General features: G+C 40.7%; 9 protein-coding genes and 3 long non-coding RNA genes across 29 annotated transcripts; 6 read left to right on the top strand and 6 right to left on the bottom strand.

Annotated features, from left to right (window-relative positions):
* Positions 1–13,633: 13,633 nt before the first annotated feature.
* On the bottom strand, positions 13,634–18,181 carry LOC117449825 (uncharacterized). Of its 2 annotated transcripts, none has more exons than XR_011643549.1 (3): positions 18,075–18,181; positions 16,959–17,160; positions 13,634–16,227 (listed from the first exon to the last, which is right to left on the bottom strand). It is a non-coding gene; the product is annotated as an uncharacterized lncRNA (long non-coding RNA). The 2 variants fall into 2 exon arrangements; XR_004552509.2 differs by lacking the exon at positions 18,075–18,181 and adding an exon at positions 17,428–17,589.
* Positions 18,182–19,602: 1,421 nt separating this feature from the next.
* LOC139434119 (uncharacterized) lies at positions 19,603–21,170 on the bottom strand. Its single transcript, XR_011643548.1, has 3 exons — positions 20,943–21,170; positions 20,631–20,674; positions 19,603–19,835 (listed from the first exon to the last, which is right to left on the bottom strand). It is a non-coding gene; the product is annotated as an uncharacterized lncRNA (long non-coding RNA).
* A 1,340-nt stretch (positions 21,171–22,510) lies between these two features.
* cdk11b (cyclin dependent kinase 11B) lies at positions 22,511–49,590 on the top strand. Of its 5 annotated transcripts, none has more exons than XM_034087109.1 (21): positions 22,511–22,581; positions 23,438–23,568; positions 26,537–26,676; positions 26,787–26,914; positions 27,007–27,151; positions 27,792–27,872; positions 28,321–28,457; positions 29,505–29,630; positions 29,732–29,872; positions 30,322–30,444; positions 30,526–30,600; positions 31,553–31,770; positions 31,885–31,975; positions 32,065–32,186; positions 32,276–32,381; positions 32,457–32,578; positions 33,574–33,681; positions 40,598–40,714; positions 41,678–41,826; positions 48,349–48,538; positions 48,992–49,590. In XM_034087109.1, the coding sequence occupies exons 2-21, from the start codon at positions 23,458–23,460 to the stop codon at positions 49,082–49,084; spliced, it is 2,523 nt and encodes an 840-aa protein (XP_033943000.1). In that variant the 5' UTR covers positions 22,511–22,581; positions 23,438–23,457; the 3' UTR covers positions 49,085–49,590. The 5 variants fall into 5 exon arrangements, with proteins under 5 accessions (XP_033943000.1, XP_033942998.1, XP_033943002.1 ...); XM_034087107.1 differs by having other exon boundaries at positions 28,282–28,457; XM_034087111.1 differs by lacking the exon at positions 27,792–27,872.
* Positions 49,591–51,138: 1,548 nt separating this feature from the next.
* Positions 51,139–61,676, bottom strand: mmp23ba (matrix metallopeptidase 23ba). The gene is made up of 8 exons (XM_034086194.2): positions 61,303–61,676; positions 55,263–55,399; positions 54,434–54,573; positions 53,802–53,969; positions 53,549–53,713; positions 52,549–52,659; positions 51,520–51,646; positions 51,139–51,442 (listed from the first exon to the last, which is right to left on the bottom strand). The coding sequence occupies exons 1-8, from the start codon at positions 61,426–61,428 to the stop codon at positions 51,268–51,270; spliced, it is 1,149 nt and encodes a 382-aa protein (XP_033942085.1). The 5' UTR covers positions 61,429–61,676; the 3' UTR covers positions 51,139–51,267.
* Positions 61,677–62,782: 1,106 nt separating this feature from the next.
* Positions 62,783–67,960, top strand: ubiad1 (UbiA prenyltransferase domain containing 1). Its single transcript, XM_034088183.1, has 3 exons — positions 62,783–62,976; positions 65,072–65,674; positions 67,048–67,960. The coding sequence occupies exons 2-3, from the start codon at positions 65,116–65,118 to the stop codon at positions 67,533–67,535; spliced, it is 1,047 nt and encodes a 348-aa protein (XP_033944074.1). The 5' UTR covers positions 62,783–62,976; positions 65,072–65,115; the 3' UTR covers positions 67,536–67,960.
* A 1,606-nt stretch (positions 67,961–69,566) lies between these two features.
* mib2 (MIB E3 ubiquitin protein ligase 2) lies at positions 69,567–114,638 on the top strand. Of its 5 annotated transcripts, none has more exons than XM_034086356.2 (19): positions 69,567–69,728; positions 82,804–83,196; positions 83,921–84,092; positions 90,455–90,561; positions 91,726–91,920; positions 92,644–92,786; positions 93,167–93,274; positions 93,393–93,497; positions 94,504–94,666; positions 95,219–95,352; positions 96,202–96,350; positions 96,831–96,987; positions 97,496–97,650; positions 106,063–106,189; positions 106,783–107,043; positions 110,066–110,244; positions 110,451–110,644; positions 111,178–111,243; positions 112,063–114,638. In XM_034086356.2, the coding sequence occupies exons 2-19, from the start codon at positions 82,974–82,976 to the stop codon at positions 112,323–112,325; spliced, it is 2,901 nt and encodes a 966-aa protein (XP_033942247.1). In that variant the 5' UTR covers positions 69,567–69,728; positions 82,804–82,973; the 3' UTR covers positions 112,326–114,638. The 5 variants fall into 5 exon arrangements, with proteins under 5 accessions (XP_033942247.1, XP_033942245.1, XP_033942244.1 ...); XM_034086354.2 differs by lacking the exon at positions 69,567–69,728 and adding an exon at positions 78,403–78,521 and having other exon boundaries at positions 112,084–114,638; XM_034086353.1 differs by lacking the exon at positions 69,567–69,728 and adding an exon at positions 78,403–78,521.
* Positions 114,639–123,650: 9,012 nt separating this feature from the next.
* ttll10 (tubulin tyrosine ligase-like family, member 10) lies at positions 123,651–160,140 on the top strand. 5 transcript variants are annotated; one of them, XM_034086184.2, is made up of 12 exons: positions 150,998–151,265; positions 152,471–152,841; positions 153,015–153,162; positions 153,344–153,462; positions 154,231–154,351; positions 155,059–155,144; positions 156,767–156,953; positions 157,109–157,280; positions 157,877–158,017; positions 158,839–158,955; positions 159,038–159,131; positions 159,312–160,140. In XM_034086184.2, exons 2-12 carry the CDS (start codon positions 152,493–152,495, stop codon positions 159,845–159,847), a joined length of 2,070 nt encoding a protein of 689 aa, XP_033942075.1. In that variant the 5' UTR covers positions 150,998–151,265; positions 152,471–152,492; the 3' UTR covers positions 159,848–160,140. The 5 variants fall into 5 exon arrangements, with proteins under 5 accessions (XP_033942076.1, XP_033942075.1, XP_033942074.1 ...); XM_034086183.2 differs by having other exon boundaries at positions 153,009–153,162; XM_034086185.2 differs by lacking the exons at positions 150,998–151,265; positions 152,471–152,841 and adding an exon at positions 123,651–123,768 and having other exon boundaries at positions 153,009–153,162.
* Positions 160,141–160,528: 388 nt separating this feature from the next.
* On the top strand, positions 160,529–198,639 carry LOC117449782 (probable pleckstrin homology domain-containing family N member 1). The gene is made up of 11 exons (XM_034087661.2): positions 160,529–160,896; positions 163,158–163,293; positions 189,574–189,720; positions 190,001–190,087; positions 191,199–191,286; positions 191,369–191,505; positions 191,607–191,753; positions 196,562–196,648; positions 196,862–196,937; positions 197,048–197,124; positions 198,196–198,639. The coding sequence occupies exons 1-11, from the start codon at positions 160,802–160,804 to the stop codon at positions 198,319–198,321; spliced, it is 1,203 nt and encodes a 400-aa protein (XP_033943552.1). The 5' UTR covers positions 160,529–160,801; the 3' UTR covers positions 198,322–198,639.
* On the bottom strand, positions 167,729–172,024 carry LOC117449783 (uncharacterized). The gene is made up of 5 exons (XM_034087662.2): positions 171,610–172,024; positions 169,527–170,333; positions 169,058–169,213; positions 168,866–168,958; positions 167,729–168,603 (listed from the first exon to the last, which is right to left on the bottom strand). Exons 2-5 carry the CDS (start codon positions 169,698–169,700, stop codon positions 168,424–168,426), a joined length of 603 nt encoding a protein of 200 aa, XP_033943553.1. The 5' UTR covers positions 169,701–170,333; positions 171,610–172,024; the 3' UTR covers positions 167,729–168,423.
* On the top strand, positions 172,201–177,994 carry LOC117449784 (uncharacterized). Its single transcript, XR_004552501.2, has 4 exons — positions 172,201–174,339; positions 174,944–175,068; positions 175,169–175,302; positions 177,558–177,994. It is a non-coding gene; the product is annotated as an uncharacterized lncRNA (long non-coding RNA).
* Positions 198,640–198,723: 84 nt separating the features above from the next.
* On the bottom strand, positions 198,724–229,228 carry arhgef19 (Rho guanine nucleotide exchange factor (GEF) 19). Of its 4 annotated transcripts, none has more exons than XM_034087655.2 (16): positions 228,836–229,228; positions 213,730–214,435; positions 207,413–207,904; positions 205,927–206,053; positions 205,755–205,837; positions 204,748–205,004; positions 204,506–204,666; positions 204,269–204,421; positions 203,865–203,994; positions 203,657–203,731; positions 203,467–203,556; positions 203,211–203,374; positions 202,406–202,564; positions 202,238–202,317; positions 201,549–201,653; positions 198,724–201,463 (listed from the first exon to the last, which is right to left on the bottom strand). In XM_034087655.2, the coding sequence occupies exons 2-16, from the start codon at positions 214,412–214,414 to the stop codon at positions 201,309–201,311; spliced, it is 2,916 nt and encodes a 971-aa protein (XP_033943546.1). In that variant the 5' UTR covers positions 214,415–214,435; positions 228,836–229,228; the 3' UTR covers positions 198,724–201,308. The 4 variants fall into 4 exon arrangements, with proteins under 4 accessions (XP_033943546.1, XP_033943548.1, XP_033943547.1 ...); XM_034087657.2 differs by lacking the exon at positions 228,836–229,228 and adding an exon at positions 228,328–228,375; XM_034087656.2 differs by lacking the exon at positions 228,836–229,228 and adding an exon at positions 221,345–221,370.
* LOC117449781 (anoctamin-7-like) lies at positions 229,001–255,435 on the bottom strand. Of its 2 annotated transcripts, XM_034087660.1 has the most exons (25): positions 255,346–255,435; positions 255,083–255,219; positions 254,519–254,639; positions 254,235–254,422; positions 254,025–254,132; positions 252,765–252,901; positions 252,625–252,682; positions 252,431–252,541; positions 252,180–252,345; positions 251,181–251,271; positions 249,123–249,219; positions 248,896–249,039; positions 248,623–248,760; positions 247,227–247,325; positions 246,621–246,723; positions 244,971–245,082; positions 244,817–244,871; positions 244,313–244,410; positions 240,695–240,831; positions 239,794–239,999; positions 239,566–239,702; positions 238,964–239,054; positions 236,281–236,464; positions 231,455–233,516; positions 229,001–229,084 (listed from the first exon to the last, which is right to left on the bottom strand). In XM_034087660.1, exons 2-24 carry the CDS (start codon positions 255,194–255,196, stop codon positions 233,485–233,487), a joined length of 2,727 nt encoding a protein of 908 aa, XP_033943551.1. In that variant the 5' UTR covers positions 255,197–255,219; positions 255,346–255,435; the 3' UTR covers positions 229,001–229,084; positions 231,455–233,484. The 2 variants fall into 2 exon arrangements, with proteins under 2 accessions (XP_033943551.1, XP_071059932.1); XM_071203831.1 differs by lacking the exon at positions 252,431–252,541.
* Between the last annotated feature and the right edge of the window lie 4,613 nt (positions 255,436–260,048).

The raw sequence follows: 260,048 nt of genomic DNA, 5'->3' as shown, positions 1-260,048 counted from the left end.
GAATTTAACAGAGGGGCTCGCAGAACGCAGCAGCCGTTGTATGCGAGGAGTATGGAGACTCAGACCTGTGTCACGCACACTGGCGCCTCAGTGGGATTTGGCGTTGGTGTTACGCGCACTAAAGCAAAGCCCCATTTGAACCTGATCAGGTTCCCCTTAAACTGTGTTCAGCCAAAGTAGTACTACTTTTGGCTCTATCAGAGAAAAGGGTGATTGATTTGTCTGCTCTCTCTGTGGCTCCGTCAGGTCTCCGGATCCAAGGAGATGGCAGTTCAGCTGTTTTACGCCCTAACCCGGCTTCATGCCTAAGGTCATCACAACTCTTTTAGGTCAAGAGTGATCACCCTGGCTGGCTTATTCCCCCCTCCTTACAGGTCGGAGGAAGAAGCCACGTCTCATCTCCTCTGTCCGGTGCGCGAGTTGTCTTGCTATGTGGCGCGCACGGAGGCCCGGCGCCGTTCTCAGCGCCTGTTTGTGCACTATAGAGAGCGCTCGATCGGGCAACCTCTGTCTGCACAACGGCTGTCACACTGGCTGTGTGAGGCTGTGTCGCAGGCATATGGCATCTTGGTCTTCCCCCTGTTCATGTATTCATTTTAATTTGAGGGATGTCTCCCTTTCCTCTCTGACACACCCTGTACTGGGTGTCCTGTCGGAGTGAGTGACGTCAGGGAGCCAGCTGTGCGCCTCTCTCCTGCCTCTCGGCACGCGGAGAGCGGCCCTTTTTCCCTCTTATAGAAGGGATGTTCCTTTTTCCTCTGACACACTTTGTACGGAGTGCCTGGTCAGAGTGAGTGACGTCAGGGATCCAGCTGTGCGCTCTCCTACCTGTCTGACACGCAGAGAGCTGCTGTTCCCCCTCTATGATCGCTGGACAAGGTGGGACCTTCGTCTCTACTTTCTCACAGTGGCCGGTATGTATTGTTCCCAGCCTTCACCCCGTCGGGAAGATAGGCATGTTTTGCTATGTTCCAGGGACGGTGATGCACCATTACGCATGGCACAACAGGCAGGGGGTGTTATTGAGCAGGTGTGTCTGTGCTTCTAGTGCCGGGCGGACCCAGTGGGGCGCAGACTACATCATGCCCCTAACCCAATAGCGATAGCCTTAGAGGGCGAAGCCATATACGAAATACAACTGAGGTTACCTACTGTAACCCAGCTTCTCTGAGTAAATGGCGCAGCCCTCTAAGCGCTGGGCCCCACTGGCTCTACGAATAGCTGAAGAAAAGTTATATTGTATGGGAGCAGATTGCCGGGCCCCCTTCCTATTTATACCGGAAGGAGGCCCCGAGGGTGGGGCCCACCTAGCGGGTGGGCGTGGACTACAAGTGTTTCAGTGCTGCGCGGGGGCGCAGAGGGATAACCCAATAGCGATAGCCTTAGAGGGCTGCGCCATTTACTCATAGAAGCTGGGGTTACAGTAGGTAACCTCAGTTTTCCCTCCTTCAGCTGTGTTTTCTTACAGCTTCCTTTATTTAGTTGTACCACTTTTAAAGTGAGGCTTTGTTTAGTTCTTATTTAGTGTGAGTGTTATTTCTTTGTATGTACAGAGACTCATTTTTAAGAGTCCTCCTTTTGTTAGGTTATTTGTTCAATCTGTGCCCTTTTGGCCCTTTTGTTTGTTTCAGGCTGCCTGCCTGCCATTTTGTTTACCGCTGCTATTATAAATAAATCACTTATAATTATACCAATACCACAAAGGTCGTGTTGTTTCCCTTTTGTACCCCTAGCCAAGAGGGAACGTAACACGTGGGGGATCGTCCGTAACAGCGTTAAAAAACCTTTCTTCAGGAGACTGATATTGTTGGACAGAGTATTTTAAGAGGATGGTAGACTGCACAATGACACACTCTGTCACTCTTGTTGGCCTATTGATGATGCTGCTGTCTTTTAATATATGATTATTTCTCAGCTGCTAGTTCGTACCTCACAGATTCTTCAGTCTCATCAGCCTCATCCTTCCATCAGTCCCCTGCAGTCAACGCATCAGCCTCCAGCACACTTCCAGTGTCTGACTCCAATGATATTGTCCTGATGCTGTAAGGGTGATGCCCCGTGATCACACAGTGCCAAGGACCTCATATTATGTCTGTCATTAATGTTACATCACCCATTATGCGATATGATATCCGAAAACTATTTAAAAAATAATAATAATACTTTATTCCGAGTGTTCTTGCTTTTCTCTTTGGAAGTCATCACATAATGGCATTGTAATACACAGTTCGGCTGCATTAAATATTACACATCTGCTGTAGTTCTTTATTTATAGAGCCCTGCTGAGAAGACTTCTGGACAAACAGGAGAACTGCCGCCAAAACTGAATATGTGAAGTGAATCATAAATATATCAACAATTAAACAACACCTTGCATTTCTTTTCACAAAATACGTCTCCTTGCAGTATCAACACTAATTCGGCTGTCTTTTATATTTGATCCAATTGGTAGATAGGTTACATTTACACCATAACGGTGCACAACTGATAGAAAAGGACTGATTTTCTTTGAATATAAGAATGTAAATACTGAGTTGAGCGAATAGTCAGGGGATTTGGGTGATGGGAGACACATCTATGGAATCACAATTTCAATAGCTTACCATTAAATTACGGATATGCCTTTCTGTCTGTGATGTTTTACAAATCAGGTATTAATGTGTAGAAGTAAAGCATGAGAAATAGTATAGCAATATCCTGTAAAATTATGTAAAAACATGAATAAAACTACACATCTTCAGATGTTATACATACATAAATGTCCTAATACAAAGTTATTATTAGTATGCTGTGTGTACCTTGTGTGCACCGCCTAGTGGTTAAAGCACGTTATTGAATTATTTTTGTTGAATAATGTTATTTTTGTTGAATAATGTTATTTGATGAAAAAAATAATAAGAGTACATACTTTCATAGGGGGAAAGTAGAAGGTCTGTGATAGAAATATAGAATATAAAAAATCAAGAAGATACTGTAAGTGATCTCTACAATAAAACAGTTTAGTGCACGATGTACAAAGATATTAATAGGAGGATGTGCAAAACAGACAAACTAATTAACCTCTATTTAAACATTAAATAATACTTTAGGTTAAGGTCTTCTTTCAAATAAGAAAAAAGCTTTGGGGGTATCTATCTACAGATAAATATTAAGCCTGAGAAAGTACTTAACGTCTAATGTATTGCTTTCCTGCAATGTTAACTATGTTGAAGCACTTATTTTAACTGATATTATACACATTAATTATACTCTTATGTATGTAGATAGTATACGAAATGTGCAGAATTTGACAGTTTAATGGTGGAGGTACACACATATTGATAGATGTCTTGTAATTAACTATTAGTAGAGAATAACGAGTAATTAATATACTTTATAGAGATCTGTAGATAAATGTTTAGTCTTCTCAAGCACCAACTATCAAATATCTCGCCTGATTGTTGGCACTTGACAATCACCTTTCCCTGAATTTTACTCAGGTGTAACTAAAGTCTGCTTTAAAGGTTGTTTATATTTCACATCATTAATCAGAATCTGCAGAGTTACTAAAGTAAATGTAGTGGAGTAAAAATACCAGGTTAACCTCTGAATTGTAGTGGAGTAGAATATATATTAATGCTGCCCATTATGGATACAAGCAATTTTCACCCATGTAGTAATTACATGTTTTAAATGTGTACACACCAATGTGTTTCCTATCGCCTACTGTCAACTTCTAATTTTTGGAAAAACGTCTTTTAAAACTACAATTCCCAGTAGAGACGTGCCATAGAGAACATGTTGCGAAACCCAATAGCCAGCATGTGTAGTTCTCGGGGGGCGTTCGAGTCCAGTTTTGAATAGTCTGCCGTGGTTTCGTTCTATTTCAAAGAGCTTGACGCTCGGCGTAACCTTGGCGCACTGCCACTCCAACATCCAATCACAGAGCTTGAAGATTAATCACGGGGTTTGTCAACGGGACTGTAGTTGCAAACGATAGCTGGGGATTATGGGTAGTGCAGTGTCTTCGGCCATCCTAAACAGAATTTTTTTTTCGGATATCATATCGCATTAACAACAGCACATCTGGCGTCACAGAGATCTTCTGTTACTGTCCTTTCTTCTTAGAGGAAGTACAGAAACACGCAGTGGCGACTGGTCATTAGGGGCACAGCCCCACCTAGTGTCAGCAGAAAGTATTACAAATAATGATTACAAAAAAATAAATAAAAAATATATTAAATATAATTTAAGATCATGTTTAATCATCTGATTCGTCTGTACATTGCTGTTTTAGTCTGTGTTCTTCTAATTAGTGTCTACAGTGTGTGCCTATTTAGCTGTTTGAGCCATGTGGGACAAAACCCGATCCTGTTATTTTCTGCCTCGCTCATGAGAGTAACAGCTGGCAAAATTACAGCCTCGCCTACTGATTTCAAATGTGTGCTCTAAAATGATATTTATAAATGACTATTATCATTATTATAAGCAAGACAATAAATAGCAAAGATATGTATAAAATAAACGTATTTAAGATACGTTCATAACAAACGTAACGTGGGAGAAAATATGTTTCAAGAAGATATGTAGAAAATAAACCTATTTGAGATACGTTCATAACGAACGTAAGGTGGGACAAAACCCGATCCTGCCCCTCCCTCTCCCTGTTTAAGTCAATGGTGACTGTAAAAACTACACTGCACATGCTCAGAGTATTGTCCTATTGAGGCCCATTCCCAAACCGCCCCCTACACCCTACCCCTACACCCTACCCCTCCGTTTGCGCGTTCACGCGGAGGGTCCGCCATATTGAGGGCTGTTCCAAACCAACGACTGTGGAGCGGTGTGGAGGGGGAGTGGGCTATCAAGCCCTCAAACAGCGAGTCTGCAGCGGTGCTGACTTCATACCGGTCTCTACCTGACCGGAGTCACGCTGTGTGTGTCCGTCAGGAAACAAGCTGTTAAAAAGTAGTTCCAGCAAACATCCACTGATAAACTACGTTGTTAACAACCTCATGATAACCTCATATATTTTTAACTTAGGATCAAACCTGTGTTTAGTCTAGAAACAGGTAAACATGTGCATTTTATTATATAGTTGTGTATATTTACAGACCGTTGCAAAAACTAAGAAGCTTATAAACATCAGGTTTAAAACTAAAAGAGCTTTGAAACACAATGAAAGATGTTTGGAGTTTTATTTGAGTTATTCATTTAAACTTTTTTTCTAAGAGATGCTGATTTGAAACCGTTGTTACATACAGTTACGGCATATCCTGTTTGTGCCGGAGAGAGGGGAGGCCGTCCCAAAGCTTGCTGCTGTATTTACTCCCTCCATCTGACAGGAGGGAGACTCATTGAGCTGCGAGTGTGGCTCCAGACGAAGTTCACTCCATCACGGAGGGGTAGGGTCGAGGGAGTGGTTTGGGATTGGGCCTTAATGTGTGTGGCAAAAAAATAATGACCAGAGGGGCATAGAGCTGCCATCCCCACCATACGTCATCTCACATAATTCAGAGCTGATTGGCTGTAAGTACGTGTGCCGCGAAAAGTGTGGTGTGTGAAGAGGAGACGAGAGAGCTCAGTGAGGCGTCCTAAAACCCGGAAGTAAACTGCGCATGGCTTCCCTCGACCTAAAAGCAATGAGATTTCTCCATAGGATTTTAGAAAATAGCTCAAAATAAGATCTGTGGGAAACAAACCTGTTAGATAAATGCACGTTTTGTTCAGCCGGTTAATATCCACATGTCTACCCTACTTTTATAATTTTCGAATCATAAATCTATTGATTAGATTAGATTTATGATAGACTTTTGAAACTACAAGAAGATAAGGAGGATTTTTACAAAAAAGTAATAGAGATTTTTGTCCAGAGGGATAGGCAAATGGACTTCATCTTAATGTCAAGGTAAGACTGCAATTTTATTGAAAATGGGATCTCACTAAGAGAGAACAATTCAATATTTAAATGATAAAATTACATGTTTTGGGTATCCTTCTGTTGAACTGTCTGTTTAAAATTAATTGAAGCATCAGACAAAAAAAGCTTTTGAAAATAATATTTTATTTTGATTTTGGTCAAAATATAATATTTGTAAACCTGAAGAGTCAGGTGCCTCACCAGCCATGAACCTCACTGCAGAAGCTTATATTTAGACGTCTGAGTTTTTTGTGCCCCACCACTTTTGTACATATAGAAACGCCACTGGAAACACGTAACTGGATTTGTTTTAATGTTTGAGGTGCAATAAACGACAGAGTAGCTTTTTGGCATGTTAAAACTATTATTTTCTGCCTCGCTCATGAGAGTAACAGCTGGCAAAATTACAGCCTCGCCTACTGATTTCAAATGTGTGCTCTAAAATGATATTTATAAATGACTATTATCATTATTATAAGCAAGACAATAAATAGCAAAGATATGTATAAAATAAACGTATTTAAGATACGTTCATAACAAACGTAACGTGGGAGAAAATATGTTTCAAGAAGATATGTAGAAAATAAACGTATTTGAGATACGTTCATAACGAACGTAAGGTGGGACAAAACCCGATCCTGCCCCTCCCTCTCCCTGTTTAAGTCAATGGTGACTGTAAAAACTACACTGCACATGCTCAGAGTATTGTCCTATTGAGGCCCATTCCCAAACCGCCCCCTACACCCTACCCCTACACCCTACCCCTCCGTTTGCGCGTTCACGCGGAGGGTCCGCCATATTGAGGGCTGTTCCAAACCAACGACTGTGGAGCGGTGTGGAGGGGGAGTGGGCTATCAAGCCCTCAAACAGCGAGTCTGCAGCGATGCTGACTTGAGACCGGTCTCTACCTGACCGGAGTCACGCTGTGTGTGTCCGTCAGGAAACAAGCTGTTAAAAAGTAGTTCCAGCAAACATCCACTGATAAACTACGTTGTTAACAACCTCATGATGACCTCATATATTTTTAACTTAGGATCAAACCTGTGTTTAGTCTAGAAACAGGTAAACATGTGCATTTTATTATATAGTTGTGTATATTTACAGACCGTTGCAAAAACTAAGAAGCTTATAAACATCAGGTTTAAAACTAAAAGAGCTTTGAAACACAATGAAAGATGTTTGGAGTTTTATTTGAGTTATTCATTTAAACTTTTTTTCTAAGAGATGCTGATTTGAAACCGTTGTTACATACAGTTACGGCATTTCCTGTTTCTGCCGGAGAGAGGGGAGGCCGTCCCAAAGCTTGCTGCTGTATTTACTCCCTCCATCTGACAGGAGGGAGACTCATTGAGCTGCGAGTGTGGCTCCAGACGAAGTTCACTCCATCACGGAGGGGTAGGGTCGAGGGAGTGGTTTGGGATTGGGCCTTAATGTGTGTGGCAAAAAAATAATGACCAGAGGGGCATAGAGCTGCCATCCCCACCATACGTCATCTCACATAATTCAGAGCTGATTGGCTGTAAGTATGTGTGCCGCGAAAAGTGTGGTGTGTGAAGAGGAGACGAGAGAGCTCAGTGAGGCGTCCTAAAACCCGGAAGTAAACTGCGCATGGCTTCCCTCGACCTAAAAGCAATGAGATTTCTCCATAGGATTTTAGAAAATAGCTCAAAATAAGATCTGTGGGAAACAAACCTGTTAGATAAATGCACGTTTTGTTCAGCCGGTTAATATCCACATGTCTACCCTACTTTTATAATTTTCGAATCATAAATCTATTGATTAGATTAGATTTATGATAGACTTTTGAAACTACAAGAAGATAAGGAGGATTTTTACAAAAAAGTAATAGAGATTTTTGTCCAGAGGGATAGGCAAATGGACTTCATCTTAATGTCAAGGTAAGACTGCAATTTTATTGAAAATGGGATCTCACTAAGAGAGAACAATTCAATATTTAAATGATAAAATTACATGTTTTGGGTATCCTTCTGTTGAACTGTCTGTTTAAAATTAATTGAAGCATCAGACAAAAAAAGCTTTTGAAAATAATATTTTATTTTGATTTTGGTCAAAATATAATATTTGTAAACCTGAAGAGTCAGGTGCCTCACCAGCCATGAACCTCACTGCAGAAGCTTATATTTAGACGTCTGAGTTTTTTGTGCCCCACCACTTTTGTACATATAGAAACGCCACTGGAAACACGTAACTGGATTTGTTTTAATGTTTGAGGTGCAATAAACGACAGAGTAGCTTTTTGGCATGTTAAAACTATTATTTTCTGCCTCGCTCATGAGAGTAACAGCTGGCAAAATTACAGCCTCGCCTACTGATTTCAAATGTGTGCTCTAAAATGATATTTATAAATGACTATTATCATTATTATAAGCAAGACAATAAATAGCAAAGATATGTATAAAATAAACGTATTTAAGATACGTTCATAACAAACGTAACGTGGGAGAAAATATGTTTCAAGAAGATATGTAGAAAATAAACGTATTTGAGATACGTTCATAACGAACGTAAGGTGGGACAAAACCCGATCCTGCCCCTCCCTCTCCCTGTTTAAGTCAATGGTGACTGTAAAAACTACACTGCACATGCTCAGAGTATTGTCCTATTGAGGCCCATTCCCAAACCGCCCCCTACACCCTACCCCTACACCCTACCCCTCCGTTTGCGCGTTCACGCGGAGGGTCCGCCATATTGAGGGCTGTTCCAAACCAACGACTGTGGAGCGGTGTGGAGGGGGAGTGGGCTATCAAGCCCTCAAACAGCGAGTCTGCAGCGATGCTGACTTGAGACCGGTCTCTACCTGACCGGAGTCACGCTGTGTGTGTCCGTCAGGAAACAAGCTGTTAAAAAGTAGTTCCAGCAAACATCCACTGATAAACTACGTTGTTAACAACCTCATGATGACCTCATATATTTTTAACTTAGGATCAAACCTGTGTTTAGTCTAGAAACAGGTAAACATGTGCATTTTATTATATAGTTGTGTATATTTACAGACCGTTGCAAAAACTAAGAAGCTTATAAACATCAGGTTTAAAACTAAAAGAGCTTTGAAACACAATGAAAGATGTTTGGAGTTTTATTTGAGTTATTCATTTAAACTTTTTTTCTAAGAGATGCTGATTTGAAACCGTTGTTACATACAGTTACGGCATATCCTGTTTGTGCCGGAGAGAGGGGAGGCCGTCCCAAAGCTTGCTGCTGTGTTTACTCCCTCCATCTGACAGGAGGGAGACTCATTGAGCTGCGAGTGTGGCTCCAGACGAAGTTCACTCCATCACGGAGGGGTAGGGTCGAGGGAGTGGTTTGGGATTGGGCCTTAATGTGTGTGGCAAAAAAATAATGACCAGAGGGGCATAGAGCTGCCATCCCCACCATACGTCATCTCACATAATTCAGAGCTGATTGGCTGTAAGTATGTGTGCCGCGAAAAGTGTGGTGTGTGAAGAGGAGACGAGAGAGCTCAGTGAGGCGTCCTAAAACCCGGAAGTAAACTGCGCATGGCTTCCCTCGACCTAAAAGCAATGAGATTTCTCCATAGGATTTTAGAAAATAGCTCAAAATAAGATCTGTGGGAAACAAACCTGTTAGATAAATGCACGTTTTGTTCAGCCGGTTAATATCCACATGTCTACCCTACTTTTATAATTTTCGAATCATAAATCTATTGATTAGATTAGATTTATGATAGACTTTTGAAACTACAAGAAGATAAGGAGGATTTTTACAAAAAAGTAATAGAGATTTTTGTCCAGAGGGATAGGCAAATGGACTTCATCTTAATGTCAAGGTAAGACTGCAATTTTATTGAAAATGGGATCTCACTAAGAGAGAACAATTCAATATTTAAATGATAAAATTACATGTTTTGGGTATCCTTCTGTTGAACTGTCTGTTTAAAATTAATTGAAGCATCAGACAAAAAAAGCTTTTGAAAATAATATTTTATTTTGATTTTGGTCAAAATATAATATTTGTAAACCTGAAGAGTCAGGTGCCTCACCAGCCATGAACCTCACTGCAGAAGCTTATATTTAGACGTCTGAGTTTTTTGTGCCCCACCACTTTTGTACATATAGAAACGCCACTGGAAACACGTAACTGGATTTGTTTTAATGTTTGAGGTGCAATAAACGACAGAGTAGCTTTTTGGCATGTTAAAACTATTATTTTCTGCCTCGCTCATGAGAGTAACAGCTGGCAAAATTACAGCCTCGCCTACTGATTTCAAATGTGTGCTCTAAAATGATATTTATAAATTATCATTATTATAAGCAAGACAATAAATAGCAAAGATATGTATAAAATAAACGTATTTAAGATACGTTCATAACAAACGTAACGTGGGAGAAAATATGTTTCAAGAAGATATGTAAAAAATAAACGTATTTGAGATACGTTCATAACAAACGTAAGGTGGGAGAAAATACGTTTCTTGCTAAACGTAATTGAGAATGCAGTTTAGTTCTGTGGGAACCTAATTTTTAGGAGACAGGGTTGGCTGTGCAGTGATCATCAGATCAAGGGGTGAAACCCGCCGCTGCTGCGTCTGTAAAGCCGTTGTGTCCTTGGGCAAGACACTTCACCTGAACTTGCTCCTGTGGGTATTGTCCACAGTACATGACCATTGCATGTATGATATGTGTAATGTGTATTTGTGAAGCGCTTTGAGCATCTGGAAAAGCGCTATAATAAATGTAAGGAATTATTATTAACTGAATAGCCCTGTCTTTAAGTATAATACAATGTAAAGTCCTTTTCCTGCATCATTTTAAGGCTTCAAAACAGGCATTTTTACTGGATGTGTTTGGAGAAATGACACAATCAGTGGCCCAGAATTGTACTTTATAAATTCTGAATCTTGTGGTGCTTGAAGAAATACACACTGGTTAAGCCGGCCAGGTTATATATGCCTTTTTTGGAGCCCTTTTTTGCAATATTTATTAAAATGTCACTAGTTATTTAAACAAACCATCAATATTTTTTATTAACTTCAACCAAAGTCAATTTAAATAGCGGGGAAAAATGGGTTAACTGCCATGCATGTGGTGTTTGATATAGTTTACGTTCAATTTCAACCATTTTAGACAGAAAAACGTATATTCACTAAACCTTTTTTAATGAGTTACTATAATTTAGAAAGGTTTTTGTGAGAAATCATTTCAAAAGTAAACTTATTTTTCATTTTATATTTAAATTTGAAATATTTGCACACAACATTATTAATGTATACATTTGTATCAATTTAAAAAAAATTATGAATCCATTTATTTTATTGTTTCATTTCATTTCAAACCTTTATTTATACAGATAAAATCCCATTGAGATCATTGATCTCTTTTCCAAGGGAGACCTGCTCAAGTAGTTCCACATGAAACATAAAAACATAAATAGAACAACAAAAGGACATCATACAGCATCATTTACAAAATTATCCACATAAACAGGTACCAATAGCTTCCAATTAGCATCCAACCGAGCTTTAAAAACATTTAGTGGCACCAGATTGTTCAGTTTCCATTTAATTTGCAGACTATTCCAAGACAGAGGAGCTGCGCATCTAAAAGCTGTCTTCCCTAAGACAGTCCTAGCAGTTGGCACATTTAATAAAACCACAGCATTCGATCTCAGGCAGTAGCCACTTACAATTTTCCGAGAGATCAGGGAGCAGATATAAGATGGAAGTTTCCCTAACATGGCTTTGTATATAAAAATGTACCAGTGACTGAGCCTCCGTGCAGTTAGTGAAAGCAAACCAGCCCTTGCATACAGGGTACAGTGATGGGTTAATGCTTTACAGTTTGTCACAAATCTCAGTGCACTGTGATACGCAGCATCTAACTTGACCAGGCAATGGGCAGGTGCATTCATATAGACCAGATCCCCATAGTCCAGCACAGGTCAAAGGTCACAGAGCCTTTTCCTGGCCTCAAGCGAGAAACAGGACTTGTTCCTGTAGAAGAAACCTAGCCTAACCCTCAGTTTTTTTAGCAGGTTATTGACATGCAGTTTAAAAGAGAGACAATCATCAAGCCAGATACCAAGGTATTTGTAACAGGCAACAACTTCAAGTTTTGTTCCTTGCGTAGTTACAATATCTAAAACAGGCTCTGGTGTCTTTTTTGCTTTTGAAAAGAGCATTAACTTGGTTTTATCCACATTTAAAAGAAGCTTTAATTCAGAGAGCTGAGTCTGAATAGTGTTAAAAACAGCCTGTAATTTAACAACAGCCTCCTTAATGGTGGGACCTGCACAATACATTACAGTATCATCCGCATACAAATGTAAAGTAGCTTCATCCACATTATCACCTACGCTGTTAATATATATGGAGAATAAAAGTGGTCCTAAAACAGAACCCTGTGGTACACCATTAGAAATGTTTAACCACTCAGAAGACAGTCCATCAAAATGAACACATTGGGACCTTTCAGAGAGGTAGTTCACAAACCACCCACTGCAAGGCTGGATATGCCAATACTGAGTAGCCTCTGCTTTAAGATGTGATGATCAACGGTGTCAAACGCTTTGGAAAGGTCAATAAACAGAGCTGCACAACTCTGCTTATTATCTAAAATACTAGTAATGTCATTTACCACTTTCATTGTGGCAGTGATGGTGCTGTGTTTCTTTCTGAATCCTGACTGATGTTTAGACAGGATGTCATTTGTACATAAAAACACCTTTACCTGTTCACTCACTAGGCGTTCAAGAACCTTAGCCAGAACTGACAATTTAGAGATTGGCCTATAGTTATTTAAAATAGTTGCCTCCCCTCTTTTCAGTAAAGGCAAGACATAAGCAGACTTCCATACTTTTGGAATTGTATTTGTGCTGAGGGAGAGGTTAAAAAGAGAAGTAAGAGGTGGAGCAATAAAATCTGCAGCTATCTTTAAAAAGAAAGGTTATAAGTTGTCCGGGCCAGCCGGTTTCCTAGGATCTAGCTTAGATAAGGCTTCATGAACAACATTGACAGTAAAAGGAGTAAAACTGAAAGGGTTTTCCAGACCACATTGTTCAGAGTCACAGACTGTGGTGTTCACAGAAGCAGAGTTAGTGACAGAATCAAATAGAGAACCACAGGACACAAAATGCTCATTAAAGCAATTTAGCATAGTGGCCCTGTCCGATATAGAGCCAGATGCTGTGGTAAGGCACGGAGGAAGCTCATTACGGATCTCACCGGTTGATATCGATGTTATTGCTTTCCAAAATTTCCTAGGATTATTTAGGTTTTCTGTGGTAACTGACAAATAGTACTTCGACTTTGCACTTTTGACATTTGAAGTGAAGCTATTCCTTAGCTGCCTAAAACGCAGCCACTCTATCTCTGAGCCTGATTTCCTAGCCTTTGCCCAGGCCTTGTTTCTCTCATGAAGGAGACTGGACAGCTCAGCAGAAAACCAAGGATTGTCTCGTCCCTTTACTCTAAATGTACGCAGGGGTGCATGTCTATCAATGATCTCCATAAAACCAAGATAAAAATAAGAACATGTGGTTTCCACATCAGCACACAGATCGATTTTACCCCAATCAAAATCAAACAGATCATGCACAAAACCCTGCTCCACAAAATGTGTTATGTCTCTCTAAATTGTATTTCCTTGAGGCTGGGGAAGATATCATGTAGTTCAACATGCAAATGTTCTAAGGCAAGTAAGTATAAGTATAACATGGAAAAGGAAATAAAATAGGTTTCATAGGAGGATACGGATTTATTTTCTCTCACCTTGTAATTACACAATCAAACCCTCATCAAACTTAGCAGAAGTGGCTTGATTTTGTTCTCAGCAGGGGACAGAGGATTTCTCAAAAATACACAGTAAAAGTACTTCAATGTATTGTTAGTAGTAGGCTAACTAATACAAAGTCAAACAGTATCAATTTCATTAAGAACTAATGGTACAATTATATTTTTATCATTCATCAAAGATAACAGAAAAACATACACGGATTGTTACATACAAATGTAATGTAGCAGTTTGTTATAATCTTCTTCTAAACAATTCATTTGTATCAACTTTTGTTTGTTTGTGGCACACATAACAAGCAGAGGCATTTTTATGTTAGGAAATTATCATGAACCTCCTGAATTTCATTAGAAAAATTGAATAACATCATGGAAAATATGCTGTACTGTGCTATTCACTAACATTTCCTGCCAATGCTCATACGAAAGTCCAACTCTTTTATAGTTCAATACAAAACAGCTCTAAATCCTTTATGATTTTGTGACTGTTAATTTCCTTTTAAAATAGAATTATTCTATTTCCAAGAAGAAGACAGTTTTATATTTGTGGTCGAGTTAGTAGGTTGTTTTATCAGCACTAAAAACATAATTAAAAAAATGTTGATCATGTAAACATACATAACCTTCCATAATCAATAAAGTTCTATCTTATCTTATAACAACATCATACAAATATTCTAAACTCGTCGGTGGTTTGTGTATAATAATGAAAACTTTACTAATTGAACAACAGCGTGCCTTTTATTCTATTTATTGGACTTTGTACATTGACTGACTGGTAAGACATAAATGTTGTTTTATTGCTACTGGAATTATATTTGCTTCCCCTCTTTATCAAATTGTGTTCTCAGATAAGAGAGGCTTTTTAAACAAGTTGTTAGCATGATTTGGAACAGATATCGTTGAGGTTATTTGATAAAAATAGAAATTACTTATTGACATCTGATAATGCATGTCAGCTTTTCATGTGCCACATTGTCTTATTAATATTTGTGGTGCTTTAACGTATACATGGCCAGCCTATCGCACTTTAAGGATCTCAAAAAAACGATATAGGTCACAAATCTTAACAGCCTGCTGACCTGTAAAGGTGTCATAGACATTCACTTGATGTATGTCTTCTTTTTCACTTGTAAAGCAAGTTCACCGTTTTTCAAGTATGTTCGGACACAATAGTCAGGGGCGCATACATACACTCACTGTATTTAATCCTCCTTCCCATACTAATCTTATACAATTCCTTCCTAAGGCTCTTTGAACGTGACTCAAAGTATTTGTGCTTGAGTGTTACTATTTGGGGATTTTAGCCTTTTTTACTATTTACATCCACAAAAACGTATAACACTCTACAGGAAATCCAAAACCCCAAAAAGCATATAGGGCCTCGTTTTAAATTTAAAAGTGAAACGTTTTGAACGCATATTTTAATATCGGTCTAGACTCTTGTCTAAATACTCTATGGACATGTACATTAAAGATTATTAACCCAGCTTTACTGCTCCAATGGTGCTGTGGAAATGATCTCAGAAGGTCAATAGTCTATTACAGTGAACATTTTAGGCAATTATTATATGTTCTTTGTAACATGTTTTATGAAGACCCTGGTGTAGGCCACCAGCAAAACATATTCTTAAACTTGACTTGAAATTGAAACCTCCAGTTTAGGTTTCAAGTAGGCACAGACACCTGCTCTGAACATGTAGTCCCACATGTTCACAGTGACAGAATACATATCCTCATGGCTAAATCATGTGCAAAGACATGCACATTCTGTTCAATTAGGTGGTATTTATTTGGAAATCCAGAAGTTAGTTTGCATTTGAGAGCAAATCCATTAAAAAAAATGTCCAATCAAGTTTAGTTATTTTTTGTTGAAACGATATTATTTATAAAGCTCCACATTTTATCTAAATAAAGTCTGAGATTTAGTCGTTGTTTCACCTGCATTGGTTATAGCTGCTCAATTAAACTACACAGTTCTTAAAAAACGTATCATCACCTGTGCAGAAGATTACCTTTTTCCTGAAAATAATTTAAAGACACTGGGAGTTCAATACCACAGATGTCTTGTCTTTTGGCCGGATCATTAGACCATTCTAGAAACTGGTAACCAAAATGAATTTTAGATTTGGAAAAGGAAAGGAGTGGCTTGGAAATCCTCAGAACTGTAAGGACTTTTAATGCTAAACCAGCAACAACGATTAGCAATTACCATGAAGCAGTTATCCCTCAACAAAACTAAAATAATGTTGAAACTAGTGTCCTAAAGCCAAAAACATCAGCATAAAACAAGTCAGGGTTAACATGATGCAAGTGAAGTGATGAAAAAGCAACAAAAAGACTTCTGCTCTGATGGCTTACATAAACCTTTGGGACTTTTATTCAAAACACTTTTTTAAAATGTTGTAGTTTATCCAAAATCATAATGATCCACCATCAGCACCTATGGACGTAGTATCCCGTTACGTATCCTATAATGTAGATGGACACCAATGCAGCCAAAGCTCCGGCCGTCTTCACTGCTACTCCAGAGCTGCCGTTACACAGACTGCTGTAGATCCTGTGAAAGTAAAAGAGAGGGAGGCAGAGTCAGGGTTAACAGCATTTAGTCGAATGTTGTGACCGTTGTGACTCATTACCTGTTTTTCAACACATTGTCACTTCATTTTGACTATATGGTTTTAGAAAACCTATTACTAAATATTTCAATTTGTGTCAAGTTAAAATGTCCCTTAAGTAATTAAGGGTTTTCCCTTTGATGTAGTGCAATATATAAGTTGTTAAGCTTCTATACTACGTCCGTAATATAGTGACATCACTATGTAACATGTCACTTCTATTGGCTAGCGCCCCAACACATTGTACTTGAAAGGCTAAAGGCGGGACATCTCTAAGCGTTTGGCCAATCACAACAAAGCCGGCCAGCTAATCAATCAGAGCAGACTGGGCTCTGGTTTCAGCAGTGGGTGAAAAGAGGTGCAGCAGCACAGGTAGTTTGAGAAAAATAAAGAGCTTTTTCAACATTAAAGCATGAAAACATGTCACAAAAGAGGCTCAATTCTCAAAACCAATATGAACATGAAGATAAGTATGATAGGGCCCCTTTAATGGTTAACTTTGTATTTTGTGACATGAAATACAACCGCATAAAGATCCTTCCATTCATGTCCCAGTATATGCTTTTGTCTCATTAACATCTATACTTTTAAACTAGTTTTTGTTTTCTTGTGGCAGCAGAAAATCCTCAGCAATATGACAATTTAATATTTTACATTGTTGCCTGTGTCTCACCTCTGTGAAGTAGTCTGTGGTGATGCCTCTACGTTCATGTTGAGGTTGTCCTCGTTCCAGCGGTCATACTGCACGCTGCCCGCGCTGGTAGTGTTAGGGTCCATGAGGGAATAGCTTCTTCCTCTCCTCAGAGGTTTCTCTACCTGCTGACTAGAGTCACTGATAGACCAGATATAAGGATCCCTCAGAGTCGCTGCTTAGCCTGGACACACACAATGTCTATTAAGTATTAAATGTTAGGTTGAACATGGAATTATTGTGTAGTAATGATTAGCCTACATCAAAAGTAACTTACTTCAGGCAATTTATCAAATAAAAGCTTTAAGAACCTGCATGCATAATGCACTTTAAATTAAGTCTAAACATATTTTACAAAATTTAAAATTAGTTTAGGTGTCATTGAGAATTTTCATTGGCACTTTTGACAGCGTCAAACCACCATGCATCTGATATAATGCGTTTACATTACCAGGATTTGCGAACCGAGTTGTGCCGAATCTCTCTAAATTATAACTGAATCTCTGAAACTAAATTTTCTTTCCTGTGTCCCTGTTTGTTCTTTTAGATATCTGCTTTATTTTCACAATTACACGTTCGCTTTCTGCTGTATCAGAAGTCACGTCAAGTTACAGCTGATGAAATCGCAGCATTACACGGTTTGCCACTTCACAATAAAAGCATTTAAATAACAAATAACGATGTACCTTTATTTTGAAGAATTGACGGGAATGTTTTTATCACCAATTTAGCGGAGCTGTTTTTAGCGTCAATAGAAAACTGCGTACTTTAAACCAGTAGAAAGATTAAGCAGCAGTACTAATGTCGGACTTTTCTTTTGAAACTGTGTTTTTTACAGTGTTTTAGATCTGATAATTTAACCAATAGTCACAGCCGTTCTGTGGAACCATGGACCCCTTCAAAACCGGGTAGCCCTGTTTTAAAAGAAATGCGAGCTGCGTGCTGGCACATATGGAAAAACTCCACATGTCAGTCAACTATTTCGAGAGTTTAATCAACTCTGGAGCTTAATCTGATGACATGACTGAAGTAATCAGAGTCAAAAGCAGTGATTTAATTTGATTTGATCATTGTCACCCTCATCAGAATAGTGCTCACCTGTATGGGTCTGAAACACTTTACAATCTGCCAACAAAGATCAGCTGCGCACGTTTAAAGACTGAGAGAGCCCTGCCTCCTGCTTGTTGTGAGACCTTGGTCATAGTTCATGTGTCGACCTATGGTGTCGAGTCGACTGAGGTCAGCCTGTCATAAGTCCATTGTGCTCCAGCTTTTCATATATGACTCTTGGTGATAAGGGGCACTTTAAGCTTGTAGTCTCTGGTTTCGTCACATCTTGTGCACTGCAGATAGTGGACTGCAATGCACAATTATTGGGGGGGGGGATTGTCCAACCGGCACACTTCGGTACCGGTCCACCGGGAAAACTCCCGGTATTCCCAATGGCCAGTCCGCCCCTGAATGCAGCGTCCCAACAATTCTCTTGTTTATTACCTAGTAATCAGGTGTTGGCTTACTGACCTTAACACATCAGATGAGGCACATATTAAACAGGGGAACAGCCAGATGACTTGTTTTATTTTTGTATGATAACAACAATAGTATTTGCATATTGGAATAACTTTGTTTTGGTCTGCTTGTCTTTATAACTCATGAGACAACCATTACTTGTATTAACATCAGCAACTTTTGGTAGATAAAAATTGATCAATGGTGTTGAGGACTGATTTTGTTGTGTTGGTATGACGTCATAGTCTCAATTGTATGGTTTTACCTATAGTTTCAAGATGATCTGAGTCCTATTTAAGATGTTGGCAGAGTTCATAGCTTCTAACTGCCTATACAAACGCCAATCATGCTTGCTCCAGCATAGCTCCAAGCTAAATGGACCTAGAGCCCAATAATGTTACCAGCCACGCCTGTTAACGGCAGCTTCCTCTTACTGATCTGTTGCACTTGCGGCTGCTATGATAACAAATTAAGAGACATATACAATCATTTGTAACCTAAAGGCACCTTAACAGATGTTGTACACACCAGGCTTACCTTTAAAAGGACAATCCTAGTTGAAGTATACAAGTAATGACGACTATTTATATTTTTAAATGCAGATTAAACATTTATTGCAGAATTCAAACCGGTAACACTACGTTTTATAATTAGTTTGGTTTCTCAGATATATTGATGAGTAAAAGCATAATGTAGCCAGATAAAAAGAGCTTGAACAGCTCAGTGACCGTGTTGAAGGAGAGGGAGAGAGAGTGGCATGCCTACCAATTCTCCCTTGACTGGTGAACTGAAGAGCTGGTATAAAATCCTGTGATTTAATCCACAAACTGAAATTGTAATCCAAAACTAGTTGGTAGTGGGATTCATAGACTTCTCTTTATCTCCTGAATGTGTGTGCATTGCAGACACTTTTGTGTGTGTGCCGATAGCGCTTTATAAGCCCTTTTCTTTTCCAAAGATATTTACTAAACCTCACAGAAAAAACTTCCCAAACTGTCATTTCCCAGTACTCTTCATTCAGTATACACATAATCACCCTTAAACATCATTATAATCCTATAATCAATGTCTCAAATCAAAAGAGTTATCCTTTATCTTTTATTATGTTGGTTTCTAATACAAACATTATCACATTTATTAATTATTACATGCATGTAATCCATTTATACTCAATTTGTTTCTGTGCTTTTTTGGCATTATGCTCTGATGTTTGCATAATAGGCACAGAGAAAATCTAAACTCCATTCACCGAACTTGAAACCATTGAAGTATCCTATGACGAAGGCCGACACCAGTGCAACCAAAGCTCCTGCCACCACTGCTACTTCAGAGCTGCTGTTACACCTTTTTCTGTGGACCATGTGAATGGAACAGAGGGAGAGGCAGAGTCAGGGAAAACAGCATTTAGTCATCTGTTTACTGATAACATATTATGACCTGGTTTCATCACATTGTCAGATTTAGAATTTAAATATTTACACAAAGGCTATTGGAGCTATTCATTGTTGTGTATTATATAATAGTTAAAGGGACACTATTATGCACATTTTCAGGATCATATTTGTATTAAGTGCCTCTACTGTGACATCTACTGTGCTTTAATGTTCAAAAAGGTCTTTATTTTTCTCATGCTGCCTGTGCTGCAGCACCTCTCTTCACCCTCTGTCTGAAACCAGAGCCCAATCTGCTCTGATTGGTTAGATGGCTGGCTGGGGGGGGGGGGACACACAGGGATTTTACCCTTTACCATAAGCCTAAAGGAAACCTCCCAAAAGCATAAAAGTGGCCATTTAAACTTTTTTTTCAATGCAGTTTTCTATGGACTTGTTTCGGCATCATTATTTAGTGTGTTCATTTGTGAAAATTAGAGTAGTATTTATATACATGGTAACACACAGGGTCAGCAAAGAGGTAAAAGCCAAAAAACACTGAGAAATGTTTGTTTGATTTGTTTGTTTTTGGCATAGCCACTATTATCTAAACCAGGGGTGGGAATCTTTTTCCTCTCAAGGGCCATTTCAATTTTTACAATATCCTCAGAGGGCCGTACAAGTTATTGACCTCTGCTTAAAAAAAACTAAAATCACAGCCCATTCATTTCATTCTGTGCAAAGAAAAAGCAACCTCTTAATCCAGATATCTCACCGTGACTCGCGTATGCATGCACGTGCAGGGTGTGGCGTGCTCCCCTGGGAAGATTTTTTTTAAATGTTGAAGTTAAAAGCATCAATCTGGTGCACTTTGAGAGCAACATTAGGAGATCTATGGACACATCTCTCAACACCCAAACACAACTGTAAGCAGATTTTCTTTTAATTTATGGATATTTGACAAATCACTCCCCTTTCAAACTGTATTCTTCTTTATTAATAACTGTCATATAGTATTTTATACCTGTTTACTTTATTCTCTTATTTTTTTTATAACTATAATGATCATATAAAGATGTGTCTTTACCTCACTGGTTGTAGAAAAATCTTCTTATATTCGTTAGCATAGCTAGCTAACCAGATGCTAATGATAACAACACAGTTATTGACTGTCTGATCAGTATGACAGATGAGCAGATCGCCACTGGGCTTTCAGCTAAAGACACAGACACGCAGAAACTGCGGCATGTGTATGGACTTATCGGTACTGCAATTTCTGAAGTGCTGGAGTGGCGTTCTGGTGCTCTCCGTCAGAACTGCACCCCTGTCAGTCGAGACATATCCCACGTGATGACACGTTAGGCTCGTGTTGTGTTCAAGGACCCTGACCTTGGCCAGGAAAAACAGGCACTCGCTTGTTTAATTTGTTTGCGGTCTAGATTTCTTTCATTTTTTTTATTTTTTGCGTGTGTTTATAAATGACATCGAGGGCCGTACCAAATTGTCTCGCGGGCCGTATACGGCCCGGAGGCCGGAGGTTCCCCACCCCTGATCTAAACAATGTAACTGGTGTCAGAGGCTAATGTTATAATTTATGACATTTTGTGAATTCAATCACATCAAACTTATACATCAGATTTAATTTATGTCCCAGGATATGGTTTTATCTCGTCAGCATCTTCCAACAGAAAATTCTTAGCAATATGCCAACTTTGTCTTTGTGTGTTTTGGTCTCACCTCTGCACAGTAGACTGTGATGCCGCTACACTCATGTTGTCCTTGTCCCAGCTTCCCACACTGTAATTGTTGGAGTCCACGTTTGAGGTGTTTTCCTGAGTGATGCCAGGGGTTACTGATCACGATATACTGCATCTCTTGATTTGCTTGCAGTACACGGCTCAGCCTGGACACATAAGCTGTTTTTCAAGCATACTATTTGTTTTTCCATGATACAAAATATGACATTAGCACAATGAACAAATGCAATTTGGTTATTGGTTGGTTTACTTTGGCAGTTATGATAGTCAGTGTTCAGCATGTATTTCTTGTCAGTTGCTGTTAAGGGCATGAGGTGGGAGAAGTACTCAGATAAAGTATCAAAGTGTAGGAATACTCTGTTACAAGTGAAAGTCCTACTATCAAAATGTCAAAATTACAAAAGTATTGGCATTAAATATACGTAAAGTATCAAAAGTACTCATTATGCAAATTGGCTCAAAATTGTACTTAAGTACAGTACTTGAGTAAATGTACTTAGTTACCACTGATTAAGTGTCACAACAGAAGCCATTGACTCCATAATGTGCTGATGTGATACAAAATACATAATGCTGCCATTTGCGAAATTCAGAAAGGAGAACAATTCTGGGTTTTGAGAAAGCAATGTTTTTGTATTACTTCAAAATGTTTTAATTAGTAAAAAGGCAAGGGTTACAATCTTTCCTTGAACAATTTGAGTCTTCAAAGGACCTTTGGAGGCCTTCTCTGTGCCTTTGATCTTACACAGTCTATGAGACTGACGTTGAAATACATAATGTAAAAGTAACTTTTCCTTACAAGCACCGAGAAGCTTGATGCTGTATTTTTCTTGTATGGTTTTATTATATAATATTATCATGTTGTATTATATCAGAGGGAAGTCATTGTTTCACATCGGACGTTTTAGAGACGTTACTTAGCGTTGAGACTTCCGGTGTGCCATAATAATACCGCTGCGCGTATTTCAGGTTTGTTTAACCATTTCAACTGCTCGCTGGTTCATTTCATTATTTTCTGTACTCAGGCCTTTAACTTCACAAACCAATACAGCCAGTTATGCCCCAATTTAGAGCTTAACCAGCTGTACTAACTATCCCGTTGAAATCACCTTGTTAGCTTCAGAAGTTGTTTAGCAACTGTCGACCATGCTAGTGTTAGCTAGCTAGAGTTAGCTAATGTGTTAGCACCCGCCGCTGGACTCACAACATTCACAGTCAGAAGTAATACACTCGTCTATCATTTTCGCCTTATACACATACTGGTTTATGTATTACAAAACCCTAACTATGTTGGCAGGCTAACTAAGTCTACTCGCAACGTCAATTGGCCTGTTAATGTTAGCTAGCTACATGCTGTTGTGATGTACCGTGTAGTTAGCGTGAGTTGAACAACACAGATAATAGGACACTCAGTGACAGATAAGCAACATACATAAATTATTCGTATGCGATTATATAATGTTTGCTAACATGACTACATCTGCTGTGTTTGGTATGTTGTACGTTTATTTCGGTGGGGGCAGCATTGGGAATAGCACCGCACGGGTATAATCATTACAGTACCTTTACGTTTTTATACGTCTCAATTTAGGAAATAACTTCCGATTTACAACAAGACCTCATAATCTCAAATATTGAATGTTAATTCAACATTTTTCACATATTTAACAAGAAAGTAAAATGTTAAAGCATATTCCAACTAATAGATAATGGATCTGATATAAAAATATTGGATTATTTTATGCTTTATAGGCCTAACTCTTCATATTCAAAGAAGGCTGAAGTGATATCTCATGTGTCCTTGTTTGTGTGTGATGTGGAGCAGGCGGTGGAGAGTGGACGCTGATGGGGGACGAAAAGGAGACCTGGAAAGTTAAAACTCTTGACGAAATCCTACAAGAAAAAAAACGCAGAAGAGAATTAGAAGAGAAAACGGATCCCAAGCACCAGAAAAATGTAAAGTACCTTAAAGCTTATATTTGACCAACACTGCCCCTTACACGTTGATACAGTATTAAACAAATTGTAACTCCAAGCCATTTTTCCCTTTCTGCCTTTTATTTGCTGTAGAAGTTATACATTAAAATGGTAAGTTTAATAATCAATAAAATATATGGAAAATCGTATTGAATAAATCAAAGCTTCAAAACATTGTCTTATCATTATAATATCTATGACTTTTTGCTTTTATAGAAGACTTTAACCCTCTGGAGTCTAAGGGTATTTTCTCGAATTTTTGATGTTTTCTTAAATCCCCTTTTAAATGTATTTCTTCTAACATGGCACCCCATGTGTTAAATATCAAAATGTTCAAGACAATCTCTGGTATTGCTATATATGCAAATTACTCACCTTAGAGCACTGTTTGATGAGATGAGTAGCTCAAAAGCTTAAAATGTTACATCCGATTTTCGGAAAATCTTCAAAACTCTTGTGAAAACACAAATTTACTCATGTGATCGAAATGTTTTGGTGTTTTAGATTTGGTTACCAAAGTCTTAGGATCACAAAAGCAGTGAAATATTTGAATTACACTATATATAAATGTGTAATTCATGTCTAAAATGAAAAAAATTTAATTCGAATTTTGAGTAAAACAAGTGTTTATCACTCTACTTTCACCACAGCAGGGACTGAGATACATTAGGACTGAATAATGACTTCATATTACATACCAAGGTTCATGTGATGTGTAAAAATACAAATTGAGCATTCAACCTTTTTTTTTCAACCAACAATTTATTATAAATATGTTTTTTTCAACCAACTATTTATATAAATATAAGAAACTGGAAAATCTCACTATTTACAATATTGAACATCAGAACTTTCAACCAACTATTCATTATAAATGTCAAGACAGTGTCAATGTCTTTGTCTGTCTTCCAAGACAGTGGGTCTGGCTGCTGTGTAGGTGGGGGTGATGGTGCATGGGCTGCTGTGTAGGTGGGGTGTACAAGTGCTATACGAGACCTCCACCTCGTTGCTGGCTGGGTTGAAGGTGATGGCTGTGGTGGAGCCTTTGTGCTGAGGTGTATCTTGACCTGGTGGCAGCCGCAGATGGAGATGGAGGCAGCTGTAGTGATGCTGGTCCTTGGTGGTGATGGCTCTAGTGAAGGCCCTTGAGCCACAGTAGATCTTCACCTGGGGGCCGGCACAGATGGATGTTGTGGCTGCTGGATAAACGCTGCCTGTGGGCCACTAGGCCCAGACAGCTGTGAAACATCTCTGTAAAACAAATAAAAATGTAGGACAATAATTACAACTAATTTCATTGAAATAAAGTTCAAGTAAAATGTTGCTCAAGCACAAATAACAATGCACACATAAAAAGAAAGTTTGGGAGGTTGGAAAAGGAGTCTCTCTCGATCTCACACACACACACACACACACACACACACACACACACACACACACACACACACACACACACACACACACACACACACACACACACACACACACACACACACACACACACACACACACACACACACACACACACACACAGGTATTTCCAGTTACTTTACATTCAGTATAAAATCACAGATACACATATAGGCTACATCTGATTACAAAGTCTCATCTGTACAGAACAGTATGATAAAATAATCGATGACAAAAACATGTCACTGTAAATGTCTCCGTTGTGGGACGAATAAATGATTAATTTAATCAACACATGTAATCTCACTTTTACACACCAACATAACGTTAACACAGAGTAAACGTTTGCTAATGGAGTCTATTTTGTCCCAAGAAAAAGTTCATGACTATCGATAACAAATATATATCAATAAACCTATTGTTCATTTTCGCGGTATTCCCCACACATTGCCAGTACACTTACTGTAATATTTACACTTACCCATGTCCAAATGGATCCTTGTTGTTGTCTTTGTGTTTTTCTTCTTCAGAAGAGTCGAAGACTTCAGGTTCTGAACATCTGAGGCTCTATCTTCAGTGCTGCTAGCGAAAAAAATCTCGAGTGAAGTCGGCAACTTTTTTTAGCCATTTTCTCTGTCTCTCTCTCTCTCTCTCCACACTGACGTAAACTGATGGGAGACACGTGGTTTATGTTTTTTTTACTTGGTGGGTAGGTCCTTAGTGATTTCTCGATGTCCATTGGTCATTTCAGACCATGATGTCTGCCGGCTGAGATTTCCTTGACGGACACACGAATCCACCAATCCCACACAGTGTAAAGTCAAGCTGCTTTGAGCGGCCATATTGGCTGATGTGCCCTGGTTACAGTCTCACAGGAGATACTGCTGGAAAGCTACCCTTCCAGCGATTCCGCGGATATCTGAATCATGTTTCTACTCCTTATATTCGAAAATATATGATTAATTACGTAAAATTATGTGCACTTGGACGCGCCGGCGCGTCCACCGACTCCAGAGGGTTAATGCCACATTCTCTAAATGCTGTTTTAATACTTACAGTAAGTAACAGTTCTGTTGGGAACAATACATATATTTTATGTAATTATTTACTTTTTGAAAACATTAAATAGTGTTAGCTAAATTCCAAATGTGCTCTAACCACAATTTTGGAAAATTCATCTTTTCGATTACCACCATAATCAAACGGCATGTTATCTTTCAAAGTTTCATTGCAATAAATTGAGTCAAAGTTTACAAAACTTCTGAGCCCGCAGTCGTTCAAATGAAGGTGCATACAAGTGTTTGTCATAAACATCCCTTATTTTTGTCTTTCAATAGGCGAGTGTATGTCTTGTGTATTTACGTCCATTTGCTGGGAATCAATGGTTAAAGGCTGAATCCCAATATTTCGCTTCCAACAACATTTCCTGAAAACATGTACACACAGAAGGCAGCACACAACAAACTATAATCCTTAAACATAGTCATAGGTGAATTAGGGTTCAGACTGTTTATACCTCTCTTATTGTCTTGCACAGTCCTCTCAGGGCCTTGTTCCACAGTCGGATGATCGGGAGACCAAACGAGATACCCCGGAGGAAGGAGAACTACGGGATCAAAAGATGGAAATAACAATTCGTAATTCCCCGTACACACGGGAGGACTCAACAGAAGACAGGTACATAAACCGTAGTACACAAATATGTGTATTTTCACAGGGGAAGTAGTATGCTTGCAATAGTTCAAATTCAAATCATGTGTGACATGTCTTTCTTTATATCTATGCAGGGCCGAAGAAGATGACTCATTAGCAATCAAGCCACCACAGCAAATAGCAAGAAAAGACAAGTCTCACCACAGAAAAGAGGAAAAGAGAAAAGAGAAAAGACGTCACCGCAGTCACTCTGCCGAAGGAGGTACGAGCGTCGTGAACACCTGAATCCAACATGTTTGGAGCTATTTTTGAAGTAAGGATCTCCTCAAAACTATGTTTCTTTGACTTGTACAGCAGGGAAACATGTTCGACCCAAAGAGAAAGAAAAAGAGCGAGAAAGCGACCGCAGGAACCGTCAGTGGGAAGAAGACAAAGCCCGGAGAGACTGGGAGAGGCAGAAACGAAGGGAGCAGGCCAGAGCTCACTCACGCAGAGAGAGGTGAGCATCTCAACTGGAAACCACATATTAGATTAGCTCGGATTCATTCAGGCACAGAAGTATTTGTCCTTTTAGAATTTCACTTGAGTTGAGTTAGGATTCATGTTTTTGAACGTAAGAATTAAACTTGCCAGGATGTTAAAACAATTGAGCTACATGAGAACTTTCTATTTATCTGCTACTGTCTTTCAATTGTATAGCTGCTGTACTGTGGATTTACATGTACCCTATGTGACGTACTGGTCATAGTTTATTTGAAAGTTTCTCACTCAAGTCCAGGTGGCTAAATTGCAGGTATATTTATATTAAAAATATATACATATTCTACGTAAATAATGCAGATTGAAATGGACTCCCAACAATTGTCCAATATTAATGATGAGTATAGCACTGAATGTACCCGAGAGACAAACTTTAAAGAGTTCAGTTTGTGTGCATTTGGGGTGCACATGGTACTTTATAGCAGGCCCCCAGTTGGAGAAACAAACAGGAGAACCAGCACAGAAGTATGCAATGTAGTACTGTGGACTTGGGCGGTCAGCAAAATGTTTTAGGAGCTAAAAAAGTCCCTCCTAAAAGAATCAATATCTGTTTAATCGTTGGCTATATTTAGATTTTGTTTTCCCTCTTTACTTTGCAGTCAGACAGCCGTTTCCAACGAGGAACTGAAGCCGTTATCTAATCTCTCTTTAATACCATCAGACTCCATTGACAAAAAACGGTAATTAAACATTTCAAAGCGTGGTTTTTGCTGCTGCCTGAATAATTATGTCTGTTTTTGTAATTGTGCTAAAGAATTCAAACAAAATACACAAATAAACAAACGTACAGATTGTTCCATGTTCTGAGCTCTGTTTCAAAGAGAGCTGCATAACAGCTTCAGTACCTAGTCAGAAAGGTCTGTCTCACTGCAAGGTGACGTGGCAAAATAAAGTGTATTTATAGCGTATTTAAAAACTGATGTTGAATTTGTTAGGTTGGCCTTTTTTAGGTGGCTGAAAAGCATTTGGCTGCTGCCCTGCCCTCAGCAGCACATGGCTTGACTTCATGTCTGTTTCTCCAAACTGCCATCTAGTGTATACATACACAAACAAACATTGACAAGATTGGGCTTTTGGTTGTCTGAACAGACCCCGATTGGATTCTCCTGGGTTTTTTTTGGACCACAGGGACCGGCTGGAACAGCAGGAGCGCCAGCGTGAGCGAGACAGGAAGCTGCGCGAACTGCAGAAAGAGCAGCGGGAGCTGAAAGAGCGGGAGAGGAGGGCGGAGGAGCGGCGCAAAGAGCGAGGGGGGCGGCGAGAAGGTCGGTGAATGGGTAGAGGTGTGGGATATTTGTGTGTGTGTATTGGGACAGGTTCAATTACAACCCTAACCATTAAAAGCATGCATTGCATGCTCAGAAACACATACGCTAACTGTTTAACTGTGAAATGTCAAAAGACAGAAACTGAGAGAATGATGGTGTAATGCTAAGGGATGGAGATTATGAGAGATGGAGTTGGTGGCTAAGGACAAGCATGATTGAGACATCATTCAAAATGACTTAGGAACTGACCTAGGCTGAAATCATAAAGAACAGGGTTCTTACGGTTATTAAAAACCTGGAAAAGTCATGGAAATTCAAAATGCTAATTCCAGGCCCTGGAAAAGTTATGGAAAACAATATTTTTCCCAAAGTTTTGGAAAAGTCATGGAAATTTAACTAAAGTTGCATCAAATATAATTTATATTTTATCTAATCGTCGAAATAGTAATACTATAATGATAATAAATACTGTATCGTATGAAACATAAAATGGCATTTAACTGTCGAGGTATTTTGCTGGTGAGAGATTTTAGTTGCTTTAGCGTGTAGAAGCGAGTAAGCCTATTATTTTATTTGTTTTAGATAGGCACAACATGCATATGCAGACCTTATTGCAGACCTTATTTTCCTGTTTCATGTTAAAATAAACCATTTTCAGTGGTACCGCTGAGAAAGAGTAATTGTTTTGGTCATGGAAAATTCGGTAAAGGTCATGGAAAAGTCATTGAAAATCATTGGTGAAAATGTGTATGAACCCTGAAAGAAATATGATTGAGTAGGGGAATTCAGGATAAATAATCGTGTCTTACGTAATGGAGAAAATCAAAATGGAGAGCATCAAGATCAGAAAGGAGAGCCTGAGACCCCCCTAGTACCTGAGAGCGTCCGATGCTCCACTAATTAGATTACTGCTGGGATGAAAGAGAAGTGCGCTACACGGACACACAGAAGGTGAAAACACCTGATAAGAAATGTGTATTTTTCCTATTACTCTGTGAACTATGATGCAGGACTCATTGAAAAATGAATCTACCCTATCCGCAGTGCCGCCCGCCCATAGGCTGCTACCTGAAGATTATGATGACAAGTCAAAACAAAGTCACCGCAGCCGAAGTCCCCCCCGCGTTCCCCGGGACAGATCAGATCTCAGCGAACCCAGGAAGAGTGGAAGTAAGTAGATAAAGTCACAATTTCTATATAACAAGAAACAATTCAAAAATCCCTTATATGCTTCTATGATATTCTAAACTGTATCATGTACAATGACTCAGTTTCCCCGACATCATCATCGTCGTCGTCTCATACGCCTGCAGCCTCTAAGGAGGAGAAGCCGGAGGGTAAAGATCCGCTGGCAGACCTCCAGGACATCAGCGGCAGCGAGAGGAAGACCAGCTCAGGAGAGTCCTCCATGGGTAAAGGACTAGTTCACCTACACTTAAAACAAAGCACACATGTATATTTGACTGCAAAATACTTTATCCTTTCCAATCACTCTTTCTAACTTTTTGGATTGGACATTTTGAATGGAAACTGGATTATTCCTCATTTATGTCAGTCATTAATTATAACACAAATAATACACTATTTATATTGCACCTTGGCAAGTGCTTTCGCACAAAAACAAATGCCATTTTACATCACATTCTACGTTAGAACGAATAAAGGATTTCTGATTTAATACACACATCAAATAAAAACATTCTAAATCACAGGCTTAAACAAACAAAAAGTCATAAAACATAAATAAAATCAAATTAAAACATTTCTAAAAACACATAGCTTTGAACTTAACAAGAAGGGGATGTTAAATAGCTTTAAAATATATCAAAAAAACTGTTCTCGTATCATTCACCTTCTCCAGCATCAGGATCAGGCTCTGACGAAGAGGACGGCAATGACGAAGACGGGTCCAGCAGCCAGAGTGAGGGCGAAGAAGAGGAAGGAGAGTCTATTTCAGGCTCAGGAAGGTCTGAGCACAGCGCAGGTAAAACCGCTGTTCCACTGCTCTGGTTAAAAGCCTGTTACGGAGAAACACAGCTTTCACTGTTCCCTTCCTCCCTTTCAGAGGACGTGAGTGAGGACGAGCAGTCAGGGCAGGAATTTGAAGATGAGAGGGAAAATGGGAATCACGTACCTGCAGGTATGTGATATCTGGGAATATAAAGATGTATTTCTTTCTTATGATTCAAATGTCCTGCATCTAGATCGAATCGTTATTATTTAAGTAGGGCTGTCAGTCGATTAAAATAGTTAATCGCAAATTAATCGCACATTTTTTATCTGTTCTAAATGTACCTTAGAGGGATATTTTTCAAGTTTTTAATACAACATATGAGTGGACAAATATGCTTTATGCAAATATTTGTTTATCATTTGATCAATGACAAATATTCTCATGAATATTAAACACAACAACCTCTGAACATCACAAACATTTGCCTCAATTCAAGTGTTTGTGTGCGAAAAGCCGCTCCTGTCAAAGCATGAGACAGAAATTCCCACAGTGGGTCAAAATAATGCACTGTGACTCTGAGGTAACTGTCATTACTGAGTGAAGTCCAATAGTCTTCGGTGAGCGCAACTGTGGAAGTCTTTCTTAAATCCTCCTCTACTTTCGCTTTTTGGACTTCATACAAGTTGTGTATTTTCGACACAGTGGTGGCTCTGGAAGGCAATTCATAAGTGCAGTCGTTGGATGCGACCATAATTATATCACGCAGCCCCTCGTCCTCCACAATGTGAATTGGCCTGCAAGCTGTAGCTTTAGCGATCTTTGTTGAAAGTTTGCTGCTCGTAGACGTGTCCAGGCGTCTCCCCCGCACACTTTCAAGTGTGGTCTGCTGCAAGCGGGCGGCAGGAGCAGTGTGCTTGGATTAGATGGTATTTTAAACTCGATGCGCTCTGAAACTACGGGGCGACCGAGGACAAAAAATGCACATGCGTTAAAATAATTAGTGGCGTTAATTTTTTTTTGCGTTATTAACGCGTTAACTTGACAGCCCTATATTTAAGATAAGCGCAAATAAAAAACATTTCAACGATTAGTCTGACAAGTGTTTTAAACTTAACTGACTTTCCTCTCCGCCTCACAGTGACCGAGTCCCGCTTCGATCACGACTCTGAGGAGAGCGGTGAGGACATGGAGGAAGACGAAGACGGGGAGGACACGGCAGGAGAGGGCGACCCCACACCTCAGTCTCAAACTCATTCTCGCTCCCCCACCCCCGAAGAGAACTACATCCCAGACTCGCCCCCGATTTCACCTGTGGAGCTGAAGAAGGAGCTGCCCAAATATCTGCCTGCTTTACAGGTCGGCAACAACATAATGCAAATGTTATTCTGGCCAAAATGTGTTGATGTTGGCATGTAATGCGATCTAGCAGTATGTCGAGGTCTTCAATCAGAGTTTGTTGATTTTTGTCAGGGTTGTCGCAGTGTTGAGGAATTCCAGTGCTTGAACCGAATAGAAGAGGGAACCTACGGCGTGGTGTACCGAGCCAAGGACAAAAAGACCGGTATGAACGTGAACACTTAGGTCCAAATACTGTTGGTGTTCTCGTTGTGTTTATGGTTAAAAATAACGTGTACTGCCTCGTGTTGGCAGATGAAATCGTGGCCCTGAAAAGGCTGAAGATGGAGAAGGAGAAGGAGGGCTTCCCCATAACCTCTTTGAGAGAAATCAATACAATCCTGAAAGCTCAGCACCCAAACATCGTCACAGTGAGGGTGAGAGATATTAAATCTTAGTTAACACTTTTATTGTGTGTCCTTAAGTGTTCAACTAACTCTAAACTTTGCTTTCCCTCCTATATTAGGAAATAGTTGTTGGAAGTAATATGGACAAGATCTACATCGTGATGAACTACGTAGAACATGACCTGAAGAGTCTGATGGAAACCATGAAGCAGCCCTTCCTGCCAGGTACAATGAGACGCCGCTACACACTTGAACTAGAATGGGATAAAAACGAGTTTCAACACAACGTTTCTCTCTCAGGTGAAGTGAAGACTCTGATGATCCAGCTGCTGCGAGGTGTCCGACATCTCCACGACAACTGGATCCTCCATCGCGATCTGAAGACGTCCAATCTGCTGCTGAGCCACAAGGGGATCCTCAAGGTAGGACCGGACTGTGGCCCCATGAACAGAAGCTAGGTAGTACTTTCCTTGGAAACAGCTGCTCTCGCTGGATCCTTTATGGCAGCTCAGAGAGTCAGTCATTTCATCTATAAAACTGTCTTTTAACAGAATAGTTTATTTTTTTCCATTTCACTTCAACATTAGTGGTTTTTAATAATAATAATACATTTTATTTAGTTTTACAGACTAATTGGTCTCTTAGATATTATCTTATGCCCACAGTATCAAGCTTTTTATAGGAAGTTCAATATGTAAGTGGCTCTTGCAGTTATTGACTGGCTTTCTGGGAAATGTAGCATTATTATTAATTAAAGTAGAATAGGCAAACTGAGAGGTTTGTTGGTTTGGATTAATGTCCAACAGCAAGGACTGTTGATTGATGTTGGTTATTTTAACATCACATACCCTAGCCACCAGGATAAGGCCACTGTGTATACAGTTGTCACATGTCTTAATAACATTTGAGATTAGCAATATAGCAGATAGTAATGAAAATGCATGTTTTTTTATTTCCTTTTTTTGATCAAGCTGTCCTGTGAAAGGTTGAGGCAAAAGGGGCGTTTATTTTAGGAGATCTTTGTGTGAAAGTTGTGTAAATAGACAAGCATTGAAACCATAGGAACTCTGCAGAAGTTCACAGGTTAAGTTACCTGGGAAAAAAGCTTATCCATAAATAAATATGGTATATTTTGATAGAGTAAATAAACTTGTGAAAGGAGTACTTTAATCCATCATTTGATGTGCAACTCTTTCCAGAGCGGGAGCACACTTGCACAAACACATGCTGACTATAAGTCAATCTGAGCATGAATGTTTGGCATGTTTTAAATAAACGACATTTGTAAGTTATGTATGCAAGCTCACAAGAAAATGTGAATCACTGCATCTTGTTGTACCAGAGTATACCTATGAGACATCAGAGGGCCGTGAAATTGAAAACGTTTTTAATGTTGGGCATCTGACCTGTCATATAGATTGGCGACTTTGGTTTGGCCCGGGAGTACGGCTCCCCCTTGAAGCCCTACACCCCCGTAGTGGTGACCCTGTGGTACCGATCACCGGAGCTGCTGCTCGGAGCCAAGGTGAGAATTCAACTGTACTGCATCCACATTTCATAAGAAATACCGTTGCAATACTTTTCATATATGTGGTCACACCATCGTGATTGATTGTGGTTTGCCCAGTGATATATTTCCAAGAGAAGAAACGTTTATGAGATCCAAATACCACTGAAACACCATTTGTGTTTTACAGCATCTGATTTACACCAGGGGTTCCCAACCCCGGGCCGCGGACCGGTACTGGGCTGCGGAGGTGTTACTGCCGGGCCGCAAAATAGCTGTGTCTTTATTGTAATATTTGCAGAATTATAAATATATAAAAATATTTTATCATGTTTTTTAATTTTCTCACATACCAGTCATATTATTTCATCCAGTAGCCTAGTTAAACTTTCACCAGAAAACAGTTGAAAATGGCTTTTATGATGTTCCGAGGGATTCGGCGGCTCAGCCTGGTCTCAGCCTCTCGTGCGCACGAGAAAGTTACCGGTGCACCAAGCAGGAAGAGGAGCGCACAGGAGACAACCGTTTGATTGCAGACTGTTATGTTTATGTGGGGAAATGGCAGTGCATACATTATTTGAGATATATTTCAAACTCGGACTTCATTTTAAGGACATAATAATAATAATAACTGTATTTGTATAGCACCTTTCATACAGGGGATTGCAGTTCAAAGTGCTTTACATCAGTAAGAAATAAGACATACAATCAGTGTAAAACAAGCAGCAAGAGCAAAGCATAAAGTGGGATAAAATAATTAAAATAAAAACATGGGGAATAAAACAGAGAAATAGTGCAATGTCAGTAAAATGCTTTGGTAAAGAGCTGCCTCTTAAAAATGTCTAACAGATTGGCTTCCCTAATATTGTTGGGTCACGTGTTCCACAGTTTTGGGGCGTAGTTTACAAAGGCTGCATCACCGATATTCTTATGACTCTTTCTGGTGACCTCTAATAGACCTGCATCTGATGATCGCAGTGTTCTGGCGGGTGTGTAGTTTATTAGAGAGTCAGCAATGTAGCTGGGTCCTTGTCCATTTAGAGCTTTGTATGTGAGGAGAAGCACCTTAAAATCAATTCTAAAAGTTACAGGAAGCCAGTGTAGAGTAGCTAAGACAGGACTAATGTGTTCCCTCCTTTTGGTATTCGTCAGTAGTCGAGCTGCAGAGTTTTGAATGAGCTGGAGTCTTCCAATAGCTTTCTTTGGGAGACCAGTGAATAGTGCATTGCAGTAGTCTGGTCGGCTAGATATAAAAGCATGAATTAGCTTCTCTGCATCATTTTGATTTATGAATGGTCTTACCTTCGCTATGTTTCTGAGATGAAAGAAAGCTATTTTGGTCACTTTGTTTAAATGGGCGTTGAAGTTCAAATCTGAGTCCATGATGACACAGAGACTTGTCACCTCCGGTTTAATCCAAGCGGTTAAACTTCCTAGATTATTTGTTAGCATCTCTCTTTTTGAATTGGGGCCAACAAGTAGGACTTCAGTTTTGTCCTCATTCAATTTAAGAAAATTATCGTTCATCCATTTGTTTATTGCTGTCAGGCAGTTGGTAATGGAGTTTATGGTTGTCACATCATTTGGTTCAGCCGATATGTACAATTGTGTATCATCCGCATAGCTGTGGAAATCTATACCATACTCTCTGATGATGTCGCCGAGCGGTAACATATAAAGAGAAAAGAGTAATGGACCTAAACCGCTCCCTTGTGTAACCCCGTAGCGGCTTTCATGTTTCTCTGATGTATGGCCTCCTTGACTAATATAGAACATCCTTCCTCTGATATATGTTTTGATCCAGTTCAACACGCAACCAGAGAAACCAATAAGCTTTTCAAGTCGATTTATTAGGATGTTGTGATCAATAGTATCAAAAGCTGCACTGAGATCTAATAGGATAAGGATGGAGATTTTATTTGCATCAGAGTTGAGTCTGAGGTCACTAATTACCAGTTTCCGTACTGTGGTATCTTCTGAAACCTGACTGAAATACTTCTAAGATGTTGTTTTCTTTAAGATAGGAATTTATTTGGACTGAGACAATTCTTTCCAATATTTTACTGATAAATGGTAGATTTGATATTGGTCTGTGGTTTGCTACTGTGTGGTTATCCAATTTAGGTTTCTTTAATAGAGGCTTTACAACAGCTGTTTTAAAGGCATCAGGGAAGACGCCAGTTTTAAGGGATGTGTTTATAATGTCCAGGACTGGACTGGAGATGCTATCAAACACTCGCTTAAAGAATGTTGTGGGGATAGGATCAATGTCTGAGGTTGTGGAGTTTGCTTCTGAGACAGTTTTACACAGTTCGCAGTGCGATGCATGTAAAGTTACTCATGGTTACATTACATACCCTACTGAGATCGGTTTAATCTCCACCTCCACTAGTATTGATACTAGCTCTGATTGAAGTTATTTTGTTCTCAAAAAACAGAGCAAATTCCTCACATTTAGCTGTTGTGGAGTGTGGGGGGGCGGAGACAGTGTTTAGCAGCTGATCGATAGTGGAGAAAAGGACTCTGGAATTTCCGGTATTTTCTGTGATAATATTGGAAAAATAATCTTTCCTTGCTCGTCGGATGGTTCTGTTATATGCAGTTAAAGCATCTTTGTAGATATCACAGCAGATAGTAGTTTTAGTTTTCCTCCATTTTCTCTCTGCTGCACGACATTTCCTTTTTTCTTCCTTGACACCATTATAGTTCAACCAGGGGAAGGCTTTGCTTGTCGATGTCTTTAGTTTTTAGTGGGGCAACAGAATTTAATACAGATGATAGTGCATCATTGAGATGTTCTACCATTTCATTTAGAGAGCTGTCATGACTGTGTGGTTCATATAGTCTGATAAGATCGATGAACTTTGATTCAGCTTTGTCGTTAAGGAGCCTTTTTTTAACTGACTTCTTTTTTTTGTTTTAGTAAGGGTTATTTCAGAATCAAAGAATATACAATGATGGTCAGAGAGAGGTAGCTCAGTTATTGAGATATTATTGATGTTTAGCCCAGTTGTTATCACTAAGTCTAATGTATTACCATGTCGGTGAGTTGCATTTATTATATGCTGTGTTAGATCAAAGCTATCTAGTAGATTTGCAAGCTCTATAGCTTTGGAGTCCGCTTTTTTAGTTATATGAATATTCAGGTCTCCGTTTAGGATCACCTTATCGTAACTGGTAACACATAGTGAGATCAATTCAGAGAACTCTTGTATAAATAATGGTGAGTGTCTAGGTGGACGGTATATTGTGACAATTATGGTTGATTCAGTTTTTAGTTCAATGGCTAGATATTTCATCGACATGAACTCACCTAGTTTTCTTATTCTGAACAAAAATGTTGAGGAAAATATGGCTGCAACCCCTCCTCCTCTTTGGTTCTTTCTGGGCAGTTGATAAAAGCTATAGTTTGGTGGACAGGTCTCTATCATTATTGATGTAGCTGTGTCGTTATCAATCAATCAATCAATCAATCAATCAATCAATCAATGTTTATATATATAGCCCAATATCACAAATGTTACATTTGTCTCAGTGGTCTTCACAGTGTGTACAGAATATCAGTATGACAATACGACACCCTCTGTCCTTAGACCCTCACATCGTACAAGGAAAAACTTCCAGAGAAAACCCAGTTTAAAGGGAAAAATGGGAGAAACCTCAGGGAGAGCAACAGAGGAGGGATCCCTCTCCCAGGATGGACAGATGTGCAATAGATGCCGTGTGTAAATTGAAAAGATAATACATTTGCAACATAGGTAGTCCAAATGTTTGGAAATGCATGTGTGTATAATAGGAAGATGAATCCACGAGGATATCCATCCAGGACCGATGATCCAGGACCACAGCCACGACTCGCGATCCAGGGCTCGCGATCCAGGACACAGGACCGCAGGATCATCCATGACTCCGGATCCCAGCGTATATAGACACCAAAAAGAAAGAAATGTGGGGAAGCTGGGTTAATCGGAACATGAGAGTACACAGGTATAGACAGAGAGAAGGAAGAAGTAAGATGTCCCCCGACAAACTAAGCCTATATCAGCAAAACTAGGGGCTGAATCTAATCAGCCCTAACTATAAGCTTTATCAAAAAGGAAGGTCTTAAGCGCACTCTTAAAAACGGATAGGGTGTCTGCCGCCCGAACACAAACTGGAAGCTGATTCCACAAATGTGGAGCTTGATAAGAACAGGCTCTGGCTCCCATTGTACTTTTAGAGATTCTAGGAACAACCAACAACCCTGCATTCTTGGAACGCAATGCCCTAGTAGGACAGTAGGGTATAATGAGTTCTTTAAGGTAAGATGGCACCTGCCCATTAAGGGCTTTGTATTAAGCCATGTCTCCACTAAGCAAATGCAATCGAAGTTATTTTCTTTAATCAGATCATTAGGACATTTAGGAGGGCTTATTTTATTTGTTGGACTTCTATGTCATGAGAGGAGATCTGCTTTGGCTGGACTTTGATAACTTTGAGGTTAACGGCACGTGCGGGCCTATTAGCTGGTGCATAGTTTTTACCATGCCATTGACTGGTTAAGATTACTGGTATGTTGGAGATGGCATGGCATCTGTACTATCGTTGTTTTTCTTCGGGCAGTGAGTCCACTGAGATTGCACTGAGTTCAAGATGTTGTTTCGTGGAAGTCAGTGGGTTGCTTGTGTCCATGCAAGAGGTTGTGTCATTCGATTTAGATGGAGCCGAGATTGGGGCTTGATTCTGTCCACGTAAGGAGGTCAAGAGCACGTGACTGATGTTTGCTGTTAGTAGTCGAGAACCTCTATAATTTGGGTGAAGTCCATCAGATGCTAAGCGGTCCCCACAATTCCAGAAAATATTGAAATTCTCAATGAATCTCAGTTTGTGTGAGTGACAGATAGATGCCAGCCAGGTGTTGAAAGACAGGAGTTGACTGAATGCCTCTTTTCCTCTACGATGGCAAGCAATTGGTCCACTGATGGATACATCCTGATGTTCGGTTAGTGTATTCAGTAGCTTGATGAAATGTTTCAGTGCCAGTTTTTTTGTGCAGGATATCAAACGATCCAGTGTGGATGACGATCTTGGTGTGGTTTGGTTTATCTTTGAGGATTTCTGGTATCACTGATGACAGGTCCTCGACAGATGTGTTGCTCAGACAGATATTATCTGCTTTTGCAAGTTTCACATGCTTTGTCATGGCATCTCCAATCAAGATAATATCCGTCTGTGGTATTGTCCTTGCATTCCCCACGTCACTTTTTAGGCCGCCTCCTCTTTTATCAGTGTTGTTTGGGTTAGCAGTTAGCCTTGAGCCCTCAGTGCTGGTAGCTCTGTCTGCAATGTCCCGGGTAGCCTCTGAGCTAACGCTTGCAACGTTAGCTTCTCTACGTGTTAATAAGCTATGACTAGCTGGAGAGGTCCGGGTGGGTTTTGGGGTGAAATGGACCTCTCCCTGGCGTAGTTGAGCAGGCCGTGTCGGTGTTGATGCGCCGTCCTGGCGCATCGGGGGTACGGGCCCTTCATGCTCAGTGTCAATACTCCGGTGTCTTTTTGCCTTGAGTGTTCCAAGTGACTCAAAGCTGTTTCTGAGCACGAGAGGAATGCTGGAAGAGTATCTGTTTTGCTTACTCAGCCTATTCTCCTGGACCTTAATCCACGGTTCAGTGCGCTGCCACTTCTTCGGTTTAGCACCGAGAGCAGGCCACGGCTCAGGTGGAGATAGAGGCTTATCGGTAATGGTGCTGTTTACCACAGCTGCCTCGAGTATTGTGTCCAGAAATGTCTCATCCTCACGGATCTGGTACAGATTAGTAACCTGAATTTCTAACTCCATGATTTTCTCTTTGAAGTTGAGACGACTACAGTCCGGAGATACTGTGTATGTCGTCATCTTGCGCTGTCTCTGGATAGATAATATGACACTGCAGTCCGTAGTAGCACAAAGCTAGCAGCTAGCAAACCTTTGACCGTCGGCCGGGGGTGTAGAGCTATTTGTTTAAGCACCAGATTGGCAGAACAGGAGAGTCTGTGAACCAGTCTGCCTTGATCTATGAATTCATGTCCGGGACTCTCACGGTATCTGCTGCCCGCAGCTGTTTTATTGAAGGAAAACCTCCTTCCCTTCATGAAATGGCTGCAGCATCAGGAGGCAGCGGGGCGTGTACTACGCCTCTGAGAAGTGCAGCACCAGCGCGTAAAGAGCTGTGCCTTTTTACACACTGCCTTCGCTGTGTTTACTTTTATTAGAACAGCTAAAGAGTGACTGCAGGCTGCTATGTGTTAAACACACACACACACACACACACACACACACACACCGAACTGCCCGATTATTCCCCCTATTACTCGTTTTATGAAGGAGATGCCCGGTCACCAAGGCGCATGATGTGTGTGTGCTCTGCTCAGCTCTGTGTGTGTGGCGACCGGGCATCTTCTTCATAATGCGCCTTCTCCTCGTTTTCCCACTGGATTATCCGTAAATCATACAAACAAAACCAAAACGTTGATTTATCTGTTTTCCCGTTTGGTTTAAAAACTGAATAACGTCATTATTTTTGTTTTCCGTTTTTCCAAAAACCTACACCGGTTCTTTTTTTTTTATAAAACATTGTTTAATATGTTTTGGATGCATATTGTTCTAGTATTTGTTCAGGCTCTCTCTCCCTCTGTTGCTACCTGCCGGTGAGTAAATATTAAAATCAGTTAAAATTGACAACCGGTCCGCCATTTTTTTTTAATGTATCTGCCGGTCCTTGGCACAATAAAGGTTGGGAACCCCTGATTTACACCACCAGACGCTCGAGGTCCAGCAGTCCGTCAGAGCACATCCACTCTCACACACGCACGCATGTACACGCACGAGACACGACTCTGACGCAGCAGCCGGCCAGGCAGACTGTCTACTTTGTATTTCTGCGGTCTACCACTGTGTTTGTTCTTCTCTCCACAGGAGTACTCCACAGCTGTGGACATGTGGTCAGTGGGCTGCATATTTGGGGAGCTGCTCACCCAGAAACCTCTTTTCCCTGGAAAATCTGAAATCGACCAAATTAATAAGATATTTAAGGTAAAAATGCCCTCATTTGCCCTCATAAAATGAAATAAATCCTCACACTGAAGGGTAAAGCCCTTCTGTTTAAAGACTGTAAATCTTTTGAGCGTGTCGCCTGTCAGAGTGTGGAGTTCTGCTGTGCGCCACAGGGTGGAGCTGTTGACGGACATTAAAACAAGCTTGAATTTATGAAACTGGAAAAGGTCACCATAGAGGGTTTTTTCATAATACAGGAAAGGTAGTGAAACCAAACCATGCTGTGAGGATGTCTGCTGCTTTTTCAATGTTGCTGCTACTCGTATATTGTTAAATGTCCCCTCTGTGGGAAAATTAAGGTATTCTGACTCTGACTGTTTGTGCTATTCATCCCTGCAATATTAATAACTAGTTCTCTGACCTAATAGAGCAGAATATGACCCTGTCTGTTTTATAAGACCTGTTTTCCTTGAAGAAACAACATCGCTAATTACCCATAAAAACAATCTACCTGCTTGCAAAAGGAAAAGTTTTATGGGAAGCTGGAACAGCAGGAGGTCTGGTGTGTGAATCAGCAGTAACACACTGCTCTTAAAGTAAAAAAAGGCTGATAGGTGAAAGCAAAAACGGGAAAACAGAAGTGAACCTCAACTTCAAACCATAGTGAATCAGGTAGAAGCTACAAAAGTGCAGGCAGCTGAACACAGCTTTCTCTACAGTCTGCAGCACATACACACAGAGTTTAGGGGAGGAGACGGTCCCTGCTTATGGTCTGCTTAAAGCATGACAGCCTTTTGGGCTGATGTCATTGAGGCCTCCCAAGTCATCCTACACTCTTTACCAGTTATGAATTAAAGCATTGAAATTCACTTAGGAATGGTTTATTGGCACGCGCCTGCGGTTGATGAATTCCTTTGCCAAAAATGGGAATATCTCATATCCATCTCTCCTCGCGCTAACATCATGCTGTCTGCTGACTGTGTGTTGTCTGTCTGTCTGCAGGATCTGGGGTCACCCAGCGAGAAGATCTGGCCCGGCTACAACGAGCTGCCCGCTGTGAAGAAAATGACTTTCACAGAGTATCCCTACAACAACCTGCGGAAGCGCTTTGGAGCGCTGCTCTCCGATCAAGGCTTTGACCTCATGAACAAGTAGGATTCCACACAAGACACAACATTGCTCCTCACACACGCCGCACTGCATCTTAAAGGGGCCCAATTCTGTTCTTTTGGGTTTCCCTTTCCTGTATTGTGTTGTATAGGTTTTTGTGCATGTAAATGGTCTGCAAAGGTTAGAATCCCAAGACTCCGGTGCTAGTGCCCAAGGGCATCACGGCAGGGCCCAGGAGGTGAACTGGGACCTCTCCAAGTGCCAGTCCACTCTCCATATTTAGGTCTGTGCGGGGACTTGAACCGGCTCACAGTCCAAGCCCCTACTGACTGAGCCACTGCCGGAATAACATCACTATGTAACACTCAGGCTTCTATTGGATATATCTCCAACACATTGCATGTGACGAAGGAGGAGGACATCTCTAAGCAGTTGACCAGTCACAACAGAGCCGGCCAGCTAACCAATCAGAGCAGACTGAGCTCTGGTTTCAGACAGAGGGTGAAAAGAGGTGCTGCAGTATGAGAGAAATAAAGACCTTTTTGAAAATTCAAGCATGTAAACATGTCACAGTAGATGCACAAAATACAAATATGAAGCTTTTTGAAATGAGCATAATAGGGCCCCTTTAACTAAAAGAAAAATCTTTGTTTCTCCAAAAATACAGTCTGTCTGGAGGAGGGGTTCCAACTGATCTCGTTGCATGCTCATGTGACCAGTGTTTGGCAAGTTACTTCCAAAATGTAATATATTACATATTACTTATTACTCTCTTTTGAAAGTAATAAGTTACATTACAAAATTACTGTCTCTGAAATGTAATGAGTTACACTACTTTAGTTACTTTTCTAGTTACTTTCACCAAAATAACCGCAAAAGAATGGCTAGGTATTTTAAATGCTAAAATGTAGTTTAGTGCAGCTCATTATATATCCAGTGAAGGGCAATGTGGTATAGCATAACAACTGTGTAGGCCCTTAAGGCTACTAACAACTTGTATTACACGGCTTAGTTGAATACTCGATTCTGATTGTAAATTCTTAACATGTGACACGTTGTTAATAGAGTAGTACAGACCACTGTCAAGGACTATAATGAAGGTTGCTAAGGAGGATCAAGAAAGAGAAAGGAAAAGAGGTTAAAAGACGGAGCGCTGGACGTCAGATAAATCACCAGAAGAAGACAGACAGGAAGTAAACAATAACAGGACACGGAATGGGCTCTGTAGTGTGTTTAGCATATGGCCGTGTGCAGGCCCGGTTCCAGAACAAAATGACTCAGGGTGAATCTGAGATTACAGGGGGCGCAGCAGTAGTAGGTTTACATGAGCAATAGTGGCCGGCAACAGCAATGAGAAATAGCATTGATGGTCCCCAATGAACAGATTATGACATCTGTTATGTTTTGAAACCAAGCAAGTGAGAACATTTCAAGTGAGTTAAAAGTGCAATCCTGAAATATCTCATATAGTCCAAAGTGGACTGTGGCAAAGAAAAGCACGAAAGCTTCAAAGCTGTACTGATAAAACAAATGAGAACATATTGTAAATCAAGGCAAATATTATTTGAACCAGCTCATGGTTTGAAATGGCAAACATTGAAAAGCAAAAGTATTATTAAAACCATGTAGCCTACTAAACATCACTTTGGTCCCATCATACTCTGGGAAGAGAATATTTACTGTGCTTGAAAACTGGTATCACATCATCATGTGAGGTTGACTTTGTGACCTGGAGATCATTTCAGCTGCAACATCAGCTCGTTGATCAGCTTGGGATATGAGATCTTTTTGTAGCCATTCGTGGTGAAGGCATCTGTGCTATTGTATGCATTATTTTTGACCCAACATTTCTACAGGCATGGCCCTATTTTCACATATTCTAGCCCTTGTCTATTTGTATACCACGAGCTGCAAAATGACCGCCTAACCCCACTGTACAGGCGGGTACTTGTTTAGATATACCTGGGCAGGCTCTGTGTTGCCGTGGTATCCTGGCTGGCACCTGCGGGCCGCAGAGGGGCGGCGTAGTTTCGGGCAACGAAGAGTGCTGCTCCGGGGTTGAGGGCGGCGAGTCAGGCGGGAGTAAGCTAGTGTCCACAGCGGAGGGTAACGTGATGTCCCCATCTGACCTGTTGCTACGGTCTGCAGTAGACGCAGTGTTGCTGGCGTTTAGTGATGGTTGCTTTAACCATTTTCGTATAAACGATTATTCACAGATGTGTGTCACTGCTGTGGAAGCACTTTGGAAATGATGCAGGCGCAGCGGAGCAGGTCACGCGCACCTGACACAATTTGTTGTTAGTATTTTTCGCTCCGTTCTCTTTTTTGAATAGAGGGTGCATGACATTCAACTGCCCGAAGATCCCGGCGCGAAGTCTGAAGAGTAAACACCAGGTTTACTAATCTACCCGCACAATTTGTCTGGTGTCGGAATGTCTCGCTATGTTAGTACATTGTTAAAAAACAAAACACCATTTAATTTCGGGTTAAAATGTGTTGTCACTGCGTTACTGAGCATTGTAACGGGTAATATATTACCCACATTTCATTAGTAATGCGTTACATTACTTTGTTACAGCAAAAAGTAATATATTACTGTAACTCCGTTACTTTTGTAACGCGTTACACCCAACACTGCATGTGACTGAGAAACTGTATGGATACTGGGTTTGTGACATACTTAACTTAAAGGTAGGGTAGGTAAGTTTGAGGAACCGGCTCGAGATACACTTTTTGTTATATTCCATGGAATGCTCTTAACATCCCGATAGCAATGAATATCTGAAGTGCTTTGACAACAAATCCATAAAAAAAAGTCATCTGTGGAAGCCGTAGTACTGTAAAAAGCACGACCAATCATTTTAGCCGGCCCGGCTAAAGTAACTGGATGGCCTACCTGCCTGTCAGCCTTCCATCTGTGCACAAACTTATCTCGTGCCCTCATTGGTCATGTGCGCGTTCATGTGTGTTGGAGGAGGGGCTCTGTAAGGAAGTGGCAGATTTCTTCCGGCTGTGTATTTTCAAATTCTAGCGCACTCGAGCTTGTTTCTCCAAAATTACCTACCCCACCTTTAAGAAAGTATATGTTAGAATAACCCAGTGCCAAGTCGATCATTCGCATCATGGGTAAAGAAGGAACTACATAAAATAAAGGGTATCAATTTAAGAACTTGATTGTTATTGTTATCACTTTAACAATATTTTACAACAATATCTAGACTTAGCTCTTGACACAGACACGACGGATAACAAATTATACACAGTGCAGGAAGAGGCATTAAACCCATTGCGCTTTTTTATATACCTAAAAAATATGCAAAATGCTACAAACACAAGAATAGTATCCAAAATAACATGAACTGATACTGATGGAAAATTAATAGTTCAACATATAATTATACTTATTACATGGCTTAGTTGAATACTCGATTCTGATTGGTCAATTCAGAACACATGACACGTTGTTAATCCAGAACAGACAGACCGCTGTCAAGCACTTATTGACCGTTGTTAAAGGAAGGCTCCAGTCATTAGATAATTAATCAAGACTTCAGTATTTAGTGAAACATTATGTTTAAACCATACCCTGAAGAAATCAGCGATATTCCCCGGTAAATAATGATGTTCTAGCTCTTTTTTTATCAAAACCTGTATATTCCGTCAGGCAGCTGCCATTTTGGCCATTTTCAGTTGTCACATGATCCGAAAAACTAGGTCGTGACGTCATCTATGCGTTCACTTTGTAAACACACGACGAAAACACTGCATCCCCATTAAGTAATGGTTGATTAATAAATCCCATTTTATGTTTCATCGTACTCTCAGAGTAGTCGTCCGGAAACTTGAAATGTTCGCTGCATACATGCGCCTGTGGATCTTTCGGTTAGGGCCGAGCACATTTCGCTAGCCACTGCCTCCGAACGTACTTCCTACGCTTACCCGTTGGCAATAGATGGAACCGAGCATTCCGTGGATTGTTCCTATCCGAATTGTGGCAATGTTTCGCAATACAACGAGGCATATTTCTATAGAATTGAGAGAGTAACTAGAGTAAACAACATGAACAAAGCACATCCGTCAATTTGTCCTCGACACCAAACGCATAGTTCACGTCACTTCGGGTAAAATAAGTCATATGACTCGTCAAAATGGTGCCGCCCACAGGGTTGATGTTATTTCGGTAATTAATCAGTTTAAAATCACTGATAACGTCATCGGATAAAAATAAAAAAAAACACTGGCAGAGACTGGTCTGTTTTATCGGATGATAATTATTTAAAAATGCGTGTCATGAGCATTCCCTCCCTTTAAGGACGCTCACATCTGCACAAACAAGTCCGTTCGATTTAACTGTATACAGTTTGGCCGAAAAGCAAACTGCATGCAGTTTGCTTTTCTAACTGACAAGACAAGAGCGACAAGAAAACAGCGGAGAAGTAACGGGCAGAAACCATCCTTGTTACGCAGCGGTCCAGACATAGACATCAAACGGTGACACATATTCAGTTGCCAGTTACTTTGGCATTAGGGCAGGGATATCTAGATACTTTCCAAGGTTTGACATAATGAATTGTGCTACTTTTAAAAGCAAGCAACGATGTTTTCAAATCTGTAATCAAAAAGCTCCTCAAAAACGCTATCGAAGCAGTTCCTGCCGTTGCTACGTTAGTTCAAACGGTAACAACGGACTATTTTTGTCTGTCTATGTCATGGCCATTTCTACTGATCATAATTCCATTGTTGAAGTCTACTAGAATAGATTTATATTGTGCAATGTTCCAAACTCACATTGGTTTCTCATACAGCATCTCTGTATAGTATGTGTATTCACTCTCTGTCCTAAACGGCTTGTTGGAGCTCCTGCCCCCCCTCCCTGTGAGCCCACTCTGTTCTGATGAGTCTACCACCGTTGCTGCGTGGGGTCTGCGAGACATCGCGAATGGACGCGGGAAGGGGGGGTGCTGAGGGGGCTGCAGCACCCCCCCCATCTGCGAGGCTCCACTAGTACCCACCACGCATCCCCAAACGCGGCGCACCTACAGTGTAAGCGCACCACAGTCTTGTTAGTCAACATACATTTTCAAGTTGCAAGAAGAGAGTTTGTTTTCAGTAATATCTGTTATTTCCATTCATTATTAACACAGACAAATGTCAACAACTACAATTTTCAAACCCTAGTATCAGTTACAATTAGTCCTCCAGAGGAAATTGCCTTACTTGGATGAACCCATTGCTATCCATCAAATCCTGGGTCTCTCCACCTTTTTTTCTTCGAGTGCATTTCTGGCAAGCTGAATTAAAACATGACAACGGTAGCAGACTAGTAATTCATCACCGTGCCTCAGCAGCAGGCCCGTTCCACACACAAGCCACTGTGAAGGTCCACCACTGCTGGAAAATGTTTTATAAAACACACAGACGACTGGGTTCATAAGTCTTTCTCGCACATTCCAAAGATCAGCATTGTTTAGCAGCTGTCTTCCGAGCTCCTCACCCACCCACAGAGCCCCCTGCCTGCACCTGTAAATGAAAAGCATACCGCTCGGTTACCTCGCAGCTGCAGAGGATGGCAGCAGCGTGTCCACTGTGGAGCCAGCGTGGTTCAGTGGAAGTCTGGCACCCGTCCAACGCAGCTGAAAGCTTCCAGCTGTTGGACTCACAAGGCGTTTACCCAGAGACAGACCTCAGGAGGTCAACACGTAGAGGAGTGCGGTTTGAAAGCTTCACACAGAGCGCCGCAGGATCAGTTTAGAGGAATATTTTTGCAGGTAGACATCGCAGAGCTGTTCGGAATATCACACCCCACTGTGTAGGGAAGTTTTTGAGGAATGGGGCCTTAAGTAACCTGAAGAAGGGCCTCAACATGCACATGATTTGCTGAATCTAGCTTGACTTCAAATAAAAAGTTAGTTAGATAGAAGTCCAGAATACTGCTGGTTCATATCCCAGTTAAAACCGGTTTGAACGGCTCTTAAAACCAGCAGGGCTCTTTGGTTCTGAGTGTGCGGAGGATGAGTACATTCACAGGTGCAGGAAGAGCACACATTCTTTGAGTTCCTAAACAATAACAAGTGCTGGATCATCCCTTTTCAATGCTAGTATTTGCCATCATGTGTCGGAAAGCTGAGAATTTGGTATACACATTTTTTTTTACATTGAAGATTTCAATCAGACTGAATTAGAAAGCTAATTATTACGATTAAACAGCTCCTCATCATTCTGTGGTGATCCTGTCATATCCGGTTAAGACTACATGCACCATTTTCGCTGGCTCCTCGTGACAGGTCTGCAGCTCATGAAGGGATTCTCTGTTTAGATTAAGTCAATCAAGCTGATTAGTAAAGGGAACATTTTCCTCGTTTGTGTTTATGGCTAATATAGTCGTTACAATTAATCAGTTCCTCAGTGCATGCTAAATTGAACTCAAAATCTGAGTTCTCCAGCAGTGCCTACACGTACCTGCGTCTGATCTTTTGACACAAACTAGCTTCCTGCTTAACAGTGCGTCATTCTTAACTTAAAGTGCATTAGCATCTAAATATGAATTCTTCGTCTGTTTCCAGATTCCTCACCTACTGCCCCAGTAAGAGGATTTTATCGGACGAGGGGCTCAAGCACGAGTACCTCCGAGAGACGCCGCTGCCCATCGACCCGTCCATGTTCCCCACCTGGCCCGCCAAGAGCGAGCAGCAGAGGGTGAAGAGAGGCACCAGCCCTCGCCCACCCGAGGGAGGCCTGGGCTACAGTCACCTGGTAAGGACATTAAGGCTCCACTTTCTCCATTACACACAGCTACCAGTCTTTCCGTACGCTGTCTGTGTTAAATAGATTACAGGCTTCTGCTTTGTGTCCGCGTATTTCCTCCTCATGTTTTCCATGATGAGCTACCGTTGGGGCCCTAATTTTTTCAGCAGTGGTCCTACCCACCCAGAAGCTAAAGGCTTATACTTTCAAGGACAGTTACAGGAGATATTTTCATTCACATTTTAAGGCATGTTTAGGCCAGCTTTTTTCTTTTCAAAAGTGGAAAAGCTTGTATTAAAACTCCACTGAAACACCGAAAAGGAATATTTCAATTAATAAAATACAATCAAAATGTATCATAAGAATCATTCAGGTTGAGGTTATAATATAAAATATAGAGGAAATGATATCAGAAGAGTGATACAACTTGATTAACCAGGAGCAATATTTGTTTCTCTGCAGGGTGACGATGACCTCAAAGACACAGGCTTCCATCTGACGACCAGCAACCAGGGGGTGTCTGCAGTCGGTCCTGGATTCAGCCTCAAATTCTGAGCCCAGAAACAGCTGGACACCTGGCTGTCTGACAGAGCGAGAGCAAAGAAAGTTCTGTGAATTGTTTCTTTTGGAATTGGAAAGTGTCGCTGGTTTACAGCTGTGAACCAGAGCGAAATCTGACCGGTTACAACTGTTACCAGATAGTCAGGACTGTCTCACAGCAAGACTGGTGGCTCAAACATGTTGAATCTCCAGAAATTTCCCAGGAAACTTTTTTGGCTTCTATGTTTTTTACAAACCATTTCACCATTTTAAACGTGGTAATTTTAGCTCTTAACAGGAGACACAACCATTCACCTTTTAGAAGTTGAGCTCTCATGTTTTTTTTTATTTTCTTTTTTATACTTCATGAGAGGACCAGCTTTTCTAAATGGTTGGTATTTCCTGGCTGCCTGAGCTCCTGTATAACGATGCTTTCATCCAGCGTTATGTTAGAAATGTACTGTCAATGTCACTCCATGACGGGGGCGATGTTATTGCTCAAAATAAAGTTTGAAACTTTGTTTTGTCTGACGCTCTCCATATATTTATATACCCTGTCCAAGCTATCCAAACAGAACCGCACGCTTCCAAAACAGAAAAAAAAAGGAAGGGAAGTCGAGCCTACAAAAAAAAAATCCATACTTGAACCCAACTCAGTAGTCGCTGTCCAACAGTGATGTCATTCTTTGCACTGCACACTTTGTCTCAGTACTTTGTTCTTTCAGGGGAAAGAGACCCAGACTTCACTCTGCCTGTTTGAATGTTGAATTGCTCTGCGACTTCAGAATTAAACCAATAAATTCTTTGATTTTGAGTCGAAGGAAAATAAACCGTACATTACAGTCCGCTCGCTGCTTTCGCAGAAAAACAAACCCATTGTCTTAGGATGTATAGAGCCAGCTCTAAATGTTCATTAATCAGTTTTATCTATCCCCTTCTGCAGATTATTACACCTGATGTGTTGAATAATCTTGGAAGGAGAGCTGCTAGTGGAATCGACTGCTCTGGATCTCTGGAGGCAGACTGCTGGCTTCACTGTGAGGCTAGTAAAGTAAGCTAGACGTCTGAGGCGTTCCATATGTGGTTTAAGGCCCAAATGGTTCCAAAAGCTGTAGACAACACTGCTTATTCTGGCTGAAGAAGTGTAGTTTGGTCAGTGCATACATTATTCATAAGGCAAGGGCTTCTGTAACTTTCTTTAAGCTCCTTAACAGAAACAGACCTGTTTTGTTTTTTTTTGCAACATTTTCTCTGGGACCATTTAGCTAAAGATTGTGTGTTCACTGTATTTTAGAATATTCTCATATAGTGGTTCAGAAATTGATAGTTTTTGACTAGATGCTCGAAGAAGAGGGTTTCATGTTTTGCTCTACTACAACATAAAATGTCAGTAATATTCTACATGTATGTGTCTTATAATTGGCGGGACTATTTAACGTCATCACGCCAAACGAGTCACTTTTAGCTCAGCGGTTGTGACGCCCTGCGACTGATTTAGTGCGTTTATAGCCTAAAGATAGATTTAACTTCTGGTGATTGCATTGACCATCACAAAGTGGTGTTGATATGTGGAGATTATCCTGCTGAAAAATATCCCATTGCTTATTGTCAAGGTACCCATTTGCAAATCTGGGTCGATTTACAAAAAAATGTTATCAATGCACCACTCTATATATTCTCAAACTCGGTTTATATCTTTTGAACTTAGCTACAGTAAAATCTAATTAGTTCCCGTTTTGCTTGGTCACTCCAAGAACCCCTGGTTGGCCTTGGACCATAACTGCCTTAAGCTGCATTCAAATGTTACGAAACAAAACGTCTCTGCGCTGAATTTGCCGTTGTGTTTCAATAGCCTCGGCAAATTGTTGCCTTTCATTGCGCTCGAAATACAATTTATTTAAACTTTGACCTCATTTACTGCTGACCTTTCGTTGTGAAACCAATCAGATGTTTTTACCCGCAAGGCTCTGCGCTCATGTGAATGCAGTTTTGGAAGCAAGAGCTTTGAAGAAAGCAAATCAGAACTTCTGTCATGAGCAACTTTTGTCAGGTGGTGTTTACGAAATAACTACTTGTCACAGAACATTTATTCTTTTCACAAAACCAGTTCACACATTGACAATAAACAGTTGTATTTGAAAGATACAGAAGAAATATGTGCCCAAGTGAGTGAAGTCTCCTTGTGTGCGCGGAGGCCTTTAGAAGCGCACACGCACTCTCCACGAGTAGTTTGTGAGAACTTTGTCCTTTTTTTTCACAACGCAGGTGTACGTGCCTTCGTTGATGGCGTTGGCCACTATCGTGATGTGGTCGTCTTTCAAGGAAATGTAGTTTGGGTGAGATAACTCCAGCAGCTCCCCGTCCTTGTACCAGCTGAAACGGGAGAAAGGTGTTAGATGGTGCTCATTCTTTTATATTATATGTCAGGTGGACAGAAAACAAATACTCACTACACTTTTCCTTTCTTCGATGCTATTTTCTTCCCACAACGAAAAGTGAGTTTCTTGCCCTCGACCACCAGCTTGTGTTTGGTCCTCGGTGCCGCCGGGGTAGGAGCCACAGTGGGGAAAGGAAATTCTGAACAGAGAAACACGTAAGCCGATGCTTCAAAAAAAGACACACAAACATCAGTCTTGATGATCTTAAAATGATCCTGACCAATCATCTTGAGAGTAATCAAAAAAGGATTATCCTGCACCTCTGTGTACTCCGTCGTCTGGAGATGTGACAACTTTCCCTCACTGAAACTCGGTCCAAAAATGTGATACAAACGTGATCACGTGGAACACTATGCTTTTCACAATGCCTTACCTGCGGTCGTCTTATCAATATACTCTCTCCCATCTGGTTTCTTACAAACACAACACAAAGTCAGCTTTAAAAACATTTTGTGTTAATGCCACAAAAATCCAAATTGACCGTGTGTGTCTCTAACCCTCAAGCCACAGTCTGAAATTCCAGTGGTTTGGAGTCACTCAGGAATTTTCCACAGCCGTACAACGTCTCCCAATCAACAACGAGAAACAGATTACTGTGAGCCAGGAATCGTATCCTCTTGCCTCTCCCCGCACTGTCCCTTGTTGCTGACAAAAATCTCCAAAAAGCCACAACAATCCATTGGCCGGGATTGTTTTAAAGGAGCCATTTCCTGTTGTGCAACTTGAGGCCTGTGCAACCCACAATACATATATTCTAGTTTATGCTGTCAGACAGTTGATGGGTTATCAATATTGGCAGCAATTAAAATGTACTTGCTCTAAAACCCAAATGTTCTCCCTGGAGATGATGATGTACTCCAGGATTTAACAGAATCTCCTCCAAGAGCAAGTGTAATAATCTCCTTTCAATTCAACCCCCACCGCTGCTCTGCATGGCTAAACCTGTTGGACCCCGTTGCTCCATTGGCCAACGCTTCACAGCAGCTCGTTGAGCTGCTCAATTGAGGGAAAACTCTCTGTTGGACTGCTGCTGTCTCTTACCGTAACAGAAATCACAGCTGGAGGGGCAGTGCTTCTGCATCAGCCTGCGCTTACTGTCGCAATAGCCTTTCCGAGCCCAGGCAGGACAGATAAATAACCGGTCCAAACATCCTGGAAGAGAGGGGGGGGTAGGATGATCAGACAAGTCAGCAAGTCTCTAATCTACTTTTTGTTCCAATGAAAATTACTCACTATAATGACTCGAGTACTTTTATACAACATTCATTAATGCCAATTCAGTGTCAGTCGTCAGAAGCAAACACTGTGGTCTAAATTCTGGTTGATTGTGGCCAAAAATGGAAAAACTGATTTGTACAGCTAGTTCTTTAGCTGCATATAGATGTACATTTCTAATGCCGGGATTGGACCACATGTATTTATTATCATTTTAACTTTTAATATGATGCACCATTGCTCTGTCAGGGTGGGCTGCTCTAAGAAGCCATTGGCAATGGACCTGACGACGATAAGCATCTGGGGAAGGGCAAATATTGTGGGTGTTGTTTCTGGGCATATTGTTGATTAGCAACCTGAGACGCAATAGTTTAGCTCGAGTTAAGATAAACTATCTAAGAATTAGATTCTTTCACAAGTTCCCAGTTTAAACTGAGTCTGACATTTTGTATCGAATTGGCATTTCGACCAATGCACTCCACGGCAGGGCACACTGCCATTTTTGCTCTCCATACGTACTGTTTACGGGCTGCGTCTGCTCAAAATTGATTGGTCGATTCTACAAAACCGAAAATACAACGCCTCTGATACATATTTCTAACGGATATCCGTTAATATATCGTTGTAGAGATTAGTCTGATCCCAGCATGATAAGTTGTTTTGTTTCTTTTGGTCTTGAGCATGTTTTTCACCTTTTCGATGAATTACAAAATGTCTTCACGACCAAATATCTCCATTTGCCTTTGACTTGCTTCCTACTGGCAATTGTTAAAGCCTGAAAGAAGAGCTTTTCTATTTGTGTTCTGGAAGAAAAGTGTGAACTTACCGTAGAGGCGGTGAATACCCCACACCTCATCCTGTGTGATGAGCTTGCGTCCAGTCAGAGTTGCATTCAGGTGCATTATGGATTTAGGGTTCAATGAGTGCATGAGTCCCAGTACGTGGCCAATTTCATGAGTTGCCACATGGACAAGATCCGTCAGCCAAACACCTGCAACATGGATACTTTTGATTATTTTCTGCGTCAATCACCTTTACAGGTTAAATATGAGCAGTTTGAACATAATGGAGACACATGCCTTTCTTCCAGCTAAAGCGCATGTTTCCTAGAATCCAGTACTCGTGGTCGTCGAAGTGGATCTCGCCTGTTGACGGGAAGAATGCGTGCGCCAATTCTCCTGTGATGCCATCGAAACAATGGTGCAAGTAAGACTGCAGACAGTCTGTGTGGTTGACGGGATAGAAGCCTGCCAAGACAGAGGGAGAGAGACATACCTCAGAGCCGAGGAGGGAAGCCCTCACTCCATTATTTATGCTCTGTGACAACAGCAGGGGGATGATGAATTACAAAAGACAGAGCTCATTACTTTAGCCTTCACCATGACAACCATTCCTCTTGCTGTCACTGAGAATGTATGCAGGACCCTGGAGCTTGAAACCCCGGGGTTGAATAAAGCATAATTTAGACTGCTTTACCATGGGCTGACATATTTGTTAGTTGTTAAGAATTTATATTTTTCCTTTAGAAATATGAATCATGCTGAAATAAGTCTGGTAATATAGTCGTGTTGGTGTGATTTAAGACGTTTGGAGGCAAGGAGATTTCTGGCCTGACAACACGGAGAGAAAAACGATAATGACAAAGCAGTCTGGAGCGCGGAGCCAAGGAAAATCTGTTGGGGATTGATGCAGCCACATGCCGAGTACCCACCAATCTTAATGTCTGCTTCTTGGTCAGCTGGCACCTCTCTGAAGGTAAACGGCGAGACGTCGCTCCACGCGCCAAAAGCCTTGGCAATGCCTCGGCGCGTATCGCTGGCATTTATCAAGTTTGTAGGGAAGGAGAGCAACCTGCTCAGAAACAAAACGGCTTTATGTAGTTATTATTATTAGGACTTCTGCAGTGGAGAGAACTGCCAATGGCTACTGTTCACTCAGAATTCCCACAAGCACTGCAAGTACAGCTCGATTACTTTATATCATATCTCGGATAGTGTGAGACTGATTCTTTTAAATTCAGTATTGATCATAGAGTTTCTATAATGAAAGAGTTGAAGATAATATTTGACTAATTCAAGAACAACTGAAATGTGGCTACTGTCCACTGAGGCTGGATCACCAAAGCCCAGTGCTCACACCTTTCTAAAACACATCTTTTTGAATGGGGGAATCCTTTCTTTATAGCTCCAAAGAAACTAAATGCCTCTGGATCTTCTCCAAACATTAGATGTAGCACAATCCAAGATTAAAACCAAGTACTTTATCATTAACTTTTTTTCTCACAAATGCAAGCAGAGTTGTGGTTGTAGTAGTGGTCCTTTTAAGCTCTGTTACACATCATGACTGACATTAGATGAGAAGATATTGACATGCTCTTTCCATTTAGGGTAAATGGTTCCTTCTAAATTGCCACTGACCGACTTCGCCAACAGTCGATGGCAGTGTTTTCCTGCAAAAACCAACACCAGTCTAACTCTCTCCATGTTCTACAACTGTACTTTGCTGTTGACTTGACTAAAGGAAGAATTGTAAAGGAATACTTGTATGTTAGCTTGAACTCGTCCCATTTGAGCTTCTCCGGGGTGAGGGTGTAGCGCTTGTTCCTGGAGAGGTGAAGCACTTGTGACCGGGCCTCTTTGCGGATCCTGATGAGCAGCACAGTGGTGTAAGCTTCTTCCTTGGACAAAGAAAAACCTTTAATTAATCAATTTACTTTGGAGTATAGTTAGGATATTAAAACACCTTATGCTGTAGGGATTAGCATGGAGTAAGCTTCCAAAATAATTCCATAAACTAAATGATTTGCCAGATGAATGCGTATTACAATCCCTAGAAAGGGTTTTACTTTTGATGCTGCTGGCATTAAACTTCATTAGTAACCTTGACAGTTACAACTGCACCCAGTTTTATTTCACTAGCTTGTATCTGAATTTTACACATTCATTTTTCCTGCGAGGGCATTCCATTTTATGGAAACGGGATGTGGTCAGCAGTTAAAGTGCTTTCCGAACATAAGTATGATTCTTTTCGCAGATAAATTGTGTCTAATGTCCCTTAGGGGATGGGCAACATCAACTCCAAATCATCCCACCTGGATTCTGCGATATTTATTTAGTTTTATGGGTGATTTTATTAAGTGCTTTCATAAATATTTTGTGACTGAAGTTAAGTTGTGGTTTGCTTTGGCTGTGATATTCCAGTAAGTGAATGCACCAGTAGATCAAGTCTATAACTTTCTACAAAGATGGGTTTCAGGTAATAAATCCACTTTCCAACAGTTATTGGGGGCTCATTCTGTGCGTGAGTGCAGGGAAGGCTTTCTGTTTATTATTAATACATTTAAGAAGACAACTGCCCATGTATCCTGAATCTTGTTTTCTTTACAACCTTAAATGTTTCATAAAATTAATCATAGGATGCGAGAGCCTGCTGCAGGTTGCAGTATGAATGTCTTCCAAGGCAGACAATCCACAAAGCGTGTTTATCTTCCAGTGTTTGGCCAGATGTGTGGAGGTGTGAAAGTAGTCTCAATCTCAAGCCTCTTCATTTTGTTCATAGAACTACTGCTAGCCCTTTTGCACTGAACAAACCTAATCCCTTCAAGTAGAGACCAACAGAAAGTGTGCGATTTTATCCCCATTAGTCATCGCAAAATCCCTCATCTGTACAACAGCCGGCTTTTTGCCACATTGAGTCCAGTCGGAACTGTTAATAATGCTATTGCCTGCAAAAAACATACAGATGAACGAAATCTCTGCAATGTCACAAAGAGCTGTTGTGTAGCTCAATGTGGGTGTTAGCCAGTGTTGGGTAGCCAATCGAGGAAATGCAGTTTTGGCACTTGGCTTTAATTTATTTTTCAGCACCATAGGTTGTCTGAAATCACGTAAAAAGTGCGAGTTCTTCAAGGATACTGAGCCACCGAGGCCTAAATGGTTTAGACTTAACTTGCTTTGCCTGCGGTCCACCTTTACAAAATGCTTGGAGGCCATGGCCCAGTTAATAACATTGATTATATGTTGCTGTTGTTTTTTTAAGTACAAGCTCTTATGGTCTATTTGATCCCATTATCACTTGTTTATTTTAATATTGAATTAGAAAATGTTTAGCTGCCCAACCCAGACACCCTGTCTAGCCCTCGGGCCTTAAGTTAAGTAACACTGTTGTATACAATCATACAACTCTATAATGAATACACTAGAATAAAAATCAGTTTAATGCAGTGGTTCCCAAACTCTTGGTTTGCAAGACGATTTAAAGGAGACATGAGCAACACACATTTTTTTCTGTTACAAAAAATGATACAAAAGTTGCTGACTTTTTTTATTAATCTTAAGCAAATTCGATAGTTTGGCGTCTTTCACAACACAATCCAAATATAGCAATTAGCAAGGAAATCTCTTTCAACTATTGGACCTATGTAACATACGCTCCAGTGCGTATTTTCTAACTGAAGGAAAAGTACTGAAGATGGAGAAAAAAACATCAAAGTCCCTCCCTTCACTTTGTATTCTACACCCTGTCCTCAGCTTCCAGTTCCTGCTTCGCCCAGTCAAGACAAAAAGATGCAGTACTTCCTTAATTTCCTTACCTAAATAGTGAAGCAGGGGCAGGCAGTCTGGCACACTGTCCCACACTGCTGTTGAACTTGATGGCCTCTCTTGCTCTGATGTTAAATATAATGTTTCTGTATTACATTATACACATCCTGGTCATTGTTTTACACAACAGTTGCTTCCCTGACCTCAGCTCACACACTGAGCCTCGTGCTCCGTGATTTATGAGGTGTTTAATGTAGTCAGGCCAGCAAAGTTCTTTCTGTGTCCTGTCTTGTTATATTCACTGCAAATATAATCCCCCTCTTTGGCACAAATGGAGATGAGCTGTAAACCGTGACGGCCGAAACAAATGTGCTAGACTAAACCTTGAAGCCAGTGGTGAGTCTGGGGGCACAACATGGAATCCCGGAGGATCCCGGGGCGAGTCTGGAAGACTTTATCTCAGAGACCGTTAAAAAAAGGGGATACAGATTTTCTCCTTAGTTTTAGAGAGTCAAGAAAGGTGATTTTCTGTATAAAACAAAAAAGGGAAATTCTGAATATATAGCAGATTGCAGGTATACCAAACTGATTGTCGACATTGGTAGAAAAGAGTGTTAATAAATATAAATACTTTGTTTTAATGAATTTTTTATACTTTTCTAGATTTTGAACCTTGTTATAGTGCATTTTTTCATTACACTTAAGCGAAAACACATTTAAAATGTAATTAACTGAACCATTTAGAGTCTTTTAAATGTTGCCTTAATTCATTCTGTTAGCCTTCGAGGAGCTTATCTCAGGCAGTTATGTAGTCCTCCACAGCAGTCTTGTTGATGGATGCAGAATGAGTGTGTGGCAAAGGAAATGACATAAAACTATCCCTTAGGCTCTGTATCACAGTGGGTGGCTGGTAGTGTGGAGCAACACATTATCTAATTCATTGACAAATATTACTGTTCGGTTGGCTAATCTAATTATGGAATCCAACTCCTCCATTTGAACACAGCATCAATTAAATCTGATGCTTAAGTTAATGCCTTTGCTATGACTAAAGGATTTCATGAGAAGATATTATTATGCAGAACTCCTGCATAATAAAAGTGTGAATGATGCAATTGCTACTTTAAAAAAAACATTTACTCTGTTAATTTGACAACCTGTCACTAATGACCAACTTAATAAAAAAAAGATACAGCTCTATTTCTGTTCACAAGAATGTTCAAAAAGAGGTAACCACAAAGCGATATTTAACTGAAAATACTAGGGAAATTTTTACTCAGAATTTTTCTTCCACACTTGCCGCTGCTAACATCTCAGTAAATGAGCTAGTAGATCATTTTAATTCAAAAATTTAAAATGTTATAGATGCCATTGCTCCAACTAAGGTAAAGGAAGTGTCTGGCAAGAAAATATCTCCATGGAGAAAGGCCATGACCGTGAAAACAGAAAAAAGAGAATGTCGAAAAGCTGAACGCAGGTGGCGAAAAACAAATCTCCAGGTTCACTTTGACATTTATAAAGAGAGACTTGGCCTTTATAATTTGGAATTGAAAAACGCACGACAATCGTTCTTCTCTGACATCATTACCAAAAACAAAAACAACGCACGTGCCTTGTTTGCTACCGTCGACAGACTAACTAACCCCCCAGTGTCAGTAGCCTCTGAATTTCTATCCACCAGGGCGTGCAATGATTTTGCCTCCTTCTTCACTGACAAAATTCAGAAAATCAGACAAGCAGTCAGTGCCTCTGCATCAGGAACAGCAAATGTGTTGTCTCTGTGTCCACTTAACATAAATTCAGACACCATGACACAATTCCATCAGATTAATGATAAAAACCTAGAGGACATTATACAACTTCTGAAATCCTCCTCCTGCTGCCTTGATATTATTCCAACAGGATTTTTCAAAGATGTTTTGCCTTGCATGGCCTCAGATCTACTTCATATAGTAAACAAATCTCTTCACTCAGGTATTTTCCCACAGGTCCTGAAAACTGCAGTCAATAAACCGCTCTTAAAAAAGAATAATCTAGATGCTTCAGTAATGAACAATTACAGGCCCATATCAAACCTCCCATTTCTAGGTAAAATCATTGAAAAAGTTGTTTTTCAACAGTTGAGTAATTTCTTGCATTTAAATAACTGTTTCGATGTGTTCCAGTCAGGCTTTCGTCCAAACCACAGCACTGAGACTGCTCTTGTAAAGGTCTTTAATGACATCCACTTAAACACAGACAGTGGCAGAACTTCAGTGTTAGTATTATTAGATCTCAGTGCTGCGTTTGACACTGTTGACCACAGCATATTACTAGACCGACTGGAAAACTGGGTGGGACTTTCGGAAACAGTTTTAAATTGGTTTGAATCCTACTTAAAGGACAGAAACAACTTTGTTTCTATAGGTAAATACACATCTGAGTTGACAAATATGACATGTGGGGTTCCTCAAGGCTCCATCTTGGGGCCTCTTCTCTTTAACATCTACATGCTACCACTGGCTCAGATAATGAAAAACAACTAAATAAGTTACCATAGCTATGCAGATGACACACAAATTTACGTAACAATTTCACCAGGAGACTATGCTCCAATTCAAACACTGAGTAAGTGCATTGAACAAATCAATGACTGGATGTGTCAGAACTTTCTCCAATTAAACAAAGATAAAACTGAGGTAATGGTTTTTGGAGCCAAGGCAGAACGTATAAAAGTTATCGCTGAGCTTCAGTCTGCAATGTTCAAAACAACAGAAATCAAAACAGAAATCTATGTGTAGTCATGGACTCTGACCTGAGTTTCAACAGTCACATTAAAACAGTTACTAAATCAGCCTACTATCACCTAAAGAACATATCTAGGATTAAAAGACTAATGTCACAGCAGGATTTGGAAAAACTTGTCCATGCTTTTATCTTCAGTAGACTGGACGACTGCAATGGTGTCTTCACAGGTCTCACTAAAAAATCTATTAGAAAGCTGCAGCTGATTCAGAACGCCGCTGCTCGAGTCCGCACTAACACTAAGAAAGTGGATCACATCACTCCTGTTCTGAAGTCTTTACACTGGCTTCCTGTGTGTCAAAGAATAGATTTCAAAATACTGCTGCTGGTTTATAAAGCACTGAATAGTTTAGGCCCAAAATACATTTCTGACCTCCTGCTAAATTATGAACCATCCAGATCTCTCAGGTCTTCAGGGACTGGTCAGCTTTCTGTCCCCAGAGTCAGAACTAAACATGGTAAAGCAGCGTTCAGTTATTATGCTCCAAATATCTGGAACAAACTTCCAGAAACCTGCAGGTCCGCTGCAACTCTGACTACTTTTAAATCCAGGCTGAAGACTTTTCTTTTTGTCGCTGCTTTTAATTGAACTATTCATATCTTAGACTGCACTGTAACTTTTATCTATGTATTTTTTCTTTTAATGTTTATTTTATTAGCTTTTCTTTTTAATGACTGATTTTAAATGCCTTTTTCTTAATGTCTTTCATTTTTTGTAAAGCACTTTGAATTGCCTTGTGTTGAAAAGTGCTATATAAATAAACTTGCCTTGCCTTGCCTTGCCTTAAATGTTATATTACTGACCAGCTTGTAATCACATGATAAAGAAAATCACTAATCCTGATATATATTTGGTGAATTTGTTGTATAAAAGATCCACCAAGTACCATTCTATACATTTCGACATCATTCAAACTCACAACTGTTTTAGTGCCAGACTGTGAATGAGTTGATTTACAAAAGTTGGTTACTATTTGGAATAGGTGCTGCTTTGTTGAAAGCAGTATAGGATTATGCCGAATTTAAAATCAGTCTTTAATTATTACAAATAATTTCAAAATGTTACGTTTGAAACGCCAAGCTTCACATAAACCTAGGGTACATATTAAGTCACAGAAATGTGAATGAAGTTTGGTGTGGTGTTTTTTTAAACGATTAAAGGAAGTCACAACCTTAGTAATCACAAACCAGACATTATATTGGACTTCACAGAGTCAGTCCCACTGTTATCATGAAGCGGTCACTCACAGCATACCTCTAACCTCCAGGAGGGGAACGCGGTGGTTGGTTGCATCCCGAGGCTCAGCAGCGCGGCGGCCAGCAGAGGAGCGAAGCCCCAGACGCTTCTGCGTAAACTTCTGCGAGTCTGACAGCACACCATGGCTGCGATTTACACCTCCAGAAACCCACACAAAAAACAATAATCCCTCAGTGAAGACGACACAGGTTCACCATCTACTCCCTGGACATTGCGCCCGGTGTTGTCTCGTGGTGCAGCTGTGTGCGGCAGCGCAGCGGATCTTGCGGAGGAGAGGCGCAGACTGCACCAGCACCAGCAGCTCTGGTCTCTTCCGCACTGTGCGCCTGCCAGAGGGCTGGTTTCATATTACTGCGGATGGGGCATGGGGTCAGTGTCGAGACGATCTAATGAAAACCAAACCACTTGTTGCAAACCACTGTCTGGAGCTCAGTTAAAGCGGAATCAGATGCTTTTTTTTAACATGATATTTGAGGTTTATGCCATTCTCCTGAGGGGAAAAAAAGTGTTGTCTTCTCCTTATCCCACTGTCTGCACAACAAATCAAAACAGGACATCCTCCTCTGTTACACAAGTTTCTGCCACACATGCAAACAACAAATGACTTCTAATAAAATCCAGTTTGCATGAAACTCCTAACACACAAACAGAAGAGCAGATGCAGTTTATTTTCCTTTTAACTTTCTTCCAAGCGATTAAAAGCATGTGTTGTTTTGCAAAACGTTCCACTTGTGTCTCCTTTCACTTTGCAAGTGTTGCAAGGATCCACTGTGAGTATAGATTGCTTGCATTGGCATTGCAGAGGGGATTAAGGGGAGTAGGGATTTCCGGCACAGTTTCACATACTTTTAAGGTGCATGGAGAGAGGAAAAAGTCTGGAGAAGTAAAACTCCAGGAACACTTGTATCCAGAACCTCTTTGTTTTATTACCTCTTAAAAGTTGATTTATTTTGGACTCTAGGCTGTGTGACAGTCTTGAAGTACTTATGCACCAAAGACTCCTCCACTCGTGTGCACTCCACTGCATTTTAGAAGGCGTGTTCTGACGTGCGCATGGGCCACAACTGGAATGTGTCCCATACTTGTCCATTTTTTTTTTTAAGTCGTATGACAACTCATAAGAAAGTATTGACCTGAATCCAATATCTTGTATTTCTGGGAAGATAGTAGAACAATGTCTAAGAAGATGTGATTATTATTTGGACCTAGGGTGGTCAAAGTATTTATTATTATTATTATTAATATTATTATTGTTGTTTTATACACAATAGCTACAGCTTTGTTGTTGGCATTAGAAATAAAAGACAAAATAGTGCAAGCAAATAGCTTTATTTGGGGTAGGCTATGTCATAAAATGGGTCAAATTAGTGATTCTTTTTTATTGAACTATTTATTGTGTCGTGCCAAATTGTTTGTAGGAACAATAAGCAAGACGGAACCACTATACGAGGAACGGTTTCTTCGGCGGATATACGGAGTTGCACTTGTGTCAGAGGAAATGGCGCCCGTCGTCACCATGGTCAGGCGCAGAAGGGTTTACAGTTGCCAACCAGTCAAATCCCCTCGAAGTTGATATGTCAGATATGTAACTGCCTCTCGTTCACCGGGCTCAGAAATATGTTTTTAAGTGGAGAGAGACCCAGCTTGTGTCGGAAGTTGAAGACATAACCGGTAAGAGTCAAGACATTTCCTCTCTGCTAGCTCAGCGGCTAACCGTTAGCTTTAATCCCCTAATTTGAGCAGCTATTCAGGCGGAGGTGGTTGACCCTCCCCGGCACGGTGTCCTTATCCAGTTGGCAAGGGTGTTGGTTTCCCTGGATAGCAGTTTCTTTAGGATTTGATTCTAGGTGTTTTTTTAACAAAATGCCACGTGTATTTATTGGCAAGCTAAACAGACAGTCACAGTTTGTCCTGCATTGAAAACAGCCACAGCAGAACCGTTACTGTAACGTTAGTCAGTGTTTTACATTCCTGCAAGTTTACCAGCCTGTCCCTGTCTACCGAGTATACCTGCGGTAGACTTCACAGGCCTGCTGGAGCAACATCTGACATGCAATTAAAACTCACTCTTATATATTGTATTTACTTTGTATTTCTTTTGAACATAGGTGACTTTTAACAGGGCCTCTGCAAGTGCTGGAGAAGTCTTACGTTGCCTGATTATGTAAATCAACATCAAATCAAACAATTTAAAGAAAATATTGTTAAATATAAAGCGGATTCTGCATTCATTTTCTATTAATATTATTCTTCATGGCATTGATACTGAATTATTAATCAATCAATCAATCAATGTTTATTTATATAGCCCAATATCACAAATGTTACATTTGTCTCAGTGGACTTCAGTTTGTGCAGAATATCAGTATGACAACACGACACCCTCTGTCCTTAGACCCTCACATCGTACAAGGAAACACTTCCAGAGAAAACCCAGTTTAAAGGGAAACATGGGAGAAACCTCAGGGAGAGCAACAGAGGAGGGATCCCTCTCCCAGGACGGACAGACGTGCAATAGATGCCGTGTGTAAATGACTGTACCTTAATGTCTAATGGCATTGATTATTTGTTATTATTATATTACTGACAGGATCCTTGTTGTTTTTTCCTTACAGTGGTGAATATTGACATTTTTCCTGGGCTTATAATATCTATCAATGAAGATATGATACCTGCATTTTTGTATCATGACCAAAACAATACTTTTATCCCAACGTTAGTGTAGTAAAAGGATGTATACACTTAATGTAACCCTATCATTATTTAACAAATGTCAAACTCCTCAATGCATCTGTATTAGGGATTTGCATCTCCATCACTGAGGCCGATACGATGCGCATCTCGATACGTTGCCAACAATACGATACATTTGAAGCACCGATGCAATACGATTCACCCCTGTTGCGATACAGTTCGATACGATTTGATTCAACATTATGCTATACGATGTAAATCAACACAATGCAAAATAATGATACAATTCAATATGGTACGACAGAGGATTTTGAATAATTCCTTATATGCAGCAAATAATAAATTAACAAAAAAGTGCTGCGCATCCCATTATGCTGTTTCTTTTTTACCTTAAAAAAACAAACACTTGGACCTTTCACAAACAGGCCTTTTCACATGTCCTTTGTAATAATGGTCTCTGTCTCCAGAGTGCAGTACACTTGTATAACACCTCACAGTTAAACAATGTAAGGATGCATTGCCTATGATTAACAATGTGCAAATAACAGCTACCATAGAGCAATGCCCATACAGCTGCTGACTGATGTGCTTAACACTCATTCATAGGCTGACTCACCAGTGAGCAGAAAGCAGCGGTTTCTATAGGAACGATAAAGAATACAAATGGCCTTTCACAAACAGGTATTTCGTAACTGCTTACAATTGTAAGGAATACATTTAAACTATTATTGGCAGTCACAGTCTGCTGTAAACTAAACACCACTCTCAGTGATTGAACTCATATGTCTAACTTTCAGGTTTCTCAGGTTTCATGTCGCCTCTTTATGTTCCTCGTACTACTTGTGTACTTTAACGCGGCACGGCATCGTTTACAATTTGCTTGCGATTTCAACCGGTGCACTCGCATTTTGAACCTTTATGCCGATGCGAATCGGTGAATCTTAACATCCCTAATCTGTATTCATTCTGAAATGACACCTTTCTGTATGACATTCTTCTAGTACAATATCTGTCAAGGCTGTGGTGGGTTTTGCACCATCAACTAAATGTTGTCGATGATTTGCTGTTACAGGAACACCGGAGACGTTGCTGCTACTGTAGACTCCTTGCAGAGGAATGGCCAAAGAGCTGAAACAAAGCAGGGCAGAGACATTTGTGCTGGCTGGATCGAATGGTCACAATGGCCAACAATGGCAGACCGGTCTGAGTGACTTCAACCATCCTCTGGGCCCTGACCACAAGTCCAGGATGTCCCGCGTTGCTTCCGATGTGAGGCTCAAGTGTGCAGCCTACGTGCTGGCCCTGAGGCCGTGGAGCTTCAGCGCCTCGCTCACACCGGTGGCCCTCGGCGGCGCCTTGGCATACAAGCTAGAGGGCTCCGTGGACTTGGTCATCCTCATGGTGTGCGCGGTGACCGTCCTCGTGGTCCACGGGGCGGGGAACCTCGTGAACACCTACTATGACTTCTCCAAAGGGATTGACCACAAGAAGAGTGATGATAGGACTCTGGTGGACGAGATCTTGGCACCGCAGGATGTTGTCATGTTCGGAGCGTTGTTGTACTCTTTGGGCTGCTTGTGTGCCACTCTGCTCTATTTCCTGTCAACACTCAGACTGGAACACTTAGCCCTTATTTACTTCGGGGGATTGTCCAGCTCTTTTTTATACACTGGAGGTGAGTAAAATATTGCCATGAATATCTTGGGACTATTTCAGAGAACCTATATATAAGTGGTATTTCAAAACAGTACATGTTGGTGGCACCAGGCTGCTTTGTAAAAACCTTGTGTATGGAGCCATGGAAGTGGTCACTGTCATGTCATTACATTACATTGCATTTAACTGACGCTTTTCTCCAAAGCGACTTACAATAAGTGCGTTCGACCAAGAAGATACAAACTTGAAGAAAACAGAATCATTTAAGTACATCAGGTTTCATAGAGCAAAACCATTTCAAGTGCTACTCAACTGGCTTTGAGTGTGATGGTACCAAAGGGTGGGTTGTTTTACCCCTTTTTTAGGCAGTCTGTGTATTTCTGTCACTTGTGTTACATTTCTTCGTAAAGTGAAGTGCAATTCGAGTCCCTCTGAATGGTGTGAAGAATTTCATTTAGCAAAACATATTGCATCATTTTCAAATGATCCGATGCAATCCAGGGCAACATTTATTTTGGTTTATTTCAAAAGTCCTAGGGGAACTGTATTGCACTGATGCAAATAACGTTCAGGTTTACCTGTCCACTCAACCTGTGAAAACAACATCGTTTTCTTCTATGGTGCTTTGTAACAATAATTATGTCACTAGGGTTATTTTCAGCTTGGGCTTTTTATATCTACAAATATGATCTAACCCTGCATTTCATCCTGGGGTTGTGGAGTTTTTAAAAGAAGTAGTTTAGCAGGAAGAATTAAAAGATCATATTTAAAGCATTATGGGCAGTGGTAAATAAAGTACTCCGATCTTTTACTAAAGTTAAAATAGTAATACCAAAGTGTAGAAATACTATGTTAAAAATACAAGTCCTGCATTCAAACTCTTTCAGAAAGATTATAATTATTCATCATTTAAATGTTGCGCCTGCTAACTGTTAATACAATGTAATACTTGCTGGGTAGTTTAATCTATAATAATACATACACATGTATTTAAAAACATATTTGTATCAATAATCTAAATGAGTAAAACTGTTAGATAAATGTAGTGGGGTAAAAAGTACAATATTTCCACAATAGACGTAGTGGAGTAGAAGCATAAAGGGGTATGAAATGGAAATACTCATATCATAATTAACACTCACTTTGACTGGTTATATTCCACCACTAATTAAGGGACTTATCAAGATAGATGTTTGTATTTTTTTAGCATTAGTGTCGTTGTTTTTTAGGCTAATTTGTACCATATATGACTATTGAATGCCTGGATTTGTACTTATGGAACTTCAGAGTATAAATGAGGATGTGAAAATAAACACTATGCCTCGACATCCTCCTTGTTAACAAACACAAATAAATGGTTAGATGTGTCTTCTGTTTACTTGTCTTCTGCAGGCATTGGCCTCAAGTACGTGGCCCTGGGAGACGTGGTGATCCTCATCACCTTCGGCCCGCTGGCGGTCATGTTTTCGCACGCGGTGCAGGTGGGCTACCTGTCGGTGCTGCCGCTGGTGTACGCCATCCCTCTGGCCCTAAACACGGAAGCCATCCTGCACAGCAACAACACCAGAGACATGGACTCTGACAAGCAGGCGGGCATCGTCACGCTGGCCATCCTCATCGGCCCCACGCTGTCCTACGTCCTCTACAACATGCTGCTCTTCGTCCCCTACGTGCTCTTCTGCCTCCTTGCCACCCGGTACACCATCAGCATGGCGCTGCCGCTGCTCACGCTGCCCATGGCCTTCCCCCTGGAGAAGCATTTCCGCAGCCGATGCTACGCCAAGATTCCCCAGAAGACGGCCAAGCTCAACCTCCTCATGGGAATTTTCTACGTGTTCGGGATCATTCTGGCCCCTCCCGGCAGCCTGCCCTCACTGTGATTGAACTAGCTTTGATATCTTAACATTTTGTCATTTTAATACAGACTAGTTCATGTACCTTTGTATTTGTACAGAGCTATCTGAGGGCTTTCACTTGCATTAATTTATTGACATATTTATATGTTGAACAGTTTTAGTTTAGGTTCACCTCTGTGACACTGAAGGCATAATCAGCTGTTGTCCAGTATTAAGCCTGCTGTCATGTGTTGGTAACAGTCATTGTGTCATTTTTTTTTAGATCTAGGAAAGATTTTTATCATCTACAGCCAGACAATAAACTTGCAGTTGCCATACTTTGTTGCTGGTACCTAAAAACATGACTGAATCAAATGAAATGCACTGTACTCTGCACGGTACAAGCTGTTCAATTGCTCATTGTCATTTTTCTTTGGTTGGATTATAATAAAGCTCACTGATGCTGATGACCCATGTGTCTGTTGTGGATTAGGGGGCCCATTTCTTTCAGCCAAAATGAATTTGATATACAATATAACATGCAAAATGATGTTTAATACTGGTTTAATGACAAATGAATGAAACGCTTTAAAATCACTTCTGATTTCCACAGTCACTACATTCTAAATTGGGATAAAGCAGCACTTTGATCTCCATCCAAATGTGGCTGTCAAATGGGTTATAAATAGCACAGTGGAATATAAATAATTTTTGTTCAACCAAAAAATATAGGCCACTGCCTCATTGCAACCTTTATATTCCGTCACAAAGACATTTCCTGTGTGTAGATGGAGGGATACAAGCAGCATACATACTTCAATGACAAAGCTCTACATTGTTATGTTCTTTGTCCACAAGTGACCACTTATAATGACACTTCCTTGTAGAAGACACAGTATTTAATCTACATTAGTTTAGTTAAAACCTCTGACCTGTTCCTGTGTATTTCATTATTTCAAGTTGTACACCATTATATATATATATATATATATATTTCAATCAAAGTTAGTCTTCTTATTTTAAAGAAACCCTGTAGATCTGTGCAGCATGGCATTCCTCAGCAGGGGGCGGTATTGGTCTGAACATTGCATCAAGATATAGGTTAAAATGTTCAATTATTGGTAAAATTAACTTGTTTTAATAATAAATACATTTAAGTAATTATATAAATGTGTATTTAATGTATGAAAACCTTTATAAATATACCACAACTGAAAGCTTCTCTTTACGTTGGACAATTTTTTTTAAAATACTCCATTCTAATCTTAGTGTCATTTTGTGTTATCTCAGAAGTTATTAGGAAACTAGAGCAATAATACTGAGGAGCTGTATACATCTATAGATTGTGTCCTATTCATTGTCCTTTATTCCTTCACTGCTTCTTGTAAACGTTAATTAATACTTTAATAATGTTTAATTGAAAAGCTTCATTTTAATAATTGTGGGTGCATAGGTTTCCACCCACAACCCTAAATCGTGGGCTGAATTAATTGGAAATTAGAAATAGCCACTCCCATGTTGTACAGATTGTTAATAGTTAATTACAATTCTGATAAACACTTTTGACATCCGCCTTTGTATGTGTTTTAGAAAATACTATTATACTATACTAAATTTATAATAAAACCATGCCTTCTTTCACAGTAGTAGAGCACAGGTGTAGATCATTAAATTAATGATGGGCTGCATTCCATTTAGCTGCTTTCATTTCAGGATCCAGGTTGTGTTAATGCTGGCTCACTCTCACGCTCACTGGGTACCTGTGCTTTCCCCACTATGCCTATTCAAGGGGTATTCAGAACAATAACATAGCTATTTGATGGACTGTTTTGTACAAATGTTTATAAATAGTTTTTGTTATGCTCTTATTTCGTTTCATTATCACACTGGAAATGCATATGCAACAAGATACCGTACATCCAATTACCGCTATAACAGTATTGGAGCAAAGCATGCGTGTCTTCCATAGACTGGTGTCTACCTGAGATTTTATTCTGTTACTTCAAATCAAACTTGAACTCAGAACTGTGTTTATTACGAGGAGCACATGAAGGCAGCATTGGTAGTGACGCAATGCATGGGCGTGTTGTCATGGCGGTGCAGTGTGCACTGCAAAACCTTTCAATTTAGTACCGTAAAATACTTATTTGTCCTAAAACAAGCCATGTCAGGGTCGGTGGCGGACAGCGACATGGACATATAATTCACCTCAAAGTGAACACTCCTGACAAAGGCCCGGTAAGTAGCCTCAACGTAATATAAATTGTTTTTATACCAATAAAGGATGGCCAAACATGGGTTAGCTAGCTAGCGTCAATGTTAGACAAGCTAGTAGTACGCATTAATCCCACCGTCCTCCCGTAGTATACAGCCTAGCAACATACCATTATCTATTTAATCAAAAATATTAAAAACTAGAGTACTGTTTTATGTTATAGCATATTTGTGGTTTATGATGCATTTACATGTGACCCCCCCCCCCCCAGCTGCAGCTGGGTTTCACTTAAATGTGTCCTAATTTTAAGAAACTGACATTTGAGGTGGTTTTACGTTTGAATAAACCTGAGTTTCGTGTAACAATTCGCTCCAAGTATGCCCTCTTTGTTTCTAGGCTTTCATTAGACTAGCAAGTAGGCTAACTCAGGCAAGTGGGGAGTCATGGTTGTGTTACTGTACCTGTCAGCCAAGTTGTCAGTCTGTACCATTGATGGTAGAAGTACTTAGATTTTTTTACTCAAGTAAATGTAGCAATAATAAATTGTAAAAATACTTTGTAACAAGCGTCGAAAGGAGCCAGTTGAAGTGGTTCGGGCACCTAGTTAGGATTCCACCTGGGCGCCTCCCTAGGGGGTATTCCCAATAGAGTCTGTCTGCAGACCGCAGCAAGGAGGCGTTTCCTATAGGGGCGTTTCCTATAGTGAACGACGGGAGCCGGCTCTCGCCAGCGAACGAGACGTTTTTTGTTTTGTTTTTGCGGAGGGATCTAGATCGGCATGAAGGCACATTATGCAATGTGCAATGTGGACATTATCCCGCTTATTACACATGGCCACATTCTCAACAAAGTAACGACATGACTCCCAATAATAATTGAAATGCTTTTATGGATTTAGAAAAAGATTTTATTGATTTAAAAAATAGTTTTTTGTATTGATTTAAATTGACATGCATCCGCTAAGAAAAGTAGTCCGTTGTTACTGTTTGAACTAACGTAACAACGGCAGGAACTGCTTCTATAGTGTTTTTGAGGAGCTTTTTTATTACAGATTTGAAAACATCGTTGCTTGCTTTAAAAGTAGCACAATTCATTATGTCAAACCTTGAAAGATATCCCTGCCCTAATGCCAAAAGTAACTGACAACTATGTCGCCGTAGCTATGATGTCTATGTCTGGACCGCTGCGTAAAAGGAGGGTTTCTGACCCATTACTTCTCTTCCTACTTTTTGTCCCCCTCTTCTCCCCGCTGCAGCCTAGCAGTTGATCTCAAAGCACGCTCCCCTCTCCTGCAGGGAGAAAAACTATATTTATATACTTTATATAGGTTGATACAGTAGCCCCTTTTTTTAAATAGTTTTTATAGGTGTTGCCATCTGTTTTGTGTAGCGTGGTTCTACAAGCAAGTCAATGCATTAATTGGGTGGTATCAGAGAGTTACACGGGTCTGTAAATGCAATGAAAACAATTGGCCACAGCAAATAATTTATATTAAACATGTAATTTTTACTTTTTAATACTTTAGTACAAAGGATGTCTTGAATAATTTAAGTGATATATGTGTACACATATAAATCATTAGTCAAAACAGCGCTACATTTGATTTAATTAAAAGGTATAATATGTGGTAAACTGAAGAGCCCTTTGGGAGCCGAAAGAGCCGGCTCTTCTTGGTGAGCCAAATGATCCGGCTCAGCAAGAAGAGCCGGAATTCCCATCACTAGAACAATGACTTCTTCTGCGAGGATTTATAAAAGCAGCTGGATAAAAAAAGTTAGGAAACGCCCCTATAGGAAACGCCTCCTTGCTGCGGTCTGCAGACAGACCCATCTCGGTATTCCAGGCACGTCCAGCTGGGAAGAGACCGAGGGGTAGACCTAGGACCAGGTGGAGGGATTATATCTCTTCGCTGGCCTGGGAGCGCCTTGGGATCCCCCAGTCAGAGCTGGTTGATGTCGCCAGGGAAAAGAAAGTTTGGGGCTCTCTGCTGGAACTGCTACCCCCGCGACCCGACCACGGATAAGCGGGAGAAGATGGATGGATGGACTTTGTAACAAGTAAAAGTCTTGCATTCAAAATGTTACTTAAGTAAAAGTACAAAAGTATCAGTATTAAAATATACTTAAAGTACCAAAAGTAAAACTACATTTTATGCGTAATGGCCCATTTCAGAATTGTATTAAATGGATTATGATGTGTTAGTGTGTTTACCACAGCTGTTACATATTGAGCTAATTTAAATAACATTGTATACTGCTGCTGAACATCATAACCTATTATTATGACAATATTTATTTAATCATGGATTTATGATTTATTAGCTTGTAATCTGAAAAGTAACCAAAAAAACTTAACCCACGATGACACAGATGTTAATGCTGTCAAATAAATGTAGGTGGATAAAAAGTACAATTTTGGCTGCCAAAATGTAGCGGAGTAAAAATAGCATTAAGTTAAAATACTCAGGTAACGTAAATACCTTAAGATTGTACTTGAGTACAGTACTAAAGTAAATGTACTATCCACAACAGGTCTGTACTTTATATTTTGTTGGATGGTACTGTTATTGTCACCTGTATGCTAAAAAAGTCAACCGTTATACGGAGCACAATTAAACCATTTAAAAATGATAGGAAAAAGGTTTGACTGTGAGGAACAGTTGCCTGCAGTTGTTTCCTGTGTCTACCGGCAACCTGCTTAGCTAACATGAAAGGACTGACACTATGCTGGAGGGCTGTCGCTGTTACACAACTCCTAATCCTGTACACCTGTCATCTTTCTGGTCATTTGGTAGTGATGAAGCAGAGCCCAGCAGCAGCTGACTCACTCACTCACTCACTCACTCACTCAGGAGCTACAACTGGACATAGCCAGGATTGCTCTCAGCCACACCTACTTAGTAACAAAGTTTCAGTCATCTGCTGTTTCTTTGTCTTGTTGTCCACACTTGGCTGAGGGCTCCTCAAATCTTAATCACAATAATTAAGCGTGAAATGCTTCCTGGCTTACAACACAGACATGACTTGTGTTTTAGAGAAGCAAAGGTGAACAGCTGATTGCAATTGAGAAGAAATGGGGAAAATATTGTGGGGGAAGTCTCAAGGTAAGAGTTTTAAACACTTGGGATAATTTTTGGTGAAGGGTTAAGTCTGTGTTTATCTCTGTGTCGGTAATTTGAAGGTACACTGTGTAAAAACAGCCTTTAGTAGTGTGGGGCCTGTTTTGATCTGTTTGTATTTGAGTGGTTTCCCATAAATACTTGGTACGCATTTGTCTCCACACAGGTTTCTTTTTAGCAGTTTAAGGCTGCAAGGAAAATAACCTTTACACAATCCTCCATACTCTACGGATAGGGCATATTTTAAAAGATGTATTCAAATAGAGTTAATGGACACCATAACTAAAGACTAGGTGATAAGATAATTTAAGCTTTGATCCCCAGAAGGGAAATTGTGGTTGTTTCAGCAGCACAAAAGCAAATAGTAAAGAATCCATCTGTTGGTGTATAGCAGCTTTTGGTTCGACTGACAATGTTAACTGTGTTCCTAGCTCGTTCTTTAAACATGTTTATGAAGAAAATGACCTGACTATAATTTAAATGAAAAAAAGGCATTCCTGGCTGACAGGTTGGCATGATATTCCAACGTGGAGCTTGACAGCGGCTGCCTGTCGTCACCACAGTGAATTGATGTTTTTTAATGTAACCAACATGCATAGCCGCAAGCCAAAACCAATGTTGTTGACTTATGAAGCAGGAGGACGCAGCATTTTTGCCAAATAGCCAATGGCTGTGATCATTTTGTACTAGTCAACTTCCCAGTCATTTCTCTTGGAGTGGAAAAGCTACCTGAGGCACTTGTATGAAACAAAATAACATGTTTTTCGACTCAAGTTTAAAGTCTAAGAAAACAACCAGTGATATTGATTACATTTTATGATTATGTATCAGAAAAAACCCTTCATATCCATTTTATCTCTGCTGGATGACACTGATGGCCAATATTTAGTTGTTAAGCGAAGGTATTTGGGGCATTTCAAAATGTTAGCTTAAAGGGATGGCTTGGATGTTTTGAAGTGGGGTAGTATGAGGTAGTTATCCATAGTGAGTTTATAACCCGGTCCCACAGTCAAAAGAAGTTCTGCTTGCTTCTAGTTTGGAGAGGCAGACAGTAAGGGCACCGACTGGGGGCAGCAACATTTTAGCCACATTCAAAGGCCAACCAAATAAACGCTAAATCTAGAAATGTTTCAGTGTGTTACTTTGAGACCAGACATAGACCTGCACACTATGGAAAGGGGACTAAAGCCCTTATATGCAGCTTTAGCCAAAGCCACCAGACTTTATTGACGAAAACTGTAACTTTACCTTGCAGGGCCAAGAGTTGCTGCTTTATCACTGCCTTCATTGGTTAGTTTGTTTGAGTTTATGTGACTTTGGTGATTTTACACTTTATAAAAGGCCCAGTTTACACTAACAGTCGTGCTATGATGTTGGATGTTAAAGGGACTGCGATAAATGCAAAAGCAGATCCCTTTGTTTGAACTGAGATTCTATGCATATGATTGTTTTCGTTATACTATTTCAGTCTTCCTAAAATAAGATGTAAGAAATCTAAATATATCGCCTTGCTTACAATATCGTATCGTGCGTATCATATGGCCAATACACAGCGCTAGTTTCCCTACCAAGATCTTCCCAGCTGGACTGAGGATTCAGACGAACCCCCTCTGGCCACATGCCAGTCCTGTAATAGTTACAAAGATGACGGTTTGAGTTGCAACGTGTTGTGCTGCCATGAGAGTCAGCACTTCAGAGTCATCCGGTTTAATATAGACTGAGTAAACGTCATTGATCTCTGTGAGAATATTCGGTGCCTGTAGCAGCAGTTTGATAGAGGAATGGTTCCAGTAGCAACACCTACATTTGAAGCAGGAGTTCAGATTGGATTGATGTCGTGGGGTAGAGGGTGACATGTTGAGTGTCGTGTGAATTCACAAGGATTTTGCCATATTCTTCGGTCTAATGACTGTATGTCACTATCTATTTGAAGGGGTGTTCTATGAACGAATGCCCTCCTTTGTATGATGTAGACTAAAAAGTCCATCACGCAGACAGCAGCAGCTTTGTTTACAACACGGTGATGGTGGTGTACTAAACTTCATTATAAACCCGTGTCTCAAACACTTCCCTAAGCCCCCCCCACGTTTATTCATCGGCTACCGCTCATGTCCTGGCTTCACCAGCTGTACATCCATGTGTGCCAGCCAGACGCTTTTGTTGGCTTCCATATTGGTGGGGTCTCCCACAGCTGTGGACACATTACATTAGAGCATTGTTTAAGGATATGAAAGCATTTGGACACACACACACACACACACACACACACACACACACACACACACACACACACACACACACACACACACACACACACACACACACACACACACACACACACACACACACACACACACACACACACACACACACACACACACACACACACACACACACACACACACACACACACACACACACACACACACACACACACACACACACACACACACTTCTCCTACCTGTGTGAGCCTGCAGGAGGCTCTTTTATTGCCAGTTTGCTACTAAAAAGGAGGATCATGGCGGGTGCCCATTCATCAAAAACCTCCTCCAGCCCCACCCCTTTCCTTTTCCCCTGAACCCCCCCCCCCCTCCCATGCACACACACCCAAAAAAAAAATACAACATCCAGACCCTCCCCCGAAGCAAAATGCCCCTCCCCCCCTTCCCTCTGTCCTCTGCTTGTCTGCTCATTGGCATCAGAGAGAAGGCTGTACATCCTTATGTGGAGCTTGATGTGCATGTGTTTGTACATATTGATCAGTAAACACAGTGTGTCGGCTTAACATGCGTGTTACTGACACTTGGTGTCCTTGGTGATGGGATGTAGCGTCAGAGGAGTCTAATGCGGAGCACAGCCCACTGGCCTGTTTTCATGTGAGAGGAAGGGGAACGTCGACCTGAATGCGGCGCTCGTCGGGCAGCCGCTCTCCCCGGCCATCCTCTTCCCTCTCCGCTCCGCTCCTCTCCGCCTCCTTCACCCTGGTAATCCTTGCTGACACGACCCACAAAGGACTGAATGCTGGCTGCATCCTCCAGCATCAGGGCTCTCTCCTCACCCTCCTCCAGTTCTGATCCGTTACAGTCAGCCTGTACAGCAGCAGGACGCTGTTTCTGTAGAGCGGCTGTATATCACATCTCTGGAATACCGGCCTGGCTGCCCTCCTCCTCCTCCTCCTCCTCCTCCTCCTCCTCCTCCCCCTCCTCCTCCTCCTCGTCGTCGGCAGGTTCATTCAGGGAGTGCACCATCAGAACAGCGCTTCAGCCCTGAGGAGGCGTTTTTTTATCTCACTGGAAGCTGGTAGAACCGCTGGTAGCAGGAGGTTGGAGCTGCTTCCTCTCCTTGCCTATTGTTGCCGGCCTCTCTGTTCACCATTCTGCACATCAATATACCAACAGGTAAACCAGCTAAACAGGACACGCTTTATTTATCAGGAGATGCCGTTTCCGTCTTTACTATTTGGGTAATCCTAGCACGTATTTCTTGTTAGACAGTGGAACCCATGTAAGGATGCTGTTCTTATTTTAGCATATAGAGCAGCATATTCTTTTTTCGTCAGTTGGGAATCTTATGAAGATAAGCCATGTCCTTCATCTTAAATTAAATATGGCTGCTTCCAATAGCGTTTTCAAATGAGCTGATTCCACTGTCTCAGAAAGGTAATAGGATCATGTGCAAACACAACACGGTCGGTAGGCAGCCAGTCGCTATACGTTCGTGACCATGCTACTACAATTGTGCCACATGTCATTGCAATCTGTAGTAAAGCTAGTGACGTGCTAAGCATGCAGGCATGCATCTAGCTGCCGACGCTATCCCTGTTTGTGTAACAGACTGGTGACGATCGAAAAAGCAAAACATGTTGTGACCTTTGCGTAAGGTGATCTGAGAGTTGTGCAATGGTTTTGGGTTTAACATGTAGATTATTTATTGGAGGTAGCCCAAATACAACATATATATTTGACCAGGCTTATTTGAGTAGCTATCACAGCATAATGTGCTTGATGCAGACAATGCCCACAGTGCTGTGAGAATCAATATCAAAAGGATTTGATCATGGTAGTGTAAGATTCAATTAAGGTCGGTGATTGCGTCACTCAGATTACTCGATTGACGATCATCTTCAGGCACTGAATGAAATGATCCTATCCAGGAGCAGAGTAGATGAGACTGATTGATATGTTTGAGTCTGGTTAATTAAAACAAAATAGGATAGAGAGCTCTAAGGGAGAAATTAATAGGGATAACAGCCAGGACAATAAGTGGTGGATGTGGCCAGCAGCAAAACATATTTTTGAATCCTAAAAAACCCAATATATCTTTAAGTGTATTATACATTTTGTATTTTTTCCCAGCTTTAACTTGGTAAGACCACTGTTTTAACAATGGAGTCTGGTGGCTTGGGTGAGGGCATAAACAAAGACTTCGGGTTAAAGCAGAGGAAATATTGAACTATTGCATACACTCAAATACACTGAACAAAAATATAAACGCAAGGGTTAGGGTTAGGGTAATGTTGTGAATCGAGTGGCCCATACCATAACCCATGGGCCACTCGATTCACAACATTACCCTAACCCTAACCCTACCCCTCACACCAGATACTGACTGGTTTTCGGACCCCCCCAGACCACCCCAATAAAGCAAAAATGCACGTTTCAGAGTGGTCTTTTATTCACCCAAGCCACCAGACTCCATTGTTAAAACAATTGTAGTAGCAAGGTCATGAACGTATAGCGACTGGCTGCCTAAGGCACACCTGTGCAATAATCATGCTGTCTAATCAGCATCTTGATATGCCACACCTGTGAGGTGGGATGGATTATCTCGGCAAAGGAGAAGTGCTCACTATCACAGATATTTTCAGATTTGTGAACAATATTTGAGAGAAATGGTTATTTTGTGTATATAGAAAATGTTTTAGGTCTTTGAGTTCATCTCATGAAAAATGGGAGCAAAAACAAAAGTGTTGCGTTTATATTTTTGTTCAGTGTAGATATCAATTGTAGGTGTGCCGGGCCCCTAAAATAAATATGTTTTGCTGTTGCCCTTGTCCACAGCAATACATTGAATAGCTTTAGTGCTGTTTTCCTGTTGGCTTCCGTGTCCCAACCACCATCTACTGTAGGAATATACTCTCACAAAGTATCTCAAATATCACTCTTCCAAACATTGGAACTATCGCGTTTTTGCAATAAAGTATTTCACTCAATAATGACTTCTGAAATAATGTACGACTTGACATGTAACACAGGACTGATTTACAACTGTGTTAAATAAGCTCTTTTTACAAGAAATGAGCCTTAGCTAACCAAAGAAATGTAAAGCTTCCTCCCACTACTGATAAGCACTTTGAATACCTTTTCCAGCCATTATGTTTATTTAATTCCTTTTTTAAGATAAGGCACCAGGCAGACCTTGAGCAACATCTGTCTGACACAAAAAGAAATCAACCAAGCTCAGGAGAATATAACTACATGTTCCAAAACAAAGGGCAAAGTTCACAGCAAACCAAATACTGAGCCAGGAAGGGTTCACTCCCCCCTGTCAGTAGGAAGACTGCTGCATAGTGCTCAGGACTTCAGATGGTCCTGCCGGTTGACCCGGGATAGCAGCATTGCAAAGCTTGCCATTCCACAGAGAACTGGAAACCTACAGCTTTGAACATGTTCAAAAGTGGACTTAAGATCATTGGGCGTGAGTATGCTATCCCACAATAATCTGAGATGGTAATCTCAGCACAGTGTTATCAGACGTACAGCAAGTGCTTTTAGAGTATCGTGGGTTTGCTGTGGTTTGAGTCTTTGTTGAAGGCTAGGGGATAAAGCTTGCTGATAGGAAGATTTCTGCTGGTATCAAGTTGCTTTCAAATCCGTTGCCATTAAGCTTGTAAGAATGCTTGAGGACAAAGCTGACGACAAACATGTGAAGATGTTGACGTTTCTTAGATGCGATCATTATGAGATATGTTCCACGGTACACAGGGTTTGTTTGACGAGGATTTGAGAAAAATAAGCTATAGCAAAAGCCTGAAATGGAAAAAGGAATGGAAAAAGCCCCCTCTGGAGAAATCTTTGTAAATGTGTTATTTACTCGGGGTCCTTATTGATTTTCCAGAAAGCCACCAGATGTTTCTGACACGAACCAGTTCCAGCAGGCTGTTTCTCATTTCTGATATTAAGGGTAAAGCCCGAGAGCCTGTGCTAGCATTGAACTTTGCTTAGCGTTTAGGTCCAGTAGCAGTAATATGTCTGCACAGGCAAACGGCCTCTTCTTATTAGACTTGAGAGAGGATCAGTCACACCACGTGTCCCAGGAAACAAGGCAAGCTTCTGCTGCTTGAAAATGAGTCTCATTGTTTGTTATCAGTGTGCAGTCTGCCTGCCATGCTGCGTAAACAATTATGAGATATTTGATCTGCGTACTGAAACCAGCAGCCTTGGTAAATAGCCTATGCCCATGTGCCCTATGTAACACTACCTTACTTAACCTGAAGCAGTGACACACGCGCCGATAGTGACTCTTAAACATGTTGTTTAATCACGTCCAACCAAACAGTCTGTGATGCACAATTTCTCAGACCTGCACGATTCGCCATCATCTCACAGATTCATTGTTTTTGAATGTGCACATTGGAAAACGTACTAAATCCCATGTTTTTGTAGTGTATAAAGTATGCAGTTTGATTGACCCTTTCCAGTTGGTACAACATGGTACAATTCATTATGAACAGTGACTTTTTTCTTTTTTATATGGAAATTACAAGAACAATAACGTTTTCTGATTATAATTTCATTTAAAAAACCTTTTTTTTTTTTAAACCTAAAATATAAAGTGTTTTGCAATATAATCGCCAACAGCATATGGATCTCTAAAACCATATTGATTGCAGTTTACAGCAGCAACATACTTCTACTTCATGGAAATTGCATAATATTCTGGAGCAGTCTTTGAGCATTTGTTTACGGTGTGTGTGTGTATCTGTGGTGTGGCCAAACGCCTGTCTGGTTGTTTGTGTAAAGGAGGTTGACGTTGCCCTCCCAGATTGGCCCTCAGCAGTGTGTATGGCAGAAGCCAGCCCATCTGTCACTGCAGGCAGAGAGCAGTAATACTGCTGTCTCATCTTTACGATTTCCATCATCTGATTTCTAGTCCGGCTCGACTGAGTCCAGGTTACGCTTAGTACTTATTCGGGTGAAATAGTTTTTGTTGATATTAGGGGTGAAATGTGATGATACGAGTCTGAACTGCAAGCCTTTGCTGTTACTGCAGATAACAATTTGCACAAGTATACACATAAGATTGAAGCTGGAGTCCACAATGTTCAGACCACAAGTGTGTGTTTTTGTTCCCACAAATGTACTTCTAAAACATAAAGAACAATCGCATTGAAAGCTTTTAGAAAGCTTTGTACTAGGGCTGCACAATTAATTTGAATGTTATCAAAATGGATATACCAACTAGGACAATATCGAAATGTCCCTAGGCGATTTGCCAACTATGGGAACCATCTGGCTGAAGTCCCGGCCTACAAACGGTATTCTACAGAATCCTATTCAAATAGTTTGGGTACAGACCCTTTTTAAAAAACACACCATGATCATGTTAGTATATTTTTCAATTATCATCTTTGAATATCTTTCTGACATGGTCATTCTCTCTTACATTACAGATCATATCTCAATTGCCATATCACTCAAAAATAATCACAAGTAGCTATTTTTCCCAAATCATGTTCTTCCCTATAGAACTGCTGAGTTGCGATTTAAGTGTGCATTACTTTATACATTGGCGGCCCCACATTTTAGAGGCATGTAGTAATCGCTCTCTGCTGTTTAGGATGCAACTTTTGGATTCATTCTTATTTTCTAGCAGTGACCATCTGTCCACAGAACTCACGTGCAATGGGATTTAGGAAGATTAGAGTCTTTTTTTACTTAATGTTTTTGCCAAATGGAGCTAGAGCTTTTTTTCTGGGGTGTCCATTTGTACGTGGTGTTGTAGAGAGGAAGAACAAAGCTTACAGTAACACCAAGTGTCCCTGACTCTTGTTGTGTCGGTAGAGTCATCCCCCAAATCCCCTGTGTTGCATCTACTGGTCAGTACCGGTCTTGGTGTACTCGATGGTGATTAGATATCAGTGTGCTTGGCCTCTCTGGAAACCACAGTGTGGGTAATGGTAGGTGTGTGTTGTTAATGTATGCGGTAGGTTCTGTTTGTCTGCAAAACAGTTCCTCAATCTAGGATGCTACATTGTGGTCATACTTTACCGCAAATGTAAAGTGAGCCTTTTTAGGTTGTGGGAATTATTAAACAAAATACCCTTCCCATCTTGTATTGTTTTTAGGTCAGAGAGAAATCCATTTAGATTGTATTGTGAATAACTCATACACCAACTTGGCTATTCAAGTCCATCCACACCCAGCATGCTGCAGGAGCTCCTCAGTTTGCATGCTGGAATGTCGGATGATTGGCCAGGATATTATTTCCGTGCATAAAAGAGGCTAAGCTGTCATTTTTGGACAGAAAATGGAAGTATAAGTAGCCAACTTCCCCTCCTTTTGATCCCCTACATCCCATATGTTTTCCTGCTTAAGCACTGCTTAATACCCAAATGACATTGTAATCTTTATACGCGTGCAAGTGTAATCTCCTCCGCATTACAGACATCTGCCCGTCCTATTATTGAAAGTTTGAACCCTGTGCCTGAACCATCAGCCTTTAAGCTAAATAATCCTATCGGATGAAAATCACCACATAAATGCAGGGTATTTGCCGATCTTAAGGCTATATTTAAACAAATATGGATTGTCTTTAAAACAATGATTACTTCTGTTCTACAAGCCTGCAGTTTAACTTTTCTGCAAGCTCACAAAGATGATGTTGCTGTATCATTAGGCACAGAAATAGCACTGCAGTGTCAACAAAGACTGCTTTATGCTTGTTTAATGTCTTGTTTATAAGTGTAACGGTGGAGATGGAACACTGCACTAGTGTAGACAAATATACTTCTGACACATTTGTGATTAATGGATGTGATTGGATGTCTGCTGGTGGTCATGCTCATATATTATCGCTGACTCAAGCGACCACATAAATGTCGCTTCCTCTATTAGTGTGTGTGTGTGTGTGTGTGTGTGTGTGTGTGTGTGTGTGTGTGTGTGTGTGTGTGTGTGTGTGTGTGTGTGTGTGTGTGTGTGTGTGTGTGTGTGTGTGTGTGTGTGTGTGTGTGTGTGTGTGTGTGTGTGTGTGTGTGTGTGTGTGTGTGTGTGTGTGTGTGTGTGTGTGTGTGTGTGTGTGTGTGTGTGTGTGTGTGTGTGTGTGTGTGTGTGTGTGTGTGTGTGTGTGTGTGTGTGTGTGTGTGTGTGTGTGTGTGTGTGTGTGTGTGTGTGTGTGTGTGTGTGTGTGTGTGTGTGTGTGTGTGTGTTCATTGGAGCAGTGGCGTCCAGCTGCTCTCCAGCAATATGCCATGACACACAGCGAGGCCGAGTGAATGATCTACCAGGGAAGGGAGAACACAGCTCTGAAATGAATGAGGCGTGTTGCTTTGAGTCCCTCATCGGCCACTCACAGACTTGTAGTCAGACACAGGTTGTGTGATTCCTTTGTCTAAAAGGCTGTGGAAATAACCCAAAATGTACCATTGCCAGAGTAATGCCTTGAAATATTTATTGCATTAAAACTAAATTTGGACAGTGCAATATTCGAATCGACAAAGTATAATATTTGATGAATGGTATTTTGAATGAAGTATTGATGGGCTGCAAAGTTATATATATTTTACAATGAGAGTGATGAATACAAATCAATCCCTCCTATATCATAATTGCAATATCTGTCAAAATAATCGAAATTAGTTATTTATATCGTGTAGCACTTGAAACCCATTCCTCTACTTTATTTGTGAATGCAGTATCTGTGACTTTCCTGCTTTTAGTTTCCACATTTTCATTAAACTTGCATCTCTTCTTACCTCCAGTGACCCCTGACCTGTTCCCGGATACACCCCTGGTGCCCTCCCTGCCCACAATATCGTCGGCACGGGCCGGCCCCGCCCCTCAGAAGCCGCGGAGGCGCAGCAGCAGCGACAGCGCTGCCAGGCCCCGGCCGCTGCGCTCAGCCCCCAGGCCGGGCCCGAGCAGAGGCAGCATGGAGGTGGGCATGCGCGTGGTGCGTGGTCTGGACTGGAAATGGGGTAACCAGGACGACGGCGAGGGCCACCTGGGCGCCGTGGTGGAGATCGGGCGGCAGGGCAGCACTACTACACCAGACAAGACGGTGGTGGTGCAGTGGGACAGCGGCACGAGAACCAACTACCGCACTGGCTACCAGGGCTCCTATGACCTGCTGCTCTATGACAACGCTCAGATCGGTAAGCCTGAAAGCTAGGGTTATTTTTTTTCAGATTTGAAATGTTAAAGATGCGTGTGTTTCAAATCTTAAAAATAGATTTGGTTATATATTACATGAAAAACACATTTCCAACATTTCCACCCAACGTTTGAGACCCAATACATTTATGCAGCCTATATTTTCAATTAATTTGCAGCTGCTTACATGCTCTTGATCACAAAGACATTTTCCAGTGAGAATTTGGGACCTTAAAATGAGCTCTCCGAGAACCATGCCTTAACCTTATCAGACGTCATTGTCTTTGAAATGTGACTATAGGGTTTCAAACTCTACCGGCATCTACAGGCATCTCCCCCCCCCCCCCCCCCCCCCCCAAGTAGATTTCAGATCTGTGGGACACACTGGGCATGGTACGTATCTCTCTACATTAACCAGTAAGCTCTATACTGGACTCAAATGGCACATACAGTAATGCAGGGCTCCATTTAAAGTGAAATTGTTCTGCCTCAGAAGCTTGCCCTTCAGTTAATGGAGCGCAAGAAGAGAAGGGATGAGGGGGTGGGGGTATTTTTGTCATCACGTTTGTGCCTTGGCTCCTCCACATCCCATCATATGAGCCGCTGTGATAAGTAGTGCGGACATGACGTATGCCTTCACTGCTTCACTTGCACTATAGCAACCTCTGCCATGTTAACTTCATAGCCCCACTCACCTTTGTCCAACAACCTCTCCTTCCCCCGCAGGCGTGCGTCACTCCAATATCATCTGTGACAGCTGCAAGAAGCACGGCATCATGGGAATGCGATGGAAGTGCAAGGTGTGCTTCGACTATGACCTGTGCACCCAGTGTTACATGAACAACAAGCACGACCTGAGCCACGCTTTCGAGCGCTACGAGACAGCGCACTCCCAGCCGTGAGTACTGCACTGCCAGCACAATTGATCCTAATTTAAATTCTAATTACGGTGTCGTCCGTCACAATGTCTCCTCTTGACCGGCTTGCTCTATTCAAATCCAGTTTGACTCATAGAAGGTTAGACCTTATTAGTGTTGTATCCTTCAATTAACTTTCATTAGTCTGGTGTCTGGCGACACAGGCCAACAGCATCATCAGCTTTTCCACTTGTGTCCGTTTGATTTGCTGAGTTTCTAATGGTGATGTAATAATATTATCAGGGTTCATTTCCAGATGACAGTAATTTTATAAATGAATGGCTCGCCCTTAAGTCAGTTTAGGCAAAGCACACTCGCCCCCGTCTGGCTGACTCTTAGTGTCCTACGTATCCTGCACTGGAGTGACTTGAGTTCTCCCTTTTAGAATCCACTCTTCTGCATCAGTTCACAGTAAAGCTCCAAACTGCTGCAGGCGCCGTCTGAATGTCAGCTGGATGGCCTGTTCTCGTTTTAACGAGGTGATATGTATGACCCAGATTCCTCCTATAGTTCAGCCCAGTCCAGGGCCTATACGGTTCCATTTAACTTCCTGTGCTTGCTGTGCAATTGTGGGTAAGATTCAAGACTTGCTACTCTTTAGCTTAGCTTTGATTTGATTAAATATTGTATTAAGATATGACAGGCAAGAAGGGTAGTTATTGGCTTCTAAAAAATGTCCAACCATGATTTGATTCAGTCAGAATGAGCTACTATTTATATAAGAAGCAACATAGAGACAGAAGAGCTAAACAAATGCAAAACTGAATTGTTACAGCTCCTTAACAGGACTTCAAACTGGCATCCTTGCTATCAATTCCTGTGATTGCATTCTCAATAGATATGAGAAACGTCTTTGCGAAAGCCGTTTCAGGTTAAGGAGTTTTAATGATGTACTCTGATGGTTGGGGTGGAAATGGAGCTGCACACCAATTACACCAATTAGTTAAGCATAGTGACAGGAGTTGGAATCTCATTTCGTCCCTTACCTCAGTTTCTCTTCACAAATATTGATTGTCATGAGGCTCAGCAGTGTCCTTCACTATGGAGTTGTTTTTTGGGTGGAGCTAACACCTGCATGTACCCCTCAGGTCAAACCTGGCCTTCCCCTCTGTGGACAATGCACAAATACTCATTCATTCTCACTGAAAACTTCATTGACTTTGGTCAAATGTTTTGTATAATTATTTCTAATAGTTTTCATTAAAACATAGATTTCAGTCTTAAGGAAGTACTACAATCATACACTTTATAAAACAAGTGGATGTTGTTAGTGATGTGATTTGTGGACTACTATTTGTATGCCTCTTGTTTGGAATTGTGTCGCCCCATATTGTTTTTTTTGGAAACGGCAGTGACTATATTTGAAGGAGATGGTAGATGAGCGAGGCCCGCTAAGTCACAAGCCAATGCTATTGCTAGCAAGACTAGTTGGGTACATCCATAATGAATGTAGTCAAATGAACTTGAAAGCCAATTCCAAAAATGCTTGCAACCTTGGTGTTTCAACCTGCTGGCAATCAAAAAGAATACAGGTTTAAAGCATGCTTTCAGAACATTTCCCCTCTGCTCACCGCAAGCAAGGGCCAGAGTCTTGGCAGCTGTCGGTTTTGTTTCTATGGTTCCCTCCCCTGTAGCCTTGTGTCACTTCTGGCTACATCACATGCAGATGATAACTAATTTGTTTTGCTTTGAAAGGTCAGACGCAATCAAGGCCAAAGTTGAAATAGTTGTACTCTTTGCTCTGTCAGTCTAGGGGCATAGCTTCCGCCTAGTCAGGTGGCACTATTTCTCCATGGGAAGATAACTGCTATGGGCATGCAGATCTTTAATCTGAGTTATTTAAAGGTTTGTACAGTAATCCAAAGTAACACGTTGTTAAGATACAATTGTTAAACTTGGAAAACTAGAAATAAGTCATCAGAAATATCCTGATATATGTTAGTACCAAATCTTATTTGAAAACTCAAACTTACTGTAAGAATTTGCTGTTGTTTGGTAATCTTATACAGTCTGTACAAATCCTTTTTCATAGTGTGACATTGGTTGAGGTCACAATAGGAGTTCAATGTGTATCAAATTACATCGACACAGCACATTCATTTAGTTTAGCAAAAGCTATCACATAAAATGCCAATTGAAAGTAATTTAAACCTTTGTTTCAGATAGATAACAATTCTGTATGAAACTCACAAGGTTAAGATTTTAAAGACTATTGTTGGACACCTTTTAATGCTACATTTCTGAAATGGATAAAATACTAACAACATTGTTTTCACTAATCTAAAAGGTATTGAGGAAATGGATCCTCTTTCGTTTGTCTGCATTCCTTCTGAATGGATGGACGTCACTGATAACACACAGGGTCTGTCTCGGTTATGGAAGTCCATAAGACTGTGACTCATCTGAGGTCATTCAGACAGCCTGTGAATAAGTGATTTTAAAGGGGCCCTATTCCGTTTTTTAGGGTTTTCTCTTTCCTGTAGTTTGTTATAAAGCTTTTAGTGCATGTAAATAATCAGCAAAGGCGGAAATTCTCTTTTTAAAAATAAAGTTCCCTCCAGAGGGAGTTTCTCTAACAATATTAACATGCCATTTCCAATTCATACCACATGGTCTTTGCTGTGCTATCAAATACACATTTGAATAATCTCAGGGAAATTGAGTTGTGACTGTCCCCCTGCAGTGGGACGTGTGGGCGGACACCACGTGAAAGTCACTTCTTTCCTGGTCTGATGAGTGAAATAGAGGAACACTTAAGAATATTGGGTGCTTAACACAAAGTGCCTCTTTATATCCAGACCGCGCTGACCCATATTTCACTGACAGCATTTCAAAAGACTCATTTATAATCTGGTAGTCATGGGACACACTTTAGCACATGTCGCCTGGTTTCATAATGAGTGGGGCTCGTTGTTTCATCAGCAGTGATTTATTTGAGGAGACCGGGGTTTGGGCTCAGCACAGTGAAGAGGAACTCCTTTCATGTGGACCAAACATCTGCGAGGGGTTTATTGGCTTTAAAGCAGGGTGGATCTATTTGTAGTTTGTCGACATACTTCAGGCAGGAAGCTAGTCGGGGTCCTGAGGGCACAATGGGAAGTTGTCAACACTATAAACTGGTGCGACTTGCTTACACTCCATCACAAACATGTTGTGAGCCAGATGGGCCGTGAGTGGGTGTCCCTTTGTAATCACCACAGATTTGACTGGATTAGCTTGTTGACATTCTCAGCTGCGGAGGATTAGCATGTTAACATTTTCAACTTCCTAGACAACATGCATTGGACAACAGGTTCTGGATAGGAAGGTGTATTTATAGCAAAGCATTAAGCTGTGTATTAGTGTTACTTAATTTGACTCTGTGTGTTGTGTCTACACGGAGTAGAGCATTTGTATTACCGTGAATGTTTAAGATATACGATGTATATCGATGTAATGCATACATGTACTGTAGTGTAGGGCTGCATTCAAAAATTAGACGTATTGATTAATATAATAATTCGTTAAAATGCCAAATTAGCAAAACTAATGTGGTTTTGAGAAACTTAAATATATAGATTTTTCTGCTTTCAGATGTTTTATATACTATTTAAGTGAATATAATTTGGTTTTGGACTGACATTACTAGATGTTTTAAGACTTTGAGCAACAGTATGGATGTTTTTCATAATTTTATAGACCAAAAAGATGAATCTAAAAAATGATCTGCAGCCCCTATGACATGTCACGATGTAAGTGGCTGTTCAGTGATCTCATTGGCTTAAAGGTTTCTTTATTTAGTTACTGAGTTTACACAACATTGAGACGTGTGTGGTTATACTGAGTGCTCAGGGCAACATATGCGTGTACCATATGTTTACGATGAGATGGTTGGTGTGCAGCTGGTTAATCGGCTCCACACAGAAAGTTCCAGGGTATATATCCGGTCAACCCAATTCCTAATCCTTTTCCCTTCTGATCAAGCTACACGGCACCACCTAAATAGAAGAGGCCAAGTGTAGTATTCACGTCACGTCCAACCCAACGCTTCTTATATCATCCTGAGTTTTCCAGCACTTTCTCTGGAATTTCTAAGCTTGTTTGCAATATATGAACGTTTAACTCTCGATTTCACTCACAACTGCTGTCCTCCTGAATGTTTTTTAAAAGGTTTCATTCTTTTGGTACGTGAAGCGTGGACTAAAGCACATTTGTTAGACATTAAACAATGAATACATGCTTAAAGTGTCCTGAAAGGGAATTTTATTCTGAAAAAAGACAATAATCCTTTTAACATGGCTAATGAAAATGAATATTCCACTAATATTTACAGGCAGGTATGCATACCCCAATTTCCTACCTTTTCTATCAATTTAAAAGAAGCTATGTTTTTCCTTCCGATCAGAAAGGTGGGCTATTCTTTTGGTTTGTGTTCAGCTCATGGAGCTAAATGGGCAAGGGGCCACTTTTCAAAAACTGCTGTAAAAACCGGGTGACATTTTTAACCACGGCCATCTGAATTTTAAGATGAAGCCGTCAACCATCATTCCACTCAAAAATGGTACCTAATAGCCTAACCAATTAATGTGAATTATTTTTCTTCTGTTCCCTCCCTTTTGATTTCAACAAATAAAGCTTAATTCTGTTTACTTCACTGCCTCGCAAAGGGTCAAAGTCACTTGTCTGACTGTTGACCCAGCCATTATGTCAGAAGGTGGCAGGTCCTGATCCTGTCTGGGAGCACTGGTGACATTCAGCCAGTCAGGATTAGAAATCTTGATCCCTTCAAAGAGCTGTTGTCTTTTTCGGAGTAGCCGCACGTCAAACACTGAGGTCATCTGTCTGTTTACACCCCATTTACCACTGATATAATTCATCGATCCAGTCTTTAGAGAACTATTTTCTCTTACTAAACAGCTCTTCATCTTTCATTATAGAAAGTACTGCTCTTGGTGTCTTTTAGAGTCAGTCCTTCATGTCTGAACTTAATCAGGAAATTGGCACAGGTTGCTACATTCACTCCTTGACCCTTAATACTACAAGTTCTGGAAGTCTATTACCGGAACTAGTTGGCCTTATCACAGTTGTTCCATTTATAAACTAAAATCCTTGAAAAGCTCTTAAAACCCATCAACAAAATGAATGCATTGAAGCAATGAAGGAAAATATGTATACTTAACAAATGAACCACTGTTTTTTCTATATCTCTATTTATATTTCTCATATACTTTACCCAGTGGTGGCCTGCTTCCTGATGGATCTGCTGTCAAGGGATTAGGCTCAAAGCTCTGTTTACAGATACACTCTCGGCACCGACATGTCAAAGCCCAGTCTCATGCTAGGATTTACTTTGAGTTGGCTCTAAGAGTCAAATGTCCTTCTGTTTCCTGCCAAAGCACCCAGGAACCTTGAATGTGTTTCCATTGGCGGGGGGATGAAGTTAGCCAAGGCTAACTTGAAGCAACACCCGGCAGGCAGACATGTGGAAGCAGCAAAGCCTCTATCAGACTCCCTGAGGATGACAGCTCTGTCAAGGCTCTTCTTCTTTTGATCACACTGGATTTTATATGACTTTGAGTGTTTTCAAAAAGCTGTTTGCCTTAAATGGAAGCTGGGGTTTGATCTCGTCAAAGTATGGGAATAGGCAGCTCCTTTGCGCCAAGATCTGATCAAATCTTTACCATAAGGTATGTCATATTTTGAGGAAATTACTTTCTCTTTGATTGCCTGCATCTTTAATGGCAATTTGGGCTGTTAGTCAGGGTGTCGGCAGCTATGCATTGGTTTATTTTGAGTTGAGCTTTTGACAGACGGGAAATCCCATCGGAAGAAATACTTTGTCTTAACTCCTGCTTATCTCTTGACCACTTGTGGAAGAACTGTGCCACAATAAACAAAATTCTGCAAATTAATGAGAAGTTGGACGTTAGGCAGAGGACACACAAATGATCGGGGGATCACATGAGACAGCTTGCACTGTGCTAACAAGAGGAGAACAAAGGCTGATTCATGTTTAAAAAAACTTGAAACAAAAAGGTTTTGTTGGTTTCAAACATTTAGGATAATAATTAAACAAATTAAAGATAAACTTTAAATTAGATTTATGATTGATAGACTACATTTATTCTTAAAATCTTTTTTTTTAAATTGTAAAATCTGAGTCCTTAATACTGACAAATGAATTATGAGCTAAATGCATTCACATAGAAATACTGTGATACTGCACTTTTTCTTTGCTATTTCATGTTGTGTTGGTCTTTTTAATATGGATTGTGTGACAAGGGATTTCATATAAAGTCTCAACATTGTCTTTGATGGTCTGTCGAGCAGTTTGATCAGCTGTGTCTCCGTGCTCTTATCGCAGAGTGTGCTTGGCACCGAGGCAGAACCTCCCACGGATCATCCTCAAAGGAATCTTCCAGGGGGTCAAAGTGGTTCGTGGACCTGACTGGGACTGGGGCAACCAAGACGGTGAGTGGTGTTTGAGGGGGGGAAATGTTCTTAACCACCAGCTCTGTCCTGCTAACTCAGCAGGCCCCCCTACCTTCTGGAGCATGGAGCTGTATTCCTCTTCAAAGTGTTTCTCCATCCACAGCCTACAATAACATCCCAACCTCACGTCTCATTAACCCGCACTATGTCCTGTTACTTTGTGCCTGCGTGCATTTATATTGCCTGTGACGCATCTGAGTCTGCTCCACAGATGTGCCTGTCTGAGTGTCCTTGTTTCTGTAACATGTATCTTCTTTGTTTCTCTTTTTCCTGTGGAGTGGCATAAACTGAGAAGGCCATTCACTTAAAACACAGTCTACCCTGCAAGTGTTGAGAAAGTAGAGAATAGAGATTGCACATTCCTGGCTTTTAAGAATGTCTACACTGTTGCCATTTTGAGACAACCTGTTCTGCCTGATGTTTAAAATAGTTGTAGCGCTCTTCCATATTAGTGAGCTAAATTCCAGCCTTTGTATGTTTCCTTTAGGGAAATAAGGAATGCTACTACAGTATTTCTTCATCTTTCCTGGGTTGGGTTCATCTTTGTCTCTGAGAATAGCAACGCTTTTCTTTTTCTGGGAGAGAGCGAATGAGTCAAAATGTCCTTTTGGTGTCTTTGAAATCATCGCCCTGGGGTTTGGTGAAGTCACTCATCAGGCTTAAACTGTGTTTGCGCTCTGAGCATGCTCAGAAACCCCCAGCATGTAGTCTAACGGGTCACTGGTTTAGCTGGTGTGGTGGTTAGGAACTTCAATGGCTTGAAAAAGGGTTTTCTTGCATTGTTAAACCTGATGTAAAAATATTTAGGTTGATCCCTTCATTTTGATTTGATGCTATTGAAAATTGGAAGTGAGTGACACTTGTCAGCTTATGTCTCTACAGGGGAGCTGTTTCTCCCACACCTCTGTGTCTGTCTTCTCATTGTCTCATATGTCTACATTGAGCTTGTTGTCATTTTACACTGAATAATTTCATGTTTTCTCTCCTGATCCAAACACATTAACTTCACTCTGTCTCTGCATCTAATCATTTTTCCTTCTTTAAAGAGCCAATGTATTTTCACTGCCTTAATCTTTGCTTTTCTCCCAACAATGATACATTATTGTTTTTTGCACATTTGTCTGTGTATGTATGCGTGTGTAGGCGGGGAGGGTAAGGTTGGGAAGGTAGTGGACATTCGCGGCTGGGACACGGAGTCCGGTCGCAGCGTGGCCAGCGTCACCTGGTCTAATGGCACCACCAATGTCTACCGAATGGGCCATAAAGGAAAAGTGGACCTGAAATACGTTTCTGATGGTCAAGGAGGATTCTATTACAAAGAACACCTACCAAGGCTCGGTAAGAACAACAGATTCATGTTTCAAAAATATGATTTTAAGTCATTAATGACTCAGTTTTGTAAGGGATAACACCGGATAGTTGGGAGTATATTGGACATATATCGGCTTCATGAACAATCTGATTCTTGTGCGTCATGTCATTTTTCAAGTTTAGACCACACAAGATCGTGGTTAAGTCCAAAATTCAACATTTATTGAACAAATAAATTTATAAACACAACTTTTTTTTATTTCTCTGGAAACATTATTTTTCAATCCATATTTGTTGCACTTTAGCGTTACCAAAAACTATTCACTGTGGTCAAGAGAATGCACCTATATAAAAGAATCAGTCTAGATTCACAATTTAAAAAAAATAAAAAATGTTGTATAGGGAAATGCATCATAAAAAAGCTGACAGACAATAGTTAACCTTAATTGACAACAAAATCATTAAGTCCATCCCTACTTCCAACTGATAAGTGCAGTTCAGCCCTCCATTTAATATTCAATCCTAACGTAATTTCTCTGTACTGTAGGTATACAGAAAAACATTCTAAGTGACAACCTGTTTGCCCTATTTTCTTCTAATTATTTGACGTATTTTTGCTTGACATTTGTAAACGTTACAACAATGTAAATATGATGGAATGGAACAATTATAGACATGCTACCTTCAAACCTGAACTTGTCGGCTTTGTGAAACCCTTGTAACTCTTAATAACAATGCCTGTCCATCCAGGAGAGCACGCAGAGCTGCAACGCCAGGAGAGCGCTGACGGCCACTCCTTCCAGCAGGGCGACAAGGTCAAATGTCTCCTGGAGATGGAAATCCTACGACAGATGCAGGAGGGCCATGGAGGGTGGAACCCCAAAATGGCAGAGGTATTAAAGTCTTCCCTTCTGCCAGAGAGAGAAATCACACAAACATATTAACTAAAGAGAGCTTAACATAGCTCCCTGAGGAGTTCCTCTAATGAAAAGTACAACATGAACTTCCCCTATTTTTTCCAATATGCTTCAATGAACTCTTTGTACTTCACCAAAATATTTCTACAAATATTCCCTCAAACAATCATAACACACGTGCCTCTCAAGCCTGGCATACAGAATATTTATATAAGTGTCTCAGATGGACATTGGCGTGCAACAGAGTGAAAGGAAACGGAGCGTCCAACTTTCAAATCACAGCTGCTAAAGGGAACATTAAGGTCACGGGCGTGCACAGAGACACCCTGGGTGAAACGGCCTATTTGTGTTTGCAGTACATTTGCCGGATCGGGACTATTCACAGAATCACTGACAGAGGCGATGTCAGAGTCCAGTACAGCAACAACATCCGCTGGACTTTCCATCCTGGGGCCCTCACCAAGGTATAGTTACAGATATGAGGATCTCGCATGCTTCAGAACTTCAGTTTAATTAAACTTTATCTGGATTATAAATATGTTAGTAGTTTGGTAACAATGTCTCCATCTTTATTTCCACTAGGTGAACACTTTTGGAGTTGGCGAACTAGTAAAAGTATTGGAGGACATCGACAGTGTGAAGAGACTACAGGCTGGCCATGGAGAGTGGACAGACAGCATGGCTCCTGTATGCTCATTTAGCCTCATTATAGATGATAGCCTGATAACACCAACGCCGCATGGTGTTTCAGCGTTAGTTATAGAGGCTGAATTCATGCTCTCCTGGGGCAGAGGTGTGGATTGAGGCACATGACTGTGACAAGAGTGTGACTGAATCTTTAGACTGAGGTCATGATGACTTTATAGCTGACTTTACAAAATAAATGTAGAATAATAGGAAAGATAACAGAGCAGGAGAGAGGAAAAAATACTTGAATGTAATACATTTAAAGAAAGAGATTTATATACAAATGCACAAGCAACAACACTTGAGTAATCTCTGAAATGTTATAGTCATACATTTCAAGAATATATAACAAATTAGAACAATCATTTTATTTTTGATGATGCTTTTGATATTACCATAATTTGTTGTTGTCCTAAAATGACCGTTATATGTTGTACTTCCACACCAATGACTCGTGCCCTAATTTGGATTTAAGTCTTTTGACTTGGAATGGCCCCAGCAATGACTCATTATTATTTACTATATTTATGTAATGTTCTAACTGCTACTAGGAGATAGACACTCAACCTGAAAATCATTAACATGTCAATTAAATTAGATGGTTACTTGTTTAGGACTTGAAATTAAAAAACATTTTATTAAAGTTTTGACCTGGCACTTTGGACGTGCATGTCTGGATGTGCAACTTGACTTTCATAACTAAGACGTATCACTTGCAATAAAAGGACTTTGTCCCACCTCAGTATTCTGATATGTTTATGTTACCCCTTGTCTGTGTGCATGATGTTAACTGTGCCAAAGTAAAGCCTGCATTTGTCTCCCTAAGAATTAAAAGTGAACTACTTCCCAGAAATTGTGTGAACATCTGGAAGTAATCAAATTTAAAGATGCTTCCGTGAATTCAGCCTGGTTATTTGTCAACCTTCTCCATTGTTATCTACTATTCTACTCTTTCTTTCTCACCCACCCATACCACATCCGCCTTATTCACTGTTTTTGTCCCTAGGTGCTCGGCCAGGCCGGGAAGGTGTTGAAAGTATATGCGGATGGTGACCTTCGGGTGGCATTCGGAGGCCAGACGTGGACCTTCAACCCAGCGTGCCTCACGGGCCAGACGGTGGAGGTGGACGCCAACCTCATGACGGCCGAGAACCCCAACGAATCTGGAAGTAAGGCCTCTGCCGGGACGAGGGGGCTCATCTCTAACACTCCAGCTCCGGCTTTACCTTCTGCGGGCATTTTCTCATTCTCCCCTGTCCTCATTCCAGCTGCATGCTTTCACATTCAGGCTGTGGAAATGGTCATGGCCATTCCCTGTCCATCTCTTTTTCAGCAGTGTATTTATGGGCTGTCATCTTTTGAAGTGTTCTTCTCTCTTGCATGTCATGATACTGCATGTTGACAGCGAGAGGCTTTGGCAGCACGTCATGACTAAATCAGCTCTGTGCATGTGTTCACCTCAGCGGGTGGGAGCTTGGCAACAGTACTGTGTGTGTGTGGTCAGATTGGGGGCATTTTGACTCATTCCTGTGGTTTTGAATTGAGCTCAGCTAACCTGTCTGTCTGCTATTTTAGCCCTCTGGAAGACTTTTCGAAACAATTTTTATAATGTTGTTTACTTTGGACTGATTTAGCTTTATTAATCCTTTTGTCTCTCTTGTTTATCCCCCTTCTTTCACAACATCTCCCGCCTCCCTTCACCTGCCTATGTCTCTGTGCAGGTACAGTCATATCGGTGTTGGAGAAGCTGCTCTCTCAGTCCACAGAGCAGGACAATCCCAGCCGGCTGGTCATCGAGGCAGCGCACGGCAGTGCCAACAAAGTGCGGGAGTTGGTGCAGAAATATCCCGACAAGGTTAGTGCACCCCTACTCCTCTCTGCTGCAGTCCACTGCCCGTTCCAAGAGCTCTTGCTACCGGGACACCAAGACTGGGGGCGGGGAATTTAAGGGGCAGAGTGACATAACAGCTCTCGTAACAGACAAACTCTAATGTCTCTTTAAAGTATTGACTCTTAGACGTTGTAACGTCACTGAAAGAATCTGCAACTCCTCTCACAAATAAAGTTTTAATGTTATGTATTATTATGTAATTTACTCTATTTATACATTTAATCTCCAGAGAGAAATGAGGACACTATGGCTATTTAGGATTGCTAAATCCAGATTAAAATGATATGTTGGCCCTGTGAAAAAGACTTTCAGTACAAGTTAGTCACTTAAATAAAGGATGTGTTTGTTTTCAGTTTAGACGGGTGGTAATATAGTAGTAGGAGTTGGCGATAATGTTCTTCGACCAAAAATATATATTTTTATTATAAGAAAATTCAAGTGTGGCTTTCGTGAATCAACCATATTAATTTTACAAACAGTTTTTTTTCTTGTTGTTCATTTTCTCAGTCTGTCTTACACTATTATTTAACTGACAAATTGCTATGACCTACAGTTGGTTTAAAATGTTTTACAACAAGCTTATACTTGCCTTTACATATGACGTATAGTATAATCTCAGATCATTTGTTTTTTGTATTCATTTGTGAGAAAAGTAATTACTTTCATGTTTAAGACTATTTCTACCTTCTGATGACTGCACTACTTATTGGGATTATGTATCGAGTGTATGACCAACGTGTTGATGTTCACCTCCTAATGTCCAAGCTGTTAGCGCCTCTCATGAGTCTTGCTCCACCTTTGTGTTGCCGTCAGGTGGATATAAAGAACCAGGGCAAGACTGCACTGCAGGTGGCTGCTCACCAAGGACACATGGAGGTGGTGAAGGCCCTGCTGCAGGCCAACAGCTCCATCGAGGTTAAGGATGAAGACGGAGACACAGCATTGCACTACACTGCCTTTGGGTAAGGACACACACAGTTTCCTTGCACACGTTTGTACAAAGGTTCTCCTTGTGTCTTAAGGAAGACTTGCAGACTGGCAGATTTACAGTAGAGCTGTCTGTGTCTTTTCTTGTAATGTGATAATCCATTCACAGAAGTGACCGCCTTAAAGTGTTGCCTAATCAGTCAGCTGTGTCTTATCCTCTCCTCACATTACCATATACTCGTGAAGTCAGCATTTTCAAAATCTCTTCAGGAATTAACACTTGCAGCAGTGGTGCACCATGCAAACAAAATGGCAATTCTTAAAAGGGATATTACTGTCACTTAGTATGCAACCCTTGAGCTTTGTCCAGGATTTCGGAATAGGCATTTGAGATTTCAAATACTGGTTTGAATGAATTTGAATAGAGAACTGTTTGGAAATATTGAATCACAATAAATATATAACAGTGATGATTAATCTGCATCTTTTCCTATGTATTCTTCATCTCCGTTTAGTAACCAGGCAGATATCACCCGGCTGCTGTTGAGCAAGGGGGCAAATGTCAACCTCCTGAACAACTCCATGTGCACGGCCCTCCACATAGCCGTCAACAAGGGCTTCGCGGATGTGGTGCGAGTACTGACCGAACACTCTGCTGATGTCAATCTCCAGGTGAGAGGCCCTGACATGCTTCTGATTGGCCTTTCATTACTATTTTTCGCAATACTGAACAAATGCTAGTGAAGATTTAAGTGTTTGATTCTTATTTTTCCACTCCTTGCATATTATTTATCTAAAAACCTTGAATATTCACTCAAGCATTGTAGTGTCTTAGTAGGGCATTTTCCAGACGGTCTCACATGCCTGCAACCATACCCCCGAATTCACTAACAGCTTATTTTTTCGGCTTGAGTACTGTGTCTGCTCATCTAAACAAATGGAGTGAAAGCCTAGAGGCTTTTTGTTTGTACTCTACATAATTAGAATTAACTGCAGCATCCATTACACTCTTAACTGTCTAGATTTCAGCCATTTCATTTTAAACGGTAATTTAAATGTTTCTGTGTCATCATGTCTCAGCATGACCAACAAATAGGCCCGGATATCTCGTACTGGCTTAATGTGTGAAAGTCTCTCTTACTAGGCCACTTTAAAAACCAACTGTTTCTCCCCCAATCAGGATTCATATGGGGACACACCGCTCCATGACGCCATCGCTAAAGATTTCCGCAATATCATTGAGATCCTGGTCTTGGTGCCCAACATTGACTTCACACAGCAGAACCATCGAGGCTTCAACCTGCTGCACCACGCTGCCCTCAAAGGAAACAAACTGTGAGTAGAGCATATGGCCTGAATCTCGAGAGCAAAAGTACCTGTGCGTTTAGGCCGATCTCGTCTCAGTGAAATTAATGAAGAGGGAAAATAACTCTGGTTTTGGCTTTAAGCGCAACACCCAATTGATTAACATAGGGGCTATAACATGTGGTCCTACTGGGTAGTTGATTTAGCTAAAAAAATCAAATCTGCTGATGTACAGACATTCTCACTCAATGAGAAAAAGTCTTTTTGGGCCCATACGTTGTAGTACCACCATTTGGCCACTAAATATTGTATCAACGTCTGCAGACTTCCTGGGAGCTTGTCACCCAGGCGCCTAACATATAAATAGGAAGTGACCAATGAAATCTATTGTTAAAAAAGATGTATCACATTTTAATGAGAAGGTTATTATTTATATTTTTATATTAAGTTACTTCAATTAAGTGGAGATCTTCTTGGGTCATTATAGCAGGATTAGTGCATGTATAGTACTTTCGTAATTACTCCAACATTTTGGTGGTTTTCCCTTGGAAATTTCCCTTTTTTATTATTGCACATTTGTAAGCACCATTTATAAAAAAAGGTATTTTTACATTCTTAGCTATTGAATTACAGCCAAATAAATACTTTGAAGATGTATTTGTTCACTCTTCTAATGAGCGATAGTTAATTGTATTGCGTGTTTACACAAGACCTGCATTTGTGGCCTTACTTTTGCTTTTTGCCAGTGGCCAATCGCATCATTTCAGCGAAAACACCCCTTAGGTCCAACAAATATTTCCCCCATTGAACACATAAAGAGATGTTTGTTTAAACTGTTAACAGGACACCAAACAAGGTCAACAGTGTGCATCTTTAAGATTCAAAGAGAAAGAAATCCAGTCCAGAGTGTGACGTTAGTTTTTCTCGAAGTCTTGGTGGTTTGAAGGCATATATTTGACGTGGAAAAAGTTTTTTTATGGGCGAGTGTGTGAGGCCGAATCTCATGAGGACTCAAAGGTCAACTCGCAACAAATATCCATTATAGATAGAGAGCTCATCTCGCACACAGCTTCTGCTGCTGTCAGCAGGCTGGCCGCCAAAATCAGGGGGAAAAATGCACAAAACATTTACTTTTGCATCCTGGTTCCCTGCTGATGGACTTGTTCTTCCACATTTAGTGCAGGTATTTTCCATCAATGCAGGAACAGGGACTCAAATGTCAAATAAAAAAAGGTAAGACTCCGACGACCAGCGAATACCTACTTGTGAAAGCTTTTCATGACTTGTTGGGAGGTTGTGTGTTGAAGCACTTTTGAAGAGGGAGAAGGAAAACACATTTATTTTGGGTGAACATATCAAACAAAAAATCCTTTCGGAAATTGCTTACTGAAATGAAGACCCCTCAGTGACGAGTGAAGTTTCAGCTCAGCCATTTCCCACAACGCTGAGGTGAACACCAAGGCTGGCTCACTGACACCTGGATGTTCCAAAGGCTCCGTTGTCTTCTGACTGTGTTGGTTTCGCTTGGTAAACACTAGAGGTGCTTAATCACAATCTGTGCCTTGATGCCGCACTGAGCAGACAGGCAGACACACAACTCAAGGTTCTCACAATGATAAGGTTTCCTCCCCAAACACAACTCTCTGTCCCACATTCCCCAACATGTAGAGAGAACAAACTAAAAGTGATGGATCCTTTTTTTTTTTTAAATACCATTGGACTCTTTTCAAATCAAATCAAGTTTTATTTATATAGCACATTTATAAACGATTTTTGGTCGAGCCAAAGTGCTGTACATATAATAAAAATAGCCTACAGTCGAGACACTTTACAGCAAAAACAACAGCACAGATTGTTCAGAATATCAGTATGAGAAAAACGACACCCTCTGTCCTTAGACCCTCTGTCCTTAGACCCTCACATCATACAAGGAAAAACTTCCAGAGAAAACCCACAGTTTAAGGGGGGAAATGGGAGAAACCTCAGGGAGAGCAACAGAGGAGGGATCCCTCTCCCAGGACGGACAGACGTGCAATAGATGCCGTGTGTAAATCGAAGAGATAATACATTTTACAGCATATAGACCGAATGTTAGGAAATGCATGTGTCTGTAATAAGAAGATGAATCCACGAGGATGTCAGCTACAATCCTGTGGAAGCCATCAGGGAAGCAGTATGACGAGACCCAAGGCAGGACCGCAGAGACAGGTTCAGCCACGACCCGAAGTCCACGACTTAATCCAGAACTCAGGATAGAGGATCCAAGACACAGGACTACAGCAAGAGGATCAGCCTCGACTCCGGATCCCGGCGTAGATATAGATACAAAACAAGAAAAAAGATTTGGCTGGGTTAATCGGAACAAGAGAAGACACAGACACAGACAGAGAGGGGAAAGGTCATTGGATAAAAGTTATTCTTGATAGCCCTCTAGAAAGATCTCATGAACTTCCCCACTCAATCTATCAAGACCCGAGCAGTTCTATTAGATATAGGATAAGAAACAGAGAGAGGGAGCACAACACCCTATCTCTTCGTCAGATGCACTCTGTACCCCGTTACCCTCTACAAGGCCATAGACCAGCAGAGGGGAAATGGGGGGTAAGGGTTTTTAAGAATAAACCGCAAGGGTCTAAAGGGGAAAAAAGATGAAATATAAGGTACTATATTTTAAGTAATCCTATCTACTATTCCTATATTTGAATAATGTATAAACTATTTTAAAAATACTTTATGAAATCCTATGTTATGTTATAAATATTAAAATAAAGAACTAAATGAATAAATACATTTCGAAATAAATAATTAATCAAAAGCCAGAGAGAAAAAGTGAGTTTTAAGTGTTGATTTAAAAACCCCCAGGGTCTGGGCCGACCTCACATGGAGGGGCAAAGTATTCCAGAGCCTAGGGCCAGCCGCTGCGAAAGCTCGATACCTCGATACCCTTTTGTTTACTTCTATAACATAGTGACATCACTATTTAACACTAGTGCTTCTATTGGCTAGCGCTCAAATACATTGTATGTGAAAGGCTAAGGGGCGGGACATATCTAAACGGGTAACAACAGAGCCGGCCAGCTAACCAATCAGAGCAGACTGGGCTCTGGTTTCAGACAGAGGGTGAAAAGAGGTGACCTTTTTGAACATGAAAGCATGTAAACATGTCTCAGTAGAGGCACAACGGGCACAACATACAAATAGAACCTGAAAATGAGCATAGTAGGACCCCTTAAAAAACCTAAATGTTATGTATTGGCCTAAACATGTTATATAATTCCACATTTTTTGCAATTTTTCAAGCCAGCATCTGCAGTTGTGCACTTTGCACTTGGATATGCTATTTAAAGACTGTCTGCACTATGCAATGACCTGCATTGATTATATTATATATGTGTATTGTTTTATTCAGCATCATTGAATCATTACAGAAAAATGCTTTGAAAACAACCTTAAAAGTTATTTCCACTGCAGTCAAGGTCTTGAAACCAAAAAGGGTAATGAAGGTAATTCTGTTAAAATCATAAAAATAGAGTGACTATTTAGGGATGATATTTTTCTCAGTGCACACATTTCGCCTGACCGTGGTGAGGTTCCTGCTTCTTTGCTCCAGGGCATTTACGACCTCATGAACTTTCCTTCCAAAATTATAACAAAGCCATGTAATGGAAAATTGTCCCCGGCTCTTTTTAAAGAGGTGCCATGAAGGAAAAGGAAGCACACAGGCATCACCATAAACCCTCTCCCTGAAGCAATGCCACTTCATTTAGGGTTTCAATTAGAGATTTTTTAAAATGTGTTTTATGCAATTTTCAGGCTGTGAGTAGATTACTGTAGCTTGCTCCTATGGTCATTTGCCTGCGGACTTCTACTTTTTCCACTCTGTAAGGTACTAAACCAGTGAATAATGACCATAAGTCAATCCACTTTCACTGCAAAGGAAAGCTTTATTCCGCCCTCCAAACTTCTCCTAGCAGTGACTCACATTTGCAGAATTGTACACAACTTGAAAGAGATCCTACAAAAAAACGTTTTACTTAAGTAAAAGTAGCAATACTTAATTTGTAAAAGTACTCCGTTACAAAAATCTTAGTAAAAGTATCAGCATCAGAATATACTCAAAGTACTTGTAATGCTTAAGGCCCATTTCAGAATTATATTAAATGAATGGATTATGATCGGTGGTTGAAAAAGTATTCAGATCCTTTACTTAAGCAAAAGTAGCAATACATTAATGCAATACAGTATATACAGTCTCACGTAAAAGTACTAATTATGCGGAAAAATCGCCTCAATATGTGATATATTATTAAATATATGACATTATCTGATATATTCATATTGTTGCATTAAGAAGCATTTTACTGTTGTAGACGGGCAACATTTTCTTTCACAAATTATCAATGTTAAGAACTTTTTGCGATATATTGTATAATTGTACTTTGTTGTACCTTAAACAGTTAGTACAAGTGTTTAATTCTTAAAGATGCATTATGTTACAAGTTAATCAATAATTTGAATACAAAACCTTAACCTGAAAAGTCACTAAAGCTTAATAAATAATACAGTGATTATTAAACGTAGTGGAGTAAAATGATATTATGTATTAAGTACAGTACTTGAGTATATGTACTCTGTTACTTTCCATATGGGCAAAAGCCAACTGAGCAGGATGGAATAAAAGACAGCGGGCAAGCGATAAATGTAAAGAGAGAGAGGAGAGAAGGACGGTAGTGGGGGCCGCAGTAGACAAGTCATTTAATAAATGTCCGATCTGTTCTGGCAAGTATCATATGTGGGAGTTTAGGCTGCACTCCCCAGCATTTATTTAGCTTGACATCAGCCGCCGCGCCAGAAGCAGAGACACAGGATTTACAGTGTTCAGGACTGGCTTTGGTTCACCGGTTCCTTCATATATCACCGGCAGGACTACAGTACATTTATACAGCACAGGTGCTACGTGTCTGTATGTCCTAGTTTGTTCTGTCTAGAAAACAAATTGGATTGGATTTTGCGAAGGAATTGGGTTAAAGCTAAACACCTCGTTGCGTTTATGTTGTATTTACATTAGACTAATCTTTGTCGAGTCATTTATAGTTTTATTTGTTGTGCTTTTTTATTCTTCCACTGTTTTTTCCAATGTACACTTTTTACCTCTGCCTTATATTTTTCCCTTAGTTAGTCTGTTGATGATTTCTTTACTGTCCTTCGCTTTGTACGTAAAGACCATCCTTAAAATGCAGGAGTTTATTTGTTCGATGCCCCATTGTTTAAACTTCCTGCGAGCAGCTGTTGTTTATTGGCGTAATATTTATTTATTGTGCGGAAATGGAAAAAGAGGGCTAGAGGCCATGGGAAAAGAAAAGAAACGAGGCAAGCAGCCAGATTTCCTCTGGACTTTAGTTTGACAGAACAGGCAAAGGATAGTTAAGATACTGTATATACTGTTTTCTTTTCTTTTTTAAAGAATATTGGCTTGGATTTCTCCCTTTTTCCACTAATCTCATGTCCCAGTAGCTGTTTCTTCTTCACCAGATCCCTTTTAGTTTCCCACCAGTTTAATTTACTGCCTTTCTGTGCTTACTCAATGCGTTTTGACAGTCCAACGTAAACTGTCTGACTCACGACAGATACATTTCACAGCATACTCACTCTTTTAGCAAATTATACACAACATCAAAAGCTTTTCTTTTTCACTTAAATCGTGCCTTTGAGAGTCAGAACAGTAACTCTTCATGGTACATTTCTTCTTCCTTCTTTTATCAAGCTTTGATCTGGAGGCAATTGGCAAAAACCCCCATGGTACTGACTCCCAAAAATATCCAAAAGATGCCTCCAGAAGAAAAAAAAGTCCCCTGATTTGTGTGAAGGCATGTTAGTAAAAGAACTGCCCCACAATGTCAGCCTTGATATGAATATGAATGAGTTTATGGGATTAATGCAGAAAGACAAGGTGTAGTGGACACAACGGGGACACAGGTCTGTGTTGTTCAAGGGTGTGCCCTTTAGCTAATGAAGAAATGATATTTCCCTCCATCAATACCTTCACCACACACACACACACACACACACACACACACACACACACACACACACACACACACACACACACACACACACACACACACACACACACACACACACACACACACACACACACACACACACACACACACACACACACACACACACACACACACGGAGCTGCATTGCAGGTACAAATGACCTCTAACATAATGTCTCCCCAACAGCTTTCATGCTTAGTAATACACCCAGAGGAGATGCCCACCACCATGCAATAGAGCAGCCTTCACCCTCCCTGTCCTCAGTATTGTATTTTAAATGTATCTGCATTCTGCTGCTAATTTTATTTTATGGTTATCACAATTAAAGCTGTAATATAAGTGCCCCGTTTTTTAAACTGATTAAAAAATAACTGCATTTATCAGGTTCCCTGTACACCACTGGGTGAATGTATACAATGTAATATAGAAACGATAGCTCTGAATAGATGCATCCTTTAAGACATTGATATACAACTGCCATTATGTTAATGATTGTGTTATTAAGTGTTTATGCTTATAAAAGTTATGGGCAGAAACTATTTCTTATGTCCCAAATACCTGTTTTGTTATGGCTATAAAAAGCGTTATTTTTTACATCCAAAGCTTCTTTTGATGTTTCAAATGAAGGTTATTGTGGTTATAGAACTATAATGTATGGTGCTGTAAGATTGAAACACTAATAGATATGTGTTGAAACAGAATCATTCTTAAGATGTTGAGTTTTGTTTCTATACATTTTGACTTAGATTTTTTGGGAAGTGTTTTGTAACAATCCTAGTCAACCACCACTGGCATCTAATTCTACAGATCCAATACTAATAATATGACTGTACCCTAATGTCTTACTGTAACCGAATAACCAGGTTTGAAAGAACAAAGAAGAGTCTGCGCAGAATTCAAATGTTGATTTAGTATTTATAATCATAGTTATTAATTAAGCTTTAAGGTGGAGTGACTTTTTCACTTTAAATAAGAGGTAGATAGTACTGTAGGTAGAACATTGTCATAGTTACAGTTACAACATTGTGCATAACAATTACTAAGAAGAGAGCCTTTTAAAATAACATTACATAATGAGAAGTTCTCAGGAACATTCACATTCAAGGTAAACAATTTGACTGAATATCTTAAATACTCGTGTATCATTTGCATGGAAAGTGTTTGCTTTTTCTATGGCTGGATTTGCTATTAAGAAGCTTGGATTGTTATTGCTCTGTGATAAGTTATGTGTTACTCATTGGGTATGAATAGCTTTGATGTTGTGCAAGCCAGTTACCGAGCAACGCCTTTACATTGTTTAGTTTTCTACATCACTAAGAGGTACATGTTATAATATGAATCTGGGAGTAGTGAGCATCCCTTGTGTTCTGTCCAACCGTCTGGAACAAAAAGCGACACCAGCGTCATCTTTTGACATCAGCATCACCAGTGTTTCAAAACAGTAGAAGCTCCGAAGCCTCCGTGGTGGCATGCCAGCTTCCTAGGTGCTCACTGAGCCCGTCAGCTTCAATTCCACACGTCATAAAGCAGGCCCAGCTTCAGAGCAGAGGACCACGGTGCTGCCCGGCCTCACACTGCAGCATCAGCCCGCTGCAGGAAACACAAGACAAGCTACTTCATCGAATATCGTCATCCCTGCTCAGTTTAAAGAGGACAGACTGCTATCTGACCAAACCAAATGAGCACCAACGCATGTTAAACATTTCCACATTGAGAGATGTAATCGTTTAATGTGTGTTGGCTGGGAATGTTTTTATGTGGTTCAATACTGGATATGATGATGGCAGGCTCAAAGGATAACAGTGATGTGCTATTTAAAGTTGAAAGCATGTGTAACTCTTGGGGTAGGGGGGGGGTAGTCGTGCATCAGGAGATCAGTTGGCTAAGTGAGAAGAGGCTGCCTGTTGTGCCTTAGTGTTCTCCTGTTAGATCGGCTTGTTAACACTTTAACAACAGCTAAATCTGTCCCAGATCGTGTCAAGTACACCGCGACACAGAATGATGTGAGATATTCTGAGAGCTGCAAACAGCCTGCAGTGTGTTCTCCACTATAATGGATCTATGCTCGTCGTCATGCTTGAATTGCAAAAAATTACAACTCTTCATCGAGGACTTTTTCTTGAACTCATACCTCAGATACTTAAATGAATCCACAGACCTTGTGAGCACTTTCATATTTCAGAACCCTTTTTTATTCTCCTTGGCACTCTTTCTGGTGAGAGCAACATTCAGCAATTTTTTTTAATTAGATGGTCCAGTAAAAAGCACTGTAGTTGGCAACTATCACAGACGTAAATGTTCTTTATTCAAGCTATGAGCCTTGAGGAGTGTTGTGCACTCTCCTTAATGAGTGTTGTTGTTGTTGTTGTCCCGGTTGCAGGGCCACAGAGAAGATCCTGGGCAGGGCGCGGCAGCTGGTGGACGTCAAGAAGGAGGACGGCTTCTCCGCGCTGCATCTGGCCGCACTCAACAACCACCGCGACGTCGCCAAGATCCTCGTCAAGGAGGTGAGCTGCAGCAGAGTCCTCTTTAATCTGATTGGATACTTTGCTTAACTGTGATCTTATTTGTATTTGTTTTTTAAGGACAATTTAAAGGTCACGACTTTTACGATTCGTTAAGATCAACTGGTGTTAGAGGCTTTAAGAGCAAATACTGGAAAGAGTACTGGCGTGATGAAGGGGAAAAGGACGTGATGAAGGGCAGAGTCAAGAGGGCCTTCTTAATGCATATCATACTAAACTTATTTTATTAGAAATTATGAAGTAAATGAAATAATATTATTTGAATGTGTCATAAATAGAAAAGTATGATTTTCTTAAAAGATTCTCTAAATATATATTAGTATATTAAGTCATAACAATTAAATATTATAGTATGTTATACAGATATAATAGTTTAATATGTGATAAATATATAAAGTATACTATGTAAATGAAATATAAAAGTATTGTATGTCATTGAAATGTGATAGTATTTGATGTAATTTCAATATAATAGTACAATATGGCGGTACAATTTGTAGCCACCATTATTTTCAACCTTTGAAATTTAAATAAAAAAGATGATATACATTTTTCCTCTCCTCCCTCTTCCACAGGGACGCTGCGACATCAACATCCGTAACAACCGGAACCAGACGGCGCTGCAGCTGGCGGTGACGCAGGGCCACACGGACCTGGTGCAGCTGCTGGTGTCCGAGGGCGCCGACGTCAACATGGAGGACGAGGACGGAGACACGGCCATGCACGTCGCCCTGCTGCGCCCGCAGCTGGCCAGCGTGATGCTCAGCCCCCCCGTGGGGACCAGCAGCACCGAGGAGCCCAGCGAGGGGTGCTCCTCCACATCGCTCTACTGCAGGGTGAGAACCACTCTTTGTTTTATGTAACTAATGTTTTATTATTTCTTTCTATATGAGCAACTAGATGTATGTATCTTTGGTCTAGCTGGTTTAGGGGAAAACTGTTATATTACTGAAAATACAGTATTTATACAAGAAATTATATATAAACCTAAAAAACGTAGTATTTACAATTGACTATTCGTCGCCCAAACTTGCTGTTGATATATCTGTCTACATTTACAGACCATAGCAAATAGTATTAGGCTGCGGCCACACGAGGACGAAAACGGTCGTTTGCGTTATTGTTTAGTGTCATATAGACCGTGCGGCCACACGAGGACGACCGAAGGTGGATAGAAGGCATACGCAGTGCTCTGGGGGGTCCAACGGCTCCGTGTGTACGCCCTATACGATCATTTTCTGATAATGATGAGTTATTATTCACATTACTCGAATAGAAAGAAGTTAAAATGTAACGACAGCAATCGAGTGATGCTTCACCTTTGAACTCTAGGTATTGTTGGGGCAGAATGAGCTGAAAAGAGACGACACAACTTTCAAAAGACCTGAAGGTTACACATACTTGAGACTGTTGAGGGTCTAACGACAAACTGAATAGGTGGTTGCTAAAGAGACAAAGCACAACAGATCAAACACTAAAGGAGTATGTGAAACATTAAAAGAGAAGTCAATATAGACTGAATGAAGGATAAACAGACACTACAAAGCGGGTAGATTAGGATAAGAGGTGGAAAAAAGGATTAATGCACTTTAGAGACTAAAAGGAGTGTACATAAAAGACTTAAGGGTTAAGAGCTGGCCTTATATTGAAGGAGAGAGGGAATAGTAAACAAAAACAGAGGGAAGGAATGTAAAGGTGTTAAGTAATTGTGTGCAGGGTCAATTTAGGATAAAGGAGTTAGTCGGCTTTAGCAGGCACACGGGGTGAATGTGTAAGAGAAGTCAGATGGGATCTCTCAAAGGTCTGGGTTAACTGAGGACACAAGAGAGAGGGGTTAACTGAGGAGAACGTCATTAAATACAAGTGGTATTAGTATGTAAGACAAAAGAGTTTGCTTTGTCCTGCTTTGTTTTATGGAGAAAAACAAACACAATTATTTTTTATAACCACAAGAATTTAAGCTATAAGGTCACGACTTTTACGATTCATTAAGATCACCTCGTCTCAGAGGCTTTAGAGCAACAACTGGCAAGAGACTGAGAACGATGGCGTGATGAAGGGAAGAGCAAGTGATGAGGGGCAGAGAGGCAAGAGGGCCCGCTCAGTGTTGCAATGTAGATTTGGCAAAGACGAGCTCTCGATAATACATTTCAATTTAGCAATACTGTGTACACACACCATGTCAGTCTCTCACTTTGATATGAACACACTTCATTAATCTGAGCCTCCCATGTGACTGCAGTCAACAACTAACTAGTATTGGCAGCGTTAATATGTATTAAGGCAAGCAAGCATAATGAATCATAAATGCAGCTAAACAAGCTCTAAATGAAAATAAGGTGTGCACGCCATTATGAATTGGAGTTTAGTAACATTAAACTGGGTTGAATAGATGTTTGCCTCTTGGGTTCAGCAGAACAAACTGTAAACACAACACTGACACACGATCGCCTTATAAAATCCCTATGGTGAATAATATCAGGTTATTAAGCTGCTTTAAATGCTTTACTTTTTTCAACAAATGTGTCTGATTGCTTTTTGGTGCTGAGCAGGTCCCGTACAGTGGGTACAGTACATCTCAGGATGTGAGTCATACAAGCCACTCAAATTCTGTGTCAAGCTAAAGTTAGCTCATTTTGTTTGTTAATCATAACCAGTTGGATATTTACATTTGAACCGGGATTATTGCCAAAAGTAAGACATGTAGCAAGAAAAAGGTAATGGTACGATTTACAAATGAACACCTTGTTTATGTTTTCTGAAGCTTAAATGCCACGACCAGTTCAACAGACCCTGGATATGTTTGAGTTAGCCGGTTTACCTAATCCAAAACAAACACGCTGTCGCTAAGCGGTCCTACGACGCTGGTTATCAACTCGGTAACTCAAGCCAGGGTTTCTCTGTCCGGTTGAGTGCGCGTTCACATGAAAGGGGCGGGGCTAGCAACATTTTCCTGAATGAAAAGTAAACTATAATATTAGACATATGAAGAAGTTATACTTTAAACATCCATGACTTAAACACTTGATCCAGGATGAAAGCTGCACCTGCAAGGTGAATACAGCTGGTAAAAGAAAAAGTGTTTGAATGCGTACATTAACAGGTTTATGATATCACTGCCCCGTCTAAGTGTCAACACCACTTTGCCAAAGGTATATTTTCTGTTATTGAAGGTTCAAATCTCTTAAACTTTCAACTAAAACAATTATTTTTTAAAAACCCATGACCAGTAGTGCAAACATGCTCACTAGATTTCAGGGTTGAGGAGTCTCTCCTGCAGCATTTTGCCGAGGCACCTCTCACAAAGTACATGACTGATGACAGTCTAAACTCTAATATCCCACCACCTCTTTAATTTCCTTCATGCTTGTCAGAGAGTTTACAATAACTCATTAAATATTCAAGATACCTTGGCTCCATGCGTTTCATACATCACTGTATTTGATATCATTGATCCAATAAAGGACGTCCTTTGCTGTTGACATGACCGCAAACACTGCAGCTGTTCTCAACACCCTGGGCATCTGCCAAAACAACACACACACACTTAATACACACACCCACACACCCATGAAGGTGGCTAGACTGAAGTGCCAGACAATGTTGGTCACTGTCAGCAGATGAATGATTGGGGAATTAGTTAGATTTAGGTTTATGGTTTGGCCTTAGCTGGCCTGTACTCGTTTAGTACAACTTCCCTTTTGTTGCTCACTAACAGCTGTGTCCTTGACTTAGTGCTCAAAGTATTCTTCTACCATGTACAGTTATTTTTCAGCCTTAGCAAGAAAGCGTTTCTAAAGCTCTGCCTCAAAAACTTCTTTTCCATCCTCTCTTCCCGTTGTCATCATGTATCCACAGCTGAGCGCTTCAGGTCTTCTGGGGACCACCGAGCTGAGTGTTGGTGCAGCCCTCGCTTGTTTTTTGGCGCAGGAAGGGGCCGACATCAACTACGCCAACCACAAGGGAAAGAGTCCCCTGGACCTGGTGGCAGACAGCACCATGATGCAGCTCATCAAGAGCTTCTCTGAGAAACACAGGTACACGTCAGGAAGAGAACAACAACACCTTTTTAGAAGTATTGTATGATTAATTCAAAGTAAGGCAGAAATCAGATTTTTGCAGAAATAGTTTGTTTTGTGGGAAAAGAAGCCTGTATTCATCGTCAACGACAGAATGAGCTCATAGACATAGTGAAGTTAAGATACATCTGTATGCGTTGTTATAGCTGTGTGTTGTCTGTCAGGTTGCAGCGTCTGCAAGCCATCACATGTGGTCAGGGTCTGAGCAGCGCCAGCCTGCGGCGGGTCCACACCACGCCCAACACCATGACCAACCTGGTTCTTCCCAACCTGCCGGGGCCCAGTGAATGCCTCATCTGCTCCGAGCTGTCTCTGCTGGTTCTCTTCTGCCCCTGCCAGCACAGCGTGGCCTGTGAAGGTGGGTTACGTTAATGGCAGCAGGGCCGCGGCTATCAATAGGCAGATAACTGACTTGTGTGTTCAAAGAAAACATACTACCGTACTTTTCGGACTATAAGCCGCGACTTTTTTCCCCATTTTGTTGTACAGCTAACGGCCACTAGGGAACCTCCTACATCTATGGATTTTACAGGTAAAATTAACCATCTTTAACACTATGGGCTCTATGACCGCTCCGCGCCCGCCACCTCTAAGCGGCGGGCTCCAGCAGGAAAAGCTGGAGGCCGGAAAAGAGTGAGACAGGTAGCGCGCCAAAGTAAAAGTGGAACCGAGAGACAGAACGAGAGCAAGGCAGACGGACAATTTAGCTGCTGCGGCTTATATGCAGGTGCGCTTTATAGTCCGAAAAGTACGGTAAATGGCTTTCCTTAAGAAAACTTTGTATATATATTATTTTCTGCTTTACTGTCTATCTTGGATGTTAAATAATGTGGTGCTTTACGTGTTGTAATTTATTTGTATCTCCTGCTGACCTGCATCTTCTCCAAACAGAATGCGCCCATCGAATGAAGAAATGCATCAAATGCCAAGTCACAATCACCAAGAAAATTAGACAAGGTAATGAGAATCCTGTCTCCTCTAACCCTCCTCTTTCATCTTAGATGTGTAAGATAATAAAAGGTGAATGAAATTATGGAAGATTTTTGTTGTAAAAGTCTTCTTTATATACTCCTATTCTGGACAAAAATATTCTATATTATTCCTTGGCTTACAGCATTGTTTTGAATGGTGTAAATGATTATCTGCATAATGTTTTAATGCCTTGATCACCAGTCGTCAGTGAGAGGCAGCTTTGGATGGTAGATGAAAGCACCCGTGTCGAGGACGAGCCACCAATACAATTGTCTGGCATTTTGAGTCATGCTCATGTGACCTTGTTATCGTTGCTGCAGTCGCACAGTGACATGACACAGTGACATGACGGGACAGCCTGCACAGATTTATAAATGTAACTTCTGTTAGAAAACAATATGACATCACCATTTATTTAGCCAATACTCTTATCCAAAGCAACTTATAATAGGTGCATCTACTGTAACAGTGGTGATACAAATACACAGTACAATAGCATTCCATGAGTCAAACCAGTGTATGTGCGACTGCACTGGCTCTAAAAGGCCAACGCCTAGCCACAAGTGCTTTAAACTGAAGTGAGCATTTGTTTTGATTCATTATTGGCCAAGGTGCAGACTGAACAGGTTGTGTTTTCAGTATCTAATGGAAGATGTGTTTCTGCAGTCCTGATATCAATGTTCCCCAATGTTAAAGCCAGGATACATGTACAGTAGCTAACAGGCGTGTTTTTTCAAAGTGCACAATAACCTACAGTTATTTTCCAAATCTGTAAACTTCCTCGCTCTGCCATCCCCCATATTGACCCCCCCTCTTCCCCCACAGACCAAACGGAGGTGGGCTGCAGCCCCGGGACGGAGAACTCGGAGCAGCACAACCTGCTGGAGCAGCTGCAGTCCCGCTACCGGCAGATGGAGGAGCGCATCACCTGCCCCATCTGCATCGACAACCACATCAAGCTGGTCTTCCAGTGCGGACACGCCTCCTGCATCGACTGCAGCGCCGCGCTCAAGACCTGCCCCATCTGCCGGCAGACCATCCGCGAGCGCATCCAGCTGTTCGTCTGAGTGACCAACCACAGAGGGGAGAGAGTGGGAAACCAGTGACCCGTGTCTGCTTGTCGCACCCTCCTGCTCACCCTCCTGCTCACCCCTCTCTCCCCCCCCCCCCCCCCCGATTGAACACTTACTCCGCCTGTAGGTTGCTTCTCCATAAGAGACACTGCTGAGAGTCCGTTCTTTGTTACATTCTGAGTAGTTTCCCTCTCAGATCATTTTTCGGCGTCAGAACTGATTGTTCCGCCAAAACCCGACGGGAAGCAGACGTCGTGAGGCCATGCTGACAATTTTCTGTACTTTAATTGGTTAGCCATGAGAAAAATGTCCCCCCCCTCCCCCTCCCCCTCCTTTACCTCTTCCTTTCCCCGCCCTGTCTCTACCTCCAGTAATCTGTCCTATCTTTGCTGCTTTAAGTGGATGTCTGTTACCCATCATCCTCTCTGGCTGTCTGGCCTCCCTTTTGTTTACAAGGCTGCGCTGACTCAGTCCCCGTCTCCTCGTGAATTATGTTTGCTCTCATTTGTACCATCTCTTAATAATCAGTGTTAGTCTCTGCAGAGGGAGTTGGTATAACTAAAGGCTCTCTATATAGTCCCCCGACCACTCGCCTGTATGCAAGGGGAAATACACACTATATATGCATGAATATATGCATATTGTAAAGCTGAAAATGACTGTCGTCATGGGTGATTTGTCGTCGTCGTAGCTTTTATTTCTCTCTGGTTACATTTGTGGTTTTTAATGTACCGATCAGTACAGGCTTTTATTTATGTGTGAAAGGTGGTATTTCTTAGTAATGTCTTTTTCTTTGCAGTCGGTGTTTGCTTGGCAAAAATGTTCCTTTTCTTTGGGTTTCTACTGAACTTCACCCCAAGCCTATGTCCTCTACTCAGGGTATCAAATCATTGAAAGCACTTGTGATATCCATAACAGGTCAAAGAGCCCCCCCTCCCAATCCCCCACACACATTGTTACAGAGCTGCAGATGTGTACCAGATCATTTCAGTGGACGGTCACTGAAAGAAAAAGGTCATTAATAAAACCAACAAAGTTGTGCATAGTGATTCCAATTCACTAAAGCATCAGTTTATTTCTCATTAGTAAAATGAATGTTTGCAGAAAGGCAACAATTGTCTTCAAATAGAAAAGAAAGTTCCTGAAGCTTCCCGGTCAGCTTTGAAGCATTGTGTTAGTGTCTGTTATCTGACTGGCGTCGTGAGCAGCCAGCAGCAGTGACTCTGTTCAGTTATTTATCCCTGACATGTAAGATTTAGAATCCGACGGGCAGAAACGTGACATTGTTGTGTTGCACCTCGAGTTCCCGCCTCCCCTCCGCACGGAGTCATTTGAGCAGAAACCCTCTCTCCTCTGGAGTTTTGGATTGTACATCACCTTCGTCCTTTCTAATGTTTTGGTGTGTTTTCTTGAAGGGCTTATGCATATAAGAAAAAAAAAACGTGTCTATTTTAATTTTCTATAATAAACATCCGGAGACAGGACGTTTTTTTTGTCTTCATTAGATCCCTCATTTTTGGGAGAGCCAATGTTAAAGATGTACATTTGAATGTCGGGGAAGAAAAATGTATCCTGTCTAACTCTGCCTTTTTTTATGTGTAAAGAAAAAAGAAGGAGCCGGAGAGACGTGTTAACCGCACATTTTACTTTGAGGAAAGAACTTTTACATCTGTGCCAAATCGCATGAGGATGTGCATGGGCATGCACGCCCAAATTTATCTAGACGCACTATGCTAGATGCCTCCAAACTCAAGGGAGGGTTCAATTATTCCAGCAGTGTGAAGTAAACCTAAGGCAAACAATAATATTTAATTTAATTCAAAATAAAAAGTGTTGCTCACTGATGTTAGAGCTAACGGTGTTAGCATCCTGACTTTAGCCGTCATGACGAGTGATGCTCACGTCCAAAATGTTACCAGTCTCATATTGTTTGGAGCTTTCTACAAGTATATATATTTATATTTTGTGAGACATTACCAATCAAAGGGACAAGTTTCGTAAAGGAAATTGCGACATTTTAAGGATCGTCCATTGGTGTTCTAAGTTGATGGGTTTACACGCAAAGGCAATAATGTTTTAGAGAAGCAGTGATGTTTGAGTTCTTTATTTTTCTCCCCTTAAGGAGGTCGCTGAGAGGGCGGGAAACCATTTCTGTATAAAACACTATCACATGTTACTATTGGTGTACAGTTCAGCTCTTGGAGTTCTGATGTTGGCCTTACTGTCCGTTCCTCCTCTGTTGATGTTTTTTCAGTTGTATTCTGTACAAAAATATTTTGCAATAAATATGGAACTGTTTTCTAAGGACTTCGTGTTGATGACATGTTTTTATAATTATTTAGCTTTTTACAGGATGTTCGCAAGTGACATTTTGAAAGTGACTTAAATGTAGCACCATTGCAGATCAAATCTTCGAGACCTGAGTTTTACTTTTCTATCGCTCTTAAACTCTTCCTTGAAAATGTTTGAGTTTTAGACTTTTTTTTGTGTCATGTGGCGTGAATCAGATGCAGAGAGATTTTAGATCTTGAAATACAAGTCTGCCAATATATTTAAAACCAAGAAATGTTTTAGATCTTTATTTTACTGGGAAAAGATAAACAAGTTGTAAGATATTTTAAGTCTCCTAAGAAGTGTCCTGTGGCATGTGATGATTACTATAAATAATAAAGTAAAACCATTACACTTTGCTCTATAGGGAGTTGGGGAAAGAAAGACACACTTTCTGAATGCCCAGAAGCATGAATATGAATGTAAAAAGATTAACTTGAATTAATCCCCCCCCCCCCCGAGTTCAGGTAAACAAGGTGAACAGGTTGTGTATGCTACCTGGTCTCTCTGCACGTATCCAGTTAAATGTGCTGTGTGCCACTTCTTAGTCCTAATTGTCTAACAGCTCACATGACTTTATGACTCAGCGCTTTACCAATGCCGTCCTCTCTGAAGACAGCATGACAGATTTGAGCAGGGGGCGTCCCATAGCGCCACTACAATCTATCAACAGATTGTGCTTTATAAGTTTGCTTTATATGTCAACGTTTTTCCAAGGTAAAACGACATTTCAGTATAGCTTAGACCTCATTCCTTGTATAAAAATAAATATTAAAAAACACAAGTATGCAGATTTATGAGTTTACCCTTTTCACTATCATTATAAGCAATTGTCTGTTTTTATAGTCCAATATAAGACTAATCATTAAATGTTACATACACAATAATCCATTATCACTGTCTTAAAGTCCTTTTCATTATACAATGGCACTGTTCTAAATGCATCCCCTTTTAGTGGCATTTGTATTCTGACTTTGTATTGGAAGTATTTATTTTAATACTTACAATTTCACAAAGAATTAAATCAGCTCCTTTGAAAAAAAAAGGAAGATATTTCTAAACTTAACAAAAGTGATGTTGCCAGGTAAGACAGTCCTCTCTTAAATCCACTTCGTGTGTCAGAGCAGTAGAGCTTGCATTGAAAGGATGTGATGAGAGCACCATCTAGTGGTTTCATGAAACAAAAGTGAAACACGTGATTTCCTGTTGTGTTGACTTGCAAAAAACACAATGATGGGAATATCTTTTTGTTATGAAGGGTTGTCCATTTTGTAGCATAATTATGACATGATTTATATTTATACTTTTTTCTTAAGTGCAATGTAAAGTGAGTGACAACAGCTCCTCAGGTATCCTACAGGGGGCGCACTGGCTCACCAATCTGCTCTATGAATGTGTGCTGAGGCGGCCTCATTTCCCTTGTACACATGTATCAACATTTACTGCCCTCCTGCTCATTGCTTTCACATTAAGACTGACAGGCTTTGGATCATTTCAACGATTCATCTCACATGCAGAACACACCCTTAGCACGTGGAAAAGCCAGATTAGGAAGACGTGTTTCACTGTAGATGATTCACACATAATAACATTTAAAAAAGTCATTTAGAAACCTTTTGGAAATGTAGGAAAATGTGCATCGACCTTTTTTTCCTGATGAATACTCTCTTTATGTTAAATATGAAGCTACAGTCAGAAGCAAGTGAGCTTAGTTTAAGCATCTTTTATGCACAAAAACAAAAAAACACAGTCTCTCCTAAAACCACAACCTGTCTATATCTTGAATGTATGAACTTTCAGACAGCAGGCTAGCTTTATGTTTGGTTTACAACATTGTTTAAAGAACCAGAGGACGGTTATTAGGTTAGACCAGAGGCCTATAATCTATACGGCGCTGGGTTAGACGAAGCTAACTTGTCTTTTTCTCTGCACTGTTTTACACTCATATTTTTAGGAGGATAAAAGATAATTATGTACATTTTAGGATGCTAATTTGTCATTTTCATGGACTAAGCTAGGCTAGCTGTTTCCCCCTGTTTTTAACTAAGCTAAGCTCTGTTTATTATGGCTTAGCATCTATTGTGTGGACATGGTTAAAAAGTAGCTCACTTATTCATAATTCTGTCCATGGTTACACAAGCATTCATGAGAAACAAATAAACGTTTTGTTTAAAACATCATGTTCTGATGACGTTAACACATGCAGCACTATAGCTATTGTTTCTATGACTCCATTGGTTCCTGACTCAACAGGGAGGACATGACTTCCTTAACGCTACAGGACATTGAATATTGAGAGCCATATTTAAAGCTTTTCTGAATGAGTTAACTGTCTGCTGGTCTTTTGTCACTTGTTCCTGTTTTTCTTTCAGATAAAAAACTCCAACATAGTTTTTAATTTGATTTCCGTGTATTGTCTAAAGGTAATAAGGGGAAATCATTTATTCTATAGATTTACCATTTTCCATATGGGCCTACTGATGGTGAAAGGAGAGAAATACCCTTCCTGTTTCACTTAACCAACTGTCTATTTCATAAATCCTATCCCTACTGTTATAAGTAGGCCTACAGGATAACAACCCACTGGGTGTTTAGTATATTCTTGTTTTTCACTTTTAAACAGATTTTGGGACTCATTGGCTCAAGTCTGCTAAACAGAGACAGACCTATAACTTCACAGTAATTACTTGTTGTTTATTTGTACTTTTTTAAATGAACAAAGGATTCTGGCAGGTGGTTGTTTAACCTAAATGCTTTCAGACTTGAAGAAGTGTTTTTCTAATCTTCTCCAACAGTAGATTCTCTGTTTTTACATGGCAATAATCCATTACGTTAACCAAATGTATTTCTTTCCTCTTCCAATCCATTGAAAAAAGATTCCAACAAATACACTATTTATTATTGTTTGAGTAAAGGTTGCCAATACAGTGTCCAGCTGATATGGATATGGTTTGGCTTTATTTATTTATTTTTTACCACCGACAAAGTAGGACAGTTGGAAACCAGAAACATGTTTAGGCCTGATTGATTGTGTGTCTTTTAAACGATTTGCTAATAATAAGAAATACTATTTTGCCAGCTTTATTCTTTTAAGGTTCCCTGGGGAGTTCTTGACCTCTAGGAGTGCTATATAAATCCGTGTATCTATATTATATATTATAGAGCTGATGTGATCCATACACAGTCCTCCTAAAGTACAAATGATTAGGATCGATAGGTGGCTCTAACACCCGAATATATGCTGCAAGAAGAAGAAGAAGACAGCAAGCTACGTAAATAATGTTTAAAGTGTTTTTTACAGTGAAGACAATTAATCCAACACGTGTGTAGACATCATCATGGATACACATGTAACGTGTTTGGTGAGTGACACTGAAAGTAAATTAACATTTTGGTTTGTTTACAAGCACATCAGAATACACTCTGACTCGGGTGTTTCAGGTTGCTGGCAGGTGCGTTTGGTGGCTCATGAATATGTTTACACTTCTGCTTAGTAACAGTGAACAGCCAGGTTAATGTACAGTGAGTCTGCATTTTGGATTAACTGTTGACTTTAGGAACACAGATTTGTGAAAATATAAAATATAAAAATGTAAGTTCACTTACTTAAAAAAACATGTAGGATATGATTGAAAGATCCAGTAAGAAGAGAACCTTGAGTCTCAAATAAGCTGCATGATCTGTATTAACATTTTCCTATCACAACAGTTAAGGGAAATATTATATTTTCCTTTGTTTTACTCACACACATTTCTGAATAACACAAGACCCTGATGAAAAAAGTATTCATTTTTTTGCATTTTATATTTAGCAGACTGGAGGTTACCTATTATTCTGAGGTAATTGTTCTGCCTTTTGAGTAGACGTGTGCTAACTTCAGTTTTAGGACAAAACAGTTCAATACATTCACATTTCCTGAATACTGAAGGCTCAGTGCCGCAAAGCTCCACACTCAGGCCCCCCTGAGAATCAGCTGTTTGTTTCAAGGTGTGGCACCCAGAGCGTGTCCATTTACTCCTTTATTCTTATTGTGTAAAACAAACATACAGCAAAATTAGACTAAACTTAATTTAAAAAAACAGGGCCAGTTCTTCCTCTAATCTCTTAAGTAATTAATCACACTGACACAATGATATCTTTGCTCCTCTTTGTCCTCTGAATTGTACACATCAGGTTGTGATGTTTTGATGGAAAATACCACTAAAGGCCTGGAGTTTTCCGAGTTTAGGATTCAGTGACTGTCCTCCTCTGCAGCAGAGAGAAACCAGCCATTCAAGATGAGGCGGCTTTGTTGACACTGTCACTAAACACCTGTTGTTCCATCAACAAGTTGTGCTGCAGCGGTTGCTTTTCACTTCAAATACGGATGAAAAAACACCAGCAGTTGAACAATTTTCGGAGGATTTGCTGATGTGGTTTGTGTCCTCAGTGGGTGGAGGGACATGTTGCTATCGTTCCGTGAATGCAGACATTGAGAGTTGCCCAAGTTTCATCTTACAGCAACTCACCTGGGAGAAAAGAAAAGAGCAGAAGTTGGTTATAAAGAAATACGTTCTTAATGGGGAGCATGATTTAAGAGCGTATTTAAGGGAGGGTTAGTGATAAACAAAGAGAGACTGAAGTTATCTGATATTAAAGTGGTACATTTACAAAAGAAAAACGTTCAAATATACTGTTTACTATTTTAAGTATAATCAATCAATACTCAATAAATCAATAAAGTTTCTTCTCATAAATGCACCACTTTGAATTCAGTAATCGTATTTTCTTCATAATGTTACCTCCCTACCCTACTCCCTCTCCTATTTAAACCTAAAATGGATCTTATGTGCTTTCATACAAAACCATCTGGAACACTTTTTTACATTTTGGATAGAACAACCAACCAACCCTACAACTCATACCCGACCCAACCAAAAGCCACACATTCACCTTAAACACAAGAACAGAGATTGTACAATTATTTCATCTGTGTTGTCATGATTGCCTTGCACAATGATTTTCAGAGAATAGGCCTTCTTCCCAACAGACATACTGACTCGTCAAAGTAGAATTGCACAACACCTGGTCAATTCATAAATGCAATAAGAAATCTGAGTCTGTTGTCGACACAAAGGTGCAGTCATGTCTACAAATGGGTCAATTCTGCCAAAAGGTCCTCCACCGGTTTACTTCCTCACTCTGCTGACTTTGAGTTAATCTTAAATCTTTTAGAGTCACTGCTTTGGCGGACACAGTGCATCGGTGTCGCTGGAGGTGAATGATTAATGATGACATTAAGGTTCAGGGTGTTTTATTCAACCTTGTGGAATCCCAAAGAGAGAACTGCTACTGAATCAGAACTTCATGGAAGAAAGTTATGGAAAATGATCAGGAGTTTGAACGAACAGTAAGCATCTTGTTATTCTCCATCTCCCTGTTCCCTCCCAGGCGCCTCGTTGCTATGCTGGGATTCCCACTGATGTAATATCATCTCAACTCTCTGGGTACGTGTGCATTGTCTCATTTTTACCTGAGGTGTTTTTTATCAAAATAAAACTGTCATGAAGTAACTACTTTTTACGTATACCAGATAACACAAATCATTTTTATGTGATTCCACAATTTGCATTCTTTAACTTGCTCTAATATGTCTGAAAAAGCCATGTTTGAAGCCTAGCTTAATTTCAACTCCCAGCAGACTTACCCCACCTTTGTGTTTCTGCTTAACACTTCAATGGCACGCCCATGCCCCGGCTTGTAAACCCCCCACCCCTCCTCTATATTCTACCCTCATTGTAGTCAACCTGCTGTCGCTTTGGCCCAGAGTGCCTCTATGTTTGTGGATTTGTTAAGAAGGTGGTCATTAGACTTGGTATAGGAGAATATAGCCCATATGTGGAGGGACTTACCACAGCAGATGGGTACATTAGATGGGAAGCAGGTTCATTTAGACTTGATGACACCCGTCACATGTGTTCTTCTGAGATTACCGCTTTTAAACAGAAATATTCTGTAGGGATTTACACCATCTGTTGATATGTTTGTAAACCATAAATAAAATCAGATAATGTAATCAAGATTTCTTTCTTTATGGGACATTTGTTTTCAGTTTTTTTTTTTTTTTAAATACAACCAATTTTAAGGTATAATAACACTTTAAAAAAGATTCCCCTGTCCTTTAAAGCCCTTTCAGCTCAGAGTTGTTGCTCCTCCTCTGTGTCCGTTTCCCTATACAAAATGTAGTAGTCAAAAGGTGTTGTCTTAGTTACATGTGTCAGTTTTGCATCTTGGTTTGATTTGAACAAAAGTCAGGAAGCGACCTGAGCTCGACACAGCAGCCTTGTCCTTGCAGCAGTTTCTGCATCCGCTCATTGAATGCAAAGTTATTTGCATAGGGAAATAAAAGCTCAGGAGTGCCATCCAACATTGGGAGGATTCAGTTTCTAAGCTCTATTATTTGTGGATAAAATTGGTACGTTTAAGAGATTGATAAATAAAGGCCAAACTATTCAATTGAATGGCTGTTAGTGTTTGTAGAATAACACCACGCTAATGCTAATACAAGCTAGCACCTCATGTTAAGCGGAGCAGCTAGAGCTCTGCCGGTGCACACATCTCTCCCGCCCATAGAGGCTAGCTGATTTGCCTCTGATGCAAATATCAACTGAAGACAAGCTGCAGGGATGACGCAGCTCAAACAGCAAAGAAAAAGAGAGAGCGATTTGACTTTCACTATCTGACAGGGATTTTCTGAACACCTGCTCAAACTTTACACCCATTGTGAAAGCCTGGTGTTATTATTACATGGTCATTTTTAACCATTATTAATGAAATGATCATGCCTTGATATATTTAAGGGATCTGTGCACTTATTGAGTTTTTGTCAGTAAAAAGGTAATGTTTGGATCATCTACGCATTATTTTAAGGCAGTGTAACTACTTTTGTAACGATACAATTGTTGAACTGGTTTATCTATTATCCCACATCAATTGTTCTACGCATTTTCTTCTTCTACTTCCTTGATATTATGTCAGCCAAACAGTTTATCTGGTTCACCTGCTTGTCTGTGGTGAAATGTTTTTTACTTAAAGTTTATCTAAAAAGGCATGGACTCTTAAAAGGAACTAAATACTTTAAAGGTCCCATGTCATGCTTTTCCGGTTATTACCCGTCCCCTTGCAGAAGCAACTGTCTTAATGACATGCTCTAGCATGTCATTAAGACAGTTGCTTCTGCTCTTTCTGCGTAATTAGTCTTTTCAGTGTCTTTACTGGATACACAGACATAAAAGTGATATCTTCTTCCGCAGAGCAAAACAACAAACTAGGGTATTTCCCCAAAAGTGGAACTGTTCCTTTTACAGTTTGGGGCCTGTCCTAAGATCGGAAGTAAGCTTCTCACCCAGCAATACCGGAAACATTGTTAAGTATAAGGGTGCTACACGCCTTCCATTTAAATAATATATTGTAGACATTATGTGATATATAGGCAAGTCTGTTTACTTGAATAAAGTAATACTCTAAGATGATAATAACAGTTTGAACCTGTTCAGAGAAGTTACACACATGCACATGTGTACACACACCTTTCTTTGAAGTGTGTGTGTGTGTGTGTTGGCGTGGTCTTTGTCTGCGGTCCCCCGACATGAATGGAGCCGGGCCTTGTGCTGTCGACAGCTGTCTCCTTTGAACGCCCAAAGACAAAAGGCCTTAAATCCAGAGACCTCCCTCTTTCATGTGTTCTTCTGATACCGCTCTTCCTCACTTTACTGTCACCCATTCAGCGCCAGGCCCCGGGCCGCAGCTTGTTACTGCGTTCAACCTCTGCAGTCTATGGATTCATTCGCTGCCTCGTCTGAGAGAGAGAGCAGCTTTCATTACGAACACAGTGCAGCCTTGGAACAAGCAGTGCTTTAGTACCATCACAATCTGTCTCAACTGCTGATTTAGGAGTTTATTTGGTCCTGTTTTGGATAACAACATTTATTATTTAAGAAACAATTATAGTTATATCCACTATACATCCAAAATATCTCCTTTAGTTCTGATATGTCGGAGTTAGAGGTTGCATGTGAGCTCAAAACAGCTCTGCAGTGATAATATATGGAAGATATGTCGCATGCAGCCATTTTGGAGCATTTATTTACTGTCATTAAGTTATTGTAAGATTACATTTTGTAACTTAAGTTGTGTATTCAGCGATACAGCTTTATTGTTTTATTTGAAGCTGCACTTACCCAATAAATGCACATGTTTGCCCCCTGATCGATTTAAAATACAAATTTGAATATAATAAGAAATGGTAAATATATGTAGAATATAATGAAACGCATACAATAAAAAGCTCACCAAAACTGAGAAGTTTGCTGTGCAGCATCCAACCAATAGATTATGGGGACCCAGACAATGTTGTAAATCTCTGCCACGGGTGGTGCTGAACTGTTCCAAAAGATACAATTACTTTGTTTTAAATTATTATAAGCCTAAATAAAATTATCCACTTGCAAAAGGACATCCTGATTTGTAGCATCCACTTATTCCTGATGGAGAGAAGAATCCGGCTGTAAATGCTTGGGTAATGTTTACCCAAGCATTCACAGCCTGTTGTCAGTTACAGAGTTATACTTAAACTAATGTCCTCACGTTACTACTTCAAACCTCATACCCTCTAAGAAAGGAAAGCCACAGATGAAAGCTAAAAATAGTGTGTATTTCAAAGAAGACCGGGGAGTCTTGGTCCACGGTGCGTCAGACTGCCTCCCATTCACTGAGGGTAATTAGAAAGGGCAGGATCTGTGTGTGTCCTTGTGTGCATGTGTGTGTATGTGTGTGTGAGTGTGTGTTTAGCCTGCATGAGGAGGCTGAGGCCCAACACTGTACCAGGCAAAGGTTTCCACCGGCCCGTTCTTGCATAACTCACTGAGTGATAACAACGGTGAATTCCTCTTAACACACATCACAGCTGCCAACATCTTTGCTTTTGGTTTTCCCTGCTTCAGACGGTGATACCCACTGCCCAGGGTGAGCTGCAGAGGGTACGTTGAAGATCTCCCCTGCAGCCTGCTTTGTCTTGAAGAGATGGAAGGATTGTGTGATCTACTGGGGCAGAGGTCACGTTCATCAGGTAGGTCGGCCGGGGTCAACGCTGAAGGTGTTCCCACATCTAGTGTCTGTTTATACAACAGGACACAGACTGGGAATAGAGACGGTTTACTTCAGAGTGGTGCACGGGGCAGGGACGTCAGTGGCTGGTATGAGCTATAGTTATATAGTTAAGGGAAGAGGTACATTATGTGAGGTATTGTGATGCATTAAGCAGTTTGTCTCCCTATGCCGTATTGGAATGCGTTGTGTGCTCTTTTCACTGCAGTCCACCTACGTTGCATAGCAGCTGGATTTAATCATACGATCCCGTATTCACACAAAAAATAATCTTAACATGCTTCAAGTATCAGTGTGTCACCAATCAGCATTATTTTGTGTGTGTGAGGAGACACTGGCAGCGACGGTTGTTGGTGCAGGCGACAGCAAGGAGAGGACTGCTCACTAAAAACAACAATGGCGGCGGCTAAAGAGGTTACATGCTACAATAATCAGTTTTTTTGAGACTCGCGAGTATTTTATTTTTTAATTTGTATTGAAAGGAAGCAAAGAAAGGCATTGCAGGCTTTTCTAAAGATATCATAGACAGTAAAATATATGGCATTAAAGTTTTGACACAGTTCGACTAACGTTAACGGGCAGTGTTGTCAGATCTCACGTGAGTGTCTTGCTGAGGTGGACAATTCAAAGTGGTCTCGAACAAAGTTTTTTGTGCGTTGTCTTTTTGTGGTCTGTCAGAATGTTTGGAAGATATGTGGCTTATGAATAATCGATCCAGTACTTGTTTGTTGACTATTGGGCTAATGAATCGGCCACATTCTCAGTTCACGGTCTGTTTCCCATTAGAGTTTATGGACCTGCCTCTAGATTCTAAAGAGGCACTGTGAAAAGACAGAAACAGGAAATAGACTCTCGTCTTTGTTCTGGAGCGTTGCTACTTTTCTCAACGTGTTTGCTATTTCCCCCACTGGTTTTGGCAAGAGTTTGATTGACAGATGGTTTATCAAATCACCTGCCAAGTATTTTTTTAAAGTGCCTCCCTTTCTCAAACTTTTTCCAATGTTGGCTTCTCCCATGGTTCTGTGTAACAAACATCTGGGGCGTCAGGTTATCAGGCTACCGTGTTGACTCAAAACTTCTTTAACACCAACATCTTCCTGAAGGATCAGATTAGACATACACTCTGCTGTGTGCAGAGCACTGGCAATAAAACATCTCACCTTTACCTCACCCATCTCTGTTCAACAAGCAGCTGGTCTCCATGGCTCCTGCTCCCCCATAGGCTCTCGGGGGACCGTGTTGCACCTCGCTGCCTCTTTTTGATTGGCCAGAAGTACTAGATGAACCCACTGGCCGAGCGTCTGGAGACGGCATTGTTGACAGAGCGGCGCCCAAATCAAAAGGGTGTGTTTGGAGGGTTGTAAACCCCGGCTGAGGGCTGAGCGCTGAGCGTGTTAATGTGTAGCTCTCTGAGAGATCCAGCTAATGTTTAGGCCCGTGGACTTTGATTCTCATTTGTTCCTGATTCATACAACAGAATGAAAAGCGCCAATCATTGACCTGCATCAGATTCACATGAGCTCAGAGAGTCAGTCTGGGGCAATGCTTTCTTTCCAGACTGTGATGCACTTCCAACCTTACTTCCACTCACCCCTATGTTTGGCAAACTCACCATTTGAAGTATTTCTGCAAAGTCTTCTTGCTCATCGAGCTCCGGCCTGATGTTCCTCAGCTTTATGGCGGCAAATTGCACAAAAGAGTCAAACCACTTCACTGGAAAACGAGTTTATTTCACTATAATATCTACTCAAAAACCTCATCATTTCCTGTTTGCCCCTTAGCTTTATCCGCATGAGGAGCAAAAGCTACAGATGTGACCGAAGTCATTCACTTTATCTCAGTAGATAAGATACGCAGCATGTTCACAGAAAGCCCGACATGAGGCAGGAAACACTTTCCCTTTGAGAATGACTTGTCTTGGAAATCATTGTCTTTCATTACAGATGAGTTTCTGGTTTACCATAATAAGCTTTAATAATGAGCTCATTCAATAAGAATCTTCCTGCTTGTTAAGAAATGTTCTTAGCCGGTGGGAGATCTTCATTTCTCCCTGCACAGCTCGCTGCTGAGGTCAGATGTATATGTTGGCCATGACCATTACAGAAAACAATAAATCTCCCTGAGGTATAACTCCAATTTAATTGCAATCTTTTTGCATTGCTCAGCAGTAATTTACTGGCATCAGCCATGAGTGATGAGAAACAATGCTTTCATGAGGGTTATATGCTGGGATACATAAAACACTTACGACAGCAAGAAGGAGCTTGTTAAAAATGTGATGCATCTAGTTTGTGTAGAGGCAGTTTATTCTTCTCTGAAAAGGATTACATGAGGGTAATTATTATTGCAGCAGTTATAACTCAATAATATACTTAAGGGGATCCAGTAGATTAAATATTGGTCAAGTCTACTCTGTACAGCAAATAGAAACGTTGCGTTTAATGGTGAGTATTGAGCCTGTTGCAGCAGCTGCATCAGGGAGAGGAGACTTATGGCGCATTTTCACTACAGCACGGAGCGCGGTTTAACCGTTTTTGGTTGCGTTCCCACTAGGCGTAGTTCCGGCTAGCGGGTACTTTTTCACAGTTTTTCTGGCTCTCCAAAATCAAGGTTCTTTCCGGGCCAAAAACCGGGCTGAGTATGCTAAACTCGCGAGAGAATCGCAACTACAACAAAATGAACCTATTTTACCGTGATTTAATTGTTATACACGTTTCAAAATGATGCCGAAATCACAACATACTGATACCGGTCTGCAGACAGACGGCAGGCAAAAAACCTTTTAAAATGCGTGTTTTCTGAATGGAGATCGGCTAAGCTAACGCAGTATATGCTCCGACCGTCCACACACTCACAACAACGGCCTATACAGACATAAATAAACCAGCGACTGTATTCGCCATGACACAGGCAGTCTGTGGTTTGTACTTGTTTAACTTGTGTCTAGTTTCTGAATCTGAACAGATATGAGGAGCTGTGAGCTCTGAGGGCTAACGGCTAACGGCTGGTGTTGGTTTTGTGGTTCGCATTGAAGATGACGTCACGGCTCCGCCTACACTGCGTTACTATAGATACCCCAGTTCCTAAACTGTAATGGAAACGCAGCATAAAGCGAGCCTGGCCTACCAAGGCCATACTATACGGTACTAAGCCGAGCGAGGCCCTGCAGTGGAAAAGCGCCAATAGAGTTGTGTGCTGGTTTTGTGAGGAGGTTGTTTTGGATAATGCATGTTCTACTATGAAGGACACACTTTTTCTTCCAATGGGTTTTTTGGGAGATGCTCCTTTGGAAAATTCACAAATGTGCCTCCTAAGGGGAGACACAACAACTACAACACTGTCTAGCACTGTTCAACAGTTTGGACTCTTTGACTTCTATTACATGTCTTAGAATTGGAGGATGAAACCCTCTTTAATAAATAACATCATTTTGAACTTGTTCTATACAATGGTCACATTTCTGATCCGGGAGAATAGACACATGTTTATTTTTGATAAACAATTCTGAAAAAAAGGTATGCAAAATATAATAGATTTGATTTAAGTAAGCAACTGGGGAAGTTTCATCTGGATATGTAGTAGTTTAGTAGTTTGTTCCCTAGTTAGGCTACCTGATGTGTCTCTCCTCCATGTGTTCCCTTGTTTGTGAAAGGGAAAGGGATGTTTGTTTTTATACGACAAAAGCTCAGTTGTATATTAGTTCTGACATGATGTTTTTTTCAGTTAAGCGAATTTAGCAGGAAGAGTAAGGAGAGTTGTGGGAAATGTTTCATATGGTAATCACACTGAGGTGTTGCTCTATATTTGAAATTGGTGTAAAGACTTAAGCTACTCAAGCATGTTTTTTAATGTTCACCTGACTTCCGGCTTTCTACAGCCACCATAGGATATCTGATGTACTCTTTGATTTAGTCTTTGTCATGGCCTCAAACACAGGAGGTGGGGGGGGGTGGAGGCGGGCTGCGTTTCCTCCTTGGTAACTGCTCCCAGTGGGCCGTTTCCTCGCCTACCTTCACCTGAACCCCCCCTCCCCAGAGACCCTCCTCATCACAAACAGGTCTTGCATCATTAGCAGGACCTGCTGTTCCCCTGCAGCCGGACCCCCATGATACACTCTGTGGGAGGGATCATCCTTACCCAGCTCAGGCTGTACACGTGAAGACAGCTTTACAGAAATAATTATACTTTTGTGAAATGAGCTTAAACTTTCCCTCATGTTCAGTATTTAACTTTAAATAACTGTAATGCTGATAATGACTTCCTCTTCTGGGGGAAATCCGTGCAGCAGTTGTCTTCCTAGAGATCACCTTAAATAAAAAATATTTCCAAACTGTTGTACGACCCTTTCAGAAAGCCGATATAAATCATCTGTTATGGTATTTGCTCTTAAAGTGTGTCAAGCCCACCTTGTTCACTTCACATGACTTTAAGTGATGTTGTTAGCCATGTATTGTGTGTATGCACTATGCCGTGTATAAAAGACATGCATATACTGATGTTAAATGGAGACAATACAGGTTAACCACATCACTGCGAATCGTTCCCTGTTGATTACTAAAGGCAAATATGTATTGGAAAAGCTTTCTCAAAGCATTTGAATATGCATATGAGGGATTATCTTGTAGAATATGTGCTTATTTACATATGTTTCCCAAACAGAAAACTGAAAAGGGGAGGATGAAGCCAGGTGCAATATTCTTTCCCATTCTGTCCACTAGTCTAAAGGAGGACGTAAGCAACATAGGCCAACTCTGAAATGTGACCAGTGGATCTTAAAACGGATGTTCTTGCCAGTGATGGTAACCGTAGGGCACAGTTAAAAAGTAGTGACAGATTTGTCACTGGGAACACGTCTGCTGGTTTGACCAGTTTACCCAAAAAATACCTTGCTTCATTAGACTACTTTTTAGAGGTCAAGATTAAAATAATCACATATAGAAAAAAGACATTCAAGAAGTCTGAAAAGGGGGAGCAATGTCTTTAAAGGTAGCACATGTTCATGGCCTGGGAACTGTTCAAACCAACGCTTAAAGCTACAACTTCTTTCATACAGTCAGACCGCTCTACCTGCCAGCAGTATCAATATTGAGACTAGGGGAGGACACTACTTTGAGACTTTATTGACATTTTAAAATTCCTAGTTATCTTCCTGTCAGTTGTGCAACAGTCCTCTACAAGAACAATATGATGTGTCTGCTCTCTAGTTTCCTCCTAAGGAAAATCCATTGTTCAGTCTTTTACCTATTTGTCTAGTTGTCAGAGTTTTTGAAATGAAATGAAATTGATGTCAGTGCAGACAGGATCTCCAAAGAAAGACTTTCTCGGGACTCGTGAGTTGCTACTTGCAAAGAGCTTCTGTAACTGTCAACCAAGCTACTTGTCGTGCATACAAACATATTTCAATGTTTACAATTGCAATTTTTTATAAGAAATGAGTCTGCAAAAAGCAGTATCAAAAAGGATGCCAACAACAAAAATAAGTGTTTTCAGTGTTTTTTTAATTGTGTATTTGCAGGGTCTGGTGTAAGCAGCACTTTTAGTGAACCCGGCACATGTTTCCTCAAGTGGGGGAAGGCTTTGTTCAATGCTGCACATGTGTTGTAAAGTTGGTGAATGTGTTCCTTCATCTGCACATGTGTGTTTTCGTATTTGCATCGTCTTGGAAACTGCAGTGCGTTTCTCCGAATGGAAATGTTTTGGGCCGTTGAAGCGCGTTTGCACCGGATGGCCACCAAAGTGTTGGCGTAAAAACAGTATACTGGATGGACCTGGACAAGAAATGAGCTCTTCCCAATGGACATGTATGTGAACCCTATTACTAATAATGTAATACTGTAAATTAATTGACAACTCACTATTGACCCAAACGATGATCTGCTTTCTGTGCGGCGACAGAGGAGGACACTTCCCTCGGTGCCTAATCTCAATAGGCCTGTGTGACGGGCCTATTGAGGGCCTTCTGTTAATGCCATTCAAAAATGTTTTACGCTTGGATGAATGGATATACCTCATCCTCCAAAATCATTCATTGTCACTCCCTGCATGCTAATGCCTCAGCAAACACATTACACAGTGAGCTAATTACAGGAGACCAAACAGAAAGTCTTTTTGGAAGAACCGCGCAGGTGTGTTTGGAGATGCTGCGCTATCATGGCACCTCATAATGCCCTCAAACTGAACACACACAAACCCTTGAAAGCTTCTGACAATGCCACATGTAGTCGTTAGGCAGGCAGGGCTGCTATTTAAAGTAGGGCACAGGTGACCTTGAGGTCAGCATGTACACTCATTTCCTAAACAATATGCAACGTCTCCTCTGTGAATGACTGAAACTTGACCTGACAGACACTCTGCAGCTGTGTTTGACTGGCAACAAGGCAAACTCTGGAGTGCGTTTGAATTCAGACAGACAGGAGTATATTCAGAGACATTTAACGGAACAACAAAAAGGGTTTAAGGTGTTACTCCTTGTTTTCATGGCCGTCATTTGTATAGTTTGAATATAGTTGAATGTATTCATGTCTAAAAATGCTTTTCTGGGTTTTACTGTTGCATTTTCATTATGTATTGTTTTATTAGTCTAACATTATTGTATTGTTTACATTTGTTAATAATAATAATAATGGGTTCCATTTATAAAACACTTCATATTTGAATTCAAATCCCGAAGTGCTACAAGTAGTGAGCATGAACAGTATAAATAAACATTACACAACACGGTAGAATTAATAAAAAAAGCAATACAAAAATAAAAAAATAAATAAAAGGGTGATACAAAGGTCGAGGCAAAGGCTCTTTTGAAGAGATGGGTTTTGAGGCCTTTTTTAAAAGCCTCCACGGTCTGTGGTGCTCTCATTTGGTCCGGGAGGCGTTCCACAGGCTGGGAGCAGCCGAGCAGAAGGCCCGGTCTCCCATAGTACGGAGCTTAGTCCTGGGGGGTTTGAGGAAATTGGAGTTGCTGGAACGGGTGGTCCGCAAGGAGGTAAGGGGGGTGAGGAGTTCCTTGAGGTAGGGAGGGGCAGTTCCATGGACACACTGTTCTGTTGTATTATCAGCTCATCAGTTCTGCAAAGAACTTTATAAGGCTCTAAGTTATATTAAAGGTGCAATTTGATTGATTGATTCATTGTCATAGATTCTTAAGTGTGTTCATCTATACTGGAGGGATGAACAGCATTACCTGATAAGAGGTTCTCCTTCCCGTTGTCTTCAATCATGTTGGTGCAGAGCGCTGTCTGACACGTTGCTCATATTCTCCCAGAGGTGTGCAGCTGGATTGAGATCTAGTGACTGAAGGCCGCTCACTAAAGCTTTTTAGTTATTAGTACATTTCTAAAATGTCTGGCGAAATACAATAACTTGGTGTCTTCTGATCCGATCAATCGGCTGAGATGACGACAGACTGTGACATGTAATACGAGTCCTGTGTTTGGATATTACACACTCCTGGCACCTTTCTGTCATTTATGTTTTAATATAAACAACTGAGAAAGCAACAGATCTGTTTAGATAAGCCTATGCTGAATCAGCTCTTGTTCATGATCTAAATCCACCGATGCGAAGAAACCATTAGTTGGCAAAAAACATTCTTGAATTCACATATTTATAAGTTCTTTTTAATTTAAATGTTATATTATCTTAGCAAAATATGAGAAAAACAAGCTAATTGACATCAAGAAGTTATAATAAAGCAAAAACAACAGTAATATAAGATTAGAAGCTCAGTTAAACAGCGAAGTAAACTGGATAGTGAACCGTCCAAGTTTAAGCCCCTTGCTAGCGGTAGCTCCAAATTAAGAATGTAAATAAATTGAAGGGTGACCAACATACACAAGTTGGACGGTACTGTACCACATCTGAACAGATATGGACTGTACTTTCAGAAAATGAAGCTTAAATGGATGTTTTTCCTTTTAAATAATGTAAGAGATACATTGAAATGCATCATCAAAGTGATGCAACAATCGGATAGGACAGTGTGTGGAGGTCTTGGTCGTATTTTGCAACGGCTAAATAGATGCTTATGTATTTCAAACAATATGATAAATACATTTAACATGTCTTCATTAAAAAACATGTAGGTTTTGTTCATGTATGGATTCTGTGTAGAAGCCGTTTGTTTCTAAAGCAGCAGAGAAGCCAAACAGGTGTGTTGTGGAATAAGATGCAGTAATAATTGGTGTGCCTCAATCTGTCTCTATGGCAACTGCCCCATTGGAGATTATGGGATACGACCGCGCCATCCTCACCCACCATCCCGCCCTAAATCCTCCGGGGCCAATTACCCTCCGCTGGTGTCAGGCCGCAAGTCAGAGCACGGCTGAGGCTGCTAGACCGCCTGATGCCCCCTCAGGGATCCTCCGGCTTTGTGAGAAAGAAATCAGGATTGTTTCTCCTTACAACCATGATGAAAGTCCAAAATACAACTTTAAATATTAAAATGTAGACAAACTCACCTTAAAGAATAATGTATGCTATTTTTAGCCAAGGCAGACATGCAGCTAATTGGCGAGAGACTTGAAATGATGGTTGAGTGCTGATCAGTGTAATGAGGGGCCTTTAAACATCACACCTGGGCTAAATCCTCCAATTTCCTGTAAGACAATGTGAATCTCTGTAATTATCCTATAGTCACCTGAGCCAGGGAGACAGGTGGATAAAACAACAGAAAAGACTGAACGGACAGATGCTGCATATAGAGTGATCAGGGTCTGCGGTACGTTAGAATGACTCGATACCTGTAAATCTGAGTTTCAAAATATAAAAGTAATGCAACCTGATTAACTTCCGTTACTTTTGAATGACCTCAATGTCAAACAATGCAAATAAATACAAGAGAAAATAAACAGTTTTATTTAAGACAACAGAACAATATGACGTTAGAAAAAAAAGCGTGTCCTCTGCTTTTATTTACAGGAAACCCTGCCTTTCATTAAGCATATTCACCACCAGTAAAACACACGACTAGAAAACACTGTTTAAAAAGCAGAAATAAAATCTGAGCTGACAGAAAATGCTCCATTTTAGTTTAATACATACAGTTAAGCTCAAACACAGTATTTTAAGAACTCATAGTTTCACCTATACTGACTTAAGAAAATGAACACATGAACCAAAGAAAGTGAAAACCATAAAGCAGATTCAGGCAGTACTGTAAGTGTAGTGATCCACACTTATTGTATCAGCCTTTCAGAACAGTAAAGCTTACACAACATGAAGAAAGTCTGTTCCTTTACCAACAGAAAGTTGTCGTTGTTTAGTAACCTTGTAATAATCACACGTTTTTCGAAATGTGACAATAATCTGATGTCTTTTTTTTGTAACTTTAAGGAAAGTTACCTTTTATTTGTATACTGCTTACGTTATCTTGTTACCTGTATCCGTAACTACCAAAGCTTGTGTAAAACACACAGGATAACTTATAGCAATATTGGACTTGTGTACAGCACAAGGTGACAGGACATGCACATAGTACCATGATTAAAAATGTGCCTGTTTTTCTCCTCATCCTCGCTATCGTCTGCTCACAGATCTGCCGGCTTCGACTCCACATCGCTGTATTAATAAAATAGTAAACTCCTGTGGATTCCTTATAGTCTTTCTTACAGTAGGACAGTGTGCTGTGTACGATGTCTTTATTACTTTATTTTGTGCATGCGGGTCAGTTCTGGACCGGTTCACACTAGAATCTGATATTATTATGATATTCGCCACTTTTAGGAGAAATATGTAAACAGCCGTCACAAACATGCAGTTTAAACGTAGCCCATCAGCCCAGCTACACCTTGCAAGCCTTGCAATATTTAAATATTCAAATATATAAGCAGGTTGAATTTGATATAAGCTCATGATGCAGTATGCAGTGCTTTAGCCTATTTCACACCAACAAACTACTACATTACTTCTAACAACACATTACACCAGGGTTGCCAACTTTGGGTACCTGGCTGGAGTGAGATTTTGATATCATGGGTTTAATTACACATATGCGCACTAAATGACTGCTATCGTGTCAGTAGCGGGACCTTTGCATATATATAGGATATACAGTGGGGCAAAAAAGTATTTAGTCAGACACCAATTGTGCAAGTTCTCCCACTTAAAAAGATGAGAGGCCTGTAATGTTCATCCTAGGTACACTTCAACTATGAGAGACAGAATGGGGGGAAAGAATCCAGGAAATCACATTGTAGGATTTTTAATGAATGAATTGGTAAATTCCTCGGTAAAATAAGTATTTGGTCACCTACAAACAAACAAGATTTCTGGCTCTCACAGACCTGTAACTTCTTCTTTAAGAGCCTCCTCTGTCCTCCACTCGTTAACTGTATTAATGGCACCTGTTTGAACTCGTTATCAGTATAAAAGACACCTGTCCACAACCTCAAACAGTCACACTCCAAACTCCACTATGGCCAAGACCAAAGAGCTGTCAAAGGACACCAGAAACAAAATGGTAGACCTGCACCAGGCTGGGAAGACTGAATCTGTAATAGGTAAGCAGCTTGGTGTGAAGAAATCAACTGTGGGAGCAATTATTAGAAAATGGAAGACATACCAGACCACTGATAATCTCCCTCGATCTGGGGCTCCACGCATGATCTCACCCCGTGGGGTCAAAATGGTCACAAGAACGGTGAGCACAAATCCCAGAACCACACGGGGGGACCTAGTCAATGACCTGCAGAGAGCTGGGACCAAAGTAACAAAGGCTACCATCAGTAACACACTACGCCGCCAGGGACTCAAATCCTGCAGTGCCAGACGTGTCCCCCTGCTTAAGCCAGTACATGTCCAGGCCCGTCTGAAGTTTGCTAGAGAGCATTTAGATGATCCAGAAGAGGATTGGGAGAATGTCATATGGTCAGATGAAACCAAAATAGAACTTTTTGGTAAAAACTCAACTAGACGTGTTTGGAGGAGAAAGAATGCTGAGTTGCATCCAAAGAACACCATGCCTACTGTGAAACATGGGGGTGGAAACATCATGCTTTGGGGCTGTTTTTCTGCAAAGGGACCAGGACGACTGATCCGTGTAAAGGAAAGAATGAATGGGGCCATGTATCGTGAGATTTTGAGTGACAACCTCCTTCCATCAGCAAGGGCATTGAAGATTAAACGTGGCTGGGTCTTTCAGCATGACAATGATCCCAAACACACCGCCCGGGCAACGAAGGAGTGGCTTCGTAAGAAGCATTTCAAGGTCCTGGAGTGGCCTAGCCAGTCTCCAGATTTCAACCCCATAGAAAGTCTTTGGAGACAGTTGAAAGTCTGTGTTGCCCAGCGACAGCCCCAAAACATCACTGCTCTAGAGGAGATCTGCATGGAGGAATGGGCTAAAATACCAGCAACAGTGTGTGAAAACCTTGTGAAGACTTACAGAAAACGTTTGACCTCTGTCATTGCCAACAAAGGGTATATAACAAAGTATTGAGATGAACTTTTGTTATTGACCAAATACTTATTTTCCACCATAATTTGCAAATAAATTCTTTAAAAATCAGACAATGTGATTTTCTGGATTTTTCTTTTCTCATTTTGTCTCTCATAGTTGAGGTATACCTAGGATGAAAATTACAGGCCCCTCTCATCTTTTTAAGTGGGAGAACTTGCACAATTGGTGGCTGACTACATTTTTTTTTTGCCCCACTGTATATACAATATATACATGCCGGTTCATCTTGTTTTTGGCGTGAGAATAGTTTGGGCAGCGTGAGATGGAGAGTGAAAGCTTGTGTCACATGCCAGATGCGTGAGAGTTGGCAACCCTGCATTACACACTGTTTTACATATTTAAACATGTCCTACTTTTCCTGTGGCACCTGGTCTAGTTTTTAAAAGTATTGTACGAAATTCAACTCAAATAGACTTGTAAAGTCACTTATTCTCACATATATGTTTTACCTGATACTAACGTCTGAAGGCAGATAAACAGATTATCTTGTTCCTCGTCTATACTGCTTTTGAAAACACAAACTAAGTTGACTCTCTTGTGTTTCATACAGCCTTTTTTTGCCCTTCAAGGTCACCTCTTGTGTGTTGTGACTCTCGGTTGGCTAAGCACAATAAAAGCTACATCATGGCTTCAGTTGGAGGGGGGAGACACATGTCCAGCTTTATAGTCTCCTTGGATACTGGATGCAGATTAGGAAAGGGCTACAAGGAAATTGGGAAGCTGAAACGAACATGAGTCTTATGGCGCTTTTCCACTGCAGCACGTAGCACAGTTTAAGCTTTGTTTTGCTTTTCCACTAGGGGTAGTTCCGGCTCAGGGCTACTTTTTCACCTTTTTTCTGGCCCTCCAAAATCGAGGTTCTTACCGGGCCAACAACCGGGCTGAATATGCTAAACTAGTGACGTAAACACTCTCGACTGCTGAATGGTCAGAGAGAATCGCTGGCAAGGGGGCTACAACTACAACAAAATGAACATATTTGACTGTGATTTAATTGTAATACACGTTTCAAAATGATGCCGAAGTAACAACATACTGATACCGGTCTGCAGACAGACGGCAGGCGAAAAACCTTTTAAAATGCGTGTTTTCTGAATGGAGATCGGATCGATCAGGCTAAGCTAACGTTGTATAGTCTCCGTCCACACTCACAACAACGGCCTATAGACATAAATAAACCAGCGACTGTATTCACCATGACACAGACAGTCTGTGGTTTGTACTTGTTTAACTTGTGTCTAGTTTCTGAACAGATATGAGGAGTTGTGAGTGCTAACGACTAACGGCTGATGTTTTGGTTTTGTGGTTCGCATGGAAGATGACGTCACGGCAGTTTTACGCAGCGTCGCTCCGCCCGCCGATCGCCTCGCCTACACTGTGTTACTATAGTTCCTAAACTGTAATGGAAACGCAGCTTAAAGTGAGCCAGGCCGACCAAGGCCTAACCATACCGTACTAAGCAGTGCTAGGTCCTGCAGTGGAAAAGCACCATTAGTTTCCTCTAAAAGGAAACACGTCTAGGTCTATTTAATGAAGAATCTCCCCACCACTCCTCCAACTATAAAAGCAGATTTACAATACCACTGCTCATTTGTAAATACACTAATGTACAATTAACGCTTTATCACGTTACAATTTATTTATAGTTGTTTAACTTTACCAGCGGTTTCAACACTATTTGATATTTCCTTAATTTTCTTTTCACCATGGTGTACTTTTGGTTTTTGCTCCTTTGTTAATAGCTGTTAATTAACGTTTGCTTACCTTTTTATTAACTATATATAAGTATACACGTTCTTCTTTTGCCTTTCATCTGCACTGAACTTTTGCTGCTGTAACGCCGTACATTTCCCCGCTGCGGGACCAATTAAGAAATTCTGAATCTGATCTGAGGTGTAATGTAGAGAGGAAAACTAAAATCGTTAAAACAATACGCTATGTTTTTGAGTTGATAGGAGAACATTTGTTAGGGTGTAACTCAGTCAACCAAAAGTTTAAAGAAGAATACATTCATGAAGCAGTAAACTGGGTGACATTCACAGTATCCTGTAAAATGTTGTTTGTTTGGATTTCAAGCACAACTTTAAATAGAAAATGAAATCCAAGCAAACCATATTCACCATGTAAAGGCAAGAAGTGACATGAAGGTAAACATTGTGCTAAACTAAGAGTAGGAATTATCAAATTAGGAACACAAATGAAAAGAAACATGCACACAAATGATCTTTTTTATACCTCCATAACACTTCCCCGGGCTCTGTTATTTTTACAGTGCCATAAAAGTGCCCCTGGAGCAGCGCCCTGTTAGCAGGTGTGACTGTGAGCATGTGTTTGCAGATGTATTTGCCTCTGTGTTTGTGTGTGTTGTCTGGGCTGCTGGGTCAGTGCTGCTGATGGATGTCACATCCTGAGTTGCGTTACCAGTGAGCCAGATAGCCATCAGTACCCAAATAAGCTCAGGCAGGCCCCTGCCTTCTCTCCAAACCTCATTTGGTATGCAAATGAGAGGCCTAAACAAAGCAAACCTTTCAGAGCAATTGACCAACTGCTGCCTTTGAAGGGACTGAGTTAGTGAAAGAAAAAACATTTAATGTTTACAGGAATGCTACACCATTAAAATGATCATTTATATGTCAATTACTAACCCTGTGTTACTTAATTTGTGAAGAAAAACATTGTTTATTTTGTTTCCACGCAGAAAAAAGAAAAATAGAATAGATTCTGGACAACAGCAAAACTATATGTTTCCAAACTACATCTTGGACAGTATAATCTGAGTCTCATTTATCGAGATATGTGGTACTTCATATGTTTTATGCCAAAAGCCTACAGTGTAAGACACTTCCACAAGCCTGCTACTTGTCCATGGATGAGTACTGTTGACTCCCTGTCAGTTCATCATGACTTTTCTCTGTTTTTGAAAACATATATATTCTCACAAATTAAAATGAACATGTGGAGGGTTACTGATGACGTTTTTGAGTCTTTTTTCAGTTGTTCTATCCCCACACAGCCTGAATCAGCTTATCATCTGAAGTACATCACTGAAGTTTAGCTTTATTGTAATACCTATCTTAGATTTTAAAGGTGTTTGATGAGTAGATAATGAGTGATTTTATTGCAGTTGGGATTAGAATTTCACAGTTTGTTTAAATTAGAGCTCCAAATAATCGCTACCTTCCATCTTTGCCCACGTAGCTGTGCAGCCCTGTGGCACGCCCCTGCTGAAACAGGATCCAGCTCTGGCATTGTGCTCATTGTTGAGAGACTAATCCCGACAATTACACCTCAAGACCGAAAGTGGGCTGCCTTGCCCCGAGATCCAGCCAAGCCCCATCCAGGCTATGGATTAGGCCCCTGTTTGCCCCTGGGGGCCTTGAGCCCCACCAGCCCCCCCATCTCCCACCACTCAAACTGCTGGTGTGTCTTTCTCAAGTTTTACTCACCTGCACTTTGTTCACCTGTCGTTCCCGCGCAAACACAGCCGGGTTATTGTTGGGACATAAAAAGGTGTGTGGACACAAAGAGAGGCATGAGAGCAAAGGGCAGGTATTTCAGGTTATGGCGCGCTTATACAGCAGCCCAGAAGTAGGCAAAGGTTTATTCCTCACAGATTCATGTTTCTGAACACTTCACAGTGGATCGGCCTGATGATATATTTCCCCTGCTTGTACAGGATGGGTGTGTTTCGACCGTTGAGGATGATGGTGCTTTAGTTGTTGTCTGTGTTGTAATAGGAACAGAGGAGGCTGTTCCCACAGAAGCCTGAGCTGACATCATATAAAAAGCACACACACAACAAGGTACCTGGGGGCCGATGGGGAGGGCGGAGGTGAGCGTCGGGGGGAATCGGCGGGTAGGAGGGTCGAGGGGGGGTTTGAACTCAACCACCATTGGCTAGAGGCAGCGCGGGGGACACACCTGTGAGCGCCAGAGGCTAAGGAGATTGGCTGCAATGTGAAAATTACACCTGTGGGGGAGAAGGGGAGGGGGGGGGGTTAGACTACATGTAAACCAAGCCCTTTACACATTCAGTCACTGTCTTCTGAGGAGCTTAACCGTCGAACACCGAAGACCAGAGCTCCTGGAAAAAAACAAGTTCTACTCGGGCAGCAGGAAGAGCACTGACGCGTTTCAAACTGGTTGGTTTTGTTCCGGGGTTTGGCCCTTCCTCCGATTCCACGACTGCATCTACCTGAAAGGGACGACTCTTTTTTCTTCCTAACCGCCACTCCAGAGGTCGACTGTCCTTCAGCGGGAGCAGGAAAGAGGAAGACTAGCCAACGGGGCGTCAAGAGCCCTCATACAATGATGCCTCTTGTCTTGGCTTTCTGGCTCGGTGACCACACCTGGGACAGGCTGGGTAAACTCACAAACGTGATCCCTTCTTTGTCTCCGGTCTCCATCTTTAAGACTTGAGCACGACCTGTTGCTCAGCCAAGGTAGGGTTAAAAACTTTTACGGACATTTGTTCAAGATCAGGAAATGTGCGGCAAACAAATTAGGTCATCGTACGAAGCCCTCGCCGATTGTTTGCTGAAACAGGAGGGTCTAGGTAGTTTCGATGGGAAGCATAAAATAACGTGTATCAAGTTCCAGCTCCTTTTAACGTGAGAGAAAGAAGAGGAAACAATAGAAGCAGACGCTCATTCCTAAACTGGATAGACCAGTTGGGGCAGGTAAAGGCAAACTGCCAGACTTGTCAAAGGATATGAAGACAGTGGATGGCTCCTGCTTTTAGCGCGTTTGAATGTGCTTTACGAGGAGACAACAACGGTATGAAACCACTTTACCAATTATTAGTCTAATAGTAACACCATACTACTTTAACAATCAGTATTGTTAAGTGTTGAGAACTAATTTGGCAACTTTTCTCTACAACCTGTTGAACTGTGAAGCCTCGGGTTAATCTTATAAGATGCTCTCTCGAGCATTCCAGCTGCGGTAATATGTTACTGCTTTCTTTTTTTGACTTTCTGAGGTAGATATTTGATAGAATAATGCGTGTTTCGTAAGCTTTTGAAAAACAAAGGGGAAGTCTGTTATGAAGTGGATGTGCGTCGGACGTAAAATGTCTGCTCATCCGTTTTCACTGCCCCTGAGGTTCGGTTCGGTTCGGACAGGCAGCAGCGTTTTTCAGAGCAGATAATGTAGATAGTAGGAATACATTATTAGGTCATCTGAGCACCTTTCGTGGTTCTTTAAACAACGAGGACTGTTGCAGTCTGGGAAAAAGAAGGGAAAATGGAGGGAAAATGTCGACCATGTATAGTGTACTGTACAGCGGTGACTGCAGAGCGAGGTGGAGGGTTGTGATTGGTGGAAAGCGGCACATTTGTTCATTTCTTTCATATCCCTGAATAGCAGCTAGTCACGTGAGTTGCACTGCTAGTGTTTGGCAGCAGGGCGGGAAGTACAGAGTAGAATTTCAACAGAAAGTGAGATTTAAAGATTTGGGGGCCATACAAAAAGGTGGATGGATTTTGTGCGGTTTGCTCTTCTTTGAGTCAAGAGCTTCAAGTAAAAAGAGGCCGCAGGCATTATCACCTCGTGGGGTGAGAGGTTAGGTTAAAGCTGCTGTTTGATTGAGCTGATAGGGTGAATGACACTGCATTATGGGACAGGGCCATTTTAAAAAGGTAATGCTATACTAACTTCTTAAAGATGCTGCTTACCTTTTACATTAAATAACTCAGATTAGAGTAATATATTTCAAGATATAACTTTTTAAAGGTTAATCATATTTATTAAATATAACCATTTCTTCATTTGTTTTTACTTTACAGATATAAGGTTACATTAGTTGCCTTCAGGGAAATGACTCAGGGAATAAGGATTTGAACTGCATTTTTTACAGATTTAACTTTTCTATTTCTTTTTAGACTTATATTAACATGTTAAGTCACCTTCCAGTATAGGGACAATTCTTAGGTAGCTTAAATTAAAACATGTTAACAAAAGAAAAATGTAAAGTCCAAACCACTTTTCCTAATTTGAATATTTTTGTTCCTTATTTGAAATATTCAAAACAGAAAGGTGATAGGACACTGAGCAAAGGGGAGGAGCCACTGGCTTTTAAATGTAAATCACTAAGTATAGATTTGGAAACGGAAGCAAGTAGTCTAGCACATGGATGATAAGCAGTGTGATTGCCTAAATATTACCCTTTACAGGCCGCCCCTCCGTAGTATGAAGGCCCAATCGTGTGGTGTGGAGATAAGGTCAGCAGTTAAATAAGGTTTTAGGTTTCCCTGCCATTGTTTCCTCACAAAGACGGCAACTATTGATTAAGGGCCAGGCCAGTTTACCTATCAGGTTGTTGACTTCACAGTGGAGTCACATTCCAGCGCAGAGGGCAGAGTTACCTGATCACGCCTCACTTCCACAGGCAAAAAGTGTTGGCAGCCGTTAAACCTCCCACCGCACGAGCACCGTGTACAACAATGGGAACTTTTTTAACCATGAGGAACAGAAGAAGAGGTTACATTTAGACGAGTTTGTTGGACGGTTAGATATTTAGTGAGGAACATGCTTCGATCAGGTATTGTTACTTCCTGGGCTAATCTTTTTTCACTCTTTCTTTCTCTCTCTGTCCCTCTTTTCTTCCTCAGAGGGCCTGCAGCACTGGTTTATAATGCTGATCATTAACTAAATAGAGTCTGGGAGAGCATGTCTGCTTGGCTTTCTCATTTCACGGGGGCCTGACTGACCAGGAGGAAGACGGAGCGTTCTCAGGCAGCGGGGTGGAAATTCAAGATCTTTTTTTTTTTCTCTTTCTTTTTCAGGCCCTCCACCTCCCTCCAAACGTGCTCACTTTCCTTTGGTTTTGTTACATTCTTTCCTTGGGGTACCTTTCATGACGGTAAGGTTACAGGTGCATTCTCCGTTTTCCTTCTCCAACTTCTATCCCTGAACTTTTCCCTCCCTTATACTCACTTTTCTTTCTCTCTCCCTCGCCCTCCCCCTCTCTCTCCCTCTCTCATGTGCTCTACTTTTGCATTGCTTGCAGGATGACTGGTAACCTGTTCTTTCTTAATGACCACAATAATGCCTTGTCTGTTGTAAAAGATTTGAAAAATAGAAATATTTGTATTTCTAATCTTTGATGGAAGGAAAAGGGGGAACTCTATTGTTAACCAACCTGCCTTCGATGAAGTAAATGGTATTTTGACAAAATATAAAGTGCTCAAAGCTTAATTTAGAGAATATTATTGCGCTTCAAGATGGCAGTTTTGGGTGTGAGTATTTCACGCGGTGTACCTGTGAATGATCCACGTTATTCAGTTAGTGAGGGCTGTTGCAGTGACCTTCTGCACACACAGCGCCGGCTCAGGTCGAGCTGAGCAGCATTCCATCAGCCTTTCATCATTCAGCAAACACAAAGACAAGAGGTCGACCAAAGGAAAACAGCAAAAAGAAAAATGGGCTCTTCCATAAAACATCTGTTGAAACAGAATTGACAACACCGCTTTCTTATAGACAGAAGAGAATGTTGCAACACAATTACTCATCTGCGGAGTTATGATACAGAAATAACTCCCAGGGGCTGACGTGTTTTTTACTCAGAGACATTTTTAAGTGAATGCAGTGGTTGAAATTAGTACCTGCCATGTATTGTGTGAAAAGCAGGCCTTGCTGTGCCATAGATTTAGACTAGTCGGAACAGGTTTGGGCAATCATTAACAGCCACTGTGGCCCAGTCTTCTGTGACAGTGAGTTTAAGCTGAAAACCTCAACCACAACAAGGGCTCAGTGATTATACTATTGAGAGGTTATCTCCAAATATGGTCTTCCTAAGACCTATTTACAATGCTAATGTTGGGCTACAAAAGGAACCCTAACACTAACTTAGCTAGCTATTTTAAGCTATATTTTATGTCAAATACTTATTTCATTAAAGGTAGAGTTCCCCTTTTTTCGATTGGACAAAAGCATGCGAGTCATCATTCACTTATTAACCTGGCAGTGATAACTCATTCCTTTGTATGAGTGTAGATGTTTGGGTGATTATCTCCATCTTACGAGGCAGCATTGGATACTCATCACTCTCTCTAATACTGCCTGGTAATGATGATGATAGTCATCTGCAGACTTCAACCAGTCAAGCCGCTGAAGCAGCGTTGGCAGCAATGTGCTCCAGGTCCGGGCCCTGGATGGGCTTCTATACTCGAGCAGCAGCAGAAATGGCTCTCAGGATCCATCTTACCTTACAGTGCTGGATTGTACTTATGTGGTTCTAACACTGTCTGGTAACGATGTTTCCTGGGTGACTCTTTGGTCTCCGGCGAAAGTTGCTTATCGAATACCAAAAATGTACATGACTCATGTGTAGGACTCCTTAGATGTTGCCATTGAAAGGTACACTTGATAAGAAAGGCTGGCTCTGTATTCTGCGCTGGCATGACTAAAAAGTATTTCCCTTGCTCTGAAGTCAAATCCAAAAGGAGGTTAGCTTTCTTTTGTTGTCTTGATGATGCCCATTGTTGACAGAAAGGGCATGAGTTTGTGCTCATCCACTAACTTTTATATCTAGGTCTTTTATTCTGAAAAAACTGTTTGGTATTGTTCTAGAAGAAATGACAAAGAGATATGTTATGCAGTAATGGTCCCAAAGGTCAGCTTTTATGTTTTTTTCTTCTTTTTTTTCACTTCTTACTTCCCTATCCAAAAAAAAAACTTTTATGGCAGCCTCACCCCACCCACGTTAACGAATAGCAGTTGGTTGATGGTTCCACCGGTCCTGCAGGGCCCTGTTTCCTTGTTCCCTCCCCTGAACAGCGTAGGCCTTTGTGTTGTATGGCAGTGATTGGTCCGACTAGCATTACCTGCGTGGCACATCCTGAAACCGACACATGAACTCACCTGAGAGTACTTAACTGGTAAAAGCTACAGGTGGCCTCCTCCCTGCTTTTATCTACAAAAGACAATTAAATGAAACCTTAGTGTTTTAAGTAAAACAAAAACAGACGGTAGGTAGTGTTTAAAACTTAAAGTGATTCCTGGGAATCCTTTTGATTTCAAACTAATTAGAAAAATGTTCTCCAATTTCTTGACTACAATGTGAACTTAATGGGTAAAGCCCTCAAACAGACTTGAGAAAAAGGCAAATAATAGGCATGGAGCGAGCAGAGACCTAGTGTGTGTTTAAGGAGGGAGAATTACCCCGCAAATATTGAGCCGCACCTTTATTTGCCCACCTAGCTTCATTATCCAAGCCACAGAAACATTACATAGGTTTTACTTCCTCTCCTACAGTTATCCCTTTATGCTATGTTGGCGTCACATATACATCTACCATGCTTACTTTGCTTGGTGTGTTCACTCATAGCTTTATTCTTTCTCCGCATGCTTTTAAATGCTCGAATGAATGAGCGTGAACAGAAGCTGTGGTTGCAACAAAAGAGGAACTGCTCATTTCAGTCTGTCTCTGCTAAACTGCTCTGTTCCCTCCGGCTCTCTTCTTCCTCTTTGCACAGGTGAAAGCTCAGAGGTCATCCTTCCAGCCTGTTGATAGGCGTCTTACCAGACATGGTTAGATGTAATTATTGGTGTCTAATACTGTCTGGTAATGCCGTCCATTAAATGGCATTACCTTCTGCTCTCTTACTTCCCCCTCTCTCTTGCGCTTCTGACATTCTTTGTATTGACAAAGGGCAGTCAAGGGAGGCACATCAACATATGTATAGCCATGGCAGATGGGGCTGAATGATGATGACTATGGAACTATGATCCTTGCACTGGAAGATTGATTAATTTGACGGGGTTTCTTCCACGTGACATGAGTCAAAGTTTCTCCACTGAGCAGCGATCGGCGATTTCCCCACGATAGGCTTTCTCGATGAACGCTGCGCCGTGAATGCGTTTCTGTCAGGAATGTTAATGTGAATGCCTTGTGAAAGGAAAGTGTTATAGAAAATGCTGTGACTTTTATCTTTTGAAAGATCTGCTTTCTTCCTCTTACCCCAATAACCAAATTCCTTCTGGGAACTTGGCTTGTCTCCAGGTACAATGCCCACCGTTTGTTGGGACTTCATTAAACATGACACACTCTGTACATAATGTGTTTAATGTGATGTGATTTTATGAAACGTAAAAGATTCAATAAAATGGTGTGCAATTTGAAATACTTCTCTTGTCCATTTTTGTTCTCTTTATAATAAACACATTTTCAGAATCGGTTTTGAAGAGAAATACATTTTGTTCCTGTTTCCCATGTGATTTTTCTTCGTAGCAGTTTCTCTAGTGATTGTGAACTCTTCTCTCGGACAGACCGGAATGCCGAGCCTCAGTCAGGTGTGGATCAGGTTACTGCTGAACAGAGCTTCTTTTTAAATGCCTCAATTTACCCATGAGGTCCCCCCATCAGCTAAGCCCTCATTGTGTCTCCGTCTATGGCAGCACACAGTAGGCTAGCTTGATAAACCGAGAAGCACAAGGCGTGTTTTCTCTGCCAGGTCAATGGGCGACCAACAGTACAGTAGGCTGCTTTTGGCCACTGAAATCCATACGCTTCTTCTACATGGTCGTTGCCTACATTAGCAGACTGACGGGGGAAGGTTTTTATCCTTTTTTTAGCCAACAAAGACAATAGCATAGCTATGGTGTTTAATTAGGCCTGTTGGCTCAGTGCTTCAGTTGACTGGTTAAACGCAGCTCTGATTTTATCAGTTGGAACACAAACAGAAAAAGCATTTAGCTGTTTTAGCATAACGGGCCCCAGGCCTCATTGATCTCCCATGCAGGGGTAGTTCACATGCTGTTCCACAAAGAAACAGTTTGTCAGAGGCAGAAATGTTATATCCCAGTTTTTTTCTTTTGTATGTTAGTTGGCCTTTATAGGGAATATGTTCAGTAAAACCTGTTCTTTAGACTTATCAAAGTTAGCATTCTTTCATGCTAGCAAGCTATCAATAAGTCAACAAAACAAATGCGCACATTTTAAACTATGTTAAGAAAGATGATTCTAAGAAAATGTGTGTTTGAAAAACGTGTAATTGGAACTGACATGATATATTGCCCGTGGGTCAGTATATTGCTGGTGTTCAAAAGTGTGTTCAGCCTCCCAACGAATAAAAAAAGATTTAAAAAAAAGCTTTATAACATATATAGTTTGACACTTTGAAAACACATTTGATTATTTCTTTTTAGCTGAATGTAGTTTTAGAGTCTTGTTATTTAAAAACCTGGCTCACTGTCACAGCGGCATGTCTCCCTGGGACACCTGAATAGCAACACCTGTGCATTTCCTTCAATGACAAGTTGAAAAGTCAGCTTTGAAAAGGCCTATAACTAAACCGTGGACTATCATTTACCTCCTTTTTTGTCAGGCAAGAAAACTGTGCAGACCTGTTTTCAGTTTGACAGTTTCTCTCTTTGACCCGTATCAGCAACAGATATGTGTTATTGTCAACAAACAAAAGGTGAACAGCCATCTTGAATGTTTGCAACAACAGCATGTGGGAGGGACTACAGTTCATAATTTTGTACCAAAAGAGATGTGAATTGCTGCCATAAAAATATTCATAGGTGAGTAAAAAACACACTTAATCACAATAAAACAATCTGAATGTGTCTAAAGTACATGAATTCATATAATCTATGATTTAAAAAAAGCTTTTAAGAAATCCACATTGTTTAGTAGTGTTACACAGACTAGTCGTTTTAGTTGACTGGAGTATTTAACTAACATTAGATAAGGCATAGTGCAGCCATTGCGGTTAAGATCCAATGTAACTGTTGCTTAATAAAACAAAAAACTGAACTAACATATGTCCTGAAATTGTCGTATATCATAAATATTGTCACCAAATAGTAATTTCTCCAGCCTTGGTTGGTTCTCAGGGTTACTTTTAGATGCATGTGGTTTCTTGCAGCAAAGAAACAAACGTTTATACATGACAGTAATATAAAAACACTCTACTGTACAGTTAGAAGAGGCATGAGCATAGAGGATTCCTGCGCTGGTCTGTGCATGCTTGTTGCAGTCAGACCAGATTCCTTTACTGCAGCCGGCTCTGGGTGACGAAGCTAGCTTCACCTAGCTGTGCTTGCTACTGTAGAGGAACAGGAGCACAACAGAGGCAAACAGCTGTGACTTACCTGCAAGTGTGCTGATGCACTGTACAGATTATAAGTTAGGGCAAAGTATCGCCACATTGAAGTTTTATTTTTACTGCATTTTCTTCATTCCCCCTATTTATGACCAGATGGGGGCCACACTAAAGTAAATGCTCTTTCCACACTAAAAGCACCATTGTATGTATTGCATATACATGAGAAACACCAATACTTCCAAAACACTTGAGCACTGTAATGCTTAGATTCACATAAGAGCCTCAATCTCAACCAAAATGTTCAAACACACTCAACCCACTTGCCCTATTCTCATAAAAAGTGATGTGGCATTATGTAAGAGGAACATTTCTATTTAAAATTGAAATGAGAGTTCCAGTGTAGGATTGTACATTGCCATCAACTGAATGGGCCTCTTTCCTCCCTTTCCAAGCGTGTAGAGAACCGATAGTGGTCTCCAGGTAATGTCAAAGAGTTGATCTGGGCTATACTGTATATACTGTAGAAACATGGCATTGCAATATAGTGGACTTTGTAAATATGAAATAATTACTCTAAGCTAACAAAAACAGGATTCTTAGTTTAAGGAGATTATTTCATTATAAAAACCAAGTTATAGTATATTCCATTTCTAGTAATAGTTATTTAGTCATTCCTACACAATGGACAAGAAATAAGCAGGCTAGTTCATAAGTTGTCATAATGTGGTTCATTTGTGTTGTTTATGTTCTCACAGAAGAAACAGAGATATTATGACCTTACTGTACACACCTGCGTGGAGTTGGAAAGTCAGGCGATACTAGAGGGTGTTACCAGCACACTAGATGCCGTTCTGTGAGAGGTTTGGCATCAGGTACATGTTTCTCTGCATTTGGAGGGACCACAGAGGCTCAGCTGGGTGGGATACAGGCAGGCAGCATTTCCCACCTTCATCACTTTAAATGATGGTGTAAAATAACACATTTGCATAGAGAACATGAATGATCTTTTTAGAGCTATATAAGTGATACATTTACATTATTTATATCTGATAAACTGCATCTTTTAAAATCAATAACACACATATTTTCCTGCTATTTATTGATCTAGAGACCTTATTATAGAGGTATAGTCATAATGTATGCCTAACTAACAGACATAAGGCAACATTTATTGAATTTATTTTATTCACATATTTAGCTGAAAACTACTATCTTAGTACAAACATCTGCACAACATGTTTCCATATGAAATGTTCCTAGTGAAATGTGATGTCTTTGTGTCCCAATCTTGCAGTTGTCACCAGTGGGAATGAATGAATACAGACCCTGGGAACAAAACGCTTCCTCCCCCCTCTTCCACCGCCCCCCCTGCTTTCCGGTGTCATTCTGTAAGGAAATCATGAAAAGCGGGAGACAGAGACGCGCCTTTCTTTACATCGAAACGTAACTCCATTCCCTGCACTATAACACCTTTCCAAGGAGATTCTCTCCAAATAATGGATTGTGTCGGGACACCATTGCTGCAGGCTGCATCCCTGTAATTGCTGAGCACTTCCTGGTGCAGGAGTCAGTTGAGATGACATGGGAATGGGCGAGTCTCCAAAGACAAACGCTTTATGGTGTCACCGCCCTGAGACAGAGCACACCTACTTCTGGTCTAATGATATATATTCATTTCATTAGTTTCATATTTTATAAAACACATTACTATTTGTGAAAATGCTCAAAAAGGGTCTTGTCATTGTCTCTGGTAATGTGGTCTGTGTTATGTGTGTTTGGTTGGCCCGGCCTGTCAGCATGATGAGGAGTAGATGCCGTGGACGAATAGATAATGGGAAGAGCACCAACAGCAGAAACTCAAAGAAAACTAAAGTAAAGTAACCCATCAAGCATCCCAATGTGGCCACACTGTCAAAAAGACAATCAAAGATCAAATGAAAATAGTTATTAGTTAACATTTAGATCCTGAAAATGTTATGCACACACTCCACACACATGTATGCAGCCTCTTGGCAGATGGTGAACCGTGAGGTTGCCAGGGCTGTAAAACAAGCCTGTTCTCTTTGTCCACTTACGCAGCACTGTGCACAGTGTGTCTATCAGATGGCGGCTCTTTACCAAGGTGTGGCTGACACTGGCTCCACACAAAGCTCTGTTAAACAGGAACATTGGAGGCCCGCTTCTAATAGCTGGGGTGATGCGGCTGGGCTCGCATCACTGCCAAGCAGCTCTCTGTAATGGCTGCCATTTAAAAAAAACTAAACTGACATGACTTTCTGTAATGCCTTGTAAATGTAGTCATGCGTGAAATGTGTTTCATTATTCTGGTATGTGTGACGACTACTTTGTACTCAGTTGTTGTTGTTTTTAGTTTGTTAAAGTTAGAATGCGGCATTTATCGACTTTTTTTTTTTTTATATATATCCATGAACCATTTTACCGTATCACATAAAGCGTGATTCAGTTCAGATCTCGACTGTTTTAACTCTGCAAAGTTTGACTAACCTGCTCTAAATAAGATCTAGGCATGAGTTGCTGCTTAAACTACAGGTGTTACTGTATGTGTATGCGTCACCCTTGGTTCCCCTGCTGGATGTGTGATTATATGGTTGCATGGATGCTGGGTCTAAGAGGCACCCGCCCCTGTCAATTATCAGATTGTTGAGAGGAAGAGAGGAGATTATGCATAATTCCCAACCGTGGTTTGGTCTGGGTGTTTCCTCTAGAATGTGAGGAGACATACTATGTTGCTCAGCTGCATACCTGTCACTGGATTTGGCTCGAGACAACACGATTGATGTGAATGTCTACTATATAAAAATAATGATTTAAACAATGATTTTGCTGGATGTGGTTAAGTTAATTTACAATAAAGTATTTTATTTTATAATAGGATCCCCATTAGCTGTGTCCTAAAGCAAAGGTAGTCTTTCTGACTTACACCAGTGCCTTTTTCAACACAATACAAATCTCCATTTGCATAGCATCTTATGTTCCGTTATTTAATTAAGAGCTTGATGCCTAAGTTAATATAGTCAGAAAGAATGGTAAATAATTCCATATCTTGCGCTCTATGATACTGTGTGTTCTTAGCGAATAAGTGTTTGCCTTGGTGCGTCAAAGCCTTGTCTGTCTGACGTCATTGTGCTAAATTGTGTTTTAATCGACTGAAATGATGGCATGTGGGCTTGTAAAACATTCCATGTTGAAAGAAATACGCAGTATTCATCCCATCTTCAACTTTTGAGCTTGATATTTTGCACTTATTATATATTAAATTAGCGTTTCTCCTACTACATTACTAAATCCGTAGTAGGACAGAATGTTTCTTGTTTCTATGAGAAGAATAACTGCTTATACTGTTGGGAACACAACTATCTAAATGAAAAGCTACATTTTTCTGCCCTAGAAATGTATGTCACTTTGCAGAACACATGTCCCTGAGCCTTTAGAAAATATTATTTTACCTTTAGTGTCAGGATATAATACCCTGGAAATCCATTTTGATTGACAGTCTGTTCTCATGTTACCTTAGGATTAAAAAAACAAAGGCTAACAGGCATTTAATATTGAATGAAGCTTAACTAAGAGGTGGGGTAGGTGTGGGATACATAATCTTGAGAAGTTTGTCTTGAGCTGCTGTTGTTGGATCGACAAGTGGCAACTGTTGCTAAGGGTCCCATTACCAGAGTAACCGGTGATTGTTTACTTTAGTCTAGCCAGAATTCCCTACTTGCAGTGCGGCAGACTGCGACTCATTTCTGTGGGCTAAACTGCTGACAGACTATGTGATTTCACCTCTGTCGTGTCTGTGCTTCAGTCTGTGGGTTTCTGTTGGTCTCGGCCTTGCCTTTGGAGTACACGCTTGAGCGCACATGGCAGGAGAGGAACAGGCTGAGTGGGTTTTCATGGAGTCTGGCTGTCCCTGTGTGTGAGACACTGGAGCTACAGGTAAAACCCCCTCTAATTCTAAATGTTATATGTCATGGTTCAGCTCCTGTCCTCTAACACAAAACACCACATTTAATGAAATACTTATTCTATTTCTTCACACTCGTTTGTTTGCATTTATCACATTTCAGGCTTGCCAAACATGATAATACATTTGAACTATAAGGCCTAAAGTCTAAACCTGCTTACAGGTGTGAGCAACCCCATGGAGATTAAATGTCAATTAAACCAAAGAAAATGTATACATGTTTGTGGTGAGCCCGTAAATGTACAGTGTGTTGTGATGGAAAGGTATAACAAGACGGTGCACATTTCTTAGTAATGTGCCTCTTAGATTGTGAGATTTTTTTATTTTTAATTTTTGTCTGATATTCAAATATCAAAGGGCTAAATTAGCGTTTGAACTCCTGGTGGAGGACATAAAGTCAATGGGTCAACAAAATAATTAGGAATAACCCTCTGAATACCATAAATACCATACGCATCACATCATACATACTGTACATCATCATATCTGCTATCTGGCAGTCTGGCCAGTAGCCAAAGTATGTTTCTTATGAGCCAAACAGTTGTATGGGCTGACAGCTTTACTGCTATGCTATGCTATGCTATGCTATGCTATGCTATGCTATACTTGTTTATTATATGTAATGAATAAAAGCTGCTCACAATTCATAATAATTAAGTGTCTATAGAAAAGCTATTCAGTCTGAACCAAAATGGTGGACAGACCAACCAACAGACAAATATCACCATCCAAAGGGAAACGATATAAGCATGAAAATAATAGTAATAACCGCAGGTTCCGGGGTGGGGCATGTGGGTGAAGGATGTCCGATAGGTACTGGGGGGCAAGGGCATGGAGGGACTTGTAGGTCAGGAGGAGGACTTTGTAGGATATGCAGGACTTGACCGGCAACCAGTGTAGGTAGGTGGATGAGGGTGGGAGTGATGTGCTGCCACGGCTTTGTGTGCGTGAGTACCCTAGCAGCACAGTTTGAGACATACTGGAGCCTGTCCGGGGTTTTGTTGGGAACCCCGAACAGGACACCATTGTACATGTACAGCACTTGCTGTTGATGAAGTAAACGTTATCTATTCATCTTGACCCTTACACTAAATCGTTAGTGTATTGAACAAAAAAACTAAGCAATAATAACAAACATCTCATTTGGGGTCTCATACAGTATCACTTCACCCCACAGAAAGGGTCTCTAATGTTGCAAAATGTTCAGCCATCACCAGAGATCTGCACGAGCAGAGGTCCTGTCTGAGTGCTGGGTGAAGTCCTGCAGTGAAGGCCCGGCAGAGGGGAGAGAACGGCAGAAGCCACAAGGGGAAAACGGAGAGAAGGAGGAAGTGAAGGCTCCCTGTGGGGACAAGGTGCCTGCAGGAAGCCTGAGGCAGGAGGAGCCAAGGGGAGAACCGGCCTCGTCACATGACCATAGGGACATGCAGGAGGTAGCATCAGGAAGTGGACTGGAACATGTCCAAAGGGAGGAGACGCAGACTCAAGAAAAGAGAAAGAAGTTTTCCCACATAACTTTCAACAAGGAAAATCCATATAGTGGGCCAGGTGGGAAAGTGCGGCTTCACTGAGGGATGTGCTTTGCTATTCTTTCCATAGTTTAATTCAGCATGAAGAAGATAGTTCATCAACACATTTTCCTGTTTTTAAAAAGCCGGTGTGTTTGTGTTAGACTGTGTCCATGCCTGATTTCTTTGTGTTTGTGTGTGCAAAAGCATCAGGTGTGGACCTGGTGCGGCACCGCCGGAGGTCCCTCCCCAGGGAGATGTCGACCTGCTCCTACCCAGACAGGGACAGGCAGCGGCAGGTAGAGGAGCCCCGGGGGCCTGGGCCCTTCTACTTCATCGGAGGAGCCAACGGAGCTGACATGTAAGTAGAGGAATATAAAATAAAGGGGTACCAAGAAGAATCTGGATGGATTTGCTTTAAACATATTTCACTTGTTATTTATTTAGTTTTTGGGCTCTTATTAGTCTAACCCTAGATTTACGTATGACCCCTGACCTCTGCACTGTTGTGTGATTGATGTGCTTTGGGACTTCTCTTTTAGAGTGAGCCGTTACTGTGAGAGCAGAGGATGGAAGAGGATTTACAACAAGCAGAGGGAGGATTTCAAACTCAAGTGGTGTGAGACTAAATCACAAGTCAACTACAGTAACTTCAGAGAAGGTGCCCAACTATATATATCTCAGAACATTTTATGAATGCTGTATTTTACTAGAGACTCTAAGATTTCTCAAAGTAAATCCTACGAAAATGCCATAAAATAGGAAAGGAAAAATGCTAAATCTGTCTTTTTGTTGTTTCATCTTTCTCAATTCTATGGAAGCACTTAGAAGCAAAGGAAAAAAAAACTGTTTTATGCTTTTTTTAAATGTAGGATTAATTTTTTCTCCCCTTTTGTTCACGATTTAGGAACTGGACACATTTTTTAATATTTTATCTGTGTAACGAATGACAAAAGTAAGCCAAGCTAAGTAAGAAAAAAGGATTTTGCAAAGAAATGTTTTTCTGATCTAATCCAATTTAATTTAAATGTGTTGTAACACTAATTTCTGCCACTCAAGCCTGCAGTGCACCACTACCCCGTGTTTTAAATAAAAACATTTTAGATATTATAATAGTAACAAAATGAGTTATTGGTGCGTGCCCAGTTAAGTTTGTAGTCCTGTTTAGTGGTGCTCTTACAGCTAAAATGTGTATTACAACCACGCACAACTATTATACTGAAATAAGTTACCTTTGAAACTGTTCCACTATTCCAAAATAATAAAAACAGCAGAGAAAACACTTTAGATCACACCTAAATTAATCACCATATTTGTTCCCCCTTTTTTTCAGTTCAGGGCTTCCGTACATGTGCTTTAAGTAGAAAATACATGCATTGTTGTCCATTCACAGAAATACAAACATGAATTCCTCATGTGTGGTTCCCAGGTGAACAGTTGGTGTACCAGATCCCCAACAACAAGGTGCTCACCACTAAGATCGGCCTCCTCAGCAGCCTGCGGGAGTACGAGCGGGTCAGCAGCAAAGTCAAACACGGAGCAGGACTCAGGTTGTGTGTTTATAAAAGCAGACATATATAACAGCATTTATGATTGTGTCACAAATCTCTTAGCAACAATCTGGTGCCATCAGAGAGGTTCAATAGAGGCCCGGCTCGGCAAATACTGATTGAAAGACATATCAGCCTCAGACAATATTTAATAAATACCAGAAACCAGGCCTCTGAATCACACAAGTTGGTATTTAGCATTGTTTTTGTCAGTTATATAAACTATTTCAGTGGCTAATTATTGAATATCGAAAACTGTTAAAATGTTTTGCAACCTTTTTCAATAGAAATAAGCATTTCTTATAATATCTCCTAGCATTGTTGGAAGATGTACTCGGATCCTTTACTTAAAAAAAGTGCTAATACTATGGTCTTAAAATACTCCACTACAAATAAAAGTCCTGATTTTAAAATTACAAAAGTAATTGTATCAAAATGAACTTAAAGTACAAAAAGTCAAAGTATTCATTCTGCACACTTGAACATGAACATCATGTCGGGATTTTAAAGTCAATCTGCATCAACAGTACAGATGCCACACGTGTACAGATTTATGTTTACTGACATAGAGTGACATGTGTGCTTATCTAAGTAACTTTCTCAGGCAGTTTTCATTTTCATCATATGACACAATCAGTTTCGAACAGCTAAAGGCACACATCCGTTCATTGATCTTCTTCTTCTTCTTCTTCTGTCGTACTTCACAGGAGGCTACAAATGGAAGAGTTTATTCCCACTACCTTCCGCATGGATGTGAGGGAGGAGAGGGAGGCTTTCTTTGCCCAGCAGGAGGGTAACATACATCTACACTCACCTCTAGTACAGCTCTACACCCGGATGCAGCGACAACACATCACCGGTTCCACTGGATTTGTGTTTATTCAGCTTACAAATATGATCAATCAAAGTGTGCCCGTCATGCATCCCATAACAACAAGAAAGACAATAGTTTGTGCTTGGCAGTGTTAAGACAACAGTTGCCTTGGTGATTGTTTAATCAAGAGGATGTCGGAAAATAATGCACTTCACCTCTCATAAGGCCCTGATTAAATCACCAGGGGAACATGCTGTTGCCATAGAGATGAGTCAGCAGAGGGCAGGGCTGAGACACAAACAGGAACAAACGCTCGACAGGAGGATGATGTAAAGCTGCTGAGATCAAAAAGATGCATTTAGTATTACAACTATAAAACATTTCCCCTTCATTTCTAGTTCTAGATATGAAACCATCTGATGGGTCCTGTATTGTCTGCAGCAACACAGACACACAGCATTAGGATCAGGGGTGTGCCGGTTATGACAAACATGGTTATCACTGAGTACACAGGAGAAGGACACAGACAGCTGCTTTAGATCTCTGGGTGACCAATGAAACTGTGGAAATGAAGACAGGAGCAGTTATGAGAATAAAAAAACACTACGAAAGGAAACTCCATCATCGAAAAGTGTTGCACATGGTAGTGTATGTAGAAGTCCTCCTTATACAGTAGAACAGCCCCTGACATACATTAGCGTTATCACTGCCACATCCACATGGTGAGGTTCCACTCATTCCATTTGACTCATTAATATGCTGTGGAATAGTTTGATTGATAACAATACAGCATAATGATCTTATAGGCTGATCACATGATTGGCCCATAGTCAAAGTAACATAAAGACCGGTGAAGGCATAACACAACGTAATGTCATATCTGATGACTGGACAAGGTGATCCACCTCTTTACGCTTTTAATGATGTCATTATGTTATCGCATCGCATTTTATAATAAACATCTTCAACGCAATTATTTTATAAATGTTAATTCATTATGTAATACATTTTCGTTTCTTTTGTCGTACATTTTAACATATTGCAGTAGTTATTACTAAATGTGGGAGTTACAATAAAAAAAAAGGAAAATGTAATAATCCATATGTTATAATAATAATAATAATAATAATAATAGTAATAGTATGTAATATCAACTCAAATGGGTTGTCTTCATCCACACACAGGTTTAAGAATACAGTGACGCTTTTAGGTTTGTGTCAATACAAAACAATATACTTATCTACCAAAGTCATTGTATCTTTTAAAATGTATTTGCGTCAATGTTTTCTAAGGCATGAAATATTTGTTTTGCTATAGCTATTTTCTTTTATCATTAAAGACACCCAGTTTGCTATTTCATGAATATTATGTTTCATGAAAGAAAGGGATAATATATGGCTTTTTACAAAAACAACTGCAGTATGTTTTCATTTATTACAAAATGTGGGAAATGTATTTAGATTACGGCTGCTTATAATATAATGCAGCAGATCATTACAAAATACAGTCTCATAATGTGTTGGAAAAGCGCTCAGTTTTTCATACAGTTTATGTCATGTGTTTTTTGGACCTACATGATGTGATTCTCTGACTGCTACCAGGTGTGAGCAACAACAAGGGTCCCATGTGGATCTGTAAGCCCTCGGGCCTGAACCAGGGGAAAGGCATCTTCCTGCTGAAGAGCCAGGAGGACGTGGCGTCCTTCAGACTGAAGCTGCAGCACACGGAGGACAGCCAGGCCGACAGGAAGCTGCTCCAGCGCCCGCCTCAGGCTCGCATTGTCCAACAGTGGGTGGACATACTGCCGCTAAAATAAATATGATGACACATTCAATGTCTCCAATAAGACAGAACATCTCTTCTAATTGACCAAACTAATTTCCCTTTCCTATAGAATCACTGATGGTGCTGTTTCTTTAAGCTCAACTGTATTTTGCCCTCAGTTACATCCAGAGGCCGCTGCTCCTAAAAGGGAAAAAGTTTGATGTGCGCTCTTACCTTCTGATCGCCTGCACCGCACCCTACGTGGTCTTCTTTCGTCATGGATACGTGCGACTGACCTGTGACCTTTATGACCCGAGTTCCAACAACCTCTCTGCCCATCTGACCAATCAGGTACACCTCAATACTGAGACAAAGTGCCAATCATATACAAGGTTAACTGGCAGGTCAAAGGTCAAAGTGTGCCTTCAAACAGTCATGTACCCATAGTGTAGGCCAGGGTTTGCTTGGTGTGATCACATCCCCCCGTGTATACACTCTTCAATGGTCTATGACTTCCATATAGACTTCCACATGTATCTGATTCAGCAGTCTGATTTAGGACCCTGCTCTTCAGAACATGGTCAACAATTATCTTTCTCGCACACTGATGGTCCAATCTCATTGAAGCAGATAACAGTTAACATAAAGTTGCCTCAACTTGTATTGATTATATACCACTATGCCAATATTGGATAAAGACAATAACTGGGCTTAAATAACTTGTTTTTAGCACCCATGTGCTGTTAAAGCTTTTTAAGGACTAATGTTGCCTTGAGGATATTTACATTAAAAGGACATAACCGTTTAAGATAACACTTGAGAGACATTTGCATCCAGTCTTTGCTGTTCATGCCACACATACTTTTAGAGAGGTTGGGTAGCATTAGCATTAGCTGTGGCTAACTGCTGCTTGGTGTGTCTCTGGTCCCCCTGCTGTCGGTCTCCAGTACATGCAGAAGAAGAACCCTTTGTACAGCCAGCTGAAGGAGGACACTGTTTGGACCATGGAGCGCTTCAACACCTACGTCAATGGCAGGTTTCGGGTTGCCAAGGGTCTGCCCAGGGACTGGGTGATGGGCGCCTTTGCAGTGAGTGTGTGTGTGTGTGTGTGTGTGTGTGTGTGTGTGTGTGTGTGTGTGTGTGTGTGTGTGTGTGTGTGTGTGTGTGTGTGTGTGTGTGTGTGTGTGTGTGTGTGTGTGTGTGTGTGTGTGTGTGTGTGTGTGTGTGTGTGTGTGTGTGTGTGTGTGTGTGTGTGTGTGTGTTGTAGCTCTAAGGGACCAATTACTATTTTAATGGTGGTTGTTGGTGCTTGCAGCTAATTGGGATTGCATTTGGGCTTGCATGATCTCACTCCTGTCCGAGGATACATCATGTATACAATGGAACTAAATGTTTGTCCACAGTATAACAAATTGTACAATATGTATCCCTAAACTGCACCCACAAGTGAAATAGTATATAGACATACACATAGTTTATATGTATATATATATATATATATACTCTGACTTTTTTTTTGGCATACTGTACACACTATGCACTGTGACGTCTTTTTGACTTAGAAAGCAATGGCATTTTTGATATATTTAATGATATTTTAGACATAGACCTAACATGACTATACCCTTTTTTCATATTTTAGAAATAATATACTTAGTATTTTTTTCTGAACATTTCTATATACTATAATACGTTGTTTCTTTTGCACATTTTACACCAACTATGCTATTTACTTTGGGAATCTTTTCTACATAATAGGTCGGTTTCTTTGCATATTTTCTACATACTATACTATGTTGGTTTTTGTTACGATACAGTATATGCAATAGCACATCATAAATGAAAAAGGGCTACAGGTATGTCGCTTTGAAGTGTGATATGACCGACTGTTTCCCCTTCAATGCATCAGGAGCGCATGCAGCAGATCATGATGCAGTGTTTCCTAGCAGTCAAATCCAAACTAGACTGCAGACTGGGCTTCTTTGACTTAATTGGATGCGACTTTATGGTTGATGAGGACTTCAAGGTGGGTGAGACTTTGCTGAATATCTGAGAAGTGTTAATCTGCATGCTTTTGGACATGTTGTGTCTCTGTGTGATTATGATAGGTGTGGCTGTTGGAGATGAACTGTAACCCGGCTCTCCACACCAACTGTGAAGTGCTGAAGGAGGTGATACCGAGCACCGTGGAGGAGACACTGGGTGAGCCCACATGATTACCAAAACACTACATTGAACACGACAACCACATGTCAAAAAGCTCTCATTATCTCACTGCATGCACGGCAACGTCTTAGTTCCCTTTATCACACATGTAACTCTACTCATGTGAGACATCACCCAACATTTGTATTGACCTGCTGTCACTTCCTCGCGCTCTAGATTTAACTCTGGAGATCTTCAACAAGTGTCGCCTCAAGCAGAGAATTCTCCCTCTGGCCAGTCAGAGGGACTTTGTGCTGCTTTACACCATAGTGGCTCCTCCTGATTCGCTGCTGGGCTGCAGCAAGAGCAACACACATCCTGAGATCCTCCAGAAGAGCTCCAAAAAGACTGAACCCAGAAGATGTGAGTCAGGGACAGAAGACACAACGGTCCCCTCTCCATCCCCTGATGATGTCTCTGGCAGTGTTCAAGGACGGGGGGGGGCCAAGTCTGGCCAGCACTCCTCCACCTCGGTTCAGGGACCTCCACATGTACACAGCAGGCAGACTCTTAAGTATAAGAACCCCAAGCCTCCGGTCGAATTAAAGCCGAGTAAATGTACTTTGGATGACGGGGAGCATCAGCAGCAGAAGAGGATCGTCGTGACGCTGTCGTCACCAGGACCCTCCGTCCGTGGACCACCATTCCCTCCTGATGCTGGATCTCCTGTGAGTGGGAACAAACAGGAACGACAGCCCAGAGAGGATATTTAAGTTTGTGCGAGTAAAGAGGAACTGTGATGCATCGTGTGCAAACAGCTGGGATCTAAAAGGCCACATCTAAAAAAAGATCCACACTTCTGGTGCTGTTTGTCTGTGAGAAATAAACACTTAAATGTGACAACAAATAATGTATTAATGCTAAGTGGGTTCATGTTATTGTTGCTTTGTGTATTATTTCATTTTAAACACCTACAATTCCAATTTAAGAACAGGTGTGTCTTCTAATAGAAGAAAAAGGTGTTTTTATGCTGCTGCAACGCAAACATTTCCCAAATTGGGATCAATAAAGCACTTTGTATCTTCTTATCTTCTTGTTTACGGTCATCAAAGCACAACATATATCCAGTGGTTGCGTTACTTCACAGAAGACACTCAGACTGATTGTGTACAAACCCTCCCACTGTCTCACTGTAACTCTAACCAGTGAGATCAACACGGGACGGTTTAGTTTTGACTGCAGCGCTTCACCTCTGTTTCATCATAACTCATCATTATATTTAGCACTGCGTGTAAACACAGGCAGGACTGGTCCCATCTTTCCCAACAGGCTTGCTCCATCCACATGCTGAGGCTGGAAGCTTTAGATGACATTACAACTTGTTTGTATTTGTAATGCTGAAGAGTCAGCAGGTTGAGAAAAGGGGGAAGCTGCTCAGCCCTCAGACAGACAGGAAGGAAGGAACCGCTACTACGCGGCAACGCAACGAAACACACTTGAATTCCTCTTCAAAAGCTCAGACACCTTTTGGTTCTCTATGGAAACATGAACCACATGCTGACAACAAGGGGGAACTAGAGCTTAGCACCCCCCCCCCCCTCATCACCAGCACTCACTCAATATCCTCTTTTGGAGTTTTGCTGTTATCTCTTTTGGTTTGAGCGTGGCACACTCCCAGTGGGGCAGATGGTGCTCAGTGTTCGCACTAGAAGCTGAGACAGGCCGTTATGGGATGCTGCGGGGTGACCCAGAGGAACACTGGGGTGGACGAGGTGGGCCCGGATGAGATCGAGCTCCTGGAACTCTCTGGGGACAACCTGGGGTAAGACACAAGTTCAACTTTATATTATAAAGCTAAGATAGAGAAGATGGTGACTCTACACATATGACAGCAGTTGGATCCTAGAACAAACTGCAGTCACGGTTTACAGAGTTATAGAAAGCACTTTTTAGGAGGTTAGTTTAAATGTGGTGTTGTGTATCAAAGAGGAGGAAGCACTTCAGCTGCTTCTGTGTCAGTGGTTTTCTTTGGTATGTCATGCATCACATTTTGGAGCTGAACCCAAGGAGAGGTCCTTTTTAAAGCTGCAGTGTTTACAGGGTGCACACAATACATACTAATACATAATATAGTGAAGGAAATGTTCATTTATAAAGCTTTAGCTAGATTGAGCACACGTACAGTACAACATGTCCATATGAGTTGCCCTCATCAGAACCCTGAAAACAGCCAGGCAGGAGAACTGATTGGCTCTTATCTACTAAGCATGAGCTGGAGCTCGGCGATGCTGCACTGATGTGATTAGCAGATTACTGTAAGACAATGGCTGGAGCATGGGGGGTTTATTTAATGCAGAGGGGGACAATCCCAGCTCATTCTGAGGCGGGGGTATTAGCAGAGGCTAATCACAACAGTAGCTACTAGTCCTTATGTTTAATTATTACTACTGATGGTCACACACAGTGTTTGTTACAGTGGGGGCAGAACGCACCAAGAGAACTGATTCAAGTCATAGAAAAGTGCAGAAATACTCAAATAAAAGTCCTGTATTTACACTTTTGTCCAAAAGTACGTATCAAAATATACTTACAGTACCAAAGTGAAACTACACATTATGCAGAATGTCAGAATAATTAATATCACATGCATAATTGGAATTATTTACACATCATATTTGCTTTTTAATTATATTTACTGCTTGGTAACTAATGGAACAATTAAGTTGTATCTTTACCCATAATATTACAGCATGATGTATTTGGAGATTGTATTTTTAATAATCCAAATATATTATATTAAATGTAATCTGTAAAGTAACTGGTATTTACTGTGAGAAAAAAAGGAAATACGCACCATCATGTCACTGGTAATGTAGGCCTTTATGAACAGCTTTAACAAACACTCGTATCAATGTAAACAAAAACATAACCTTGTTTCTTAAGAATGTAACATCTTATCTACTTCCTGTTAATATATCTTTTTTTAAGATTGTAGCTCCGGGTGTATCATCTATTGTGTGTAGATCCTCTGCCTCCTTTTATGAATTGCATTGTGGGGAAATTGTTTACATCATTAGAAATCAACAATGTGTGTATTAATGGTGCATGCTTACTGATCTTTCTCTTTTTGTGTATGTTCATAAACCTGCTCAGAATGATTTTTTGCAACATAGGCAACAAAACATGGGGGAGCGGAGTCAGCAGGTGTGTCTGTCTGTGTAATCTGATAATGTCTGTCTGCTGGGGGGGGGGGGGGGGGGTCAATACAAGCATTTCAATGCTAAAATGCTGCTCTTCAAATTCTATTCATTGACTTTAGGGCTCTCTGTAGGCTGTATAGTATGTCGTAACACATGATGGGGACCATTTCTATGAAGACGACATCTACAGTGTGGTGCATCATGGAGGCATTCATAGTGATTCATAAATACAAATAATGCTTGAAATATTTTTAGTGGCATATATGCTCTTGACTAATTATAAACCTGACTAAATAAATCTTCATTTTTAATACATTTTAACTGCATGCAATCGCCAAAACACACCTCGACAATTAACTGTATTAAGGACATTTAGTGTGCTATATTGTTATTGAAGTGTCATAAGTGTCATGCATTTAAATGAATACATGCTTCAATATAACTGATTATTATGTTTTATATATACATATGTATTTACTATGAATGCCTATCACTCAAATTTGATCTTAATAAAGAGTGTAAAAGTGTTATTATGATGCATTTTTTCTAAAAAGGTCATAGTATGTGTTTCATTGAAAGGTCATAGTTTATCATTCAAAAGTTATAGTAGTATGTCATAAGGGAAAGAGTCATTGTGTATCCAGTCCATTAGAAAACATAAACATAGGCCTACAAACATAATGTTATGATAGCTTCTCTCCAGTAGGCCGTGTCTTTGCGCTGCAGAACCAAACAGAATATGAACGTAAACATGCGTGAAGCGGCACGTCCATCACCACGAGCTGAGCCCACATCCGTGCTGCAGGGAGGTCACGAAGCTAGCCATGCAAAACATGTCTGATGAAATGTGGTGACATGAATGTTTGATGAAACGTGTTTTCAGGTTGTGGAGTCTGGGAGAGGCCAGGCTGCAGCTGTCAGTGAGGCACAGCAGAGAGGAGCAGCAGCCCCCCCCGCTAAAACTACCTCCACCACCCCCACCACCGCGCTACGCCTCAACACGACACCTGGAGAAAGAGGTCATTGCTTGTGTGTGTGTGTGTGTGTGTGTGTGTGTGTGTGGTGTGTGTGTGTGTGTGTGTGTGTGTGTGTGTGTGTGTGTGTGTGTGTGTGTGTGTGTGTGTGTGTGTGTGTGTGTGTGTGTGTGTGTGTGTGTGTGTGTGTGTGTGTGTGTGTGTGTGTGTGTGTGTGTGTGTGTGTGTGTGTGTGTGTGTGTGTGCATGCGTGCGTGTGTGTGTGTGTGTGTGTATTTCACAGTAAGAACTCAGGGTGTTTCTTATGGCTAAACACTGTAACTCTTCTCCATGTGGCTAGATGTGCCTCACATGAATATCAACAGTTTCCACTCTGCTGGTGTTGCAACCCAGTCTCACGGCATTTCGTGTTCACCAACACGATTTTCAATCTATTGATTCGTGTTCACCAACACGATTTGCCCTTTTTTCGTGTTGCACAGCACCATTTTAAAAGCAATGTATTTCTACTGGTAATGTGTTTCGTGCCTGCAAGGCAAGGCAAGGCAAGGCAAGTTTATTTATATAGCACTTTTCGACGCAGGGTAATTCAAAGTGCTTTACAAAAAAGAAATGAAAGACATTAAGCATTGCAGGCTGCAGCACGTCTTTTTCTCCGGTCGGGTCGTGGAAGACCGGAAGCTGTGTGGTTCATAAAAACATGTTCTTACTCAATATCAAGCCACAGTTATTGCTTTTATTTTAAATCGTATAATTTCGTACTTTTGTTGTCGTCTGTGAGGAAAATAAATGGGGCTCAGAGCCTCAGGATACTGAAATCTGTATTTTTAAATATTTTTTCCTTCTAATTTGTTATTCTTTTAAAAATAACACACTGTTATTTACTCACCAATAACACACAATTATCCTTGCTTTTATTTATTGGTTTAATTCCATAATCTCGGGCTTTTTTGGTGTCCGTCAGGAACTGAATTTCAAAATAAAAATAACCGGAAACAGACGTAGGCCTATAAGGGACATTTCGAGCATCATTGCGATTGTCAACATTTCTGAGTTTAGGATGGCCGAAGACACTACACTACCCATAATCCCAAGCTATCATTTAGGACTACAGTCCCCGTAAGGTTACGCAGAGCGTCAAACAGCTGTGTGAAATGGAACGAAACCACGCCAGACTATCCAAAACTGGAATCGAACACTCCCCCAGAACTACACATGCTGGCTATTGTGTTTCGCAAAATGTTCTGTGCTTTCACATAATTTTACAGCATATTGCTATACTATTTCAGACTCAGTATTTACATTCTTACATTCAAAGAAAATCAGTAATATCTTTAAAAACTACAGTCCTTTTATATCAGCTGTGCACCGTTATGGTGTAAATATAATCTATCTGTGAATTAGATCAAATGTAAAAGTCAGCCGAATTAGTGTTGATACTGCAAGGAGACGTATTGTGTGAAGAGAAATTGAAGATGTTGTTTAATTGTTGATATAGTTATGATCCACGTCAAGTATTCAGTTTCGGCGGCATTTCTTCTAGTTTTTCCAAAGGTCTTCTCATCAGGGCTCTCTAAATAAAGAACTACGGCAGATCTGTAATATGTAATGCAGCCGAACCGTCTATTACAATGCCGTTATGTGATGACTTTCAAAGAGAAAAGCAAGAGCACTCGGAATTAAGTATTATTTTATTCTTTTAAAATGTTTTCCGGATTTCATATAATATAAACACCAAATCCCAGCATGCATTGCGGCTAACACATCCAATCAGCGAGCTTAAAACCATAGCTGAGGATCTTGGGTAATCGCTCGAAATGCCTACGTCTGTTTCCGGTTATATTTATATTTATGAAATTCAGTTCCTGACAGACGCCAAAAAAGCACGAGATTATGGAATTAAACCAATAAATAAAAGCAAGGATAATTGTGTGTTATTGGTGAGTAAATAACAGTGTGTTATTTTGAAAAGAATAACAAATTAGAAGCAAAAAAAGATTTAAAAAATACAGATTTCAGTATCCTGAGGCTCTGAGCCCCATTTATTTTCCTCACAGACGGCAACAAAAGTCCGAAATTATACGATTTAAAATAAAAGCAATAATTGTGGCTTGATATTGAGTAAGGACATGTTCTTATGAACCACACAGCTTCCGGTCTTCCACGACCCGACCGGAGAAAAAGACGTGCTGCAGCCTGCAGGCACGAAACACATTACCAGTAGAAATACATTGCTTTTAAAATCGTGCTGTGCAACACGAAAAAAAGGGGCAAATCGTGTTGGTGAACACGAATCAATAGATTACAAATCGTGTTGGTGAACACGAAATGCCGTGAGACTGGGTTGGGTATTTGTGTTGAGGCCAGACTGTTTACACCAGGGGTCTCCAACCTTTCTCCACCTGAGAGCTACTTTGAAAAAATGAAAGTGCCCAAGAGCTACTTGCATCGCATCGCTTACATTTATTCACATAGCACTCATCAGTTGAATTAAGCTACTATTGTGTGAAATTGCAATACCTAAAGCTTATCTAAAATCTTAACTTCACATCAAGGTCCAAGAAAACGACAATTTCTAACATATTAATATGGACAACATAGTAAGTACATCACTGAAGATTCACATACATGTCCAAGAGAAAAATACAATGTTTTCACTTCTTAGTATGGCTCACATAGTAAATACATCGCCTTAATCACCACCTTGCAAGCATCAATGGCACGTGTAAAATAAGTGCATTCACTCTTTTTTACAGTTAGTGAGATGAATGGCGCTGCATGGAGTCCACCATACAGGTGTATGCTGGACCCACTTAGGTTCACTAATAGAGTCATTTACATGTTCATCAGTCGGTCTTGTTCTGTATTTAGATTTCATTCATGCCAGAAAAAGCTGCTTCACAAAGGGATGTATACAGAACCAAATAAAGCAGACATGTTCAGTGCTGCTTGGTGAATGTTCTTATAGTTTTCTGGGCGTATACAAGGCTCCAGAAATGTTGTGAGTTTTGCTGAGACTTAAGCTGAACATGATTTTGGAGATGTATAACCTCCATCTCCATCTCCACAGGATTGACACTGAACAGTGCAGCCATCTTTTCTTCTTCTTCGTGTTGACATGAAATTATAAACCATAATTAATCAATTGTATAGGTCTAGCCTCCCTATATCTGTGTGTGACATTTTTCCATCCTCAAAAACAAAAAACTAATACAGCTGCAGTCTAGCTGCAGCTTCTAGCAACGGTCTTCTGTTAAAAAAAAGGACACTGAATGTCCTGAATGTGGCATCACACACATGACTTGAGTCTGAACACAGCAGACAAGGAGTATTTACAACAGCATTATAAAAACAAAAATAGTGCATTTGGGTGCACACTTACATTCTCTGTCTTACTGTTACATGAATCCCATGAATGTATGAGATTAAGTTAGCTTCATTATATTTCAGTGATTAAGTGAATAATACAATTTCTATCGGGTCACTATCAGCCTGTCACTCATTATTTTCAGGAGGGGGCGGGGCTTGGAGGAACGGAGAGGAGACGGTGATCGCGGAAGCTTTCCTCCTGCCTATCGAAAGCCTAAAGTGCCACTATTCGCCCGTTTAAAACGCGCGTTTTTCGTAAAAAACGCCAGTTTTTCGCGCGTAAAACGCGCGTTTTACGCGCGTTCTCGACGCGTATAAAATGATAATGAGCCCCTCCTTCTGATTTCCATAGCCACTAAGTTTAAAGTGTCTTTAACCAATCAGTGAAGAGTAAAGCCAGACCAAAGCAATCTGTAGTTGAAAAGTTCTTGACATTTTTAGGCTTTGCTGTAAATTGTATATTATTCCAGATTCAGGGATGAAACAAATTTTCCTTTGAATATAATCAATAAATCAAACAATATAAAATATATATATAAAAAATACAATTGCCTTACCCTTTTCCTTAACCCTATGGAGTATAAGGATATTTTCTCGATATGTAGACGTCTCCTTAAATCACTTTTTAAATGTACTTATAACATGGCACCCCATATGTTACTTATCAAAATATTCAGGACACTCTCTGGTCTTGCTAGAGATGCAAGTCACTCACCTTAGAGCACTGTCTTATGAGATACTTAGCTGAAAATGAGAAATCCGATTTTTGGAAAACCATAGGTGAAAACACATTTACTCATCTCATCTATTTTTTGGGGCGTTCTAGATTTGGTTTTCAAAAGTAGTGAAATAATATGAATTACACTATAGGCCTATATAGATTAAATGAAATGTTATTCATGTGTAAAATAGTTCCATCCCTCTGCTTTCACCACAGAAAAGTTTCATCAGGACTGATTCATCACTTCATATTCCATACCAAGGTTCATGTGATGTGTACAAATACGAATTGAGCATTAGAACTTTCTTTTTTTTCAACCAACAATTTATGTTATTATAAGAAACTGTAAAATCTCAATATTTACAATATCAGAACTTTTTCAACCAACTATTCATTATAAATGAATGCCTGTGAGACATGTCATCTCTGAAAATGATTAGACATGCATAACTTCTACAGTGAAGATCGGTCATACTGTAAGTGCAACTTCTGAACACAACACTTTTTCGCAAATGTTTTACAATGCATAATTATTATAAAACCTTGGTTTTAGAAACCGTACCATGTAACAATGGGAACTGTGAGTGAGTGCAACAAAGTGTCTACTCTGGGATGAACAGCTGGGTTCTCAGTTTATTCACTTTTGGGCTCATCTTTTTCCCCTCAAGCTCCATCAATACTTTTTGCACAACTTCAAAAGTGGATTGCAGTTATTTCTGATATCTTAAGTTCAGTCAGACAACTCACGTGTTTCTTTAACATGTTTATTAGAAGCAGCATATAGTTGCGTTTGGCGATTAGGCTCGGGCATCATCATCACTCCACAGATATACATAGCACGATGAGTGATGATCAAATAACTAACCCCCGAGCCTACAGGTGGAAGCTGGGGTGGTGGTGGGGCAGCAAGCAGCAGTGACGTGGAAGTAGCTGCAGCTATAGTAGCAGCAGCAAGCAATGCATGGAGAGAGATCTGGCAGGTTAAATAGAGCAGCATATTAAGGAGACTCTGTTTGGTTGGTTGCAGAGTGGCAAGGGGGCTTTATGTATGAATGCAGCGTAAGTGCTCGAGTTGACTGCCTGCACTAGCTCGCAGGCATTTCAGTGCGTATATGACCCCGAAGAGCATGGCAAAAGCTGTCGCAACCCAGGGCAAGGCGCTGAGGACCTCTGATTCTTCGATGAGAACCTTGACGTCTTTGGGTCGATGAAACTGATCCTCTTTCCCAGTGACAAAGGTTTCCATTGTTGCCTGCCTCAGCGTCCTGCATATCATGCAAAAAAAAGGGGAATGGATGAGGACCACAGAGTGTAGTTCAACAGGCCTGAGGCGCAAATGTTTCCCCAAGATTGCAGCTACCTTTTACAAATACAAGATTAGAGTGGATAGATGAAAAGGAAAGTTCTCAGTTCAGTCGGCTCAAGAGGTCATCACAAATGACTATCTTTCTAACCAAGCAGTTATTTGCATGCAGTACAAATATGTTTTCTTTTATGAACAAACTTCTTGTGAGTGAGAGGTCTTACCTGGAATTCTTTGATGAGATGGTCAACAGGTTCACCCAGGTAGACCATTAGAGATTTGAGGATGCATGCTCTTCTGATGGCGATGTCCACAGTCTGAGTAAGAACAGATATATATATATATAATAAATCAAATGCAAGAAAAAGGACGATTCAGCCACTGATCCCACAGATAAAAAACTCATTCATAGATACCTCATCCAAAACCTGCAAGATCCCGGTGGTCTTCTGTTTCACAACTCCTCCCCTGCTCCTGATGACCTGCGGCAGTTTGGTGGAGTGTTTGTCCAACTGCGCCAAGAACTTTGTCTCCAATGGAAATGTTGTTATGCGCATGAACTCAGCATTTACCTAGAAAATATAAGCAGCATAGAAAACAAAAAATACTGAGAATTTATAATACACATATTTTTTATAAAGAGCCAACGGTTTGATTAAAAGTACTCCAAGTCAGCTTGTATGAATGTAACATTTAAATGAATTAATCCACATATTGAAAACCACCACCAAATAAAGACACTAAGAGTAATAGATGTAAAGCTTATATATATTCAAAAATAAACGTCAACATATTTGCCTTGGCTGTCTATAGTTGTTAGTTAGTTGGGCCCTCATTTCTTCTCCACTACAGGCTTACAATCAAGGTGTTCATCAAAATAATTACCTCTTCCATGTGAAAAAGTGCAGGCCACTGCTCCAAGAGGCCTTCAATGCTTGGCCTCTGATGCACTATTTCTTGTCTTCGGTATCCAAACGCCTTCGCCATCTTTTCTTTTATTGATTGCCGGTTGTTTCTTTTCTGTTGTTCTGCCAAAAGGGAAATTGTCTCTTGCTCCATGCTTTCTGGAGTCTCACCAATCGACAAGGATGCAAAATGGTTGGCCTCAGCTCGCCTGGCTCTCTTTAAATTCTTCGCAGGGTAGGACTCTTCTTGAGACTTGGTCTTCAACGAGTTCACAGCAAGCTCTGCAGATGATTTGAGCTTGGTGTCAGTCTAGATTGGTTCTTTGTGTACTCTACATTTCCTCTCTGTAATTGACATTCTGTGTCATAGGAGAAGACCGGGATAGGAAACACTTTAGGCCACTGCTGTGTTCTTAATGATTCCGAGGAAGAGCCGCTAAGTAGTACTGTGTCATCGGTATTCACAGATTCAGAGGAGTCTTCACTGTACAGTCCACTTGTAGGGGTACTATTTAAATGGTATCTCAACTGGGTACAAGACCACAGTTGGAGAATCGGAGTCTAATTCGACAACTTTGATCAATGTTAAATCTTTAATCGCATGTGTAGATGTAAGATTAACAAATGTGTTCCCAAAATCAGTGTCCAATCCACATGAATTCTTGACCTCCTCAATGAGCTCTTCCATTGAGTTGGGAATCCCATTTCGAAGCTCCAGTCTGACGCTGTTGTGGTCATTCAAGATGATCAGCAATCGAACAGGTGGTTCAATATCAGCCATGGCGCTCTAAGAGAAAGAGAAATAGAGAGATGTGAAGAGGGAATTAATGAAATGCAGGTGTACACTCAATACATTCTTTCTTTTCAAATTGCATTGTACTTTACAAAGTATTACATACAAAGTTCATATATATATATATATATATATTAGGGCTGTCAAACGATTACATTTTTTTAAATCAGATTAATCACAGCTTAAAAATGTATTAATCATGATTAATCACCATTCGAACTATGTCCAAAATATGCCATTTCTTTATGTATATTGTTGTGGGAATGGAAAGATAAATGAAAGAAGGCGGATATATCCATTTAACATTGTTCTGTGTGTCAAAATGAAAGACAGCCCACTAAAATTCGTTACTCAAAGCCTATACTTTATTTTAGGACAGTGGTCAACATTTTGGTGATGTAAAAATATATAACACAATGTTGTAAACTCAAGTTACATTTACAATATCTTTATCAATTGAACTCGAAAATTAAAATATAAGTCGCTCGTCAATATGAAAGAAACACACTTACTCTGTCCTTAAATTGACGTTTAACACCAGAATTTCTACTCTGGTAATACATACAAATGTATAGTCTTATCTATTTATTTACAATATAAAACACGCAGCCCGCCTGTTCATACTGTTTACAGGCCACCAAGCCTCAGTTAAGAAAAGGTAAAGTTAATATACTTAATGTTTGTCGGAATATATTTACCTTTGAATCTGGCCATGACTCATGCTGGTAGACCGCTAACGCTAGCATTCTTTATTCAGACATTGACTTTAGCCTGTAGTCATGGGTGGGTAGTGTTTTTACAGTCCACTAGCTCAGTTAAGAACATTTAACGTTACAGTTAATGTTGTGTTGAGAAATATATGCTCTGCTGAGTGTTCTTCACTGGATAATGCGTGGTCTGAATAAAGAATGCTAAACGTTAGCGCATGCTAAACATTAGCACAAGCTAAACGTTAGCGCATGCTAAACATTAGCGCAAGCTTTTACGGCCTACTCAGTCAGAGTCACGGCCAGACACACGTAGGCTAACGTTTCCCATAAGTAACGTTACATTTTCTTAACTGAGCTACCGGACTGTAGTAACGTTAGCCACCCATAACTCAAAGCGGGCTAAAGGCTAAAGCTAATGTCTGAATAAAGCATGCTAGCGTTAGCTTATAAGGGCTATCAACAGCCGGTAAGACCCACAGCCAGAGTCAACGGAAGATATACTCAGACAAGCGTTAACGTTTCGGTATTATATTAATATATATACATTAGTTTATCCTTACCAGTATCACATGTGCTTGTTTTCCAAGTGTCAAAGACTGGAGGCGGATGAAGTCTGCTGGTTACGACGATTACCTCTGTCACTACCATGGTCACTACCGAACTGCCCGATCTGTACTGCCTATGTGCGAGATGGTCTGCTACATACGGCAACCCAAATGGGACACTTGACACAGTGGCCTTTGGCAAAGCAGAAAAAGAACACCCGACAATATTAATCTGAACGAGAGAGATTAGTTAGTTAGTTATTGTTATTACAACGTGACTTCTCTATTATTTAACAACTCTTTTTATTGGGTTCTTTTATTTTGGGTTAAGTAGATTGTCAGAATAAGTGAGAAATTGATTTAACTTCTGTTAGACAGCTATCATACTGAATAAATATTTACAGTGAATGTATGCAAAAATATATGGCATTAATAATGTATAATCTAATTACATTAACTGTGAATGTTTCATTTTATTTCAAATGAAATAAAATTACATGAACAAGTTGATTCAAGAATAAATCTCTGTTATTAGATCAATACTTTTCTTATATGACTATTATTGCTACATTTGAAAGGTCTTTACCAGTTTTGGAATTATATATATATAGCACCTTCTGCCATCCCATCTCTACTGACAATCATTAACACTTAGATTTTATATTTATATTCACTGTTGGATGCTGGACCTAAGATTTTCAACGACATAATTACTCTGTTGCTATGTTAGATCATTACCCAGTTTTCTCTATCATCAACACAAATAGGAAGTGAGTATATTTTCCAGGTGGTGCTTTGGTAAAGCAGACTGGGAGAAATGTAGAATTTTCTGTAAGGAGTCAGCACAATTGTTAGCATTAGAAGGAAGTATAGAGGAGTGCTCAAATCAAATCAAATCACAATGCACATTAAAGAAGCAGCAAATAAAACTATACCAAAAAGAACAACAGAGGGTAGGAAGAAAGTGGTGCCGTGGTGGAATGAGGAATGTAGCAGAGCTATTAAAGAACAAAACAAGGTATTCAGTAACTACAGACATAGCATTAACATCACACTTGTGTAAATGGATGGAGAAGATGACATATAGCCATGTCTTAGAACAAAGAGGGTTGCTGAGTAATTTCCAGACTGGTTTTCGCAAAGGAAGATCCACAATGCTTTGGTTAGAGTGATCAATGAGGTGGGAATACAGTGTGAAGACACTGAAAATGAAAGAGGTTATGGCAATAGTATATTTTGACATTGAAAAGGCTTATGACTCTATGTGGAGGGATGGGTTACTCATCAAATTAAGTGACAGGTGACAGTAACAGTGACAGTAACAGGATCATGGCTCAGACAGGAAATTCAGAGTTCAAGTAGGGGCAGAGGTTTCGAAAGACTTCAATATAGAAAATGGTATTCCCCAAGGGAGTTCAATCAGCCTGATATTATTTAACATTATGATAAATGACATATTGACTAAGTTGGACGGATGCATCAAACCTGCGTTGTAGATGACGGGGACATATGGATAAGGGGAATAAATGTTCCAGAAGTGGTCATACAACTGGGGTTTCAAACTGTCAGCAAGCACATCTTGCTTCATGACATTTACAAATAAACGCAAGATGGAGACTGAGAAGCTTACAGTATATGGAAAGCCGATGAATGAGGTCAATGCATTTCAATATCTGGGGCTATGGTTAGATAGTAAATGTACATGGAAAACCCATATTAAACATTTGGAAACAAAATCCCAAAAAGTTTTGAACTTATTAAGAGCAGTGGCTGGATGAGACTGGGGGGCAGACAAACAGGCACTAATTGACATCTATAGGGCAATTATGAGGACAACTCTGGATTACGGGTGTATAATATATGCAGCAGCAGCAAAAACGTCATTACTAAATATTTATAGATTACAATATAAAGCGATACGGTTGTGTATAGGTGCAATTAAGTCAATAATTATCACAATTACCTCAAAATATACACAGATGGTTCTAAGAACAAGAGTGTGTTGGAGTTGGTATATATATCCCAGACTTTAAAATATTGATTTCAAGAAGAACGTCAGATCAATTATCACTCAGTGTGCAACAGAAATGCTGGCTGTAATAATAGGATTACAGTGGGTTGAAGAGGTCAGACCAGATAGGGTGGTGATATGCACAGATTCATTATCCATTTAAAAAAGTATACAGTCAACAACAACTGTCAGAGAAGAATTACTCATAGAACTTAATCTAGGAAATCATGATAGCTAGACTCAGACTGGATCACACAGCATTGAATGTTACTCTATGTCATAGGAACTGTGGATTTAAAAAAAATGTGGAACATATCATATTACACTGCAACATGTACAAAACAGAGAGGGAAAAACTAAGAGACAGGGTCAGAGAGGCAGGAAGGGAGTGGAGCCTGATGGGGATACTGGGAACAGAAGGTGAGGGGGTAAGAGCTACCAGGAAGGCCATTCTTAAGTATTTGAGTGAAAAAGGATTGATTGGAAGAATTTAAAACAACGTAAACACAGTGGTATAATTCCACAAGTGCTGATAGGATGATATGTTGATACACGCTCTTGTACAGTAGGGGGCGGTATGCACCTTAAAGTTGTTTGCAATCCGCCAAAAAACCGAGAGAAGAAGAAGAAGAAGAAGAAGAAGAAGAAGAAGAAGAACGATTATACATCCATGGAACGACCAGACACATGGCAGCAACGTTCCCTCTGCTTCATTAATTTCTCCTGTTCAACAGGTTAGTAGTGTGGACACCGATTATGTTATATTTCGATCTAAGAAGTGTGTTTGAAACTGTTTTATGTGTAGTTTAATGTCATTCTGTGAGCTACGCCACTAGCGTGTGGCTAATGGCGTCCGCTAGCTTCTTTAGCACAGGCTGTTGCCCCCTGAATAATGAAACATGTTACCATGTGTATGACTCCCGTGCACTAGTCTGGCTTACATTTAAAGTTTATTCTGTTTGTATAAATATGTGAAATGCTGGTCTGAGGTCATAATTGTTCATATTATTTAAATGCTAAAGCGCTAATGCTATGCTAATGGTGTGCCTGTACAACATAGCCATGTTAAAGTGACTACAGTCAACCGGAGGGTGTGTTATCTGTAATCGCTGTATTATATACTGTAAATGAAAAAGGCTTTAATCCTTCATGAAAGTCATAATATGGCATGTGGATTTATGTCCATTTTTGATTAGAGACAAATATGTCATACGGTTATTTTGATATGCTAAATGTATGTTTACATTCTCAGTTAGCGTCAGGCCTCACTGAGGCGAAGTATTGAGGTAGAAAGCTGGTGAAGCCATTTCCTGCTGTCATTATATTCTGTTTGCACAGATAATAAACCTGGTTGGCACGAAGGAAGTCGTTTTCATTCGACACAACGCAGAGATACATGTGGCGTCAATCCAGACCGGTTACACAAAGAATGATTAGATAAATAGAGAAAACAGATATAATTTGTAAGTGAATTTATTAATTTGTTTAATACATTCTGGCTAGAACGACCACACAGACGGCAGCAACTTTCCCTCTGCTTCATTCTTTTCTCCTGATCAACAGGCTTATTATCTGATTACCAGCTCTGCACAGCGGACTTGTAACACTAGCAGCAGTGGAGATGGAGCATCAGAACCTGGAGGCTTCGACTCTCCTGAAGAAGAAGAATACAGCAACAAGGATCCATTTGAAGATAGGTAAATATTACAGTAATAGTGTACTTGCATTGTGTGGGTGTAAAGGTGTAACTTTGGTTTGATAAGTGGGGGGGGGGGGACACAGAACAGGGGGCAATGAAACATTTTCTCAATTTAATTCCATTTCCTGCCTTTCTACAAATATATTGGGGACTATAGTGTTAACAAATCCAAGAAAAATGTGTAGTGTATATAATCAGTGTGCACACATCTAGTATCCTATCCATGTGAACCTGTTTTATTTGTGATGACCTCACATCCTCTAGGGGGGGTACTAGTATATATATTTCAATCATCAAAATCCATTAGAATATGCTCACAAGCAATAACACATATTTGATCAACTCCTCTCTCCTATCTTTATCTTACCTAGTCTGCATTCTTTCTTTTTATTTATGCATATTTTACTAATCACTCCCCTTTCAAATTGTGTTTTTTATTTTGTACTGACCTATTGCACACAGTGGAATGATTTATTAACTAATTTTATATACAACTAATATTACATAGATGGAAATGATGACCAAATCTCCCTGAGCTGACGTTATCTCTCTCAGTCCCACAGGAGAGAGCTCTCCCTCTCCTTATTGTTGAAACGGCTTCTAATTCGGGTTGCCAGAAACTGACCATGATCAAAATCGATTATTCGGCAGCCCTGGCGAATAATAATCGATTATCCGTGAAGTTGGTAATGGCCGGCTGCTGCGTCTTTCTCTGTAACCTCTTTGGCGTGCTTCGCACTCAAATGCGAACGCATTGTTGAGGTTGAGCTGTGATAGACCAACGTCTTTTCGCAGAGCTTGCATTTAACTTCCTTTGGACTTGTAAGTTCGAAGTAGTTCCACGAGGAGGAACTCTTTTTACCTGCCGCTTTGTTCATCTTTAGTCGCACGTGTGAGGGAGAGGGGGGGTGGGGGCGGTGTGTAGCTGCTGCAGCAGCAGGCTGCTCTGCACGCAGGCTTCCTCCAAGTTTACAGTAAAACAAACTGGTGGTGTGACCAATGGCCATTTACAATTATTAATACTATTACTATTATTAGCATATATATATATATATATATATATATATATTTTTTTTTTGGTTGAAACTAAGCCAGAAAAAAAAAATATATATATATATATATATATATATAAATCAAATCGATTTTTAAAAATAATATTCGATTATGGAGACTGTAACGAATATTCGAATAATCGCTGGCATCCCTACTTCTAATCTCCGTTAGCTCCGAGCTAGCACCAAATACTAACAACGGCCCATTCCCAAACTGCCCCCTACCCCTCCGTTTGCACGTTCACGCGGAGGGTCCGCCATATTGAGGGCTGTTCCAAACCAACGAGTGTGGAGGGGGAGTGGGCTCTCAAGCCCTCAAACAGCGAGTCTGCAGCGGTGCTGACTTGAGACCGGTCTCTAACTGACCGGAGTCACGCTGTGTGTGTCCTCAGGAAACAAGCTGTTTACAAGTAGTTCCAGCAAACATCCACTGATAAACTGCGATGTTAACAACCTCATGATAACCTCATATGTTTTTAACTTAAGATCAAACCTGTGTTTAGTCTAGACAATGGTAAATGTGTGCATTTTATTATAAAGTTGTGTATATTTACAGACCGTTGCAAAAACTAAGAAGCTTATAAACATCAGGTTTAAAACTAAAAGAGCTTTGAAACACAATGAAAGATGTTTGGAGTTTTATTTGAGTTATTCATTTAAACTTTTTGTCAAAGAGATGCTGATTTGAAACCGTTGTTACATACAGTTACGGCACTTCCTGTTTGTGCCGGAGAGGGGAGGCCGTCCCAAAGCTTGCTGCTGTATTTACTCCCTCCATCTGACAGGAGGGAGCCTCGTTGAGCTGCGAGTGTGGCTACAGGCGGAGTTCACTCCGTCACGGAGGGGTAGGGTCGAGGGAGTGGTTTGGGATTGGGCCAACGTCTCTTTCTATCTCTCACACGCTCCTCCTCCTCCTCCTCCTCCTCCTCCTCCTCCTCCTCCTCCTCCTCCTCCTCCTCCTCCTCCTCCTCCTTAGTCTTAGTCCATGAGCTGGACTAAGGCATTTGTTTTCAATTCTCTACAAGAATACTATAGGTAGTTGCACAGTTTGTGCGAGAGTAAGTTGTTTTCTTCTCCTCCTCCTCCTCCTCCTCCAGAGAGAGAGAGAGAATTTTATTTTGAGTTATGCTTGAGAAACATTCCACTTGAACTTTATTTTAACAAACTTAGTAGTAATTATTGTCCTATATATTTTTTTCAGATTTCACAGCTTTCTGGGCCTAGCAGCAAGAACCTCCATCTGTCCCTGCCCCCAGGTCAAGATCTACCGTGGCTCAAGGGCCTTCACCACCAAGGACCAGAGGACCATCATCACTACAGTGGCCTCCATCTGCCACAAGATTAAGATACACCTCGGTACAAAGGCCTCCACCACAGCCATCACGATCAACCCAGCCAGCAAAGAAGTCTCGCCTAGCAGACGTACCTCCCACATGGCCACCAGCATCAACCTGGGACAATCACACCTACCTACCTCCCTCCGACACAGCCACCAGCAGCCCATGCACCATCACCTACACAGCAGCCAGACCCCCTGTCCTGGAAGACAGACAAAGACCATGACACTGCTCCCCTTGTCTTTACATTTATAATGAATAGTTGGTTGAAAAAGTTCTGATATTGTAAATATTGAGATTTTACAGTTTCTTATGTTAACATAAATTGTTGGTTGAAAAAAAAAAAAGTTCTAATGCTCAATTTGTATTTGTACACATCACATGAACCTTGGTGTGGAATATGAAGTGATGAATCAGTCCTGATGAAACTTTTCTGTGGTGAAAGCAGAGGGATGGAACTATTTTACACATGAATAACATTTCATTTAATCTATATAGGCCTATAGTGTAATTCATATTATTTCACTACTTTTGTAAACCAAATCTAAAACGCCCCAAAAAATAGATGAGATGAGTAAATGTGTTTTCACCTATGGTTTTCAGGTTTTCCAAAAATCGGATTTCTCATTTTCAGCTAAGTATCTCATAAGACAGTGCTCTAAGGTGAGTGACTTGCATCTCTAGCAAGACCAGAGAGTGTCCTGAATATTTTGATAAGTAACATATGGGGTGCCATGTTATAAGTACATTTAAAAGGTGATTTAAGGAGACTTCTACATATCGAGAAAATATCCTTATACTCCATAGGGTTAAGGAAAAGGGTAAGGCAATTGTATTTTTTATATATATATTTTATATTGTTTGATTTATTGATTATATTCAAAGGAAAATTAGTTTCATCCCTGAATCTGGAATAATATACAATTTACAGCAAAGCCTAAAAATGTCAAGAACTTTTCAACTACAGATTGCTTTGGTCTGGCTTTACTCTTCACTGATTGGTTAAAGACACTTTAAACTTAGTGGCTATGGAAATCAGAAGGAGGGGCTCATTATCATATTAAAAAAACGCGCGTTTTAAACGGGCGAATAGTGGCACTTTAGGCTTTCGATACCTTCACAAACTGTCCACGCGTATTTATCAACTGAAAATAGCAAGAGGACATTCATACTCTGCAATCCAAGACTTGATTAAATCCACCAAAAACCTGACATTACGATAACGAGTGTTTTTCAAAAACACAAATCCCTCCCTGTGTGTCTCTGAGCCGCAGCGACGCGGCCTGATTCAGAGCGGGTCATTCTGCTGTTGGTTCTGACTGGTGCTGCTGGAGAAAGCAGACTGCTCCGTGTGTGGTGTCGCTGTGCCGCTGTCACGTCTGTTCCTTGATCTCTGCGTCACGGACCAATTTTATATTCGTGTGACAGAAAGAATTCTAAAATAAAAAAACGTTATTGTCCGGCCGTGGCCGAAAAATCAAGAAGCAACGTTACTACGCTATAATCGATAATCGAGCGACGAGCTACTGAAAAGCTGCCCGCGAGCTACCGGTAGATCGCGATCGACGTGTTGGAGACCCCTGGTTTACACACTGTAGGAATTTCCATGACAAAGGGGAGAGATTCTGCGTTCCCTGTTTGGTGTGAGTCAATCTCTTCAGGAAATAGGCAACAAGTCCTCCAACACATATGACCAAATGGGTCGATTGTTCAAGCGCTTAATACGACCTATAATTACGTTTTTAAAGTTGTCGGCCTCTAGTGCTCCCGTTGAATGCAAACGTTACAGAGGGTCGTTTATTCACAAATAACCCTCTCTGTAAAATCCTAAATTGTAGGATAATTTGGCCATTAAAACGCTTTTTGATTAGATTTCTAGCGAGAAGTGTATATTGTACTTTTAGAATCCACGTCCAGTCAATATGTAGGATCTATAGTTTGATAGATATTACGAAGATGATTTGAGGTTTCGTCAGGAGAACGTGTATATGCGGCAAGCTTCCATGTAAAGTTACGAGTTGAAAACAGCATTTCCGGTCTCGACGTTTTCATAATAAAACCAATGATCAAATGATTTAACAGTGATATCTGCAGTACTTATCCACTAAAAAACATCAGTTTATCCTTGTTAATTATACGACATTAATTGTTTTAAATTGTGTACAATGCTTTTGTGTTTTTCCCATAGATTTTTCTCTTTCGATTCTGATAGACACATTTCTTTTTTCAGAGGTTTTGATAGGCTAAAATCACGCCGCAATGCACGTCGGGATATGGTGTTTATGTGATATGAAATAGGAAAACATTTAAAAAAAATCTTGCTTTTCTCTTTGAAAGTCATCACATAACGGCATTGTAATACACGGTTCGGCTGCATTAAATATTACATATCTGCCCTAGATATGTATTTATAGAGCCCTGATCAGAAGACCTTTTGACAAACTGGAAGAGATGCCGCCAAAACTGAATACGTGACGTGGACCATAAATATATCAACAATTAAACAACATCTTCCATTTCTTTTCACACAATACGTCTCCTTGCAGTATCAACACTAATTCGGCTGACTTTTATATTTGATCCAATTAGTAGATAGTCTGTATTTACACCATAACGGTGCACAGCTGATAGAAAGGGACTTTTTTGTAGTTTTTAAAGATATTAATGATTTTCTGAACTATCTTTCCAACTCCTCATGCAGTTGACTGTTACAGGTCTATACAAGTTCATGGTACAATGCATAAGCTTCACATCGAGAGACTGAAACTGTATTTTCCTTTACCGTTCTGTTTTAATTTCACAATATTATGTTTTATTAACTAGACCACTGGTTTTCTAAATCGCACCTCCTAGTGGTTAAAGCACGTTATTGAATTTAGTTGTTGAATAAGTTATATTTGATAAAAACATTTAAATATTAAGAGTAGCCTACATACAAAATAGGGGTCAATGATAGAAATATAGAATAGAAAATATCAAGAAGATACTGTAGTGATCTCTACAATAAAACAGTTTAGCGCAGGACGTCCAAAGATATTAACAGGAGGATGTGCAAAACAGACAAACTGATAAGGCTGAATTTGACTCAGGTGTAACTAAAGTCTGATTTAAGGGTTGTTTATATTTCACATCATTAATCAGAATCTGCAAAGAAACAAAAATAAATGTAGTAAAGTAAAAATACCAGGTTAACCTCTGAAGTGGAGTAGAACAAAGTAGTACATGCTGCTGTAACAAAAACATTTCCCAACTTGGGATCAATAAAGTATCTTATCTTAAGATGATCGATGGCTACTGCCATATTTGCTAAATGTGCATCTGAACCTTGACAAGTGCATGTTTCAGGCTTATCAATGAACAACAGGAGGGGTCACAGACATAAGACCAGCTGTTAAATAAAGCTCTTCTGACCTTAGCTGTATGGACACAAGCCATTTTCACCCATGTATTAATTATATGTTTTAAATTTGATAACACCAATGTGTTTCGTATCCCTTAAACCTCCAGGGATGTATACAGTTTAATACTGGCAACTTCTAATTGTGGGAAATACGAAAACGTCTTTTAAAACTACAATTCCCAGTAGAGACGTGCCATAGAACATGTTGCGAAACACACAATAGCCAGCATGTGTAATTCTGGGAGGGGAGGGCTGGGCTGGACCCGTCCAAGTCCAGTTTTGGATAGTCTGCCGTGGTTCCATTCCATTTCAAAGAGCTGTTTGACACTCGGCATAACCTTGTCGCACTGCCACTCCAACATCCAATCACAGAGCTTGAGGGCTAATCACGGGGTTTTTAAAGCAAGGCGGATGTTGTAGTCCCAAACGATAGCTGGGGATTCTGGGTAGTGTAGTGTCTTCGGAAACTGTAGTGTCTAAACTCCTAAAAAACTATTTGTTTCTCTGAATCGAAGGTTACAAACACAAAAGCTTTGTACATAATTTAAACCAATCAATATTGTGTAATTAACAAGGATAAACTGATGTTTTTTAGTGGATGAGTAATGGAGATATCACTGTGTAATCATTTGACAGTGTGGGGAATACTTCCGGTTTTATTATGAAAACTTCGAGACCGGAAATACTGTTTTCACCCACGCTAACTTTACATGGAAGCTGCCCCATTTACAGTACACGTTCTCCTGGCGAGACCTCAAATCATCTTCGTATATATCTATCAAACTGTAGATCCTACACATCCACTGGACGTAGATTATAAAAGTACAATATACACTTCTCGCTAGAAATCTAATAAAAAAGCATTTTAATGGCCAAACTATTCCACAATTTAGGATTTTCCAGAGAGGGTTATTTGTGAATAAACGACCCTCCGGAGCGTTTGCAATCGACAGGAGCATGTTGTTTCTTACACGACCACTAGAGGTGCTACACTTTAAAACGTGACTCTGGGTCGTATTTAGCTGATGAACAATCGACCTATATGGGCCCTTTCTCATTTCTCTAACTCCCCTCCTCGACTCCTATCCTCGATACTTAGTCCCGCCCACAGGAGATGCGAGCGGAGGAGCCGAGGACGGGAACCGAGGAGAGAGGAGGGGAAGCAGCAGGCGGTTAGAGAAATGAGAACTCTTCTCCTCTGAGCGGTCATTTTAAAGAGACGTCTATTAATGATGACAGGAGGCACAGCATTACATTACATTGCATTTAGCTGACGCTTTTATCCAAAGCGACTTACAATAAGTACATTCGACCAGGAAGACACAACCTTGAAGAAAACAGAATCAATTAAGTAAATCAGGTTTCACAGCAGCCCTCTGTCTGATGGACAGATGTGTTCATGATGACTTATATATTTACTTTGATTCATTCACAGTGCGGTATAATGAGACAATAACAGGCTACAGATGCGGGGACACACACACACACACACACACACACACACACACACACACACACACACATATATATATGTATATATTTATATAAATATATACAATTTCAGAATCAAACAGAGCACTCTCATAATAACGTAACACTATCAGAGACTGGATATATCCCCCCCCCCCTCTCCCCTCTGGTCGCTACAATGAGGAAAATAAATTACGGGCCACAAGTTTTATTTACAAGTATTAAAAGTAAGCAGAGGACACCAAACAAACTGAGACCTGTCTGTCCGCTGCATCTACGCACACACTGTACCACACACACCTACACACACACGCACGCACACACGCACGCACGCACGCACGCACAAACAGCTCCTAAAACAGGCTACAGCCGTTGTGTATTTTATTGTGAAGCACTAAATGGTTTTAGAAAAATATCGACTCTTTATTTGTAGATATCTACTAAATTTAAGCAAATACAGAGAGTAGGCCTGTTATAGAGTGATATATATTATACACACTGCTCTGCTTTCGGACCTCACAGCTGTTCTCTCTGGAAACATCGCGTCGCGATGAAAGCAGTTAATAAAATAATATCCAGGGTGTTGGAGCCAATTTGTGTGTGTGTGTGAACGCGTCATCTAATCTGCGCACCTGGGAGCACGGGAGGTAATCAAGATATATGTGGGCACAGGTGATCAGTGGGGATGAGAGGTTAGAGAGGAAGCCACACGTTTTTCAACCGTGTTGACAGTGTGCGTGATTGTGATATGTTAACCAAGATTTTAGATAGGCCTAAAATAACCTTTTAACATTTTATAAAGAAATAAAGCATTACAAATTACGTCATGGTGGACCTCATCCTTCACCACAACACGCGTTGGGAACTCTGGCTGCTAACCTCCATGAGTGGCTTTGTTTTGATGAGCGATCGCCGCTACACTTGTTGAAAAACAGGCTCCAATGAATGAATCGGAGGATCTTGGACGGAAGAAGGAGCTGTTGCGTTCCCACACAGCTCCAGATGATTGCTGACATGTGAACGCTGTGAAAGCCACGAGGAACCACGGTAGGATCGTTAAGAATTGTTGCAAGCTGTGAAAGACCTTCTCATATCAGGGTAAAGGTAAATCCTGCGACAATTCTAAAATAAAACCTCACGCAGCTGCTGCGTTACTGTCAAAATGAGCCAAGAGGGGAGTCGGCCTAAAGCGCCTGCCACTCAAAGTGATACAGGGAGTGGGCTCGGTAAAAGACAGCCTCAACTCACTGTTAAAGCATTGGAATTAAAAATAGCTTCAATTCAACATGAAAGGAATTCAAGGATAAAGAAACTGCATAAATTAACAAAGGATGTTGAACAATTGATACTTTCAAGCCAAAATGTGTCTGAGGTGGAATCCATGTGTGACATTTTTGTGAAAACAATTATCGAATTAAATGAGTTGCATGAGTCCCTGAAACCATTAATACCAGAGGATGAAGTTATAAAACAAAATGAATGGTTTGAAACACGAATGCACGGCAATCGAGAAATGATGACTACAATGAAAAGGTGGTTGCAAACTACAAAGGAGCAATTTACACATGCAAATGATGATGATGTGGTAAATGTCAATACTGCAACCAAAACTGTGGTAATTGATGATATCTGTCCAAATGACAGCATTTCTAATGTAACCGGAAGAACGTGCACATCAGCTGGTCGCTCCAGCCACAGGTCCAACATGTCATCCATCTCGTCTGCATGTATCAAGGCGGAGGCTGAAGCGGCTGCTCTCAGTGCTATGGCGGCTATCCTCAAAGAAAAACATGCACTGGAGTGTGAAGAGCTTAGCCTCGCAGCAGCCAGAAAGTGTGAAGAGGACAGCCTCGCAGCAGCCAGAAAGTGTGAAGAGGAGCAGATCAGACAACGCAAGGAGTGGCTTGAATTGCAAAGTGGAATTGCTGCCTATACAGCAAAGGCCAATGTGCTCAGGTACAGAGGATCTGAGGTTCAAAGCTCAAGGGCTGATTCAAATGGAATGAATTCATATCTAGACAGAGCCAAAAGGAAAATCTCTCTTAGACCCTCTGCTACAGAATTCATCCCACAAGGTTCAGAAGGTCAGTTCAACCCCTCACCAAAAGGGGGCAACAGAGCGGTAGTGTCAGTGGAGACTCTGCACAACGATGCAAACTTGCAGTACCATAATCCTACAGAAGAGGATAAGAACTTTGCTCTGTCAATGGGTGCGCGCCCCAAAGATTCAAACCAGCAGTTGCATCATCCACCAGTAGGTGGCAGTAACACTCTATTGCCAATGGAGGCATTCACAGCCACAACAATACCAGAAGGAAATGGATCTAAAGCCGATGAACTCAATCCCACGTCATCTCAAGTATGTCAGCAGACATTCTCTGCCACACAAGTCACTCATGATCTTGACACACATTTGGTGCAGGAAACCAACCAACATACGGGTTCAGTGCAAAGTAACGTGAATCAAGGCAACATTATCAACATCATGCAAAGGCAAAATGATATCACAGCTCTGTTGGTGCAGCAACAGTTAACATTGTCACTGCCACCAAGAGAAATACCAACCTTTGATGGAGATCCTTTGGAGTATAGTGCATTCATACGAGCATTTGAACATGGAGTGGAAGCAAAGACTGCTACCAATGTTGATTGCCTATACTTTTTGGAACAATACACCAAGGGACAACCCAAAGAACTGGTTAAAAGCTGTCAACACATGCCACCCGACAGGGGATACCAAAGAGCAAAGACACTTTTGAGAAAACGCTTTGGAAATCAACAAATAATAGCCACTGCATACATGGAGCAAGCGCTTGGATGGACACCAGTGAAAGCAGAGGATGCTAAAGCTTTGCAAGCTTTTTCTTTGTTTCTCCGTGTTTGCTGCAATGCCATGGAGGACATAAGCTACATGTCAGAGATGAATATGCCAACTAACATGCGGGCGATGATCTTAAAGTTGCCCTATAAAATGAGGGAAAGATGGAGAAACCTTGCTTACGAGCTACAGGAGAGGCAACATCGTCAAGCAAGTTTCAGCGATATTGTCAAGTTTGTTGAGCGACAAGTATGTATTGCCTCTGATCCACTGTTTGGAAACATTCAAGACACGTCCATCTCTTCACCAAAATACATAAGTGGAAACAACATATCCCAGCCTCGCAGCCGCCAGAAAGGAAGCAGTTTTGCTACTTCTGTTGAAGCTGTCAATCGTGGAACTGCACCTGAAAGGCAAAAGGAGAATAGCCTACCATATAGGCCAAGAAGGATATCTTGTCTGCTGTGTGAAGAGGATCACAAGTTGGAGATGTGCTACAAAATGGAGAGGATGATGCACACAGAGAAAATTAGTTTTCTGAAAGAAAAGGGTGCTTGTTTTGGTTGTTTAGCTGTTGGACACATGAGTAAGGACTGCCGCAGCCGCCTGTACTGCCAAGTGTGTGATTTTAAAACATCCCACTATCCTCCACATCCATTCACAGAGAAAGGAAGTCTCATCAGAGGACATACAGCACGAAACATCAACAGAGGATCACAAAGTTTCTACCAAAACATGTGGCCATATTGGGGCTGGAGGACAGGAGTGTGCCTTGCCCATTGTGCCCATTCAGATCAAGGCTACAAACGGCAGCACAGTGATACACACTTATGCCTTCCTAGATCCTGGTAGCACGGCCACCTTTTGCTCAGAGCGACTGATGAGGGAGCTTAAGATGACAGGAAGAAAATCCAAATTCCTGTTGAGAACAATGAATCAGGAAAAGCTTGTGGGTAGTCACATCATTTCTGGGTTGGAGGTGGCTGCACTCAACAGTAACAATTACTACGAGCTACCTGATGTGTTCACACAAACTGTAATGCCTGTGACTCGTGACAACATTCCAAAACAGGAAGAGTTAAGTGCATGGCCCCACTTAAACTCTGTGAAACTTCCTGTCATTAACGCTGACGTGGAGCTGCTAATTGGAGCTAATGTCTCAAAACTCATGGAACCATGGGAGGTGGTGAACAGCAATGATGATGGACCTTATGCTGTCAGAACCCTGCTAGGGTGGGTTGTCAATGGACTGCTGAGAGGAGACCGCCAAATTGTAAACAGCTGTCCCACCATTGCAGTCAATCACATATCATTGACCAGCTTGGAGGAACTGCTGGTAAAGCAATACAACCACGACTTCAATGAGAGATCAGTTGACGAACAGCCAGAAATGTCCAGAGAAGATGTTAAGATTTTGGAAATCATGAAAAATTCCGCCAACCTCACTGATGGACATTACAGTCTGAAACTACCTTTCAGAGAAGAGAAAGTTTCAATGCCAAACAATCGTCATGTTGCTGAGCAAAGGGCTCTGTCTTAAAAGGAAAGTCAAGAAAAATGCAACATTTAACGAGGAGTGTCAACTTTCTGGGCGCTGTCATACAAAAGGGCTATGCAGAAAGAGTGCCTGAACAGCAACTGGAAGACACAGAGGTCAAAGGTGAGGCGACGGTGAACGCCATCATTGTCAAGGATGGACAGACTACAACAAACCACATGATAAGGAGTATGGGAGAGGATCATTCGTATGGTCAGAAAGGAAAACCTGATACCTCCTGGACTGTTTGAGAGAGGCGACCTGTACACCAAACAACGTTGGAAGCAAGCTCAGTTCCTGGCAGATCTCTTTTGGCGCAGATGGATCTGGGAGTACTTGCCACTGTTACAGGAACGTCAACGGTGGACAAAGGAGAAGAGGAGTTTCGTCACAGGAGACATCGTCATCATTGCAGACTCTACTGCTCCCCGTGGATCTTGGTTGCTAGGGAAAATACTGCAGACTTTTCCTGACGCACATGGACTGGTGCGGTCTGTTAAAATCCAGACAAAATGCAGTATACTGGAACGACCAGTCACCAAGATCTGTCTTCTCCAGGAAGCTGAATGAATAGCTGACATAGATCCCTATGTTCGGATTACTTTTTCCTTTTTTCGGGACCCTTTTTGACTGACAGTATGGACTGGGACACTCGTGCTCTTTATTAATAATTGACTCCACTAGTGTTTTGGTGTAATTGTCACTTTATTATACAGTCACAATTAGGGGCCGGTGTGTTGGAGCCAATTTGTGTGTGTGAACGCGTCATCTAATCTGCGCACCTGGGAGCACGGGAGGTAATCAAGATATATGTGGGCACAGGTGATCAGTGGGGATGAGAGGTTAGAGAGGAAGCCACACGTTTTTCAACCGTGTTGACCGTGTTGACAGTGTGCGTGATTGTGATATGTTAACCAAGATTTTAGATAGGCCTAAAATAACCTTTTAACATTTTATAAAGCATTACAAATTACGTCATGGTGGACCTCATCCTTCACCACAACACGCGTTGGGAACTCTGGCTGCTAACCTCCATGAGTGGCTTTGTTTTGATGAGCGATCGCCGCTACACTTGGTATGCATGCAGAGCTGTCATTGGCTGAGATAAGTCCGGCCGTGCGTCACGACTCTTTGAAACATCTCTGTTGCCGGAAATGCATCCATGAAGGAGCCGTGGAGGAACGTGGAGGACCCATCAGTGTATCCTCGGTTATAGCTCCTCCAGAGAGCCTCCTCGACGCTCGGTCCTCGAAGTGCATTTAGAGAAATGAGATGTCCTTCAACATGGCCCGCTAAAATTCATTTCCGGGTCACTACCGGAGGAGTCGAGGAGGGGGATTTGATGAAATGAGAAAGGGCCCGTGCTCTGACTAAGCCCCCAGGAAGTGCGCCGGAGTCTGATGAGAATATTCGTTGTGGCCAAACGGCGGTACTACACTTCCTTTAGGTTGCTGGGCCCGGAAACACTTTGTCCCATTGACTTACATTGGGAAAGAGTGGTCTGTAACTCGTTGGATAATTTTTTTTAAACTAAATAAACAACCCAGTATGAACACTTGTGTAGCCCTTATTAAAAAAATTCGTTCCTCGAGTTGTAAAAATGTGCTAATAACGTTATTCTGAGAGTTATTTCCCTCTGCATTATGAACGCGCATCTAACCCACGGGACCGCGCTGCCCGGCACATTCATGTTACGTGTTCAGCACTACATGCGTTTATCTCAACCCATGGATGCACAATAAGAACGGACCCATATCGCCTTCCTGCCAGCCCACGGCGCTGTAACAATGGATATATTGCCCATGTTTGCTGTAATTCATCATTTGTAAAATATTATACTACATGGGCTGTATGATGTAAATGTTGTACCGTAATTGTTGTATTAAATAAAGTTAATATTACCGACGTTAGATTAACGTCCCTGTAGTTTATTATTGCACTAAGAAGCTTATTGCACTGTATATATATATATATATACAGTGCAATAATTCTTTCATGCTAAATGAAGCTCTGTTGGATATCACTAGATCCTGTTACAGCGTAATATAAGTACATAACGATGTATGTGTACATTAGCATAATTACTAGCTAGCCGCTAGCTGCCGCCTCGTTAATATCAAATCCATCATAATAACAATCCATTACCATGCTGTCATGAACGCATGGTGCTGTTACGTGTACGCAAATTGACGTGCTTGATGTGAACGAGCATTTTGGTTAAAGTTGCGCATGCGCTATGAGTGCACATACGGGTACTTCTCAGGCATGCCGGGTAATCTGTGACGTTTCGCTCTCTCAAAAGTTGGGCCATTTTATCATCATACGCTAATGAGCAACTCTCATAGGAATGAATGAGGCCCCGCCTCCCACGCTGTATCTAGTTCTTATTATACATCCATGTGTAGGACCCATCAGTGTATCCTCGGTTAGAGCTCCTCCAGAGAGCCTCCTCGGCGCTCGATGCTGAAAAACAGTAAGGGCATATCCATAAATACATACAAAACAACATTAGGTCTTTTCCAATATGCATAATCCACAAAAAAACAGCAACACACAAGGTTTATCAAAATTAGGAAACCAAAAGAAAAGCCACATAATATTCAAATCTACAAACGATAAGGAATGATGTGGCCTGATGGAGTTGTGTGCCTGCAGGTGGTACTGTGGGGCCGGAGCAGAGAGGAGCTGACCCACAGGATCCACTCCTCCCAGCCAATCAGGGAGTGGGAGGGCCAGCCTGCACACATGTATGGAGAGATCATCCACTCCTCCCTGGTGTCTCTCTACAACAGCTACACCCAGGTATGTGGCCTTATGTCTATGGCTCCATCAATACATTATCCAAAAGGAACTATTCTATTATTAATAGTCAAGCATTATTTAATGCTAGCTTTTGGTAAATTTAAGGACACAAACGACAGACATGTTGCAAAATAAACACCTTAATGCACATTCTGGGTGGTTTTTTCCACTAGTCAGAAAGAAGACATGTTATGGAAGCAAAAGCCCCGAAACAAATATTTGACTGCAGTGACTCACCTTAAATCTTGTGTCACTTATCTTCATTCCCCCCCCCCCCCAGGAAACCAGTGAACACTTCCTGGTGCTGTTCTCTTTCCACCTGCTGATCCTCTCCCTGGATCACTCTCGACAAGACTTCATCTATGAGGTACTCTTTGTGCATTTCCCTTTAAAATGAAATGTCAGGTAGTGGCTATTCAACCATACATTAAAGCCAAACTAAACATATTTTTTAATTAACAAAAGACCACATTTCTCTGTGCAATGTAAGATATTGTCGTTGATTATAGGCTATGTATATCGACAGATCTATCATCAGCAGCAACAGTAAAAAAACGTTTAATGTGTCTATCTGCCCAGCACCAATTGCAGACAGAAAAATTATAGCAACAAGCTAATGATGAGCATTTAGTAGGGCTGCTCGATTATGGCAAAAATCATAATCTCGATTATTTGGGTCAATAATTGATATCACGATTATTAAAAACGATTATCCATTTACTTTGAAAACATCCATTTATTGAAAAAAAAAATTGAACAGTATGTTTTTAACAGTTGATTACCCTGAACCGTAAGTATAATTCAACTGAAAAAAGAATACAAAAAAAATTAATAATAATAAAAAATAAATAATCGTTTTATTTCGATTACGTTGTTTTCGTAATCGTTGCAAGCCAAAATCGTAACTGCGATTAAACTACGATTAATTGAGCAGCCCTAGCATTTAGCAAATAAAGAGCTAAATATTGATCTCAGGAGTTGTGGAAAACATTACAGACAAAAATGTAAGGGAAAAGGGGCAGACTATGTACCGCTGGGCTTGTGGATATGAAATCAGATAGAGTAGTCCTAAGAAGCAAGAGTGATTAAACATCTATCTATTTCCTAAGTCTGATCTAAATAGATTTTTCGTCTGTGTTTATGACTTAAGAAGAGGTGAACATTTATTAGGATTTGTGAAAAATGTGATTTCTTTTAGTCAGGGACTTTAATATAATTTGTATAAAGGTGTTTGTTGTTGTATTACCTATTTCGAACACAAGAACACATTTCTTTGAACAAAAGTCACCATTTTTCACCTTTCTTCCCAGATGTAGTTAAAGTAACTTGAAAAGATTAGCCTGGAAAAACTATTTTGTACCCATAATCAACAGAGGAAAAACAAGTTCTCTCACTTGCGTCTCATAATAATCCCTCCGGAGGAAGCTGTAGCACAATCACAGACATGATCTGTTCTTACGTGTTCTCTTATCTTGCAGGGCATCCTTCCCCTTTCTGGACTCTCCTTGGAGGCCGTCTCTCTGGACCATGATGCGTCACATTCACCTCACATGTTTGAGATCAGTGGTGAGTCAGCAGAAATTACCAACTTCACCCAAGAGACTCGAACACGTAAAGTACTGAGTGTGTGGTTCTCTCTCTCATACAGGTCCAATGGTGGACTCCAAGGTGTTCATATGTGCCAGTGCTGCAGAGCAACAGAAGTGGATGCAACACATAGAAGACAGGAGACACAAGTCAATGGCACAACCCATGAGTCCCTCCTACTGCGCTCTCTCCTATCTGGTAATGACTAACTACTGTACATCTGGTAACCACTCCACATGAATAAGCTGCTTTGCTCATTTGAAATCAATACATTGATCATATGTCTAATTCTTCTCCAGCTACCCTGTGATGAGCACTGGAAAAGAGAAGAACTGAAAAAGTACTTATTGCAAGCCCCCATATGGCAGTGGGAGGGCTCGTCCATACAGCACATGGGTCAGCCGGGATACATATCTATCGTTCACATAATCAACTCACAGAGACAGGTGAGAACAACTCTTTAAACAGTGTTTAGAATCTGTAAATGAGCACAGGTTGAACAATGAGAGAGACAGAATTAAACACAATCCACTTGAAGTGTTATTGGCCTATTAAATTGCCATTATCAGGTTTCATCTGGAGCGTAGATTTAAGGTGGTATGGCTCTTTTCTACTTCTTAGTTGGCTCAGGTGCTTGTTTTCATGGATTGGTAAGCTTGATCATGCAGAGAGGTTCAAAATGCATTACCAGCAGCCTCTAGTGGCAGTAGTTATTATGACTAGACAAAAACAGATCATTAAGTATAAAGAGCAACAAAGTCAGTACAGGGAGGAAGTTGGGTAGATAAATGGGTCAAACAAACACACTGCTGTTTGTGACTTATTTTTACTCAGATAACGCACGTGAAAGACTTAATTGATATGACCGTCACCTTACTAAAGTTACCTAACAAACCCACTCATTTGACCTGAAACCATCAACTATTCCAAAATCTAAACAAGTATTTTTGTTTAATTCACGACATTAACCACGTGTCTACAATCTCTAAATTGTCAGTTCTGGCTAAGGTTCTTGAACGCTTGGTGAGTGAACAAGTAAAGGTGTTTTTATGTACAAATGACATCCTGTCTAAACATCAGTCAGGCTTCAGAAAGCAACACAGTACCATCACTGCCACAATGAAAGTGGTAAATGATATTACGAGTATTTTAGATAATAAGCAGAGTTGTGCAGCTCTATTTGTTGACCTATCCAAAGCTTTTGATACCGTCGATCATCGCATTTTGAAGCAGAGGCTGGTCAGTATTGGCATATCCAGCCTTGCAGTGGGGTGGTTTGTGAACTACCTCTCTGAAAGGTCCCAATGTGTTCACTTTGATGGGCTGTCTTCTGAGTGGTTAAACATCACTAATGGTGTACCACAAGGTTCAGTTTTAGGTCCGCTATTATTCTCTATGTATATTAATAGTTTAGGTGAAAATGTAGAAGGAGCAACCTTACATTTTTATGCGGACGATACCGTGATGTACTGTGCAGGTCCCTCGATTAACGAGGCTGTTGTTAAATTACAGGCTGTTTTTTAACATTATTCAGGCTCAGCTCTCTGAATTAAAGCTTCTTTTAAATGTGGATAAAACCAAGGGAATGCTCTTTTCTAAAGCTAAAGCTAAAAATACACCGGAGACTGCTTTGGATATTGCAAGTATCTACGCAAGGAATACAACTTGAAGTGGTTACCTGTTACAAATACTTGGGTATCTGGCTTGATGATTGTCTCTCTTTTACATTTCATGTTAATAACCTGCTTAAAAAGCTGAGGGTTAGGCGAGGTTTCTTCTTCAGAAACAAGTCCTGTTTCTCGCTTGAGGCCAGGAAAAGGCTAGTCACTGTGACCTTTTTACCTGTGCTGGACTATGGTGATTTAATGTATATGAATGCACCTGCCAATTACCTGAGCAAGTTAGATGCTGCGTATCACAGTGCACTGAGATTTTTGACAAATTGTAAAGCACTTACGCATCACTGTACCCTGTATACCAAGGCGGTTTTGCCGTACGGAGGCTCAGTCACTGGCACTTTTTGATTTACAAAGCCATGTTGGATAAACTACCATCTTATATCTGCTCCCTGATCTCTCTGCGAATTGAAAGTACTTATTGCCTGAGATCGCATGCTGTGGTTTTATTAAATGTGCCAAGTGCTAGGACTGTCTTAGGGAAGAAAGCTTTTAGATGTGCAGCTCCACTAACATGGAACAGTCTGCAAAAAGAATGGAAAATTACCAAGCTAGTACCACTACATGTTTTTAAAGCTTGGTTGGATGCTACAATATCAGATGCTGTTGGTACCTGTACATGTGGTTAAATATGTACATTGTAATCCCTGTACATGTTGCTGTATGATGTCCTTTTGTTGTTCTGTTGTTTATGTTTTTATGTCTTCTTGTGGAACCTACTGCTGCAGGTCTCCCTTGAAAAAGAGATCATTGATCTCAATGGGATTTTACCTGGATAAATAAAGGTTTTGAATTTAATTTAATTGACAATTGCGACTGTTTCACATGGTGGGGGAAGGTGCAGTTTGCCCTGTCTGAAAATGTTAAATGTTAAGGATAACAATTGATAACGACTACTCAATGAGCTGATAAAATCTCTGTTGCACAGAGATTTTATCTTAATATGTTTTCTAAAGTGGTTAAAAAGGTGTCACTTTTAACCAAGTGGTGATTTTATTGTACATTGAACAAAAATATAAACGCAACACTTTTGTTTTTGCTCCCATTTTTCATGAGATGAACTCAAAGATCTAAAACATTTTCTATTTACACAAAATAACCATTTCTCTCAAATATTGTTCACAAATCTGAAAAGATCTGTGATAGTGAGCACTTTGCCGAGATAATCCATCCCACCTCCCAGGTGTGATATATCAAGATGCTGATTAGACAGCATGATTATTGCACAGGTGTGCCTTAGGCTGGCCACAATAAAAGGCCACTCTAAAATGTTCAGTTTTATCACACAGCACAATGCCACAGATGTCACAAGTTTTGAGGGAGCGTGCAATTGGCATGCTGACAGCAGGAATGTCCACCAGAGCTGTTGCCCGTGAATTGAATGTTAATTTCTCTACCATAAGCCATCTCCAAAGGCGTTTCAGAGAATATCGCAGTACATCCAACCGGCCTCACAACCGCAGACCACGTGTAACCACACCAGCCCAGGACCTCCACATCCAGCATGTTCACCTCCAAGATCGTCTGAGACCAGCCACTCGGACAGCTGCTGCAACAATCGGTTTTCATAACCAAAGAATTTCTGCACAAACTGTCAGAAACCGTCTCAGGGAAGCTCATCTGCATGCTCGTCGTCCTCATCGGGGTCTCGACCTGACTCCGGTTCGTCGTCGTAACCGACTTGAGTGGGCAAATGCTCACATTCGATGGCGTCTGGCACGTTAGAGAGGTGTTCTCTTCACGGATGAATCCCGGTTTTCACTGTTCAGGGCAGATGGCAGACAGCGTGTGTGGCGTCGTGTGGGTGAGCGGTTTTCTGATGTCAATGTTGTGAATCGAGTGGCCCATGGTGGTGGTGGTGGGGTTATGGTATGGGCAGGCGTATGTTATGGACGACGAACACGGGTGCATTTTATTGATGGCATTGTGAATGCACAGAGATACCGTGACGAGATCCTGAGGCCCATTGTTGTGCCATTCATCCACGACCATCACCTCATGTTGCAGCATGATAATGCACGGCCCCATGTTGCAAGGATCTGTACACAATTCCTGGAGGCTGAAAACATCCCAGTTCTTGCATGGCCAGCATACTCACCGGACATGTCACCCATTGAGCATGTTTGGAATGCTCTGGATCGGCGTATACGACAGCGTGGTCCAGTTCCTGCCAATATCCAGCAACTTCGCACAGCCATTGAAGAGGAGTGGACCAACATTCCACAGGTCACAATCAACAACCTGATCAACTCTATGCGAAGGAGATGTGTTGCACTGCGTGAGGCAAATGGTGGTCACACCAGATACTGACTGGTTTTTGGACCCCCCCAGACCCCCCCAATAAAGCAAAACTGCACGTTTCAGAATGGCCTTTTATTGTGGCCAGCCTAACGGCCCGTCTACACTACAGGCATCAGAAAATCTTGAAGCTGGGTGTGTCTGAGGCTTGGCGATTTCTCGCGACCAACAACCAATCAGGAATCTCCCACCCGCCCCCGGCATACAATAGCAATAGCAATGTTAAAACGAAGTAAACTGGATATAAAATCCCCAAACAGGCGAAAACCTACCAGTTCCACCCACTGTCTCTGCCTCCTCCCTCCATGCCTCGCTCCTCCGGTTTGTATCCCGGTAGAGGAACAGAGACTGATCATACAGCACCGGGTGATTCACTACCGCTCCATTTTTTTTAATATGAGGAAATGACCTGCGTAGTCTCTCCCAGCATATACGCGGTTTGATTGGCTAGCGTTTGGACTGTCAGATTTGCATACGCGGGATTTGATTGGCTGATGCCAAGCATCGAGCCTCAAAAGTTGAACATTGTTCAACTTTTGATGCCGATAGATGCTCGTGATGCTTGCAAAGCCATGCCATGCTCCCCACAATGCAGTTCGGCGAAGTTTAAAAATCTTCTACGTCACCCCATTCAAGTGAATGGGCGAAGCGTTGAAAGCATTTTTCGATGCCTGTAGTGTAGACGGGCCGTAAGGCACACCTGTGCAATAATCATGCTGTCTAATCAGCATCTTGATATGCCACACCTGTGAAGTGGGATGGATTATCTCGGCAAAGGAGAAGTGCTCACTGTCACAGATCTTTTCAGATTTGTGAACAATATTTGAGAGAAATGGTTATTTTGTGTTTATAGAAAATGTTTTAGATCTTTGAGTTCATCTCATGAAAAATGGGAGCAAAAACAAAAGTGTTGCATTTATATTTTTATTCAGTGTAAATATGACTAGCACAAAAGGTGGCATATACAGTAGAAGCTGCTCTCAATGATGGTATCATGGTATCTTTAACAAACATGACAATTATTTATGTTAAAGGCTAACTCAGGTTTATTAAACTGTATTTTTATTCGCCTTCTTTTCTATAAATAATGTAAAACTATAATGCTAAATTCGCTAAACTGGAATATCAAAGCCCAATGAGGCCAGATATTAGCCTTCTTCTTACACCCTTTGACTTAGTAACATTTGTATATACTATACTACTGTAAATTAAAGAGAACATTATTTAAAGTATCACAATATAGTATCTCTTGAGACATTGACATGTTTTTTTTCTTCCAGGGTCTCCAAGAAAGATTGATGGTTCTCTTCCCTCAAGACGTGCTGCTACTGTCAGTCGACAACAAGCGTCTGAATATAAGATATGAGGTAGTGTAAAATGACATAATACCCCCTCAACCGCTGTGGCATAACTACCTGTCCCAGTCATCTTTAACTTGGTCTGTCGACACATGACATTAGGCATGTCCTACAGCACTTGATGCATTTCAGTCAGTAGCAAATATGAGGTTCTTCTGGTAAAAGCATGATACATTTTTTAAAAATATCATGTATTTCCTTTTCTTCTGTCATCTCCAACAGGGCCAGTTGCCCCGACAGAGCATCAGAGCGGTGGAGAGGTCAGCTCTGCCTGGGCGGCTTGAGTTTGAGCTGATAGGTATACAGAGAGCGAACACGGGACATCTATTCTATTTTTTGTTGTAAATACATTTTCTGTAAATCAGATGAGTAATACAGGTATTTAATGTAATACATATTTCGTTTTAGGAGAGCTGGTGGAGCCCCTGCAGGTCTCTTGTACCTGTTACGAGGATTATCGGAACTGGATGTTTCAATTACAACAGGTTAGAACCGCTGTCTATATAACATTGTTTAGAATAATCCATTGGCTGTGAAACATTAGCTATAAGAGGCTAACAAGCTAAGTAGAGCTGAGGGAAACTTCAGAACTGGTGTATTATTTAAGGCTTTACAAAAACGTTTGTACTGATATATTAGTTGAACGCTTAACAGCTAATGGTAAATATATTTTTCTCAGTGGTTGGTGGAGCCCAAAACAAAGCTAAAACAGAGTTATCATTTTTGCGTCCTATCAACAGGATGTGCCAATTCTGATAAACGATTCAAGCTTCTTGCTTTGCATTGCATTACCTCCCCATTCAGCCATACTGTATGTGTATTATAATGCAGTCCATTAAACCTTTAGTATATAAATAGTGTGTATAGTTTGTTGCTATTGCCCCCAAGTGGCCACAAAATCATTATGTTTAAGTTTCGGAAGCCAATTTGTTTGAAAACATACTGCATGTCCACATACCCTTTCACACTGTACAAATGGGAACATGTGCACACAAAACTTGCACAAATACGCACATATACACCTTTAACAACTGCACATGCTTTGAAAATGCACACATGCAAACCGAAAACTTGCACATCTGTATTAAAAAATGTGCACATAAGCACCAAAAAATCCACAGCTGGATATACAATGGTTTCAATGTCTACATACAAATTGGCCTTCCGAATTTAATATTTGTGACCTCCCATTTTAACCCATTTACTACGCACCTTTTCATCTACTGCTGACACATTTCTATCGCATCCTGCAGATTTACATTTCATTCCTAATGTTGGGCAGCCACTGGTTTGGATTAGTTTAGTATGAAAATGAACTTCTAGGAACTTGTTTGGGATCAAAAATCATTCTGGTTGAATCCAATGACTGTAAAGAGTGTAATGTCAATCGGGTCATTTCAACGTGAGGCATCACTTCTCAATTTGACACCGTATGAAACACAACAGTAATGGATTTATTGAGGTTGGCTTTGCATGAAATATGCATGTGTGCCAAAGGGATGTTGAATACCTTAAATCCCAAAAAAGCTCAACAAGATTTTCTGTTTGACCTGCAGCCAGACAGAAACGTTGCAGTGAGTCACGCTCCTCCTCCCATCATGCCCAAGCTGCAGAGGAGCAGGAAGGAGTCCCAGGAACCGATGATAACGGCGGACCAACATGACATCAACGGACGCAGCTGAGTTACCTGAAGGTGGAACATCTGAAATAATGCGTAGATAGTGTGTACATCACTTGTTTGAGTAATGTTGATACGAAATGGAGACAATAGAGGAGGAGGCTCTGAAATATGATCACCGTTTGACAGTGTTCGCTTTGATGTGGGGGCAAACAGGAAAGTCATGACCCAGTTTAACAGCGGTAGACATGTTAGTGTGGAGATTGTAAAATGTACTGAAGAAAATAGTGTTGAGGAAATTGTACATACAGTATTAAGCTTGGATGTAATTCAAATCAAATGCACAATGTTTGAATTTTTGACAATAAATTCTTTGATTTAAGTTTTGAAAGTCATTTATTCAACACAAAATGAAAGAATCTGTATTTATTTCCATGGTTAAACATTTACAGTAGTGTGCAGAGATCCAGTAAACATCCAGTGTATTACAGTATTTATAATGTGGTTTTAGAAATGAAAATTATAAAAAAAAGTTTATAGTAGTGGAATGTAATTGTAAAATGTATTACATTTTTGTTCATATAAATTACAGTCAAAATAGTAACTGAACCATTTTCTACTCTTTACACATGAAGCCATCTACAGTAAAGTACATTTACATCAGAATCTCCTTAGAGAACAACCAGCTAGAGGAGTATAAATACACATGCTGCAACAGCAACCACTTAAATTACAACTAACAACGCATATAGAGAAATAAAAAGGGGTTATAAACATTTAATGTGCCACTGGAAGAGTTGATTATAGTGGTTCATTAACAGCAGGTCACAGCTCAGTTACACTGCGCTTTTGGTCATTTGTACACGTATAAGGGGACCAATTTAGACCGAAATGTCATTCAGTGCTTCGTGTATGACAGTATTACTTGGCCCGGTATGATTAGCATAACACGACATAGTCTAGCTTTTATTCGACTGGGGCTAAAGCTTAAAAGTAGTAAACAGGAAGCACAATGTTTTACTTTCACCACAACAATGGTGTCGTCAAGAGGTGATATCAGGTGTCAATTTCCAGACATTTAGTTGTATTTTTTGACTGTCAACAAATACCATGAAATAAAACAAAACACCAAGCCTCTGTTAACTGTCTGTGGCCTTCAGCTCCGAGCCAAACCTGTTCCTACTGGTGACCGAATTCTTTAAAAAGAGACAAACACAAGTGGGCTTCTCAAGGGCTTTCTCGATGACTTTTTTTTAAAAAATATTGTCGCGTAAATGCAATCTCCAGAAGTAAATAGCTAAAGTTATGCTATAAACGAGCTAAATCACGGATGCATGACTTGATGTTCCCACGGCGAAGCTAAAGGCAGCTAATGTTTAGCATGATGAGGTTTAGCAGTCTCACTTAGCCACTTGTTAGCAGCCGCGGCTTTTAAGACACCACATCAGACATCCATGGTTTGGGTTTTTACTGATATATTTTATGTCGTACAACAACAGGAGTTTTATTAAATTAAATTATTAAAGTTTTATTGAAAATAAAATAGAGAGATGAGGAAACGCTAAAATGCTAACTCGTGTTATTGCACCACTCTATATATAATTTCAATATTACAAAGGCTTAATTATTCACTTAAACAGCTGGTCACTCTAGTTTTCAGTACATTTTACTGAAACTAAAGTAAGTAGTGCATTAGTTATGGACTATTTCTCGCGGTGGAGGACTACAGTGACATTTGGGGTACATTCCAGTGTGTGTGTTCATGGTAATGATGTCACATACTGTACTAGTGTGATCAAGTTTGTGTTTCTAATAGTTTTTGGAAAACTATGGAGCTTTATGGCACACAGGAAGATATCAGGAAGTAGCCACAATAATAATACTTGTCAGAAAGATAAGTACATTGTTGTTCTTTCGATCTGTTCGTGGGATTTCTTGACAATAATAAAAATACAGAATATAGACGGTGTAATCCTTTAGTCAGATTAGGAACAACAGAAGTTGTGTGGTGCAGGCTTGTTTAGAGGAAAGTCTGTCCTTCATTTATGTTTCAAAGAATTGTGAAATCATTATAAAAATTTAAAATAAACCATCCTTCTGCAGCTGCCTTATTAGACAACCATCAGAGTTCATGCAGTCATGCAAAACAGTTACTACAGACAGACATTGACGGTGCCTAAGGGGAGGGAGTTGCTCTCTTAATAAGGGGCAAACATGTTTTAACAGTCCAACATTTAACACATGGAATTAATAAACTGTTGCACCAGGCTTTTATTTACTAGGGCACATGTGTGTTCAATACGTGGACTGCTTAAAGGGAATCTGTCCATATGAGACATGACAGGATAAAAACTAACTGACATCAACCAAGGAATGATAACATGTATTTCCTGTGCTGGTAAATGTGCATGTTTCTCAGGCTTTTGAAATGGTGATGGGTGCATTCATAGAAAACAGTCATAAAGTGATTGAGTGACAAAAATGTTAGAACTGTCCAGGTGGAGACGTTTGTCTACAAAGTCATTGTCTAAAAACCTTTTCATCTAAAAATGGGCAAGGGCATCAAAAGCTTTTTAATTTCCACTTTCATCCAGCATGCGAAAATGTTCTCACAAGGTAAAAAGTGTTGGAGGTTTAAGCACCTGCGTACTCAATATATGTTCAGTCCCACATCCATCCACAACTTCCTCCCACATGTGTTGTTTACAGTTCTTTGTATTCCTCCATAAGTGTAATGTTTTACTTCTCTGACTAATGTGGATCTCTCGTCTTCTTTTTTTCTTGAGCAACAGTAAAAAACACAATCAAGAGGCCAAATTGGTGAGAAGATGCAGATATCACTAATTATAAGTCTTTCATTATGGTCAAATCTCTTTTCATGCAAAAAATGCCTTAAGAAAACCTTTAAGATTCTGTGCACCACTCTTAAGCAAGTCCCTTAGCTAAGGATAAATTAAGCCTAAAGTGTAGGACTTGAGGAGAAAGCATGTGGAGTTTTGTGTAACTTTAAGTGCAACTCAGCAGGTGAAATGCACCTTCGACAAGCTGCAGTCAGTCGCCCCCCTTCAGTTTCTGCGTGACACATTTAATGCGGATATTTTCCCGGAGGTTGCGGAGGCGAGCGCTGCGACTCGTGATTTCCTCCACGTAGGTTTTGGGGAACCAGCCCCGCTCCCCGTCAGACAGTCTGATGCCCTCCACCCAGCCTGGAGAAAGATTAGATAACTCAAGACATTGGAGAAACCCTGACACACACACACACACACAAGTGGAGTTGATCCCAATCCTTACCATCACTTGTAATGGTCTTAGCGTGAAGAATGTCGGCCTTCTCCAGGGTCAGCTCGTCGTGCTCCTGGGCCTGATAGCTTTTGATGCACTGAACCTGGGCTATATCTGAGAGGGAAACACACGGAAATGATGAATGGCAGGATAAAAAGGTTTAAGATAATTCATTTTTTGGCGGCATCCGGAAGACCTTTGACATCCTCGTGAATAATAATTTTTTAATATAATCATTTTTTGTCATTTAGAGGGCCAGGTTGTATTATCTTTTTATATCTCGACACAACATATTTTGCACAACATCCTCCTTCGTTGCTCTTCCAGAGGTTTTTTTTATTTTTTGAGATCACCCCTGAGGAAGCTAATCCATTTAGCTCAGCTGTAGCATTTCCGTTGGAGCTGCCATTTTGTTGTTGATGTGCCATGTGTAAGTGTAATATGCACCCGTCTCCATCACAAGATTACTCAAGTAAGACTTGTAGTTGAGTCTTGATGAGTCAAATAATACCAGAGAAAGACTTCCTGTTATACAGCAGAAGGGTCCCAGAGGGTTATTCCATTTGTTTCCTATTTTGGGGATTTCTTTGGGAGTTTTTCCTTTACACTGTAAAGCCCCTAAACAAATGTTGAATATGTGTCATATTGGGCTATATACTGTAAATACAATTTGATTGATTGAAATAGCTTTTACTGACCGTCATTCTCAGTGGCGTGCCCGATGTCTTCCAGCGGATCAAATGGAAACATGGCTGTGATCCATCTCTGCTTCCCGCTCCTTGGCAGACACAAATAAGGAAAGTTAGGGCATCCTGTGCTAAAGCATACTGTCGGTACTGAAGCTAAATGCTTTCGTTGTGACTCACTCCGTGTTGGACTTGAGCAGGATCTGGTGTTTGAGCTGCTGGCGTTCACACAGCTGCAGGTGGAAGATGAAGCCTGAGATGCCCTGCAGCTTCTGACTGAGATCCTTCACTTTCAGCTCTCCTATCTTAGCGTAGACAAACACCATGAACTTCCACGTGCTGCAAGAAATACACAGTTTTATTATCAAAATCACTAAGAATGTACTTTAAAAAATATATATTATTAACTGAATCTTTGAAGCCACCATGTGTAGAATTGTTTTGCTGTTTAAGCATTTTCTTAAGTCATATTGATGGTGTATGGAAGTATTCTATAATATTTTGTTACATGTAAAAGTCCCGCATTAAAAAATGTAACGAAAGTCAAGTTAGTAAGTTTAACTAGGAAATCGTACATAAAGTAATAAAAACAGTCTAATAGTAATCATCACCAAAATGTGTTTTTTAATTAACTAGATAATGAATAAAAATAATTGGTTGAGTAGTTTATTTGAGAACAAAACATATTTTATAAAATATTGATCTGTTTGCATGCAAACATTTTTTTTCCAAAGTAACTACTACTAGTATTAACTGAAAATGTAGATGAATCCAGTAAAGTAAAAATTACTATATTTCTTTTTGCTGAACACTAATGCAGTCTTAATGTGGGGTGTGCAGTCTTTATAGAGGGCAGCAATGGTTGGGACCCCCATTTCTCTTTAAATGTGCATATATGGACTTACACTTTAACTTTCATTCAACCCATATTCTAAAATGCTGCTTTTTACCTATTATGACTCATTAAACTGCAATATGAACTCACTCCTTCCTCCTGGACAGCAGCAGACAGTCATTGAACAGGTGGAGGTACACCGGCTTGGTGGGCAACTTGAGCTTTGATCCAGAAATACTCATCATCTGCGTGTCCACCTCCAGCAGCTCTCCGTGTTTCACCAGCCAGCGGGACTGAGAGATCAGAGGGAAGATCTACCAAGGAAAGAAAATAGTTCCGGAATATAAAAGATGCTAAATGTTAAAAACGCAGGTTAAAAAAAGGAAAGACAATTCATAAAAGTCACCTTTCCCTCAAAGTTGATTTTCTTATTGAGGTGAATCAGTTCCTCCATCCTCTTCATCGACTGCACGCTGGAGTTACATTCTTTGATGATCTAAGAAGACGCACACCAACATGGTTATTACTGTAATGCCTCACCACCGTGGATAATACTGGTGCTCATCCAACTGGCTATTACAGATGATAATCACCACCTTTTTTAGCTCATTGAAAGCTTTCGTGGCAGTGTCCTCATCTCGGGAGCCCGGTGTCGTCCTCTTTAAGATGTTCTGAAAAATAAAGACGTTTTTGAACCAAAAGAGAAAGACAATACTCTGTTGTTGGATAAAATCTGCTCAAATATCATCCGTAATTGGGTTTCAAGTGCGGACATGAATCCTGCATAAATGTCTAAGCGTGTACCTCCACCAGCATTTTCAGCCGTGTGATCCTCTGAAACGGGAGGATCAGAAAAGAGGTGAGAGGAAGTCTCTGACAGACGGGGTCCTCCTCCAGACGAGCCAGGATCCCGGGGAAGCGTGGGTTCTCGTGCCTGAGAGGACAAGACGAGACACTTTAATGATTTTCTCTCGAGAGGTGAAGGTACATTCCAGCGTGCTTTTCACCCTGAGAAAAAAATGTGCAGCCTCCTAGAGAAGAAACATCTGCAAGTTAAGTCATGCAGGTGTGAAATAATATCCGAACACCCTGAGAGGAAATGATGGACATCCAGACAATTGGATTTTATGCACAGCCCTGGATACATTATATATATGTTAAGGTCTCAAACAGCTGATATGGTACACATAAGCAAAGCAGTAACTCACAGCAGACGCTGGTACGTCTGCTCCTGGTACGCCTGGTTGGTCACATAAGGTAAATAAACCCTCCGCAGGGCCGGGCAGTGATCCAGGACGATGTCGCACACATCGAAACGCAGAATGTCTTCCTCCAGCCTGTGCTCCAGGTCCAGAAGAAACCTGTGCAATAGCAGAACACCCCTTTAGAAAAAGGACATGCTCTGAGGTGTTTAATGTAGAATTTGAAGGGGCGTTTTTCTTCACCTCTCACTGACGCCTTTGACTTCAGGCAGCTTCGAGAAGAGCCACTGCTTGTTCTGAGTCCCGATACACTCTGCGAGCTCCTGCGACAACATGAAGTGGTCCACTGCAATGGTCAAACTGCGAATATACGACGCCTCTGATGTCACCAGCTCAAACTTGGCCTGAGTGTAGTGATACAGGGTTTGTTAACCAGTCGTTTAAAGCACATAAAACAAGCAAGAGGTCTCCTAAGTCAAACTTACTTCCTGTAGTTTCCGCTCCTCGTTGCTGAAGTTGTCGAGCTGGCCGCTGGAGCGAACATCGGGGATGTCCTGCCAAAGTGCAAAGGCAGAGCCTTGTGAGGAGCGGAAGGAGCTGGACGGGGACAGATTGGAGGGAGAGGGGGTCCCGTCTGACCCCTCGTCCCTGAGACCCTCCTCCTCTGGGCCAGGCTCCTTCCCCTGCTGCCTCTGGATCTCTCTGTTGATGGCCACGTCGCTGTATTCCTGGTACAGGATCGCTGCGGGAAAGTAAAAAAGGACGTGATAGTTTAATTAGTTAAAATATATATATTCCTAGAGGGGAAATGTGTTTGTTACATCAACACAAAGACAACAAACGTACAGAAATTCAACTCATAACAAATGAGAAATAAGAATAAAACATGAAAGTAAATCAAAATCCCATCATTATGATGATCATGCGCCACTTTCCACCTTCTTCTCCAGTAGGATTCAGAGGAGGGTGTTGCACTTTGCCTTGTACATGTGATGTTTGGGGTTGTTGTTTTTTTGTTTTGTTTCTTTCCGTTAACTTTCAAGTGGGAAATAAGTATTGTTTTTGTTTCTCTTATTATCCTACGATACTGTTATGTTTGGCTGTGATTACATTTGGCTGTGAAAAATAAATATTAATATAAGATTATTTTCTTCTCCCTGCTCCTTTTCGAGTATGGTGTGTTTACAGAGACATGTTTTGTAAACAATTATTATACATTAAGTTTTGCATACCATGAACGGAACAAATAAAAATGAAATACATTAATATAATAGTACAAGATGATACAGTAAGATGATCTTGGATATGAGATATAGTACAAAGGTAAAGTTTGTTTTATAACATAACAATAAATATGTAGTAAGAAATATTACATTGGATATCATTGAAACCAAGAGCAAGCGAATATAGAAAATAATTGAGTATAATACAAAAGGTTTGATGGCAAAACAGTTCTGAAAAAACAAATATAGTTCACTTCAGGGAAACTTACAGCTAGGCAAAAACCGTGATAAGCGATTAACACTGGTGACGATTGGAAGTGTGCAGTCTTCCTCCAGGGATTTCTTTCGCATTCTGTCAAAATAAAAAGAGTGACCTGACATTATTATAGGTCCTTCAATTGTTGCTGTGTATGTGTGAAAATATACAAAGTATGTTTTTACCCGAGTTTGGTGCTCCACCTATGCATGCCATTGTCGCTACCTGACAGAGCGGGTGGGGGTCCTACAGGACTGTGGGGGGCGCTGTCACTGGAGCCTCCGGAGCTGCGGTGCCTCGAGCTGGACTTATCTAGAGAGGATAAAAAGCAAGGTGTGAAGCAAGCCCCGAGGAAGTGCGCCGGACTCTGTGCCCAACATTCGTTGTGTCCAAACAGCGGTACTGCAACTTCCGTATCAGTCCGTGACATCACCCGGCCCAAAACAACTTTTTCCCATTGACTAACATGGGGAAAGAGACGTCTGTAAATCAGCGGATACTTTTAAACTAAATAAACTACCCAGTATGAACTATTTTATAGCCCTTATTATAATCATTAAGTCCTTAAAGTTGTCAAATGCACTAAAAGCCGAATCTAGATTTATTTTCTCTCTCCATTCATTCTAGTGAGCCGAAGTGGGAGCTCGGGGGGCGGGGCTTAAGGGGCAACTCAACTGCGCATGCTCTAGCCAGGCATGACGGGTAATCTGTGACGTTTCGCTCTCTCAAAAGATGGGCCATTTTGCCTTCATGCGCCAATGAGCAGCTCTCATAGGAAAGAACGAGCCCCCGCCTCCCACGCTGTATCCAGTTCTTATTATACATCCATGGTGTGAAGTCTGGGGAAGAAGCAATGGTCCTCATGTTGTAAAGGTTGATAAAACATTAACTCAGTTTGAACTTTCATGGATGTTTAGTGACTTTAAGATTCTTAAGAAGTGAAAATACAGCTTCTTGACATAATAAGCTTTTTCAAGCTAGTCGATTACTGTTAATCTATCAATCTTATAACTATATTATTTTCCCTATTATGTTTCAAATATTTGTATACTATATATACAGTAAAGAGGGAGAGAGTATTTACATTTCCATCAAATCTGATAATAATGTTCTAGATCCTTGATGATTCTGCACATTTTTTATTTTTAAATCTGTATATAATGCCATTTTTCTTTCAAGAGTTGTTCCTCTGAGTTAGATTTAATTTAATTGTATAGGCATGGATATTAAATCTGTAATGTTTTGCTTTGCTTTGTTTAAAGTGAGCTCAATAAGACAATTTCCAATCAATCATGATGTTATGGACATAACATATCGAATCATAGTGCATGCATAGTCCTTTTTAATTGTCAGGATATAATGACAAAAAATTACCAGTGCAAATACCCAGATCCATAACTAATGGCATCCAATTGTTTTTTTGTTTTTTTTATCAACAGTCCAAAATATATAGCATTTTCTGCCGTTACAAATTAATTGACTAAATATTTCAGCAATAAAGTTAAGAATTATGCAAGACTAGGCACAATGCGTTAATGGCTATTTTTGTTCATACTACAGTTGGGTATTTATTTGAAAAAGGTTTTTATACAACAACTACTTGCTAAACTGTGTTGATGGAACCACCTCTGATTGAAATGGACCGTGATGTTGGACCTGTTCTGGACTCACAGTCAGCGTTGGGCCCGAGGCTGATGGTGCTCTGTCGGTCTCTGGAGGCCACTCGAGCTGACAGAGACTTCCCCAGCTTCAGTGTGAAGGAGCTCTTCCTCTGAGACAGCTGCAGTCTAGAGATCAGCTCTGAGGCCGAGAAGCGCCGTCGCTCCTGATCCCCCTGACGGCTGCGGGACAAAAAGCTCCCCCCTGTGGCACTGGACGTCTCTACACCCCCGCTGTCGTCCCCCAGCCCCGGCAGTGAGTCCTCTATTATGTGTAGGGGTTCTTCAGGTAGATTAAAAATATCCTCCTCACTGAGGTTTGGGAGATCTGAGAAGCCGTCTACGGAGGAGGGGCTTGAAATGGCCTCCAGGGAAGATAATCCGCTGAGGTCCTCCTCAAGGAAAGAAGCAAAGGGTCCTGGGAAGAGGTAGTCTGCGTCCAGGATCGGGCTGCTGAGGGATTCATCGCTCGGGCTTTCTGGGGAATAAATCTGCATCTTTCTCCCTGGAAACAGGAAAAAATAACTCCATGAGATTAAGAACAATCATTTTAAGAGTTAGGTACCACTTTACAATAAGACTACTCTTATAAAGGATTCATAAAGGGTTTATAATTAGGTTATTAATTAGGTTGTAAACACTTTATTAATCATTAAGAACCATTTATAAACCAGTTCTAACATAGATGTCATACATCAACACAAGCTCACTATTTGACTAAGCCTTATATTGGCTACCTAGCTTACTTCGTCTTCTTCATCAGCCGGTATCCTTGGTTCACTGAGTTGATTCTCCCCCCATCCATCTTGATGTTTCTTGGCATCTCTTTATGACCATTTATTTCCGAGTTAACATTTATAACTGCCAAAAGGGAGCCTTGTAAATTGTTAAACAAATCACCATTTATTAATGAGTTACTACCATTTATAATTTGTTATATTAAGCCTGAAAGTTATGCATACATTAGGGCACATTGATTGACAGGTCATTCTCATTCCAGTGACTGCTACTGTTAGCTTCCTGTCTCTCTGCTAGCAGCTCCGTGATGCTACAGGGGCTCAGCTCATCCGGGGAACATAACTTGAACTCGGCCGTGTTTGTTGTGCTGGTGCCTTGTGGACTATTCTTCATGCTTATATCGGACTATTGTGACTCGCTCCGCGTTTAAAACAGATGGTGCATGAATGCGGTTTTGCGGTAAGTGAAATTTGAAACTTTATTTATGTGTTTATGTTTTTAGTCAGCTTACGTTAATGAATGTTAAGGCTTGGGTTAACATGTAGTAAGCGAGTGGTAGCTACATCTGTGCTAACGATGCTAATCGTAGCCTCCAAGTTAAAACCTAATAGAGAAATGTTAAGCATTAAGTTGAATAATACTGTAAAACAAACGGCTTCTGTTTGAGGTTGGTAAAATAAGGTCATCCTTGTAACTTAGAGAGATATTTTATTAGGTAGGTAACTTTATGCATTGATACAACCAGGGCTGTATCCAGGATTTCCTAAATACCGAGGTCCAAACATGTTAGGGGGGTTCGGGGGATACCCCCGAGATTTTTGGGATTTTCATGATCTAGTTAGGTGCTTTTTAAGTCCTGTGGGGCTTAATGGGGACATTGGATAATATATTGATTTCAAACCATGTCAGTGGATGCAGCATAAATTATTTTTGAAAGTGTAATACATAAGAATCAGTTGATTGTTACTATTAATGATCTGGACATGCAGAAGGACCTGCACCCTCTCTTCCATCTTCTTTAGTCTCTCTGTCTTCTTCCTGTCCATTACTCTCTCTGTCCTCTACTCTTTCTCTTTGTTCAATCTCTAAGTTAGTGTGCATGTTGTCGGATGTCCACTGACTAACGTAGAGCGTTCACACAGGATCTGCTGGTCATATGATGTCCTGATGAACAGAAACACAAGCAGCCCGCTGGACTCAGATCTCTAGATACCTCATCACTCCTCCGCTGCTCCGGGACAAGTACAGGCTGCGGTGGTTTTTTGATACATGTCATCTTCTTCTGTTTGCTTTAATCGAGGCTACGTAGTTATGCAACGCCCCCATCGTCAGTAAATGGAAGTACTACAAAGAACCCCGTTTAGTGCAATTATTTCACAAGTTTTGTATACACAGCTCGGAAAATATTACCGAGGTCCGGACCTCGGTGACCTCAATGGTGGATACGGCCATGGATACAACCCAGTCTCATGGCATTTCGTGTTCTAGTCACGAAAATAATCTATTGATTCGTGTTCACCAACACGATTTACCCATTTTTTTCGTGTCACGCGATTTTAAAAGGAATGTAAATAATAACAAATTAGAAGGAAAAAAAGATTTTAAAAAATACAGATTTCAGTACTCTAACACAGAACGATTTTAGAAGCAATGTATTTCTATTGGTAGTATGTTTCGTACCTGCACCAAATAATAACAAATTAGAAGGAAAAAAATATTAAATATATACAGATTTAATATATCCTGAGGCTCTGAGCCCCATTTATTTTCCTCTCGGACGGCAAAAAAAGTCTGACATTATACAATTTAAAATAAAAACAATACTCGTGGCTTGATATTGAGTAAGAACATGTTTTTATGAACCCCACAGCTTCCGGTCTTCCAAGACCCGACCGGACAAAAAGACGTGGTGCAGGCACGAAACATACTACCAATAGAAATACATTGCTTCTAAAATCGTTCTGTGTCAGAATACTGAAATCTGTATTTTTTTTAATCCTTTTTTCCTTCTAATTTGTTATTATTTACATTGCTTTTAAAATCGTTCTGTGTGACACGAAAAAAAGGGGGAAATCGTGTTGGTGAACACGAATCAATAGATTACATTTATTTCGTGACTATTACACGGAATGCCGTGAAACTGGGTTGATTGATAAGGTTAATTTAAATTTGCTATGATCAATTATGTAGACAAGCTAACGTCAACGTAGTGTTGAAGAGCGGCCTAGTGTATGTGAAATTAACCTCACTATAAGATGTGTGTATATTACAAATAATAATGTCATATTTCAAGATGATTACTTAGATATTACAATATGGTTGGTTGAGCTGGAGTTCAATATTGAGCTTACATGTTAATGTCACAGTCATATCTGAAGAATGAACCCAAACCTTGTTCTTTTTATTAATTGTATAACCAAATTGGTATCAAATAAATAGTAAGCATTGGTAATACCAATGCTGATAAAGTAAACTATTTTATTTGAGTATTTGTGTCTGGGAGAAGGTACTGTACCCAGTTCCTATGTCCGGCAGTTATAGACTGGGCTTTCTTGTATAAGAGAATACAAAAATATATAAAAAATCAATATGGACCTGTAATATTTACTGTAATTTGTGTGCATTTTGTTGTTAACTAAGATGATGTTATGATTTATTTTGTGTTAGTATGCACATGGACGCTTTGGAAATACCCGGAGAAGGAAGAAATGGGTATTCGGAATGATGGTTAAAGAAAAAAAGGTGGAGACTAGTGTTGAAACTAGTGGAGAAACGATCAAGATGCCACCTTGTCCCTCTGATTAGACGGCATGTTAAGTCCGGAAGTAGCATTATTAGTGATGAGTGGAGGGCATACAGGAGAGTGCTGAGTAACATCGGGTACAACCACTGCACCATAAACCACAGCAGGTGGTTTGTGAACCTCCAGACTGGCAGTCATACCCAACATAATGAAAGAGCTTGGTCGACCGTCAAAGGACATGTCCGTAGACTGAGAGGAAACCGTACAGAGTTTGTTGGAGGAACACCTCCATGACCTGAATGGTCATCTTGGCTTGGCTCTGCTCACCCTGATGGACTGCTTGGACGCTTGTTCAAGAATATACACAAAGCCTTTCCAGTCTGAGTACCATTTACCAGGTCTTTCATTTATGTCTGAGAAAAGCTTTTATGTTTAAATATGTGTATCAGTCATACTAAACAGTCATTACTATGAGTCCTGATTTTTTTCATGTGTGAATAAAATGTTTTGCTTGGCTCTTTTGCATCTTACTTTGCATTTCATGTGAAAAATGTGTATTAGCAGTGGTGTAGTGGGCGTTGGACGCGGGGGTACGCGTACCCCCACTTATTTGGAGCACGATCTTTTTTTTAATAGTCTAATAAATATAAAATCATTGCCAGTGTTATCAGTTGTAAGTGTGTATTTTGTTTTAATAATGACAAAAACATAATACATTTCACAGTAATTATAATAAAAAATAAAAAAGTATGATTCACGCTCGTGACCCCGCGGTGAGCTGGGTGTGCCAGCTCGCTCGCAGCCTGCCAATTTTGCAGCAGCTCTTTCCCTCAAGAACGCTAACGAAAAAGCTCTATAATGGCAGGCAAACATTTTTTACTTGACTTCTTTTCTAAAAAGAATATAATTCACAAGAAGAAAGAGGCTAGCAGCACCGAAGCTACAAGTGAAACTGCTACTAGTACTACATCATGACAAGAGCCGCCTAAAGACGTGGATAATGCTAGCACTAACGTTAATGTTAGCTGCGCTAGCAACGTTCCCCTGGCTAGCTCAAGCTCACCTTTCCCAGAGGTATGGACGGAGGAGATGTGGCGGAGGAAACAAGAGAAATACCCGTGGATAGACTGCAAAGCTGGGAAACTGGGCTGCAAAGTTTGTTCATCCATTTCGGATGAATCAGTCTTCAAAACGCAAGGTGTGTGTGTGTGTGTGTGTGTGTGTGTGTGTGTGTGTGTGTGTGTGTGTGTGTGTGTGTGTGTGTGTGTGTGTGTGTGTGTGTGTGTGTGTGTGTGTGTGTGTGTGTGTGTGTGTGTGTGTGTGTGTGTGTGTGTGTGTGTGTGTGTGTGTGTGAGAAAAGCAGCACTGTCTGCTTATTTGCAATATAGGCTAGGCCTAATCAGAATAATTTCAATTCCAGATTCACTGTTGTTTGCATTTAGGCTATATTTTTCGTTTTGTTTAGTTAATAAGTTAATTTCAGGACAACTTTGGGAATTTTGTTTGTTTGTTATGAGTTTTAAATAGATTTTGAAAGTGGAGATAGAGAGAGAGAGAGAGAGAGAGAGAGAGAGAGAGAGAGAGAGAGAGAGAGAAGCAGCTCTGTCTGCTTAGTTGCAATACTGTAGCTTATGCAATTTAGACCTATAAATTGTTTATGTAACTTATGTGCCAGTGTGTCCATGGTTTTGAGTCTGTGTGTGTTGAGCGCAGCGCCGTCTGCTTTTAGCAGCACAGTAACTAAAGTAGGACTAAGCATACCGGTAGTTTCTGTAGACCTGTCTGCCCCTTGTGTGGCATTGTTTGGGATGACCTAATTAAATTAGCGTCCCCCCAGTAAAGAAATCCCCACTACACCACTGTGTATTAGGTAAGCGTGCATGTTATAACTCATCCATAAATGGACATGTGTATTAAACTTAAAAACAACGCAGCCTTTCAGTAGTTATACATGTTAGTGACTCATCAGATGGTGATGTGTTTCACACTTTACAATAAGGCTCCCTTTTACCAGTTATAAATGGTAGTAACTCATAAATAAATGGTCTTAAAGAGATGCCAAGAAACATCAAGATGGAAGGGGGAGAATCAACTCTGTGAACAACAGATACCAAGGATGCTGGCTGATGAAGAAGAGCACTTAGCAGTACAGATAAATGTGGGCTCACTATTTGGCAAGCAACCGGTCACGTTTGACCTGTTTATCTCATGTCTTACAAAAGCTTATTAATGATTTATAAAGTGTCCACAACCTAATTAATAAATGAATTACAAACTATTCGTAAACCCTTTATAAGGCTAGTCTTATTGTAAAGTGGTACCAAGAGTTATTATAGTGTCTCTGAAAATGACAATTTTTGTATCGATTACTCATACTGTGTTTACCTTGAATTATTATTATTATTAAATTAATTGCACACCTAACGGTACAATACTGCCAAACATATGCATTTTCACTAAAATCATACTATTTTAAACACTTTGGGTTCTTAAAAACTCCCAGTGCACCTGTGAAAGCGAGGCTATTTACACGAAAGGCTTTAGCAAAAATGCATGTGCAGGTAAAGTCCTTAGAATAAACCTTGATAAATGATTATATTATTATTGAAGACGTGTGAGAGTTGATGATCGCGGACCACCTTTAGTTCAATTCATCAAGACTTTTATGTTTTTGGAATCTTCCTCCACACTGGAGGTATTTGAGAAAAACATGGTTTTCTTAAAGAATTCAAGGATAAACTGGGGGCTGAATAATGTATATTGAAATAATGGTTTTGTGTATGAAGTATTCTTCAAGCCTGATTTTTTTTTTCAAGTGTCTCCATAGTGAAAAAACGTTGCCCACTCACGCATAGACTTCTCCTTCAGTGAACCCTGGGACGTCCTCCTCTGAGGCTGGCAGGAGCCTGGGCTTCGACACTCCGGACCCTCAGGTAAGGATGAAGAGCAAGGAGATTCCCAGGGGTCTGTGTTTGTGTAAAGAGAGGACAAAGGGAAAGGCAGATCGAGGCTAAGAGCTGCGTGGAGAGGACGACATACTGTTGTGACAGAATGAGGCTTTTCTGTCTGCTCCTGCAAAGAAGTCCTGATGCCATTTAGACATTCAAACTCACAGTCACCTGCAGATGTGTGACAGTTCAAATTCAGCATTGTTTCCTGCTCATTGTCTGTCCTGTGGCAGCGGTTTTGCATGTCATTCAGTTCATTCAGTGTGTGTCTGAAACCATTCAGGGGCCGGGTGTGTGTAGTGCATTGTGCCTCTGGAATAGCAGGGGGCCTCGGAGAACCAAGACAGTTTAGTTTAGGAGTCACTGGTGGTTGTAGCTCAATAAAGGCCAATGTCTCCTGCTGGCACACTGCTACATGCTTGTGGCGGCACGGGTGGAGCAAAGTCCTGTCCTCCTGGGCCTCGCTCAGAGCCTGGGATTCCCCCGAGCCAGGGATCCACATGCTGGGACTCTCTCCTCGGCAGCGAAAAGCGTGAAGGTGAGGTTGGAAGTCAGGAAAAGGTGAGAATCCATACCCAGGAAGCATGGCTGAACGAACACATGGGAGCTGCAAAAGAAGAGAGGGAAAATAAGTGTTCAGTGTTTTACTAAAAAGGCTTGCCTGTTCCAACAGGCCCCTACTTCAAAGGATCGTTATTATGGTTTTGTTTGATTTATTAATACTTTATTTAAATGCACATTTAGGAAATCAATAACATTTCTTTAAATGTATCAGTGTATTCCTTGATGGCAATAAACTCAACCCTTTGAAGAATATAAAAAAACAATGATGTAACAATAACCTTAACATTTTACATTAATACTGTAGGTGTAAAAAATTGTGATTTAATTATTTTTATATATAAAATAAACACTTATACATACAGCCTTACTTAAACACTAAAGCTATTCTAGGAGTACACTCATTTCCTAGTAAACAGATTATAAGTAGTTGAGGCAAAAATGTATCAAATCCTGGAATAAATGAAAGACCTGGTCACTAAAACCTGCTGTGTAGGTGAGGAGACTGGGTTTTAATGACCTCTATGTATTTTGTAAATGCCTCTAAATCGAAGACACCTTTCTGAGATTACTATTTTAATATTGTTTTTAATTGCCATCTTTCATCAGTTTTGAAGATTCAAAGTTCATATAGACAAAATGGGTAAGGAGGGTTGAACATCAAAACCCTCTTACACTAACCACATTTGGTGGACTGGACACATGTTACTGTTGGCAACTTGGCTCAGTGATGCTGTTACACATTAAGTTCAGTTATAATTAACAGTTAGTAGTGTTGTGTTCGTTAAATAAACCACTCAGCCGGTTGATTTTTAACTGAAGGAGTTGGTGGAGGAATAACTTCCTCTATTGGCTTCAGTTCGTTTTGTGATTAATACATCGTCATTTACGATGTTTAAACTAATGCTGTCAAAATTATCGCGTTAACGGCGGTAATTCATTTTTTTAATTAATTGCGTTAAAATATTTAACGCATTTAACGCATGTGCAGAATGGCCCGCCCCATACATCCCACCAGTGGCAGCGCCAGGGTTTGGCTGGTGTAGGCTACACCCATACCAAGAAATGGCTTAGCCCCACCATGAAAAATGATGTTAAAGTAAGCAAAATAAAGTCTGCCAACTCGCGCGGAGTAAATTGCACAGACAGCAGTTAGTAAGATTGATTTCAGTAGCCACTTGTCTGGAAATACCGAAGACCAGAAACGGTTTTGAAAACTTTTGTCACGTGATCGTCTTCCCAATAGAACATCTTTGATAATGTCTTCTGGCCAATCAGAATCAAGATAACGGCGTGGTGTTGTTGCAGGAAGTCCCGACGGAGAATACTTTTGCTGTAGACAAGCGTGCACATAACTGGTACGCAGGTTATGTGCGTAATCTGAAATGCGTACCGTCACTTGTGTCACAAAACGCATTTGCGTACCGACGTACTTGTGAAGCTTTTCCAGAAGGCGGTTAGATCACCGGACGACAGAGTCGGTCTCCGTGTGCACAGACAGGGCTGCTGTTAACGTCGGTCTGGAGAACGGAATTGTGCCAAAACTACGCCAACCGGCTGCGGAGGGAGACTCCCCCCCTTCACTGGAGAACTGCGCTAAAACAGCTGATCACAACGTTCACACTCTGTGGTCACGAAGTACTCCACTAGCCGCTGCCGCCCCCCCTGTCGACTTTCCTGAAGTACTCCCCCGTTGATAGAAATCAACACGTAATGAATTAAGACCCCACGGTTTGATGATTGATAGGTGTGTGGGTTGTCTTTCATTTTGACACGCAGACAAATGTTATAATAAACATAGATACTGTATGTTAAATGGATATATCCGCCTTATTTCATTTATCTTTCCATTCCCACAACAATAGCCTATACATAAAGAAATGGCATATTTTGGACGTAGTTCGAATGGTGATTAGTCATGATTAATTCATTTGTAAGCTGTGATTAATCTGATTACAATTTTTAATCGTTTGACAGCCCTAGTTTAAACACATAAACTGAGCAGACACTGGAAATAGAAAGGTGGACCATCAAACTACCGGAGCGTACAGGAAGTTGCCCAGTCACACACACACACACACACACACACACACACACACACACACACACACACACACACACACACACACACACACACACACACACACACACACACACACACACACACACACACACACACACACACACACACACACACACACACACACACACACACACACACACACACACACACACACACACACACACACACACACACACACACTTAAGTCTAGTGTCTCTTTGTCTGTTTCTTCCTGCTCTAATTAAAGACTTCTCTACATATAGCATTCAGACCCTGTACTTAACACCTAGATACGCGCTCTCACACACACACACACACACACACACACACACACACACACACACACACACACACACACACACACACACACACACACACACACACACACACACACACACACACACACACACACACACACACACACACACACACACACACACACACACACACACACACACACACACACACACACACACACACACACACACACACACACACACACACAACTGCTTCCTGAAAAGATAATCCTTAACTTCTAGTTAAGTTGAAATACTTCAAGTGCAGTAAAAAGCGACACTTCACAAAAAAGGTTTTAGTTGATAATATTGTTAATTTATATGTCAAACAACTTCTATGTTTTGCAGGCCCGAGTCTTCCTCAACCATTGTGTTTTCCAGGAGCAGTAAGCTATCAATTGTAGCATTTAGCCTATGAATTAGCCTCAATAGCTTTTTTTTAAGTTGATATCCGGTCTGAATGTCAGGTTTTAACTGTGTATCTGTTTTTTTACATTTGGTACAGACAAAACACTCAAACACAAAGGCACACAGCTGTCATTTAGCCACTCCCCCTTTTATGTAGAAGAGGTCATTTGTAGTCCCTCCAGAAAGTTGTTTGAAAAACAAAAAGTATAAAGCTTAAAGCTAAAGCTAGCTTAAGGTCTCTTAGGTCATATATCGTAAATCTGTTGCTTTGTAATACATTAGCTTAGAAAAGGTAGCTATGTTTGCCCCCATGCCAGACAGCACAGCAGTTCATTCTTGACCTTGTGAACATCATTCGATTACACATTACACTCAGCAGCTGTTAGGGAGTTTTTGTCATATCACAAGTTGTTGATGTGACTTGCAGTAGATGTTCACATTCCCACATTTCTGAGCACTTTAAACATCTAGTCCGTGTCCAAATTTGAATCTTCACAAATAGTAAACAAAAATAATTTCTTTATTTGTAAGCTGTTGCTAAAAGCAGTAGTAACACTCTCTGTTTTTCTTCTCCGTGAGCAACTCTACCATTATTTGTGTGTGTTGCATTTTGGGACAATACGACCAATTTGTACTGTAACTGTAAAGTGCAATGTGGGGCAAGAGAATGTCACACTGGGTGAATGTTAATTTGTAACCCTCTATCTGTACTACAACAAGAGACTGCAGGCTCTTTGTCACGGATAATTCTAAAAGAAATATACCCTCCAGAGTTTCTTTTGTAACTAGTGTTTAACTCTACTCATCCTGACACATTGTAAATCTTTATGATATCCGTATATTTTACATCACAGTAAGTAGTATCAAATTAAAGTGTACACCTGTACTTTACATGAACATGGAAGCATCTCTTATGACGGCATACTTCAAGGTTTTTCTTGGCAGTATAACTTTGTTTATCAAGATTGGAGATTCACAGACTTGAAATAATAGTTTACCTTTCTTTTCTTTATCGAGCGCATTTGGGCTGTATGCTGTGAATATGAGGCTGTTGAAAAGCCACACCTGCTCCTGTGGCAACGGCAGTCAATCCTATCTCTCTCACACATACGTTTGCATCCACACACACACACACACACACACACACACACACACACACACACACACACACACACACACACACACACACACACACACACACACACACACACACACACACACACACACACACACACACACACACACACACACACACACACACACACACACACACACACACACACACACACACACACACACACACACACACACACACACACACACACACACACACACACACACACACACACACACACACACACACACACACACACACACACACACACACACACACTAGAGTGCAGGCACAAATGGTTACCTGTTCCCTGATGCAGACAAAGGCAGCCTTTCTGTGTGTACCTGTCCCGAGCACAGGACACCTGAGAGGGTGTGGGAACTGCTTATACTGATCCACTCATATAGTGCAGCTACTGAGCCATATAAACACATGCAGACCCCTGCTGCATACTGACACAAGTGTATTAATGGTGTCTGGATGTGATTACTGGCTATAGTATATTATACAGTAATCCAGCTGGAGATGTAAAATGTTAACCAAACTTTACATCTGCAGTCTCTCCTATCAGATTAAATACCATTTATATCCTTGTCTGCAGTGTCGTGTTTTGCAAAAAACATATATTAGTTTCCATGATTACCTTGTCTTTCAATGCTATCCTAATGAACCAATGTTCACATAATCCTCCATCAACAGCCAAGTCATCATAAATCAATTGTAGAAAATTAGCTATCTGCTCATTTCATCAAGAAATTTCAAAGATCCCAAAAACTGACAATAAACCTCACCACCACATTTATCAAAACATGAAAGCATCCGATTACTTGCACTGCACATTCCTCACGCCGATACAATTATCCCGCGCTATTAACATTTCAATTCCAAAGACATGTAATTTCCCTTGTCACAGCAGGGTGTTATTTGTGACTGTTATGGACTTTGCTGCCAGTTTCCCCCCTGTAATTTCACTAGGCTGCTCTAAGACGCCATGTCTGCATACAGCACTTAATGAATGGCACCGTGGTATGCCTTTAATGCCAGCAGCCGTACTAGGAGCATTTTTAATTGCGATATATTTCATCCTGAGGGTCTCAGAATAATCCTTCAAAGGAGTGTATCAGACACATTTGAGCATATATGGGGTGCTGATTCAGCTTCATGAAAGAGCCAAATGTTGTGTAATCGCATAATTAGATTAAGTTTGCTGTTTGCCGGGGGCGAGAGGAGAGTGTTCAACATGGATTCACTGTTTGTGGTTCATTGAGGTGAAGAAAAACATTTCTACACCGTTTACTTTGTAGGTAACACTGCTTTATTAACCCTTTCATGCATGAATTATGAAAGCCTCAGTCAGGATTTTCAGTCAGGTGTTATTATTGCTCTTGGTGCATGAACTTTTTTTTTTTTTTTATCTAGTTTTTTCAAAGAGATTTTTATATGTCCACTCAGGTGGACAGTATGCGTTCAGGGTTTGAACTGAAGAGATGTACATTTTGAAAAAATGATAAATAAAGATGTGCAAACTTAAAATTACATTATAATAACATAAGTATATTGATTTACGGCCCAAATAGATATTGCAGATGAAGTATTTTCAAGAATAACCAGGGCCAGGGGCCAATTTGAGGCCCCACGCACAGTTATTTGATGAGTGCTAGTGGAGCCTCGCAGCGGCGAAACCGTGCAGTGCCACCCTAATTGCGCCACATAAGCGCATGGGTGCGCCTCAGATGAGGCCCCCCTCTGCAAGGTGTGGCCCCCTCCACAAGGTGAGGCCCCACACAGTCTGCATGATCTGCCTGTAGGGAGGGACGGCCCTGGGAACAACAGCAGCAGTACCAGTATGAATTGTAGTTGAAATATAGCCAGTGATGCATGAAGTCCACTGTAGTGGACAGGTGGTTAATCACGATTTCCTGCAAACATAACATCAATACTTTGATAATTTATGAATGATATGATTCCTTAGTTGTTACTTGATGTCACCACCTTTTTTATACCTGCAGGGGACGCTTTCCATGAAAGGATTGGCAGGATATAGATGGGCGACTTGGTCCATGTGGCTTTCTGTCGTCCATCTTGGTTTAGAGACATGCCTCATGCACTTACACTGACTTGGCACTGAGTGGCAGTGTGTGGGATGATGCAATAGGGTCCTATGTAGTGGCTGACGGTGCAACTATGCAAAAAAAAACAATGCATATACAAGAAAACACCTTTTGAATAGCTGTCCACTGCAGTGACCTCGATGCATGAAAGGGAAGTAGTTTGAAAGGTTTCAGAAGGCTAAATGATCCTAATATATCTGTGCCGGGTTTATTAGAGGTGTGTGTCATTGTGGGTTTTACCGTTAATAAATAACTCAACAAATATCTGATGAGATGTTTTAGCCTGAACAGGCAATCTACTTTGTTAGGTATTTTCTTTGGTTAGACATGAATATATTGTTGAACCATCAACAGGAACCTTTCCAAGACGAGTTTGAACTACAATATGCACACTTTGCAAATTATTAGGTTGTGGTTATCTGAAGCCGTTTGGTCTCATTTTGAAACGAAGAATCTGCACACTGTATCAAGGCATGATTAGGCACGATGTGAGTTTCGTTTTTGTTCTCTTTGCCACCAATGGGTTAATTAAACAAGATTCAACTTCTTTGTAGAAGGGAAGAGACAGAAACTTGGCGAAGATCTCCACACTAAGGTTTCACCTTTATAGATCACAGTGCCTAACTTTTTGACGAAATCATTCAATTCAGAACGTTTTTTTAAGATGTAGAAATTCATTACAACATGAACAGAATATCAATAGCCTTATGGTTTAATTCTGCCAAACCGAGTTTACATGTGTATGTCTCCTCCCTCAAGAAGTCAAAGATTGGCACTAACTGTTCATGAAGTAAGATTTAGATCTGAACATAGTGGATGTTTAACAGAACAAAACTAAGCTTGTGAGATTAAATCTTAGTTTGCCACCACAGAAACGTTGTTAAAAGTCCTGTATTCTGTTATATGGCACCCAAAAATTCAAACCTGTTTTCATCTTGACAACCTTTTTAACCTCCCTACTTACCTTTCCCGGCGGCGCAAACACGGAAGTGGGGCAACACATATTTGTGCACTCTGATGCCAGTTGTTTCTCAGTAGTTTGAACAGTGAGTGAATGAGTAACCAAGCAAATCAGAGCGTTTTATTCAAGATTAAAAAGCAGGGGCCAACATAAGTCAAATCAAACAAATAGCAACGATAGCAAATGGTTGTAGTAACTACTGGCCACAGATGTGAGGTCAAAAACATGATGTGTAGTTGTTTGCTGTGTTGAGGTTTGTGTGACTAAAATCTGGATATCCAAGCAAAAAGGAAAGTTGTGTAAATCATAGCTTGCGTCCCCTTCCCCCGCTCAGAGCTTCCCTCCATGGGCGCAGTGTGTTTGGTCAGACAGACTGGAGTGTCCTGACAGTGTGGTGTGAGCAGCTCATGTGTGTTTGTGAGCTCGCAGTTTAACTCGGTCACATCGGACCACTAATTGCCAGGCAGCAGACTAAAGAGCCTGGCATTGTCTGCGGAGACAAGACATGACAGCATTCAGCATCACTTGTGGGAAAACCACGCCACAGCTCTCCGTGTTTTTGTGACATTTTCTATTCGAACATTGCCAACTAAAAGAACTTTTTTTAAACAAATGTTTGTGTTTGACATTTTTGTGCCATAATTATCTTGTCTTTACTGAATGATGCAGCAGGCTGTGAAGCAGTCGTGGAACATGTATTCAGGTATTTGAATACAAGTAGCAATAGCACAGGGTAAGCTACTGTTACAAAGAAAAACCCTGCTTTCAAAATGTTAGAAATGTTTAGAAGTCGACGTACTAAAGTTATAGCACTCATTATAGAATGGCCCATTTAAAAAAATATATATTATGTTATTGGATTATAATTGTTGATGCATTAATGTGTGGCTGCTGATTAGTTTAATCTGTATAACACATAATGATGTGTAAGGAATTTTGTATTGTATTTTGTATTAAGAATAGGAAGTAACTCAAGCAGTTTGAAAAATGTAGTAGTGTAAAATGCATGTTCCTGCTTAGATATAGTGGAATAGAAGTATAAAGTAGCATACATTAGATTATTTCACTAAATTACTTAAGCAATTGTACACAATTACTTTCCACCACTGATGTGTAGCCTCTAAAAATGCTCTTTAAAAAGTATTTTTGCATTCTTGTGCTGCTTCCAATCCAGGTGTTCTGATGCAAATGATGATGTGTAGACATAAAAACAATCAAGGGGCAACTAGGAACTTGTTGACAAAGTTCAGACACTATGCTAAATATGTGTTTGAGGTTGCCAGGCATCTTGTTAATGAATGATGTGGTTTTGTGTTAGACAGCTACACATACAGTATCTCCCATAAGTCTCCCATTATGATCAGCAGTTTCAAAGGGATTTCTACTCCAACCAGCTGACCCACAAAACTTGATAACCTATTTTCTTTATGCAGCATTTCAAATGAACACCTGACACAACTGGATGGGAAGCCAACAAGTGTCTTCTTGGTATTTTAATGGGCTTCATCTAAATATCTCAATCACAATAAGCTCAGCAGCGAGACTCGGATTCCAATCAGCGAAAGCGCTCCAGATGTCAAGGTGAAGCATTAAGCTACATGTTGGGAATCAGACGGCTGAACGGTGTAAGAACGATTGAGTAAATGCAGGTCAGGGAGTTTGTTGGTATCCGTTCCTCTTCTCTCCTCCAGCCACTGAGACAGGTGAGCACCCCAGAGGCTATTCGGGAGGCGGGTGGAGGTTACCCAAATGTTTACACGCGGTGCGGACCCTCCTAATCCTCCTCTGCAGCCTCAGGGCAACCTAATCCGCGAGCTTCGGAGACACAACGAAGACGAACACTGACAACCTGCCCTGCAATCACACACAACTCTGACACTCACAAGGCCCAGATGACTGTGTGTCTGCAATCTGTTTTTGATTGAAAGCGACAAGACGTGGAGAGGCCTTCCCTGACCTCCTCACCCGCTGGGATTCCCTCTTACTTAAAACGGACAAACAGCAAACTCTCATTTAAAAGCCTGAGAAAATGGCGACCATGTCACACGTAAACGTCAAGACTTTTGGACCTTTAACCTCCCCTCCCCCGTTCCCCTCTGCCACCATAACAACTGCAGATAGGACTCACAGCCGGGATAGTAAAGACACAAAGGAACTATTGACAAACTTATGGAAATAACCTTGTGTAATTATGGTGCTTTGTCATAAGTCGCAAAAGCTACCGAGTGGATGGAGGGCCAAGGATCCAACGCGCTGTAAATCCAGAAAATCTCATAATCAGTACCCTGTGAGAGGTGATATTTATCTGTGTGCCATGACACTCGAAGAAAAGGAGTGCTGATCTAGGATGTTTTCTCAGGTTACCAGGACATATGAAAGTCAATCCATCATCAAAAATGTATTGTTACAAATAACTCAACTACCATTTTATATTTCATACAGCTGTAATCAACAATTTCGCAAATAATGTATATCTCATGGATGTTATGTGAACAGCTAGTATAAAGTGTATCAAAGGACGGCATACTTACACTTTAAGTCCCGCAAGTAAGGGTTAGGTTTGCTGTAATTTAGTCGGTGTATTTTTGTTTTTTTAATTACGGAGCCCAGGGTGATGTGTTTTTTAAGAAGCAGTTCCTGAGCAAATAGCAACTTTTTTGGCAATTTAGGTTTAAAAACCACATCAAGATTTATAGGGTGAGAATGGTGATTTTCTATATTTCTTTTGTGCTAAACCCTTCCCATGAAAACCCAGTCGCCTGTGGCATAGAGCTCCATTGTTGTCCAAAACGCTTCACATCAATGCACACACTGGTGCAGTGGAGACATGTCCCTTCATTACCATGACAACACACTGTACATTATTTTCAGTCAATCCTCCATACAACATCCTGCTGCTGTGCATACTCCAAAGAGCACATCGTGTGTATTACTCCGCAGCCAAAAGTAGTACTAGAAAAATTAAATATGTATAAAAAACAACAGCAGTTTATCTTGTGATGCTTTTATGTTGTTAGTAGGAACCAATGGACTTGGAGCTGAGAGCCGAAGACAGAGTAGGGATGAAGCAAGTATTAAGGGACGGTCTTATGCATTGTTGATTTTGTGGGACTTAAGGAAACATATAATATCCCCAACCTCCTCCTTTAACAGCTTGAGTCGGTCATAAATCAAAAGTGTCGAGCCTCATCCTTTAATCCATTCTCAAACTTACCCGCAATTATTGTTCTGCTGATGAAGCAATTCGTAGTGATTAACATACAAAAAGGAGTGCCGTTCACGTCTCTGCTGTAGTTTCCTTCCAGGTTTTTACATTTCTGGTTGAAATTCATTAAAAAAGAAGACGTGTTGGTTGGCTGTACTCAAACTGTCAATCAAGCACTTTGATTCCAATGCGATCCTTCACCACTGGGCTCTCGAGGGGCTGACCCACTTTACAACACATCGCTGATACCTTCAGCTGCTCCTGTGTTTACTCGCGCTCCCTTCCTCTCCGTGTTTATAGCCCTCTGCTCCACTTCTCCCCCAGCTGTGCACCAGCAGGTCCTCCTCACCCCTCACCCTCCTTCTCCTGCACCCTACTTCTTGCTTTTCTTATGTGGACAGGTACAGACAAGCCGTCCACTGACTGGGCTGCTCGTTGTTTTGAAACGTGATCTTCTAAAAGTGGAACACAGCTGAACAACTGACGATCCAGAAATGATTCCACTTTAGTTCAGAGCCAAAGCTAAACAACTGTTCAAAACAAACTCTGAGCAGCAGCAGCAGCAAGATTAACTCCACGAATTAAAAGAAAGCTAAACGACTGAAAACAAAGTTGCTTTTGTTTCCAGAACAGCAAGAGGCAAAGAAAACCCACATTTTTTAAAGCAAAAAAGCGCCTTCTGGTCCAGAAAATTATAATCTCGCATGAGTACTAATGTGAAACACACACAGCGTCTTATTGGCCAAGTCACAATAGCCTGCGGCTGCAGTGATGGACAGGTGTGCAGATACTCAGCCGGGGCCGTGCTCGGCACACATCGCCTCTGGGCTCCAGTTTCGGCTGTTTCAACCTTCATGCATGGGCCAAGTATTCTCTGACACGCAGATTAACCAATAAGTGACAGAGCCTGTGCACTGCTGCCTTAAACGTGGGGTAGAGCTCTTTGTTTGTCTTAGAAAATCAACTTATCTTAAAGAAATCAAAGCAGCCACATTGCGGTATTATTAGTAGGTGAATGCACAGGGTTTTACTCAGTAGGTGGTCTCTTTTATAGCCAAGACAAGTTCACGTCCAACTTTAGAGATACAATTCCACATTCCCCGGATGACTCGCACGCTCATTCCTCTGAAATTGACCACTAAATCGAGGCAGGCGACAAACAAAGCAGCTCCACTATGCACGTGAAGTAGCAAGGGCTGCCATTATGGGCTATTAAGGACGCTGCAATTTTGCACGCAAGTTTTGGAAAGTGACAGGCCCTCTTCGAACAATTGGTATCACTGATGCTTAAAGTGCAGGTTTCTTTATTCAATGGTGCCTAATGATTTTAGCCAAGTGATGGAAAGAAAAAAGTGAAGTGCAAACACTGTAAGACGCAAAGGTACCATTTGCATTATAGGTTGTGGGAAAAGAGCCTGGATGTACAAAGAGAAATGGATACAGCATTGGAGGTGTGGCCTCCTATGAACATTGCTCAGTGACACAGGAAGCCAACAATGGCCTGACTTGAGGACAAGAATGTCAGTATGATCTGGGTTCTGGACTCAGAGAGCATGCGCATCTGCATGGCCTATTATGCTTTTTGGGGTGTTCCCTTTGTGGGTGTGTAATATAGGTATGTGTGCATGTAAATGGTCTGCAGAGGCTGAAATCCAACAGTTCTCTCCAACACTCCTGAAATGCCCACATTAGACTCCTTTGTTTACTTCTGTGACATAGTAACAACACTATGTAGCACTCGTGCTTCTATTGGTTAGCGCTTTGCATGTGATTGGCTAAGGGGCGGGACATCTCTATGTGGTTGACCAATCACAACAGAGCCGGCCAGCTAACCAATCAGAGCAGACTGACATTACAATACATTATAGAGCATAATGTATCCTCTTTAAGCCCCGCCTCCACTGGATTCGGCTTGCAGCACTTTTTATGACTTTAAGGACACAATGGTTTATATTATGGCTATTCAAGAGTTAGTATTGGGTAGCTAGCTAAGTCAATGGTAAAAAGTAATTCAATGACTGGCATGGAAGTTGTAATATCACAGTTTGGCCAACTAAAGTTTCGGCTCACTTCCTGGGGGCTTTGAGAAAAGGGTAAGTTGTGGCTTCCTGGGACGCTTCCACACACCATATGCATACGTAGACAGCGGCTGTCTGGGAGGCAGGTGATGGGGCAGGTGCTCTCCAGACATATGGGGGAGGGAGGAAGGAGGATGAGGGATGGGCCATGTGGTGAGTTATAACCCTGTGTGTGATATGAGCAGACAAGCAGGGAGGCGTGTGGCGCAATGGAATAGTGTGTTGGTGTTCAGATCAGGGGGTCACAGGTTCAAACCCCACTGCAGTCAGCATGTCGTTGTGTCCCTGGGCAAGACACTTCACCCCAAATTGCTCCTGTGGGGATTGCCCAGAGTATTGAGTAGACGCTTTGGAGAAAAGCGTCTAACAAGCAACATGTAATGTAATGTAACATGCAGAGAGAAACTAAATGTACAAGAATATACTCGCAGGACATTAACTCAGCTAAATCACAATCATAAATCTTCTTTCTTCCCTCAGTGTTAAGATTTTTCAGAGAAACTGTTATCAGAAGCCAGCCATCGCACAGGGGATCTCCAGCCTATAATAAAGTGTAGTAAAACAGTTCAAGGTCCTGATTTATGCTGCTACACGTCCGCCCAAAGTGCAGGTGGTGCGTTCCAGTCCAGACATACCATAGTAAATCAGATAATCCAAGAAAACACCCACAGCTGTCTATTTGCAGCCAAAATATGTACCTACAGACTCTCAGTACAAACAGCAGCAGTCAACTGGCAGGACAATACACCGAGTCATCGGGACGGCAGGCAGAAAGGACAGCCGTCACCTCAGCCCTGATGGAGTTTGGAAGATGTCCAGAAAAAAGTCTGGAAGCTGGAAGGGCTGCAACCACACATTACTTTTATTATTTATTAACTGTTGACTATTTATTAATCGTCATTTGTTTTGTTCATAAAGCGTCAACGGAATATAGTCACAAATCAACTTCACAGAGCCGCACAGTCCCCAGGTGTTGTGCTTTACATCAAGAGTCCAATTGCAATAGTTTAAAATGATATGTAAGACTGTAGGTGCCAAGATAAGGGAATATTAGAATTGTTTCACTTTTTCTGCTTGAAAAATGTATGAAAAGATGATTATCAAAATATTTTCTTCTCTCTTCTCAGTTAATCAAATAACCATTTTAGGTCTAGGTGGTAATGGGTTACAGAAATGTGTCACAACTGGCCGGGAAGAAGCACCCGCCTGCTGTAGGTCATAAATGCGCTGTTGCTTAACCCTCGTTGTGTAAGTGGTGTAAACGCTCAGTTGTAGGCTCCACGTGAGTTAACCATAGAAGAAAAAGAAAACCACTGGCTATTGGCACACACACACACACACACACACACACACACACACACACACACACACACACACACACACACACACACACACACACACACACACACACACACACACACACACACACACACACACACACACACACACACACACACACACACACACACACACACACACACACACACACACACACACACACACACACACACACACACACACACACACACACACACACACACACACACACACACACACACACACACACACACACACACACACCTCCTTTAACTACCTGAGGCTCTGTCAGGTGTTCTTAGGCTAAAGCGTCCCTTGAAAAGGAGAACAGCCGGGTACAGTCTTTTAACAACCCCTCATCCGACATACTGCAGACGTGCACTTACCTGCCCCGCTCTGCAACAGCTCACTGCTGCACTGTAACCATCACAATCCGGGCTCACCTCAGTGTGCACTCGCCTAGGGAGCTGCAGGAAACGTTCATGGATGCAAGCAGCAAAGACTTCCAACTGAATATATGAATAGTGAGGAACACCACCCCACTGGCCGGACATGTGCATACACTTATGTTTGGTTTTGTGTTTCATGAAAGGGAGAACAATGGTACAACTGTCAGATGTAATCCTGTAGTCCACGGCATTGCACATGCATGTGTTGAAGTGAGGCGTTTAAAAGCTTGATTTGTTAGTTAGATAAAACAACTTCAGGCAAACAGCAGTCCTGATAAATGTTTCATGCTCTCTGAAGCCTGGCTTTGTTTTCAGATGCTGTCAGATAAATGCAGTGCACCTGACAACCTGCAGAACACTACTTTGACCCAAGTGCACCACACCAAGCGTACACAGCTCAACTTTCACTCCGCAGCAGACATCCTCAGATGTGTGAGTACTGTACCTCATTGGTGTTAGCAGCCTAGTGTGTGTGCTGGCTGGCAGCCAGCAGCTGTGTGTGAATCCAAGCTATCCCAGGGTCAGGCTGAGCCACTCTGCTATCCATTGCTGCCTTGTGTTCCTCCCGGTTTCCCTCGCCAGCTTCTCCCTCTCCTCCTCTCCTTCAGTGTCTTTGTTTTCTAACTCAGCTGAGACTCTTCAAAGTCTTCTGTCCGGTTCTTCTCCTTGCTCTTGTTCACCGTGCCGCCTCCCTCTGGGAACACAAAAACAGGCTGAGAACAGCCACCACTTGCTGCTGCTCTCACAGCTACTTACAATGCAGATCTCTTCTCTAAGCTCCTCTGCTCTCCCTTCCCTCTCGCTCCCTCCCTCTGCTACTGTCGGGGAAGTGCTCTCTCATTTTCTCTCATTCTCCTCCCCCTCTCTCGCCCTTCCTCTAACTCCTAATAGTTATTTAGTGTCTCATTTCAGCACCTGCTTCAAGACAGAAAGAGACACAGAGAGGAGGGAGCAGACAGACTCGGAGAGAAAAATGTTGCTCCTTGTGGGAGTGTGCGCTTCATCAGCGAAAGCATTGTGTGTGTTCATGGACTGGTGTTGTATGCATGTGAGGTGTGCATGTACAACAAGCACTATATGCAAAAGTGCACATGTGCATGTTAGTCTTTGTACATGTATATGTATTTGCATAATTGTGTGTGCAGATTCACTGTTTGAACTGCCTTTATGTTTTAGTGCAACTTACACTAACGGCAGTCAGTGAGTTGTTGACAGAAACAAGCTGCTATGGCATGCTCTCTCATCGCTTGATGTTCACTAATCAAACATGAACATAATGGGGGGGGGGGGGGGGGTTACCTCGGGACACTACACAGCTGTGTTGTCTAATGGTGCCCATTTTTATAAAAAGGACACTAGAAGACTAAAGGGTTCAGAGCAATACTGATCCCAGTAGAGAATGTATAATATATATATATATATATATTTGTTGTTGTTATAATAGTGTAAAATAAAATTGTATTTTCAGAAACTAATTAACATGGGACAGGTTATGCTATACAAAGAAATAAAATGTTCTGTTTAATATTTGTATGTTGTGTCTCTACTGTGGCATGTCTCCATGCTTTAATGTTCAAAAAGCTCTTTATTTCTCTCATACTGCCTGTGCTGCAGCACCTCTTTTCACCCTCTGTCTGGAACCAGAGCCCAGTCTGCTCTGATTGGTTAGCTGACTGGCTCTGTTGTGTTTGGTCAACTGCTTAGAGATGTCCCGTCCCTTAGCCTATCACGTACAATGTGTTGGAGCGATAGCCAATAGAAGCGCAGGTATTACGTAGTGATGTCACTAGGCGTTTCAGGAGGACAGAAATTCCCTCTGGAGGGAACTTTAGGATTTGTAGCCTTTGCAGACCATTCACACACACAAACCTACAGAACACACTACAGGAGAGTGTTGAGTAGCCTAACAGCTGTTCCCCCTTTGAGTCGCCAGTAAGCCTTAAAGCAACACATCTTTTTATTTCAACAATGTCAACAGTATCGAATGATTGTGTTCAATGATATCCGTCACTTTGATTGTAGTAACAATCCCGTAACAATGTGCTATTTAAGCCATTTCTCTTGGTTGCAACAGAAAAGCTAAAAATTGGCAAATGTTTTCATAGACCTCCGCATACTTTATTTAGTGACATTATGTCGGTGTCGTGTGTTATGTTTCTGCATGGGTTTTTTGGTTGTTGTGTTTTTTCCTGTTGTTTGCTCTCCTGCTCTGCAGGGCTGGTGTGTGACAGGGGGCGTGGCTGGTACCCTCCTGGCTGCAGATGAGGCACACCTGTTCCCACTCACCTAATCAACCCTCTCTTTAAGAGCCTGGCCCTCACCTCACTACTCTGCCAGTGAATTAAATGCTGTTCGACGATCCAGAGTGACTCTCTGCAGCCCAAGCCTAGTTTTGTTCACATTGCAGTTTTTGAGCAACTTTTTGAGGTTTTGCCTGAGATGTTTTCCCTCTGCTTTGTTTTGTACTTTTCTGCAACCAGCCAGCTCCCTATCTGCCTTAGCCTAGCTTTCTTTTTCAAAACACCTTGAAACTTAACTTGTGTCAGTCTCTGCTTTGGGGTCCTAAGTATCTAAACGCCACAGTCGTGTATTTTAACCTTGTTTTGTTCAACTAAAGTCATTGTTTATTTTTTTTTTTTTTTGTTCCCGAGTTTTGATGTATTGTGTGATTGCAGCTTGCGTAGCACTGTTGCCCAAGCTGAAAGTGCCCCTTGCTGACAATAAAGTATTTTCATCCTGTATCATATACTGTTTTGTTGGCTGTTGTTTTGTTGCTAATGTTTATTTCCTTAAATCTGCAGATGGATTGTTATCTTTACACATTATTGATTATCAGCATTTAGTGGAATTTAATCCAGATATAATTCTGATAAAATCCTTCCATTGCCTATGTTTGAGTCTTCTATGTGACTGCATATATTCTACACATTGTGATGTGCATGATTTTGTAACATATCAGTTAGTTCTACAGAATGTCTCATCAGAAATATAGACAAATGATTTTACGAACTAGTTTTTGTGCATTTTTCTGGCCGTATTGAAGTGTCGTTTGCTGCATCATTACCTTGTGGCTGATCTGGAGCCTTGCTCTGCAGCCCCCCCTGCACACAAGCGTCTTCCTCCTCGCCCCAGCAGCCGGTGTCCACAGTGCATACCTGCGCTCGCTGACAAGTACTAACTCACTCTTCCTGCAGGCCCTGGCAGAGGAACGCACAGCAATCATAACAATCACAAGGTGAGAGAGACGAAAAGGGAGGGAAAGAGAGAGTGTGTATTAAAGAAAATAAGGGTACAAAAATTGATAGAAAGAGGAGAGCGTGCAGGACAGGGTGAAGAAAGGGTGAGGAGGAAGAGGAGGATAAGAGAAGCTACAATTCAAAGTCAGGAGTTGCCAGAGGCTACAGCCATTGGTGTAGTTAGAAGAGAGAAATCATCAGCGAACACCTGTCTGTGTCTGACTCCTAATAAATCAGCGTCCTCTTTACCTGTCTGCACGTCTCTTTGGATTGCTGTTTGGGAGAAACAAGAGTCGAGATGGTTCAGCTTGGACATTTAGTTCCTCCCTACAGCAAAGTGAGAACAGCTGACACATCAGCATTTTTCTCAGAATCCCACGCTGAGGAGGCATATGCATTCATCAAACTACATTTATTTTGATCTAAAAGGTCCCAAATGCAAAACAGCTCACACACAAAATATGTCCCACATCGAGGCACTATTCCACTCCTTCTTACAGTGTGTTACAGTAGCAAACTGTCCCTATGCAACTCTGCAGAACGTTCAAGTAGAAAAAACAAACATGCTCATCTTCCGAAGACAGCAAACATGTACAGTATACGTGTATTTACATTGCATCATGAAGGTCTAGATATTTGCATGAGTTCTTCATCACATCGAAGACAACAGATAGTGTTTGTTAATAACAGTTTACAATCAGTCTAAAAAAAACTGTGAAAAAGGTTTGTTTTGTGCCCTCTTACAGTATTATCTTAAGTGATAAAAGGTAGTGTGCACATAACTAAACAACCAAAATTAACTTAAAGGGGCGCCCCTGTATTTCAACATTTAATCAGACTTTGTGAAGTCTGAGGAAATAACGTTGATGATTTCATTGGATTTGAGATCTTATTTTTAAGCAGCGATCTGTAAATATTAGTTTTTTTATAATATCCTCAATAATGAGTATTTTTGATACGACAGGTTAATATAATGCCAAAAAGGTCAGTTATGCAGTATTATTGCTTAAAAGATCATGATAATTTTACGAGAGTTTCTATGCAGCCAGCGTTTTTTGAAGTGTGATCCCCACCAGGACTCTGTCAGCCTTTGCTTCATTGCACCAACTTCACTTAAGTCACAGGAGTGCCCCTTTAAAAATACACTTAACAGCAGGCTGAGCAGCAGTGCTTAACTGGTCTCTATTGTTGACCTTTGACTATGCTTGAATTTCATAAAAAAACATAGAACATCCATGTATTATTATTGGCTCTACACCTGTGACACACATTGCTGCATGTAGGTGTTAGTGATTTTTTAACTGGACCCAAGACAACTTCATATAGCATCAACAATTCATGCTGCAACTTTGGTTAGCCACTAACAACAACTAATCACAGCACTGGCTGCTTTTCATTTCATTTCATTAGACAGTATTTTTTCATTTCTGTCATGACAAAAAACAGAGATGGGTGAAGGATTCAGCAAATAGGGGGCAGGGAATCATCGAACTAAATAATGCTTTTTTTGTTCCATTCTCATAGGGTCTGCTCAGGCTAGGGCCCAGTCACTGTAGGGTCATAACCTAGTATGTATAGGTATGTCATGTTTTGTATACACCTAGTATGAATACAAGTCTTACAATTGTAGTGGGTTGACCTGAAAACGTACTTTAAAGGTTAGTTTAGCCTCCATTACACACCAGCTAATCATCATTTCTGTGCAATGGTAAACACATTGGTAAAGAAAAAGAAAACTTCCAGTGCAGAGACAGTATTCCACTCAGGGAAAAAGTTCACTCTTGTTATCCCAGATGGAAACAAGTGTCTTCAATTACTCCAATATCCCCTCCAACCACTGGTTTCCCACATGGTAGACCTAACTCATGTTTCCAAAGGACGCGTCGCTTCCTTCAGGGGTGCAGTGCAGTACAGTTTGTTTTGGGCAGGGAAGAAACGGGGATGGAGCAGAGAGACGGAAGAGAGAAATTAGTTCCGTCTGTAGACTTATACAACAAAAGCAGAAACCTAATCGTTGCAACATGCTACTAAATCACAGCGGGCTGCTACTTATTTAATATTGAGGGACTGGGCAATAAGTCATATCGTTTAAATTAGTTTAGTTTTAAAGTAATTGGTAAATATGTTGATTTATTTTCTGTCTGAGAATGACACAATAATATTTATTTCAATCTCATGTCTGTGTTAAGTATGGAGTTCGAGTCTGGAGGCGATTAGCTTAGCATAGCATAACTGCTAGCTTAGCTCAGTGCAATGTTAAAAATGCACCTGTAAAAAAAAAACGAATTAAGATATGGTATCTTAAATAACATATTCTCAAACGTAAACAAGACTATTTGTGGTTTTAGGGGACTTGTGTTAGAGTTGCTAGGTTTGCTAGCATTGTACCTTTACATTTATGTAGCCAGAGATGAAAGGAAAACAGATACTGGGCAGATGGAGCCAGGCTAGCTTCCTCCAGTCTTTTTGGTAAACTAGCTATCTTATGTCCAGCGTTACCTTCATATTTAACACACAGACATGACAAACCTTACCGTTACTGTATATTAAGCGTAAGGCTGGGTGAATGAGTGGTATTAGCTGTACCAAATAGATTGAAGCAAAAATAAACAATGTTTTATCTGACAAAATGTAATGATTTAATCTACATTTTTGGCATTTAGACTTTCAATAATGTTCAATCTGGTCACTCTGTTTCTTTTTTAGGGTTACAAATAATCAAATAATGACACATTCTCAGTTTCAGTCAGTACATCGATACAAGCCAAGTTCAAGTGTAGGATAAGAAGACATGCGGTCAAGCCATAATGATAACAAAATAATACTTATTATTATAAATAAATTGCAACGTTTTTGAGGTTTTGTGTGATTAAATAGTTGAACATTACACTAAATGTACTTTTTACGTATTACATTTATTTTTCAATATTTAAAAATACAGTATACATTAATATTGTATTATTGATTTCAACTTTGTCATTCAGCCCTAGTCGAGGGGCTACGTTCTGTAATTATCTGATCTGGAGGAGGGGGTATTTAGAAGGTAGAGATTAAACTTGTACATTCACATAAATACTTGAACATTCTCTGACATTACAAAGTCATACATTCGTGAAGAAACTCAGAAATGATCTGAGTTTAAAGAACATTATTTAGGTTTTTATGAATTACTCAACTTAACGTGTTAAAAACTTCTATCCATCTTAATTTGATACATTCCACTGTAATTATTTAAATAATGTCATTGTTCTTCAGAATTCCATTTACTTACGTGTATAATAATACTCACCTTCTCATCCAGCGACATTCACTACATGAGGCACATGACAACAGCATGGGTCAGAGCACACACACACACACACACACACACACACACACACACACACACACACACACACACACACACCACACACACACACACACACACACACACACACACACACACACACACACACCACACACACACACACACACACACACACACACACACACACACACACACACACACACACACACACACACACACACACACACACACACACACACACACACACACACACACACACACACACACACACACACACACACACACACGAGGATGACAATACAATCTGTGTATGTGACTGTATTCTTAACGGACAAAAAGTCAATGTAAAGGCTGTGTTCCTCGTGTGGAAAATGTGGAAACGCAATACTGTTTACTTCCTGCTTGAATGAATACCTTTTTGTGTTATTGCTGTTTTGAGGTTAAACATTAACAGAAGTGTTCAAACAGGATATTGTAAACAATGCCAACAGCCCTTGAGAGGTCTTTGGAAGTAATTAAATTCATCTGACATTATTTGGCTCTGGTCCCACAGAAATTATCCTTGATTATCATGTTGCGTGCAGTGTTGCAAGTTTATGACAGTAAGTCAAGCCGCGTGTGCTTTGTAACTGCTCCTTTGAGTTGTGTGTGTGTGTGTGTGTGTGTGTGTGTGTGTGTGTGTGTGTGTGTGTGTGTGTGTGTGTGTGTGTGTGTGTGTGTGTGTGTGTGTGTGTGCTTTTAAAAAGTCTTTAAAATCTGGAATTTATTTATGAGAACATAAGAAAAAAGGGCCAGGTTTTACACTCTATGTAACCTGTGAACTCTTGTTTCATTGATCACCTGGGTGAGACTGAATGAGACAACAACGAACTGCGTGACATCAAACATGTATATTGTGATTGTGAACAAGCTAATACGGAACTAAGGGAGTGTTACTATAAATAGAAACAGTACAAGAAAGTGTGTATTATTAACAATAACAAGGACATTATTTGTGTTTATTCAGAATAAATTATAAAAGTTAGGAAAACCTTGATATATGTGTTTGATATATTACTTTTACTACTATTATCTCTGCATATAATTGAACTTAAACACTCAAATTCTCTTATATATGAAGTACACCCTCATCAAAACATTTGAGGATTAGCTTTCTCTTGGCTTAAATATTCAAATACAGAGCAAGAGACTTTTGCTGTATGAATGAGTATGTGCTGCATTGTGTGTGTGTGTGTGTGTGTGTGTGTGTGTGTGTGTGTGTGTGTGTGTGTGTGTGTGTGTGTGTGTGTGTGTGTGTGTGTGTGTGTGTGTGTGTGTGTGTGTGTGTGTGTCCCATGTTCTACTGACCCGGGCTGGAGCTGCCTGGAGAGGCAGGGGCGGCCCCTCGGCCTCGACTCACCAGCAGAGCCTCCTGATTTTCGGCCAGAGCCTGCTTGGCCAGGTAGCGCTCCCTCTTGATCTTCAGCTCAAGGGATCCCGGGACATCAGGAACGATCCAGTCGATGGCGCGCAGCACGAAGAATACCACGTGCTGGAGCAGGGAGGACGTGCAGACAGTGAGATGTTAAAGGATCATTATCAGAGTAAAATGAAAACAGCCTGTCCTGTTCGAAAATCTGAAGATAGAACTTACTTATAAATAAAATGAAAACAGTATGTTCTCCTCTCTCCTCACAATTGCTTCCTTCGTCCTGGCCTGACATGACGTCCAATGACTTTCTTTTAACAAATTGTCATCATTCCATGGTATTTTTAAACTTTACCCTCGGTTTTTCATTTGCTTTTAGTTTAATCAGAGGCTCGCCCATAGCTTGTGTAAAGTCCTCTTTTTAAAGGGGCCTTATTATGTTATTTAGGGTTCTCCCTTTCCTGAACTGTGTGATATAGGTTTTTGTGCATGTAAATTGTCTGCAAAAGCAACAATTCGCACCAGAGGGAGTTTCTCTCCCACACACTCCCCCTGCCTGAAAGGCCTCCATAGGACTCCTTTGTTTACTTCCATAACATAGTGACTAACTACGTAACACTCGCGCTTCTATTGGCTGGCGCTCCAACACATTGTACGTGAGAGGCTAAGGGGAGGGACATCTCTAAGAGGTTGGCCAATCACAACAGAGCTTGCCAGCTAACCAATCAGAGCAGACTGGGTTCTGGTTTCAGACAGAGGGTGAAAAGAGGTGCTGCAGCACAGCCAGTATGAGAAAAATAAAGCACTTTGTGAACATTAAAGCATGAAAACATGTCACAGTAGAGGCACAACATATAAATATCAGCCTGAAAATGAGCATAATAGGCAGGGGTGCACATCGCTTTTTATTTTTGCTTTTAAATGAGTGTTTTTAAATGTATACTATGTTTTTTAATGCCCTTAATGTCTTTCATTTTTGTAAAGCACTTTGAATTGCCTTGTGTTGAAAGGTGCTATATAAATAAACTTGCCTATAGTCCAAACCTGCTCAATGTGAAAAGTGATAGCCCTAAAACTGTATTGAGGCAGGTTCCAACCTCACAGCCTCAACTGTGGAGCGCTTTGTTTCAACTCCCGTTCCTTTTAAATGTGCTACATACATAAATTGACTTGACTTTACCTGTCAAGAATGCACCTCTGGAATTCCAGTTTTTTTGCAAAACCCCATGACAGCCAAAAATGAAATATTACTCCTATTTCCCTCCTTAGTAATTACTTTGTCTCCCAGTACTTTTATCTGGCCACAGACGGAAGAGCAAAGTCATAAAACATATCCTTTAAAAGAGTCACTTTAGCAAATATGTATTTAAGAAAATGATTATGTTGGCGTGACAGATTATAGTTCTTGAATACAACTTAAATACTTTTCCGACAGTTGTGTATATATTGATGGTGGACTATGCTAAGGTTATTTTTCTTTTTGCTATTCTTATGTTATCTAGTGATTTATTTTATTATTTACAAAAGGTGAAAACAAGCAATGTACTGATCCTTATAACATGCCATTATATCTTGATCCTCTATGCAAAAGTGCTCCACTGTCTTCCAAAAACGATTACAAACACATGAGCCACACTGTACTGTAGTACAGGGTGACGTTTTCCCTCATTACTTTAAGCTCCGCCATTATGGTCAATTACACATTCACCGTCCTGCTGCCGCAAACAGTCACGATGCACCAAATGTGAATAGATCTGACTCCTGAGCAATTCTGCATAAAACTACAGTGCCCAGTAGTTTTAGAGAATTGCTGACTCTTTTAAGGAATGCCAGGAACGCATATGTTAATAACAACAATGAGGAACAGAAGGAGGAATTGCTAAACAATCAGTTTGTTTGGAATAGTGGCCAAAATGAATGCAACTGAGTGAGTAATATTAAAGAGGCCCTATCTAGTGTGTTATATAGGTTTATGTGCATGTAAATGGTCTGCAAACGCAAACATCCCTGTGTTCCATCCAGAGGGAGTTTCTCTCCCACACGCTTCCCCCCCCCCCCTCCTTTGTTTACTTCTGTAACATATCACAATGTAACACCCTACTTCTATTAGCTAATGCTACAACACATTGTACATGATAGGGGCAGGACATCTCTGAATGGTTGACCACTCACAACAGAGCTGGCCAGCTAACCAGAGAAGACTGGGATTTTTGAACATTCAAACTTGTAAACATTTCACAGTAGAGGCTCAAAACACAAATATGAACCTGAACATTTGCATTATAGGGCGTCTTTAAAAAAAGGAAGCGGTCTTAACGTATTTGAGAAAAGTTATTGAAGGAGACAGTAACGACAGAAAAAGTGTGGAACTAGTAAAACAAGGACAAGTCATCCGCAAAATAACATATGGAATACTGATATGGGTGAACAGTTACAGTACATACAACAGGAACACTAAAACAAACACTGAAAGAGGGCTAAGTTGCCAGTATGCACATGGGAACAGAGGCACAAGTGTGTATAGAGATGTGGGTGAAAGATAAAAATGAACAAAAGGTGGGCCGTAAATCACTGGAACAGCCAGAAGGAAACAAATAGAGAGAAAGGCAACTCCTTTCATACCTCAAAAGCAATGATAAAGCCAAGTCTGACAGCAAGGAGCTCCCAGTAGAACAGTGAGTAGTTTCCATCGTTGTCTCTGTACGCTTTATATCTAAAGTTGGGAGAAAAAATACATTACAAAAGAATATTAATGTTTAATCAGGGTGTGCGTGTATGCAGCAGCACATGACAACAAAGTGTGAAACATCAGTAATGCTACCCTCTGTTGGTCAAGTCTGTGATCAGACATTTTGACAAGTTTGACATTTTAAAACCTTTCAAGGATTTTAGCAAAAAGGACAGAACAAAACATACTCGAGTAGCAAGATATGTAATTTACAACCAAACTGATTTTTTCCACACTTGAAGAATAGCAATAGCTATAGCAAGTCGTGGCAACACAAATCATTAATGCCCCAGGATCCTCCAAAAATCAATAAACTTAAGAAGAACATAAAAAAACATAAATAAAATAGTCATAGACATAAGTCATTTGTGAGAAAAATAAAAATATAAACATATAATATAAAAAAAGATAAATAACGTAAAATGTATTTCTGTACGAAAGAAAAACTACAGTCTATCAGTAAGTTGTGGCACATTCAGATAAGCATACAGTGTACCTGCACATTGGGTACTCTGTGTAGTTAAGTGGGGCGTAAGCCAAGGTGAAGTTGACATATCCGTTGAGATCATTATCAAACTTGAACTGGTACAGCAGCCGAGGTAAAAAATCTGATGTGAAGGCTATCAGGAAGGCCTGCAGACAACAGAGAAGAATAACAAAGAAAATGTCTGAGAGGAGTGATCAGCCTGCAGTCTGGTGCTAAGGTCATTTTTAATGGACTCACGTTGGCGATGACGGACAGGTGTGACAGGGCTTCAAGGATGTTGAACCACACTCCGATGTTCTGGGCGCGCTCAGCCACCGGTCGGCGGTACTCGCACGCAAACTTGTGTGCGTCCAGACGGATCTCCACCCAGTTGTTGAGGAGGGCGAAGAGCGGGGCGAGGGGGAACGCTGCCACGAAGATGGTGATGAACCCAAACTGGAGCACTGCAGGGAGAACAATGAGGCACTTTATTATTTCTGCAATAAAATACAGCAGAACAAATATCCTATTTTCTATATTTATATTAGACAGTTGAATGGCAGTGACATCCTGTATATACATGTAAGAAACAGAACAGGGTTCTTGCCCATTACATGTCCTTAGTCTCAATACAAACGGTATTGTATACGAGCTATAACTTTGCTCCCAGATTGTTTTGGGCTTTGCTTTTCGAGAAAGTATTTGATGAAAAATGTGCCTAGCTGGCAAAAATGCTTTGTTTTTAGTAATAAAGTTAGAGTATCCTTTTCTTATAGAGCTTTATAATTAAATATGTCCTGCAATAACAAATATTTAACAATCATTTGTTTTATAACTGTTTGTATACCAGAATATTTTGGGTGAATTTTCCACGTTATTAAAGAAGGAAAACTGGACAAACATTAATATTTCAGGATAAAGATATTTGAATATGTTTTAAAAGTAAAACTGAATCATAAACTGAATCAATATGGCACCGCAAAAAGAAACCTTAAGAAATAGAAGGCTTATTATTACTTTTCCAGATATTTTAGATTTCTTTTTAATCCTTGTTTTAACTTTGTTTATTTACCCCTCGTATGGACAGTTTTAATGGAAAATAATGTGAATGTAGACATGTTTTCTCCAGGAAAAAAAATTAAAGAGATAGAATACTTGCCCATCTCCAGGTACTCTTCGAACAGGCCTTCACACTCCACCAGCTGGTAGTCTTCCTCCCAGCGCTGAGGCTCATGGGATGCCTTGTCCCCCATCACCTTGGCCAAAGATCTCTTCTGGTTCCAGGCCTTCACCTTACTGTCAGAGCAGAGACACAGAGCTTTACAATATGACACTTACGTACACTGCATTTCCTATAGTTCCATTTGTTTTGTCCCTAGTTTTGTCATTGTATTCACCCTGAATACAAACTATAATTCATATTACACGGAGAACAGTTCTCAGTCAGGATGATTTGCTTCGAGCATTGGTTTTCATTTCTTTAAAGTCGGATTCACTTGGAGCTGTAGTCATGGTTACATGTCCCTGAGGCTCAAACCTTTAAAAGCAGGTGGTTTGACTTTGAAATGCCATCTTCTTAGTAATGTATTCTTCCTTGTTGCAACACAAATCGCCTCAAAACTCTGTGTACGTGTCAAAGAAATCAAAGAGGTTTAACACAAGTCATGTGCTGGACTCTTAAAGAGGCCCTATTCTATATAGGTTTTTGTGCATGTAAAATCCCAAAGTTCCCTCCAGAGGGAGTTTCTCTGCATCTCTAAGTGGTTGACCAATCACAACAGAGCCAGCCAGCTAACCAATCAGAGCAGACTGGGCTCTGGTTTCAGACAGAGGGTGAAAAGAGGTGCTGCAGCACAGGCAGTATGAGAAAAATGAAGACCTTTTCGAACATTAAAGCATGGAGACATGTCACACTAGAGGCACAACATACAAATATAATAAAAAATATATAAAACCTAAACATTTTGCAAAATAGTGCCCCGTTAAGAAAATCCAACTCAGTAGAACAGAAATGAAGGACATCAAAGTGCTACTGGAACAGCTTGTGTGCTATCAATAGGATAAACCTTGTGGGGCACATCCTTCGAAGGATTCAGGCACTGAACTTGGACGCAGCTACAGTATCGATCACAGAAACCACAAAACCACCCTGACAAGCAGAACAAGCCCTGGCTGCCAGCGCACACACTCTCAGCTCCAATCGACCACTTCATCAATCTTACAGCAGCCGCACTGTATCAGGGGTATGAGCGTAGATAGATTCATGATAGAAATGTGTGGCCTGTATTTCACCCTGCCAGCTTGAACAAGTGGCGTACACAATTATTTGCCAGAAAATGATGGACGATGGCACCTTGCAAGAAAGAACGTCAAGAAAAAAGTGGATGGAAAGAAAAAGCAACACGAGACGAAGGAACTCCATTTGTAAATGTATGGGTTTTCCTCCCAATTGATAGGTAATAATCTTTTTTACTAAGCATTATAGTTCTCTTGTTGGAAGGCCTCTACAAACTGAATGTATTTCTGAAATAAAGGGAACACTTTAAATGATTTATTTAAAGGCTACCTACTCTTCCTTTTTGTTTACCAGAATCCTCTGATTCTCCCCTGTGTCTGTAGACCCACCCACCCACACACACACACACCCACCCCCCCACACACACACACACACCCACCCCCCCCCCCCCCCCACACACACACACACACACACACACACACACACAATGCTGCAGTGAAATGAGCTTTACTGCACCAAACAACAGGGAGCTGAGCAGTCTGTTGCAACAGCAAAACAAAAAAACAATGGCGATGTCTTATATCACATTTCTGTATAATGCTCATTATTATTTTTTTCTGTTATATTGAGCTGGATTTCCTTCTTTTTTTTTTTAATCCCTCACTTATGATTAAGCAGAAGTGCCTGCTAGTCTGCTCTACACGGCTGGGAGCAATCTCCAATCAACCACACCTGCAACCTGCTCATTAGCCACACTATGAAAGCCTGCAGCCTGCACTCATTCCCTGCCGGATTGTTGCCGTGAACGGTTTGTTGCGTGCCGCTCTAGCTTTTTACCAGCATATTGTTTGACAACTTTGCCTGCTTTTGCCTCACACTCATTTGTATGTCTCTCCCAGGAGGAATCCAATAGTGATGGCGAGATGAAGCCTTATGAAGCTTTGAAGCTTTCCAGCCAATTGGTTCGCAAAAGGGTTCATCTCATGAGGCTTCATCATGGGCTTCATTTGAACACAAACCCCCTGCTGGTCAAAGTGTGTAAAACAGGCAGATTAGACATCTCAACAGTGTGCTGTATCTCATACCGAGTTCCCAATGAGTAAAGCCTTAGAATAACTCTAAACAACGAACATTAAATCATATTTTCATATTAACAATATTGTTTTTATTCCAGTTGAATGATTGTGATTGAAAATCCTAAGGAGGCTGGTAAACATTGCAAAGAGGGATTTGTATTCCTTAATAATATTTTAACGTAACCATGTTGTAGCCGGAGAAAGGCTAAACCATATCAAAGAATACATTTATTAACTACATTATCTCATTTAGCTGTAGCTTTTATAAACAACAAAAATGACGTATTGTTCAGTCGTTGAACCAGGGACCCTGCGTCATGAGTCAACTGCTTTCCAGCTGAGCCACAGCACACACACTGAAGCTCCCTGAAAACACTGCAACATATTTATTCATGTTTTTATTCCTACATTTATTTATGCTTGTATCTATTTATACTTATGACATGTTCCGACCTCTATATAAGTGAGGGTCTGAGCTCTCTTAATTCCATCATGTCACCGAGCCCGGGTACAGGAGGGGTAATATGGTTCTTATTATACATCCATGGCGTGGGTAATATCAGCACTGTGGTTCAACCGATCTGAAGCGCTTCCTGAAGCAGTCACGTGGTATCGACAGGCAGCGAGGCTTCGTTTGTCATCGATGACGATACAAGCCTCGATACATGCTTCACAAAAAGCTTCGGGGATTACTCGACACACGCTTCGAAGCCTCGGCACAATATGTAACATCACTAGAATCCAAGGCCTTCCACACTCGCAGGACCAGCCAGGCCTCTCTACCCACCCTGGAACAGCTTTTTGCCACTGCCGCCATAACCAACCTCCACTCCCAGCTCCCCTTTTCTAATAAACAAATGTTACTTTCACCAGCTGATTCTGGGTCCCCTCCAGTACATGTGACACCGACAGGGACTTGTACTAGCTGCTGCAAGACTTCTGATAAATCGGACCGATAAAGCACGTTATCCTACTCTAAAATGATAACATTCTGGCAACATAAAAAAATCGAACCTGCAGCTGAAAACGTTTTAAGAATAGTAGGGCATAATGTTCTAACAAAGTTATCAAAAACATCTTCAAGTTATCACCAAACATTTTAAGAATGTTTTTAGAGAGCGTTTCAGAAGAACATTCTGGGAACCAAAGAAAAACTTCCCGCTGAAAACATTCCTAGAACAGTGAATGGTAACATTCTCAGAATGTTTTTAGAACCAAACATTTCTAGCTGGGATATTGTAAGCATGCATGCCAGACTTTGTTTTTACAAACATTAACCGGCTCATTGTGCCTTCAAACTTTGAAATGCCTATAATTGTTTGTTTAATCGACAATTTCATTTCACCAAATTGTTCTTCTGTTTGGGTTTTGCAAAGTGAAGCCATTTTGTGAAAAAACATGTGATACCTTGAGATCTGTTGAGTGAAATCAGAAAATGAACGATGTTAGATGCTGGTTTACATACGGGATAATGAACTCCTGAATGTTGTTGATGAGCTGCTTTCCCACCATGATGATGAAGAGTTGCTCAGCCAGCTCAATGAGGCAGCCCCCGGGTCCACACTGCAATAGGAAATACACAGAAACAGAGTTATTGAACTTGATACTTTTACATGCTTAGATGGAAATACAATAGAGAACCGCAGTGACTCGTCCTAAAACCCGGAAGTAAGTTAGCATTTCTACCACTCCCGGTTCCTTCGACAAAAAACGATGCAATTTCTCCATAGGATTTTGTAAAATAGCTCGAAATAAGGTCTGTGGTTGACACAAATTGAAGAGACAGATCACGTTTTGTTCTACAACATTAAAGATCACTACTATTTTCCAAAATCCTATGGAGAAATTGCATTGGTTTTTGACGAAGGAACCGGAAGGAGTTTACTTCCAGGTTTTAGCACGCGTCACTGCGGTTCTCTATGGCAGGGATCTAAAACACTCGCTCCTTCTGAGAATTATAAAGACTCACATCTTCATTTCTCATCCCAAACAAGGTCCCGTAGTTGGTAGGGTACCCCACAAACCTGCAAACACAGAGAAGGAGGAAAGGTTCAATCTTATTTGGCACAAAATGCGCTTTACGTCTTACTTTCTTTGTGTGTTGAGACTAACTCGTGTCTCACCTTCCTTTAAAGAAAGCTACATAGAAAGGGGACGAGTAGAAGTTGACAAACTGGAAGATGAACACCTTGAAGATAAAAGCATTGTCGTACTGGGTTTGTGTTCTGTGCATCTCTGGAAAAGAGAAAGCGAGGAAACAAAGTGTTAATGTCAGTAAAATGTAATGTTATACTTGTACTTAACTATGGCATTAACTGTATGGTCATCTTCATGCATTTGCTTACAAGTTTAGGAATCTTAGCAACAGCTTGGTGAAGGTAATGATACAGTATCTGATGGAAACAATAGAACTACTGTAGCAAATGAAGTGGTATAATAATATTTGTAGTTAATTCCATGTACCTATTTTTCTTTTAAAGGGGACCTATCATGCAAAATGCACGTTTTGATGTTTATACATAAATATGTGTCCCCGGTGTGTCGGGGAACTCACAAAGTGTCAGAAAATAAAACCCTCTCTCTTTTGCTCCGTGCACACATCTCTAAAAACGGGGCTACAACGGAGTTGATCCAGATTTGCGATCCCATATGACGTAAATTACGTTATATCGGATGGTGGACCCACGGCACTATCAGAAACGTCGCTGTATCAGAAACAATTCCCGACGTGTTTTGGACGTAATAGTCTTTGTTTACATTAGCAAGCATCGCTAACACTAAGCTGTACTGGAGAGAGCATGTTTGTGAAGAAGCAGGAAATAAAAAGGAACTCACCTTGTGGTAAACCCGCAAGAGAGAAAGTCTTTGAGCTCCATACTGTTTCAGAAATAATCCTTGATCTAATAATCCTTGCATTTCATCACCGCAGCATTTTAGACAGTATCTGCCAGGTCCCGCATGAGCCGGCATAAGCTCCGCCCCCTATTATTTTTTATTTGTCCTATGATAAGTCAACATTTCAATTTGTAATGTTCTTTGGTTTGGTTTAAATGAAGTACCCACTTTCATTAATTCCTGAGTTTGATAGTGCTATTTTGCATATCATACAGGGTTTGCATGCTAACAAGCTAAACAACGGTTCTGACAGTGGTAAACTATTTACTTGGTTGTGCTTAGCTGTTAGCCAACTAGCTAAAGTAAAAGTAGCAACTAAGACATGAAAAAATCATCACCATCTATTGAAGATACATAGGAGGTAATGTTAGATACTCTATATATTGAGGCTTTCTGGGCTAGTTGAGACTAGCCCTGAAAGCCATAACTTTAACAGGTTGTAAAGAATAATTTAGCTGCTGTTCATAAGTCTTTATGAGTAAGAGGATACAAATAGTTTGCTGTTTCTAGAGCCTAAAATGGAAATGTTATTACTGGTTTCTTCTTAAACCTACTAGCACAGTTCTTATAACTTTATTTGTCCATCTATGGTTCAGCGCTCCATCATATGCAACCATATGATGCCGTAACTAAACAAGACACCTAATAATGTCAGAAAAAGAGACACTGTGTTTTACAGTTGCTGAGTGCTCTGTGTTACAGTTGCGCACTCCCACTCAGCAAAGTTGTCGCCCACAATAAAAGATTATTCTTACCCTGGAAGCTGGGATCAAATTAAAGACATCATCTCGTCTTTAAGGAGTCTCATCGTTTAGTTAGTGGAGATCCAGTGAGAGGCTGATATCAATATATAGCATTAAGGCAGTATTGATTCTTACCCCATTTAGTGAGCTGCTCTGCTAATGCAGTGTAGACCCGGCCCATCAGCAGGATGAGGCCCAGACTCACTATACTGCTGCAGATGTTCGCTATGGTTCCTGCCTGAGGAGGAGAGCACACACTTGTATGTTAAGTATGAACACACACATACAAGTTCAGACGGTACAGAGAGTAGAAGGAGCTGATGTACACCTGTAGTGTAATCATGTAGTCGTCATTATACTGTCTATTATTAAAGACAGTTATTTCAACAAATCCCACTCAATTGTCCCTTAAGGCTCCCTTACGGTCGATATTCTTGCAAAAATAAACAAATAGGGATTTGTATTATCTTGTCTCATGTGTAATTTTAGTGGATCAAAAATGTCTTATGGAATTAATTTGCAGATCATCTGGTTCACTTGTACAACAAAGGCGGTGAGGGTTGTTTGGAGCCTAGTTGAAGGATGCTATAAAACGTTCAATAAAACAGATTTTTTTTTCAGATTGTGAATGACTAGAGACACAACATGTCGTAGTATGCGATATTAGCTTTGAACAGACAGATGGCAGAGATTATAATGTCCATATACACACTGTATATGCTCTCTGCTGCTTTGATGTACCTCTGTACGCAGGACGGGGCTCCCGGTGCGGAACATCATCAAGCTGATGATCCCGCGGCACATGACCACCGTCACCAGGAAAATCATCACCACGCACAGCTGAGAGGGGAGACACAGGAAGACAGGGTGTAAAACATTACAGTTTGTGGAAACACTCTTAACATCTCAGAGTAGTAGTAGTAGTAGTAGTAGTAGTAGTAGTAGTAGTAGTAGTAGTAGTAGTAGTAGTAGTAGTAGTAGTAGTATTTCTTGAGGTTTAGGAGGTGGACTAAATGTATGCAGTTTACCCCACCTTATTTGCTAAATAATAATAATAACCAGCAAAATCCATAGTACTTTCTATAGTTGGTTGAATTTATTTTTCAACTGAATAAAAAAGTCACTTGATTGGAACAACTTTGTTCTCAGTCACTGCTCTTTGTTTGCTTCCCAGGTACCGGTAAGTGATCGTAGATACTGTTCTATTCAGTCTGCCTTGTGCCATTTTCAATTGTCCAGCTCCGTCATCTTTGTCAGGAGAAACTGATCATAACGTATTGTCCCAGGAACAAGTAAATCCTGAGACTGAGCATAAAGTGTACAGGTGAGATGATCAGATCAGACCCAGCCCTGTGGGCCAATGACCTGGTTTCATTATTAGAGAGAGGTTCAGTTTCCACAGGAATAATACACTGAACCCCACCTCTCTTTCTCTTCAGGATCAAAACATTAAAAGCTCACATAGAGCAGAGCTCTACTGACCTCTTTACTGAAACTAAGAATAATTACAATGTTTGCAAGATTAGGAAAATGAAAATATGTTGATATCATATGTGATTATATCCATAGAAAACAAGCGGTGTAATTAAAAAGGAAATATTATGTCCATGTTCATATTTTGTTCCTCTACTGTGACGTGTACATGCTTTAATGTTCAAAAATGCGTCTTTTATTTTCCTCATACTACCTTTTTTCACCCTCTGTCTGAAACCAGAGCCCAGTCTGCTCTGATTGGTTAGCTGGCGGCTCTGTTGTGATTGGTAAACCGCTTAGAGAAGTGCCGCCACTTAGCCTGTCACGTACAATGTGTTGGAGCGCAAGTGTTACATGGTGATGTCACTATGTTAGAGAGAGGGGAACTTTGGGATTTTAGCTTTTGATCACTTACATGCACAAAAACCTATATAACACACTATCGGAAAGAACAAATAAAATAAGCATAATAGGGACCCGTTAATCAAAGAAACTTCACTGTATTCTTCAGTGGTTACATTGAGCAGCCAATCCGAGATGTATGCATTTTCAACTGATACCAGCAAACAAATACAATAAATATATATAATATATATATATAATATAATGTTACTGCAAATGCTGCTAAAATAGACAGAACGAACAGGTTTGAACAGTGTCTCACCATCATGATGATCACCATGGAGCCGGTGAACACACGGGCGAGCCTGGTCTTCTCTGGGAAGTACGGCTCCTTCACTCCGGTCACTGGGTTTGGCTCCATCGTCGGGGCCATGGCTGCAAACTCTGGACGAGGACGCTCCTGAGGGACACAGTGATGACATCAGCGTCAATGGACACACTCTTTGCTGGCCAATTCAGAAACGATATGTTTAATCAAGAGACAATAAGTGTATGAGAACAGTTTGGTCACTAAAGAAAGGAAGGATTGGGAGACCTCTTCTTCATGGAAGTCCATGCAGTCCCAGTGATGGGCCAGGGTGGCCATCTTTCTCTTCCAGTACTCCAGGAAGGTTACAGCCCAGAAGGACATGAAGACACTGAAGAGGACGGTTCCTGGGTGGTCAAACAGGTAGCCCAACTGCAATGCAGAATAACGTCATCAATGTTGCATTGTGGTTAAAAAATAAATAAAACTGGTTTAGTGGAAATGTTTTGTATTACCTTGGCCATGGTGCAGATATCAGACATGTTCCAGGCCTTGCATGTGTTACACAGAGGACACATGAGATAACTCGCTCCGCTGGTACAGATGTCCTTACTGTTGACAGACACATACATATGGATTAGTTACTAATGAGCAATTGTAAAGCTTTCAAACTAGCCTTTCATATTTTGATGCATCCCAAGCACATTTGGCAGAAACTATAGTTATTATTGTCACAGATAAGGAAAATGAACTGTAGTGTATTTTGCATTCACATAAAGCCAGGGAATATTTATTGAGTGAGAAAATAGAACAGATGGAAGGTGCTAAAATCATTCACAAGCTACCGCACCTTCACTGCAGTTAACCAGTGACTCACTGCAACTATGATGCTGCAGGAATACATCTTGGACCCACTGAGAGACGTCTATCTTCCACATTTATGTAATGGGAGGATTATTCTGCACTAATTGTCCATTATCAAATGAGATATCGGCAGTTTGTTGCAGCTGCCGAGAGCTCTCCATCCGTTCTCCACGAATCAATGGCTTTAATCTAAAGTGTGAACTAATGAAAATCATGAATCTGAGACGTCGTTTCCTTTCCTGAGATATTGACTTGTCTTCCGTTTACTCTAACCTCACTTGTTTCTTTATAGCAGGATGGATTTTCTGTCACTAAAACCAACAGAGAGGGAATGGTAAACACAACACAATTGTTTAGGCAATATTAGGGTACAACACTGGAAGAAAAGGAGTGACTATAATTCTTTGTAGGGAGAGTAGAGCTTTCTGTGCTGTTAAATACAAATGATAAATTGGGCCAAACAAACCTCATGTGGTTTGAACAACTATGGCGTTTGTTTTCATGCAGAACAGACTATGCGTTGATGCTTAGGTTTATTTGTATCTCAAACTGTGCTTGCTTTACATAATGTGGAGATAGGACAATATAATAGCGTAGGTACACTTTTACAGTTCTGGTGGATTTTGAGAATGTTAATCCTGTGTTTTCGACATAAGCATGTCATAATAAGATACTCCACTTGTAAATGTCTGAAGCTTCAATTCAACTTAAAATGGTGGCATAAAAGTGAAGAGTCGGACTTCAGATGATCAGTGATGCTCAGCTTAGTTTGTTTAAAGCCATCGTAGCTTTTTACTTCTGGCGATTGCATTTACTCTGTAACTAGTATAGAAGGAATGTCAATATGTGGAAATTATACTGCTGGACAAAATGTGTTTGCCTTATTTTCTGAAACGTCCAACATCTAATCCAGTCGAAGGAGCCCGAGCTAACTTTCAATGCTAACCTGTCCAGGCAAGATGGTAACACATTTGGCAACCTCACTTCGCCCAGTAGTTATACGATATGTCACAAAATGGTTACATCAGGTTAATTCCTCGAAAATCACCCAAACATTTTTTTATATCAAATAACTGACAATTAAATGTTTGCACAAGAATGACACATTGAATTTCGCTAATTTCCAAGACTCTCTTAAGCCAGTTCTTTCAAAGAGACAGTCAATCTGACCGAGAGTGAGCGGAATGAGACCTCAAACATACGGCCACTGATGTACAATCTGTTGAGTCAACACTTTTATGATGCAACAATTGACATTTTCATTATGATTATCTGTGTCATTGTAAAACATAACACAAGCTACATTTGTGAACTAATTGATACAGAGACGAAGAAAATGTCAGTAGCATATCAATATACATCTTATGCAGAATTAAAACCCCTGACTTTACTGAAGTGAGCCATGGTTTGTTTCACTGCTTCGGAAGTCAAATGTTAACATGTAGAGGCAATATTGTGTAAGATCTTTCACACAAATAGCAATACTCTTACTTTAATGAAGCGTCAGAATGCTCAGTTGATCCAGCAGAAAACATAATTTCTGATACTAATTCAATACTATCACAATACTAAAACTGGCGAAATTCCCCTCTAAGATTTGACCGACTTAATACATCAACTAAATCAACATAATGCTACACTCAACAGTCCAGCTTCACATGTATGTAATGCAATGAAACATGTATTTCCTGTGGGGGGTGTGGACTCACGCTGGTGTGTTGGTACCCATGGACATGACTCCAGACACAAAGACCAGGGTCCCGACCACTGCGGCCGGCAGCAGCCAGGCTGTGTAGAAACCTGCAGATACATGAAGATCCATTAGGGTCCCAGCTGATGCAGGGATGTGCTGCTTGATGCTGGAATGTCTTTTGATGAAGAGGTCGGAATGGCTTCGCAGAAGAAAACGTCTAATGAAGAGGATGATAGTTGCACTATTCCCGCTAATTCGGTCAAGTTTTTCGGTTTGGTTTGCTTGTTTGTCAACATGTTTGTCAACAAAACTACAGGCCATATTTTTTGGGAAACTTTGTGGAAGCGTGAACTATGAGCCATGGACGAATCCTTAAGATTTTGGAGAAGATCCGAATCTCGGGGTAGAAACACAAATGTATCTAATGATGTCCATGCTACACCCTTTTCATTATTCAGATATTTTATTTCTTATGTGATTTATCCAGCATGTATCTACCAGGCAGGTGCGTGAAACACACACATATTCCCTGGCTGTTGCATGGACTACTGTCTTAAACAGTATATTACAATGTTTTGGATTATTATTTATTACAGATTTCAAAGGGCGTATCAAATAAGCTCCCAGTCTTTAAGAGTGAGGTTTTGCTACAAAATAAAATATTATCCTCAGATTTAAAAGGTTAGGATTTTGAGGGAATCACCTAAAACTAATAATCATTATGTTGTCAGCTTAGAATGAGTACATCCTGTCTACAAAGTGTCTAATTAAGGCCACTGTAGTTCTCTAGTAGGAAAGGTAGGGGTATTATTCAGTTGGTAACCTTGTTGCTAGACGCTATTACATCCTACACACTGTTGTAGGATTGCTGAACCCTCTTTGAACAAGTTAGAAAACCCCATCCCCGGATGAAGACCATGAGATCCAACTGAAAGCTCTTGAAAATGCTTAGACTGTACATGTTTTCCACAACAAACTTCAAATCTCAAGGCAAAGTAATCCATGTTATATTTACCCAGCCAGGCAAAGTAAAGTGCAATCTTCTCTCCAAAGTACTCTCTGATGTGGTCCAGTGGCTGGTACTTGTACCATTTGCACCAGCGGCTCCAGTAGTGATGAAGAATCTGCCTCTGGTTCAGCTCGTCAGGACGAATCTCATACTTTGGAAGCTTGAAGGAGCCCTGTGGGAAAAGAAACATGCGTATTGTAGAGGACAGGCAGCAGAAGTGTTCCATCCCATTAAAGAGCAGATCAATCATGTCTGACCTCGTGCAGGGGGAAAGCCGCCGTGTACACGCCTTCATTCACAAGTCTGTCCACTCCAACCTCAGCCCTCTTCCTTTTGCCGTACACCGTTCTGGCAAGAATCTCATACACCTAAAAATAATACATATATTCTCCTTTCATGAGAGAACAATTTCACTGATTTGGTGCACTGAAGAGGAACTCCTGATACTCACAACACGGTGTCTCTGCGTGTTCGTGAAGTAGGTGTCATGGTTGTCACAGCCAAGAAACCTGAAGAAGAGAGACAGTCATTTAGCCAAAATAAACTTTGACATACCGATCCCGTTATCAACCATGGATGATTAGAAGTCACCTGTTCATCTTTGACTTGCGAAAGGCACATGTGTAATAGTCCAGCGGCCTGTTTGGCACTGACTCCATCATCACGTTAGGTATGCATAGTCTGTTCATGACCCGAGCAGATGTGTTGAGGTCCAGGTTTTGCTGGGCCTAAAAGCCAAACACGTTCTGTATGAAAAACATTTCATCTTCTTACTTTTTCTTTTGCTGCATTCATTTCAGTTATTTGGTGACACGTGTGGTTACTGGTGGTTAACAGTAAGTTCATTTTACTGATAAAGATCGCAGAGTTTTAAATGTAGAAATGTAGATACCAATTTGCATCCTGCTCAGGAAAGGCAGACTCCTCCAGTTACCATAGAAACTGGTGTTTGATGTAAAAGCAACACGAAGAGTTCATGATCCATGCAAGCAGCTACTGGATGTAGCTTTGAGCTACATTCAGCAAACTAACATGCTCGCTGAATGAAAGTTTGACTCAATGCTGCCATGTTGATGTTTAAGTTAAATATGTATACCATGTTTGTATATATGTGTGTTTGCGATTGTAGGCTGTGTGTCGATTTGAGTTTTTCCTTAACTACACTTGCCATACGTCACTTTGAATACGAAACACCCGGATGGTGAGTCTAATAATAAACTCATAATAGGCAAAAGGTTAAGTGTGAATTTTCTCCATCTCATTTGTTGCCCTCTTCACAACAAAGCGGAAGGGGTGGGAACAGCGGCGGATTAGGATACACTGTTTTTACTTAGTAATAACAGCCTAATGTTGTCGAATAGAAGCCAACAGTATGTCTTTAGGGTTAATTTTACAACAAAAGGGGTTTGACTTCTCATCAATCAAAGTACATAGCGTACATAGTGAGCTTCATTGAAGAGTACTTGTTTACCAGCCTGGCTTGTTAGCTTTCTAATGTCCAGTACTAAGTACTAAACATGCACATGTTTTGCGGAGGCTGATGGCATTGTGACAATATTCTTTTGACAAGCCATCCAACAGTCCAAACCACATTATGCCGCAAAGTTTAGAAATACATTTCAAGTCAGTAGTCTGAGAACCAATCATCTCTGTGCAAATGCCATGGTTATTTATCTTGTACATGTTTACACATTTGACATTGATCAGTATAAGTGGAACGGTAACGCATCTTGATGGTCTGAACACATTTGAAAGCACTATCTAATCATTGTTGTGAACTGACAAACAAGATACACATCTCAAGTTTCATATCTTCAAATTAGACCTAATTGATTAACCAGCAGCACGAACCTGCAGTGGAGCTCTGAGACAGAGTTCCTCAGCGAAATACACCAACACATCCCAAGGAGCGCTAAGTTTAAGGAAATGTATCGTTTTCTTTTCATTCGATGTTTCCTCCTAAACAGAACAGAGAACATTTGAATGAGAATCATCTAATTCAGAACAAAAATATGTGTAAAAATGAATAAAGATTCAAAGCAATAATCAGATTTAACGCACCTTTTCCATGACTAATCCAGCACTCTCCAGATTCTGGACAAACTTCTGCCTCCACTGAGCCAGCTGAGCCTTCCTGCGTTCAGACCGGCTGCTCTCCTCGGGGGGCGCTGCGTCCCCCTCCTCACCCGTCACCTCGCTCTTCCCTCGCCGTTTCTTCCGCGAGCGAATCTCCCACACGAGTACGAAGTCTGAACCCAGATGAAAAGGATAAGCGCAGGTCTGACTTGGTCATCCATCATTGAGCCTGTGACAACTAATGCAATGCAAGACCCTGATTCACCTACCAATTTTGGTTTTGCCATCTCTGAAGTAATTCCCCAGCTGTGGAACCGACTGGTCACTTTTTGTATTACAGTGCATATAAATGGGATCATCATCATCATCGTCGGCAGCTGCAGCTGAAAACTAAACGCATGCAAACAGTTATTAAAATAAAAAGTGCTTGCAAATAATTAAATAAAAAAATCTACTCACTGTTCTGCTTGCAAAACCTTTCTTCTGTATATGGACAGTTAATTAGCTCTTTATTAGATTTGACCTATAAGACCCCGTGCCATTACTCCGCTGCCTTCACTTTGCAATAATCCAGCAAGATAACCCTGAGCTTTTAACAGTATACTTGGATAGTTTAAAGCAAATGTTGAGTTTCACAAGACCTTTTCTCCCTAGTGATCTAGTTTGTAATCCTGTGTATTTCAGATACACTGCAACATGTCAGAGAAGTCAGTGAGGTGTGAAGGGATGAGCGAGATAGCAGGGTCCATCGCTTCTTTTCAATCTGTGTGATGCCTAGATAAAAGGAAAACAGACCGCAGTGTTATGGGGGGGAAAAGTACAATTGTGCTTACACATCTAGGTGGGATATAGCTCCCGTTGTGCACACTCCCATATCCATCTGTGGCTTGGGCTTCACTCTCAGAGTGCAGATCCAGGAGCACCTCTCGGTCTCCCTTCCTCAGCATGATGAGGAGGATGGCAAAAGGTCCTGTGGGCGGTCACATATGCTGAGCGTTTACATGCAATCGCACTGTTGAAGAGCTTATTACTGAAGTAAATCCCAGATACACACATGCTTTAAAGAAAGATACTCAAGCGAGAAAAGATACTGTACCTTTGCTGTAGTGAAAATCAGCTGCTGAAGTGTGAAATCTGTTCTTCCCTTCTCCCTCTTATATCTCTGCGTCCGTCAAGCTCCTCTGCCAGATAGCTGTACAATACCGTAATATACGTAGCGTGCAGGCAGCAGCTGCATTTCAGCAGAGGGAATCAGGACATGCAGCACATCCCCACTTCATAAATAATGTAATAGTCAGTCAGAGGCGGAGAATGGGAGAATACAATTCTAGCTTTCTCTTTAACGCTCATTATGCAGGATATAAAACGTGGGGGGGGAATATTCTCATTGATGTTTTTGTTTCTCATCTAATCGAGCTGTTTTGCACATTTCATTTCATTGGTTTCTAGATGAACAGCACATACAATTAACATTCATTATTAACAGGGTTAGAGGAGAAGCTCCACCCCTCTTAGCTTTATTTCCTGCATCACTAGACAGCGGTTGTACACGCCTTAAAATCCTCTTATTTGACAACATCCTCCTTTTAAAGTGGACAGCTTTGCTGCAGTCAAAACACAGCGAGATGTAATTAGAGTGGGGAGAAATAAGAGCAGCTGACAGGGAGACAGGGAGATGAGTCATAGGAGGGAGGTATTAAAATTGCATTACAAACTGAAAAACTGGAGTGCAGAGCAAAAGAGGGAAAGCACGGCATGTATCATGGGATTACTGGGTAGAAATACAGTTTGCTGTCTGGATCATTCTAAGTATTATGCATCAAATACAGCATAATGGGACAGTGTTCTCCTGACAACTGCACACACGCTCAAAATTAGGGGTGTAGCGATGATTAGGGATGTTTATTAAGGTTGATTATATAGAAAATAAAGTATAATAATGAATTTGATTGACTCGACTGATTTTTTGAATGGGCAAGTAATCTTAATATTGTCTTAAAGGGGCCCTATTATGCTAATTGTCAGGTTCGTATTAGTATTTTGTGCCTCTACGGTGACATGTTCAAAAAAGTGCTTTATTTTTCTCATACTGCTGCAGCACCTCTTTTCACCCTCTGTCTGAAACCAGTGCCCAGTCTGCTCTGATTAGCTGGCTGGCTCTGTTGTGATTGGTCAACCACATAAAGATGGCCCGCCCCTTAGCCTATCGCCTACAATGTGTTGGAGCACGAGCCAATAGAAGGACAAGTATGACATAGTGATGTCACTATATTAAGGGAGTAAACAAAGGACCACAATGGTGGGGGAGGGAGTGTGTGGGAGAGAAACTCCCTCTGGAGGGAACTGTGGGATTTCAGAGGGGAACTGTTTCTATTTCTATAAATGAGGAGACTCGCTATGCAGTGCCTGGTGTGTTTTTCTTTGTCATTTAATATCCTCCCAATTTGTTTCTTTGAACTTCTCAAGAGACAAACTTAACTTAAACCTTCCTCTCTATCTGACAGTGGATGTATCTACCCTCGCTGAGTCATTATATGAGGACACTTTCCACTGACCATGAGTCTCGTATGTGTTGTTAATACTAATAGTAGGCCATGCACCATTTGCAGTACTGCGTCAGTGATCAATGTGAAACATCACTCTCTTAGTCAGTACACAGCACAGCTTTTGCCCCCCACTGTGTTGCCCTGTTGCGACTTAATGTACCTTTACCTCTCCCTCTCCCTTCTCTAATGTAAGTGACGCAGCTCTGTATTGTTGTGGGAGCTGTAGTCATGGTTACATGTCCCTGAGGCTCAAACCTTTAAAAGCAGGTGGTTTGACTTTGAAATGCCATCTTCTTAGTAATGTATTCTTCCTTGTTGCAACACAAATCGCCTCAAAACTCTGTGTACGTGTCAAAGAAATCAAAGAGGTTTAACACAAGTCATGTGCTGGACTCTTAAAGAGGCCCTATTCTATATAGGTTTTTGTGCATGTAAAATCCCAAAGTTCCCTCCAGAGGGAGTTTCTCTGCATCTCTAAGTGGTTGACCAATCACAACAGAGCCAGCCAGCTAACCAATCAGAGCAGACTGGGCTCTGGTTTCAGACAGAGGGTGAAAAGAGGTGCTGCAGCACAGGCAGTATGAGAAAAATGAAGACCTTTTCGAACATTAAAGCATGGAGACATGTCACACTAGAGGCACAACATACAAATATAATAAAAAATATATAAAACCTAAACATTTTGCAAAATAGTGCCCCGTTAAGAAAATCCAACTCAGTAGAACAGAAATGAAGGACATCAAAGTGCTACTGGAACAGCTTGTGTGCTATCAATAGGATAAACCTTGTGGGGCACATCCTTCGAAGGATTCAGGCACTGAACTTGGACGCAGCTACAGTATCGATCACAGAAACCACAAAACCACCCTGACAAGCAGAACAAGCCCTGGCTGCCAGCGCACACACTCTCAGCTCCAATCGACCACTTCATCAATCTTACAGCAGCCGCACTGTATCAGGGGTATGAGCGTAGATAGATTCATGATAGAAATGTGTGGCCTGTATTTCACCCTGCCAGCTTGAACAAGTGGCGTACACAATTATTTGCCAGAAAATGATGGACGATGGCACCTTGCAAGAAAGAACGTCAAGAAAAAAGTGGATGGAAAGAAAAGCAACACGAGACGAAGGAACTCCATTTGTAAATGTATGGGTTTTCCTCCCAATTGATAGGTAAATCTTTTTTACTAAGCATTATAGTTCTCTTGTTGGAAGGCCTCTACAAACTGAATGTATTTCTGAAATAAAGGGAACACTTTAAATGATTTATTTAAAGGCTACCTACTCTTCCTTTTTGTTTACCAGAATCCTCTGATTCTCCCCTGTGTCTGTAGACCCACCCACCCACACACACACACCCACCCCCCCACACACACACACACCACCCACCCCCCCCCCCCCCCACACACACACACACACACACACACACACACAATGCTGCAGTGAAATGAGCTTTACTGCACCAAACAACAGGGAGCTGAGCAGTCTGTTGCAACAGCAAAACAAAAAAACAATGGCGATGTCTTATATCACATTTCTGTATAATGCTCATTATTATTTTTTTCTGTTATATTGAGCTGGATTTCCTTCTTTTTTTTTTAATCCCTCACTTATGATTAAGCAGAAGTGCCTGCTAGTCTGCTCTACACGGCTGGGAGCAATCTCCAATCAACCACACCTGCAACCTGCTCATTAGCCACACTATGAAAGCCTGCAGCCTGCACTCATTCCCTGCCGGATTGTTGCCGTGAACGGTTTGTTGCGTGCCGCTCTAGCTTTTTACCAGCATATTGTTTGACAACTTTGCCTGCTTTTGCCTCACACTCATTTTTATGTCTCTCCCAGGAGGAATCCAATAGTGATGGCGAGATGAAGCCTTATGAAGCTTTGAAGCTTTCCAGCCAATTGGTTCGCAAAAGGGTTCATCTCATGAGGCTTCATCATGGGCTTCATTTGAACACAAACCCCCTGCTGGTCAAAGTGTGTAAAACAGGCAGATTGGACTTCTCAACAGTGTGCTGTATCTCATACCGAGTTCCCAATGAGTAAAGCCTTAGAATAACTCTAAACAACGAACATTAAATCATATTTTCATATTAACAATATTGTTTTTATTCCAGTTGAATGATTGTGATTGAAAATCCTAAGGAGGCTGGTAAACATTGCAAAGAGGGATTTGTATTCCTTAATAATATTTAACGTAACCATGTTGTAGCCGGAGAAAGGCTAAACCATATCAAAGAATACATTTATTAACTACATTATCTCATTTAGCTGTAGCTTTTATAAACAACAAAAATGACGTATTGTTCAGTCGTTGAACCAGGGACCCTGCGTCATGAGTCAACTGCTTTCCAGCTGAGCCACAGCACACACACTGAAGCTCCCTGAAAACACTGCAACATATTTATTCATGTTTTTATTCCTACATTTATTTATGCTTGTATCTATTTATACTTATGACATGTTCCGACCTCTATATAAGTGAGGGTCTGAGCTCTCTTAATTCCATCATGTCACCGAGCCCGGGTACAGGAGGGGTAATATGGTTCTTATTATACATCCATGGCGTGGGTAATATCAGCACTGTGGTTCAACCGATCTGAAGCGCTTCCTGAAGCAGTCACGTGGTATCGACAGGCAGCGAGGCTTCGTTTGTCATCGATGACGATACAAGCCTCGATACATGCTTCACAAAAAGCTTCGGGGATTACTCGACACACGCTTCGAAGCCTCGGCACAATATGTAACATCACTAGAATCCAAGGCCTTCCACACTCGCAGGACCAGCCAGGCCTCTCTACCCACCCTGGAACAGCTTTTTGCCACTGCCGCCATAACCAACCTCCACTCCCAGCTCCCCTTTTCTAATAAACAAATGTTACTTTCACCAGCTGATTCTGGGTCCCCTCCAGTACATGTGACACCGACAGGGACTTGTACTAGCTGCTGCAAGACTTCTGATAAATCGGACCGATAAAGCACGTTATCCTACTCTAAAATGATAACATTCTGGCAACATAAAAAAATCGAACCTGCAGCTGAAAACGTTTTAAGAATAGTAGGGCATAATGTTCTAACAAAGTTATCAAAAACATCTTCAAGTTATCACCAAACATTTTAAGAATGTTTTTAGAGAGCGTTTCAGAAGAACATTCTGGGAACCAAAGAAAAACTTCCCGCTGAAAACATTCCTAGAACAGTGAATGGTAACATTCTCAGAATGTTTTTAGAACCAAACATTTCTAGCTGG

Source organism: Pseudochaenichthys georgianus, chromosome 7 (assembly GCF_902827115.2).
Source record: "Pseudochaenichthys georgianus chromosome 7, fPseGeo1.2, whole genome shotgun sequence".
Taxonomy (NCBI): Eukaryota; Metazoa; Chordata; class Actinopteri; order Perciformes; family Channichthyidae; genus Pseudochaenichthys; species Pseudochaenichthys georgianus.
The sequence above is the reverse complement of the archived record's forward strand: the minus strand, read 5'-3'. Positions and strand labels throughout refer to the sequence as shown.

What these genes read in the sequence shown, in the direction of transcription:
- LOC117449781 (XM_034087660.1), bottom strand. Translation starts at nt 255,196, where the DNA reads ATGCTGAGGAAGGGAGACCGAGAGGTGCTCCTGGATCTGCACTCTGAG. An exon ending in ATTCAGGAGTTCATTATCCC is followed by an intron (nt 240,832 to 244,312) that starts GTATGTAAACCA and finishes CTGCTCTGACAG; the next exon opens with TAAGGTGAAGGCCTGGAACC. An exon ending in TCCAGGCAGCTCCAGCCCGG is followed by an intron (nt 233,517 to 236,280) that starts GTCAGTAGAACA and finishes GCACCCCTGAAG; the next exon opens with GAAGCGACGCGTCCTTTGGA.
- LOC117449782 (XM_034087661.2), top strand. Translation starts at nt 160,802, where the DNA reads ATGGGATGCTGCGGGGTGACCCAGAGGAACACTGGGGTGGACGAGGTG. An exon ending in TCACATGTTTGAGATCAGTG is followed by an intron (nt 191,287 to 191,368) that starts GTGAGTCAGCAG and finishes TCTCTCATACAG; the next exon opens with GTCCAATGGTGGACTCCAAG. An exon ending in ACTGCGCTCTCTCCTATCTG is followed by an intron (nt 191,506 to 191,606) that starts GTAATGACTAAC and finishes ATTCTTCTCCAG; the next exon opens with CTACCCTGTGATGAGCACTG.
- ubiad1 (XM_034088183.1), top strand. Translation starts at nt 65,116, where the DNA reads ATGGCCAAAGAGCTGAAACAAAGCAGGGCAGAGACATTTGTGCTGGCT. An exon ending in CTCTTTTTTATACACTGGAG is followed by an intron (nt 65,675 to 67,047) that starts GTGAGTAAAATA and finishes TGTCTTCTGCAG; the next exon opens with GCATTGGCCTCAAGTACGTG.
- LOC117449783 (XM_034087662.2), bottom strand. Translation starts at nt 169,700, where the DNA reads ATGGAGCAAGAGACAATTTCCCTTTTGGCAGAACAACAGAAAAGAAAC. An exon ending in TCTTGCAGGTTTTGGATGAG is followed by an intron (nt 168,959 to 169,057) that starts GTATCTATGAAT and finishes GTTCTTACTCAG; the next exon opens with ACTGTGGACATCGCCATCAG. An exon ending in ATCTCATCAAAGAATTCCAG is followed by an intron (nt 168,604 to 168,865) that starts GTAAGACCTCTC and finishes CATGATATGCAG; the next exon opens with GACGCTGAGGCAGGCAACAA.
- arhgef19 (XM_034087654.2), bottom strand. Translation starts at nt 220,350, where the DNA reads ATGGACGACAGAAAGCCACATGGACCAAGTCGCCCATCTATATCCTGC. An exon ending in CTGCTGTCCAGGAGGAAGGA is followed by an intron (nt 202,565 to 203,210) that starts GTGAGTTCATAT and finishes TATTTCTTGCAG; the next exon opens with CACGTGGAAGTTCATGGTGT. An exon ending in GCACGCCACTGAGAATGACG is followed by an intron (nt 201,654 to 202,237) that starts GTCAGTAAAAGC and finishes TTTCCCTCTCAG; the next exon opens with ATATAGCCCAGGTTCAGTGC.
- cdk11b (XM_034087107.1), top strand. Translation starts at nt 23,458, where the DNA reads ATGGGGGACGAAAAGGAGACCTGGAAAGTTAAAACTCTTGACGAAATC. An exon ending in CAGTCACTCTGCCGAAGGAG is followed by an intron (nt 26,915 to 27,006) that starts GTACGAGCGTCG and finishes TGACTTGTACAG; the next exon opens with CAGGGAAACATGTTCGACCC. An exon ending in AAATTAATAAGATATTTAAG is followed by an intron (nt 40,715 to 41,677) that starts GTAAAAATGCCC and finishes GTCTGTCTGCAG; the next exon opens with GATCTGGGGTCACCCAGCGA.
- ttll10 (XM_034086183.2), top strand. Translation starts at nt 152,493, where the DNA reads ATGTTCAGCCATCACCAGAGATCTGCACGAGCAGAGGTCCTGTCTGAG. An exon ending in TTTCTTTGCCCAGCAGGAGG is followed by an intron (nt 155,145 to 156,766) that starts GTAACATACATC and finishes GACTGCTACCAG; the next exon opens with GTGTGAGCAACAACAAGGGT. An exon ending in CACCGTGGAGGAGACACTGG is followed by an intron (nt 159,132 to 159,311) that starts GTGAGCCCACAT and finishes CTCGCGCTCTAG; the next exon opens with ATTTAACTCTGGAGATCTTC.
- mmp23ba (XM_034086194.2), bottom strand. Translation starts at nt 61,428, where the DNA reads ATGGTGTGCTGTCAGACTCGCAGAAGTTTACGCAGAAGCGTCTGGGGC. An exon ending in GAGTTCAAGCTAACATACAA is followed by an intron (nt 54,574 to 55,262) that starts GTATTCCTTTAC and finishes GTTTCTGAGCAG; the next exon opens with GTTGCTCTCCTTCCCTACAA. An exon ending in AGAAGCAGACATTAAGATTG is followed by an intron (nt 53,970 to 54,433) that starts GTGGGTACTCGG and finishes CTGTCTTGGCAG; the next exon opens with GCTTCTATCCCGTCAACCAC.
- mib2 (XM_034086353.1), top strand. Translation starts at nt 78,491, where the DNA reads ATGTTCAAAAGTGGACTTAAGATCATTGGGC. An exon ending in TGCAGAAATATCCCGACAAG is followed by an intron (nt 95,353 to 96,201) that starts GTTAGTGCACCC and finishes TGTTGCCGTCAG; the next exon opens with GTGGATATAAAGAACCAGGG. An exon ending in AGCTTCTCTGAGAAACACAG is followed by an intron (nt 110,245 to 110,450) that starts GTACACGTCAGG and finishes GTTGTCTGTCAG; the next exon opens with GTTGCAGCGTCTGCAAGCCA.